The sequence below is a fragment of the Tasmannia lanceolata genome, unplaced genomic scaffold, assembly GCF_043159265.1.
Source record: "Tasmannia lanceolata isolate RefF3 unplaced genomic scaffold, GAP_Taslan_0.1 ptg000015l, whole genome shotgun sequence".
Lineage (NCBI taxonomy): Eukaryota > Viridiplantae > Streptophyta > Magnoliopsida > Canellales > Winteraceae > Tasmannia > Tasmannia lanceolata.
This window is the reverse complement of record NW_027518692.1, coordinates 60685758-60969943: the sequence shown is the minus strand read 5'-3', so window position 1 is coordinate 60969943 and position 284186 is coordinate 60685758. Positions and strand designations below refer to the sequence as shown.

The 284186-nt window shown below is 38.9% G+C and overlaps 17 protein-coding genes, 20 non-coding genes and 3 pseudogenes across 56 annotated transcripts; 30 read left to right on the top strand and 10 right to left on the bottom strand.

Moving 5' to 3' along the window:
- Positions 1-3708: 3708 nt before the first annotated feature.
- BRCA1 (breast cancer susceptibility1) lies at positions 3709-11316 on the bottom strand. The gene is made up of 14 exons (XM_077397710.1): positions 11175-11316; positions 10625-10678; positions 10454-10524; positions 8847-8960; positions 7592-8136; positions 7395-7505; positions 6224-7291; positions 6041-6141; positions 5739-5925; positions 5561-5661; positions 5339-5459; positions 5085-5250; positions 4860-4978; positions 3709-4310 (listed from the first exon to the last, which is right to left on the bottom strand). Exons 1-14 carry the CDS (start codon positions 11228-11230, stop codon positions 3963-3965), a joined length of 3162 nt encoding a protein of 1053 aa, XP_077253825.1. The 5' UTR covers positions 11231-11316; the 3' UTR covers positions 3709-3962.
- A 3347-nt stretch (positions 11317-14663) lies between these two features.
- On the top strand, positions 14664-16517 carry LOC143846382 (tyrosine decarboxylase-like). Its single transcript, XM_077354812.1, has one exon. It carries the CDS (start codon positions 14709-14711, stop codon positions 16248-16250), a length of 1542 nt encoding a protein of 513 aa, XP_077210927.1. The 5' UTR covers positions 14664-14708; the 3' UTR covers positions 16251-16517.
- An 8388-nt stretch (positions 16518-24905) lies between these two features.
- On the top strand, positions 24906-26780 carry LOC143846381 (tyrosine decarboxylase-like; annotated as a pseudogene).
- Positions 26781-41050: 14270 nt separating this feature from the next.
- LOC143892125 (tyrosine decarboxylase-like) lies at positions 41051-42667 on the top strand. The gene has a single exon (XM_077396587.1). It carries the CDS (start codon positions 41051-41053, stop codon positions 42665-42667), a length of 1617 nt encoding a protein of 538 aa, XP_077252702.1.
- Positions 42668-51678: 9011 nt separating this feature from the next.
- LOC143892124 (tyrosine decarboxylase-like) lies at positions 51679-53264 on the top strand (annotated as a pseudogene).
- A 5106-nt stretch (positions 53265-58370) lies between these two features.
- LOC143846538 (tyrosine decarboxylase-like) lies at positions 58371-59967 on the top strand. The gene is made up of 2 exons (XM_077354994.1): positions 58371-59282; positions 59364-59967. Exons 1-2 carry the CDS (start codon positions 58371-58373, stop codon positions 59961-59963), a joined length of 1512 nt encoding a protein of 503 aa, XP_077211109.1. The 3' UTR covers positions 59964-59967.
- Positions 59968-64581: 4614 nt separating this feature from the next.
- Positions 64582-71943, bottom strand: LOC143846380 (CSC1-like protein ERD4). Its single transcript, XM_077354811.1, has 6 exons — positions 71503-71943; positions 70044-70192; positions 68196-68471; positions 66918-67741; positions 65621-65876; positions 64582-65179 (listed from the first exon to the last, which is right to left on the bottom strand). Exons 1-6 carry the CDS (start codon positions 71768-71770, stop codon positions 64796-64798), a joined length of 2157 nt encoding a protein of 718 aa, XP_077210926.1. The 5' UTR covers positions 71771-71943; the 3' UTR covers positions 64582-64795.
- A 3308-nt stretch (positions 71944-75251) lies between these two features.
- LOC143892820 (kinetochore protein SPC24 homolog) lies at positions 75252-82688 on the bottom strand. Of its 6 annotated transcripts, none has more exons than XM_077397709.1 (7): positions 82559-82688; positions 81888-81969; positions 81206-81413; positions 78986-79127; positions 78779-78880; positions 75933-76006; positions 75252-75499 (listed from the first exon to the last, which is right to left on the bottom strand). In XM_077397709.1, exons 3-7 carry the CDS (start codon positions 81381-81383, stop codon positions 75393-75395), a joined length of 603 nt encoding a protein of 200 aa, XP_077253824.1. In that variant the 5' UTR covers positions 81384-81413; positions 81888-81969; positions 82559-82688; the 3' UTR covers positions 75252-75392. The 6 variants fall into 6 exon arrangements, with proteins under 6 accessions (XP_077253824.1, XP_077253822.1, XP_077253821.1 ...); XM_077397707.1 differs by having other exon boundaries at positions 81206-81451; positions 82559-82687; XM_077397706.1 differs by having other exon boundaries at positions 81206-81451; positions 82526-82634.
- A 1296-nt stretch (positions 82689-83984) lies between these two features.
- On the bottom strand, positions 83985-86503 carry LOC143846589 (uncharacterized). Of its 2 annotated transcripts, none has more exons than XM_077355062.1 (3): positions 86388-86503; positions 86125-86221; positions 83985-85234 (listed from the first exon to the last, which is right to left on the bottom strand). In XM_077355062.1, exons 2-3 carry the CDS (start codon positions 86207-86209, stop codon positions 84390-84392), a joined length of 930 nt encoding a protein of 309 aa, XP_077211177.1. In that variant the 5' UTR covers positions 86210-86221; positions 86388-86503; the 3' UTR covers positions 83985-84389. The 2 variants fall into 2 exon arrangements, with proteins under 2 accessions (XP_077211177.1, XP_077211178.1); XM_077355063.1 differs by having other exon boundaries at positions 86310-86455.
- A 2969-nt stretch (positions 86504-89472) lies between these two features.
- Positions 89473-102127, bottom strand: LOC143892819 (uncharacterized). 3 transcript variants are annotated; one of them, XM_077397701.1, is made up of 7 exons: positions 101817-102127; positions 101293-101357; positions 95922-95965; positions 94702-95738; positions 93995-94084; positions 93807-93868; positions 89473-89779 (listed from the first exon to the last, which is right to left on the bottom strand). In XM_077397701.1, the coding sequence occupies exons 1-7, from the start codon at positions 102090-102092 to the stop codon at positions 89674-89676; spliced, it is 1680 nt and encodes a 559-aa protein (XP_077253816.1). In that variant the 5' UTR covers positions 102093-102127; the 3' UTR covers positions 89473-89673. The 3 variants fall into 3 exon arrangements, with proteins under 3 accessions (XP_077253816.1, XP_077253817.1, XP_077253818.1); XM_077397702.1 differs by having other exon boundaries at positions 94702-95729; XM_077397703.1 differs by having other exon boundaries at positions 94702-95746; positions 101817-101892.
- A 4035-nt stretch (positions 102128-106162) lies between these two features.
- Positions 106163-161713, top strand: LOC143892817 (putative MYST-like histone acetyltransferase 1). 5 transcript variants are annotated; one of them, XM_077397695.1, is made up of 12 exons: positions 118208-118286; positions 118683-118742; positions 122792-122880; positions 123277-123336; positions 152576-152664; positions 153027-153120; positions 156578-156787; positions 157233-157301; positions 157711-157872; positions 159921-160014; positions 160525-160667; positions 161154-161713. In XM_077397695.1, exons 3-12 carry the CDS (start codon positions 122818-122820, stop codon positions 161355-161357), a joined length of 1188 nt encoding a protein of 395 aa, XP_077253810.1. In that variant the 5' UTR covers positions 118208-118286; positions 118683-118742; positions 122792-122817; the 3' UTR covers positions 161358-161713. The 5 variants fall into 5 exon arrangements, with proteins under 5 accessions (XP_077253811.1, XP_077253810.1, XP_077253813.1 ...); XM_077397696.1 differs by lacking the exons at positions 122792-122880; positions 123277-123336 and adding an exon at positions 106163-107230 and having other exon boundaries at positions 118198-118286; XM_077397698.1 differs by lacking the exon at positions 123277-123336.
- LOC143892123 (aspartic proteinase A1 pseudogene) lies at positions 107523-108336 on the top strand (annotated as a pseudogene).
- Positions 111105-111185, top strand: LOC143847661 (small nucleolar RNA U31b). The gene has a single exon (XR_013235184.1). It is a non-coding gene; the product is annotated as a small nucleolar RNA U31b (small nucleolar RNA).
- LOC143847606 (small nucleolar RNA Z195/SNORD33/SNORD32 family) lies at positions 111282-111360 on the top strand. Its single transcript, XR_013235135.1, has one exon. It is a non-coding gene; the product is annotated as a small nucleolar RNA Z195/SNORD33/SNORD32 family (small nucleolar RNA).
- Positions 111410-111495, top strand: LOC143847615 (small nucleolar RNA Z196/R39/R59 family). The gene has a single exon (XR_013235142.1). It is a non-coding gene; the product is annotated as a small nucleolar RNA Z196/R39/R59 family (small nucleolar RNA).
- On the top strand, positions 111575-111717 carry LOC143847640 (small nucleolar RNA F1/F2/snoR5a). Its single transcript, XR_013235166.1, has one exon. It is a non-coding gene; the product is annotated as a small nucleolar RNA F1/F2/snoR5a (small nucleolar RNA).
- LOC143847660 (small nucleolar RNA U31b) lies at positions 113931-114011 on the top strand. Its single transcript, XR_013235183.1, has one exon. It is a non-coding gene; the product is annotated as a small nucleolar RNA U31b (small nucleolar RNA).
- Positions 114108-114186, top strand: LOC143847609 (small nucleolar RNA Z195/SNORD33/SNORD32 family). The gene has a single exon (XR_013235137.1). It is a non-coding gene; the product is annotated as a small nucleolar RNA Z195/SNORD33/SNORD32 family (small nucleolar RNA).
- LOC143847614 (small nucleolar RNA Z196/R39/R59 family) lies at positions 114237-114322 on the top strand. The gene has a single exon (XR_013235141.1). It is a non-coding gene; the product is annotated as a small nucleolar RNA Z196/R39/R59 family (small nucleolar RNA).
- LOC143847639 (small nucleolar RNA F1/F2/snoR5a) lies at positions 114402-114544 on the top strand. The gene has a single exon (XR_013235165.1). It is a non-coding gene; the product is annotated as a small nucleolar RNA F1/F2/snoR5a (small nucleolar RNA).
- On the top strand, positions 116759-116839 carry LOC143847659 (small nucleolar RNA U31b). Its single transcript, XR_013235182.1, has one exon. It is a non-coding gene; the product is annotated as a small nucleolar RNA U31b (small nucleolar RNA).
- LOC143847607 (small nucleolar RNA Z195/SNORD33/SNORD32 family) lies at positions 116936-117014 on the top strand. Its single transcript, XR_013235136.1, has one exon. It is a non-coding gene; the product is annotated as a small nucleolar RNA Z195/SNORD33/SNORD32 family (small nucleolar RNA).
- LOC143847613 (small nucleolar RNA Z196/R39/R59 family) lies at positions 117065-117150 on the top strand. The gene has a single exon (XR_013235140.1). It is a non-coding gene; the product is annotated as a small nucleolar RNA Z196/R39/R59 family (small nucleolar RNA).
- Positions 117230-117372, top strand: LOC143847638 (small nucleolar RNA F1/F2/snoR5a). Its single transcript, XR_013235164.1, has one exon. It is a non-coding gene; the product is annotated as a small nucleolar RNA F1/F2/snoR5a (small nucleolar RNA).
- LOC143847658 (small nucleolar RNA U31b) lies at positions 121353-121433 on the top strand. The gene has a single exon (XR_013235181.1). It is a non-coding gene; the product is annotated as a small nucleolar RNA U31b (small nucleolar RNA).
- Positions 121530-121608, top strand: LOC143847605 (small nucleolar RNA Z195/SNORD33/SNORD32 family). Its single transcript, XR_013235134.1, has one exon. It is a non-coding gene; the product is annotated as a small nucleolar RNA Z195/SNORD33/SNORD32 family (small nucleolar RNA).
- On the top strand, positions 121659-121744 carry LOC143847612 (small nucleolar RNA Z196/R39/R59 family). The gene has a single exon (XR_013235139.1). It is a non-coding gene; the product is annotated as a small nucleolar RNA Z196/R39/R59 family (small nucleolar RNA).
- LOC143847637 (small nucleolar RNA F1/F2/snoR5a) lies at positions 121824-121966 on the top strand. The gene has a single exon (XR_013235163.1). It is a non-coding gene; the product is annotated as a small nucleolar RNA F1/F2/snoR5a (small nucleolar RNA).
- Positions 125946-126026, top strand: LOC143847663 (small nucleolar RNA U31b). Its single transcript, XR_013235185.1, has one exon. It is a non-coding gene; the product is annotated as a small nucleolar RNA U31b (small nucleolar RNA).
- LOC143847610 (small nucleolar RNA Z195/SNORD33/SNORD32 family) lies at positions 126122-126200 on the top strand. Its single transcript, XR_013235138.1, has one exon. It is a non-coding gene; the product is annotated as a small nucleolar RNA Z195/SNORD33/SNORD32 family (small nucleolar RNA).
- On the top strand, positions 126250-126335 carry LOC143847616 (small nucleolar RNA Z196/R39/R59 family). The gene has a single exon (XR_013235143.1). It is a non-coding gene; the product is annotated as a small nucleolar RNA Z196/R39/R59 family (small nucleolar RNA).
- Positions 126415-126557, top strand: LOC143847641 (small nucleolar RNA F1/F2/snoR5a). The gene has a single exon (XR_013235167.1). It is a non-coding gene; the product is annotated as a small nucleolar RNA F1/F2/snoR5a (small nucleolar RNA).
- PSAK (photosystem I subunit K) lies at positions 129336-131105 on the bottom strand. Of its 2 annotated transcripts, none has more exons than XM_077397700.1 (3): positions 130909-131105; positions 130238-130343; positions 129336-129603 (listed from the first exon to the last, which is right to left on the bottom strand). In XM_077397700.1, the coding sequence occupies exons 1-3, from the start codon at positions 131005-131007 to the stop codon at positions 129458-129460; spliced, it is 351 nt and encodes a 116-aa protein (XP_077253815.1). In that variant the 5' UTR covers positions 131008-131105; the 3' UTR covers positions 129336-129457. The 2 variants fall into 2 exon arrangements, with proteins under 2 accessions (XP_077253815.1, XP_077253814.1); XM_077397699.1 differs by having other exon boundaries at positions 129336-129685; positions 130263-130343; positions 130909-131098.
- LOC143892816 (telomere repeat-binding factor 1-like) lies at positions 135674-145359 on the top strand. 2 transcript variants are annotated; one of them, XM_077397691.1, is made up of 8 exons: positions 135732-135826; positions 136959-137013; positions 137240-137443; positions 137529-137749; positions 138529-138613; positions 142691-142774; positions 143662-144009; positions 144913-145359. In XM_077397691.1, exons 2-8 carry the CDS (start codon positions 137008-137010, stop codon positions 144925-144927), a joined length of 963 nt encoding a protein of 320 aa, XP_077253806.1. In that variant the 5' UTR covers positions 135732-135826; positions 136959-137007; the 3' UTR covers positions 144928-145359. The 2 variants fall into 2 exon arrangements, with proteins under 2 accessions (XP_077253807.1, XP_077253806.1); XM_077397692.1 differs by lacking the exon at positions 136959-137013 and having other exon boundaries at positions 135674-135826.
- Positions 161714-165850: 4137 nt separating the features above from the next.
- Positions 165851-172273, top strand: LOC143892814 (Phototropic-responsive NPH3 family protein). Its single transcript, XM_077397690.1, has 4 exons — positions 165851-166902; positions 168746-168815; positions 169344-170567; positions 171359-172273. Exons 1-4 carry the CDS (start codon positions 166844-166846, stop codon positions 171902-171904), a joined length of 1899 nt encoding a protein of 632 aa, XP_077253805.1. The 5' UTR covers positions 165851-166843; the 3' UTR covers positions 171905-172273.
- A 1156-nt stretch (positions 172274-173429) lies between these two features.
- Positions 173430-177076, top strand: LOC143892812 (S-adenosyl-L-methionine-dependent methyltransferases superfamily protein). Of its 4 annotated transcripts, none has more exons than XM_077397686.1 (6): positions 173430-173797; positions 174337-174400; positions 175545-175737; positions 175990-176050; positions 176452-176575; positions 176744-177076. In XM_077397686.1, exons 1-6 carry the CDS (start codon positions 173569-173571, stop codon positions 176865-176867), a joined length of 795 nt encoding a protein of 264 aa, XP_077253801.1. In that variant the 5' UTR covers positions 173430-173568; the 3' UTR covers positions 176868-177076. The 4 variants fall into 4 exon arrangements, with proteins under 4 accessions (XP_077253801.1, XP_077253800.1, XP_077253802.1 ...); XM_077397685.1 differs by having other exon boundaries at positions 173432-173797; positions 175990-176063; positions 176420-176575; XM_077397687.1 differs by having other exon boundaries at positions 173433-173797; positions 174337-174404; positions 175990-176063; positions 176420-176575.
- Positions 177077-178575: 1499 nt separating this feature from the next.
- LOC143892813 (kxDL motif protein) lies at positions 178576-185129 on the bottom strand. The gene is made up of 3 exons (XM_077397689.1): positions 184971-185129; positions 180556-180708; positions 178576-179110 (listed from the first exon to the last, which is right to left on the bottom strand). The coding sequence occupies exons 1-3, from the start codon at positions 185084-185086 to the stop codon at positions 179008-179010; spliced, it is 372 nt and encodes a 123-aa protein (XP_077253804.1). The 5' UTR covers positions 185087-185129; the 3' UTR covers positions 178576-179007.
- A 7503-nt stretch (positions 185130-192632) lies between these two features.
- LOC143892811 (homeobox-leucine zipper protein HOX32-like) lies at positions 192633-199816 on the bottom strand. The gene is made up of 18 exons (XM_077397684.1): positions 199235-199816; positions 197856-198015; positions 197031-197140; positions 196831-196921; positions 196653-196748; positions 196461-196574; positions 196293-196376; positions 195993-196148; positions 195832-195906; positions 195644-195750; positions 195361-195550; positions 194753-194941; positions 194574-194654; positions 194354-194488; positions 193937-194259; positions 193648-193759; positions 193149-193298; positions 192633-192943 (listed from the first exon to the last, which is right to left on the bottom strand). The coding sequence occupies exons 1-18, from the start codon at positions 199438-199440 to the stop codon at positions 192797-192799; spliced, it is 2526 nt and encodes an 841-aa protein (XP_077253799.1). The 5' UTR covers positions 199441-199816; the 3' UTR covers positions 192633-192796.
- A 12207-nt stretch (positions 199817-212023) lies between these two features.
- On the bottom strand, positions 212024-232941 carry NF-YA7 (nuclear factor Y, subunit A7). Of its 2 annotated transcripts, none has more exons than XM_077397682.1 (6): positions 232798-232941; positions 229562-229802; positions 224937-225085; positions 220893-220964; positions 220335-220496; positions 212024-212703 (listed from the first exon to the last, which is right to left on the bottom strand). In XM_077397682.1, exons 2-6 carry the CDS (start codon positions 229596-229598, stop codon positions 212506-212508), a joined length of 618 nt encoding a protein of 205 aa, XP_077253797.1. In that variant the 5' UTR covers positions 229599-229802; positions 232798-232941; the 3' UTR covers positions 212024-212505. The 2 variants fall into 2 exon arrangements, with proteins under 2 accessions (XP_077253797.1, XP_077253798.1); XM_077397683.1 differs by lacking the exon at positions 232798-232941 and adding an exon at positions 232147-232762.
- A 2105-nt stretch (positions 232942-235046) lies between these two features.
- Positions 235047-244284, bottom strand: LOC143892809 (putative ribosome biogenesis protein RLP24). 2 transcript variants are annotated; one of them, XM_077397680.1, is made up of 5 exons: positions 244092-244284; positions 236788-236896; positions 236050-236163; positions 235832-235968; positions 235047-235596 (listed from the first exon to the last, which is right to left on the bottom strand). In XM_077397680.1, exons 2-5 carry the CDS (start codon positions 236866-236868, stop codon positions 235422-235424), a joined length of 507 nt encoding a protein of 168 aa, XP_077253795.1. In that variant the 5' UTR covers positions 236869-236896; positions 244092-244284; the 3' UTR covers positions 235047-235421. The 2 variants fall into 2 exon arrangements, with proteins under 2 accessions (XP_077253795.1, XP_077253794.1); XM_077397679.1 differs by lacking the exon at positions 244092-244284 and adding an exon at positions 240589-240741.
- Between the last annotated feature and the right edge of the window lie 39902 nt (positions 244285-284186).

Sequence of the window (284186 nt, the reverse complement as noted above, 5' to 3'; positions counted from 1 at the left end):
GTGGATCAGTCCCATGTGCGTTCATACATATAGGCAAGGTTTTAAATTTCGACCGAAATCCATAATTTCGGGTTTCGGTCGAGGACGAAATTGAAATTGGGTAAAGTCGAAACGATACTTTATTTCGACTGAAATTTCGGTCCAAAATTTCAGGTATTTCATCTAAAAATCTGATTTTTTGATAATTATTTGGTATTATCATGAAATTACTGAAATTTCAGCCGGAAATTTCGACCGGGAGAAAAAATAGCCGTTTATGGATTTCATCTAATTTCGTCCGAAATTTTGCCCGAAATTTCAAAATTTCGGCAAGGACCAAAAAGCATTCCGAAACCAAAATTTAAAACCTTTCCTATAGGTCACAATATTGTGGTCATGGTTTCAACCCTGGCTTATATTTCAAAGTATTAAAGGATATTAGTCCTTGGATTGGGCTTACATTATATTGGGACATTTCAACTTATCAACATAGATGTGATATGATATGGATGGTCCACATATTCACATACACAGAGAGAGAGAGAGAGAGAGAGAGAGAGAGAGAGAGAGAGAGAGAGAGAGAGAGAGAGAGAGAGAGAGAGAGAGAGAGGAAAAGTGGCAATAACTAAAGGGCAAAGAGAGCGCATTCATTTTATATAGCCAAGAGGAAAAGTGGCAATAACTAAAGGGCAGTGTAATGATTTAAGAAAAAGAAGGCAGATCTTTCAAACCTTACTGGAGGTGTCAGATACAGTAGACCACACAGTGACATCATGGAGAGAATTGGAAAAAAGAAAGAAATAATAATGGTGGGGAAAGGGGTCCACTTAGAGGGTGGAAGTCATTTTCAAATGTGAATAGAAAATTTGCTCCATATCTAAGTCTATATCATGCCTAATTCTCTCTCTCCCTCTCTTCTTTTGGAGCTTTCATTGATTGCAATGCATCCGTGACAATGTCTTCATACAAACCCCCTCCACTTTTTCTTCTAATTAGTTTCGTTCACGTCACATGATATTTCTCTCAAAGGGCTGAGTATTTGCTAAATGAACTTAATGGTAGGGGATTTGCTAGCGTCCATCACAAAAGGCATTTTGCGGATGGTCTGATGCACCTGAAAGCAGCCACCTTGTTAATGAAGACAAAATCTGCTGAAAAGCGAGCCTCAGTGGCTGTTGTCAGATGCAACAGACTATCCACAAAATGCCTTTCGCGATGGACGCTAGCAAATGCCCAATGGTAGATGTCTACCAATAAATACCCTTTAGAAACCCTTGAATAAGTTGTTCTTGTGGCTGACTATCATACTTGTATAAGTTTGTCTTAAAATTATATTGTCCATTGTTCACCAAAATTGTTATGGTAATTAATATTTTATATCCGAGAAAAGGTCGACAAGAACTATTCAAGGATAAAATAAACCCCCCGCTTGGTATCCTCTTTGGATTGCAAGAAAATCATTTCTGACTATTTTTTTTTCTTGGGCATGTTGTTTCTTTCCACTATTTAGAGGAAATGATATTATTATGGTTGATTTAGAGAGACATTATCACAAATTGAAGCTCTCTCTGAGTAATTGAGTAGGATTGCTTCAGACTATCTTTTTTTCGCGTGTAAAAAAGTAGCAACTTTTAGAAATATCTTTCCGTTTAGAAATCTTCTAATAAATCCCTGCAATCCAAAAAGGGCATGCAAAGAGCTTATTAAACCTGGAAAAAATCATTTTCCAAGGAAAAAAATTGAGCTGACAAACATGCCTGGCAAGCATGATTTTTTTTTTCCATGGAATATTAGTTTATGAGAGAAGCATAATTAAGAGGGTGTGAGTGAGGAGATGCTGCAAAGTGACAGAAAAATAAGGAAAAAAAAAACTTTATTCTGAATAGAGTTTTTCTTTTCCCTATTTTCCAGCCACTTCTCACTGATGCCCTCTCAATTCTCTCTGTCTCCCATCCTCCTTTCCCCTCTCCCACCACTTGATAAGCCAATATTCCATAGAAAACACTTCTGAGGCTGCCAAACATTAACACAAGAAATACCTTGCCAATTAATAGGCTTCTCTTATCTAACAGTGCTAGTCACCCAACTTTTTGGTAGCTGATGTTTGCTATGTCCTTTTCTATTATTAATCTCAAGCACTCTTAAAAAGTGAATGGTTGATTGTGGAGCAATGGAGCTCGACGTGAACTGAGCCTAGATCACCTCTCACAGTTAACCAAAGCTTGTAATGGAAATTTGACTTCTTCACATATCTTTAGAGATGAAATAAAGAATACTCGGCGTGAACTATAAGAGCTGCCTCAAATATAATGTAGCATGTCGTTAGATGTTCCTCATTTCATGTGCTTAAATCTTCCAACCAAGGGCACACTTGGTCGAACGGCCACATATTACTCAACAATTCGCAATATGGCAATAATGCTCAGAGTTAAGAAAGAGGATTCCACTAATCTCAAGAGATTAACCATAGCCAGTTAGTATTGAGAAAAGGTAATCATAACATATCTTAATTACTAGTTACATAATCCAACACCCTAATGATCCAAAGGTCAGATTCTACTAGATCTAATAATCCTATTGCGCTTTACCATGTTTAGAAAGAGAATTCTACTAATCTCAGACTATTACAATTAACCATAGCCAATGCTTAGGATCATCCTATCTAGAGGATCTTCAGGGTAGGCCCAACAAATGAACGGTTCAGATATTCCTTTGAAGTGGGCCCCACTCTACTTTTCGAAAAATTCTCCTTGCATAATCCAACACCCACTAGATCTAATCTTTCCATTGTGCAATGATAGCATGTTAAATTGTTAATGGGGTAAAGTTTTTGCAGATTCAGGTTCTCTTTGCAATCGATTCTGGCAGTGTAATGTGGTTGAATTTGGAGGAAATTTTGAAGGATCGGTGATGGAGAGATCTTTTTGAATTCTCTAGCGTTTTGTTTTTTTTTCTTCACTCCCTTTTGCTTTTTAGGTTGTGCTTTTCTCACTCGAACTAGGGTTTTTTCATGTTGTTGGATTCGCTTCTGATCGATTATGCTTTTTATAAGGAAAATGTCGTTGAATTTATTTTTCTCATCTTTTTTGGAGTTTTTGTTGGAAAATAGTCCTAAATTTTGATGGATTAGTGAGGGAGAATAGTTATATTTTCTAGGTTATTTCAATTGGTAATGGTATGGTTAGCGGTTCACATGTTTCTCTCAGCCCCAATTGTTTGATAAAATCTCCTCCACCCCTGCTCAAACTCTCACAGTGGCTCCTAATCTTGAAAGAAGCATTGCTTGGCTCACATGACACAAACTCAGCTCAATCCATCTAAATCCATTGTTCTCCATCCATCCCCTGTCTCCATCATCATTTCTGAGGTTTTACAGTTTATTATGGAGAGAGAGAAGTGAGGAAAGCTTCCTCTTTTATCATGTTCTTTTTTGTTATTTAAGCGAAAAATCAGAATAGGCAACGAAGGAAGCTGGTTTCCCCAGTTGTTGCCATGGATTACCACTTTACCAGGATCCAATGGGGTTGAACATACCAGTTCACAATGCAGTATGTCATTGAGAAAACCAGACACATGGCAAGATCATACACAAGCTTACCAACCAAATCACAACCCAATCACCAAATTGTCATCTTTCATTTTGGGCCAATGAAGGTTGTAAGAAGGCAAGGAGAAAATCCTCTGCACAAGTTTTAAAAAATAGGAGCAAGGGAGAACTAAAGCATGATATGCTTGGTATTACATTCTCCTTTGGAATTCATCAACTGATGGGAGATAATCATGAGCTTCCTAATTGAACTATTCAAAGTTTCCATTGTAGTCAATTACCTCATAAACAGAAGATGCAAATATTACTTAACATGATTGATTATTCATGAGGTTCTTATCAATCATGTCATCTCCATATACATTCAAATAAACTTAACAGAGAAAGTTGCAATAAACAGACAGAAACGAGTCTCTCAAATCACAAAATGTTTGGATCAGTTAAATGTCTGGAGTCTGCAGGCAGCAATGCAGTCCAAGATCCATAAGTTGCTCGCTGCTTTGGCTCCGATTGCATTAGCAATAGTCTCTGCCTCTGTCGTCCTCTGATTGATGATCAGAGATTTATTGTTAGAAGCACACTTTTCAGGGAGCTCAACACTGTAAATAATGAAGATTGTTAATGAGGAGGACTCGTCCATAGGTCTCTCTTGATCTCTTGAGATAGGCTTCCTTTGGAGAACTATTCCTCCTCCTGCAAAGATGAGCTCCTGCAAATAGCCTTTGTATGATGGCATAAATTCTCCAGTGAAATAGAACTTGAAGCCAGTAAAAAGCTTTGGTTGCTGCAAGGAAAGAGCATCTTATTAACAAAAAAAGAAAAAGTTCATACACAGGTATGCTTTCTTGAATAGTATTGTCAATAATTCAACTTTAAACTAGATTTAAGCCAAAATATGTAAAAAAAATGGATAAAATTTTAAAAGTAGACGCATCCTTCTTGAGATTAAATTATATCTTCAACGGTAAACATTATCAACAGAAATTAGCAGGTTATGCTGTTGGACTCTTCACTATGTTTTACATAGCAATCAGTAATGCATCATAGTTTAAGGGGATTTGCTAGGGCTGTTGCATGAGAGAGCAGCCGCCTCAGATGAATTAAAAAAGACAAAATCTGTTGAAAATAAGCCTATGTGGCTGCTCTCTCATGCAACAGCCAGCCTGCAAAATGCCTTCTGTGATGGTCCCCAGCAAATCCCTAGTTTAAGATAATAATTATAACTTTATAAGAGACGATTTAACTGTTGTTGGTTTCTTTTGAATTCAGTTGATGAGCCTTATACAGTTGCTGATCCCTGAAAATAACTGCACTGGTTAAAAGAAGAAAAAACCTTGTTCATCACCCGTAGTCTTCCAAGTCGAGGGCCACCATTGATTCCATGGATATCAACTCTGATCTCATATTGCTCTTCGTCAACAGGCTCCATAGCCAGCAGACAATCTTTGATCCCTGCATTAGAAAATTGAGGTCACTAAAGTATAAATGATCTTAAATTTGGTAATGTCAAGACTCAAAACTGATTATCCAGTCCAGTGTATATGGAGACTGAGCTTACAATCAATCTTTAGTATCCATAACCCGTCCAAGATACCCTTCAAAAACTTGAGGGTTCTTTTACATGCCCCATTCTCATCCGTTGATGCAATGACATGGGTGATTCCTGAGCTCCATGTCTTTGACACTGGGACACCAGCCAGCCTTGTGAACTCTGAAACAATTTCCTGCAATTCCAACGTTTTAATTAAGAAACCTTTGGATTAATGCATTTGTATCTTGCCCAGAGTTAATATTCAAGAAGCTTAAGCTTACCTTCTCTGCAACAGTAAGAGCTGAACAACAGATAACCCACTTGCTAGGTGACCCTGAAGCCCATTTCCACACTCCACTAGTTTTCAGACCAGGTTTAGCAATTGCTTGGGTCTGTTTTTCTCTAAAAAATGCAAACAAATTTCAGCAAAAGACACAGACAGCATAACACTTCTGAGAATTGTAGTAGACAAGAAATTCTTGAAGAGATCAGTTGAAACATACAATTTTGGAACAGATCTCTTTTGACTTTGCTTTTGTGGCTCAGAAAATTCTTTCGGCAATTTAGACGTGGGATGTAGAGGACATAGCATCACAAAGTTTTCCTGTCATTAGAAAATTATGAATCGTTCATCTCTAACTCAGATTTACTAATTCAAAACCAGTGATTTGAATCACATACAGTATCCCAACGACATTCTGCAACCAACTTTGCACATGGAACATGGAAGCTCTTGTGGCAACTCTTCTCGTAGCAACCTAGAGCAGCCCCCTTGACTCCGCAACAACTACACTTGATCCTTTTGCTTCTTGCTATCTCTGTTTTGAGATTGATTGCAATATCATCTTCAAAATACACATTAGGGGCCCTGTATTTAAAGAGACATAAATTCTTTAATAATAGCAGTAAAGTGGAGTGTTTAGCACAAAAAGGTAAAACTAAAACGATTAAAAGAATTTAGCTGCAGCCTGCAGGTTTCAGACCATTCAGTGCAGTGCTTGTGTGAATGTATGAGATTGGACACTCCATTGTAATCTGCTGCTACAGGCTTGCCATTAAAATAGTGCACCATCTCTCCAGAAGCCTGTAATTTTGATGTGCAAAGCAAAGCTTAAGTATAGGAATATGCATATTTGAGGACACAAACTTTATATGAACAAGCTTACATCTGAGACATCACAAGATTGACAGAAAGCACATGGAGTTCGTTCGGGAATGCTTCCACATCTTAGCAGAAAATGTTCCTTGGATGCTCGAATAATCTGGTTTTCCTTATTAGAACTTTTGCTGGGAGAGGTTTCTTTAAAAGCCCCATCAGTGGCAACATCATTGTCCTGTTTTGCTGACCTTTTCCGCCCCTTCAATTGTCTTACCCTGTTCCCATGGACTTTGTTGCAAATCTTTTCACCCCTTCTGCTTGTTTTCTTCCTTGACTTTATGTTTTTTTCATGTTGAGTTTGTAGGCATGATGAAACTGGAAATTCTGTATTCATATTCTCATTTCCTTGATTTCCATTAATAGGAGCCTCATTTTGCACTTCACCTAGAGTAGTATCAACAACCTCAGAAATCAATTTTTTCACACGCTTTCTTCGATGTTGTGTGTCAATCTTCTCACCAATTTTGCTGGTTTTACTTTCCATATGTTGAGATTTCTCAGTTTGCTCACTTGATGGAACAGGTAATTCCATACCCATATTTTCATTTTCAGGACTAAGATCTTTTCCTTCACTAGATTTCATAGGAGCCTCTATAAGTACTTTATCAGTAGCAATTGCATTAATCTGGTTTACCAATTTCTTCAAACTCTTTCTGTGGGAATAGCTGCTCTTTTTACCTCTCTTGCTACTTTTTCTTCCTGGATTTAAAGTGATAGCACTTTCAGTACACTCATTCGTTTGACCTAAATTTTCTGTAAATTTTGTAGAATCAACAGAAATTTCTTCAATGGCACTACCACTTCTATTTATCAATCTTTCTACACAGTTTCTTTGGACTTTGCTGTTGGGTCTTTTACTCCTGATCGATTTACTTCTATTTTTAGCAATACCATTTTCATTTGTCTGTGATGACAAAACAAGTCGTTCCACATCCACGTTCTCACTTTCTTGCTTGCAATTTGGGCTTTTCATGTTTTCAGAAGCTGATAGTCCATTACTAAGTGCATTTCCAACCTGTGAGGCTTCTCTAGATTCCTTATGTTCAACTGCATCAAGTTCTTGTCCATCTACAGTCTGCATTTCATATAAATTACATGTAAGAAATATAAGAATCGGGCAACGGAATGCAATAAATTTGAAAATAGGGGAAATATATATATAATAAATTGAACAATACCTTTTTCTTAATGGGTGTTGAAAGAAGTTCAGGAGAACAAGCTCTCTGTGTCCATTCAAACATCTCACTGTCAAAAATATCTGCAACTTTGGATTTACTATGCAATTCCTCCTTCACAAGTAATAAGAAAAGACATAAGAACTCCAGTTTCATTAACTGCTATAAATGAAGTCTCAGACTCGGTACTATATACTTACAGTTGGCGTCATTTTAGTGGGATTTCCATTATCCGAATCCTCGATATCACTGAAAGAAGGCAATTTACATGGTGGTGTATTAGTGAGACAATCATCATCTATCCGCTGACTCAGTTTCTCTGCGTCTTCGTCATTGTCATCTTCCTCTCTCAACCAGAAGAAAGGAGAAAACACAGGGTCTCCCTTTTCATTAAAAGCAGCTTTCTCCTTTAATGTTGTCGAACCATTCTTTCCACTTTCCTTTCCTGATGCCTTACCTGATTCTCTTTTCGCTTCACCCTCAGTGATCTGATTTCCTAATTTGGGAACCTTTTCAGGTCTTGCAGGTGTCTCAGACAGAGGACCCAGAGGGACCTGAACTCGCTTCTTAGCTGGAAATGAAGGTTTTGTTGATGGGTGGGAATCAGAGAATCTCAAATCAGTTTTCTCCAATTCCTTTGATCCTTTACATTTGAGAGCTTTCTGTTTCTTTAATTTTCCTCCAGAAGTTTCATCAACTGCTGCTCCACCATGTTTACTATCAGGGTCACCTTGCATTTGCCCATCTTTTGGGTTTTGGTTTGATAAATCAGATATCAGAGAAAATTTAAGGTGAAAATGTTAAGCTGTGTTACCATACTCATTCCTCTATTTCATATTACCAAAAAGATAGATTGATCTTAAGTGTACATTGCAATGCATCTGCATCACATGATCCAGCTTTCCCTCCATTGCATGGATGAATTCATCAGTAGACCCTTACATAAGAGCTAATTTAGTATGCCCACTTGGTCGGGCTCACCTTGGATTGCCAATGGCCCAAGTATCCACTCTAATCAGAAGATCATTAGCTTCCAATCAAGAGACTGCAGTCTAAGAAAATAGCCCACATTCAGCAGCCAATAAAGCATTCAGCAGATGGTTACAGTTGTCCAGTCAGTGGTCTTGGTGCCACGGCAACCTAACGTGGGGCCCACAAAGTAGGAATGTAACTTGGGTCCGGTCGGGTTGAGCTTCTGCTAAAAAATTAATTGAAATCAACCAGAATCCGGTCCAATTTCAAGGTATTGCTCAACCCGAATTTCCCAAAAAAGAAAGGACCAGTTGCACCCCTAGTGCAAAGTGGACAGTCTGGATTGACCAAAATAATGGAGTCATCTATGCAACATAGGTGCACCACAAGACCATATGATGTAAGCAGAGCACGTAAAAGTATTCATCATATAAAAAAAATGGATGCAAATCCAATTTGGTGCGATGTTACGGATTAAATTACCTGACTTTCCTGCTAATATAGCAGTCTGGGTGACAAAGATATTGGTTCCGGATGCAACTTCCATGCTCTTGTAAATGCTTACCAAGTTATCCATGTGTGGAGCAGCACGCACCTCTGCAACCAAAGACAAGAATCTTCTTCATTTTATTTTTCAATCATGCGAAATTGGGCAGTAATTGTATATTTATTATCTCTTTTATTCTTGGGGCTGGTTTCTTTAATAATTTTCGTTTGCCCGAGCAACTTATAGAAAGTTTGCAAGGTAAGAAGGCCACCAACAATTAGAACAAGAGCTAAAGAGCATAATCTGAAGAATGGAATCCATTCTAATCCACATCTCAATTAACTAAGATCAAACTCACTTCATATTTATAAGCTCCAAAACACATATGTGAGGAACAAGTAGCAAGTTGACAAACTACACATATTCAATGTTCAAAAACTCACTTATACACTCAAAACTCAACCAAACAGATATAGTTTCCTAGTACCAAGTGCAAACATAAACTAATGACAGGGGCACATGCCGCACATCTCAGATCCATCTAGTAATCAATATGGATTTCACAGTGTTTGGAAAATGCAAATGTAGGTCAAAACACAGCCAAAGAAAATCCTACTTGATGCAGCTGAGTACTAAGTTAGTGTGGCCGAGTAATAGGTTAACACAGCTAAGTATTGGGTTGGCATTGCTAAATGAATGAAATTATAGTTTAAAAAAAAGTATTTGGTTAACATGGTCTGATTATTCAGGAGATTCATAGGAGGTTTGATTGATTTTGTGGGGCCAAATGCGAACTTGGACAAGAAAGCAGCCAAAGTAAAACATAGTTGACTCGGGCTGAGTCAACAATGACATGGGGGTGTTTCGAATCTATAATTTCATCTATTGCCATCATGCATGTGGCTATGTAATAAGAAAACCAGGACATCCATAACTGTGGACTTATTGCGGAGGAGCAATGGTTCAAATTACAGAATCCAAAACGGTCTAATCAATGGACTTTTGTCTTTTGGATGGCGACAATCGATCTTTTTTTTTTTCTAATTGTCTGTTTGAAGACTCCCAATCTGACATATCAAGTGTGACTATTGTACACTGCCCCAACAAGAGTGACCAGATCAAATCCACTAGCCATGCGAGTAAAAATAAATGGGCCATGGACAGCAAATCCGTATCAATTCATTGTGATGGACCAGAAACAACCTCAGGGAAAAAACCCATTTAAAGGCCAATGCAATTTCCTTTTGTAAGGATAAACAAAACGAGAACATGGCTGAATTTGGTCAAATTAATACTTAAATTTTCTTTTACTAGGATAGCATGTCTGACAGAAATTGTGTCCTGTTCTGTTCTAAAAAATATAAAGCTTGAACAAATTGCATTATCTTTGCAAGTCTATGTCAAAACAAAGGCCATCTGGGTTACAAAATTTGAGAAGGTTTCATCCTAATATCTTTTTGGGTTTTGCTAAGGGCACTTGTTAAGGTGCATTGGAAACTTCATTTTACAAAGATTTTGATAATAAAGAAGTCTCAAAACATATGTAAAAAAAAGAATCAGTAAATTAATTAATTAATTACCAATAAATATAAACGTAACATACCTCTCCGGCGATATGGCACTTTACAAACCGGGCAATCAGATGCTGATTTCATGGATTTCGAAATACAAGAACTGAAACAAGAACGCGAGATCATTAGATCCACAGCTCTACTATTTTAATCAGCAAAACAAAGGAAAAACAAGGATTGAAATAGAAGAAAGAACAGCTTACCCGCAGAATACGTGATTGCAAGTGAGTGAAACTGCAGTGTTCAGTAGGCTCAAGCTGCAAAAGGAACACAATCACAAAATTTCAAGACTTTCTTTTTTCCCCATTAGTCTTCTAGACCTTTTTTCTGTTTTTTTTTCCTGATATATCGATATTTAAATATCATAGTTTTTGAATTTAAATTGTAAATCTAGAAGAAAACAAAGAGGAATATCAGCATTCAACACGTTTCTAGAAATGAAAAAAAATAATAACTAACCAATAAACAGAAAAATCAGATGATTTTTTTCAAATGAAAATTGATTTACCCAGGTGAAAAAAGAAGAAAATAAATTGAAATTTTGGGATTAAGATGTTATTATTGAATGAAACGCTAAGAATCAAGGAAAAGGGAAACGGAAATTTCGAAATCGGGATACAATTTTTGAAACAAAAATCAAATGCCAGGAAAAAAAAACAGATGATTAACTTCGAGATACAGATAATAGTCTTTTGAGATGAAAATCACCAAACAAAGGAAAAAAAGAAAATGGAATTTCTAGGTCAGAATTACCAAATCGGGCATTTGAGCTCTCTACCCAACTTCTCAAGGTGAGAAGAATCCGCCATTTTTCCCTTTGATCCTTTTCTTGCAGATGTAAAAGTGTCGAGAAATTCCAAAAGGCAGATTTCAATTAGAAGAAAAGAGAAAAATGAATGAGGGAAAAAGACAGCGGGAGGTTTTGTTCTTACAACGATTCAAAATTTCAAATTTTACCGCGAGATTCTCTCTCGGCCGCGTGATATTTTTTAATTTTTTATGGATATTTTTTCGGATTTGGCGGTAATTTTCCCTCTATCCTCTTTTTAAAATAAGTATTTTTTTTTTCCAGAGGAGGGAAAGAGCAAAATGACCAAAAAGTATATGATCAGTTTCCAAAAAGACTAATGACTCCTTTATCGAGCGTAGTCACATTTTTGGTTAGCATGACGTGTACAGTGGTTAGCAAAACGCGCGTTACGCGTTTGAAACACAAGAAACCGTTTTAAACGGTTTTTTTTTTTTTTGCCAATATTCCAACTTTACCCCACTATATTTTGAAAATTACAAAATTTAAATGCATTTACTTCTATTTCCGTATTAAAGTCTAATTTTTTCCTTCCCGTTTTTTAGCCGAATCACATTTTGCTAACATATGGACGGTGATCGGAGTTGGCCATCCGGTGGGCCCACGATGATATCTTACTATCTAAAGGACCTAATGATTTTATAAGCAAATGTACAATTGTGACCCGAGTTGGTCATCTGGTGGGCCCACAATAGTTTCAATACTAAGTTTTTGTTCTCCTTTTGGTATGTAGAAAACATAGCACCGAACAAATGAACACAATTCAATGACATGGATTATTGGTTCGAAATAATGTCATGATTAACCCCATGTTGTACACGTGTGATGTGTAAGTTAGTTGGGTCCATTGATCTTGGTGGGCCACCATGATACTGGGTCCATCACCGTTGATCCCGTCATGATCAAAATCTAATCCTTTGGCCAATGTGACAAAAAACAATCCTTACAAAACACTGTATTCCTCAAACACATCTTCATTTCGACAACCGGAATCTATGGACATCGACAAGAAGCATCAGTCAACCTTAATAGACCTTCATCAACTTGGTGTGCGTCACACTAGAAGATTCGGCAATATTTCGCTTGAGTGTGTTGGGGGTGTTTTTAATGTAATTGATTGGGGATTTTTATTGTAATCAATTTGGGAATTTTCATTGTATGCAAACGTATATAGATTTTCAATCAATATACGTCCGAGGGGCATGTTGAGATTTGTCATATCTGATCAGATCATGATAAGATATGACCATTTATCATCTTGGTGGTTGGTAGATTAGGGAAGTTGGTTTAGATTAGGATGATTAGATTAGGAAAGTTGGTTTAGATTATGATGATATTCATCTCTTGTTCTTATCTATTCATCTCGCATGTGTGCTTATTTAAGCAACGATTATGTAAAGTGTAATGAATCCAAGAAATTAGTGGAATCTTGAAATTTTACATTAATTTTGAAATGGTGAATATATTAAATAGCAAAAAGACTGATTAAAGGCAGTACAGATCAACAAAAACAAATAAACAAGGTAAAGAACTGTTCAAAGAGGGAGATGATTGAAACACTCTGAATCCACTCTACCCACTCCTTCACGGGCAAGCCAATCCGCATCTCCATTCACTGACCTCCTAATGTGATGGAAACGAACAACATGACCTCGTAACGTGACGGAAACAAACCACATGACCACGTAACATGACGGAAACAAAAACCAACGATTGTTGCTTCTCTTCCCTCCACTGATAAGGAAAACATGAATGTCCCTCTTGCCAAACAAACAATCACAGGAAAGGGAAAACGACTGTCATTTGACTTGGGACCACTTTATTCGAAATCCAAACCATTCATTTCTAGGCTTGTCCACAAAATCTTATCCATAGGATGATCCATTCATTTGTGCACATATTTTTTAAAAACAAGTGTGGCCTACCTTATTCAAAGATTTAAACAATTCGGTTGTTAGGCATATGAAAATGTTCTATGAGGAAAGGCCTATTTATATCAGGGTCCAACAAATGAATGGTTTGGATCTTCGAACAAGGTGGGCCCCAATATTTTTCTTAGTTAGGACTTCTATTAGACTAGTTTAAAGAGTTTTACTTTATTCAAAAGTATGTATTGTAGTTATACAACCAACAACAGATATATATGAAAGAGATTGACGTGAAGTCAAGATTAGATCGAGTGCAATTGCCGGTTTTGAAAAATTATATCGTTTCCACTGTTTCTAGTCTTTGCAAAGCAGCTTCTTTCGTTCTTCTCTATCTCTCCTGGAAATTCAATATTTTTCTTTCAAAGTTACCAAAGAAGGTTCACAGACATTAATGCTTTGGACGAAATTACGATACATTGTCCCCTTGTGATGCAGATGCATCCTATAAGAAGATAGATATTATCATGCTAAAAAATCAAGCAATTGAAAGGTGTTAGTAGACCCACATATATTAGAGATTATGTTCGGCTACACTAATGTAAATGCATCCTATAAGAAGAAAGATATTATCATGCCCAAAAATCTAGCAAGTGAAAGGTGTTAGGAGACCCACACATATTAGAGATTATGTTCAGCTACTACTTTTTCTTTTCTTTAGTTAGAGGGATTTTAGGATATCTTTTAGTTAGCTTACTTTTCTTAGGAGTTTAAAAGTAGGGGAGTGATAAATCAACTTCCATATATCTGAAATCTACCCCCCATGTGTGTACTTATATGGGAGTCGATTTATCACTCCCCCCTAAAAGTATTACTGTTAGTTATGTATTCTTATATTTTAGTATTTAGGAGTTTTTCATTAATAGGATTTTATAATGTATAAAGAGAAGCGTGTAACCTGTATTGAAGTGGTTTTGAATTTTTTTGTTTTCTTCTTTTCTACGGCTCGTACTACCTTGTACCCTTTTAAAAACATATGAGAGAGAGAGACTCACAGGTAAAATACCAGGTAAGTAGCCTCGTGGGGTTTGACCTTCTTTTTACAACAAATCCTAACATGCCACCTACCTTTACTAGCAAACTACTTAGACCTTGTTTGTTTTGGATTTTGGAACGGACTACGAGTTCAAACTTATTATTAGACACAAAATTAAACGTAAATTAGAGTTTTGGAGTCACAACCAGTCTTAAAATCCATAACAAACATGGTCTTAGTAAAGTCCTCCAAAATGTGCAATCAAATTGTGCCATAATCAGAGGCTCCATTTATGGGGTTGTTTAAGGTGTTCTTCATAACACCCTGCCCTTAAAAAGCACGAGCATCTCATTTTTTTGCGCTATCTTTATGATGCAGTAGTCGGTACAATAAAAAATATCTGTATAAAAATGAGATTGTGTGGTTCTCCTCAAAAAGGACCCGCCACCTCTATCTACCACAAAGTCACAACGCCCTCACCACTCTATTTGTACCCCCCCACTAGCTCATTCATTCCATCCAGCAAATCTCAACTCTCTCTCTCTCTCTCTCTCTCTAAACTACCTCATACTTCCAATATGGGAGGCCTCCAAGCCGACTTTCTCAACAATAACTCAGCTTTATTAATCAACCCCCTAAACCCAGAAGAATTCAGAAAGCAAGGCTACATGGTTATCGATTTCTTAGCCGACTACTACCGTGACATCCAAAAATACCCAGTTCGAAGCCAAGTAGAACCAGGCTACTTACGCAAACTCCTGCCCGAAACCGCCCCACACAACCCCGAACCCCTCGAAACCATCCTCCAAGACGTTCAAACCGACATAATTCCCGGCATTACCCATTGGATGAGCCCCAACCACTTTGCCTACTTCCCTTGTACCGCTAGCACCGCCGGCTTCCTCGGCGAGATGCTCAGCACTGGCTTCAATGTAGTCGGCTTCAGCTGGATAACTTCTCCAGCCGCCACCGAGCTTGAATCCATAATCATGGATTGGCTCGCCAAAATGCTCCAACTACCCAAACCCTTCCTTTTCTCCCACAATGGTGGTGGTGTCTTACAAGGCACCACGTGCGAAGCCGTCCTTTGCACTATCTCCGCCGCACGTGACCGGAAACTTAACCTTATCGGGCGAGAGAATATCAATCGCCTCGTGGTTTACTGCTCCGACCAGACTCATTGTGGATTCCAGAAAGCCGCCAAGATCGCCGGAATCCACCCGGACAACTTCCGTGCGGTTCGGACGAAACGCTCGGATAATTTCGGTCTCTCGCCGGAATCCCTTCATAAGACAATTATCAACGACGTGGAGGCCGGACTTATCCCACTTTTTCTGTGTGCCACGGTGGGGACCACAGCGTCAACTGCGGTTGACCCGGTGGGCCCATTGTGCGACGTGGCAATCAAGTATGGGATGTGGGTCCACGTGGACGCAGCTTACGCGGGCAGTGCTTGTATTTGCCCGGAGTTCCGGCACTATATAGATGGGGTGGAGAAAGTTGACTCGTTTAGTCTGAATGCACATAAGTGGTTCTTTACAAACTTGGATTGTTGTTGCCTTTGGGTGAAGGACCCTGGTCTACTTGTAAAGGCTCTTTCCACAAACCCCGAGTATTTGAAGAACAAAGCAACTGAATCTAGTCAAGTTATTGACTACAAAGACTGGCAAATTGCACTTAGTAGACGTTTTCGAGCCATGAAGTTATGGCTCGTTCTACGTTCCTATGGTGTGGTCAACTTACGTAGCTTCATAAGGAGCCATGTCAAGATGGCTAATCACTTTGAAGGACTTGTGTTAATGGACAAGAGGTTTGAGATAGTGGTCCCCAGGACATTTTCCCTCGTATGCTTCCGGCTCCGGCCGCCTCCGGTGGTGATCGGTTCGGAGATTATGTCGGGGGATGAATATGCCAATGACCTCAATTGTAAGTTGCTAGAGGGGATGAATGCCTCGGGGAGGCTGTACATGACTCATGCAGTAGTTGGAGGTGTTTACATGATCCGATTCGCCGTGGGGGGAACGCTTACTGAGGAATCCCATGTGAACTCGGCATGGAAGGTCGTTCAAGAGCATGGGGATGCCCTACTAAGTGTAGGCAACGGGGTTGTCAAGTTTTAGAGGAAAGGGAATTTCAGCTTGTTGAAGGGTAGAAAGAAGGGGATTAAAAATGAGAGAAGAATTCATAAAATTTAGATGATTATGACTATGTTGAATTTGTTTAGTGTTGTTAGAGAATAGGATCAGATCTGGTCTGCTTTTCATAGCAATCTCTCTTTTCCTGTTTATCTCCTAAAGTGCTCTATATAAGCACTAGTTAGGGTTAATTGTAATCAATCCAAGATTAATAAAACTTCTATTAATTTTAGGGAAATCTTATTAGCACTACTATATTTTGATGAGGGCACTCCTCACTTTATTAAAAGTACGTTATGGCGCGCACCGTAGGATGATCCAAACTGTCCATTAGATGGACCACGGCCTAAATAGGTTGCGTCCCAAAAATCATTTCCATAGGTCGATCCTAACCCTCCGATCTAAATGTTTGAGGGTCGATCCTAACCCTCTATTGATCGGAGGGTTAGGATCGACCTATGGAAATGATTTTTGGGGCACAACCTATGTAGGTTGTGGCCCATCTGATGGACGGTTTGGATCATCCTATGGTGCGGGCCATGCGATACTTTTAATAAAATGATGAGTGCCCTCATCAAAATACAGTAGTGCTGATATCATTGCCCTTAATTTTATCATGGTATTAGGGCGGGTTAATCCGACTCGGACATGGCGACGACCACAACATGCACGGTCCTCTCACCACTGCTACAAAACACGTCTCCAACCAGCCTCCGCCTCACGCCGATCGCCCCATTGTTTTCATGCCTATAGCGATTTCGGTGGTGAATAGAGCACCACCTTCGATTCTGCTCTCCCATCGCTGATTTGAACTTGCCATCGTAATGCTCACCGAATTGCCGTCACCATTCTCCATCCCTCCTGTTGCACCTAAGTTAGAAAAAGGCAAAAGTAATATCGAAATAGTTTCAGAGTTGTAAGATACCACATTGGAAAGGGAGGGAAAGTTCCTAGGCTATATATATGTGAGCCCTCATTCTCCCTGTGTAGATGTGTTTTCAGCATCTCCAAGAGGCAGGCACCGGGAAGTGGGTCGGGCATGATTACTGCTGCTGGAAAACAAAACTGAGGAGGGCACAAGTCCGAGAATTTGACAATACACAGTGGGATAGGGGTGAGACAAGAGTACGAGTCCTATCCAACCTTTACAAAAGCAATTTCTTGTAGCTTATGGCTACACGACAACCCAACAGTGTTTGCATTCGGGGGACAATGACCCCCTTGAAAAATCTACAAGGGATTTATTCTTTGAAGAGGTGCAATGCCATTATTCCAGCCTTTTCCTTTGCCCCCATTAAATTTTCCATTATCCTATGAAATGGGCAATGCCATTGTGCCAATGTCTTGGGTGTTTTCTTAAAAGAGCAAATTTCTCATACAAGGAATTCGTTATCTGAAACATGTGGGAGAGATCTTAGGAGATTCACATCTTAAAGAATTCGATAGAGAGAGAGACTTTAGGAGTTTTCCTCCCATCTACCTAGTTTTTAGAAAAATGGAAGAATATTTTAATTAGAGTTAGTTTTGCGTCAAAATTTAATTGCAAATTGTCTCTCATGCGGCTATTTTAGGGGAGATTAAATAGGAAGTTTTAGGGGCAGATTTATCACATGTAAGAACTACAGAAGGCACAAGTGGGGCCTAGGATAATCCGATTTAGCAATTTTCAATGGCATTTTTTCCATCCTTATGGTTACAGTTCGAATCAATGGATCTAATTAAGTCCATTGGCCTGGTGGGATCATCATGATGGGATGATATTAGACCCTTGATCTACATGTGTCGTTTTTGGGTTTTTTAATAAGAAGAATTTAGCGGTAATTTTTGCAATCCTTTCTCTAATTTATGATATTGTTTGCAAGAGGAATATGATTGTGAGCTTGAAGCTCATGTAGCTTATATGAGCTCGAGAGCCCAAACACATGTGGGCCCACATTGTTAGGTGATCCAAAGCATTCATTAGAAAGGCCCTTACATAGATAGGGTGTGTACAAAAAATCAGCTCCATAGGATCATCCTAACCCATCCAAAAGTGGAGGGCAAAATGGACAGACACCGTCTACCACAAAATCTACTAAAAAGTGAGCTTACGTATTTCTCTCATGCATAAGTGAGCCTATGTGGCTGTTCTCTCGTGCATAAGTGAGCCTCAAAATGGCTTTCCTCGAAATTGCCTAGCAAAACCCAACATACAGACCATCTTTAGACAGTAGTCAAAAGAGTTACGCGGGTATTAATGTACAGGGAAGCATGTGATGAACGGGATGAAAAAAAAATAGAAATTATTGGGGCAGCAAGATACATATGTAAGGGTGTCAATTTTTGCTCGGGCACGGAAGCTCGCTCGAGCTTGGCTCGGAAAAAGCTCGGCTCGAATCCTTAACGAGCCGAGCCAAGCCGAGCCCGATCTAGGCCCGGCTCGGCTCGTTAAGGCTCCTTAAGAATTTAATATATTTAAATAAATATTTATATATTATATATTTATACATACACTAAAAGGGTTGTCCATGGAGTGAAAGGGGGAGGCAAAATTTGTCCCTTCTTTTTTGGAGCCCCATTTGTTACTTGGACCACCCCCTGTAGTGTAAAAGGAGTAGTCAAATTACACTAGATAGGGCTGTCCAGTGAAGATGAGGGGTGTGAACTTAATATAACCCGAGCTCGATAAGGCTCGCGAGCCTGGCCGAGCCTGACCGAGCCAAGCCCTAGCCTGGTTCGAGCCCGAGCCGAGCTTTTGAGCTTAACGAGCCGAGCCGAGCCTGGCCAAGCTCAGCTCAGCTCGGGTCGGCTCGTTTACACCCCTATACATACGCGACATGATTCCTGGAAAAGTATTCGTTAGAATTTTTTTGGGGCCACTTGTGAGAGAAGGAGAAACTTGGGAGGTCCGGGACTTAGGAGCGCATGGAAGATTGGAAGGATCCTAAAACACAGGGAATCAAAAGTGAAATGCGAAAAACATGGAAAGCTCCTAGAAAATTTCTCGGAAAGCTATTTCCCCGATCACTTTTGCAGGTGACCTTTCATTTAAATTCTATCCATAATCCATCTTTATCTCATGCTATCAAATTAAAAAACCCAAAAAAATAAACTAACAAAACACATCAAAAAACGACAAAAAAGTCCTAAGCTCAATTAAGCAATGAAAGAATTCTAAATAAATTAAGGGCAGTGATAAATCGACCCCCAAATATCTTAAATCGACCTTTATGTATCTTTCTCTCTCCTCTGGTCATTTCAGGCCCTTTTTATTTTCCAAACGGAATCTGGTTTTCAAAGTGTCTTGCTTTTAATTTAATCTTTTGCAAATGGGACAATAAGGGCGAGACCTTGGAACCCAGTAACTAGATTATTTTATAAATCATTATAAACATATATATTTTGCTTATAATTAATCACATTTAACTTAAAAATCTTGTGCACCATATAATATTGTAATATACAATGATTATTTAGAGGTAGCCAAAGTGGGCCCACAATGATTTAGAGCTCAAATCTACAAGTCTATTTATCATTTGATAAATAAGATGGGGAATGCTAGCGTCCATTGCAAAAGGATTTTCACGGCTGTTTTGTTGCACATCAGACCAGCCACCTCGCAAAAAAGCCTTTTGCGATGGAGCTTAATAAATCCCAAATAAGATTATGTCATTTGCATAATTTCAACATCATCAAAATCGCCATCCCCGTGTTGAACGAATATTCAATATATTAATACTTTAGGACGAAATTATGATATAGGTATCTGTCCCTTGTAAAAATGGTAAGGAAAAATTGCAATTCAAACACGACACGATTTTTTCATTGTTGGATTGGACAGTTGGACCTAAGAATATTCCATGGAATAATTTTTCATGGTTGCCCTACATGAAAAGTGTATGACCACGTGCTACATGCACAGGCACACGTGCTTCTATGGGTGGTTGTTGATCACAGTAAAGACATTTTGTCGTAATTTAGTACACATACAATCTCTCCAATGTTTTGCCCTGCTCTGTTTCTCGGTCTCTCCTCAATCAATGAATTATACGAGATTTTATATGGTGTTTTTTTTTTTTTTTTTTTTTTAAAAAAAAAAGGTTAACCTTTAATAATGAAGCACGAGATTTTATGTATAAGCCTGTATAGTTGTCTTTTAAAAAAAATAATGTACGGCTCACTGTGGTTCCCATCCCGAGGGGGGTCCACGAGGGTGTGCGTTTTTATGATGATAGCGCATTTGTCCATTGGATTTGAATATGGTTGCTTTTCTCGTAAATTTGAGATAAAAATCCTAATTTACGAGAGAAGTCAGGTCCAGAGTCGCCACCTAGATTAGGGATCTAGGACCCATGATTAACTCTGTATATTTGGTCTACGATTTAAATTCTGGGTAAGTTCCCTGATTACGAGATCGGAAGGTGTACCGCACGAAGTGTACATCATCGATCTTGCCTGACAAAAGTCAGACTTTACTTTTTAAATGCTTTAGTTGTTTAAGTTTTAACTAAATGGGGTAATTGTGAGTTTTATTTGGAAAATCTAAATATTACTAATGATTTGACCGTTCACAGTTTAGACTCATGCGGGCCAGGAGTGGCAGTCCTAAATGCCTAACTAAGATGCCTAATGCCTAGCATGGGTCCTATGTAGTTGACTGAGCCTGAGAATTGGATGTTGATTGAGATATTTGAAAGCTGGTGAAAGCCGATTTCTATATGCCTAAAATGCAGGTTCTATATGACCCTAGAACTAATGCAGAGAATCCTAAGAGCCTAAGCTAAGGCTTGGGTTTGAGGTACGGGATTGGCAATTCCGAGATAAGGTATCCTAGAATTAGGGTTGAGACTAGGTCTTTCTAAAGTTTTAGATATCAAAGGGAAAGATTTTCTATTAGAAAAGGGTTTTTCTACAAATGGGTTTTCTAAGGATTCAGAATTCCTAACACTTTAGTCTTTTAAAGCATTAGAATTTCTAAGGATTTGGAATTCCTAATCACTTTAGTTTCCTAAAGGATTAGAATTTCTAAGACTCGAATTGATTCTATTGGGAGTTCAATTCAGGTGGACTCTGGGGTACTCTGGCTGTGAAACTGGGTCACTCTCAGGGAGTTCTGACGACTTCTGGGTTACACCAAGGGACTGTTTAGTGTATTTCAGAAGCATTCTGAAGTACTCTGTGTCATTCCAGAAGAACTCTGGGTTGACACTGTGAACTTCAGGCGGACTCTGATAGTCTTTAACCCTTGAAAAGTATCTTTTGAGCTAATCACTTGAGTTTGAGGTTGAATGGACCTTTAAGTTTTGAGGAAGTGGTTAGTCTAAGTGGCTGCGGGGTTGAGCTCGGGTTAGGATAAGGTTGTTTCCTAAGTTTTTGACCGAATGGGTTCTTAATGGATTGGGGACAAGGTTAGGCCGAGTAGGCGTTTGGGTTTAGAGTAGATGTATAACTTGGGTTGGGTTTGGGTTTGTAGAGGTTTAGGTTGGGCTTGGATCCTGTTAAGATTGTGGAGGGGGTTTGGGTTGAGTTGAGTTGGGTTGAGTCAAGGAGAGGTTTGAGCGTGGGGTTGGATGGGGTAGGGGTTTGGGTCAAGGCCAAGTTGGCCGTGGGTTTTGGGTAGGTAAAAAGTGATAGGGGCTGGATAGGATTAGATGCATAAGGTGTAACCAATGGGCTTGGGAAAATAAAATAAAATGAAAGGAAAGAATTGAGAGGGACGAGAATGATGCAAGAATTTTGATTTCATCATTAAATGAATTAACCATGAATCTACACTAGCATGAGTTATATTATCAGTATGATTTCTACTCTTAGCATGAACTCTAATGGAGTTTAATGAATTATAGCTCTCAAAACAAAAGCTAATGGTACCTACCTCACTACGATGCTTGAAGTCGATCCCCGCTTTTTGATGAAATCCTAACGGGCTCGATCCTTTGTGAAAACACTAGCCGAGATTGACGGTGGAGAAGGGTTGGTCTTCTAAGGCGGTGGTCAGCCAAGGGAGAAAGTAGACAGATTCTTAAAGAGGGAGAGAGTTGAGATTTTTTCTTTTTGTGGGCTCTCTTGGAGTATTGAATTATGTCCAGAGGAGAAGAAAGCATGGGTATTTATAGGTGAAGGGTGAGCTAGGTTGGCTTCTTAGGAGCCTAAAGGTGTATGGTGGAGATTGAGTGGTGAAAAAAAGAATGCAAAAGGATGGCCAGGATTGCATTATTCCAGAATATTCTTCTTCCTCTTTAGCAACTTCTCTCTTTAAACATGATCTTTTTAAAAATAACAAGTACTTGTGTGGCATGGATTGAGCACTAAAGATTTAGAATCAATTCAAAGTCCAGGACGACGCTACTTGTCCTTGGAATTTTTGTGGATTTGGAAGCAAATTTCAAGACAAGGGAAACGTCCACTTTGGTTGCCTTTGTAGAGAATGACAACGATTTGGATGGCTGCGATTAACTGCAATCTCCATGTGATCGAAAGAACGAAAGAACGGGCGAGATGAGGTCTCCAAATATCCTGAAATCTTTGCAAAGATATGGACTAAGATTGGGTGGTTGAGATCAATTGCAATCCTTAGGGGATCAAAAGAATGGATGAGATGATGCCTCCAAATCTCCTAGAATCTTTGTGAAAGATTTTCAATATATTTTGAATGTGAAAATCGAAAAACACGGTTTTCAGGAGATTTTAAAGTCCGATTTCGATAATTCTTTCGCCGTTGGAATCGTTGATTTTTTCTCTTTCTTTTAAGCCCAATATTGCCATAGAAATACTGATTTTGAAATTTTTGACCAGTGAGGGCTCCCGATCTCTGCCTGTAGATCATTTTTTCAAAGATCGAGCAAATCGGCGATCTAAACGAACCAACCGATTCGATCAACTTTGGGTCAACGGTTAAAACCATTAAACCATAATATTGACAACGATTGAGACATTAGAAAGTTTTGATATCGATGATTTAATGGGACGATTTCGACGGATCTCGCTTATCCCGCCTTGATCTGTAACTTTTCACTGGGTTTTTGCTTAATTAAAGTGGCCCAATGTTTAATCCAAATTTGAGATCGACCTTGATTGATATTATTTTGAATAAATGATCACAAATTCTTGGTAAAGAAAGATACCCAGGTCAAAAATCAGCATTCGATCTGACGATTTACGAAAATCGGGTCTGAGGATGGAATCAGGGTCCGAGTTGTGAAGTGACCCTAGCTTATTTTGTCCCGATTGATGACCCGTAAAGTCAAATCGAGATATTAATGCCCTAAAACATATAAATTCATGATAGATGGACTCTTACATGGATTTAATACTCTAAAGTCACCACTCAGGGCATTTTTTCAATTTTTCGGATCTAATCATTTTACCACGTACATCTCTTTATTATTTTGGTTTTCAGGAAATTTAATGATGCATATTTTACCAGTGAAATTTCACGGATCAATATATTAGGTTATTGTTGGTTAAAGTGTAGCAAAATGAGGGTGTCTACACTCACACCATTGGATGGTCCAAACGGTCCATTTGACGGGCCACAACGAAAATAGCGGCTGAAAAATCATTTGTGATTTTGAACCCAAGCCCCCTCTAAATCTACCTTAACCACTCGGCCAAACTTTCATTTGTGATAAACAATCAACATTTTTTTATTTTATATATAAAAAACAAACATAATCCAAGCTTTAAAGCTCGGCTCGGCTCGTTTATGAACCGAGCCTAAAAAGCTCATGACCTTTTTCGAGCCGAACTATACAAAGCTCAAGTTCTGCTCGTTTATTTGGCGAGCCTAATTTTTGGGCTCAGGTTCGGCTCATTTAGTAAACGAACGAGCCCGAGCCGAACCCAAACATGTTCGCGAGCCGGCTCGATTCATTTGCAGCCATTCCTATGGTGTAAGCTGTACTGTACTATTTGAAAAATACTGCCGTACACGGTATAAAAACTAATATTTCATTTATCCTAAACCGAAAGACCATGCATTGATTTCACCTGAAATGATATCTATTTAGTTGGTGAGAGCGGGTTTACAGACTGATCCTGTCCATACACATGTTCACTTACCCATGTACGTTTGAAAAAATTATTGAATTACCTCTCTTTCCCTCACGGGTGCATTTGTGTATCCTCAATCAGGCATCTAAATATTCATCACTCTTGTTCCTTGTAAAGGAAATTTCAACTCCAATTTTTAGTATTCGGTCGAACATTAGAATTAGAGGATTTTTTTTTGTTTTAACATGGAATATCAAGCACAAACAGAAACTACTATTATCCAAAGCCATTTCCCCTCATACAATTTTACATAGAACCGTGATGAGAACAAAACAAATCAAAGCTCCACATAAGTAGGGAAAAGATTAAGACAAGGCAAATAAATGCGCTGAACAAAATAGCGTATAACTGCGTCTTGATGAACAAAAATGAGAGGTTGATGTAATGCCGACAATAAAACAAAGAAAGAAAAAGTAGACAACAGGCATCCTCATTCCCTCCTAATCACATCACTATTTGGAATCAGATATGATAAATTCGCACCCCTTTAACGTGAATTGGCGCCAAAAAGCGTCAAGAAGCATAAAAAATGTGGCAGACAAAGAGCATACCCCTTTAACGTTTGGCATTGCTCTGTCTTTTGTTTTTAACCTTGCATTGCCACTCTCTCTCTCTCTCTCTCTCTAAACTACCTCGTACTTCCAATATGGGAGGCCTCCAAGCCGACTTTCTCAACAATAACTCAGCTTTATTAATCAACCCCCTAAACCCAGAAGAATTCAGAAAGCAAGGCTACATGGTTATCGATTTCTTAGCCGACTACTACCGTGACATCCAAAAATACCCAGTTCGAAGCCAAGTAGAACCAGGCTACTTACGCAAACTCCTGCCCGAAACCGCCCCACACAACCCCGAACCCCTCGAAACCATCCTCCAAGACGTTCAAACTGACATAATTCCCGGCATTACCCATTGGATGAGCCCCAACCACTTTGCCTACTTCCCTTGTACCGCTAGCACCGCCGGCTTCCTCGGCGAGATGCTCAGCACTGGCTTCAATGGAGTCGGCTTCAGCTGGATAACTTCTCCAGCCGCCACCGAGCTTGAATCCATAATCATGGATTGGCTCGCCAAAATGCTCCAACTACCCAAACCCTTCCTTTTCTCCCACAATGGTGGTGGTGTCTTACAAGGCACCACGTGCGAAGCCGTCCTTTGCACTATCTCCGCCGCACGTGACCGGAAACTTAACCTTATCGGGCGAGAGAATATCAATCGCCTCGTGGTTTACTGCTCCGACCAGACTCATTGTGGATTCCAGAAAGCCGCCAAGATCGCTGGAATCCACCCGGACAACTTCCGTGCGGTTCGGACGAAACGCTCAGATAATTTCGGTCTCTCGCCGGAATCCCTTCATAAGACAATTATCAACGACGTGGAGGCCGGACTTATCCCACTTTTTCTGTGTGCCACGGTGGGGACCACAGCGTCAACTGCGGTTGACCCGGTGGGCCCATTGTGCGACGTGGCAATCAAGTATGGGATGTGGGTCCACGTGGACGCAGCTTACGCGGGCAGTGCTTGTATTTGCCCGGAGTTCCGGCACTATATAGATGGGGTGGAGAAAGTTGACTCGTTTAGTCTGAATGCACATAAGTGGTTCTTTACAAACTTGGATTGTTGTTGCCTTTGGGTGAAGGACCCTAGTCTACTTGTAAAGGCTCTTTCCACAAACCCCGAGTATTTGAAGAACAAAGCAACTGAATCTAGTCAAGTTATTGACTACAAAGACTGGCAAATTGCACTTAGTAGACGTTTTCGAGCCATGAAGTTATGGCTCGTTCTACGTTCCTATGGTGTGGTCAACTTACGTAGCTTCATAAGGAGCCATGTCAAGATGGCTAATCACTTTGAAGGACTTGTGTTAATGGACAAGAGGTTTGAGATAGTGGTCCCCAGGACATTTTCCCTCGTATGCTTCCGGCTCCCGGCTCCGGCCGCCTCCGGTGGTGATCGGCTCGGAGATTATGTCGGGGGATGAATATGCCAATGACCTCAATTGTAAGTTGCTAGAGGGGATGAATGTCTCGGGGAGGCTGTACATGACTCATGCAGTTGTTGGAGGTGTTTACATGATCCGATTCACCGTGGGGGGAACGCTTACTGAGGAATCCCATGTGAACTCGGCATGGAAGGAAGGTCGTTCAAGAGCATGCGGATGCCCTACTAAGTGTAGGCAACGGGGTTGTCAAGTTTTAGAGGAAAGGGAATTTCAGCTTGTTGAAGGGTAGAAAGAAGGGGATTAAAAATGAGAGAAGAATTCATAAAATTTAGATGATTATGACTATGTTGAATTTGTTTAGTGTTGTTAGAGAATAGGATCAGATCTGATCTGCTTTTCATAGCAATCTCTCTTTTCCTGTTTATCTCCTAAAGTGCTCTATATAAGCACTAGTTAGGGTTAATTGTAATCAATCCAAGATTAATAAAACTTCTATTAATTTTAGGGAAATCTTATTAGCACTACTATATTTTGATGAGGGCACTCCTCACTTTATTAAAAGTACGTTATGGCGCGCACCGTAGGATGATCCAAACTGTCCATTAGATGGACCACGGCCTAAATAGGTTGCGTCCCAAAAATCATTTCCATAGGTCGATCCTAACCCTCCGATCTGAATGTTTGAGGGTCGATCCTAACCCTCTATTGATCGGAGGGTTAGGATCGACCTATGGAAATGATTTTTGGGGCACAACCTATGTAGGTTGTGGCCCATCTAATGGACGGTTTGGATCATCCTATGGTGCGGGCCATGCGATACTTTTAATAAAATGATGAGTGCCCTCATCAAAATACAGTAGTGCTGATATCATTGCCCTTAATTTTATCATGGTATTAGAGCGGGTTAATCCGACTCGGACATGGCGACGACCACAACATGCACGGTCCTCTCACCACTGCTACAAAACACGTCTCCCAACCAGCCTCCGCCTCACGCCGATTGCCCCATTGTTTTCATGCCTATAGCGATTTCGGTGGTGAATAGAGCACCACCTTCGATTCTGCTCTCCCATCGCTGATTTGAACTTGCCATCGTAATGCTCACCGAATTGCCGTCACCATTCTCCATCCCTCCTGTTGCACCTAAGTTAGAAAAAGGCAAAAGTAATATCGAAATAGTTTCAGAGTTGTAAGATACCACATTGGAAAGGGAGGGAAAGTTCCTAGGCTATATATATGTGAGCCCTCATTCTCCCTGTGTAGATGTGTTTTCAGCATCTCCAAGAGGCAGGCGCCGGGAAGTGGGTTGGGCATGGTTAGTGCTGCTGGAAAACAAAACTGAGGAGGGCACAAGTCCAAGAATTTGACACTGGGATAGTACGAGTCTTATCCAACCTTTACAAAAGCAATTTCTTGTAGCTTATGGCTACACGACAACCCAACAGTGTTTGCATTCGGGGGGGGGGGGGGGGGGGGGGGGGGGGCAATGACCCCCTTGAAAAATTTACAAGGGATTTATTCTTTGAAGAGGTGCAATGCCATTATTCCAGCCTTTTCCTTTGCCCCCATTAGATTTTCCATTATCCTATGAAAATGGGCAATGCCATTGTGCCAATGTCTTGGGTGTTTTCTTAAAAGAGCAAATTTCTCATTCAAGGAATTCGTTATCTGAAACATGTGGGAGAGATCTTAGGAGATTCACATCTTAAAGAATTCGATAGAGAGAGACTTTAGGAGTTTTCCTCCCATCTACCTAGTTTTTAGAAAAATGGAAGAATATTTTAATTAGAGTTAGTTTTGCGTCAAAATTTAATTGCAAATTGTCTCTCATGCGGCTATTTTAGGGGAGATTAAATAGGAAGTTTTAGGGGCAGATTTATCACATGTAAGAACTACAGAAGGCACAAGTGGGGCCTAGGATAATCCGATTTAGCTATTTTCAATGGCATTTTTTCCATCCTTATGGTTACAGTTCGAATCAATGGATCTAATTAAGTCCATTGGCCTGGTGGGATCATCATGATGGGATGATATTAGACCCTTGATCTACATGTGTCGTTTTTGGGTTTTTTAATAAGAAGAATTTAGCGGTAATTTTTGCAATCCTTTCTCTAATTTATGATATTGTTTGCAAGAGGAAAATGATTGTGAGCTTGAAGCTCATGTAGCTTATATGAGCTTGAGAGCCCAAACACATGTGGGCCCACATTGTTAGGTGATCCAAAGCATTCATTTGAAAGGCCCTTACATAGATAAGGTCTGTACAAAAAATCAGCTACATAGGATCATCCTAACCCATCCAAAAGTGGAGGGCAAAATGGACAGACACCGTCTACCACAAAATCTACTAAAAAGTGAGCTTATGTATTTCTCTCATGCATAAGTGAGCCTATGTGGCTGTTCTCTCGTGCATAAGTGAGCCTCAAAATGGCTTTCCTCGAAATTGCCTAGCAAAACCCAACATACAGACCATCTTTAGACAGTAGTCAAAAGAGTTACGCGGGTATTAATGTACAGGGAAGCATGTGATGAACGGGATGAAAAAAAAAATAGAAATTATTGGGGCAGCAAGATACATACGTAAGGGTGTCAATTTTTGCTCGGGCACGGAAGCTCGCTCGAGCTTGGCTCGGAAAAAGCTCGTCAATTTTTGCTCGGGCACGGAAGCTCGCTCGAGCTTGGCTCGGAAAAAGCTCGGCTCGAATCCTTAATGAGCCGAGCCCGATCTAGGTCCGGCTCGGCTCGTTAAGGCTCCTTAAGAATTTAATATATTTAAATAAATATTTATATATTATATATTAATACATACACTAAAAGGGTTGTCCATGGATTGAAAGGGGGAGGCAAAATTTGTCCCTTCTTTTTTGGAGCCCTATTTGTTACTTGGACCACCACCTGTAGTGTAAAAAGAGTAGTCAAATTACACTAGATAGGGCTGTCCAGTGAAGATGAGGGGTGTGAACTTAATATAACCCGAGCTCGATAAGGCTCGCGAGCCTGGCCGAGCCTGGCCGAGCCTGACCGAGCAGAGCCCTAGCTTGGTTCGAGCCCGAGCCGAGCTTTTGAGCTTAACGAGCCGAGCCGAGCCTGGCCAAGCTCAGCTCAGCTCGGCTCGGCTCGTTTACACCCCTATACATACGTGACATGATTCCTGGAAAAGTATTCGTTAGAATTTTTTTGGGGCAACTTGTGAGAGAAGGAGAAACTTGGGAGGTCCGGGACTTAGGAGAGCATGGAAGATTGGAAGGATCCTAAAACACAGGGAATCAAAAGTGAAACGCGAAAAACATGGAAAGCTCCTAGAAAATTTCTCGGAAAGCTATTTCCCCGATCACTTTTGCAGGTGACCTTTCATTTAAATTCTATCCATAATCCATCTTTATCTCATGCTATCTAATTAAAAAACCCAAAAAAATAAACTAACAAAACACATCAAAAAACGACAAAAAAGTCCTAAGCTCAATGAAGCAATGAAAGAATTCTAAATAAATTAAGGGCAGTGATAAATCGACCCCCAAATATCTTAAATCGACCGTTATGTATCTTTCTCTCTCCTCTGGGCTAGAGAGAGAAAGAGGGGAGAGATAGACACATAGGGGGTCGATTTAAGATATATGGGCGTAGATTTATCACTCCCCTAAATTAAATGTAATGGATAGAAATCAACAAAATTCATCTTCATTTGAACATAAAGGGTGGCCTAGTGCCTCCTGCCATTGCGGGTTCTCATTTTAATTTGACCAATGCTAGGAAAACGGAATTCCGTTTTGGGGAAAAAAGGCATTAACCAGTGGAGCCACATCCACTAAAAGACAAATGGAGAGAGCTCAAATCCCCATAAAAGCAATAAATACACAATGAAAATGGTCAAATCAACGGTCATTGTAGGCCCTTTTTATTTTATTTTCTAAACGGAATCTGGTTTTCAAAGTGTCTTGCTTTTAATTTAATCTTTTGCAAATGGGACAATAAGGGCGAGACCTTGGAACCCAGTAACTAGATTATTTTATAAATCATTATAAACATATATATTTTGCTTATAATTAATCACATTTAACTTAAAAATCTTGTGCATCATATAATATTGTAATATACAATGATTATTTTGAGATAGCCAAAGTGGGCCCACGATGATTTAGAGCTCAAATCTACAAGCCTATTTATCATTTGATAAATAAGATTGGGAATGCTAGCGTCCATTGCAAAAGGATTTTCACGGCTGTTTTGTTGCACATCAGACCAGCCACCTTGTGAATGGAGACAAAATCTACAAGTCTATTTATCATTTGATAAATAAGATGGGGAATGCTAGCGTCCATTGCAAAAGGATTTTCACGGCTGTTTTGTTGCAAGTCAGACCAATAAATTTTGTCTCCATTCACGAGGTGGCTAGTCTGACTTGCAACAAACAAGCAGCGAAAAACCTTTTAGGATGGAGCTTAATAAATCCCAAATAAGATTATCTCATTTGCATAATTTCAACATCATCAAAATCGCCGTCCCCTTTTTGAACGAATATTCAATATATTAATACTTTAGGACGAAATTATGATATAGGTATCTGTCCCTTGTAAAAATGGTAAGGAAAAATTGCAATTCAAACACGACACGATTTTTTCATTGTTGGATTGGACAGTTGGACCTAGGAATATTCCATGGAATAATTTTTCATGGTTGCCCAGCATGAAAAGTGTATGACCACGTGCTACATGCACAGGCACACGTGCTTCTATGGGTGGTTGTTGATCACAGTAAAGACATTTTGTCGTAATTTAGTACACATACAATCTCTCCAATGTTTTGCCCTGCTCTGTTTCTCTGTCTCTCCTCAATCAATGAATTATACGAGATTTTATATGGTGGTTTTTTTTTTTTTTTTAAAAAAAAAAGGTTAATCTTTAATAATGAAGCACGAGATTTTATGTATAAGCCCGTATAGTTGTCTTTTTAAAAAAATAATGTACGGCTCACTGTGGTTCCCATCCCGAGGGGGGTCCACGAGGGTGTGTATTTTTATGATGATAGCGCATTTGTCCATTGGATTTGAATATGGTTGCTTTTCTCGTAAATTTGAGATAAAAATCCTAATTTACGAGAGAAGTCAGGTCCAGAGTCGCCACCTAGATTAGGGATCTAGGACCTATGATTAACTCTGTATATTTGGTCTACGATTTAAATTCTGGGTAAGTTACCTGATTACGAGATCGGAAGGTGTACCGCACGAAGTGTACAGCATCGATCTTGCCTGACAAAAGTCAGACTTTACTTTTTAATGCTTTAGTTGTTTAAGTTTTAACTAAATGAGGTAATTGTGAGTTTTATTTGGAAAATCTAAATATTACTAATGATTTGGCCGTTCACAGTTTAGACTCATGCGGGCCAGGAGTGGCAGTCCTAAATGCCTAGCTAAGATGCCTAATGCCTAGCATGGGTACTATGTAGTTGACTGAGCCTGAGAATTGGATGTTGATTGAGATATTTGAAAGCTGGTAAAAGCCGATTTCTACATGCCTAAAATGCAGGTTCTATATGACCCTAGAACTAATGCAGGGAATCCTAAGAGCCTAAGCTAAGGCTTGGGTTTGAGGTACGGGATTGGCAATTCCGAGATAAGGTATCCTAGAATTAGGGTTGAGACTAGGTCTTTCTAAAGTTTTAGATATCAAAGGGAAAGATTTTCTATTAGAAAAGGGTTTTTCTACAAATGGGTTTTCTAAGGATTCAGAATTCCTAACACTTTAGTCTTTTAAAGCATTATAATTTCCAAGGATTTGGAATTCCTAATCACTTTAGTTTCCTAAAGGATTAGAATTTCTAAGACTCGAATTGATTCTATTGGGAGTTCAATTTAGGTGGACTCTGGGGTACTCTGGTTGTGAAACTGGGTCACTCTCAGGGAGTTCTGACGACTTCTGGTTTACACCAGGGGACTATTTAGTGTATTTCAGAAGCATTCTGAAGTACTCTGTGTCATTCCAGAAGAACTCTGGGTTGACACTGTGAACTTCAGGCGGACTCTGATAGTCTTTAACCCTTGAAAAGTATCTTTTGAGCTAATCACTTGAGTTTGAGGTTGAATGGACCTTTAAGTTTTGAGGAAGCAGTTAGTCTAAGTGGCTGCGGGGTTGAGCTCGGGTTAGGATAAGGTTGTTTCCTAAGTTTTAGACCGAATGGGTTCTTAATGGATTGGGGACAAGGTTAGGCCGAGTAGGCCTTTGGGTTTAGAGTAGATGTATAACTTGGGTTGGGTTTGGGTTTGTAGAGGTTTAGGTTGGGCTTGGATCCTGTTAAGATTGTGGAGGGGGTTTGGGTTGAGTTGAGTTGGGTTGAGTCAAGGAGAGGTTTGGGCGTGGGGTTGGATGGGGTAGGGGTTTGGGTCAAGGCCAAGTTGGCCGTGGGTTTTGGGTAGGTAAAAAGGGATAGGGGTTGGATAGGATTAGATGCATAAGGTGTAACCAATGGGCTTGGGAAAATAAAATAAAATGAAAGGAAAGAATTGAGAGGGACGAGAATGATGCAAGAATTTTGATTTCAACATTAAATATTTAAATGAATTAACCATGAATCTACACTAGCATGAGTTATATTATCAGTATGATTTCTACTCTTAGCATGAACTCTAATGGAGTTTAATGAATTATAGCTCTCAAAACAAAAGCTAATGGTACCTACCTCACTACGATGCTTGAAGTCGATCCCCGCTTTTTGATGAAATCCTAACGGGCTCGATCCTTTGTGAAAACCCTAGCCGAGATTGACGGTGGAGAAGGGTTGGTCTTCTAAGCCGGTGGTCAGCCAAGGGAGAAAGTAGACAGATTCTTAAAGAGGGAGAGAGTTGATATTTTTTCTTTTTGTGGGCTCTCTTGGAGTATTGAATTATGTCCAGAGGAGAAGAGAGCATGGGTATTTATAGGTGAAGGGTGAGCTAGGTTGCCTTCTTAGGAGCCTAAAGGTGTACGGTGGAGATTGAGTGGTGAAAAAAGGAATGCAAAAGGATGGCCAGGATTGCATTATTCCAGAATATTCTTCTTCCTCTTTAGCAGCTTCTCTTTTAAACATGATTTTTTTAAAAATAACAAGTATTTGTGTGGCATGGATTGAGCACTAAAGATTTAGAATCAATTCAAGGTCCAGGACGACGCTACTTGTCCTTGGAATCTTTGTGGATTTAGAAGCAAATTTTAAGACAAGGGAAACGTCCACTTTGGTTGCCTTTGTAGAGAATGACAACGATTTGGATGGCTGCGATTAACTGCAATCTCCATGTGATCGAAAGAACGAAAGAACGGGCGAGATGAGGTCTCCAAATATCCTGAAATCTTTGCAAAGATATGGACTAAGATTGGGTGGTTGAGATCAATTGCAATCCTTAGGGGATCAAAAGAATGGATGAGATGATGCCTCCAAGTCTCCTAGAATCTTTGTGAAAAATTTTCAATATATTTTGAATGTGAAAATCGAAAAACGCGGTTTTCAGGAGATTTTAAAGTCCGATTTCGATAATTCTTTCGCCGTTGGAATCGTTGATTTTTTCTCTTCTTTTAAGCCCAATATTGCCATAGAAATACTAATTTTGAAATTTTTGACCAGTGAGGGCTCCCGATCTCTGCCTGTAGATCATTTTTTCAAAGATCGAGAGATCTAAACAAACCAACCGATTCGATCAACTTTGGGTCAACGGTTAAAACCATTAAATCATAATATTGACAATGATTGAGACATTAGAAAGTTTTGATATCGATGATTTAATGGGACGATTTCGACGGATCTCGCTTATCCCGCCTTGATCCGTAACTTTTCACTGGGTTTTTGCTTAATTAAAGTGGCCCAATGTTTAATCCAAATTTGAGATCGACCTTGATTGATATTATTTTGAATAAATGATCACAAATTCTTGGTAAAGAAAGATACCCAGGTCAAAAATCAGCCTTCGATCTGACAATTTACGAAAATCGGGTCTCAGGATGGAATCAGGGTCCGAGTTGTGAAGTGATCCTAGCTTATTTTGTCCCGATTGATGATCCGTAAAGTCAAATCGATATATTAATGCCCTAAAACATATAAATTCATGATAGATGGACTCTTACATGGATTTAATACTCTAAAGTCACCACTTAGGGCATTTTTTCAATTTTTCGGATCTAATCATCTTACCACGTACATCTCTTTATTATTTTGGTTTTCAGGAAATTTAATGATGCATATTTTACCAGTGAAATTTCACGGATCAATATATTAGGTTATTTTTGGTTAAAGTGTAGCAAAATGAAGGTGTCTACACTCACACCATTGGATGGTCCAAATGGTCCATTTGACGGGCCACAACGAAAATAGTGGCTGAAAAATCTTTTGTGATTTTGAACCCAAGCCCCCTCTAAATCTACCTTAACCACTCGGCCAAACTTCCATTTGTGATAAACAACCCACATTTTTTTATTTTATATATAAAAAACAAACATAATCCAAGCCTTAAAGCTCGGCTCGGCTCGTTTATGAACCGAGCCTAAAAAGCTCGTGAGCTTTTCCGAGCCGAACTATATAAAGCTCAAGTTCTGCTCGTTTATTTGGCGAGCCTAATTTTTAGGCTCAGGTTCGGCTCATTTAGTAAACGAACGAGCCCGAGCCGAACCCAAATATGTTCGCGAGCCGGCTCGATTCATTTGCAGCCATTCCTATGGTGTAAGCCGTACTGTACTATTTGAAAAATACTGCCGTACACGGTATAAAAACTAATAAATTACTAATAAAAACTAATATTTCATTTATCCTAAACCGAAAGACCATGCATTGATTTCACCTGAAATGATATCTATTTAGCTGGTGAGAGCGGGTTTACAGAGTGATCCTGTCCATACACATGTTCACTTACCCGTGTACGTTTGAAAAAAATTATTGAATTACCTCTCTTTCCCTCACGGGTGCATTTGTGTATCCTCAATCAGGCATCTAAATATTCATCGCTCTTGTTCCTTGTAAAGGAAATTTCAACTCCAATTTTTAGTATTCGGTCGAACATTAGAATTAGAGGAATTTTTTTTGTTTTAACATGGAATATCAAGCACAGACAGAAACTACTATTATCCAAAGCCATTTCCCCTCATACAATTTTACATAGAACCGTGATGAGAACAAAACAAGGGTTGCCACAACCAAGAGCCAATCACAAGCACTTGGGCAAACAAAAGATGGAAAGGGCTGCTCTGTGTGGTGTTCTCAACAAGCACATAAAAGCAGGTTGTTTGAAACCCTTTTAAGAGAGAATTTTGGTCGTGGGTTTTCATCTCCCTTTGGGTTTGGGTTTTCTCAGTCGAAACTTGTGCATCAAGCTTTCCTTGCCCACGATTACTACTCGTTGGTTTTGTCTCTCATCTCATGCTCTGCTTTTTGCAAAGTTTTTCACATCTCAGAAAAGAAATCCCAATCGGATTACACACAGACGTTGGAATTCTGAGAAAAATCCAGGACATGGGTATAATCCCAAATGAAGTACACCACAACGACGTTTGCCTCTAACACCAACATATACGTCTTTCTTGTGGTTTTTTATTTTCTATCGTCCACGATCCCTTCTTTCGTTGTGGGGTTCCAAAAAATGAGAGAGAGAGAGAGAGAGAGAGAGAGAGAGAGAGAGAGAGAGAGAGAGAGAGAGAGACGCAACATCATGCACGACGTTCTGTTGATGGGATTCCAAGAGAATCGGCAATAATGGATTCTCAAAAACAAAAGTGGAAAACGGAGGCAAACGTATCTCTTGGGGGAAGGGGAAAAAACCAAGATGGAGTGAGGTGAAGACGTTCCAGAAATTAAGGTTCTAGATAATGCTTCAAGATTGTTAGAGTAATTAGGTTAAGCAAGAGGTTGCTTGAAGCATTACACCCAAGGTATCTAATTTAGAATACCAAGTTTGTTGCCTCCAGCCCATATATATAGAGATACACTAGGGTTTTAATAGGTTAGTGGGCTCTAGCCCAAATAGGCCCACTACACCGGTCCATTATCTTATTGGGCTTATATTAGAACATACATGGGTTATATATACCCAACATAAGATTTTATGGGCAAGGCCTAGAAATGAATGGTTTGGATTTCGAATAAAGTGGTTCCAAGTCAAATGACACTCGTTTTCCCTTTCCTGTGATTGTTTGTTTGGCAAGAGGGACCTTCATGTCATTTTCCTTATAAATAGAGGGAAGAGAAGCAACAATCGTTGGTTTTTGTTTCCGTCACGTTACGAGGTCATGTGGTTCGTTTCCATCGTTAGGAGGTCAGTGAATGGAGAGGCGGATGGGCTTGCCCGTGCAGAGTGTTTCAATCATCTGCCTCTTTGACCAGTTCTTTAATTTGTTTATTTGTTTTTGTTGATATGTAATGTACTGTCATTTCCCTAGCTTGATTGCTTTGGTCATAGTCTTTTCGCTATTTAATATATTCACCATTTCAAAAATAAAAATAAAAATCATTGGTTTTTGTAATTCTTAATTGATGGCGTGTTTGGCATGGGACAATGACCAGGTAGGTTTCCCTATGATGTTCTAGGTGTTTTACAGTTTGGATTTCATGTAAATGTCCAATGTTAAACCCTAGAGAGACTAAGAAAATAACTCGAGCTTAAAATGCCTTTTACTTTTATCTCTTGCACTACGTATAAGGCTATAATCCCTTCTATTTTGTTTGCATACATAAAACAAAAATCAGATCATGACAAGGAATGAACAGAGTCATTCACATTTTTCAGACGGAGGTCAAGTGGCAATGCAAGGTTAAAAACAAAAGACAGAGCAATGCCAAACGTTAAAGGGGTATGCTCTTTGTCTGCCACATTTTTTATGCTTCTTGACGCTTTTTGGCGCCAATTCACGTTAAAGGGGTGCATAAGGGAGCCTCAAAATGGCTTTCCTCAAAATTGCCTAGCAAAACCCAACATACAAACCATCTTTAGACAGTAGTCAAAAGAGTTACGCGGGTATTAATGTACAGGGAAGCATGTGATGAACGGGATGAAAAAAAAATAGAAATTATTCGGGCAGCAAGATACATACGGTATGTATCTTGCTGCCCCAATAAGGAAACTGACATGAATGTCCCTCTTGCCAAACAAACAATCACAAGAAAGGGAAAACGAATGTCATTTGACTTGGAACCACTTTATTCGAAATCCAAACCATTCATTTCTAGGCCTTGCCCATAAAATCTTATCCATAGGATGATCCATTCATTTGTGCACATATTTTTAAAAAATAAGTGTGGCCTACCTTATTCAAAGATGTAAACAATTCGGTTGTTAGGCATATGAAAATGTTTTATGAGGAAAGGCTAGACTATTTATATCAGGGTCCAACAAATGAATGGTTTGGACTTCTATTAGATTAGTTTAAAGAGTTTTACTTTAATTAAAAGTATGTATTGTGGTTATACAACCAACAACAGATATAAATGAAAGAGATTGACGTGAAGTCAAGATTAGATCGAGTGCAATCGCGGGTTTTGAAAAATTATATCGTTTCCACTGTTTCTAGTCTTTGCAAAGCAACTTCTTTCGTTCTTCTCTATCTCTCCCGGAAATTCAATTTTTTTCTTTCAAAGTTACGAAGGTTCACATACATTAATGATTTGGACGAAATTATGATACATTGTCCCCTAGTGATGCAGATGCATCCTATAAGAAGATCGATATTATCATGCCCAAAAATCAAGCAATTGAAAGGTGTTAGGAGACACACATATATTAGAGATTATGTTCGGCTCCTACTTTTCCTTTTCTTTAGTTAGAGGGATTTTAGGATATCTTTTAGTTAGCTTACTTTTCTTAGGAGTTTAAAAGTATTACTGTTAGTCATGTACTCCTATATTTTAGTATTTAGGAGTCTTTTATTAATAGGATTTTATAATGTATAAAGAGAAGTGTGTAACGTGTATTGAAGTGGTTTTGGATTTTTGTTATCTTCTTTTCTTCCGCTCGCCCTCCCTTGTACCCTTTTAAAAACATATGAGAGAGAGAGACTTTTGTTCAGCTCGCACTACCTTGTACCCCTTTAAAACATATGAGAGAGAGAGAGACTCACAGGTAAAATATGTGGAGCACATTAAAAATAAAAGATAGAAGGGCCCACCAAAACATCCATTTATCGTTTCATCTATATTTTTCCTAGTACCCACAGAATGAGACCCAGCAATTCAAGAGCTCCAGGTAAATTTCGTTACGCGGATAATCATTAAAATCTTGAAGGGCAATCGCTCCAGGTAAATTTTGTTACGCGGATAATCAATAAAACCTTGAAGGGCAATCGCTTCTCAACCTATACCAGTATACCACCCTGGCCAAAAAAGTAGTCTGTCCACTCATTAAAATCTTTTTGGATTTTTTTTTTTTTTTTTTTTGGATTTGCCCTGTATAAAAATGAGATTTTCTCGTTCTCCTCAAAATTAAGGACCCACCACCTCCGTCTACCACAAATTCACAAGTCACAACCCCCTCACCACCCTATTTATATCCCCCACTAGCTCATCCATTCCATCCAGCAAATCTCAACCCTCACTAGCTCGTCCATTCCATCCAACAAATCTCCATCTCTCTCTCTAAACTACCGCCTACTTCCAAAATGGGAGGCCGGCCTCCAAGCTGACTTTCTCAACAATAACTCAGCCTTTTCAATCAACCCCTGAAACCCAGAAGGATACATGGTTATCGATTTCTTAGCAGACTTCTACCGCGACATTAAAAAATACCCAGTTCGAAGCCAAGTAGAATCAGGCTACTTACGCAAACTCCTACCCGAAACTGCCCCATACAACCCCGAATCCCTCGAAACCATCCTCCAAGACGTTCAAACCGACATAATTCCTGGCATTACCCATTGGATGAGCCCCAACCACTTTGCCTACTTCCCTTGTACCGCTAGCACCGCTCGGCAAGATGCTCAGCACCGGCTTCAATGTCGTCGGCTTCAGCTGGATAACTTCTCCTGCCGCCACTGAGATGGAATCCATAATCATGGATTGGCTCGCCAAAATGCTCCAACTACCCAAACCCTTCCTTTTTGTCACGCCCCAAACCCCACCCTGGGCGTAGGACATGACAGCGCCATACACCTGCAAGACGAATCTCACAAATGTACAAGGCTACAAAGCAACAACAAAAAATAACCTGGCATTTCATAACTAAAATATCAAAGTAATGATTAATAACTGCATACCTATTACAGTTAGATCAATCTTAGCTCTCCACTGAGTCAAAGCAAAATGAATTAATAAAGTCTTTACATACTATTTAAATACTCACTTTCTAATAAAACGAAATAACTAAACTAAATCTTTGAGCCAAAGTCAAATTCCAGAACTAAGCGTCCTGCTCCCTGTTAGCCTCACGAGGATCAAAACCCTGAAAAGAATATATAACCACAGTCAGCTGAAAAGCTCAGTACATAATAAAGCACTACTCTAAGTACAATCTAACATGTCAGGATTCAATAGGGTCAGGTAGTCAAAATCAAAACTGAGTTCAAAGGTCTTAACTGATTCATTAGGTGTAAACAGTTATAAGTGCATGTCACATATGGTTCTAAATTCCAAATCTTAGTTCGGATCAAAGTCAGAAGTTTCAGAGTTCATGTACAGAAGGTTCAGAGTTCAAATACACTTCAGAGTCATTGGCATGGTTCATAAGACATGTTATTGCTTATACACCGACAGTCCACGGTGTTCGGAATCAGTTCCTGAAGTTCAGATACAAGTCGATAGGGCTAGCGTTTTATCCCACTGACCCGCCAGAAGTTCCAGTGTACTACCCCCACGGTGGGTCCAGAGTTGCCAAATGTTTTACCACCATATGGCAGGGTCTAGAAATTATCCAAGCCTCCACATAAGTGTTCAAAATGTTCAAGGTTCATATTCAAACGGTTCAGAATACTCAAAGTTCAAACTAATAGTTCACAGGTTCAAAGTTCAGAACAGGTGTTCATAGCAGTATTTCAGAACAGTTATTTCAAAGGTGCAGAAGAGTAACAGTAGGTGAAACAAAGTAGCATGATGGACTCAAAGCTAATTCAGAAGTTCAAAGTATCAATACAAGTTTCCAAAGTCAATACTGATTTAAAAGAGAAGAGTTTATAATACCCAAAGTAGTACGTTATTACGTACCTCAAAGAAGTTCGATTCATTTATTAATTCAGACTACGATTCAATATCTTGATCTGAACAGAACATAAGTGACAAATAAGAGCCCATTTGAATAAATTATGAATTTCTGAAATATTGGGAAAACTTATCGTGCCGGTCGTCCGAGAATTACGGACGTCCGGGAATTACGGATGTTATAGTTGGCTCTACTTCTTAGCTAATGAGTAGTCTCTAAGTCGGAAACCGCTTCCACATCTCATATGACATCTGTACCAACAAACTTCTCGGACACCAGTAAGGTAGGGGGGATATCATTTCCCAAAATTAAATGTAAATTTAAGATTTGGACTCTAAACCGGTCTTAAAATGCAAAACAAACATGGCCTTGGTAAAGTCCTCCAAAATGTATAATATAACCAAATTTGCACATGGGGTTGTAAGTTGTAACTTGTGTTAGGTGGTCTTTGTAACACGCTGTGCTAAAAAAACATGAGTAACCCATTTTTCCTTTATGTGCAGCTGCAGAGAATATTTAAAACCTTGAATGGGACCCACCACCACTGCATGGCACAAAGTCACAACCCCCTGCCACCCTATTTATACATTCCCACTAGCACGTCCATTCCATCCTGTATCTCTCTCTCTCTCTCTCTCACCCTCTCTCTAAACATTTACTATTGTGCCAACTTGAGTTACAATGGGAGGCCTCCAAGCTGACTTTCTTGACAATAACTCAGCCTTCTCACTCAACCCTCTAAACCCAGAAGAATTCCGAAAACAAGGCCACATGATTATAGATTTCTTAGCAGACTACTACCGAGACATCCAAAAATACCCAGTTCGAAGCCAAGTAGAACCCGGTTACTTACGCAAACTCCTACCCGAAACCGCCCCGTACAACCCCGAACCCCTCGAAACCATCCTCCGAGACGTTCAAACCGACATAATTCCCGGCATTACCCATTGGATGAGCCCCAACTACTTTGCTTACTTCCCCTCCAGCGGTAGCACTGCCGGCTTCCTCGGCGAGATGCTCAGCACCGGCTTAAACGTCGTAGGCTTCAACTGGATGTCCTCTCCGGCCGCAACCGAGCTGGAATCTATAATCATGGATTGGCTCGCCAAAATGCTCAAATTACCCAAATCCTTCCTTTTCTCCAACAAGGGTGGTGGCGTCTTACAAGGTACTACTTGTGAAGCCATCCTTTGCACTCTCTCGGCCGCACGCGATCGAAAATTGAACCTTATCGGGCGAGAGAATATTACCCGGCTCGTCGTGTATGGATCTGATCAGACACACTGTGCACTCCAGAAAGCCGCCCAGATTGCAGGAATCCACCCCGACAACTTCCGTGCGGTTCCGACGAAACTCTCGGATAATTTTGGTCTCTCGCCAGAATCCCTTCGCAGGACAATTATCAACGACGTCGAGTCCGGACTTATCCCACTTTTTCTATGTGCCACGGTGGGGACCACGTCATCGGCTGCCGTCGACCCAGTGGGCCCATTGTGTAATGTTGCAATCGAGTATGGGATGTGGGTCCACATCGACGCTGCTTACGCAGGCAGCGCTTGCATATGCCCTGAGTTCAGGCATTATATAGATGGTGTGGAGAAAGCTGACTCGTTTAGTCTAAATGCTCATAAGTGGTTCTTTACAAATTTGGATTGTTGTTGCCTTTGGGTGAAGGACCCTAGTTCACTTGTGAAGGCTCTTTCCACTAATCCGGAGTATTTGAAGAACAAAGCAACCGAATCTAACCAAGTTGTTGACTATAAAGACTGGCAAATTGCACTTAGTAAACGCTTTCGAGCCATGAAGTTATGGCTCGTTCTACGTTCCTATGGTGTGGTCAACCTACGTAGCTTCTTAAGGGCGCATGTGAAGATGGCTAAGCACTTTGAAGGACTTGTGTTAATGGACGAGAGGTTTGAGATAGCGGTCCCTAGGACCTTTGCCATGGTGTGCTTCCGGCTCAAGCCACCTCCGGTGATTGGTTCGGAGATCAAGTACGGGAAGGAATATGCCAATGAGTTAAATTGTAAGTTGCTAGAGGGGATGAATGCCTCGGGCAGGCTGTACATGACTCACGCCATAGTTGGAGGTGTTTACATGATCCGATTCGCCGTGGGGGCCACCCTTACAGAGGAATCCCATGTGAATTCAGCATGGACGCTCGTTCAAGAGCATGCGGATGCCCTACTAAGTGCGGACTATGGGTGCCGACTTTTTGAGAGAAGGGAGTTTCTCGTTGTTGAGCGTAGAAAGAAGGGAATTAAAGAACGAGCGAGAAGAAAGAAGAGATATTCATGATGTTGAGTCGATATTTGTTTCATAAAATATAGAAAAGTATGACTAGGTATAATTTGTTCAGTGTAATAAGTCGTAAATGCTTTTAAATTATAATAAAAATTTAAGAGGAATGATAAATTGAAGGGCGCCCTTGCAAAAACCATCCGCAAGGGTACCCTCATTGGTCTATCTCAATAAAGTGCATTTATTGTTCATTTAAGTTAGCATTTTCTGCACCATATTTGAACTTTAATCTATGACCTTACAATTGAACTTTGTTGAGATTGACCAATGGGGGCGCCCTTGAAGATAGTTTTTTGCAAGGGCCCCCTTCGTTTTTTGCTTTTAATTTTTTCTGGGGATGGGATAAGAAATCCATTCAATGTGGAGAATAAAATTTAAAAACATGTCTATATAATGTAAAGACTAAGTTTAGTATATTAACTTAATATATAGACTCCCGTCCATGACAGATTTCAAAAAAGAAGGAAGGCTACCCCTCATCCATTAGTCATATCCCTAATAAGGCATATAAAACGTAGTCAAAGATAAGTAGTAAAAAATGATATGATCACAAAACAACTTAAATTGATGATAATGTTGTTCTTTTAAAAATATTAACTTCTCTTAAGGATGTTATGGCAATTATTATCTAAAATATTACATTTTGGAGAATATGACATGATACTCTTTAAGGACTGATTAGCATTTATTTTGCAAATCAGGTGTCTAATATGCAAAAAATGGAATCAGCACTGAAAAAATGTTAAAAAGACATTGGCGTTTGATTGTGCCACCACAAGTTAAAAGAAACAAGAGCTCGATCCAAACGAAGAAAAGATACTTAATTTCTAAACACAGACAACCAAAAACATAAACGAAAAGGTTGAGACAACACTGGTGTGATCAGATCCGTCAATCCAAACAGCGACTGCAAATCAGACAAAATACCCTCGAGAATACCTTGTTTGGACGATCATAGGCTCTCGATCTACCAAATTTTGTTTAGGGTTCAGCCAAAACTTCAAAAGGATAAACTGTTGATTTTGTATTCCTTTATCTGATCCAGGGGATGTCCATTCCTGATGGGAAGAAGTTCATGTGGCCTCTCATGAAATTCTACAAGATCAACGGTCTTGATCTACATAAATGTCCAGTGACCCAAAAATTTTATTTTAGCGTTTGCCGTGACACTTTGACAGTGGACTTCTGCCCAGTCGATCTCACTCACACAAGAAAGAGTGCAACTCGGGTAGGGTTCAACCCGAAAAAAGTTGGGTAGGGTTGGGTTAGGATTGAGTTTTCCCAACCCGGGTTGAGTTCGGGTCAGGTTGTGGGTTTGGGCAATCAACCCGAGTGAAACCCGACATTTTTTATGAGTATTTTTTCTAAGCGTAAAAACTCGGCTCAGGTTTGAGTTGGAAAAAGGGTTCCTCGGGAAACCGACCCAACCCGACCCAAGTTGCACCCCTAAAGTCTCCCTCGAATATATTAACTTATTAAGAGGATGTTATATCAAGTCTACTAATATTGGCACTACTATGTTTGAATAATTTCACAAACTTGGCTTGTTTTCCCTTTTTAATTTGCTTATGAGAGCTTTTTGGGAACTGTAATACAATTTGATTGCTGTTTAAATAATAAAAGACAAGATAACTTAGTACAATTATCAAAACACGGTAGTGCCAATATCATTAGCCTGTATCAAACAGAATGGGTTCGAAGTTGCCAAATAAAAAAAGAAAGAGGGTGCAAATATCAAATTCCAGCCACAAGGCAGGCTCTTCGGCAATGATGCTTATCTGTGTAAACGGAGGAATACGAGGGTCGGAATCTTTTATATTTTTTCAGACAAAGCTGAACTTTTCGGGACAGTCCGGAGGGCAATAATTCATGTGACACTTTTGCTTTATGAATCCAACAATTAAGCAATAATCCAGCTGTCATTACATTTGAAAAGGATACACGCAGCCATTTTTATTAACTCACCCACTAAGGGGGTAAAATCCACATGTTGTGCTTTACCGACGAAAATACAAAAATAATAATTAAATAATATTAATCATCATGTTACTATTCAGTTTTTACTATTCATTTATTTATACCTTTACTATTCATATATTTTCGTAAAAGCATTTAAGAGAATAGTTGAAAAAGTTGACGAAAGTTGTCGTTCCCTATTCAGTGTCACTACTGTCACTATTCAAAAACTATTCACTCCAGCTTTTCCTATAAATAGAGAAAGAGAAGAAGAAGAAAAACAGAAAGAGAGAGAGGGAGAAAAGAAAGACTTCTTCTTCAGTGAATAGTGATGTGAATGAATAGTGACCTTTGAACCAAGGTTTAAAATTTCGGTTTCGGTACCGGTTTTAGACCGTGGAATTTCAAATTTTCGACCAAAATTTTGATCGAAATCTGGTACATAACCCGAAACCAATATTTTATTTAATATTAAATTTCGGTCGAAATTTCGGTAAAATATTAAATTAATATATAAAAAAACAGTTTTTTTTTTGTCAAATTTCGGTTTTCCGAAATTTCAGCCGAAATAAATGACCGTTTCAGTTTTGGTCAATTTCGGTGTCGGTCTCCACCGAAATCCGAAATTATTTCGGAATTTCGGAATTTTTCCGAAATTTGACCCAAAAAATCTGTTTTTTTAATATTAATTTAATATTTCACCGAAATTTAATATTGAATAATATATTAGTTTTGGGTTTTGTACCAGATTTCGACCGAAATTTTGAAATTTCAGGGTCCGAAACCCGGTACCAAAACCGAAATTTTAAACCTTGCCTTTGAATAATGACTGAATAGTGACACTGAATAGGGAACACCAACTTTCGTCAACTTTTTCAACTACTCTCTTAAATGCTTTTACGAAAATATATGAATAGTAAAGGTATAAATAAATGAATAGTAAAAGCTGCTTGAATAGTAACAGGATGATTAATATTATTTAATTATTATTTTCGTCGGTAAAGCGCAACTACTCATTAATGATGGTGGTAGTGGAGTTCACTCGCTTAGTCGGTGAGTTAATGAAAACGGTTGCGGTGTGTCCTTCTTGCAGTAGTTCCCACTAGTGATCGGTCCCGCTGGTGGTGGGACCCGCTTGTGGTGGGTCCCACTAGTAGTAGGACCCGCTTGTGGTGGTTCCCACTGATAGTAGGACACGCTTGTGGTGGGGCCCGCTGGTGAATAGTACTTGTTGGGTCATACTGTGAATAGTAAATATAAATAGTGTCAATGCCAAGGTTTAAAATTTTGGTTTCGGTACTGGTTTCGGACCTTGAAATTTCAAATTTTCGACCGAAATTCCAACCGAAATAAATGGCCGTTTCGATTTTTACCCATTTCGGTGTCGGTTTGGATTTCGGTCGAAATTTAAAACCATGGTCAATGCATAGTAATTTTGAATAGTGACTATTGTGAATAATAAATATGAATAGTGATGTGCATAGTAATTTTGAACAGTGACTATTGGTAATATTCGATATATGTAAGTATATCTACTCTTTTTTTTGACATCTGGGGTGGTGGCTTAGTGGTAGGAAGTCGTTCAATCTACGCTTGGCGTCGGGTTCGAATCGCGTAAGCCCCATTATGCCAGATGTTCTCATACCCTATTAACTCGGAAAAAATGAGTAATGGCCGATGATTACCCACCTATGAGGCCATTTTTTGAAAAAGTTGACGAAAGTTGTTGTTCCCTATTCAGTGTCACTATTCAATCACTATTCACTCCAGCTTTCTCTATAAATAGAGGAAGAGAAGAAGAAGAAAAACAGAAAGAAAGAAAGAGAGAAAAGAGAAAGAGAGAAAAGAAAGAGTGTTAAGGAAAAATAGAGAGAGCGAGGAAAAGAGAAAGAGATAGAGAAGGAGAAAGAAAAAGACTTGGGAAAACCACTTTTTCTGTTCATCACCACTAAAGTAAGTCTTTAATATGCATCCTAATAGATAATTTTAAATTTATTTATCATGGGTATTCTGATATGGGTAGGTTATACCACCTATGTTAGATTTTGTTTTCAAAATATTTGAACGATGAACTGCTAGCATAGTAGCCGTAAAATAAACTTTAATTAAGAAAGGTGAATTGCTAAGCATAGTAGCCATGAAATAAACTTTAATTAAGGAAAGGTGAACTGCTGAGCATAGTAGCCAAGAAATAAACTAAAGAATGGTGAACTGCTGAGCATAGTAACCATCAAATAAATTGGACAGAAATGACACTACCTTGAAGCATAAATTGGACAAAAAAAGACATTATCTGGACAACAAGGACACTGTTTTGAGTTTTGAGATTATAATATATTAAAATTAGAATATATTTTTACAGGTTATTTGCAGCTCAATCCACTCTAAGGTGTAAGCTCGAAAAACTGGTGACCGGAGAATTTTTAGGTAGGGGTTTCCTTTCCTTTGATTCATTTTTGCTATATTTGATGTAAGAGTTCCCTATCTTCTGATTCCCTTTTTATGTAAGGGTTTCCTATCTTTTGATTCTCTTTTTGCTAAACTTGACGTAAGGGTTTTCTTCCCTTGATTCTCTTTTACTATACTGAATGAAAGTATTTTCTATTCTTTGATTCTCTTTATACGCAATTGCCATAAGAGTTTCTATCCTTCTAAGATCCACAACTGATGAGAATCCAAGGGGGATCCTTTTTTTTCAGACCACATTCCTTTCAGATAAATGATTTTACTGATAAAGCTATAATTCTATTGGTATCCTCGAAACTTGTTTCCTTGAGATATGTTTAGGGTTTATCTTCTAATGCCATAATTCTGAATATGGACTGAGTTATGATATGATGACGGGTGGACGCACTATAGTCCTCCATGTGCACATGGGTAATGACGACTTTAGAGAGTGTAAATCTAGAGGATTATGAGCCGAGGTATGACTATGAATGGGCCGAAATATGGCTATGAATGAAAGCATCTATGCTTAATGAAGTCCATATATATTTCTTGATATCATATTCCCATATATATATATATATATATATTTCTTGATATCATGTTCTGTAAGTTTTCTCTATACGTTTGGAAAGTATGTTGTGCTTATTCTTTCTTTCCATGTTTATAATGTAAGATGTTTTATCTGCAAAATATCATGTTCTTATGAGCTTGACAATTCTTCATCACATACTGTTTATACCCTACTGGGCTATTTAGGCTCACTCTTTTTCCTTGTTTTATTGTTCCAACCCCCAGGTGGAGTAAAGATGAAAGATGAGGAATGCTAGAGTTGAATCCAGAACTGTTCCAAAGGACAAATATGTTTTAAATATGTCTTGAATTAAGATGTAATAAGTTAGACCTAATTTCTGTAAACCCTCTAAACATAGTTGTTGTATTTGAGATCTTGGGAATAATGAAAGTCTTTAAGAAAGATGATGTAGCACAGATGGTTGCTCAACCATCGCTATTGGAGAAAATCAAGGCAACTCAAGTCGACGATCCTGACTTACGAGGGAAGATCGAAGCAGTTCGGAAAGGTAAACTTTCCGAATTCATTGTTGATAAAGATGACATCTTAAGATTCAACAGAAGACTGTGTGTGTCATCTGATCCAGAATTAAGAAGGGGGTTTCTGACTGAGGCACATAATTCGGCATTCTCCATACACCCAGGGAGTACGAAGATGTATCGAGATCTTCGAACCCATTATTGGTGGAATAATACGAAGAGAGACATTGCTGAGTTCGGGTCTAAATGCTTGGTTTGCCAACAAGTTAAAGCAGAACGACAGCTACCAAAGGGAGTCTTACAACCACTAGAGGTGCCTATGTGGAAGTGAGATATGATAGAAATGGATTTCGTTACGGGACTACCGAGGACTACGAAAGGAAATGACGCAATATGGGTCATCATTGATCGACTGACGAAGGTACCTCATTTTACCCCAATATGAGAAATTTTTTCCTTATATTAGTTGTCAAAGCTCTATATCAAAGAAGTAGTCAGGTTACACGGCGTACTGGCATCCATTGTGTCTGATCGTGACCTGCGTTTCACATCTAATTTTTGGAGGAGTATACAAAAGCATTGGGGGACAAAGTTGAACTTCAGCACTGCCTTTCATCCTCAAACAGATGGGCAATCCGAACGGACAATTCAGACACTGGAGGATATGCTTAGAGCTTGCATGATAAACTTCCAAAGTAATTGGGACCAACACTTACCATTGGTTGAATTTTCTTATAATAACAGTTATCACTTTAGTATACAGATTGCACCATATGAAGTTCTTTATGGTAAGAGGTGTAGAACACCAACGTGTTGGGATGAGGTCGAAGAAAGGAAACTTCTAGGCCCAGAGTTAGTACAAGATGAATAGTGATGTGCATAGTAATTTTGAACATTGACTATTGGTAATATTCAATATATGTAAGTATATCTACTCTTTTTTTTGTTGACATCTAGGGCGATGGCTTAGTGGTAGAAAGCCGTTCAATCTACGCTCAGCGTCGGGTTCGAATCGCGTAAGCCCCATTATGCTAGATGTCCTCATGCCCGATTAACTCGGGGGAAAATGAGTAATGGCCGATGATTACACACCTATGAGGCCATTTTCATTTATTATATATATATATTTATATATTATTTTTTACCGGTTATTACATTTGACCCGACCCGTACGGGTCCGGGTCAAAATGACCCAGAAAAAATTACGCGTCACGAATCTAGGACCCGCACCCGGCCCGTACCGTACGGGCCAACCCACGGGTCACCCGTGTTTTTAGTAAATTTTTGTTTTTTCTGTTTTTGCTTTGTTTTTATAGGTATTTGCTATCCACCTTCTCCAAAGACTACTTCTCGCTCATTCATTGCAATTGTATGTGTTGAGAGATTTGTCTTATTATACGTGGTGAAAACTGCACGGAAATACTAAATCTAGAAAAGTGGCTAGCAATAATAAGTACCGGAAGAAGCTAGCAACAATAATCATAAGGCACTAAAGTTTTGGAGGAAAATTAAGAAAAAAGTGTTGTAAAGTAGAAACAATATGGAAAAAGTACCGAAAAGGGTACCTTTATATGACAATTACGAAAAAAACTACAAAGAAGAGGTTTAAAAATATGACAACTACGGAAAAACTACTTTGTTTCACTTCTATGGGCACCCGGTGGACCCGCCCAGTTTTGACGGGCCAGGTTGACCTGTGGGTCAACTTAGAAACGGGTCACAAAATGTTGACCTAGATCTGGAAATTATGTTTGGGCCGGGTCGGCCCGCGGGTCCGGGTCAATTCTTGCCAGGTCTATTGCTAAGGCAATGTCACCTAAATTAATCTATCTCTCTCTTAAAAAACACTGCAGGCCTGCTTCATTGGATGATCCAAGCTGTTCATTTGTTGGGCCACAACATATATTGGTTGCATCACATAAATCATCTCCATAGGATGATCCTAGCCCTCCAATCTATAATGAGATTGCCCGATAGATTGGAGTGTCAATCTCCTATGGAGATGATTTACACAGTGTAGAACATGAGGTGTAAATAGTGAGCCCCGCTACATCGAAATATGAGGTGTAAATGGTGGGCTCCACCTTATGCACCGGTTAGGGGGAGATGGTGGCCCCCTATCAAACATGAAGTGCAAAATGGTGGGCCCGAACATGCTATAACAACCATTTTTGCCCCCCCTTAAGCTGACTCCTGGCTCCGCCCCTGGTCTATTTGCTTTTGCGTGGAACCCCAACAATCTCCCCCTCCACGCGGAACCAACATGAATGATATACTACACCGGGATTACCGAGATCTTCCCTGAGGGATATTCCGCCCTCTGAGGCAAACTAGGGTTACAATGCCTTGAACTCCAATACCATTTGTAGGGAATTCAACTGGTAGAACTCACCCCTAAGGCCCTAAAAGCTAGCCAATAGAAGGAGGATGCCCATTCCCTTATAACCCATCCACATCCACCCGTTATTTTCCAATGTTGGACTATTTGCTCTTCAGTGGAACCCCAAGAGTGAGAAACTTGGGAGGCCGGGAACGAGGAGAGTAAGAAGGTTCCTAAAAAACAGGGAATGAAAAGTGAACTGCGAAAAACAGGGATAGCTCCTTGAAATTTTGGGGGAAAGCTATTTAGCGGCACATTTGCAGTTGACATCAGCCATGCTCACTTTCTAGCATATTCCTTCTTATTCATTTTAATTCATTGGAAGTGGCTGTTCTCTCCCGTAAAAGTGAGCCGCGAAATGGCTTCCTACAAACTTGCCTAGCAAATTCCATTTTAAACAGGTAATAATTTTTTCGGGATTTTCTAGGGACCATGCAGAAGGCATTTCACGTGCTGGCTGTTGCATTAAAGAGCAGCCACCTCACGAATAAAACAAAATCTGTTGAAAAGTGAGCATATGTGGCTACTCTCTCATGCAACAGCGGGCCCACGAAATGTCTTCTGGGATGGTCCTTAGCAAATCCCTATTTTTCACTGTTTAAATTGGGTTTTGCTAGGCAATTTTAGGGAAAGCCATTTCGCAGCTGGCTATGGCATGGGAGAACAGCCACCCTTGATGAATTAAACGAAATAGACAAAATCTGCCAAAAAGTCATCCTATGTGGCTGTTCTCACATGCAAAAGCCAACCACGAAATGGCTTTCTGCAAAATTGGCTAGCAAATCCCAATTAATATTTATGGTATTACCCTGCTCTCTCCATTTCCAGCAACCCAACTCCCCACCTTGTCCGTAGGGGTGCAAGCTGTGGGTTGATTCCAGTTCAACTTTTAGCAATATTTCAACCTAAGTTGCACCCCTACCTGTCCGCCTATTCCGCACAGTCGGGAATAGAACCATAAAGTCTCCAGCGTGCCCCACCACCCCTCTACCTCAAACCCCTCACCACCCTATTTATACCTCTCCCCACTCCTCCATTACGGCCACGAACATCTCTCTCTCTCTCTCTCTCTCTCTCTCTCTCTCTCTCTCTCTCTCTCCAAAAACCACCTCCTTCTTCTCCTTTTGCTCGCCAAACCATCTACATTGTCGAAAAACCACCAACTTGAATTCTAATGGGAAGACTTGAATCCGACTTTCTCAACAATAACTCAAGCTCCTCACTCAACCCCCTAGATCCCGAACAATTCAGAAAACAAGGCCACATGATTATCGATTTCTTAGCAGACTACTACCGAGACATCCAAAAAACCCAGTTCAAAGCCAAGTAGAACCCGGTTACTTACGCAAACTCCTACCCGAAACCGCCCCTTACAACCCCGAACACCTCGAAACCATCCTTCAAGACGTTCAAACAGACATAATTCCGGGCATTACCCATTGGATGAGCCCAAACTACTTTGCTTACTTCCCCTCCAGCGGTAGCACCGCTGGCTTCCTCGGCGAGATGCTCAGCACTGGCTTCAACGTCGTCAGCTTCAACTGGATGTCTTCTCCCGCCGCCACCTAGCTCAAATCCATAATCATGGATTGGCTCGCCAAAATGCTCAAACTACCCAAACCCTTCCTTTTCTCTCACAGTGGTGGTGGTGTTTTACAAGGCCCTACATGTGAAGCCATCCTTTGTACTCTCTCCGCCGCACGTGACCGGAAATTAAACCTTATCGGGCGAGAGAATATCGGCCGGCTCGTCGTGTACGGCTCCGATCAGACTCATTCTGCACTCCAGAAAGCCGCCCAGATTGCCGGAATCCACCCCAATAACTTCCGTGCGGTTCCGACCAAACGCTCGGATAATTTCACTCTCTCGCCGGAAACCCTTCGTACGGCAATTGACAATGACGTGGAGGCCGGACTTATTCCACTATTTCTGTGTGCCACGGTGGGGACCACGTCGTCAACCGCGGTAGACCCCGTGGGCCCATTGTGCGACGTGGCAATCGAATATGGGATGTGGGTCCACGTGGACGCAGCGTATGCGGGCAGTGCTTGTATTTGCCCGGAGTTCCGGCATTATATAGATGGCGTGGAGAAAGCTGACTCGTTTAGTCTAAATGCACATAAGTGGTTCTTTACAAACTAGGATTGTTGTTGTCTCTGGGTGAAGGACCCTATTGTCAAGGCTCTTTCAACCAACCCTGAGTTCTTGAAGAATAAAGCAACTGACTCTAGGCAAGTCATTGACTACAAAGACTGGCAAATTGCACTTAGTAGACGTTTTCGAGCTATGAAGTTGTGGCTCGTTTTACGTTCCTTTGGTGTGGCCAACCTATGTAGCTTCTTAAGGGCTCATGTGAAGATGGCTAAGCACTTTGAAGGACTTGTGTTGATGGATAAGAGGTTTGAGATAGTGGTCCCTAGGGCATTTGCCATGATGTGCTTCAGGCTCCGTCCACCTCAGGCGATCAGATTGGAAATAGTGTCAGGGGAGGAATATGCAAATGAACTAAATTGTAAGTTGCTAGAGGCAATGAATGCGTCCGGTAGGCTATACATGGCCCATGCCGTTGTGGGGGGTGTTTACATGATCCGATTCGCCGTGGGGGCGACACTTACGGAGGAATGCCATGTCAATTCGGCATGGAAGGTCATTCAAGAGCATGCGGACGCTCTTTTGAGTGGGTGGAATGGGTACCGATCCGAGATCCGATTGACGGAGAGTTTGGAGGCGACGGAGTTTGAACTTGTTGAGGGGAACTAAAAAGGGGAGAAGAAAAAAAAAAGAAATATTCATGATTATGTGTAGCTATTTTGTTTCTTGAAATTTGGATATTATGACTAGCTATGTTGAATTTGTTTTGTGTAATAAGTGGTTCTACTAAATGATTTTAAATTATGATGAATATTTAATGGGTTTTTTTTTTTAAATTAGGCATGCAATAAGAAATTATTGTTCTTTTCCCATGTAAAATACATACGACAAGAAAATTTCACATGGGATGCAAATACAATGCATTTAAACCCAAAGAAATTATTAAATTTATGGATTTTTATTGCATGTGAATTCGGCTTGGAAGTTCGTTCTGGAGCATGCGGAGAGTTTGGAGGGGAGGAGTTTGAGCATTTCAAAGGGTAGAGAATAATTGAGCTAAAAAAGAGTGAAAAAAGAAGAAATATTCAATATATTGGGTTAACTATTTGTTTCTTGTAATTTGAAATTTTATAACGGTTTGAGCTTAAATCCTACCGAACGTTGAATGGGTCTCACGTCTCGCTTTCACTATATTTTATGGTTTGCCCATGCTCCCTCCACTCCCACCACCTCATCTCTCTCTCTCTCTCTCCAAAAATCACCTCAGCTCCTTTTTGTTCAAATAAGATGAGTTGCAAGTGTAGAGCTCAAGGAAGAAGAAACAGAAAACTTAAATTAAAATTTTTTCTACTTCTCTTTTCTCAACTTAAACCTCAAATGAAGGCAAACGAAACTCTCATAGACTTCACATAGACACATCTCATAACAATCTTTAATGAAAAACATCATTTCCATGTCTAGCAATATTTCCTAAACTTAGCTCATTTCGTAATAGACTCCGCATTCCCGCTAGACGTGGGTTCCCAATCAATTTTCATAACATAGTAATGAGAGAACACCAACATATTTGTAATTGCCCGTGGTCTAATAAATAATACTTGTACATAGCATGTAAATGACCCATTAACATACATTGATGGTGCATATTGTTAGTGCGTCTTGAATCGGGTGGTTAGGATCAATTGTGGTTCTTTTGAGGTGGTTTACTGGTTTGATGATAATGTTGTTCTTTTAAAAATATTAACTTGTCTTAAGGATGTTATGACAATTATTATCTAAAATATTACATTTTGGAGAATATGAAACTCTTAAGGACTGATTAGCATTTATTTAGCAAATCAGGTGTCTAATATGAAAAAAATGGAATCAGCACTGAAAAAATGTTAAAAAGACGTTGGCGTTTGATTGTGCCCATTACATGGTCAGATCTAGCTACCACAAGTTAAAAGAAATAAATGCTCAATCCAAACGAAGAAAAGATACTTAATTTCTAAACACAAACCACCAAAAACATAAACGGAAAGGTTGAGACAACACTGGTGTGATCAGATCCGTCAATCCAAACAGCGACTGCAAATCAGACAAAATACCCTCGAGAATACCTTGTTTGGACGATCATAGGCTCTCGATCTACCAAATTTTGTTTAGGGTTCAGCCAAATATTAAAAAGGATAAACAGTTGATTTTGTATTCCTTTATCTGACCGATGGGATGTCCATTCCTGATGGGAAGAAGTTCATGTGGGCCTCTCATGAAATTCTACAAGATCAACGGTCTTGATCTACATAAATGTCCAGTGACCCAAAAATTTTATTTTAGCGTTTGCCGTGACACTGTGACAGTGGACTTCTTCCCAGTCGATCTCACTCACACAAGAAAGAGTGCAACTCGGGTCGGGTTCAATCCGAAAAAAGTTGGGTAGGGTCAGGTTCGGGTTGAGTTCGGGTCGGGTTGAGGGTTTGGGCAACCAACCCGAGTGAAACCCGACATTTTTTTATGAAACTCAGGTTAGGTTTGGTTTGAAAAAAGGGTTCCTCGGGAAACCGACCCAAGTTGCCTCCCCCTAAAGTCTCCCTCGAATATATTAACTTATTAAGAGGATGTTTTATCAAGTTACTAATATTGGCACTACTATGTTTGAATAATTTCACAAACTTGGCTTGTTTTCCCTTTTTAATTGGCTTATGAGAGCTTTTTGGGAACTGTAATACAATTTGATTGCTGTTTAAATAATAAAAGACAAGATAACTTAGTACAATTATCAAAACACGGTAATGCCAGTATCATTAGCCTGTATCAAACAGAATGTATTTCTTATCTTATTTAATGATATCTGGTCTTGTTGGGGTGTGTCCCTCAAGTTGTTGGCTTTTGAGCCCCCTTAATTTTATTCCCTATCTTATTTAATGATTTCTGGTAGTTGTCTTGCCTAACCCCAGCTTACCCAATAAATAAATAAATAAACATAATGGGTGCGAAGTTGCCAATATAAAAACCAAGAGAGTGCAAATATCAAATTCCAGCCACAGGGCAGTCTCTTCGGCAATGATGCTTATCTGTGTAAACGCAGGAATAGGAGACTCGGAATCTTTTAGATTTTTTCAGACGAGCTAACTTTTCCGGAGAGTAGGAGGGCAATTATTCATGTGACACTTCAATCAATAATTCAGCTGTCATTACATTCAATAATTCAAACAAGGGAGATGATATTTTCACTAAATGCAGGCGCGGAGTGAAAATATCATCGCATAATAAGGGAGATGATTGAGATGACAATGCATAAAACAAAAGTGTTAGATGAATTATTGAATAAATAAAGCAAAATTCAACATATGCAGTTGTCACCACATTCAAAAGACAGGGTGCGAGATAGCTTCTGCGAAGGTGGCTATCAAATCCCTCTTATGCGACCTACATGGGACTATGACAGTCTATCTGTGGGAAATGCCAACCAATTGATGTTTTATTTTAATGTACAGGGGAAGCATGTGATGACCGAGATATAAAAAATGGAAATTATTGTGGCAACGGGATCCATGGGTAAATAAATAAATGACTTGATTCCTGAAAGAATATTTGTTAGAATCTTTTTGGGCGACTTGTGAGAGATATTCGAGAGTGAGAAACTTGGGAGGTCGAGGAGAGTATGAAGGCTCTTAGAAAACCAGGGAATCAAAAGTGAACTGCGAAAAACAGGGATAGCTCCTTGAAAATCTCGGGGAAAGCTATTTAGGGGCTAACATTTGAAGGTGACATCAGCCATGCTCACTTTTAACCGGGTAGAACTCACCGAGGATTTAAATTTCGACCGAAATCCAAAATTTCAATTTCAGGTTACCAAAACCGAAATCGGCAATACCTGAAAGAGTCGTTTATTTCAGCCAAAATTTCAAAATTTCCTCCTAAATTTAAGGGATTTCACCCAAAAAGTCTCGTTTGTTGGGTGATCCAAACCATTTATTTGAAAGGCCCTTACCTACAGAAGGTGTCAAAAAAAAAATCAGATCAATAGGATCATCCTAACCAATCAAAATGGAATTTCCCCACCACATTTTAATGGGTTAGGATGATCCTATGGTGCTGAATTTTTGTGGACACCCTATCTAGCTAAGGTCCTTTCAAATGAACGGTTTGGATCATTCAAAAAAATGTGGGCCCCACTGTTTTTAGCCAACCGAATAGATAAGCTTATCTACTCGACCGAGTACGCTCACTTTTCCCTTATTTAATATTAACCTGTATTTTTAGCCGAAATTTCGGTAGACATTTAGTACGAGTTAAAATCAAGGTTTTAAATTTCGTCCGAAATCCAAAATTGGCAAAACGCACCAAATTTCGGAATTTCGGCCCGAAATTTAGTCAATTTTGGCGAAATTTGAAAAAAAAATATTAATTTTTATTCTTTTCCCAAATTTCAGGAGAAATTACCTAAATTTCAGCCCAAAAAATCGACATTTCGTGTCTTTCCGAAGCATTAATTTGATTTCTTTGGATTTCAACAAAAATTTTGGTTTCGACAAGGACCGTAACTCATTCCCAAACCAAAATTTAAAACCATGGAACTCACCCCTAAAAGCTAGCCATTAGAAGGAGGGTGCCCATTCCTTATAACCCACCTACATCCACCTGAACTCACGAAACCCTGAAACTCACCCCTAAAAGCTAGCCATTAGAAGGAGGGTGCCCATTCCTTATAACCTATCCACATCCACCCGTTATTTTCCAATGTGGGTCTATTTCAAGGACGGGGCCAAGGGGGAAAGCTATTTAGCGGTTGCAGTTGACATCAGCCATGCTCACTTTCTAGCATATTCCTTCTTATTCATTTTAATTCGTTGGAAGTGGCTGTTCTCTCCTGTAAAAGTGAGCTGCGAAATGGCTTCCTACAAACTTGTCTAGCAAATTCCATTTTAAACTGGTAATAATTTTTTCGGGATTTTCTAGGGACCATGCAGAAGGCATTTCACGTGCTGGCTGTTGCATTAAAGAGCAGCCACCTCACGAATAAGACAAAATCTGTTGAAAAGTGAGCATATGTGGCTACTCTCTCATGCAACAGCGGGCCCACGAAATGTCTTCTGGCATGGTCCTTAGCAAGTCCCTATTTTTTTCACTATTTAAATTGGGTTTTGCTAGGTAATTTTAGGGAAAGCCATATGGCAGCTGGCTATGGCATGGGAGAACAGCCACCCTTGATGAATTAAACGAAATAGACAAAATCTGCCAAAAAGTCATCCTATGTGGCTGTTCTCACATGCAAAAAGCCAACCACGAAATGGCTTTCTGCAAAATTGGCTAGCAAATCCCAATTAATATTTATGGTATTACCCTGCTCTCTCCATTTCCAGCAACCCAACTCCCCACCTTGTCCGTACGGGTGCAAGCTGTGGGTTGATTCCAGTTCAATTTTTAGCAATATTTCAACCTAAGTTGCACCCCTACCTGTCCGCCTATTCCGCACAGTCGGGATCACGTTAATCCCAAGGAAACACTAATTTAATGATTGACCTAAATATATAATTGAGGACTGCTATTCTCAATTTATGAAATAGAACCATAAAGTCTCCAGCGTGCCCCACTTCCCATCTACCTCAAACCCCTCACCACCCTATTTATACCTCTCCCCACTCCTCCATTACGGCCAAGAACATCTCTCTCTCTCTCTCTCTCTCTCTCTCTCTCTCTCTCTCTCTCTCTCTCCAAAAACCACCTCCTTCTTCTCCTTTTGCTCGCCAAACCACCTACATTGTCGAAAAACCACCAACTTGAATTCTAATGGGAAGCCTTGAATCCGACTTTCTCAACAATAACTCAAGCTCCTCACTCAACCCCCTAGATCCCGAACAATTCAGAAAACAAGGCCACATGATTATCGATTTCTTAGCAGACTATTACCGAGACATCCAAAATTACCCAGTTCGAAGCCAAGTAGAACCCGGTTACTTACGCAAACTCCTACCCGAAACCGCCCCTTACAACCCTGAACCCCTCGAAACCATCCTCCAAGACGTTCAAACAGACATAATTCCCGGCATTACCCATTGGATGAGCCCAAACTACTTTGCTTACTTTCCCTCCAGCGGTAGCACCGCTGGCTTCCTCGGCGAGATGCTCAGCACCGGCTTCAACGTCGTCGGGTTCAACTGGATGTCTTCTCCTGCCGCCACCGAGCTCGAATCCATAATCATGGATTGGCTCGCCAAAATGCTCAAACTACCCAATCCCTTCCTTTTCTCTCACAGTGGTGGTGGTGTTTTACAAGGCACTACATGTGAAGCCATCCTTTGTACCCTCTCCGCCGCACGTGACCGGAAATTAAACCTTATTGGGCGAGAGAATATCGGCCGGCTCGTCGTGTACGGCTCTGATCAGACTCATTCTGCACTCCAGAAAGCCGCCCAGATTGCCGGAATCCACCCCAATAACTTCCGTGCGGTTCCGACCAAACGCTCGGATAATTTCACTCTCTCGCCGAAAACCCTTCGTACCGCAATTGACAATGACGTGGAGGCCGGACTTATTCCACTATTTCTATGTGCCACGGTGGGGACCACGTCGTCAACGGCGGTAGACCCGGTGGGCCCATTGTGCGACGTGGCAATCGAATATGGGATGTGGGTCCATGTGGACGCAGCGTATGCGGGCAGTGCTTGTATTTGCCCGGAGTTCCGGCATTATATAGATGGCGTGGAGAAAGCTGACTCGTTTAGTCTAAATGCACATAAGTGGTTCTTTACAAACTTGGATTGCTGTTGTCTTTGGGTGAAGGACCCTAGTTCACTTGTCAAGGCTCTTTCAACCAACCCTGAGTTCTTGAAGAATAAAGCAACTGACTCTAGGCAAGTCATTGACTACAAAGACTGGCAAATTGCACTTAGTAGACGTTTTCGAGCTATGAAGTTGTGGCTCGTTTTACGTTCCTATGGTGTGGCCAACCTATGTAGCTTCTTAAGGGCTCATGTGAAGATGGCTAAGCACTTTGAAGGACTTGTGTTGATGGATAAGAGGTTTGAGATAGTAGTCCCAAGGACATTTGCCATGGTGTGCTTCCGGCTCCGTCCACCTCAGGCGATCGGATCGGAAATCATTTCAGGGGAGGAATATGAAAATGAACTAAATTGTAAGTTGCTAGAGGCAATGAATGCGTCCGGTAGGCTATACATGACCCATGCCGTTGTGGGGGGTGTTTACATGATCCGATTCGCCGTGGGGGCGACACTTACGGAGGAATGCCATGTCAATTCGGCATGGAAGGTCATTCAAGAGCATGCGGACGCTCTTTTGAGTGGGTGGAATGGGTGCAAATCCGAGATCCCATTGACGGAGAGTTTGGAGGCGACGGAGTTTGAACTTGTTGAGGAGAACTAAAAAGGCGAGAAGAAAAAAAAAGAAATATTCATGATTATGGGTAGCTATTTTATTTCTTGAAATTTGGATATTATGACTAAGCTATGTTGAATTTGTTTTGTGTAATTTATTTATTTTGAATTTGTTTTGTGTAATAAGTGGTTCTACTAAATGATTTTAAATTATTATGAATATTTAATTGTTTTTTTTTTAATTTGGCATGCAATAAGAAATTTAGTAATGGTAAATTATGTGCCATCTGAGATCACTCTTACGATCTTCTTTTAGATGAATGTCTCTAGATAATAATGTAAAGAATAAGATTCAAAAGCATGTCTCTATATAATCCACAAGACTGAAATGTCCTTCGCTCAACGACTCTCTTCATCATAGCGGGTCCCACCTTCGATTGATCCAAACTTTTTATCTAGGCGTTCTCACTTTGGACCCCTCATCCATCCAACCGTAATGAGTAATGAAATGATATTAGCACAACCATATTTTGATATTTTGCACTAACCCATCATCTTTTTAGTATTTAAAGAGCTTTTGAAAGGTTATTACATTTTTTTTCTTTTCTTTTGCCTCAGCTTACTTGCTAAAAAAAGCACGTTTGACAACCCTTCATGACGTCTTGATTTGGATTTGATGGAAATCTCCAAGAGTTCGTAATTCCTCAAGTTAGTGTTATTTTTCGGATTTATAAATTCCTTTTGAAACTAGTTATTTATAAATCTAAAACGGGGCATCAGGTTCGTCGAGACTTTCTCTCCAAGTCGAAAAAAAACCCTAGCTCCTCCAAGTCGACAAACCCTAGCTCCCTCTCCCCCTTCATCTTCCTCATCCAGAAAACCCTAGCTCCTCTCTCTCTCTGGAAGAAAAAGATTAATCCACAAATACCTAGCTCAACAAAACAGGTTCGATTTGTTTTTTCTCTCTTTCTTTCATCATTTTCAGATTTATGTTTTTAGTTTTTGGTCTCTTCGTGCTCTCTCTCTCTCTCTCTCTCTCTCTCTCTCTCTCTCTCTCTCTCTCTCAGCTGTGAGATATCATCAGAAATCTCTTCCGTTTTGGTCTTTTCTCGGTGACATTTTGGATCAGTGAGATTTTTTGGATCATAATTCATCTAAAAGAGGAGCGTAACTTGTGATATTTTTCCAAATCTTTGCCAATGCAAAACCTCGAATCATACCAATGGAAACCCCTAAATCTGCTATGTCTTTACTGATTTTTTTTATTTTTTTAATCTGTTTATTTTTTTTTTCAAGCTAAAATTACTATGACTTAGGGTTTTTAATCTATTTTTAAAAAAAAAAACTTTGCTGTTACCTGTGTTTTTCTTTTTTCATGCTTTGTTTTGTAAAGCATATTTGCATCGATTTAGGGTTTTTAATCTGTGTTATTTTTTCAATCGTTGCTGTTATCTGTGATTTTTTTTACATGGGATAGATATATTTTGTTATTTCCCATTAAATAGGACTTATTATTTTATTTTTCTCTGAGATTTAAAATTCAAATCCAAGGAGTAGCCAAACAAAAAGATTAAAAATTTTGGATTTGAAATTCAAATTCTCACAAGATCATCCAAACAAAGAATTTACAAATTTGGAAATTTTGGATTTCAAATTCACACATTTTTAAATCTGCGATCCAGATCCAAATCCAAAAATCAGGGGTATCCAAACGGGCCCTGATTAAATTTATGGATTTTTATTGCATGTGAATTCGGGTTGGAAGTTAGTTCAGGAGCATGCGGAGAGTTTGGAGGGGAGGAGTTTGAGCATTTCGAAGGGTAGAGAATAATTGAGCCAAAAAAGAGAGAAAAAAGAGTATTCAATATATTGGGTTAACTATTTGTTTCTTGTAATTTGAAAATTTATTACGGTTTGAGCTTAAATCCTACCGAACGTTGAATGGGTCTCACCTTGATGCACGTCTGAGGAGGTGACCTGTGGTCACGAGCAAACTGTCAGAGTTTAATGGATTTTATTTGGGAGATGATATTTTTCTCTTTTTATTTACTAATCTGATCAAACGTGCCATTTGAATTTTTTGAATCTTTCATTATAAAATCCTGGATTTTACAATCCTGAATAATAAAATCCAATTTAAGTAGTGACATATAAACTAGGGATTTGGTAGGGAATTAAACGAATAAGTCAAATTTTGCTAGAGAACAGCGACCTGATGATTTGACTGAACAACAAAATTTGCTGAAAAGTGAGCCTGTGGATTTTATCTCATGCAAAAGTCAGCCAATTGATTTGGGGATTTGCTGAGGTCCATCGCAGAAGGCTTTTCGCAGCTGGTCGCATGTGATGGGTCTGATAAACGGCATAGCCCTAATGTTTTATTATAAATTCTGGCAGCTAGATCCATGCCTAATTAAAGGAATGACATGACCTTAAGGCCATGTATTGGCAGTGCTCTAAAGTCTAAATGATATAAAAGGGTTAGAACCCATCAAATATATATATATATATATAAAAGGGTTAGAATCGCACACATGTGGATCTGTGGCCTCCGCATTTACTTAATTTTTAGAAGATTTCATCAACAACTATCTTAATTTACATAATTCATAGTTTTTAAGAGAAAAAACATATCTACCTAGCTATCTATCTAGGAATGCTAAATTGAAGTGGGTCACGTTAGATCCAGGTCAACCAAACCACATTTATAATGGCAGAGAAGAATACATAATTAAATGGGTCATACATGAGATTGGGGAACATGATCCGATTGGAGTGCCGAGTGGGTGCTTCTCTTTAGTCTTTACCAGGGCACCCAAGAGAAATTAAAAAAATCCTTTCTTGGCTCCCATTTTTCAAGAGAGAAGACTCGAGCCTCTATCTCTCTCTGTCTCTCTCTCTCTCTCCCAGTTGCCAACCCACGTCCTCCAATTATATTTAGGCTACTGATAATATTGGCACTACCATGTGTTTTAATAATTGTACAAGCTCGGCTTGTCTTTTCTATTTTAGTTGACTTCCAGTGGCTTTCGGTAACTGCAATCAGCTTTTACAGCTGTTTAAATAATAAAGTACAATATGAGTTAGTGCAATTATCAAAACATGGTAGTGCCAATATCAATAGCCCATAAAAATTATTTGAATAAAATAAAGACACTTATGCACGATCTATTTTCCATGAATAAAATAAAATACGCTCTTCATTCAATGTTACTTGTATTCATACACCAGCTGTATTCCTCCTCACCGTTGGAGGTTCTTCTTCATTTGTTACTCTCTTAGGTAGCATTCTCAGAGTCTTAGGGGGAGATCCAGTCATGGGTAAAACTAAGTTCCTTCTCTCCTTAGGAGGTCGTTCTTCATTTCATAGTAACAGCACATGATGCTTCATTTTAATCGAAAGAGATTTTAATAACTTACGAGTACCATTGATGAGTTTTGCATGTTTTTTCATTTTTTATGATAACTTTTTTCTTTCTTTCTTTCTTTGAGGAAGAGTACGTCTTTTTAACATTGTATCTCACGCACAGCTCATGGGCTTTGCATTAGTATTTCAACTGCTGGTTTAGTGTAATTCATGTTCTTTCAAAAGTTAGAGGCGTAGCACTTGCATGAACAGACGCTGTTAGGATAACTTGCACTTGGAGTAATATATTCTCTAGAAAAGTAATGTAAGTGAAAATTGTTTCTACAATTTTCTACTCCTTTTTTTAATAATAGAGAAGGATACCTTGAACCAAGTGGCCCCACCACCGATGGGTAGGTTTTAGTTGAATTTCAATTATAGTTCCCTTGGTAATCCGGGCCGTGCCGGCATTGGTGGAGTGGTTCGTGACTCTAATGGTGAAATTTTGATGTCTTTCTCGGGACCGATCGGTGTGTGATGCAAATGAAACGGAAGCTAGGGCCTTGCTTTGTGGATTAAGATAGTGGGCGGAGCATAGTTTGGGCCCTCTCATCGTTGAAGGGGACTCAACAAATGCTTTAGCATGGGCCTCTAATAAATGTAGAGGACCTTAGAAGCTTGAGGACATAATTGTTGAGACTAGGGATCTCGTGCGTTTAGAGGGGGGGATTTTATCCCGGGGGGGGGGGGGGGGGGGGGGGGGGAGATATCATTCCCCTTTTTTTACAAGTAAGTTGGGATTTGGCTAGGACCCCTACCAGTGGCAGTGTATTAATTTGAACAACTAGAAAAGAACATAAAGTTACAGCAGAAAGAAAGAGTTACAATCTCAGATATTCTTCCCCTTCTCAGACTGAGGAGAGAATTTGGCCGAAGTCCTGAGGGATACAATGGATGGGGATGCATTCTTCTTTGCGGGGCAATGTCTTTTGGAGAGAGAGGCAAAATACCACGTCATGGTATCTAATGACCACAGCTTATGTTTGCAAACTCCGGATTGCGGAAACTTCCAAGCGGTTTTCCAAGATCATCAGGTGGAATTCGTTCTCCTACACTGCCATGATCACTAGTTTCCTAGATAGATTTGAAAAATGGGAAGGATGATGTTGTTTGTTTGTTTTTGTGTGGCCAATAATCAAACATGGTGGTACGAATATGAAACCATTTTACCAAGGAAACAAAGCATACCTGAAAATGTTTCAGAAGAAATTCAATGTTCCTCACCACCTGGAAGAACCAAGAAATACAGCTAAAAGACACGTTACACACAATTCAATCCATAAACCAGTACAAAAACCAAAATAGCTGCATATATAAGATAAAAAAACCCACAGCTACAGACTCCACTACATCAGTAGAGATAAGAAGAAAGCTCCAAAGCAAATTATCAAACATCTCTTGTCAGATTCTTGGGTTGGAGACTACAATGAGCATAGAATACTGAAAATGCAAACATCAAACTGGTCTCCCCAACTTCAATCAAAGGATCCTGTTCTTGAAATTTGCGATCGGGCATCTTCAAACTGGTCGGCTTCCTCAAACTTATCATAACTCAAGTAAGAGGGTACATATGCTTCAAAAACAGTTTCCATATTTGGGATCTCCTTATTGTCCTCTCTCGCAATAATTTCTAGAGGAGTGAAGCAGAAGCCCGGGTAGAAATGCTTGTTACAGACATAAGCAAAAATGAAAGACATTATAATTATGGGAATTATAAAAGGAGCAAAGTAAAACTTCTTCACGCCGAAGTAGCCAAACATGGTTACTTGGTATAGGATCAAAGCTGCAAGGATCCGCACATGCATGTGAGGCCACATCCGCCCGTTGCTCTCATATGAAGGAACATAGACATTCAATGCCTGAATGAAAATAAAAGAATGAGAAAATTGGTATTATGTATTATGAGTTTGAATGATGAAATCTAAGATTACATAATGGTCCAACAAGAAGCTGTATGGGTATCCAAAGAATGTTTTCCCCAGGAATTTTTTTGAAATAGATATTTTCCCTAGGATTCATTATTTTATTTATTTATTTGAAATAGGATTATTGGACAGCGAAGACTTTATCGCATTATGAATTTCACTTCCACACTAGATCACCTCTTTCTCGCTCTGTGTGTGTATGTATATACATAACTCGCGAGCCGCTTCATAGTGTATGTACATCACACAAATGCTTCTATTGATTACTCTTTGATCCAACTCAAAATAGTCATTCTAAGGGGTATTTTATAGGTTTATCTTGGGAGTAGGTTAGAAAGGTCAGTTATACATGTACAGTAAGAGTTTTTCACTTACCTGATTCCGATTAACAACCCATCCGAGGCCGAAGTACACCATGCCAAAAGGAATGATCACAGGAGCTATTACCGAGTAGCAGAGGACAATTGTTACAATCAGCATGTCATTGGGAACTCTAGTGGCAAAACCAAAATTTCCAGGAGCCCAAGCTTCTTTCACCTCAGCTTCAGTTTTACAGAGATATTTTCTTTTTAGATGGTAAACAATTAGAGGAATCAATCTGGACAACTCGAGTCCATATCCAACAAAGAACCTGAGGCCAACTTATTACGTAAGAAACATAAAAGCAAGTAGTATGTAAATGAGTAAAAGATAATGGATCAATTAACAGGCAATGCAAGAAAATCATAGAGGCCTCTCTCCATGTATATAATACAAGAAATTTATAATAGTCCCTCTCTAGTAAAGTGAGATATAAACACAATAAAAAAATAGTCAATGGAAAAAGATATGCTGGAATCAATTCTCTACAGTAAGGCAAAATTCATGCAGAAACATGAAGCAATTCTCTAAGGGAAATGATTGGATTAGATGGTTGAATTGATGATCAGAGGCTTGGAAGAGACATGTGACTGGTGAGAATGATGCTGTGGAGAGAACCAGATAGGACACTTAGAAGAAGAAAAAAGATAAAAGGGGTGCGAATTATCCAATAGGGGGTGCGAATATATCACTACCCTAAAAGAAAACAAGGTAAGAAGTTCTAGGGAGCTGATATCGCACTCCCTTCTCTGGTTTTAAGAAGTTTTAAATAATTTACCCAAAAAAAGGATAGAGAGGGTGCAAATATCAAAACAAAGAAGTGAACCAATTAGTCTAAGGGAAATATTAGCCTCAGTGTGATAGATAGTATGAGAATGACACAAAGTTGAATTATTTCAGAAAGTAAACATGTCTGTTGAAGTATAAATGATTAAATAACACGAACTCTAACAGCTTAAGCTTTTGGACTAATTGGTTGTTTCACATGTATCAGAGCTATTGCCTTAATGCCTTATGGCAGGCCCTGGGTTCAAAACCCAACAACTCCTTGATATTAAAAATCCCCGTATACAGCCAACCAAAAGAGGGTCCATACATGAGGGGGAGTGTTGAAGTATAAATGATTAAATAACAACCAACTCTAACAGCTTAAGCTTTTGGACTAATTGGTTGATTCACAATGTCAACAAGCACAAATGGAAAAACAGAGATATTGAGCCTCTCAGTTTACATAACATAAGAGACCCAAAATTGAATTTATTTCAAAAGATAATCATGTTGATAGAAACAAGAGGGAAAATGAAAATCTTACTTCAGAGCGACGAATGTGAGAAAGAAGGTTGCATTTTGTGGCAAGTTATTCCCAAGAAGTGTAACAATCGTGTGTGGATGCCTCTCAATAGTCTTTAGAGAACTGAACAATGTCCCACCAATTGTTACTCCAATGAAGACATTGAATACAGTAAAATAGAAATATTTTCCCGATGTTGCTCTCTCTACATGGCTTTCTGAAGGGATACCCTCGGCCTTGGACAGAATCATAAGGAATGCTGGCAGCAAAGCCAGAAACACAGTTAGTGCAAGCTGAGGTAGAAAAGCTTCCAACACTGTCTTAATCTCTGGCTGGTCAACAATTGGCTTCAAGAATGGGAGAAGCTTTCTAAGGTTTGTCAGAGTAGTGAGTGCTGAGATAAATGCGATTGGGATCATGTAAAAGACAATAGCCAAAAAAACAATAGCGTACACAGTATACTGTCTTAATTGCCTCTCGTAGAACTTAATTGGAAGGTTTTTCCATATTAATTGACGAGGTTCGGGAGCTTCCATTACTGTCCAAGTATCGCTCATCTGAGCATGGAATGTCTGAGCAGCGGAGGTTGCAGCCACCTTGCTGTTGAAGAAGACTAAGGCAGAAGGTTTCTGTTTCTCTTTAATGGCGATCTTTTGTTCAGCTTCTAATTTTTGAACTAGTTCTTTTATCTTCTCATTGCAAAAATCGATAGTGTCAACTTTCTTGCCAATCAGACCAAGGAAGCCAGTTCTGTTTGTGGGTCTTGTTTTCGATTTTGCAAAATCGGCTTCTGCACGGGTAAGTTTCTGTCTGTACCCTTCCAACTCTTTCCAAATTTTATATGCCTGAAAATAAGAACTATAAAAAAAAAAAAGATATACATTGTATTGAAGTATAAATAATTAAATAACACCAAGTCTAACAGCTTAAGTTTTTGGAGTAATTTGTTGTTTCACATGGTACCAGAGCTATTGCCTCGTGGCAGGTCTGGGTTCAAAACCCAACAACTCCTTGATATTAAAAATCCATGTGTACAGCTAACCCAAAAGAGGGCGCCACATGTGCCACGTGTATGGCCAACCCAAAAAAAGAGGGGGGGATGTTGAAGCATAAATAATTAAATAACACCAACTCTAACAGCTTTAGCTTTTGGAGTAATTGGTTGTTTCACACATTGAACCATAAATAATTTGTGGAAGAACTACCCATTCTGACATACTATGTACACTGAATTCTAATCAACTGATCAGTGTGAACTCTGAACTGTAAAACAGAGGCAATTAGCAACGATGAAGTTACCTCTCTGTGCTCTGTAACCACCATTGATCTGTAGAATGTTTCTGAATGAAGTGCTCTGAAATATGAATCGACCTGTTCTTCTAGAGTTTGGCCTTTAGGGGCTGGAGGGATGTCCCTAACTAATATGGTAAATTGCTCAGGCTTCAGTTCTGGGGCCCCTAAAGCAGCAGCTCTCAGATTGGAAACATGAGTGTAGGATTTCCATAGTACGTAAAACGTAACAAAAGAAACCCAGTAGGTCGCTATCAGGAATGCCCACAGCCTGGGACTCTTCTCCTGAAACATTACATGAAGAGCAGATAAGCAAGCACATAAAGAAATGGGAAGAATTTAGAAAAATTCGCAAAATACCCAAAGTTTCTCTTTTGTGAATCTTATGAGGAAAAAATCTGAAGTATCTGTGACTTGGTCAAAGAAATGAAGTATCTTTTGAATGTTTGAATAGACTACAAAAGGGGTAAATTGCAGTTCATTGCTTTAATATGGTAAATTACACCTCAAAGGTGTGCAAAGAAGCTACTTTGTTCTTTGTGGGATTGCCAAAGAATCTTTTCATATGAATTTTATACTTTGAAAGAAATTCCCTGCTTACATAACATAATAGAGAAGGGGAGTATTCAATTTAGTTTCCTCAGTTTCTATGGAAGCTGATTTAGTCTATTATCTATAAAGTATTATTACTAATAAAAATCAATGCCTTCTTGCTTAGAGGAGGTCAGTGTAGTTAAAAAAGTAGGCAAGTGGAGTAGTTAAAAAGAAGAGTGGTCGATTTCTTAGTGTCTTTGTTACTAGAACTCCTTGGATTATTCCATGTGAAGTACACACTTCACTCGATTTCATTGGGATCCAGTGACTGATTTGTCGAGACTATTCCATAGTTGCTACCAACTTCCTAACATCGATCTGAGAGGACCAAAGAGATGGAAGTTGACTCTTCTCTTGCCTTTTTTCCTAGATAAGGTAAATGTGGTTTATCCGAGGACAGTTCAGATTAGAACAAAGGCTATGTGAGTCTTGGTATAATTTGGTCAACTCAGAGAGTTCTCTGTTTCTTTAAGAGAAAGAAAGGTTGGCCAAATAATGTGGACTACTTGGCTAACAAATTGAAAAGTGTAAAATCGATACGTGCTTGAAAACTTGCCGAGCTGACTCAATTCAATCAAGACTTGGGTGAGATAAGAGAGTAAACTGATAAGAGAGTAAACTGGTCTTTATAAAAAATATTAAATACTCAAAAAGTTTAAAAAGTTTTTATCATTATATATGCTAAGTGCTCAGAAACATTACGCCATTTCTGTTTCCTTAAAACTTGGAAGGACAAAATGTTTGTCCCTCAACAATGTTGTGCTTCTTGGCTAGTGAATATCAAAATTTAAAATTCGACAGGGTACTTGAAACAGATATATTTGAGGATTAACTTTCAACTGTATCTTCTTCATCAGAATTTTGATCAAAGACAAGTTAGTTACTCACTATTTAGCGTATATGGTTGCTATCGACGAGCTGAAACATGTTGAAAAACTCAATAGCCTGATGTAATGGAAAAAATAAACCTAGTTATGAGTTTTGGATCTTGAGAACCGATTGTGAGTGCAAATCTTGGACTCAAATTTATGTTTAATTTTAAGTACAATAATCAGTTTTGAAGTCAAAATCAAGGCATTGGGAATTTTCTTATATCCATTTATGGGTTTCTCTACAGGCTGAATTCTGGACATTAATCATAAAAAATCAGCTTTTTTGCTTTCCTCTCTGTAAAAAGGCCTGTTTCAGAAGTTCATAGCATGTTTTCTTAAGGGGAAAAAAAGAATGAGGACAGAAAAACAGAGATTAATTCATATGGCTTACTGAGACATTTCCCATTGCTAGCTTGTCAAGGTTGTTGAAGGTCCCATTGCTGCTGGTATCAGCTATTGATTTCTCGCTGACGTTAGTTCCAGCAACTGGAAGAAGAACTGGGAGCAACACTACGCTGGATAGTACCAATATCCACAATGCTGAAACATTGAAAAGAGAAAACACTGAAAATTGGTATCCATAATTCATACTAGAATTTCTGGTGCATGTTAGAAAAACCATATAGAAGAGAACTCAACTTGAGCCTGATTTTCAGCCTCCCGGTGATGTACTTATGCGTTGCTCCATGAAAGAATTTACGCATTGAGTTAATAACTATAAAGTTTTAAATATACATTAAAAAAAAAAAAACTCTCTAATGATCAGAAAACTGGTTTTTTTTTTTATGAGAAAAACTGAAAAAGAACAGAAGATCACAAATGGTCTTGGGTTAATTTTCATCAGGGAGGGGGTTGTAGTCATCTTTACAACTGTCCTAACACTACAAAACTCAAGAAACAACCAAACGTAACAAAAAATTTAGAAATTAAGGCAGACATCAGGAGTGCATTCAAACAAAATATGAATATAGAGCGACAATGAAACGAGATAATCAATATTCAGGAAAAAAAAAAAACTGAAATATCAAATCCTAAGAAGGTAGACTTCAAACTCTGAAAGAATATCTAATTCCATGATCTTAATTTTATATAACAAAATCATAAAATACTCAATTTAGTCTTTCCAAACAAACAAACAAAAACAAAAAAATCCATCGAACTTGCAACTATTCCGAGAAACATAATCTCTCCAAAAGAAAACACCCTTAATAGAGGAAGGAAATCAAAAGAAAACCCAAATTCTAAAAAAAAAAGAAAATCCTATATTCCTCTACAAAATTTAAAAACGGCTAATGATTACGGAATAAGCGTCTTTTGATAATTGCACTAACTCACATTGTCTTTTCTTTTTAAATGGACTTTCGAAAGATTTTCCGAAATTTTAATAAAAGCTAATTATATAATAAAGGACAAGACGAGTTAGTGCAATTATCAAAACATGATAGTGCTAATTTCAGTAGCCCCGAAACCCAGAATTCTTTAGAAAAGTGCAAAATACAGCAAAACAATTTAAAATTCTAGAAAAAACGGACGGAAAAAGTCAAAAAAAGAAGAAGAGAAAAACCTAAAACAATCACTATACAATCACAAAAAGAACTCTAAAAAGTCATAAGAAAGACAGCCCACCGATATTAGCACTGCTATATTTTGATAGTTGCACTAACTCACTTTGTCTTGTTCTATTTAACCAGCTGTCGAAGTTCCTAGTTATCACAATTCCCAAAAAAAAAAAAAAAAACTCTAAAACGCTTATGAAAAAGTAAAGACATGGTAGTGCCAATATCAGTAGCTAAAACATATTCAAATAGCAGCCCAGAACAAAAAAAAAAGAGCCCAAAAAACAAACATACCGGAGCTCGAGAATACAAAATAAACGGCTGTATCAACCCCGGCCATTGCAATGATGTCTTCTTCAGTTGATTTTAGAGCCTCTTCTATCCAAGCAAATGGGTTTCTCTTCCTCTTCCCCTCTAAGGGTTCCAGTCCCTTTAGAATTCTGTTGGGATAGTAAATCACGTCATTCGAAGGTATCCTCGAAAGCCACGTGAAAATGAATACGAGCACCACGAATATGATAAACGATGTTGTAAGAGATGTCACAAAGGCACTGAAATCCATTCTTAATTCTCTCTTTCTCACACAATCTCTGTGTCTTGTGTTTCTTCTCTTTCTAGTCCAAAGGACTGCTCTAAATCATGAAAACTAGCCGTTAGATGTATAACTGTTAGAATGAAAGGTAAGAAATAACCGTTAAAAATGAAATTTAATGGAGAAATGAGAAGAGAATGCCGGCAAAATTAGTGCTTGTAAAAATATAGGCCGGAAATAGAAACGGTTCGGTTTCATTTCATCTAAAGTCGAAATGACTATAATACCCAAATGACGGAATTACCCTTACTCATCCTTTTATTGTCGAGAGGATGTCAGGTGTGTCACACATATGGTGAACGTGTAAAATGATCGAGACCGTTCAAATTGTGTGCTCGGACAGGATTTACATTGCTCAGATGATCTATTTGTTGAATGCGTGAATTTTCACCAAATAAATGAAGGTATTGCCCAATTTTACAAAGAAAAGTTTGCATTTATAAGGTTTTCAATAAATGGGGTCTTTTTTATACGCGGATTTTAGAATCGACAACTAAAAACAATGTAAAAGAGGGTTCATGGTCAACATGTATGCTATCCTGACAGCATTTGTTGGATTTCAAGTGAAAAATTCAGTTTTTAAAAATCTCTCTTGAATCCTAAGATTTCTAAAACTTGAAAATATGGGAGGATTTGCTGCTCTCTTGCTGATGAAAAGAGGAGCAAGAAGTAAAAAACGAGTAAAAAACGACCGCCGGTCTGTTTCTTCTCTTATCTCTTAGCTACAATTTTGAAGAAATCCCGAATTCTAAAATACGCGTATACAAACGGCCCCTAACTATCTGTCTAAAATTATTCTTATTACTGAAACACTTGTCAATTTGTCATCTTCCCTTTCTAATCTTACACAGATTTGTTTACACTTGCAATTTGTGTTATGATTGCTAAGTGTACAATTCTTACACTTGTTACTCTTTAACTATAACTCCGAGGGCAACCTGAAATTTTGATAAAAAAGAGAGAAAAAAGTTCATCAATTGCCTTCAAGTTTTTTATGATAGTAAAAAAAGCCATGTTAGATGGAGATCCAATCTGTTATTGGGTTTGTTATTGATGTGATCACAGGGTAAGAAACTTATGCGAGGATAAAAATAGGGCAGTGATAAATCGACTCCCCATGTGTCTAGAGAGGTAGACGCATGGGGAGTCGATTTATCACTCCCCTAAAAATAAACCAAGGTTTGCTATGAGGATGGCTTTGGAGTAAGGTATACGATGAGAATGGTTGCCACCTCACCGACCAGATTGGTGACGTGGCAGATATCACTATCTCAAAGGATTGAGGGTACTTCGGTCATTTGAATGGACTGGGGTCCATTTATCATTTAAAACAAATTGCTTCTGTGGGTCCCACATTGCCACGTTGCTTTAATTTTGAAAACGTGGCAGACTTTTGTGCCTTGCCGAAAGTTTCCGGTTCGAATAGAAACGGCTAGAATCTCCGTTTTTGGCCTTTCGTCGGTTACTTGAGACTTTGAGAGACGAACATGTGGGACCCATCTAAGTGACATCATCTGATCCCGATCGCTCATCTGGATATGGCAACGCCTGAAAATCGCAGTCATGGATTGGATGACTTGAATATGGACCGTTCTTTAATTTATTTTGGCACTTGAGCTATGATGGGATTGCAAGAAAAACATTTTCTAAAGAAATTTTTTGCTTTCCATATCATTACATCAATGGCCATATCACCATAGATTAGCGACGTTTGCAGCGTAGTGGTGGTAGGAAGTGCAAGCTACCAAAATTTTGAATCTTAACCTCTACCGACATGGAGATTGTTTCACCTCCAACGATCTTAAGTGCCTTGCTGAGGAATCAGCCTTTCACTTTTTGCCAAGGGCTGGGATTAAAAAAGATTTTGGGCCATGCACTTAGTCATCATCAAAAGGTGAATCAACCTGCTCCTACTAATATTATTAAGCGAAGACTACGTAGAAAGTTGCTAGTTTGGTGTTCAATGTAGTCAACATGAGAAATAGCAGTGAAGTGGCCTCCTCGTAGAGTCGTGGTAAGTAGTGTTTTGTTATCAATTGTAGTTTCTTGGTGTGGAGTTTCATTACCAAAATAAGGGAATGATAGGGATGGCATTATCAATATAAAGAGAGAGAAGAGAAAATGAGAGAAAGAAAGCTAAATCGCAAGACTCCACTAGCAAAAAAACTATGTTCTTCAAGTTGTTTGGAGGGTGACAAAAATCATACCACATGGGCATACAGAGGGAGAGACGAGGCAAGTAATCTCATAGTAGTTTGAGTCAACATGCAACCAAACATTACTGACGTGACACCCCAAAACACCATGAAACTCCAAAAAGTTGTGCAGCCAAACTGATCCTAAGCGGATAATTTCAGACTGTTGATCGATCAAGCTTGCTTATGATTCCACCAAGAAGAGCTAAACCGTAGATTTTTGCAATCCATTATTTTGCAATTTCTCACATACATACACTAATGCCTTTTTTCCATGATGTTTGATCAAAGGTCTAGAATCATCCGATGAAGGGCTGGACCAAGGGATATACGTTGGACTTATGATGGTGAATGATGTTCCATGGACCTGATCACCGTACACATGACAGCAGGTCCATGCCATATTGTGATTGTTTTCCAAAAGTTTTTCTCTAATGCTAATCAACAAAAAAAACTTTCGATAAATTGCTCTCTCTCTCTCTCTCTCTCTCTCTCTCTCTCTCTCTCTCTCTATAGGACGTAGTAGAAAAAGTAAACCACGAACAAGGACGTAGGACACTGATAGAGGGTCTGATTCGAAATGAATTGTGACCAAGGCTTAAAAAATAAATCCAAAAGTAATAATCCTAAAAGGATGGATAAGGGGATCCGAACGAATTGTGACTGAGTTAGGGTAATCCAATCAGAACTGAATCTTATCAACAAGGTTTTGATAAGGGTCGGCAGCTTTCTGCTAAGATTTTAGCTTAAAATAGCACCTGCCATGCAACTGAAATAAAGCAATGATATAAGGCTTGTGGTATTATTCAGAGAGAGAGAGAGAGAGGGGTGGAAATATCATTTGCCATATATAAAAACAAGGGATTAGCTAGGGACCATCGCATGAGGCATTTCGTGGGCCCGCTGTTGCATGAGAGAGCAGCCACATAAGCTCACTTTTTGTCTTTATTCATTATTAATCCTAAGTGGCTGCTCTCTCGTGCAACAGCCGGCCCGCCAAATTCTTTGTGCAATGGTCCCTAGCAAATCCCTAAAAACAAAGGTGTTTTCATTAATTTGGAAAAAAAAAAAAAAAAAAAATGCACTTTGTCATTAGCTTCATACTATACGAGAAATTATAAGGCGGACATCCATACATACATATGACTATATGAGGCCCAAAAATTACAGTGTTTTCATAATGACAGACCTAAAATTGTTCTGCAATAGATATTAGATACAATCAAAAGAGCAGAAAAGGAAGCATGAACAACAACTTTATCAAATTATTATGTCATTTCACACTACTAATTTTTTCACAAGTCCATTTTGCAATAGATACACTCAAAAAAGGGCTGAAAATGAAGCATGAAAACAGCTTTGTCAAATAATTATGTCATTTCACACAAAGTAATTCTTCACAAGTCCATCATTTTCCAAAGGCTGTCGCATATCTCCAAGGGTGGTGTCTTTGTGGGTTCAAATTCAAACTTCTGAACCACCTTTGTATTCCTCTCTACAATTTCTGTAATTCTTTTTAAGGAGAAAGTTATTGATCTAAAAGATACCAAGTCCATAGGCAACATCTCTTGGAACAGAATTGATAAAGGGTAGAACTCTACCTCAACCAAGCTCATAAAGCCAAAACAAAAACGAAACTTAGGCCCTGTTTGGATTGCAAGAAAAATATTTCTCAGGGGATTTTTTTTTTTTTTTTTTCTTTCCACATTTTAGAGAGAAATGATATGAATATTACCATAAATTGAAGGTCCCCCTAAGTAAAAATTGATTCGGGTTGGTTCAAGCTATCTTTGTTTGTGTGTAAAAATTAGGGACTTTTAGAAATATTTTTCCTTTCAAAGTTTTTCATAAAATTCTTTCAATCCAAAGTGGGCCTTCAGGACAAAATCAATTTCATAGATATGAACAACTTATTGCTGGTAAAAAAAAAAAGATACGGCCAGAAATTGTGGTTTGATTGCCTAAATCCGGAATGATATTTGTCACTGAAGCGTACATGGAAAGTTTCTTCCTGCATGATAAAACAAAGCTGTTTAGTTTTGGTTTCCTTTACTTTCTTGTCAGTATGAATATTAAGCATTGAAGTCATGGAATAAAAATGAGTGGGAAATAATTAATTAAAACATAATCTAGCAAAACAACTACGTCATCATGTCCTCCTAATGTAGAACAAATACACGATTGATACTATGATACTAAATTATGATGAAATTTATACTAAAATTATGAATTAGGAGTCAATGTGACCTCTTGATTTCAAATATAAAGAATAAATCACTAAAAAAAATTCACAGCAACTAACATTTAGTTGATAAAAGATCCCAAAGGATAAAACTTGAAGCAAAACCAATCAGATCTAAGTTGATTACAAATTTACAACAGTAGATTAAAACTTCTAAGAAATCTGTAGAAACTTTCCAGTAGATATCTTCCATAGTTAAGATTTTCTTCGCTAAGAACAACTCACGAATAGAAAAACTGCAGGAAAACTACTTCTCTTTCTCTTATTCCAAAACGTATATCAAATAAAACAAAGGGCACTCCCAATGACAAATATAACCCCCTTTAGGATCGTTCGCTTAGCGTTCTAACAGGATTAGAACTTCCTAATAACTAAAAGAAATTTACCAACTAAATATACTTTTTAAAACACTTACACCTTCTAACTATTAACTTTAAACAAAAATAAATCAACTTCAATCCCAAAGCCCTGTAAATAGAGACGTGACCAATGTTAATGTTGTGAAAAGTGACGTAAACAGTAACATGAATTGGCACTTAAGATACCATGAGGAAATTGCAAACCTTGATCTTTGGGCAGCCAGAAGTATGGTTATCATTACTTCATCAAGTAACTACATGTGAAACAGCTTATCAAAAGAAATTCTCCTACCTAATATGGATAACAACACAAGAAATAAAATAGAAGATCCAAAAAGGAAAAGAACGCTGTCATTAAGCTGGAGGCAAACCAAATGAGAGAAGAATGGAGATGAAGATGGCTGCATCAAATATTAGATCTGGATGACTAGACCCAAGTGACTCGCTTAGGTGCTATAAGGGGAAGAGGTGGATTCAGGTAATATGTGAGATCCTTTCAAAGGAAAGGTGTAAAGCATGTGATGGATATAAATCTTAGCATACTCCTAATTGGAGGTACGGACAAATCCCACTAGTACTAGCTTGTCAAAATAGCAAAATGAAATATAAAATCACACTAGTACTAGCTTGTACAAATCCCAATCATAGAATCTGTTGAGAGTCATCGCCAACTCTACACACGTGGCAGAGGGGATGGGCATGGCACGGCGCGGTGCGGACCCACTTGAATGGATGCGGAACCGGCGTGGTTAAATCCTCATTAAACTAGGACTTGAAGGATAATTTGCTTAATTGTTTTTGTAGTTAGCAAACCGTAATTGGTTGTGTGTTTACTAGTTGTCAGAGAAGGAGTCCTATGGTTGGTTGGAGAGGCTGTTGGAGTCAGAGAAGAACCGTGCCATTCTTTGTGGTTAGTTGTTAGGGGAGTTATTAGAATAGGACTTGGAGTCTAATAAAAGTGGTAGAACGTACTTGGTCTAGAGTTGGAGTCCTGCTAGGAGTTTGTTAGTGGTTATCTTAGTTTAGGAGTATTTTGTTATGTGGTTGTGTTAGAGTAGGACTCTAGGTGCTTTGTGGTTAGTTGTTAGGGGAGTTATTAGAATAGGACTTGGAGTCTAATAAAAGTGGTAGAACGTACTTGGTCTAGAGTTGGAGTCCTGCTAGGAGTCTGTTAGTGGTTATCTTAGTTTAGGAGTATTTTGTTATGTGGTTGTGTTAGAGTAGGACTCTAGGTGCTTTGTCTATTAAAGAAAGTGAAAACAGTGTATCGTATGGTGAGTTGGCAGAGTGAGAACGTTTTGCAAAAACGTGCAAAGAGTAGCGTGTCTGTGGAACAAAGAAAAGAAGAATGAATTACTTGAGTTGTGTGTTATTGTTTTCTTTATTACATTCAATAGACAAGCTTTCTCTCTCTTTCTCTCCATCTCTTGTGTTTGGCTTGTGGTTTTGCTTCTTGCTGTGTTCTCTTTTGCAACAAGATTATCAGAGCTTTTGTGTCTTTGATCTCTTATTTCTACAGAATCATATCAATATCTTAGTTGAACCATATGGCATGAAGTCTGTGAGAACAGGGATGCAAACACCTTCATGTGGAATCTAGAAAATGGTAGAGGGACACTGGAATGGTTGGACACAAAATATACATAGGTGTGCACTCTCCCAAGGCATGGAGAAACAATTTTTTAGGTGTTTTCTGAGGGGGGGAAAAAGCTTCAAATTAATGAATCCCTAAATTCACAGTTTTCAAATCAACACCCAGATATGCAGGATGATTACTACAGTACAAGGGGAATAACCTGTCACTAAGTGCCAATAAATTGTTGCGCAAAGCCGCAAATAGTTAGTTTCATATCCAACTTAGTTACATGAGTTGAGCTCCAACATAGAGCATCATATAAACAGTTTGAGAACTGCAATCATGAAATGGGGGAAATAAGTATGTTTAAAGGAATATGAATTGGGGCCATTCAAAAAAAAAAGAAAAAGGAATATGAATTAGGGGATGACTTAGAAACTCAAGCTTAATTATGAACAGTTACTAATTCATGGTGATATCATGGTTGTCAAGGATATTTAGAAATTTAATTATAGTACGTTCAAAATCAGACACACTAAACCAATTGACATTGTAGATAAAACCCTTCAAGAGCACAAGATGAGGTCATGTTGTCCTGGTACTTACTGTTGCCTTAATTCATGTTTGTCTACTTTCTTTAGAATTCTCTTTCGTTCTTCAGCAGAAACCCTTTGATGTTCTAGGTCATCAATCTCGTCACTAACTGCTGTGTTTGATGTAAAAGGGGAAAATAAGCCAGTAATTGCAAAGCAATCAGTATTTCAACCAACGATTTCTTAAACATAATAACATGAAAAACAACTAGATACTTATCTAAGTTCCTCACGAAGCAATCGTTCGTTCTGAAGTTCCTCTTCCAACTCATTTTGTAGATGATCTAGTTCCACATCACTAATTACTTCAGTTCTTGCCACTTCTATCTTTTCATTGCAGGCCTTTATCTTTTTCTGATAGTCTGAATCACAAATGAAGCTATCAATCAAAAGAAGGTAACATCAAGAACAAATCATTGCAAACATAAAAAAAGAAAGGCTCTTGAATTTCCTTGTAGTTCTTTTGAATCAACCCAACTTCCACTTCATGAACCTAGAAACATAATCTAGTTTATTGATAGGGTACTCAATAGGCTACGCAGTCGAATGGGCTTTTGAGTTCAGAATCACGCCTGCCCATTTAGGTCTCATCCACTTAGTGGCACATGGACTAGGCCTGAGGGGAGGCAATCCTTTAAAGATGCATTTATGAAAGATTTTAAGGGTGACTGTTGCCTATTATAATTGCCCGCCTAGGCATCTCTTACGATGTAAGTGGTAAGTCAGTTCATGCAATACCGAAAGGAAAAAACACCTCGAAGCTGTGTCTAGCATCTTAAAGGAGTCTGATTTTTTCCCTGATAGGTCACATGATAATTTGTGAATGGGATATGATCTTTTCCATTCACGTCCAAATTATGTACATCTCAATGTAACCTGTTGGATATTTTCAAAATATTCTTATTTTTAAAATATAAAAAAGATTATTCAAAAACACTTGTTTTGAGAAAGGGTGTCACCAGGTCTTTTCACTTTTGAAAGGGTGTCACCACTTACTTTTATATTTCAAAAAAATAAAATAAAAGGAGGCTTAGGGTCTCATTCCAAAAACTTTTTGAATTGTTTAGGATTCCTAGAGTTGTGTCCTTCCTTTTCAAGTCTTTATTCTTTATTTAAGTGTGGGCATACTAAGTGTGGGCACACAACTTGGAGTGCAGACCTAGATTGTTAGTTTGTGGGCATTATATCCTCGGGACTTTATTTCAATGTAGTTATCTGCATAAGTGGAGAAATAAAAGTCTTTAAAATAGATCTTTGATTAGCTTGCCTCGCCCAATTCCTTGTTTTTGTTCTTTGATTCGTTGTCTACAATTTCGTATCCATCCATGCACCAAATTTCTGTTCATCTTGTGTCTCCTACTTCAATCATTTGCATCTTTGGCGTTTGATGATTCAATATATTCATTGCTATCAACAATTTAAAGAGTTTTTATTCTTCTTCAATTGGTGGGTATGATCGTGTATATCGATGCAAAATGGGGATCAACAAACATGATGAGGTAGGCAATTGAGAAGATCGGTTCGACTTTTGGTATCAACTTGTTGTGAAGTAGCCAAATCATCAACAATGAATTCTAAGGGATTGGAGAAAGAAGTATGCATTTATTTTTGCACATGATATTTTAAAAAGGTCTTCTTGATCCTATTGAGTAAAATCTTGACAGGTCCCACATAGGCTCCAATATAGGGAGCATGAACACCTCTATTACAAAGGTTAATCATTTAATTCACAAGCATCACCTCTCAATTATTTGCATCATGGAAACAAGAACTAAAAGGATCAAACTTCGTAAGTACTCCTCTAAAATTCACAATCACTGTGGGGTTAAATAGGTCTGACAGAAAGGCGAAAATTCAAAGATTTCATTCTGAATTTAATTAGAAAGGACGTTGCTACTCCGATTAAGCCAAATTTACCTCCACAAAAAAAATGGAGCAAATATGATATCCGAGGACTGATTATGATGAAAACTTTCCAGAGATTAATTTGGACAATATTAGTTTTCAAAAGAGCCTCAATATTGATGAGATAGAACTATCAACTCCATAGCTTCATCACCTCAAAGCCAAAGCTCTTACTAGCAAATTGGACCTATGCAAAAAAGGTCTTCTCCATCCAATTGAGTAAAGTCTTGAAATGTCCCACATAGATTCCAATATCATGAAAGCTGAACATGAATACCCCCATTAATAGAGGTGAAATTAATCATTTAATTCATAAGCATCACCCTCAATTATTTTCATCATGAAAACAACAACTAAAAGGATTGAACTTTGTAAGTATTCATCTAAAATTCACAAACACTGTGAGGGTACGCTAGAAAGGTGAAAATTTATAGATTTCATCATGAATTCAATTAGAAGGCCATTCTATCATCAAAATGGAGGAAAAATTCAACACGGAGGCAATAACCTCAGAGAGAGAGAGAAGGAAACCAACCTTGCAGCATGTTCTGAGCCTTGAAGAAATCTGCCTCACAGGATGACTTAAGTGTCTTTGTTCCTTCAAGCGACTGCATCAAGCTGTTGATGTCCCTTGTGTTCTTAAGAACTTTAACAAGATCATCTCCATACGAGTCGAGCTCCTGAACATCAATTCTGTGGGTGGAACTGTCCATGGAGAAAATACCTTCACTTTACCCTTCCTCCTACATCCAAATCGAAGAAGTGAGAAGAAACTCACGATCTGAACAAGAAATGGCAGTAGGAAGAGTGAGATTTCAAAAGGAAGCTCGAGAGAAGGTTCTTCCTTGAAAACATTAATGACATGAATCCAAGAACAATAGACGAAATGAGGTTGAGCAAATGAGAAAATAACAAATATGATAGAAAATGACCAAAAACTGAAAAAAAGAAAAAAAGGGACTTCTACACCCTACACCCATAAAAGATCAAATACAACTCTCAGTAACAATCACCTCCAACAGAGGTGCAACACAAGCCTTTGTGGAGCTTTGTTTTGATCATTGGTAAAATAGCTGTAAAATAGTTGAGAATCTAGTTGTTTGCAAAGCAATAGCCACGGGCAACGACAGATGAAAGAAAAGAAAAACAACCATAAACACATTCTTTTAACAGTTTCTATATAAAAAATAAAGATAACAATGTAAATTTTCAATTACCTGACAAAACAGGATCTCCTTGTTTTGATAATCTGAACTAAATCAGATTACAATCACTCAAGGATAAGATCTTCTCGCCAAACTGAAACAACAAAATAATAACTTCAATTGTCTGTAAATTAAGCTTGTGAAGAACAGATAATTAAATTGATAAATGGAAAGAAAAAGACAGACCTAAATCTGAAGCAAAAAACATGATAAATGTTGATATTATTTCAGACATTCATCAAAGTTCACATTTAAAAAACTAAAGATGTCAGAACAGAGAAGAGAAGATAAAGAGGGAAAAGATAAGACTATCGATCTGAAACAGGAGGAAAGAAGAAGTAAATGCTGAGATTCTTCAGACATTAATCATAGTTTCCACTTAAAATATACTAAAAATGAGATTAACGACCTTAAAACAAAACCATTTTCACAAAAATCTTTGAAATAGAAACAAAAGCAGCTGGATTTAAAAAGGGTTTGAGAGAAACTACAAAAAAGGGACCTAAATTTGCATATAAAAGCTACTCAGTCCTGTTTCTCAAGCATTTCTTCTTTCATTACCTACGTTATTTACATTGAGAGGAGGATCCCACACTGAACTAGAAAAAAACCCTAAAATTTTAAGGAAAAGAAAGCGAAAAGCAACGAACCTGCGAATACGAAAAAGAGAGGAGGGTACTTACGTCATTTCAAGAAATACGAAGAAGAGATTCCCTTGGATGGTAGGTTGATGATATTTTCACCCCACCGCGCTCCCCGTATGAGTAATGTAGGGGGGTGAAAATATCATCGCCCGGAATGGAAACATCATTTCCTAATTCCTACAGAATGCGAGGGGAAATGCTTCTTTCTCTATTCTCAAATAAGTCATAGCAAGAACGGAGTTTTGCTGATTGAGTCCTTATCTAAACGGAGTTTATAAAATGTTTATTTTTCAGTATGAAGAGAAATGCTAAACTAAGGCGCCTTGAAAAAATGGGACGAAAGGGCGTCGCCATTGGATCACATCACCATAGTGCATTTAGCATGTGCTAAATGCACTATGGTGATGTGATCAGATGAGTGCGCCCTGTCATCCCATTTTTCTAGAGGGTGCTCCTGAGTTTAGCACTCCTCATCACTAAAAGGTAGCATCCAATCCTAAAAGTTAACATTCCAAAGTGTAGTTTCAAAAATAGAATTAACATCCGGTAATTATCTTTAAAATTATTTTGAAATCATTGGCCGTTGGGCCTGCCCATTCCGCCTAATCCTTCTTAGGCATAATCTATGTCAATCAACTCTTAGAAATCTTAATTAGTAAATAGTAATCCAGATTAGCCTCCTTAACAATGAAATCCCTATACCCCTTTAGTTTAACACCTTTCTTAACAAATAGTGCGTGTGGAACTCCGATATATGAAACTTCAATCGGCATCGTATTCCTTTTCTGCCAATTCTGGTGTTTGGCTGCAATGGGCGAAATGGTAGACTCTGCCGGAATTTTAGGTCTCTCTCTCTCCACCATCCCTATAGAGCCCTTCCCATCATACGCTCGATTTTCAATCAGTTGGCTTATTCTCTAAATTACTTTCAGGATGCGTTTGGATCGATGGAATCAGGAATTATAATTGGCATACTATTCTAATTAAATTCCAATAAAATTTTCATTCTGACCGGGTTGGAATCAGAATGCCACCTCTTGGGGCCGAAAACATATCCCGGCTTTTTTCCCACTTTAATTTCAGCCCGGTGTCATTTTCGACTCTTAATTCCATTCATTTTTTTGAACCAAACATCGGAATCAGGCAAATCGGAATGAAGATGCCACTTCCAACATCTGATTCCGACAATCGAAATGCACCCTCATGGTTACTATACATGCACAACCTTTTATTTCACGTGAAATCAAAAGAAGATTCTAAACAACTTTTGAGAATGATTATTATTTACTAAAATTCATGGGAAATGGTTTAAATAACTTGAATAACTTCATACGATAGAGTCTGTAGCAATCGTATATACATAAAAATCCAGCTAATTGTATAGCCTTCACTTAATAAATCTCAATATAATAGTAAAATTCTTTTAATTTTTATAATTAATCATTATAAAAATGAATAAAAAATAATTCTTCAATCCATTGATTTCTACTGTGAAAAATGTTAATCTAGGGTTCTATGAAAACACAAATAAACAAAGAAATTATAATTCAGAACACAAGAGATTACATGATCCATGGCGTTGCCTAATTACATTGCCTCCTCTAAATAAATCACATAATTGATGCACCTCATCACTAATTAGCAGCACCCATATGTGATAGTAATACTGTTTTAGTTTTATTAATATTCCCAAAGCAAGAAAATTGTAGCTAACTTTTTCACCTAGGCTCAGTTTCTTTAAACGTAAAAATGGACATAAAATTTGTTTTATTTTCATTTTTACAACAACAACAAAAAATTATGTCCATTTTTACGTCGAAAGAAATAAAGGCCGGATGGGGCACTTCGGATTTCGGACCACCCCTCCTGTTTAAGCAAGAACAGGAGCCTTCTCGGCCAGTATGTCGGCCTTCGGCTTCACACACTCGCTTCTCTTCGGCCCGCTTATTGTTACCTTAGCCTGAAAGCACTGAAACATGAGCTCTACCATAGATAACTCCTCCTCGAAATTCATTGAATCTTCGTTCTTTCTTCGTTGTCGAAAACCATGGATTCTCTCAAGTCCCACCGCAACTTCCTTTTCAATCTCTCCCATCATTTTTCGAATTCCAATGTTCTCCTCTTGGGTTTCTTTCAATTTTCTCTTCAATGATCGGTATCCGTCTAAAGACTTAAGAAGCTGATCCGAGAGCACCTTATTACGCTCTTGTAGTGCCTCTTTCGGTTCTCCGCCGCTCTTTTTCTCTTTGTTTTCAGTTGCATAATTCTTCACCTTTGCAGATAACATTTCATTTTGCACCTTGAGATCATTTATGTGCTCCTCCATGCCATTCAATTCTTGAACTTTACGGGCGAGCTCGGCTGCCATTATTTCCTTTTCCTTTCCTAGGCTAGAAAACATTTTCTGGAGGCTCTTCTGCGCGGTTAGGCTTGCGGAAAGTTCTTTCCTCAGCTTTTGATTCTCTTCCTGTTTTGGTTCTTGTGATTCTTCTGATTTCTTCTCTTTTGGTATCTGGGTTCGCCGGATTTCAGTATTACATCGCCGGAGTTCGGCTTTGCCAGACCGTTGGGATTTCTTGATTCGAGTCTTAACATCTTCAATGATGCTGATCATTCCTGCCACTCTTTGCTCCTTCCTGCTATCCTCGTCCTTGGTGGACGCTTCATTGTGATCTTGGATTAATTTCAATAATAGCTTAACATTCACCGCCACACCTATAGAAAAGAAGGATAAATTCATCTTTCATCAAATATTTTTTTTTAATTTAGGATCAAGTTGTTTCAATAATGTTTATATTGAAAATAGAAGGCCAACAAAAGATGAGAAACATTTGAAATTTAAAGGATTACAAAAGATAAGAAGAATTTGAGATTTAAAATAAGAGAGAATATAGGAACGGTAAAGATTTCAAAGATTTTGAGCACCTTTAGCTTATCTTATCTTAACCATTTGAATTTGAATTGTCAAGTGGTTTCCAATACGGTGATTAGAACGTAACAAAGAGAATTGACTCATTGAGAGGACGGTGACGGTTTTGTAAGAATATCCGCCAATTGATTGGCAGTCCCGACTGCCCCTAAAAACCCAAATTCTTGTAGTGAAATTCATGTGGATTTTCTAATTTGCCATTACATTTAAATTTTACATAAATCCAAAGACAAGAATGAAAGAATTAAGGGCGCCCTTGCAAAAATCAGCTCAAAGGGTGCCCTTATTGGTTGATTTTTGCAAAGTCAAGACATTTTTCCACCTTTTTTAGGCGCATTTCCACATTTTTAGGCGCATACCACTTTTTTCAGCCCTACACTTTGCAAAAATCAACCAATAGTGGCGCCCTTGGAACTGATTTTTGCAAGGGCATCCTTCATTCTATCGTTCCTCCAAAATAAGATGAGGAAAATGGAAAAAAGGAAGATAATCCGCGACACACTTGATTTCAATAATCTAAAGAATATATCAATACAAGAACACATTCACAGCTTAAATTTAAAACGCAAAGATAAACCCACCAAGATTATCACCTGAATTGTCACATTTATTTATCATACAAGTAAAATATACAAACAGATAAAAACAACAGAAACAAATAAGACAGATTAATTACCTTCCAAGGATGTATCATCCTGAGTAGATGAATGACTAGATGAAGGGAGTAAATCAGGAGATGAATATGCACGACCCTTGCTCATTTTCTCAAAACCCTAAAAACAAAATCAATAGATAAGAAAATTTGAACAAAGAACAAGGAAAATGTAGAAAATTGGGTTCAAAAGAAAAAAAAAATTCCACCAGAGGAGGACAGAAGGTTTTTATTGAATTCGAACTTTCAATAGCATTGAGAGGTTTAAGAAGAAGGTAGCTCTTTACCCTCTCCTCTGTGTTTTTCTCTCCCCCCCTCTCTCTACTTTTCTTCCCTTATTTTTTTAGATATTGCCTGTTTGGGAAGGATTGTGTTGGCTCTCATGTTGCAAAATCCTAGGTCATACATTGACTTTTTCAAATAACCGTTGGCATTGGAATTTCTTACAAAATAATCGGTGGACAGGTTTCTTAAAATCGGTTTGTTTGACTCGGTCACCAATTTTGAACTAGATCTCCAAATAGGGCAGAAAGTCACTTTTACTATCAATGATAGAAGTCAATTTTTGGGTCCTACATGGGTCATAGAAGGGGATGGGGGAACAGATGTGAAATTAAGACCGTTGATCTAGTAGAGTATCATGAGCAGAAGCACATGATTCTGGTCCCAGCTCGAATGAAAGGCTCACGAGATGTGAAATTAAGACAGTTGCTTGACACCTAGAACGCTAAACGGGGGTAAAATAAATTCATTGCCCATTTTTTAGTAGAAAATATAAAACCACCACACTCAAAAGGCTCACAAGAGACCCCACATGCATCTTCTCATCATGGCCCACAAGAGACATACATGCATCTCATCCTCGGATAGGTCGGGTCAACCCGCAGGTCACCTGCAAATTCAAAGAGTCGTTTATTTTGGGAAATATTATCACTGGATTTTGATGAGGACGGTATGGCCAGCACCGTGGGATGATCCAAACCGTCCATTAGATGGCCCACAGCCTAAATAGGTTGTGCCCCAAAAATCATTTCAATAGGTTGATCCTAACCCTCTGATCCATAGAGGGTTAGGATCAAGTGATCAACCCTCTAACATTCAGATCGGAGGGTTGGGATCGGCCTATGGTGCCAGCCACAACCTATTTATATTCTATGGTGCCAGCCATAACCTATTCAGGCATCAAACCCTTAAAAAATAGATTAGCATGACAATATCACCATCCTTTGCATTAGAAAAAAAAAATCCATCTAACTAGATTAGCATGACAAAATCACCACCCTTAAAAAAGCCAAATGACCCGCGGGTGCCCACGGGTTGGCCTGACCCGACCTGTGTTTTGCGGGTTGGGTCACCTGCGGGTCAATTTTGACGGGTCACTAAAACTCATACCCAACCTGCAAATTTGCGGGTGGGTTGGGTCGACCCGCGGGCACGGGTCGCGTTTGCCTAGGCCTGATGTAGATAGGGTGGGCGAAGAAAGAAAACCTTCTCCATAGGATGTTGCTAACCCTTCGATTTGTGGAAGTTTAAAATGGACGGCACAGTATAAAAATTTCCACAGATCGGTCAAGAAGATTTTCTGGGCCCACCCTATCTACATCACGGTCCAATAAATGAAAGGTTTGGATCACCCAAAAATGTGGGCCCATCATATAATCTCTTATCAGAAATCAACTTGACTGTCAATCCAGACCGTTGCTTCATAGTTTTTCCACTGCCCATTTGACAACCGCAATTTTGATGGTTAGACTAGCTCCCTTGGGAGCGAAATTTGATCCATGGAATTTCTTGGATTCACATCTTTACCTGCAGTTTTTTATTCTTCTCCTCCTTCATCTTCGATATTCATGGTTTTGCAGGATTTTAACACTAAAACAATGCCAAGCTGGTGCCGTTAAAGCTAACTTTAGAAAGATAAAAAGTAGTGGAAACGGAAAAAAGGCAATTAGTAGCGTTAAAATGAAGGTAACTCATTAAGGTGAGAAACCAAACCATACCAAACAAAGAGAAAAAGTAATGCAACGCTTGACCCTAGCATTCCTCAACTATTAAAGAAAGAGACGTCCTCTCTCATTGAGTTAAGATAGTGAATTTTATAAAACTACTTTGTATTTGATATTCTTTAGAAAAAAATGGTCATAATATTTGTTCTATGCCCATTTTCTCATCTGAAAGGGAGCCTTTATATAGGAAAGGGAAATGATATCCACCTCTATTGTTTCGATAAGGACACACACTGCTTATATATGCACTTCAATATCTAGCTTATTGTGAATTGTAATAGGTTTTATCAGCTAATTAGGGGAGTGTAGAATAAACAAAGGATGAAGGGAGTGCTCTTATTGAACAAGTAGGGGTGGATATCATTTCCCGTTGTCAACCAATTAGGGCCCAGCTACATGAGAGGAATGCTTCAAGAAGGCGCTACCCCTTTGTATTACTACAGCATACTGGGTCCCATCGTTGAATAATCGGAACCGTTCATTTGACAGGTCTTTCATTGGTGCGTGGAGTCAAAAACTACATCTAGGTTAATTGAAGCTAGGATCATACGATAAGAGTAACTGAGAGTTTTGGATTTTTTTATTTTTTATTTTTTTATTAACCTACAATTTAAGGGATTTTTAATTTTTGCACTTCATTAATAAGCATTTGACCAGTATTTCTCCTTCTTAGTTTGGAAATAACCTTCTAAATTTATTGCCATGGTACCATGCAATTTATAAATTTTGAACTGAGTGTCATTAGCAAACACGGGAGTGCAGATACCAATTTCGTAGACTGTAGAATAATAAGATCATGATTTTGAATATCAATCGATGTTGAATTTTTTTGCTTGATGTCCATCTGCAGGTTGTTAATCGATTATGAATATCAATCGATGTTCCAAAGGACCCCCCAGAAGAAACAGCTCAAATCATGCCAACATTGCTTACTACGAAGTCTTTTTTTTTTTACGGAGAATCTCTCAGCATGAAAGTTATTTTCAGTGAAATTTTATCCAACCAAAAAATAAATCACAGCTATATAGCATGAGCTATTTTTTTCAGGCTACTGATATTAGCGCTACCATACCATATTTTGATATTGAGACAAACTCAACTTGTCTTTTCTTATTTAATTAGCTGCTAGCAGCTTTTTAGGAATTGTAATAGCTTGACAGCTGATTGAATAATAAAAGACAAGGTGAGTTAGTCTTATTATCAAAACATGGCAGTGCGAATGGTGAAAAATATTTACTTAAAATAGTCCATGCTCTAACCAACAGGACAGCTTGGGGTGGAATACCAGTAGAGACTGAAGCACTCCCCAAGAACCACCTGTTTTTTATAACATTTATATGATAGTTTCCAGAGTTGAAACTTAATAAAATTCTGCAATGCCCAAATAAATAATATGTTTATAAAAATCCAAAAAAATTAAAAAAAAAACAAAATTTGGAGGAAACCCAGTTCAGGAATTACCAAGAGACAACGACGGGAGGAGATACTGTTTAAGCACTCTTAACCAACAAGGGCTAAAAATACATGCACGGATTTCTCACCACAAAAGGAATGGATATTGATATTTTCACTCATCGTCGGAATAATTGAATTTTATTGAGTGTGACTGAAGATCTATCTGTCCTCCCCTGTAGCTCCCCCTCTTCTTCTTGGTCTTCTCATGCCGAAAATCCCTGTGCAGAGATCAAATAATGAGAAAAAGTTTAACAAAACAAGCAAAATACATACACAGGTTGCATATGTTACGCAGGGGTTAAGGCCTCAAGCTTAAGCTACAGGTATCCTAGTAAATACACATCTGGAAAAACAGGCACGGGTCGCTAAAACAAGTGTTAAATAGTATAATGTAATTTTTAGGTCCCTATAATATTGTATTTGCAGAATTTTCTTAATGAAATCTAAATCCTCTTATAACTTCATTGATTAATCTGTAAATTGCCCAAATAAATATTTTAGTGTTACATGGGACTTATCATCGCCTCTCTACATTGATTAATTCTCCACATTAATTCAATCAGAGATAAGGGAATCAACTCAAATAAAATCAATCCAGTGAACAGGTTTCGAATCAACTCAGCTCAATTGAGAGGTGACTCAAAGTTTGGTTTCCTTAGCACCCAGAAGGATAAAACAAGGAAAAAGGGTGGCCCAGTGCACGAGGATAAAACAAGAAAATAAACAAAACAATATCAACATAATTGGAAGACTTAAATTATAGCATCTGCTTCTCAACATAGAACCCAATCAAGTAAGCAATCTACCAAGAAGTTACGTTGCTCAAAGACTTACCCACTTGCTCCATGCTAGTTTCTGTTATTTGCACGCAATACAGGTTGCTGCGGTGTTGTTAGTGAAGGTCAAGCACCTACCCTCCTGTGCTACCCGACATTCATTTGGATCAGCTCCTGTTGTCTGCCTTGTACGTGAAGCATTGGCTTTTAGGAAGTGGGAATTGTAAAAGCTGAGTTAAAGGATTCCGTTGGGGAGGAAATGTCATTGAATTTCATAGGGTACACACTTTACAATCAGTGACTTATATACTTCCAATTAAATGACTCAAGTACCCTTAAAGACATTCCTTGCACATGTAAGTATGTAACTATCTACTTTTCAAACACTCCCTCCCAAACTGACGTCCTCCTGATCGTGAGTGTGAGATACTGCAGGGCTTCAATCTTACTTTGAGATGTATGAGGATTTCTAACTCTGCAACCTTATTTTCCGCATGCCTTCTTGTTATAGATTGTAGGGGTGTCAACTGGTTTGCAGTTTATCATAGCAAGTAGCATACATCTTTTGCATCAATACAATCCCTTTGTTCTTTTTATCTCCACAGCTAAGAAATAATGCAATTCTCCTAGGCCCTTCATATCAAAGCTTTATTTTAGACCATTCTTGCATCTTTCAATTTCTGACTCGCTCATAATCCAAACCATACTAATTAAAACCTTTTGCTACTAACATTATACTTGTCCACTTTGTCCTCTGCCTTTTCTTTCAGCTTATACACCCACTTGCATCTCACACCGTTTTTATCTGAGGATTTAATTACAATCTCTTATGTATCATTCTTATAAAGGGAATTTATCTCTACGCCCATAGCTGCAACCCCACTCATCGCTAGCTACTACATCACTATGTGGCTATTCAGGTGGCTTGACAGCTTGACATATTAGTGCTTCTTTGTCTTTTAAGCATCTGATATAATGATTCGCATAGGGCTGCATAATTCCATTATTTTCTACATAACAATTATCAAGTGGCACTGGCTGTGGATGATGAAAGGCTAAGACTAGAACTCGAGCATTCTCCTCTTAATCTCACATGTCACATTTGGTGGAAAGTGGGACTCATTAGATGACGTGAGATTAAAATTTTCGCACGCGAGAAAGAGAGAGGTGGGCACGCACGCACGCACACGCACACGCACAGAGAGAGAGAGAGAGAGAGAGAGAGCCTGTGTTCATCACCATACCAAATGAACATGCAAGTAGTCAGTTTGAGACAGAACTCATGAGTAGATCTTGGGGCATGGACATAGCAGAAACAACCCCACAATCAATAAGGCGGGATAGTCAGGTGTTGTTCCTGGTAGTAGCTGATATGGAGGCCGCTTATTAAGTATAGATGATGGGAGTGAGTCAGTAAATAGCATGAGTTGCCATATGGAAGGCTTCAGCCTAAAGATGTTGTGGAGCTCGAGTGAAAGAGCATGGACAAACCAACCCAACCTGCCTAGGTATTATGTCTATGTTTCCTATCAGCCACTCCATCTTGAGATGGAATACTGAGGACAGGATGTCTAAAATAAGCACAAATACAAACTCAAAAATAAGTACATAAGCAAATAAACCACCCATAATGGTTGAACGACATTGAACAGCTGATGACATGCGTTATCAAGCATGTCTGAATTTACGCACCATATTTCACATACAAATCATATAAATATCATTGTGTAATATTATACCACTAATACACATGTTTTTGGTTTTGATATGCGTTTCGATTTCGGTTTGTGTTTCAGTACACTTGGTCACTTGCGGCTTTGGTTTCACTATGGGGTCGTTTGGATACATGGATTTTAGAATCCAGGTAGTTTGAAAGCGGTGAAATTCTGGATTTGACAATCCATTATCCTGGATTTTAAGTAAGAAATCGGTTTTAGAAATCTCTCCCCCATCCTGAGATATCTAAAACCTGGAAACACGGGACAATCTCCTACTCACTTGCTCGACGGAAAGAAGGGCGAGAAATCAGAAAACGATGAACGGTCCTTCTCTCGTCCCCCATCCAAGATTCTAAAATCCGCGTATCCAAACAGCCCCGATACGTTTCAGTTTCGGTGTGGATGGAAACAAAAACATTTCAATCATTTTGTGTCAGTTCCGGTGGAAATTTAAAACAATGAATAGATGAACATAGTTAGGAGAGTGATTGATAGGTAACTCACCTCCTGCTAGCAGTTGTAGTGTAAATTGCGTATGTTCATACAGATGAACTTCTTTGAATCATTAGTCAAAATTAATAAAGGCAGTTTTCTAAGGTGGGTTTCAACAAATATACAACGCTCGTCGTGCTTTCTGTGCACACATGTTGGCCACCCTTCTCTCATTGTTGGACAATGGAAGATACACACACCATTGGACACAAACTCAAAATGCTGAACCACAGCTGATTCCAGCAACCAAGAACAGGACAGCCTCTGCCTTTGCAAGTCATTCCAAAGCTATGCCCTTGGCAGCTATAAGCCTCAAGTGCCATCCTGTACACAACTGAGACATTAACCACTGCCTGCTCCCAGATACTACTGTCCCAAATGACCTTGTTAAAACCACTGCCTCTGTCAGGCCTCGACCAAATATCCCCCCTGAACTTCCCTCCATCTACTGCCCCAATCTGCACATCCCTTCTACCGAACCCAAATAGAAGGAAAGAATATCAAGCACCAATCGACTGTTTGATTCTCGAAGAAAGGATCTCGAGCATTCATTCATTAGCATCTCCTTTATCTCAACCGCCAGAATGACTTGACGTCAGTTCCTCAAGAGCAAAGGTTGGAAGGAAAAGATTTGGGGTTACCGTTCAAAAGGGAGAGAGAGAGAGAGAGAGAGAGAGAGAGAGAGAGAGAGGGCATTACTGTACAGTTATTCTTTTAATAAAATATAAATGAGACACTGGCTGCAGCAACCCGCATCACCCCAGCCAAGATATGCTATTAGGTGTCGGGTATCAACAATTCAACACCCATATAATACAAAATAATATAATATATGAAACTGAATAAATGCCATTGCTAAAACATACAAGTCATAGAAGCAGTGCTATCATAGGTATTCTAGAGAGGAGTTAAATCCGAGGCAGGAAAAGGGGAAGTAAACCGCATCCAGCATGTATTGATAATTAGATGTATTCAAACCAAAAAATTGAGATCAGGTGGCAGACAACATGAAACTAATAGCATCTAACGTATAGTAACTACTGGATTAAAGAAAAGATGTGAAATCTGAGCTTTAGAATGCACTAGAAAAATCCTTTCAAAAAAAAAGAATACACTAGAAAAATAACTTTAACGAAGCGGCGATTTCTCAACCTTTCTAAATTTAATACATTCTGCATTTCAACAATCAGTTGCAATCAAGAGAATGATAATCATTTAAATGCAAATTAGCGAGATATTTCCATATTACTGAGAAGTACCTTCCTCTAACTTGCCCAAGAACTTCTTGTGCCTTTGCACCATAACCACTGTCCGCACCACCCTGTCAAAAAGTCACAAAAGAAGAAAATTGTAACATAAACAGAACTAAAATAGATAATACAAGAGTAAAATGGGTGCTTACAAAATATTGTCCTGAAAGGGGGAAAAAAAAAAGAAAAAATCGAACCTTGGCCCAGTAAGAATTATCTTGAAGCCTCTCATCAACGAATTCCACCTCCTCAACTTTTACCCTTTGAAATGCATTGATAGTTTTCGGCTGCAATAGTACCGATAAAAAAAATCTTAGATGATGTAAGGGTATGCATGTTAGCAGATAAATTTAAAATCTAAAAGATTGGCAGCATCCAGAAAGATTTAGGAAGGGGTAGCCATGGAAGATTTGGATATTCAACACTATAAGTTGCTGTTCTTTATAAAAATAAATAAATTTGAAAGTTGACATATTTTCAATGATGGTGGAATTACATTGGGGACCAGGAGTCCCATCCTGTAATACAAAATATCAAAAGACCGGTCCGGACATACCCTGGAAAATATATATTAATGTCAAACACAAATATGAGGTTTCAAACACCACGTTGCTGGAGACCGGGGTTGCCCGACAAACCCACATACTCGTATTACAAGATTAGTAATATTATTACATCAATTCAAAATAGTGTATCAAATGTCCTACATATAGACTAAATCAATGTCCAGAACTCAGATTCACTTGGAAATTAGAAGTTCGATTTCCAGGTTCATCTTGGCCTGGTCAATGACAAACTCACCCCTTCTTCTACACAAACAGAACTCATAAAGTCTTATATAGAGCAATAATTAATGGAGATATCATGAATGCAAGAAAGTAAACAAAACAAAAGATGCACATACCTCATCTGAACCTTTGTGTTCTTTCTTCGTTGTTTTTGGTGTGAAACCTCCTCCTTTTCCATTCTTCACAAGGATCCCATTGGCATGGGCATCTACCTCTGTCAAATCCTCAAACGGAAGAGATGTATTATGAGCCTTGACAGTACCCACTTCACTTGTTTCAGATTTCCTTTTCTTACCAGGGTTAAGATATCCATTGCCAGCTAGAATTGTGCTCTCCTTTGGAAGTATCTCCATTTCCTTGTTCTCTTCTGAAATTTCTGTTGTGCTATGATTCGACTCTTTGATTGCAATTTTGTCATCAACTCCAGACTCTTTTTCTTCAGAAGCCAATCTTTTTCTTTTCTTGGAACTTTTCTTTTCAACAGCAACAACACTCACCACCTCAGAAACTAAAACCTCTTCTTTCTTAAAATCAGTTTGATTCAAATCACCTGTAGACTCACAGTCCTTCGATTTGTGTTTCTTTTTCTTATCTTTAATTTTTGTGTTTGCCTCATCAGACGGAACTTTATCAGATATATTCTCTGTCACCGAGTCAGGTAATTGATAATCAATTTTATTTTCATCTCCTAAAGGTTTCAAGTTCTTATTCTTCTTCCTAACCACGTCTTGCAATGTTTCTGAGCCCACTTGTTTAGCATTCTCATCACAAGAATCAGAGGACAACTTATTTTTATTCTTCTTCTTATCTTTAGATTTTGCATGCAAGTCACCCAGTTGACTTTCATCACCAACTTTTTCAGCCATTTCCTTAAATATTTCTAACTGGACAAGTTCGATACTGTCACCAAGAGAATCAGAAACCAATTTGTTTTTGTTTTTCTTCTTCTCTTTGGATTTCATATGCAAATCATCTATTACGGCATTTATGGCAGATCCATTCCCAACTCCAGGACTAATACCTTCAGTTTCCATCCCGGCATCACTGTCACTACTTTTCTTTCTCTTTTTCTTACAAACTAGGTCCTCAGAAGCATCACATTTGCTTTCTCCCTCGTCCTTTTTGCCAGTATATTTTTGTGAATCTGCAATTTCTGTGCATCTGGAATCAGGGCTTACCTTGAGATCTTTACCAATAAAAATGTATATATAACTGAAATATTTGGAGTACTGGTAACAAAAAACAATACCATGTAACCCCCCCACCCCCAACACAACAACAACAAAAAAACCACAACCACAAAAACACACCATAACTAAAGAAGTTTGGGGCATACCTTGCTCTTTTGAGCCCTTCATGTTTGCTTCTGTAGGGCATTCACTGTACTTGAACAGCAATTCACGAAATATGAGAATGCAAACCATAACTAAAGGTAGTTTAATTCAAAAGAATCAACCAGAACAAAGCCAAACAATAAAAAAAAACTTAAAAATACCTACACATGTATCGGAAATAATCTACAAACGCATCGGAAATAAAACAAAAGGAACAACTTCCTAAGCCTGTGAGAGAAAGAGAGGCTCCAGAATAAAGCCAAACAATAAAAAAAAAACTTTAAAATACCTACACATGTATTGGAAATAATCTACATACGAATCGGAAATAAAACAAAAGGAACAACTTCCTAAGATTGAGAGAAAGAGAGGCTCATAGCAGATAAATATCAAAAGTATCACATTGCTGACAAAGATCAGGTAATTAAAATCATATTTAAGAGAAATTGCAAATTAATTCTGTTCAACGTAAGGCTGCAAAAAAATGGTTCCTCAGAAACAACCAGGACGGTAGACTGTAGACATCCTCACATTAATTACTGATGTTTATCAAGTCAAATACTTTGTACTGTAGTAAAAACTGAAGGCAGGCATACCTAATCGTTGACAACGAAGCCAACCAGCAGAGAGTTAAAAACAGACTTCACAATAGTTGCAGGAGTGCTGCTTCTACATCGAAATCCAATTAACTCATTTTATTTTTTTTTATTTTGCAATTAACTATAGATACTTCAGGTCATAAATATCTTATTTCAACTTTTCTCTTGCTACTATTTCCTACCATTTCTAGAAACTAGCGTGGCAATATTCTAACTCTCACAAACCATTCAAAATATACATTCTAACTCTCCCAAGAACATCATCACTCATCAGTAGAAAGAAAAATCAATTCCATGAATTGGAACCACTTAAAGGATAGAAGCTTGGCTTTCCAGATATCCAACTCTGGCAATAACTAAGCACTCAAGAACCAGACACCATTCCAGGTTCCAACTTCCAAGTACAGATTTGTCCCAAAATGTGGCTCAAACACTGATAAGGGAATAATCCCTCTGGCATCCAAGTACTAATCCAACTGTAGCTAAGAGCAAGCAAGTATCCGGTCACGCAAAAGCCCTCGCATGAGAGAGAGAGAGAGAGAGAGAGAGAGAGAGAGAGAGAGAGAGAGAGAGAGAGAGAGGAAGGCATAAACAGGTATGGAAGATGGCAACCCAAATACCAATGTCTACTGAAGGATTATACAATTGTAGAATGTGCCAAACTTAAATCCAGAAATCTGACCTCAACTTATTGACTTCCTAGAAAACTACCCCAAGTTAATCTCAAGACATGAAAAGAAAATAGAAATAGGGTCCACCTGCCTTTTAGAAATAAGAAAACCTGGTTTACAGTCTCCCTGCGTTCGGGGTTTTTTGCTCGGCTCACTCCGTCTTTCTTCGTACACTCGCTCGCTACACGTGTCTGGAAAGCTACGAAGGAAGGTGAGTCACCAGGAAGGAAGAATTCAATCCAGCCATTGGTTTCCCCATACAGCTACCCTGGTACGATACAAAAGCTCACGTCTTTTCATCATGATGTGCTCCATCCGATTTTTTCAGCACCAATGAGAGCACCTTTCTTGTGCATGGCGTCCTGTATCAGCCTTGTGCTGCTTCATGCATGGGGATTCGAGTCTGGATTCGCCGCTTCGGCCTTGGCCAATGAGGAGAAGCTCGTCGAGTTCACAAAGAAAGCAGAGGGGTCAAGCAATCCAAGTCATACCACAACAACAAAGGTGAGGGAGAGAATGGTTAATGGATGGGATTTGCTAGCGACCATCACAGAAGGCATTTCGCGGGCCGGCTGTTGCATGAGAGAGCAGCCACCTAAATGAATAAGACAAAATCTGCTGAAAAGTGAGCCTAGGTGGCTGCTCTCTCATGCAACAACCGGCCCGCGAAATGCCTTCTGTGATGGTCGCTAGCAAATCCCATCCATAACCATCAACTAGAACTTCACGAAAGATATCTAAAATCAGCATTTACCAACAAAACACATCTCGTAAACATCTACCAAGATTTCCAGTCTACTAGAGATGATACCTGCATCCTTCATAAACCTAGAGTATCCAAGTATTGGACAAGGATCTCAGATAAGCGTAAGGGGTACGCCTCGAATACTGCAGACATGTATCCTTCTTTATTTTCCTATTATTTTTTTTAATGGCAGAAAAAATATTATTATATCAGTGAAAAGTACAAAGCCCACGGCCGAGGTGCTCTAGGTAAAACACTACATCGCTAACAAATTATGCATCATAAAAACAGCCCCCTAACTCAGAGAGGAAAATACCCATTACATAGCCCACTAAAATTTCAAGAAATTTCCTCTCTGAAAACAGGGAACAAACTCCCGTCTTTATCGTCGGCAACCATTCATAGACAGTCATCATTCCATTACATAGATCTTAACCTATATAGAGTAATCACCCTTTTGGAGTGGACTATTGTCCATCGTTTTGATCTAAGATCCTCTCGGTTTATTAGTAAACAGTTCTTAGTCATCAAAATCTAAAGAGAGAACGAATCTCTCAATGGGAGCAATCTCCCTTGAACAATAACAATAGATAAGCTTTGAGTTGCAATTAGGAGAGCTTCCCCTCTCGACTAACTTGAGCTGTGAAATTCAAGTCTCTCACTGTCGAATTGAGAACATAAGTGAATAACCTCTCAGGCAGTTTCCCGCATAGTTTTAAAACTCTACCCTTTGTCTTGAACTCCCCCGAGTTGACTCTCTTTTACCTTGGCCACACCCTTGTCCGAGTCCGCATTTTGCACTACAAAGTCAATCAAAAACTCCTTTGACTCTCCCAAGTTGTCACCGCGTCAACTGAGTTCTCTCAGCCGCGTCGTACTGAGTCAACTAGAATTTTTTTCTGGCCGTGTTTTGGCCCGCATTCGCATTTTGAAAAATGGTTTCTCATAGCCTGCATAGAGAACTAATCTTAATGTATAGTGGAAATAAATTCACCCACATGAATAATAGTATGTCTACAACCACTAGAAATTTCATAGAAATAAATATCTAGTAATAAGGAGTCAACGACCTCTATAATGGGCTCATACCAGAAAAAAGAGTTAATTTTTTCCCCTCTAGATGGTTGGCTCACTGTTCATGTTTCCTTCACTTCCCTTTTGACAAAGGGCCCTAGAGCTTCTTACAAGATCAACACGAATGGAGAAGATGATGCCTATATGTTCATTTCATATTTTAATCCATCAAGCAGTTGATGACTGAGGCTTGTTGCCAAGGGAAAGTATTCTTTGGGCACTCTAACCTCCATTCATCTCAAGGACTAAGGAGGCTATGTTAGAAACAAAACAACGGAAATTTAGAAGTATAGACACAGTTACAACCATGCCAAAGAGTGGATCAAAAAGCATATGAAGTCTTGGGACTTGATGCGTAAGAGGCTCCTCGAAGTGAATGAATTTATTACAAAATGAAAATCAACTGTAGATTTCTCTCTAATGAAATCACCTTTTCAAACAAATAAAATAAATAAATAAACATGGATGGTGCAAATTGACGTGTGAATATCAATAAAAGATAAGTCACGACAACTCGAAGGACTCTAAAATTGAACTTCAAAGGTAGCTCTTTAGGCAATCCAGGCGGGTCAAGTGTAAGTGTGTTAATCCAATATAGCGGGGGTTAATTTGCTAGTTTCAGACCAGAGTTCAATGTTCAAAATTTGCAAATTAATATAAGTCCATGTACTCTTTTCTAAAATCTGTAGACATGGATTCGTGAGTCGAGTGTCGGAACATACACGAGATGTCCAACACAGTAATCCCTAGAAATCTAGAATCGGGAACACGCCCGTACGCGCACTTATATGTAAAATTACTAATAATTAATCACAATTTGCAACAGAATAAATATTGTATTTGTTTAAGAAACTAATAACACGCCCGTACGCGCACTTATATGTAAAATTACTATTAATTAATCACAATTTGCAACAAAATAAATATTGTATTCGTTTAACAAACTAATAACCTTTTAGATTAATCAAATGTAAGTTTCAAATAAACATGAGATAATCAAATATATTGCATTCATCAATCTAATATAGTTCTTTAGTCTTCAATATGTATTGAGAAAGAAAGAATAATAGGATACAATGAAAATAATATTAGAAGAGTGTTTGTTTAGCGTTTTAGGTTTAGGAGAGAAGGAATAACAAGAAATATTAAATAAGAGTTAAAAAGGAGTTATCAAAAATGAAAGTTAATGATAAAAGAGGAGGAAAACACAATATTCGATAATAAATAGTATCTCAATTGACACGGTACAATAACGTGTCAATTCGTCCACATTAATTCTGGCAGTTCTAGTGGTATGTTAGTGTCAAAATGAGTGCCGATATGTGTCAACAAGTGTCGACACGCGTGCATGCTGAAAAATCAAAGTGTCGGCTAAATCATTCTCTATTTCATTTATCTAGATTTTGTCTCATTCAACTTGGCCAGGTGAAAAGAAAACTCTATTAACTTGATTTGCCCGAGAAGACAAGATGCTAGGCAAGCTTGGATTCGAGCCGAATTGATTGAATTCAGAGAGTCTAACTAGGTAGAGATGCAAGTCTTTTTAGAAGAATTGCATGTCATTCTCCAATTCTCTTGTGATAAAAGAGGATTCCCTTAATGCCAATCGATGGGTTATCACAATGATCAGATCCATGGAGATTAGTAGGTGTATTGGACAATTGGAAGATATTCATAATCATTGTGATCCCTTTACTATCGTATTTCATCTGAAGGACTCTTTAGCCAAGGATACGATTTTGACATGTATATTGTGATCTTCATTCTCCTCTCGTAAAGTGTTTTCATTTCTCTCCTTCCTTTACACTTTCCATAAGCTGTAAGCTTTACATAATTAATAAATTGTAGCTGTACGCAAACACACGCACGCACATGTGTATGTATGCAGTTGATATTAGCACTAGCATATTTTACATTCATTTGATTGGGTGTTGATAGCATAGAATGATAACATAGAATCTTGAGTTTTTAAACAGCCATTAAAAGCTAACTAAAAAGTATAAAAAAGGGAGTTAATGACATGCGCACGCACACACAAACAACCAAAACACAGTGTGTCCATAGTAAGGATGGATATATAGGGCACTTAATCCTGATATTAGTGCCTACACACACAACCAAAAAACACTGTCCATAGTAGGGATGGAAATATAGGGCACTTGATATTAGTACTAGGGAACCACTTATTATAGTGTTTATCTTGGGTCGTTACACTTTTTAGTTCCTCATGAAGTTCTCTCATTAGTGATCAAATACAAACAAAAAAGAGGGATAGATATTTTACCTTGTCTCCAAGTACTTGTGATACATGTCCTCCAAGTCTAGAGAATACGCCTTCCAATCATCAATCTGCACTCATGTTCAAAACATGGCTGTGAATGTAAGAAATGTAGGCTTAACTATACGGCAAAGCAAATCCAAAATAGCTGAAAAGGAGCCCCATGCACTTCCCCACTGGAAGTCAGATACTGAGAACGCTCAAGGCGGAAATGCATAATTCCTAGCTTACTCTCAACATAAAAATCCTTTCATTTATCAATGAAGAGCCCAATGAATCACGAGCACAAGCTGTCATTCACAGTGGCCTATGAAGTCTATAAACCAATACATCAAAAAGAAAAATGTGTTTGAAAACCCTAAATAGAGAACCCAAAAAAAAAAAAAAAAACAAACCAAAAAAACATAGGAAATACAAAAGAGGACGAAAATGAAAAACCTAAGTAGAAAAACACTACAAAATCAACAGAACAGCTTACTCGTTAAACCTACAGAGTATCAGAAAAAAATTTCCATGGAATCAAAATCTACCTCGAGTGGGGATTCGGATCGAAGAGCGGTTAGGGTTTTGGAGAATCCTATGCTATCGAGATAAGCAGCAATTGAATGAAGAAGAACAGTCATTTGACGGGATCCTATGCTTTTCTTCTTCTTTTGCTTTGATTCTAGGGTTTTGTCCGTCGAACCGTTTTCTAGGGTTTCGTAAGAGCTCTTGTTCTTCATGCTTTGCTTTTCAAGCAAAACTTGGCGTGGCACGAAGAAAATTAGGGCAGGATTTGTGGTTCCTCTGTTTGCTTCGAATACCATGAGCTTTCGCAGCTTAGGCGAGAGGGTTATAGAGAGACCGCGGTAGGGTTTTTGTTGTTGCAAAGAGAACTGGTTCAGTAGTCTTCGGACCACCAAAGTTGGTGGTCCTTCCCCAGCCTCACGCCTGGGGATGGTCCGTGACTCCGTGGACCGTGATCACACGTCAATTGATCCCAGATGGGGGTATGGTCCATGGCATCTCAGCCGTTAACTGAATCTATATATATGATGGATGTTTAAAATGAAATTTGAGTGATGATTCAAAATAAACGGGTTTAAGTTCAATGATTAATAGGATAGGGTTGTGTAATCAATGAGAAAATTCTATTACCAATGTTTAGAGTGGGCCCACTACATGATTATATTCAGTTTAAAACGAATGTGTGCGTCCATGTGTATGCGTGGGCGTGCCAGCCTCTCCTGAGGCAATGAATCGGAAACTCAATTCGAGGGGTTTGAAGACTGAAATGTTTCCGTCCCCTGTGATTGGATTTCGGGCGGTTGAGAAGAAGAGGGAAATGACGCTTCTTCCTTAGGCTCCTCTGCCTTTGCACCGATGGAAGGGACCTTTTAGATGCAGAGCACGACGCTAAAGGCAAGGAGATGTCGACACGCACGAGGCGTGAGCAACACTCAGGGTTGACAGATTGTCCGACTCAAGCTACACGACAAAACAGACACGAACAAGACGTTTGTGCGAAGGGTAAACAAATTAAAGAGACAGACTCACCTGGGAAGATGAATTCATTGATCCCTTAATCTAGGTCAGCTACAGCTACGAAAAGTAAAAGGGTGCGAGTGTTGAAAAAGTAATGATAAAATGCTAATACACGTTTTAATTTAGTTGTGAGACCTCTTCTTTGGAAGCGGACGCCTCCTTTTATGGCTTTATTCGAGTAACCGTTTGTGGAGCTGATGAAATATTGAGAGAAGACTTTCTGGCAAGGAAGTTGTTAAATTTGAGCCATAAGAAGAAAAAAAAAAGACACAAGGAGTTGTAGAACCTTAAGCATAAATTCAAGATCTTCAAGATGGAAGTGGAGCACAACGGTTGAAGTTTTGCCTGACATGCCGTCAGACTCCTCAAAACAATTCTAAGTCTTTGAACCTTAAGCAAAAGAGCTTGTACATCAAATACATCAGGAGGCCATCCTTGGACGTCTGAACTTTTATGGCCAAAATCCCAACGTTTAAAAAATCCTTCTATAAACCCTTTGGGCCAAAAGCAAAATTAAACAATTTCTTTCAAATACATTATAAACCTGGGGCATTTATGCGCCCAAACTACGTCGGACCTGATCCCCAACTCTTCAGGGGTACGTAGGCAACTTGATTAATTCAAATTCGGTCAAACCTTGGGATAAAATCCCTTTCAAATTTTGAAGTTAAGTGCTAAACCATTATTTGAAAAACCCCAAAGCGAACTACGCGGATCTGATCCTCCATTTTTTGAGTACGTAGGTAGTCTGGCTAGACCAGATTCGGTCCAAATCGTTTAAACTTTAAATATCCCACCCTTTTGAACCCAAGCCTTCCTAGAAAGTCCTTCTGGTGAAATAAGCAAAAGTTGAGACAAGTGGTCTTTTAGACTGAAGACTTGGAAAGCAAAAGTTGTGACTTCTTTTGAAGAGATAAATCAATGAGACAGAGAAGCAACCTCTACACAGGGCAGGATCCTGGAATCCGAGTAGTGTCGACAAGACTTACTTTGATGTCCTTTTAAACTAGGGGCATTAAGGCCGAGCAACCCAAAGGGGTAACAACCATGACGGAAATCCCGATGGAGGAAACTAGAGCCTCTTGACATGGTTATCGAGAGTACTCTAAGAGTGGCTAGCCTTACCATAATAAAATAACACATTTTATCTAAGGGTGAATCAAAAGTGAGTCAGGTCCCTTGAGTAATTTGAGTCTTCTTTGATTGAGTCATTGAAAGTCTTTTTCTTATTTTTAGCATTTTCTCTCTCTCAATGTCCAAAGTGTTTGCACTAGAAGAGCGAGAGTATACATTTTTAAATGTGAAGAAAACTCAGAGTAGATCATAGTTTAGAAATCAAGGAAAGGGCAAGAGACATTTTGTTTAAACTTGTCAGAGACATCAAAGCCTCAAGTACTGAGCAATGAAAGAAAAAAATTCTCAGACTCATCCATTGTGGATATCCTTTTACACATATACCAAAGAAAGAACCCATGCAAGCTTAAACTTTTCTTACCTATCCTGGTTTTGCTCTCCAATGAATCATGTCATAGAAGTAATCATACTAGGGGCATCTTTTATGACTTGCGTCATAAAATATATCAAGCAAGATATTTGAGATAGATATTCTCAGCAGATAGAGACAAGAGAAGCTTGAGCATATCTCATGAGCTAAACTTTCAAATTTCTAAATTGAACTAAATCTTTGAAAGAGTCAATGTTTCAGATAATCTAGTCCCCAGCGGAGTCTAAAATTCACTTTTGCAATATTCAAATCTTAGCAGAATGCTTTGCCTCTCTTTAAAAGAGTCAATACCCAAAAATTCCATCAAGTTTTTCGAGTATGGTTTTCAGTAATGATCATGCACTCCCATTTATTCTCGGCAGGATATAGCTATGCTATCAATGAACTCGATATAAGATCGATAAACCCATAACTCATGTTTGCAAGCCCTTTGGGCCTAAAAGAAAAGAAAAGAAATCTTTTGATTGTTAATCAGTGAGGTGCCAAGTAGTGGCCTGTTTATTTGTTGCTTGGTGAAAAGTAGTTTCGCCTTGGTATTGAATGTTTGGGCGAGAAGTAGTTTCCTCAAATATTTGAATACCCAGATGATTAGCAATGAAATGTCAAGTAGTGACTTGCTTAATCATCGCTTCGCAATGTATCGCTACCTAACGAGTTAGGAGTCAGGTATATCTGCGTGGATTTATATGGAACTGTTTAGGAGGACCATATAAATCTTGGGTGATTCGCTACCTTGAAAGAGAGGAGTCAGAGTTACCCGGATAACTAAACAGATGGATTTTCAGCAATGGTCTGTATAGCTATCGTCTGGTGAAAAGTAGTTTCACCATGTTTTTAGATTGGGTGAGAAGTAGTTTCCCCTTTCGATTGGAAGTTTGGGTGAAAAGTAGTTTCCCTTTTGATTTAAAAATATTGGGCGAAAAGTAGTTTCCCCTTTAATTGAAAGTTTGGGTGAAAAGTAGTTTCCCCTTTGATTTAAAGGCGAAAAGTAGTTTCCCCTTTGATTTAAAGGCGAAAAGTAGTTTCCCCTTTGATTGGAAATTGGGCGAAAAGTAGTTTTCCCGTTGATTGAAAAATTGGGCGAGAAGTAGTTTCCCCGTTGATTGAAAAATTGGGTGAAAAGTAGTTTCCCCTTGTAGACACCCCATTTTGACCGAACCCTTTTACGTTTTGTTTTAAAATAATTACTCTAATAAACTAGTGTTATAAGGTCCCAAATTGTGCCCTATGTTAGCTTAGGGTCCCACCAGGGTCCCTGCAAAATTTCGTCAAGATCCGTGCTCATTTGCCTAGCAAACAAGCTAAGACAGTATCGTGGTGCAAGTTCAGCAGGGTGGCGATTTAGCCAGAAAAGGAGTTGTGCTGGAATCTGAAAAACCAGTTCAAATTTGCCATTTGGGCTGTCAAGGGAGATACAGGGGCATGCTGATTAGTGTGTAACAAAATTAGTTAGGAGGAGAATCTTTGGAAGCTTCCTAGGTGGTTAGGCTTCCTTTGATCATAGCCCTTAAACAAAAAGCTGATTTGAAGGGCTAAGATCAAAAGGGAGGAGAATATATTTTCTCAAAAATATTTCCCCCTGTTTTCTGCTTGGGACCACCCCCCGCTGGTATAAAAAGTAATTATAAATACACTAGGGTTGGTTGTCCATGGAAAAGGAGGGGTTAAATACATTTTTAGTTTTGCTTAGATTCATCTTACCCGAGGCCCCCCATAGAGCAAAGGATTAGTCGCAAATACACTGCATGGGGTGGTCCAGTAAGTAATTGGGGGTACGAATTTATCATTCACTTTTTTTCTTTAAAATCCAAATCGATTAGGGTTTGGGAAGGGAGTTCTTAATTTTTGTTGAAGAGGAGCAGCTGCAGAGAGAGGGAGAGGAAGAGGAAGAGAGGGATTTGCAGCCGCCTCGTATCTCCACCACCGACCACCATCCTCCACCATCACCATCACTCTCTCCACCTCTTACCTACCCTCACGACCACCATCTCCTTCACCCAAACCATTTTCTCCGGCGAAGCCATCGGAACCCCTTCTCCTAACCCCTCTGCAACCCACCTCCGACCCTATCTCCATCTTAGATCCCCTTTCTTCCTTAATTTTCACCATCACTAACATCAGCCTATCCCAACCTCCATTGATTCCGGCCACCCTACCGGAATCCAACCAACCTCCAACCGAAATCCGTCTTAAATCCCATATTAGCATCCCTTGCCTTTACCCATTTTCATTTCTAACTTCCTTTCCTACCAAACCCATCTCATTAATCTCATCAACATACATCATTTTCTCTTTTTTTTTTAAATTTATTTATCCATTGATTCCGGTCGTATTTCACCGGAATCCGGCAGAGCCAACTCATAAAGCCAATCCGACCCTTCTCCCATCTCTCAGCAGACCCATTTTCTCCCTTATTCCTTAATTAGATCCTAATTCACCCTCTTGCCTTCATTTCACCCAAACCCATTCACCACCCTCTGAGTTTATCCCCATTAATTCCGGCCACAAGCCACCGGAATCCGGTAACCCCATTGCCGCCGGCCACCACAAGCCACCGGAATCTGAGCCGTCCCAATCACCACGCTCCTTCCATACATAGCCCTCCATTTTCTTCTTCAATCCAAGCACCAGTTTTACCTCCTCAAACTCCATCTTATTAGAATCCAAAACCCCCATTTTCCCAAGTCAAAGCCCTCTTTAATCTTCTTCCCCTCGGTGGTATTTCCCTTTATGGAATTTCGATCGGATCCGGCCGTCCGCTTTGGATCCAATTGATCTCACTGTTGAGTGAGAGTGTTTGATCGAGAAGGGTTTCTTGGGCTGTGAGAGAAGGACCATCATGCAAACAGCGCAGTCGATGTCTTGTTCATCCGGAAATTCTGACAACGAAATTTAGGATCTAGAACCCATCTGCAGGTGACCCTCTTAATCTTCTCTTCTAATATAGGTTGAGGTGTTATGCAAATTCAATTGCCATTGTTGTCTTTATCTACTTTGTTGGATGTCAAGGTAGCTTTCTTTCATTTCAAAACCAGTTTTCACTGCTTTATTTTATTTTATTTGCTCCTTGAAGTTATGACTGGGAATTGCAATAACCATTGATTTAGTTGCTTTTCTCCCCTCATTTTTTTTTATGAAATGAGAACGTAAGGCTGGTTCAATGCAGCGATCAAAATAGAGTGGTGTTTTTCCTAGTTATATTACTCTTATGTTCCTGTGACCCAGAAAGGTTACTGGCAATTTGACATGGGAGATGTCCTAGTTGGTGGTCAAACAACTGGATTCTGTGCAGAAGGTTGTTCGGCAATTGCAGATTCTGGAGCTTCGTTGATTGCTGGTCCTACAATTGTTATTACTGAAATCAATCATGCCGTTGGAGCTGCTGGAATTGTTAGCCAGGAGTGCAAAACTGTAGTGTCAGAATATGGTGAACTGATAATGGAAATGTTGTTGAGTGAGGCAAATCCGAGAAAAATCTGCTCTCAGATTAGTTTGTGCGTTTTTGATGGAACCCAAAGTGTTAGTATTGGAATCGAGAGTGTAGTGAATAAGGACGGTAAGGGCAAATCCGTTGGTGTGGGCGATCCAATGTGCTCTTCTTGTGAGATGGCGGTGTATGGATTCAAAACCAGCTTAGGCAGAATAAGACACAGGATCTTATATTGAACTACATCAATGAGCTTTGAGACCGACTGCCTAGTCCAATGGGAGAATCAGCTGTCGACTGCAGTGTTCTTTCTTCCCTGCCCAGTGTTTCTTTCACCATTGAGGGCAAAACATTTGACCTCACCCCAGAGCAGTACATCCTTAAAGTGGGCGAGGGACCTGCAGCTCAGTCTATTAGTGGATTTACTGCTTTGGGTGTACCACCTCCCCGTGGTCCTATCTGGATCTTGGGTGGTGTCTTCATGGGAGTCTATCACACCGTGTTCGATTACGGCAACCTCTTGAGCCAACCCTTGGCCTTCATGTACAGGTGTGTACGTGTATATCCTTGTACCCGTTTGGGTTTATATGTTTGAAAATTTGTGTATCCTCCATCAATCTATTCCCTCGTCTAAATTGTCTTGAAATACCTGAAATCTGTCCCAATTTTTGCCCAGTTCAGCCCACGAAATCTGTCCCAATTTTTGCCCTGTTTGGTCCCAGGTTCTGTCCACAAAATCAGCCCCCGTTTCAGCACAGATTCACCCCCATTTCAGCCCCATTGCTGCCCCTGTTTCAGCACAGTCCCAGCTCTTTGATTATTGAGCGTCCGGGCATTGTTTAAGGTGAAAAAAGCTTGCCATTACCTTCTATATCCCTTACCGTATGCTCCGAGTGATGGAATTACACCTTTGCCCCTGTTAGGGTTGACCTCTTTACCTTCTATATCCCTTGCCATTACCTTCTGTCCACAAAATCAGCCCCCGTTTCAGCACAGATTCACCCCCATTGCTGCCCCTGTTTCAGCACAGTCCCAGCTCTTTGATTATTGAGCGTCCGGGCATTGTTTAAGGAGAAAAAAGCTTGCCATTACCTTCTATATCCCTTACCGTATGCTCCGAGTGATGGAATTACACCTTTGCCCTTGTTAGGGTTGACCTCTATTTTATTTTTTTATGACATAGGGTATCCCCACCCCCTTTTTTAGGTCAGGCTATTCCCTATGGATGCTCGCAATCACATGGAAACCACCCGCATCGGGGTAAGCCCGAGGGGATTCGAACTCTCGTGACTTGGGAGCACACCCATGACAGCCAAAGCCCCACACACGTACGGGCTATGCCTTCTTTATTCTCACATCCTCTGCAGTCCAGGTGGCTATTATCCACTTTCCCATGATTGGCAACAATTATAACACATTCTTGAATCACTCCAAACATAACAGCTACTTGATAATTCAATCCCATTCCATTGATTGTCTTCATTAAAGGTGAACATGCCCCGATAAGATTTTCAATAATAGCCCATCCCTTTAGGTTCTAATGTATGCACATTCTCCTACACGTTCATTAGGTGCCAACGCAGCGTATAATTTACTTGGCGCAGCCCGTGCAGACTGCAATTTGGTAATTCCGCTATCTGTGACCAATATAAGCCAAAATGGATGTAAACAGATTCGTTGGATCAAGTTGATCTCTATTGTAAACATGCCACCTGCATGAGTCTGGTTTCACTGACGCCTCTAGAATGTATCTAAGAAGTGTTGAGCATGGGTTGATTAGAGTCTTTTTTAAATAACTGGTATTCCAGCCCATACTATCCATCGGTGTAAGATGGTGAACCAAACCCAAATGCGTTGGTTTGGGTAGAGATGGTGGACCCCTGCCCGTCAAAGCATGAGTTGTAAAATGGTAGGCCTCATCACATAAAAAACACAAGGAGTGAAACGGTGGCCCCATCACATTAGTAACATTAGGTATAAATCCCTTGTGTGCAGGGGTACTGTAAGGCTTGGCTTAGGGCTCACCAAGTGGGGGTTCCAAATCATGAATCATCGGGGGTACATTTGGTTGGGGGTATATTTGGTTGCATGAAAATTGACTGAACTCAACTCAACTCAACTCAACTACGCCTTTGTCCCAAACTAGTTGGGGTCGGCTATGAAAATTGACTTACGTAGGATAAAAATATGGGTTTTTTGCCAAATGTAATTGAATGTCCATTCGCACACAAGAGGGCTGTAAAATGGTGCATGCTCGTGATGTCTGGCATGGGGGTACCGCCCTTGATTTGATCCACAGCCTCTTAAAAGTGGGCTGCCGTTGGATCAAATATCAAGGGCGGTACTGGCCACACAGGACTTAAGCTCGGGCACCATAGAAAAACTCGGGAAAAAAAAGTCTTGGGATCCCACTTATTTGCTGTTGCATCTAGTTATTTAGATGATCTAAACTATTCATTGGTTGGTCTCATGATAGATAAGTTAAAGGGAAGCCCAATGCACAAGGCTCGGGCCATTGCTGGGTCTGAGAGGGGCGGAGCCCGGAGGGCTAGATAGATAGGTTGTGCGGTTAGGATCATTCTACGGAGAATATTTTTGGGCCACAACCTATCAGACAACAAATGAATGGCTTAGATTATCCAAATATGAGAGAGAGGGCTCGTATAGCAGGTGAATAGCGAAATGGATCCGAGCGGGATGATCCTAACCGTCCAATCGACAAACTTTTGAGGACCCGATTCCAACCCGTTCGATAGACTATTGAGGATCCGAACCAAACCCATATAAATAGAAAGCAAAACCCTAGAAACCACAAACCCTAATTTTCTCCTTTAAAAACCCTCTGCCTTTCCTTCTCCTATCACTCTAATTTCACCTCACCAGTCATCCCTGCGCTACGCCTAGCCTTTCTCCTCTCGTCCTCTACTCCGTTTTTCCCATGTTCTTAATCCTAATCCGTCGCTGATTTGAGCAATTTCTTTGAGAAATTTGTTAGTTTTCATATTACTTCGTCTCCTTTCTTCGGTTTTATCTAATCTTCTCTCTTTTTTTTCCAGCGATTTCTCTTTCCATTAAAGAGTTTTTCCTAAGGCCCTGGAACTATTATCCTGAAAAAAGAGGGAAAATTAGTGGAAACCGATTTTAAGTAGATTTTAGTTTCCGAATGCGATGCCTCATCAACAGGAGATCCTAGTTCCCTATCCCTAAATCTTCATCAACGAAGAATTTTTCTTGGTTAAAGCTCATGATTTCTTGCTCTGTTTTTCATCAGTTAGGGCATCTTATTTTTTCTCTGAAGAAAAGAAACTCTTTTACTGAAGATAATAATCCATCTAATCTCAGATCTTTTATTTTCGTATTTACGAATGTGATGATAGTTATTGTCGCCCCAGTCTTACAAGCATCAATCGATGCCATATGGTAATCGACTAGATTATCTGATTCCTAAAATAAAATATCATGTTTTTTTCTTTTTTGAATTTTCTTTGATTTTTCCAATCTATGAACCGATGTGCTTGTGTTCAGATCTTCAACAATGCAGAGAGGCGTGATGATACCTATCCATTTTAGTCTGTACACCACGTGATGAATATTTACATGCACTACCATCTGATCTCTCCTGCAACAAATTTTTCATCTTTTTTTTATTTAATTTTAAATTAAAAAAGCGCATTCGATGATGAAAATATGAAATTATTGCTGAGTTTGGCTATGATTAATTTCATTAAATCACCATCTTTCGGCTGAGAATGCACTAATTCTATTATCTATTGTGAAACTTCAGAGTTTTTTGTTTATTTATTTTGAAGTCCCTTGTATTTCATTTCTGATCGAGTTGCCTTTTGGTATCTGATGCCCTGTCTGAATGTTTGTAGCTGGGCTTCTCGTAAAAAAGGCAGAAATGAAAATAAAACAGGCCTTGCGACACTGGTTGCTTCTCATAAGCTTCCTGTTACTTTTTTTCCTGTTTACATTGCATATCAAAATCTATTTCAAGCATTATAATGAGCTCTTTGATTATTGAGCGTCTGGGCATTGTTTAAGGAGAAAAAAAGCTTGCCATTACCTTTATATCCCTTACCGTATGCTCCGAGTGATGGAATTACACCTTTGCCCTTGTTAGGGTTGACCTCTTTATCTACGGTTGACCAGTGTTTGCCACATCTGAGGCAAATCACCCCAAACCTGAAATTCAGGAATCGACATCTGCTGCATACCCAGTCCCTCAGATTCTGTTCTCTCATTTTGCTAGCCGTGTCAATCTTTCTGTCCTTCATTGAAATGTTCCATCCGGGTTGTATTTCCATCGCCGTAGAGTGGTGGCTACCACATTTCTCCTTCGGATTGTGTCTTCCCTGGCTGGAAGAATCAGGAGGATTGTCTTGGACGAGAGGGTCCGTCGCTTACTATCCTCCTCTGCAATTTTGTTTTCCTGCTCTACCTGCAACACACTCTCCATCTGCTTGAAACCCTTCTTCTTCAAGTACTCAATCAGGATCTTCTGTACGTCTGTTTCCTTCATTCAGTCCTCACACAACATGAGAATATGTTGTTTGTTTTTTTCCTGTTTTTTTACTCCAGTACTTATTAATGACTTATTACAAAAAGATTATTTTATGACAAATAACCAACACTGTCCACTTCTGTTACACCATGCAGTTTTAATTTTTCTTTTGCATTGAGTCATTGACATATATTGCGCTTTGGGCTATACGACTTTGATTCTTTTATTTTATTTTAATTTATTCTTCTGCTTGCAAAATTTTGCTATTCATAGTTGTGCACTTCTTGTCTGCAGTCAATAGAAGGCTTGATGCGTGGGTTATGCTTGAGCAGCTTGATCTTTCTATCATTTTGTTCTAGTGTCAAATGCAGATTATATTGTTTGTAGGATACTCATATTTCGACTATTATATATAATGGCAAGTTGAGATTTCTAATTTCTTTCACTTGCATCACTATGTGGTCTATTTGGGGGCACCATAGAAAAACTCGAGAAAAAAAAGTTTTGGGATCCCACTTATTTGCTGTTGCCTCCATCAATGAAGGAAGGGCATCGTACTGGCTCAAGTCAATCGAATCAATCTCTTATTTCGGGGGTGATCAGAAAACGTAAGGGCGCTAACGCCCTGTATTGTAAAGGGAAAACGTAAGTGCGCTAGCGCGCCTTGGTTCGCTAGCGCCATTACTAGTAAAGGGGCTTGAAAGCTTACGTTTGCTGCTTGAACGCCGTAGTTTGCTCCGTAGTTTGTTGCATCTAGTTATTTAGATGATCTAAACTATTCATTGGTTGGTCTCATGATAGATAAGTTAAAGGGCAGCCCAATGCACAAGGCTCCGGCCATTGCTGGGTCTGGGAGGGGCGGAGCCCGGAGGGCTAGATAGATAGGTTGTGCGGTTAGGATCATTCTACGGAGAATATTTTTGGGCCACAACCTATCAGACAACAAATGAATGGCTTAGATCATCCAAATATGAGAGAGAGGGCTCGTATAGCAAGTGAATAGCGAAATGGATCCGAGCGGGATGATCCTAACCGTCCAATCGGCAAACTTTTGAGGACCCGATTCCAACCCGTTCGATAGACTATTGAGGATCCGAACCAAACCCATATAAATAGAAAGCAAAACCCTAGAAACCACAAACCCTAATTTTCTCCTTTAAAAACCCTCCGCCTTTCCTTCTCCTATCACTCTAATTTCACCTCACCAGTCATCCCTGCGCTGCGCCTAGCCTTTCTCCTCTCGTCCTCTACTCCGTTTTTCCCATGTTCTTAACCCTAATCCGTCGCTGATTTGAGCAATTTCTTTGAGAAATTTGTTAGTTTTCATATTACTTCGTCTCCTTTCTTCGGTTTTATCTAATCTTCTCTTTTTTTTCCAGCGATTTCTCTTTCCATTGAAGAGTTTTTCCTAAGGCCCTGAAACTATTATTCTGAAAAAAGAGGGAAAATTAGTGGAAACCGATTTTAAGTAGATTTTAGTTTCCGAATGCGATCCCTCATCAACAGGAGATCCTAGTTCCCTATCCCTAAATCTTCATCAACGAAGAATTTTTCTTGGTAAAGCTCATGATTTCTTGCTCTGTTTTTCATCAGTTAGGGCATCTTATTTTTTCTCTGAAGAAAAGAAACTCTTTTACTGAAGATAATAATCCATCTAATCTCAGATCTTTTATTTTCGTATTTACGAATGTGATGATAGTTATTGTCGCCCCAGTCTTACAAGCATCAATCGATGCCATATGGTGATCGACTAGATTATCTGATTCCTAAAATAAAATCTCATCTTTTTTTCTTTTTTGAATTTTCTTTGATTTTTCCAATCTATGAACCGATGTGCTTGTGTTCAGATCTTCAACAATGCAGAGAGGCGTGATGATACCTATCCATTTTAGTCTGTACACCGCGTGATGAATATTTACATGCACTACCATCTGATCTCTCCTGCAACAAATTTTTCATCTTTTTTTTTATTTAATTTTAAATTAAAAAAGCGCATTCGATGATGAAAATATGAAATTATTGCTGAGTTTGGCTATGATTAATTTCATTAAATCACCATCTTTCGGCTGAGAATGCACTAATTCTATTATCTATTGTGAAACTTCAGAGTTTTTTGTTTATTTATTTTGAAGTCTCTTGTATTTCATTTCTGATCGAGTTGCCTTTTGGTATCTGATGCCCTGTCTGAATGTTTGTAGCTGGGCTTCTCGTAAAAAAGGCAGAAATGAAAATAAAACAGGCCTTGCGACACTGGTTGCTTCTCATAAGCTTCCTGTTACTTTTTTTCCTGTTTACATTGCATATCAAAATCTATTTCAAGCATTATAATGAGCTCTTTGATTATTGAGCGTCTGGGCATTGTTTAAGGAGAAAAAAAGCTTGCCATTACCTTCTATATCCCTTACCGTATGCTCCGAGTGATGGAATTACACCTTTGCCCTTGTTAGGGTTGACCTCATTATCTACGGTTGACCAGTGTTTGCCACATCTGAGGCAAATCACCCCAAACTTGAAATTCAGGAATCGACATCTGCTGCATACCCAGTCCCTCAGATTCTGTTCTCTCATTTTGCTAGCCGTGTCAATCCTTCTGTCCTTCATTGAAATGTTCCATCCGGGTTGTATTTCCATCGCCGTAGACTGGTGGCTACCACATTTCTCCTTCGGATTGTGTCTTCCCTGGCTGGAAGAATCAGGAGGATTGTCTTGGACGAGAGGGTCCGTCGCTTACTATCCCCCTCTGCAATTTTGTTTTCCTGCTCTACCTGCAACACACTCTCCATCTGCTTGAAACCCTTCTTCTTCAAGTACTCAATCAGGATCTTCTGTACGTCTGTTTCCTTCATTCAGTCCTCACACAACATGAGACTATGTTGTTTGCTTTTTTCCTGTTTTTTTACTCCAGTATTTAGTAATGACTTATTACAAAAAGATTATTTTATGACAAATAACCAACACTGTCCACTTCTGTTACACCATGCAGTTTTAATTTTTCTTTTGCATTGAGTCATTGACATATATTGCGCTTTGGGCTACACGACTTTGATTCTTTTATTTTATTTTAATTTATTCTTCTGCTTGCAAAATTTTGCTATTCATAGTTGTGCACTTCTTGTCTGCAGTCAATAGAAGGCTTGATGAGTGGGTTATGCTTGAGCAGCTTGATCTTTATATCATTTTGTTCTAGTGTCAAATGCAGATTATATTGTTTGTAGGATACTCATATTTCGACTATTATATATAATGGCAAGTTGAGATTTCTAATTTCTTTCACTTGCATCACTATGTGGTCTATTTGGGGGCACCATAGAAAAACTCGAGAAAAAAAAGTTTTGGGATCCCACTTATTTGCTGTTGCCTCCATCAATGAAGGAAGGGCATCGTACTGGCTCAAGTCAATCGAATCAATCTCTTATTTCGGGGGTGATCAGAAAACGTAAGGGCGCTAACGCCCTGTATTGTAAAGGGAAAACGTAAGTGCGCTAGCGCGCCTTGGTTCGCTAGCGCCATTACTAGTAAAGGGGCTTGAAAGCTTACGTTTGCTGCTTGAAAGCCGTAGTTTGCTCCGTAGTTTGTTGCATCTAGTTATTTAGATGATCTAAACTATTCATTGGTTGGTCTCATGATAGATAAGTTAAAGGGCAGCCCAATGCACAAGGCTCCGGCCATTGCTGGGTCTGGGAGGGGCGGAGCCCGGAGGGCTAGGTAGATAGGTTGTGCGGTTAGGATCATTCTACGGAGAATATTTTTGGGCCACAACCTATCAGACAACAAATGAATGGCTTAGATCATCCAAATATGAGAGAGAGGGCTCGTATAGCAAGTGAATAGCGAAATGGATCCGAGCGGGATGATCCTAACCGTCCAATCGGCAAACTTTTGAGGACCCGATTCCAACCCGTTCGATAGACTATTGAGGATCCGAACCAAACCCATATAAATAGAAAGCAAAACCCTAGAAACCACAAACCCTAATTTTCTCCTTTAAAAACCCTCCGCCTTTCCTTCTCCTATCACTCTAATTTCACCTCACCAGTCATCTCTGCGCTGCGCCTAGCCTTTCTCCTCTCGTCCTCTACTCCGTTTTTCCCATGTTCTTAACCCTAATCCGTCGCTGATTTGAGCAATTTCTTTGAGAAATTTGTTAGTTTTCATATTACTTCGTCTCCTTTCTTCGGTTTTATCTAATCTTCTCTTTTTTTTCCAGCGATTTCTCTTTCCATTGAAGAGTTTTTCCTAAGGCCCTGAAACTATTATTCTGAAAAAAGAGGGAAAATTAGTGGAAACCGATTTTAAGTAGATTTTAGTTTCCGAATGCGATCCCTCATCAACAGGAGATCCTAGTTCCCTATCCCTAAATCTTCATCAACGAAGAATTTTTCTTGGTAAAGCTCATGATTTCTTGCTCTGTTTTTCATCAGTTAGGGCATCTTATTTTTTCTCTGAAGAAAAGAAACTCTTTTACTGAAGATAATAATCCATCTAATCTCAGATCTTTTATTTTCGTATTTACGAATGTGATGATAGTTATTGTCGCCCCAGTCTTACAAGCATCAATCGATGCCATATGGTGATCGACTAGATTATCTGATTCCTAAAATAAAATCTCATCTTTTTTTCTTTTTTGAATTTTCTTTGATTTTTCCAATCTATGAACCGATGTGCTTGTGTTCAGATCTTCAACAATGCAGAGAGGCGTGATGATACCTATCCATTTTAGTCTGTACACCGCGTGATGAATATTTACATGCACTACCATCTGATCTCTCCTGCAACAAATTTTTCATCTTTTTTTTTATTTAATTTTAAATTAAAAAAGCGCATTCGATGATGAAAATATGAAATTATTGCTGAGTTTGGCTATGATTAATTTCATTAAATCACCATCTTTCGGCTGAGAATGCACTAATTCTATTATCTATTGTGAAACTTTAGAGTTTTTTGTTTATTTATTTTGAAGTCTCTTGTATTTCATTTCTGATCGAGTTGCCTTTTGGTATCTGATGCCCTGTCTGAATGTTTGTAGCTGGGCTTCTCGTAAAAAAGGCAGAAATGAAAATAAAACAGGCCTTGCGACACTGGTTGCTTCTCATAAGCTTCCTGTTACTTTTTTTCCTGTTTACATTGCATATCAAAATCTATTTCAAGCATTATAATGAGCTCTTTGATTATTGTGCATCTAGGCATTGTTTAAGGAGAAAAAAAGCTTGCCATTACCTTCTATATCCCTTACCGTATGCTCCGAGTGATGGAATTACACCTTTGCCCTTGTTAGGGTTGACCTCTTTATCTACGGTGGACCAGTGTTTGCCACATCTGAGGCAAATCACCCCAAACCTTAAATTCAGGAATCGACATCTGCTGCATACCCAGTCCCTCAGAGATTCTGTTCTCTCATCTTGCTAGCCGTGTCAATCTTTCTGTCCTTCATTGAAATGTTCCATCGGGGTTGTATTTCCATCGCCGTAGAGTGGTGGCTACCACATTTCTCCTTCGGATTGTGTCTTCCCTGGCTGGAAGAATCAGGAGGATTGTCTTGGACGACAGGGTCCGTCGCTTACTATCCTCCTCTGCAATTTTGTTTTCCTGCTCTACCTGCAACACACTCTCCATCTGCTTGAAACCCTTCTTCTTCAAGTACTCAATCAGGATCTTCTGTACGTCTGTTTCCTTCATTCAGTCCTCACACAACATGAGAATATGTTGTTTGCTTTTTTCCTATTTTTTTACTCCAGTACTTATTAATGAATTATTACAAAAAGATTATTTTATGACAAATAACCAACATTGTCCACTTCTGCTACACCATGCAGTTTTAATTTTTCTTTTGCATTGAGTCATTGACATATATTGCGCTTTGGGCTACATGACTTTGATTCTTTTATTTTATTTTAATTTATTCTTCTGCTTGCAAAATTTTGCTATTCATAGTTGTGCACTTCTTGTCTGCAGTCAATAGAAGGCTTGATGAGTGGGCTATGCTTGAGCAGCTTGATCTTGATTCAGTGGAGACTTATATTGATGAAAAGGTGGAGGACAAGGTATTGCCTATATCATTTTGTTCTAGTTTCAAATGCAGATTATATTGTTTGTAGGATACTCATATTTCGACTATTATATATAATGGCAAGTTGAGATTTCTAATTTCCTTCACTTGCATCACTATGTGGTCTATTTGGGGGCATATTTAAGTACACACTACTTCGTACTGCATGCCATTTCTGTGTTTGGCTAGGCAATTTTGGGGACCATTCCTCCTGATTACATTTAACTTTCGGACTGCCACTTGTTATCTCAGTTCTACTGTATCCACCTCTTTTGTTTTCTATTTTTTCATTCTCTATATCTGGATATCCTGCTCTTTTGGTTTGCATCTCATCGGAAAAGATTTTTATTTCTACACCTTGGAAGAAGTTTCTTACACATGCTCTTTTCAGGCAACAAGCTTGAAAATGACGCGTCATCAGAAACGCAAAATTGATGAGACACATGTGAAGGTACACTTCTATAAATGCATATATTGAGTTTTTTTTTCTTTTTTTTTTGAAAATACGTTTATTGAGGTTCTTGATTGTATTATTTATTTGATTTGATTTCATAGCATCATACTATCTTGTACTTATTTTGCTTCACTTTTTCTTTCTAAAAATTTAATAAGGGTTGTTGATTTAGTTTTGTCAACGCCATGTCTCTTTTATTTTTTTATGACATAGGGTATCCCCACCCCCTTTTTTAGGTCAGGCTATTCCCTATGGATGCTCGCAATCACATGTAAACCACCCGCATCGGGGTAAGCCCGAGGGGATTTGAACTCTCGTGACTTGGGAGCACACCCATGACAGCCAAAGCCCCACACACGTACGGGCTATGGCTTCTTTATTCTCACATCCTCTGCAGTCCAGGTGGCTATTATCCACGTTCCCATGATTGGCAACAATTGTAACACATTCTTGAATCACTCCAAACATAACAGCTACTTGATAATTCAATCCCATTCCATTGTCTTCATTAAAGGTGAACATGCCCCGATAAGATTTTCAATAATAGCCCATCCCTTTAGGTTCTAATGTATGCACATTCTCCTACACGTTCATTAGGTGCCAACGTAGCGTATAACTTACTTGGCGCAGCCCGCGCAGACTGCAATTTGGTAATTCCGCTATATGTGACCAATATAAGCCAAAATGGATGTAAACAGATTCGTTGGATCAAGTTGATCTCTATTGTAAACATGCCACCTGCATGAGTCTGGTTTCACTGACGCCTCTAGAATGTATCTAAGAAGTGTTGATCATGGGTTGATTAGAGTCTTTTTTAAATAACTAGTATTCCAGCCCATACTATCCATCGGTGTAAGATGGTGAACCAAACCCAAATGCGTTGTTGGTTTGGGTAGAGATGGTGGACCCCTGCCCGTCAAAGCATGAGGTGTAAAATGGTAGGCCTCATCACATAAAAAACACAAGGTGTGAAACGGTGGCCCCATCACATTAGTAACATGAGGTATAAATCCCTTGTGTGCAGGGGTACTGTAAGGCTGGGCTTAGGGCTCACCAAGTGGGGGTTCCAAATCATGAATCATCGGGGGTACATTTGGTTGGGGGTACATTTGGTTGCATGAAAATTGACTGAACTGAACTGAACTCAACTACGCCTTTGTCCCAAACTAGTTGGGGTCGGCTATGAAAATTGACTTACGTAGGATAAAAATATGGGTTTTTTGCCAAATGTCATTGAATGTCCATTCGCACACAAGGGGGCTGTAAAATGGTGCATGCTCGTGATGTCTGGCATGGGGGTACCGCCCTTGATTTGATCCACAGCCTCTTAAAAGTGGGCTGCCGTTGGATCAAATATGAAGGGCGGTACTGGCCACACAGGTCTTAAGCTCGGGCACCATAGAAAAACTCGGGAAAAAAAAGTTTTGGGATCCCACTTATTTGCTGTTGCCTCCATCAATGAAGGAAGGGCATCGTACTGGCTCAAGTCAATCGAATCAATCTCTTATCTCGGGGGTGATCAGAAAACGTAAGGGCGCTAACGCCCTGTATTGTAAAGGGAAAACGTAAGTGCGCTAGCGAGCCTTGGTTCGCTAGCGCCATTACTAGTAAAGGGGCTTGAAAGCTTACGTTTGCTGCTTGAAAGCCGTAGTTTGCTCCGTAGTTTGTTGCATCTAGTTATTTAGATGATCTAAACTATTCATTGGTTGGTCTCATGATAGATAAGTTAAAGGGCAGCCCAATGCACAAGGCTCCGGCCATTGCTGGGTCTGGGAGGGGCGGAGCCCGGAGGGCTAGATAGATAGGTTGTGCGGTTAGGATCATTCTACGGAGAATATTTTTGGGCCACAACCTATCAGACAACAAATGAATGGCTTAGATCATCCAAATATGAGAGAGAGGGCTCGTATAGCAAGTGAATAGCGAAATGGATCCGAGCGGGATGATCCTAACCGTCCAATCGGCAAACTTTTGAGGACCCGATTCCAACCCGTTCGATAGACTATTGAGGATCCGAACCAAACCCATATAAATAGAAAGCAAAACCCTAGAAACCACAAACCCTAATTTTCTCCTTTAAAAACCCTCCGCCTTTCCTTCTCCTATCACTCTAATTTCACCTCACCAGTCATCCCTGCGCTGCGCCTAGCCTTTCTCCTCTCGTCCTCTACTCCGTTTTTCCCATGTTCTTAACCCTAATCCGTCGCTGATTTGAGCAATTTCTTTGAGAAATTTGTTAGTTTTCATATTACTTCGTCTCCTTTCTTCGGTTTTATCTAATCTTCTCTCTTTTTTTTCCAGCGATTTCTCTTTCCATTGAAGAGTTTTTCCTAAGGCCCTGAAACTATTATCCTGAAAAAAGAGGGAAAATTAGTGGAAACCGATTTTAAGTAGATTTTAGTTTCCGAATGCGATCCCTCATCAACAGGAGATCATAGTTCCCTATCCCTAAATCTTCATCAACGAAGAATTTTTCTTGGTAAAGCTCATGATTTCTTGCTCTGTTTTTCATCAGTTAGGGCATCTTATTTTTTCTCTGAAGAAAAGAAACTCTTTTACTGAAGATAATAATCCATCTAATCTCAGATCTTTTATTTTCGTATTTACGAATGTGATGATAGTTATTGTCGCCCCAGTCTTACAAGCATCAATCGATGCCATATGGTGATCGACTAGATTATCTGATTCCTAAAATAAAATCTCATCTTTTTTTCTTTTTTGAATTTTCTTTGATTTTTCCAATCTATGAACCGATGTGCTTGTGTTCAGATCTTCAACAATGCAGAGAGGCGTGATGATACCTATCCATTTTAGTTTGTACACCGCGTGATGAATATTTACATGCACTACCATCTGATCTCTCCTGCAACAAATTTTTCATCTTTTTTTTATTTAATTTTAAATTAAAAAAAGCGCATTCGATGATGAAAATATGAAATTATTGCTGAGTTTGGCTATGATTAATTTCATTAAATCACCATCTTTCGGCTGAGAATGCACTAATTCTATTATCTATTGTGAAACTTTAGAGTTTTTTGTTTATTTATTTTGAAGTCTCTTGTATTTCATTTCTGATCGAGTTGCCTTTTGGTATCTGATGCCCTGTCTGAATGTTTGTAGCTGGGCTTCTCGTAAAAAAGGCAGAAATGAAAATAAAACAGGCCTTGCGACACTGGTTGCTTCTCATAAGCTTCCTGTTACTTTTTTTCCTGTTTACATTGCATATCAAAATCTATTTCAAGCATTATAATGAGCTCTTTGATTATTGTGCATCTAGGCATTGTTTAAGGAGAAAAAAAGCTTGCCATTACCTTCTATATCCCTTACCGTATGCTCCGAGTGATGGAATTACACCTTTGCCCTTGTTAGGGTTGACCTCTTTATCTACGGTGGACCAGTGTTTGCCACATCTGAGGCAAATCACCCCAAACCTTAAATTCAGGAATCGACATCTGCTGCATACCCAGTCCCTCAGAGATTCTGTTCTCTCATCTTGCTAGCCGTGTCAATCTTTCTGTCCTTCATTGAAATGTTCCATCGGGGTTGTATTTCCATCGCCGTAGAGTGGTGGCTACCACATTTCTCCTTCGGATTGTGTCTTCCCTGGCTGGAAGAATCAGGAGGATTGTCTTGGACGACAGGGTCCGTCGCTTACTATCCTCCTCTGCAATTTTGTTTTCCTGCTCTACCTGCAACACACTCTCCATCTGCTTGAAACCCTTCTTCTTCAAGTACTCAATCAGGATCTTCTGTACGTCTGTTTCCTTCATTCAGTCCTCACACAACATGAGAATATGTTGTTTGCTTTTTTCCTGTTTTTTTACTCCAGTACTTATTAATGAATTATTACAAAAAGATTATTTTATGACAAATAACCAACATTGTCCACTTCTGCTACACCATGCAGTTTTAATTTTTCTTTTGCATTGAGTCATTGACATATATTGCGCTTTGGGCTACATGACTTTGATTCTTTTATTTTATTTTAATTTATTCTTCTGCTTGCAAAATTTTGCTATTCATAGTTGTGCACTTCTTGTCTGCAGTCAATAGAAGGCTTGATGAGTGGGCTATGCTTGAGCAGCTTGATCTTGATTCAGTGGAGACTTATATTGATGAAAAGGTGGAGGACAAGGTATTGCCTATATCATTTTGTTCTAGTTTCAAATGCAGATTATATTGTTTGTAGGATACTCATATTTCGACTATTATATATAATGGCAAGTTGAGATTTCTAATTTCCTTCACTTGCATCACTATGTGGTCTATTTGGGGGCATATTTAAGTACACACTACTTCGTACTGCATGCCATTTCTGTGTTTGGCTAGGCAATTTTGGGGACCATTCCTCCTGATTACATTTAACTTTCGGACTGCCACTTGTTATCTCAGTTCTACTGTATCCACCTCTTTTGTTTTCTATTTTTTCATTCTCTATATCTGGATATCCTGCTCTTTTGGTTTGCATCTCATCGGAAAAGATTTTTATTTCTACACCTTGGAAGAAGTTTCTTACACATGCTCTTTTCAGGCAACAAGCTTGAAAATGACGCGTCATCAGAAACGCAAAATTGATGAGACACATGTGCAGGTACACTTCTATAAATGCATATATTGAGTTTTTTTTTCTTTTTTTTTTGAAAATACGTTTATTGAGGTTCTTGATTGTATTATTTATTTGATTTGATTTCATAGCATCATACTATCTTGTACTTATTTTGCTTCACTTTTTCTTTCTAAAAATTTAATAAGGGTTGTTGATTTAGTTTTGTCAACGCCATGTCTCTTTTATTTTTTTATGACATAGGGTATCCCCACCCCCTTTTTTAGGTCAGGCTATTCCCTATGGATGCTCGCAATCACATGTAAACCACCCGCATCGGGGTAAGCCCGAGGGGATTTGAACTCTCGTGACTTGGGAGCACACCCATGACAGCCAAAGCCCCACACACGTACGGGCTATGGCTTCTTTATTCTCACATCCTCTGCAGTCCAGGTGGCTATTATCCACGTTCCCATGATTGGCAACAATTGTAACACATTCTTGAATCACTCCAAACATAACAGCTACTTGATAATTCAATCCCATTCCATTGTCTTCATTAAAGGTGAACATGCCCCGATAAGATTTTCAATAATAGCCCATCCCTTTAGGTTCTAATGTATGCACATTCTCCTACACGTTCATTAGGTGCCAACGTAGCGTATAACTTACTTGGCGCAGCCCGCGCAGACTGCAATTTGGTAATTCCGCTATATGTGACCAATATAAGCCAAAATGGATGTAAACAGATTCGTTGGATCAAGTTGATCTCTATTGTAAACATGCCACCTGCATGAGTCTGGTTTCACTGACGCCTCTAGAATGTATCTAAGAAGTGTTGATCATGGGTTGATTAGAGTCTTTTTTAAATAACTAGTATTCCAGCCCATACTATCCATCGGTGTAAGATGGTGAACCAAACCCAAATGCGTTGGTTTGGGTAGAGATGGTGGACCTCTGCCCGTCAAAACATGAGGTGTAAAATGGTAGGCCTCATCACATAAAAAACACAAGGTGTGAAACGGTGGCCCCATCACATTAGTAACATGAGGTATAAATCCCTTGTGTGCAGGGGTACTGTAAGGCTGGGCTTAGGGCTCACCAAGTGGGGGTTCCAAATCATGAATCATCGGGGGTACATTTGGTTGGGGGTACATTTGGTTGCATGAAAATTGACTGAACTGAACTGAACTCAACTACGCCTTTGTCCCAAACTAGTTGGGGTCGGCTATGAAAATTGACTTACGTGGGATAAAAATATGAGTTTTTTGCCAAATGTCATTGAATGTCCATTCGCACACAAGGGGGCTGTAAAATGGTGCGTGCTTGTGATGTCTGGCATGGGGGTACCGCCCTTGATTTGATCCACAGCCTCTTAAAAGTGGGCTACAGTTGGATCAAATATGAAGGGCGGTACTGGCCACACAAGACATAAGCTCGGGCACCAAAGAAAAACTCGGAAAAAAAAAGTTTTGGGATCCCACTTATTTGCTGTTGCCTCCATCAATGAAGGAAGGGCATCGTACTGGCTCAAGTCAATCGAATCAATCTCTTATCTCGGGGGTGATCAGAAAACGTAAGGGCGCTAACGCCCTGTATTGTAAAGGGAAAACGTTAGTGCGCTAGCGCGCCTTGGTTCGCTAGCGCCATTACTAGTAAAGGGGCTTGAAAGCTTACGTTTGCTGCTTGAAAGCCGTAGTTTGCTCCGTAGTTTGTTGCATCTAGTTATTTAGATGATCTAAACTATTCATTGGTTGGTCTCATGATAGATAAGTTAAAGGGCAGCTCAATGCACAAGGCTCCGGCCATTGCTGGGTCTCGGAGGGGCGGAGCCCGGAGGGCTAGATTGATAGGTTGTGCGGTTAGGATCATTCTACGGAGAATATTTTTGGGCCACAACCTATCAGACAACAAATGAATGGCTTAGATCATCCAAATATGAGAGAGAGGGCTCGTATAGCAAGTGAATAGCGAAATGGAACCGAGCGGGATGATCCTAACCGTCCAATCGGCAGACTTTTGAGGACCCGATTCCAACCCGTTCGATAGACTATTGAGGATCCGAACCAAACCCATATAAATAGAAAGAAAAACACTAGAAACCACAAACCCTAATTTTCTCCTTTAAAAACCCTCCGCCTCTACTTCTCCTGTCACTCTAATTTCACCTCACTAGTCATCCCTGCGCTGCGCCTAGCCTTTCTCCTCTCGTCCTCTACTCCGTTTTTCCCATGTTCTTAACCCTAATCCGTCGCTGATTTGAGCAATTTCTTTGAGAAATTTGTTAGTTTTCATATTACTTCGTCTCCTTTCTTCGGTTTTATCTAATCTTCTCTCTTTTTTTTTCCAGCGATTTCTCTTTCCATTAAAGAGTTTTTCCTAAGGCCCTGAAACTATTATCCTGAAAAAAGAGGGAAAATTAGTGGAAACCGATTTTAAGTAGATTTTAGTTTCCTAATGCAATGCCTCATCAACAGGAGATCCTAGTTCCCTATCCCTAAATCTTCATCAACGAAGAATTTTTTCTTTGTAAATCTCATGATTTCTTGCTCTGTTTTTCATCAGTTAGGGCATCTTATTTTTTCTCTGAAGAAAAGAAACTCTTTTACTGAAGATAATAATCCATCTAATCTCAGATCTTTTATTTTCGTATTTACGAATGTGATGATAGTTATTGTCGCCCGAGTCTTACAAGCATCAATCGATGCCATATGGTGATCGACTAGATTATTTGATTCCTAAAATAAAATCTCATCTTTTTTTCTTTTTTGAATTTTCTTGATTTTTCCAATCTATGAACCGATGTGTTTGTGTTTAGATCTTCAACAATGCAGAGAGGCGTGATGATACCTATCCATTTTAGTCTGTACACCGCGTGATGAATATTTACACGCACTACCATCTGATCTCTCCTGCATCAAATTTTTCATCAGTTTTTTATTTAATTTTAAATTAAAAAAGCGCATTCGATGATGAAAATATAGAATAATTGATGAGTTTGGCTATGATTAATTTCATGAAATCACCATCTGTCGGCTGAGAATGCACTAATTCTATTATCTATTGTGAAACTTTATAGTTTTTTGTTTATTTATTTTGAAGTCTCTTGTATTTCATTTCTGATCGAGTTGCCTTTTGGTATCTGATGCCCTGTCTGAATGTTTGTAGCTGGGCTTCTCGTAAAAAAGGCAGAAATGAAAATAAAACAGGCCTTGCGACACTAGTTGCTTCTCATAAGCTTCCTGTTACTTTTTTTCCTGTTTACATTGCATATCAAAATCTATTTCAAAATAAGGAGTTTCATCCGTCGATTGTTCTGATTAACACTTTTTTGTAGATATAAAGTTTTTTAGTTTTGATTTAACATGAAGGAGGGGCTGTTAAATCTCGAGATTGTACCCTTAGCTATGTTAAATGTTATGTGAACAACCTGGAGGGAAAAACTAATTCAAGATCAAGCTTTGTCTTCCTAAAAAAAACAAAATTTCTCCCTCTTCTTGGAAGGTTTCAATTTGTGTTTTTTGCAAGGGCCCGTTTGGTTGCTGGGAAGAATTTGATTTGGATTTCTCACATTTGCAGCCCTTTTTGTGTTCTGATTTGGATCGGATCAAATCTTTGAGTTTCCAATTTAGCGAACTGACGGTGAAAAAAATCATATTTCCAAATAAGCTGTGGAAATAATTAATTGGAAATCTACAAATCTAGCGGTTTCCTTCACTCTTTAGGCTCCTCAACCTCTCCCCTGCAGTAGTAGGAAGTACCCTTTTCCCTCACCAGCTGCCGGATCTATTCATTTTGTATTCAAATCTCAATTCCAAATCCAAATTCAAAATATGAGGTATCCAAACGGACCCTAAATGATTCAAAAATTTTGTAGAAGACATTAGGAGGTTGTTGCATGTAATTAGAGATTTGGTATAGAAGAGATGAAAGCCCACTCTATTTCCTGCCTTTGCCTTTGAATCGGTTTTCTCTGTTTAGAAGCTTAAGCATTCTTTGGGAAAAGTAAAGTCCAGTCTATGAAGGTGGCGGTATTTTGGATGCAATTGTAGATCTTTAAATTTCCTAAAAGCTTGCATCATAATCTGGTTCTTATGGTTCATGAATGGTGGATCTTGCATGCTTGAGATGCTCTATTTTGACTAAAATTCAATTAAATGAATGCCTGTCTTTCTCCATGCATTTCTGTTTCTATTGTACAGAGAGCACGCTCAAGCAGATCTAGCCCATGGAAATCAAATAGGTTTTGTAAGCGGTTAATAAAATCTGGAACGGGTGAAAGTTGGCTCCATTGAAAATGGTTGTAGTGAACCTCGTTATCAATTCCTTCGGGGTCTAATTATAAATCCTTGCCTGAGGTGGCCCAGGAAAAGATCAACAGCTAGGATTGATGGGCCCATGGTAAAAAGAATCAGAGTGTTTAAGAACAACCGAACTCCCAAAATGGGAGTGGAAACAAACATGAAGGGGAGAGTGGGAGAATGAGACTTGGGCAGTTTCTATTCTTTGAATTGTATGCATCTCTCCCTCATTTCTAACTTCCCTTGAAACGAGAAGGGAACTAATAGGTCGGCAGCATCCCATCAGCCTTTCGGATGTGAAGTGAGGACACCATGGTTTTAACGATTTTCCTGTCTTCCCCGATTTCCAGGTTTGCAATCGATGGCAAGAAGCCCGGAGAAACAAGGAAATATAACATCAAGGTGAATTTTATGCATTTTTCACCATTTCCGCATATATAAGAGTGTTTTCTCAAAGTTATTCACCCAAGATCAATGTTCATTGTCTTTTTTATTAGAACATTTTCAGACAGCAGCTTTCAGCCCACTAATTTACGGTGTATCAAGTTTGGAGTTGAAATCTCTGTTTGACTTGAAAATTCATGTTATCGTTCATTGGAGCATGAGCCTCTATAATACCATGTTCTTAAGCTAGAAAGAGGGGAATCAAGTGATTACATTTACCCTCAAATTTTACTAAAATTCTGCACATTGCCATTGCCTTAGCCAAATTTTAAAGGGGTACAGAGACCTTATTTTCTCATGGAATCCTCGGTACATTAATATTGAGGTGTTACAAAGCTTGGAAACCCGAGAGGTACCACCAGAACATTGCCAGAGTACCGAATCGTCATTTAATTTTGTTTTTCTGCAGTACCACCTGTGAATACTCCACCGGTATGCAATGAAAAGTTTTTAATGTTAATTGGGTCCCCGGTTCCTCAATTGATTAACCCTCAATAATAACTACTGCTCCTCCCAATTCGACAAAGTCACCATGTGTGGGACTCCGACCATACCGAACTATGTGCAGCTGATGGGAGGCTGTTATAGGTCCTTAAACAGAGAAAGCACAAATTCAGCTCAATGATTGTGGTTTCAAAGGACTGTCCCAGTGATAGCTAGTTCAACCGAATCCGAATTTAAGAAGAATTGAGCTTCTTTGTTTTGGAGCTGCCAAACCATATCGAGATCTGCTTCCCCTTCAGGCTCCAGTCTGTCTACATCAATTGTACGTCCAACTTTGTGTTGAAATCTATGATCAATTCTGACAAGAAATAGTGGAATCAAAAGAATCATTTTCTTGCTTCTTCATTAAAGAGAAATTAAAGCCTGTAGTTGATTTGAGTCAGCAGTCATGGTAATTCGATTTTGGAGGGGGGGGGGGGGGGGATTGGGAAATATCGCTGCCCTTCTTTTAATATTCATTTTTCTTTGGATATAGTAATATTTATTGGGCGACCCCCAAATATCTTAAATCGACTCCCATGTGTCTTTCTCTCTCCTTTGGATTAGAGAGAGAAGAGAGAGACACATAGGGGGCCGATTTTTCACTCCCCTATTTATTTAGCTCTGAAGTGAAGAGATGGAAGGATCTTCACACCACACTCTATCGTCAGCTACTTGCCTATTACTCTATTACTGCAACTGCCAATTATCCCTCGCCAATCGTCTGACCCCAAAAATAATACTATTTCAAAATAGACATCGTTTTTATTAAGTACGACATTATATTTTTGAGTAAGGGTAGGGTAACCGAACAAATAATTTAACGCCACAACATCTCGGTTTCCATATTAATAGTGTAGGAGAACATAGAGAGGCTTACACAAACGAAGAATCATGCACATCTCTGAAAACGAGAAGAGTATGAGAAATCTACAGGCATTTTATATTACACCCAAGTTTTTAAGGCCAAGAACAACTCCAACACCAATGATGTGGCCTACACTTCCACAAGCAGCTGTATCTGCTAGAGTAAAACCAGCAGGATCTCCTGTCTGTAACCCAGAGTCCCTTCCTTCAAGCTTCAAACCTGCAGTGGCCTTCCTGTTAGCAGATGGAGCCAAACCAAACCTTCCAGCAAACAGCATCAAGCTTGTGGAAGTCACCATTATCTGACCATTGGGAAGAATAAACTGTTTTCAGAACATGTTTTTTAGGCTCTGTTTCGTGAGATGGGTATAGAATGTGATGCCCGTTTTAAGTGTATAATGAGTTTTAAGTGTATAATGGGATGTAAAATTTGTTTTACACGCATTGTAAGTGTTCTTTTACTTATAAATTTAAAATACCTTATAAACGAATTTATGTATAGCTCTCAAATATCTTATACATGTAAATTCTCAATAGCTATTATACTTATAGATGTAAATTTCTTTATGCATACATTTTTAACCGTTGGCTCTATTTTACATCCTAATAATTGTCATTAAACACGTATTTTTTTAGGAGGATTTGCTAGCGTCCATGTCAGAAGGCATTTCACGGATGGGATGTCGCATGTGAGAGCAGCCACCTCGTGAATGAAGACAAAATCTGCTGAAAAGTGAGCCTGGCTGCTCTCACATGCAACACAGCACATCCGAGAAATGCCTTTTGCGATGGTGCTGGCAAATCCTTTTTTTTTTTTTTTTTTTTTGTATGTATAATTTGAGCCTAGCACTTGCCATTTTCATGTGTACATTTGCTTACAAGATTTGTGGGCGAGCCAATGAAGTCACAACGAGCCCCAAGAGCTCCATTTCCCTTGCGCCTGAGTGGTTGAAGTGTTGCCTGCCAATAATAACACATTGCAAGAAGAAAAAAGAAAAGAAAATAAGAACGCCGATAAGTCATTAAGTGACCACAAAAAGTTCATAAAAGTAAATACTGAATGGCTTGTTTAAAGTGTTTTTCTATTTTCTATGCTTGGGCTCACAAAAGCCTAGTTTGAATCACAATTTAGATAAAGCCTTGGATGCCCAGAGTGCTTAAAGATGATTGCTTGACTATGAAATTATGCAATTAAACTACCTTTATGAGATTAGTATTCTGATGCTCATAGGTATTCCATTTTAATAAATGCAATACTAAGAAATCTACAGCCACTCAGTTTAATATCTCAATTCACTATGTATTTAAGAAACCAGAAAGTTGAGAAATACACAGACCCCTTAATCCCTACATTTGACTACAATACAAACTCATGAAATTGAAAATTTCAAGAATCACTACCACTTGGGGCATTACACTTCACTCACCCAGAAAAAAATGTGTTAGACTGAAAAGAACCATCCATTTATAGAACTAAGAAAACCACAATCCAAAGAAGAAATTGAAATGGGCAAGTGAAGCTCACCAGACTCTGTGCAGGGACAATATATGGTTTAGACTTCAAGCCATTGAAATGAGGAAGAGAAGTCATCACAGCAGTTGCAGAGGTCAGTTTAGCTGCCATGGCTGAAGATCAGACGATAATAGCTTCTTTGTTTTTTCTTTCCTAATTTTTTTCCCCTGATTTGGGATAGGACTAGATTTTAAGTCACTGAGTTAGGTTGAAAAGCACAACCACATGAAATAGTTGTGGCTCCTGATGGAACTTGGATTTCAGTTAGATGCTTGGTGCTGACATGTCAGGATCTGATTGGTGCTTTTTTGGAAGTGGATAAGGTGTTCTTGTGTGAGAAATATCATAGAGAATCCTTGGAGTCTTGGACCCTCAAATACTATATCTATCTCTTCACTGGGGCATAGTGATTTTTGTTGGAGAAGAGAGTGATGGTGGTTCGCGGGATCACGCTTAAAAATGCTCCTCATATGGATTTTCTAAGGTTCAAGTTCGTGTCTTCAAAATAGGTTTAGATCCCCGTCGAAGTGCAACAACAAATACACATTAAATTCTCCAATTCTTAAAAAGATACATCTAACTCCTGATAAAATATCCCTATTAGCAAAACTAAAATTCAACTAGCTATCATTAGAGAAAAAACACGCATAATGAATAATAAAAAAAAATGAAGAAATTATCACCTAGAACGAATATAAAAGAAAAAAAGTTGTGTAGAGAAAGAGAGGAAGAAACTCGTTCAGTTTTATATACATATTCAAATTATTTCATTAAATAGTTAAAATGTATGGAAAGGAAATAAGTAGCTTGTTGTGGAATTAAGGAATAATACGGCTTACCAGATTTCTCTTGAGGAACAGAAAAACAAACAAATATTGTTAGTGAAACCTTTTCCGGTGCGGTGAGATGAGGCATGGACTATGTCGCTCTCTTTAAGGTGAACTTGCAGAAACTAATTCCGATGCAGCAGATTACTGGCTGTAATCACCCCGAGGATACAACAGCCTGATGCACCGTCAATCTCCAAGAACTGCACGATCAAAGAGATTCGAACCACTCGAACACTCCAATTGCCCGACAAAATACGTAAAATAGAAGAGGAAGCAAAAAAACTCTATTTACAGTAAAGTAATAGAAAACAAGAAGAAACAGTAAACTGCTGCAATGGTTTTCTGTTTTGTTGTTGTGTTATATAAGAAAAAACAGAGAATTTTCTCTTTTATAAACCAAAATGTGTCCATTCAACACACCCTTTAATGGAGTAAAGACCCCATTTAAAAAAAGAGCCGTTCAAAAGACGTTACAGAAGAGAAAGGTCGCTTCCCAACAGCCACAACGTTCAGGAACGATGCAGTTATTCGTAAATTATTGGCATCGTTATTTACCCAGTTATTCGATGTTCTAGTAAGCCGACTTACCTTAATAAAGTCGATGTTCTTTTTGAAGAACGACGAAGGTAAAGGGAAGTTAAATAGACATAAACAACGGTGAAGGTAAAGGAAGTTAAACGGACAGAAACAAAAATTAAAATACATTGGAAGGAAAAACCCTGTCTCACACGAGCAGGGTCGAGCGGAGCGGCGCGCGCATGTGGTATAGCCAAAAGCCCACCGGGTCCACTTGGTGGCTCATCCGTGTAGGCCCCCCTTCTCCTCTTCTCATTGAAGTGAAAAGCTATATAAACCCATGAAGCTTTTCTTCACTTTTTAATGCGGGACTATTCGCTTTTGTGAAGGAAGTGAGCAAACACATTTTTCAAAACCAAAGTGGCTTCTTTTTTTAAACAAAACAACTTTGTAAAATACCAACAAGGGTCACTTTTGTTTTAAAATACCAACATAGCTTATATGGCTCTGTACACATACACCATAGGGAATTTATGTCAATAGGAATTTCACACCAGTAAGGATATTTTATCAAACACAAATGATCCGACAATCATATTGCTTGATAAGGAATTAATATGGATTTTATGCAGATAGAAACTTTTATCAGACTTGGATGATTTAATGGTCATATTAACCCAATATATAGAAAGTAGATTCTATGATGCTGATAAGGATATATTATTGGACACGAATCATTGAATAGTCTATTACTTTGATTGTCTTCTATTGAAGAGAGATTTATCTTGCATGGGAAAATTTGACACGACTCAGTTCCTTTTGTAGAGAATCGAATTTTGTAGCGCTTTGTATTTTTTACGTTTGAAGAATATGAAAAGGAAAGTAATGGTGTTTGGCAAGCATGACTTGGAATCTCTATGGATCCATTCAGTTGCTAAATTTGGCGTGAGAATGAGAAGAATGGAAAGGAAAGTGACGTGGCAAATGGAAAAGAATTGAAAAATAATGAAAGTAAAGCCTATTAAGTGCATGTTTCGCGTACCGTTTAAAACACCGTTTCGCGTTTGAAACACCGTTTTGGGGCCAAACAGCCGTTTGGGAGTATTTGGGTGCGCAGCCACCGTTTTGAACCCTCAAAACAGCGTTTTGCAAATTGAGAGAGGGGGGGGGGGGGGGGGTCTGTTTGCAAAACGGCATTTTGAATGGAGTTTTTGGGCTGTGGGTTTTTACGTGTTTGTCCTCACCATAATCCATTTTTACACCTTCTTTTTTTGCCCTAACCCCCCCCCCCCTCCCCCTCCTCTCTCTCTCTCTGCAACTTCCCTAAAACAATGCCCTTTTTGGTCATTTTACCACTAAAACTCTGTTTTGGGGCATTTGCAACCAAACACACAATACCTCTGTTTGCCGTTTAAAACGCTATTTTGATCTGGCCAACCAAACATGGAAACGCAGTTTTGAACCAAAACGGCGTTTCAAACGGTACGCCAAACACACCCTAATTGGGTGTTCATTTAGTTGGAAAGTTGGGTGGAAAGTTGCTGGAAATGGGAATCTGGGTGTTCTCTTGCCCAGAAAGTTGCTGGAAATTCCTTGAAACAATATTCTGGTGTTCTTTGGTGCTGGAAAACGAATGGTCAACGTACCACATACAATGTAAAGTCCATTTTTCAGCTTTCAGCCTTTCACGAGTCCCAACATATGGATTCCAATTGATTTTAGCCAAAATCCCCTCTCAAAGAAGAGGTTTTCAAAGGAAGATTTTGCCTATCCACATGGGCAGCAGGAAATCCACGTCAGCCATGTAGAAAATGCTTTTTAGCTGAAATGCGGCAACTAAACTCTCATTTACAGCTTTCCACTGGAAAGTGTGGCAAATTCCAGTGGAATAGTGGGTCGGCTGAATAAAGCCTAGCAAACAAAGTCACTGTTACTCTGTTTGGTTGATGGGTTTTTTTTTCCCTGGGATTTATGTGGGTAAAGGTAGGAGACAAAAGAGGGGACAAGCATTAATTAGAGAAATATATTATGATGAGTGGAGAGAGAGGGTAGAGAGAGAAAGAGAGAACACCATTTTCAAGACAAGATTTTCCTGATGTCAGCAAGAAAAAGCTGATGTGACCACTAAACCTTTACCCACATAAATCCTGGAAAAAAAAAACCCATCAACCAAGAGATTCTCTTCTGCCTGTTTCACTTGTTCAAAAAACTGGAGAGTGCGAGTAGTCATTGTCATGTTTGGCAAACATGAAAAATATTTTAGAGTTTATCTCTGTGCAAAACAACTAAGTTTGGTCCGACAGCTATGAAAAATATTTCATGGAATATTTATGGGCTAAAATCCTTTAAAAAACAATGAGAACAAAAGGGAAATGATAAATGCGCCCCTTTTCTTCACTTGGGACACCCAGCTGCATTGTACGTGGCAATCAGGTACTTCATTATTTCAAATGTGAAGTACATCAGCCCCTTTGCAGTCAAAGATACACTGTAGCTGGGTGTCCCAGGTAATGAAAAGGGGTGCATTTATCATTTCCGGAACAAAAACAGTAAAACACCACTTCAAATTGTTTTTATTTTTTAGGTTACCCCTCTCGCACTAGGTTACCATTCATTTTGGTTACCTTTTGACTTTTCACGGTCCCCCTTGGGGCTTTTCATGCTCCCCTTCCCAGGTAATAGAAAGGGGTGCATTTTTTAGTTGCCTCTTCGCAACGATTCAGTTTGACTCCCAAATCGAACCGAACTGAAATTTGAATCGGTTTGGTCAAACCAAACCGAAACCAAATTTTCGATTTAGTTCTGGTTTGGTTCAGCCAATTTTACCTCCCCTTACTCCCAATCATTGGAAATCGGGGGCATTTTTTTAGTTACCTCTTGGCAAAGGTTCGGTTTGACCCCCAAATCGAACTGACATGAAATTTAAATTGGTTTGGTTCTACCGAACCGAAACGGAACCAAAATCTGAATTGGTTTAGTTACATCAAACTGATTTGCGGATTCGGTTCGGTTCAGCCAATTATGCCACCCCTACCTCACACCGACCCTTTCGGTTCGGCCAATTTTGCTACCCCTACCTCACACCGACCCTCTAATGTCTCTACCCGTCGTCCCATTCTCTCACAAGCCATAATTGACCCCAATAATAATATTCCATGGAATACTTTTTCATGGTTGCCAATACATGCCCTAAACAACTTGGTAATTTGGGCGAGACAGTGTGCTACTTTGGTAAAAGATCATAAACAAAACAAAAAGAAATAGTGCGCATATGGAGACAGAGAGTGGAACCAGGAGTGGAACTGAACAAATTCCTACATGCCACATGGCATGGGAGGGTAGTTTTGCCATTTCAAGGATAATAAAGCAAAATTCAAGGAGTAGGATTGCTAACGTGGGGATTCGCTATTGTTCGGTTCCACACTCGGTCCCCTACTCGGTTACAACAAAAAAGGAAACAAACAAACATCCATGAAATTGGGTTTTTTCTCTTGCTAGGGCATCGCTGACAAAGACAGGCCACAAAAATCAACCCTGGAAATTCGGTTTAGAAATTCAAAATTCAATCATGGCCACAATACGAGGTTGTTCTTTCTCGTTATTTTCCACTTTTTTCTAATTATTCTCATTTAGTTTATTTTTTTATTTTTATGAAAATAAGCTTTGGAACCGTGTTTTGTGGTTTAATTTATTGATTTTAGGATTGGGTTTGGGCAAAATTAGGGTTTTTTCAATACCATTTCATTCTTCTCGTTGTAGCCAATTGTTCAAGGTTCCTTTTTGTGATAGCGTTTATGAAGAGTTAGGGTTTATCAATTCAATCTTGTCCGTTACTTTTGAATTGATTGATTTTTTTCTACCCTACAAATTCTGGTTAAATTTCTGTATCCGTTCATTGTTTTGTTACAACGACTGAAAATCCGTTTCCAATTTGGTCCAATCGGATTTATTAATTTTCTGATTATTTTATAATTGTATTGGAGAGAGTTAGGGTTTGCCAATTCAATTGCGTTTACTTTTGTTTATTTCTATCTATTTTGGTTATTTGCTGACGACGGATTAAGTTTTTTCCGAATATTAGCTTTTGTTTGCTTGTGATCAAATTTTCTGTTGATTTGCATTGTGGGTTTCCCTACTCAGTTGTTAGAAATTGAAAAAAAAAAAAAAACTCTTTATCTGCTCTCGTCCTATTCCATACTCTCTTAGGTTTATATATCCGCTGATTTCGCTGGAATTTTGTTTTTTTTGTTTGCTGCTGCTGCTGTTGTTTAATGGTTATGATTTTCAGTTCTGTTAAGAATCATTTTTCTTATCTCAAGGTTGGATATTCTTAAGTTTTGTGGTGATTTTAGCGTTTCATTTGGGAAGAATTTGGGTGTCTTTGAAGTTTGTTTTTGAGTCCTAGATTTTTTTTTTGAATGATAAGAGTCGTAGAATTCTCTTCCATCCTTTCTGTCTGTTTTGTTTAGAGATCCTTTTTACATTTTGAGATCAAGTTTCTAAACCAGGATTGTTGTATTGTAGAATTTGAATTTGGATATCTTTAAATTATTGCCGGTTTTTTCAAACCATGCTTTTGTTTTTGTTCTAGAAGTTGCTTATATTGTCATTTGAATATTTTAAAAGAGTTCTCATCATGCATTGTTGGTTCCGTTTGGAAAATAGTAGAATCTCCCGGCATTTGTTGAAGTGAAAGTTTTTATTATCTTGCTGTAGTCGGATCCCTGCTTGATTGTGACGAGTTACCACGAATTAGTGGATCGATATGGAGGTGAATGAATTTTGGTTTTTTCCTTTTTGTATTTCTTATTTTCATTATGTTATCATTTTTTTGCATTATTTCGGGATTAAACATAATGACCTGTCCTTCATTAGCTCTTTCTCTTCGTTTTGATTTTGTAGAATCGTCTATTTTCCCTTCATTTGCGGAGAACTTCTGCCATTTGGTTTATAATTATTGATTTGTTTATCTATTTCGGATGTATGCACTGGTGTAGGATATTAGGTTTACCACTTTGGAATCTTCTAGAAAGTTGTCAGGGTTCTTGTCGATGGGCGCTCCTAAGCAAAAATGGACATCAGAAGAAGAGTCTGCCCTTAAAGCCGGAGTGGTTAAGCATGGTGCGGGCAACTGGCGCATCATACTGAGGGACCCGGAATTCAGCGGTGTCTTATCTTTGCGCTCAAACGTGGATCTCAAGGTATGAACATCCATTAGCCTTGATTTATTAGGTAAAATTGGTTATCCAACTGAGAATTGAGACTTGTGATTTTACCTCTGGACAGGACAAGTGGCGAAATATGAGCGTGACAGCAAATGGGTGGGGATCACGGGAGAAGACTAGGCTAGCGCTGAAAAGGAGTCAGCGGACCCCGGGATATGATGATGACCCTATGGCCCTCAGTACAGAAGTTGAGAGCTTTGAGGATGAAATTGTTGATGCTAAGCCTCTTTCAATCTCTAGTGGAACATTGCAGATTTCTGGAACAAAGAGATCTATTCCAAGGTTAGGGTCATGTTCTGATCATTCATCGTAGAATTATATTAGTATATGCTGGCTTTTGATTTGTTGAAGGTTGCACTTGTAGAACTATAAGGTTACATCTTGTAAGTTGCACTTGTAGTACTGTAAGGTTACAGATTGTAAGATTTTTTAATTTGTTTAGAAAATTATTTTAAATTTGAAAATCCTTCAAAATATTCAAAATTAGGATATTCTTGTAAGTTGCACTTGTGGTACTGTAAGGTTACAGATTGTAAGATTTTTTAACTTGTTTAGAAAATTATTTTAAATTTGAAAATCCTTCAAAATATTCAAAATTAAGATATTTCTGAATCATAAGTATTTGAAACGTTCCACATCCGATGCAAGGCAATTTGTAACGTTGAATGGCATTTGTGTGTGCTGATGAACTATATGGAGCATCTAAGCCTAATGGAATAAACCATCAGGTTGAAACATTGAGTAGTGCCAACCTAATGTTAGGGTGTAGATCAAGGTGTGGTAGCAGTTAGAATTTTCTAAAAGCTATCAACAGTCAAGCCTAAAAGTCTTAATAAGTTGAGTAGCGCCATTATCAAAACAAGGGAATGCAGATATCATTTCCTGTACGTACGCGATAGTTTTACCTAAACAGTGCTCTTAAATGTTGATGTGGTCATTTAGAAACACACCAAGGATGTTGGACTACTGAGTACTGATTTGGCATGTAACTGCTACGAATTTTGTTTATTTGCATTTTGTACTATTCTTTACATTTTCTGACTTCCTTTTCATATTTATAGGCTAGACAATCTTATATTGGAAGCCATAACCAAATTGAAGGAGCCTAATGGGTCTAACAAGACAGCTATTGCAATGTATATAGAGGTATTCCTGTCCTTGATTACCTTGAGAGTATTGTTCTGAGGGAGAGATGTTTGATCGTGTTTGTGAAAGAGAGATTTAGTTCATTATTAGTTACTTCATTGTTTATGATACTTTTGATAATGTGCAAAAGATGTTTATTTTTGACTGCATATTTTCTCCGTTATGTATATCCTTCTTGCAGTTTTTGTTTTCAATGTTTTGTTAGGTCTGAGATATACTCTACAACCACTCTCAGATAATCAGTGCCGGAAGATTATTATGGTCACATCATTAAATAGCATAATTATCAGATTCTTCTACATTCACCAACCAAAGGATCTATCTTGGTTACATACAGCATATTGGAATTTCATACCAGAATTTCTGCTTTAAAAATAAATCAAGAAGGTTTGGAGATTTGGGTCCGTTAAGAAATTTTGTTTTCTATTCACTACATCCTTTATTTTGTGCTTGTCGGTTTTTGCATGCTTCCACTTATCTGCTTTGTAGTATATCTGCCGACTCCTGCTCTGTACTACCTGGCCTCCAGAGTTAGTGACAAGAATTTTTTTATCTAGAATTTGATTGTCCCTGTCATTGATTTGTAACAGCTCAAGTCTGAATCAATATCCAAACTTTTTAACTGAAACCGACACGACCAAAATATTTCCATTTCCATCCCACCGAAACCGAAATGCATAAACCAAAATTTTAAGTGTAATACTTGTGTACTATATTAGTATGTATTATATAATTATATTTATACGAAGTGAATGCAAAATGTGGTGCATGCTCAACTCAAATAAGCCTTTGTCCCAAACTAGTTGGGGTCGGCCAATGACTCCTTTAGAAAATGTGGTGCATGCATTATTTATAAATATTTATATGAACTACATGTGAAATTTGTGTGTAGAATGATTTCTAAGTGTGTATTAGTGCTTATTCTAGCCTTTCCTGAAGTTTCATCTTTAAATTCTATCATCTGCCCCAGCTCAAAAAAAATAAAATAAAAATAAAATAAAATAAAATCTATCATCTGCATTTGTTTTCATACGTTTCCTTCATTTTACATGATTTCCACTGAAACTGAAACGTTTCCGTGAGGACCGAAATTTAAAACCTTGTAATGTATGTGCATACGTCTTCATCTGTCATCATTACTAAAACCATTGAATTGTGGCTTAAGTGTTCGCCCTTTCTACTTACTGCACATTTGAGTAAAATTTTGCTGCTGTCAGAAGCATGCGTGTTGATCTCTGGTGTTACAGGACTACGAAAATTTACCAATAATTCTCGTGTATCCTATTATCTTGAGAAGTCTAGGCATCACTTGCCCGTTCTGTTGTGGGTGAAAAACAATTCCAGGAAGCTCAACTGAATGTTCTAAGCAAAATCTTTTGCTGCCGGGAACTGATTCCTGTATGGTTGTGTTCATGCATTTTAGGAAAATTTGGGAATCTTTATGCCTTGTCAGAGTTGAATGCTTTATATTCTTGCTAGAAGCATGTCTAATTTCTCAGATTATATATATATATATATATATACACACACACACATATAGAGGAAAGTTTTTCTAGTCGGCCGACTAGAGAAGCTTCTCTAGTCCGCCGACCAAAAACACAGTGGGCCCATGTTGTTTGGATGATCCAAAGCATTCATTTGATGGGCCCTGGCATAGATATGGTGTGCCCAAAAAATCAGCTCCATAGGATAATCCTAGCCCTTCGATTTGTGGAGGTTAAAAATGGACAGATTTGTGGAGTTTATAAGCGTCCATTTTAACCTCCATAAATCGAAGGGTTAGGATGATTCTATGGAGATGATTTTTTAGGCACATCCTATCTATGTCAGGGCCCATCAAATGAATGCTTTGGATCATCAAAACAACGTGGGCTCACTGTGTTTTTAACCTCCACTGTCCATTTTTAACCTCCACAAATCGAAGGGCTAGGATTATCCTATGGAGCTGATTTTTTGGGCACACCATATCTATGCCAGGGCCCATCAAATGAATGCTTTGGATCATCCAAACAACATGGGCCCACTGTGTTTTTGGTCGGCGGACTAGAGAAGGTTCTCTAGTCGGCCGACTAGAAAAACTTTCCTCATATATATATATATATATATATATATATATATATATATATATATATATATATATGTGGGGAAAGTGATTGTGAGCGGCTTATATGTGTGTGTGTATATATATATATATATATATATATATGGGGAAAGTGATTGTGAGCGGCCCTTCATATAAGCTTATATGAGGTGACCGCTAAAAACATGGTGGGCCCACATTTTTGGGGTGATCCGAGCTGGTCATTTGATAGGCCCTGACATAGATAAGGGGTGCCCAAAAAATCAGCTCCATAGAATCATCCCAACCCTTCGTACTAAGGAGGTGAAAGAGGGGGAAAATGGACGGGTAAGCAGGCAAATTTATACCCGCCCATTTTCCCCTCTTTCACCTCCACAGTTTGAAGAGTTGGGATGATCCTATGTAGCTGATTTTTTGGGCACCCTCTATCTAATTCAGGGCCTATCAAATGACCGGTTCGGATCACCCCAAAAATGTGGGCCCACCATGTTTTTAGCGGTCACCTCATATAAGCTTATATGAGGGGCCGCTCACAATCACTTTCCCCTATATATAATTATATATAGAGTTAAGTGAAGCTACACATACGTGTAGCTAACTTAGCTACACCGACGGCTTAAAATACAGTGGGCCCACATTGTTTGGGTGATCCAAACCATTCATTTGATAGGCCGTCACATTGATAGGGTGTGCCCAAAAAATCAGCTCCATCGGATGATCCCAACCCTTCAAACTGTGGAGGCAAAAATGGACAGATTTGTGAAGGCTTTTACACGTTCATTTTTGCCTCCACAAATCGTAGGGTTGGGATGATCCTGTGGAGCTGATTTTTTGGGCACACCCTATCTATGTGAGGGTCCATCAAATGAATGGTTTGCATCACCGAAACAATGTACGGCCCATTGTATTTTAAGGCGTCGATGTAGCTAAGTTAGCTACACGTATGTGTAGCTACACTTTTCTCATATATATATATATATATATATATATATATATATATATATATATATATATATATATATATGAGAATAGAGTTCCTAAGGGTGCCCTCATATAAGCTTATATGAGGTGGCTCTCACAAAACATAAGGGGCCCACATTGTTAGGATGATTCGAAGCATTCATTTGAAAGGCCTCATCATAGATAGGGTGTGTACAAAAAATCAGCTCCATTGGATCATCCTAACCCCTCCAAAAGTGGGGGAAAAAATGGTCAGATTTGTGGACAAAACGTGTCTATCCATTTTTGCCCCCACTTTTGGAGGGGTTAGGATGATCCAATGGAGCCGATTTTTTGTACACACCCTATCTATGATGGGGCCTTTCAAATGAATGCTTCGGATCATCCTAACAATGTGGGCCCCTTATGTTTTGTGAGAGCCACCTCATATAAGCTATATGAGGGCACCCTTAGGAACTCTATTCTCTCTCTCTCTCTCTCTCTCTCTCTCTCTCTCTCTCTCTATATATATATATATATATATATATATATATATATATATATATATATATATGTATATACATTTTGGGGAGTGATCCAAACCATTCATTTGCAAGGCCTTATCATAGATATGGTGTGTACCAAAAATCAGCTCCATAGGATCATCTGTGTCTGTCCATTTTTGTCCTCCACAAATGGAGGGGTTAGGATGATCCTATGGAGCTGATTTTTGGTACACCCCCCATCTATGTAAGGGACTTTCAAATGAATGGTTTGGATCATCCTAACAAAGTGGGCCCCCATGTGATTGGGCAAGCTAGCTCACCATAAGTTTGGTGAGCTTAAGCTCACTAACAGTTTCCTCATATATATATATATATATATTGTTGGTTTTCCATTCTCAAAATTTGGATATCTTTTCAGTATGAGGGATGTTTTACTTGATTTCCATTTGGAAACTGTTCTAACTACCACAGTTTTCCATTTGGAAACTGTTCTAACTACCGCAGTTTTCCATTTGGAAACTGTTCTAACCACCTCAGTTTTTTTATTTGTAGGATCAATACTGGGCACCTCCAAATTTCAAAAGGTTCCTGTCTGCAAAATTAAAGGCGTTGACATCAACGGGCAAGTTGATTAAGGTACTGCATTTCCAAATTTCATTTGATTAAGATCATAGCAAACTGTTGACGAAATCAATTGAACTTTCACGGCTTAAGAATGTTGCAAAGAATATCTGCTACTAAACTAGAAGGCACGCGATATTTTTATAATTCTAGAAGGTGAAGTCTATAATTAGTTGATCAGCAAAAACAACCGCAAACATTATCAAACCAAGGCCATGATAATTGCAATGACTCATGCATGAAAAATTCAGAAGATTAAGCCCATGACTATCTTCTCATAAGACATTTAGTTGGCTCTTATAGGCATTGACCCCTCCAAGATGCAAAAGTCTCATCCACCTCTTGAGTCATTGCTGTGGTTTTTTCTGGAGGTCTAATTATATGGTTGGGGCTTAATTATTTATATATTTACGTATAATCTAAACTGTGCTTGCTGTTTTTTTATGATCATCTAATTATAGAGTTGCGCTTCAGGATTTATATATTTCGGAATCATTGAATTTGTTGTAGTTTTGCTTGATTCCACCTATGGTATTCTTTTGGTGATCTCTTGAATCATTTTTATTGATCAAATTAATTCTGCCAACTCTCAACCCCATTCCCTTTTGGTTTCTCTCTGTCAGAATATATTTTGTTTGTGGGGTGGGGGTAAATAATCAGAGTTTTTTTTGAAAGCCATGTTAGATGAAGTGCCCTTGTATCTGCGATCTCAACAACTTGCCAAACTTAAAAATAACTAAGTTTTATTTTACACGCTCACAGTGTAATTTCGATGTTCAAGTGCCGGCTCTTTCCATAGTCTTTCCCTGACTCCTTAATAAATGGTATTTTTGGTCAATTTTACGTGGCATTGTGTTTCTGTTTTGAAATCCTAAAGTTGGGTCTCACCTTTTGTTCGATAGGTAAAGCGTAAGTACCGAATTGCACCGAGATTGTCGTTTTCTGAAGGAAGAACATCTGGGCTTTTATTTATGGAGGGAAGGCAGAGAGAGGCTTCGAGAGTTGAAAAAGATGATCACAAACCTTTTACTAAGTCTCAGATTGATGCTGAGCTGGCAAAGATGAGAAATATGAGTGCACAGGAAGCTGCCGCAGCTGCCGCTCAAGCAGTTGCAGAGGCTGAAGCGGCTATGTTAGAAGCTGAAGAAGCCTCAAGGGAGGCAGAAGCTGCAGAAGCCGAGGCAGGAGCAGCACAAGCTTTTGCAGAAGCAGCAATGTTGACATTGAAAAGCAGAAATGCATCAAAGCTGGTAATAAACTTATATCACAATTTTGGTCTTCTTTTTGGTCAAGATACTCAAGCACGAGGTGCTATAACGTCCAAAAACTTATTATTCATATATTAAGATGGTGATTTGGCTCTCTGTTATAAATTCGCGCTTGAGATTTAGCCGTCATTTACAACTAATGTTTCCCTTTTCCTTATGTGGTGGTATTTTTCGAAAAAATTCTATCTGCATTTTCCGAAGAGTTGTTGATATTCCGACCATGGATCTTATGGCACTGTCGCTTCAAAAAATTCTCGATTACCTGGATGAAATTTCTATAGCTGATAGTTTATACTTGATACCAATAGCATGAGGTGCTATAACATCCAAAAACTTGTTACTCATTTATTAAGATGATGATTTGGCTCTCTGTTAGAAATTCAGATCTCGCTTGAGTTTTAGCCGCCATTTACAGCTACTGTTTCCCTTTTCCTTATGCGGTGGCATTTTTTGAAAACTTTCTATGTGCGTTTTCCGAAGAGTCGTTGATATTTCGGACCAATGGATCTCGTGACACTGTCGCTTAAAAAAAATTCTATAGCTGATAATTGGTACTAATCACATGAGGTGCTATAACGTCCAAAAACTCTGTACTCATTTATTAAGATGATGATTTAGCTCTCTGTTAGAAATTCAGATCTTGCTTGAAATTTAGCCACCATTTTATAACTACTGTTTCCTTTTTCCGTATGTGCTGGTATTTTTTGAAAATTTTCTATGTGCATTTTATGAAGAATTTTTGATATTCAGACCAATGGATCTCGAGATAATGTCACTTCAAAAAAATATTGATTACCTAGACCAAATTTGTATAGCTGATAGTTGATACTAATTGCTGCATATGTTTTACCTGATGTTGTTGGCATCTTTGCGTAACTCATGCAGATGGTTCCAGGTTGACAGAAATCTCAGCTCCCATCGTTTTTATTAACAAATGCCTGACTTTGATTACCTCCTCTGTAAATATGGTAAGGGGCTTGTAAAGCTGATAAAAAGTGGAGGGTTCCGCAATATGATTAACAGTGGGAGCTTTCACAGGATTGCAGGTCGCACTAAAAAATCACTGGTTCCACATTGGTTCATGGAACAGCTCTATGTTCAAATGGTAATAGTTTTGGATTCTCTAGCTTAGAGCTGACGATAATAGGTCGATTGAATCTGAAAATTGTAGCTTAGAGAGAGCAAGGTATAAACCTTTGGATGATGAACTGGGTCTTGTCTGCTTCAGCTTTCCACCACCCCTGTTATTTGAAATAGAATTGAATGAAAAGAAAGAAAAGCTTTTTTCATTTTTTTTTGTTTGATGTCTGAAAGAGTTCTTCGCGGGCCTCATACTCTGTTTTCCATCTTATGAGATGCTGTTAGATCAAGTTGAGGGATATCTGATTTTCTTCTCGTATTTGGAGTAATTGTCTCAGCCCAAATTGAGCGCCTTTACCATTGACAGACCTACAAACAATGCTTAAAAACTGGTTGGTGTTTGTTATTTCTCTAAGTGTAAAGTAAGACACTAGCAACAATATGGGGATATGATTATATGAAGGCATGCAAGGCGCGCCCAATGGTTGATTTGACACTCCACAATGCTGATCTGGTTCACTCACACTCTTAGACATTTAAGGGGCTGTTTGGATGTACGGAAAAAGGTTTCTGGAATTTTTTTTATGCAAAATGAATTTTCCAGTGTTTGGTAAACTTGGTTTCCATGGATTTCTTTTCAAAATCTTAAAATTTCCGTATTTTTTAAAGAAAAACTGTTAACATACTTGACCATGGAATTTTATTCACATGGAATATTATTTACAAAATTTCTTTTCCGCTCTGTTCAGTTGTGTTCCTTGGGTCAGAAAGTCCTAATAAATGTCTCAGTGAGGAGGAAAAGATAAATAAAGGGGAAAAAGGGAAGAGAAATGAAAAGTCCAACAGTTTTTCTTGATTGAAGGTGGGTTTCTTTGGTGGAAGAATATGTTCTTTTTCTTCTTCAAGAAACATCGAAGCAAACTAATTTCCAGAGCATCTTGCACGTATAAGCTATTCATTACTCCAATGAAAAACGTTCTTTGTTTTCACGTGAAAAAGTGCTCCATTGTCGATCAGCAATTGCAAAACAGAAAGTTTTCTGAGAAAGGAGGAGACGAGAGAAATGGAAACCGTTCTCATTTTTTCACGGCTACGAGCGGCGAGATTTCGCCCAAAACAATTGGAGAAAGGGAGAGCTGATACCGTTTACCATTTACAACCTGTTTTCACCTCATGTAATCTCGTCCTTTGAAATGATCAGACGGTTACTAATTGGGCGACGATGACGAATATTTAAGCTACGGGGACAGTCTCTAATATAAAGGCTACTGATATTGGCACTAAGCTACTGGTATTGAAGATGAGAGAGCACCGCTTAAGATGGTTTGAGCATATCTAACGTATGCATTTAGATGTTCCGATGAGAAAAAGTGACTCCTGCCAAGTTGATGGAGTAAAAAGAGGTAGGGGCAGACCGAAAACAACTTGAGTAGAAACAATGAAGAAAGACTTGAGGGCTAGGAACATAATGGAGAACATGACCTTGGATAAGATAGAATGGAAGAAAATGATCCATGTAGACGAACCCAACTAGTGTCATGATTAAACTTAGTCAATTTGAGCTGAGTAGATTCTTTCACCTTCTTCATGAAATTTTTTCTAAAGGATTCATTAGCCGACCCCAACTAGTTTGGGACAAAGGCTTAGTTGAGTTGAGTTGTATATCAAGTTTTGTTGGGTTGCCCAAGACTTCAACCCTAAGTCCCTAACCCAACCAATACTTGAATTGGGCTGGCTTTTCCCAACCGTAACCCAACCCAACTTGACAGAAGGCCAACAACCCAACCTGAGCAGAAATCGGTTTATAAACCCGTGGGGTTTGCACCTGCATAACTCACCTCGTCTTTTTTATTTAACCAGCTGTCTATTACAATTCCCAAAATGCTCCCCACAGTCCATTAAAAATGAAAAAAATAAAAAAATAAAAAAATGAGAGTACGCTCCATTATTAAAACATGACAGTGCCAATTAGGGGTGGACATGGTTCGGTTCAATTTTGGGGTATACCCAGAACCGAACCAATCCCTATCGGTTCCAAAAATTGGGAACCAGAACCGAACCATTGAACAGTGGAACCGAACCAGAACCATAACTGAACTTGATCGGTTCGGTTCTGGGTTTATCCAACTTTTTTTTTTTTTTTTCATTTTTTTTGCTGTTTCAAAGGAGAAATGGCAAAACCATAGCAAACCAAAAAAATCAAAAATGTCAAATGAGAAAGGGCGAATCCCTAGCAAACGAAAAAAGATAAAACAGATACGAAGTTCAACTGAGAAACTTTCAAAAGATAAAGGGAGAAACCCTAACAAAACAAAAGGATCAATCATATACGAATATCATTAGAGAAATTTTCAAAGTAGAAAGGGCATAACTCTAGTAAACCAAAAGGCCCACATGCTTGGGCGCCCAACCTTGATGAGGTGAGATGGAGGATGACATCATATTTGGTTGCTAAAAATAAAAGAAATGGCTAATATGGTCAAGTTAGTAAAACGGATACGAAGTTTAGATTTTCAAGGGAGAAAGGTCACGGCTTCACGGCGACTAGGGTCTTCTTCTTCTTCACGGCGGGAGATCGATGGACGAAGAAGATTGAGGGATCGAGTGAGCGGAGGTGGAGAGGGTTTCTCTTAGCAATAGCAAGTTAGCAACAGATGTAGGGTTTCTTTCTTAACTTTCTTTTATCTTAAAAAGAAAAGAGTAAGAAGAATCTAGAAATGATATGAGCACCCCCTTTTTTGTTAAAAGTTGTATGTAGTTATGTCCATTTTTAAAACTTTTGATATCAGCACCCCTGGTAGGAGAAGAACCCGACTCGGTATTGTTAAAAAAAGAGAGGAAGCAGAACCAAGTGAAGATGATACGGATCAACCCCTTCTTCTTGCGCCAAAGATCTTACCATTTCTGAAGGAACTGGAGCTACATCTCTTTTCAATTTCCATTCAAGAGTTCTTATGTGCTTCCACGCCCTTTGAGACCTCGAAAAATGGACAAATTCCTTTTCTTAGGAACACATACAAGATTCGTGACTACAAAAAGGATACGGGTAACCCTACCATTAACTACTTCATTTATGAATTTTATAGTAATAGAAATACATGTCCTACCTTTCTAAACAAATGGCATATTTTTCGGTTCTTGGCTCTAGGAACCCAAACCTAGAACCGAACCAAAATCCATTGGTTCCCAGGTTTGGGACCCATAACCAGACCGTGTTTTTTTGCAACCGAAGCAAAGAGGCCCGGTTCAGTTTGGTTCCTCGGGTTGAGCCGAACCATGTCCACCCCTAGTGCCAATATTCCAATTGTGGGTGAACTCACTTTGTCTTTTATTATTTAATCAACTGTCAAAGACTAAGACATGAGTAGATCAGATCCTAATTCCTAACCCATGTTGGCTGAATTTGGTTTATTGGAATAAGAAATTGGAATGGACATCAAATCCAGAATCAGATTCCACCGCCTGATTCCGGTAATCAAAATTCCTGCCACTTAGATAAGATGTTGGTCGGCCTGTGATCATAACATAAGTTCATAACCATGCCAGTTGCGTCGCTTTCGCTCTCGCTCTGTGTTCCGTCTCATCTTCAACAATTAAAACCCTGACCCTATTCTCACATCTTCAACAATTAAAACCCTAACCCTAGCGGCCTAGCCTCACATCTTCAACAGTTAAACCCTAACCCTAGTCTCTCTCTCTCTCTCTCTCTCTCGATGGGTTCGATAGAGGTTTTGACGGACGAGAACGGCGGGCCTCCGAACTGCAATGGCAACGAGCAAACGAAGCGAGAACATGACGACGGATCCGATACGCCGTTGCCGGACGGGGATATCGCCGGTAATATGCGGGAGAACGCCGGTAATCTGAGGAATTCAGGAGTTGTGCCACTGGAGGTGGGAACCCGCGTGATGTGCCGTTGGAGGGATGGCAAATATCACCCTGTCAAGGTCATCGAGCGCCGAAAAATGCACTGCGGTGGGAACGCCGCTTATGAATACTACGTTCATTACACCGAATGTAAGTTTATCCTTGATTTTTTTATTATATCTCCTAGTTGGAATTGCACAACGTTGCTTCATTTTCATTTTTATTTTCTAAGTTTAGGGTTAGGGTTTGGATGAGGGAACAAAATGGCTTATAAATTAGGGTTGATCTCACAACGGTAGTGAAATCTATGCGAATTACTAGATAATCTTACACTCCATGATTCTTCTCCGAGTTGGAATTGCACAACGTTGCTTTTCATTTTCATTTTTCTAGGTTACGGTTAGGGTTTGGATGAAATTTCGTTCGAGAAATGTACCGAGAAATAAAATGGCTTAAAAATTAGGGTTGATCTCACAACAATAGTGCAATCTATGCGAATTACCAGATGCACAATGTTTTTTTTTCTTGCTACTCTTCTGTTTGGGATTCTCTCTCTCTCTCTCTCTCTCTCTCTCTCTCTCTCTCTCTCTCTCTTAAATTTCATGTTTTAGGATTTGGGTTTGGTGAGCACAGTTAAATGGACTGCAAAATTATCGTAATTGCTAGCATTAGTTGTGTTTTTGTTTCCTTACCTTGAGAGAGAGAGAGAGAGAGAGAGAGAGAGAGAGAGAGAGAGAGAGAGAGAGAGGATTTTTCAGTGAGTGGAATTGGAGTCGTTTGTGTGCATTTTATGAAGGGTTTTGTTTTTTAACAGTAAACTACCCCTGCCGTTTTGGAGATCGCTGGAAGTGGGGAAATGATGGAGCTTACTTTCAAGGGTTGTATGCATGAAGGCAGGAAATTCTTAAATATTGGAGAGGGAAAAAGTTAGGGCAGGCTTGAAGGGAAGCAATTGGAGGTGGTAGTCTGTTTATTGCAGTTGGGTTAGATTTCAGAGGCTGTAGGTGAAAGCAAGTTGTTCGAGATTCATCTTAGTGACGTGACCTTTACATTGGCTAACTACATCATCACAGGATCCTAGCAGCATCTTCTTTTGATATCTTACTCCTCCTAGGTCGCATTCTTTCTCTTGAAGGTCTGGCTGGCATCTGTAGTTCTGTACTGACTAAAACTCAAGCTTTTTGTTGGAGCGTTATGCTCAAGAAGATCAACACGGTGGATAGGTTGACGCAAGTTTCAAATGTCTAATAGGTGCATTATGTGTTTGGGATTTTGGGTGAGGAAGAATCAGTTAATCACTTGTTCCTTCACTGTAAAGAGGTGGCTTAAAGATTTGACATCAGGTCTACGGATGGTTTGGTGTTGAGTTGGGATCCGCTGGCTTCCACTACTGGTTTGCTGGAGGGTTGGTGCATTAGCCCGCTTGGATCATTAGGTGTGGTTCTTTGGGACATGCTTCCCTTTGCTGCTATGGGGAATTATGGTGGGTGAAAGAAATGCTTGTATCTTTGAGGATAGGCACTTTTCCGTGAGTTCCATTGCTTGGGAAAATTAAAATTTCTTGGCTCGTTGGGCAAGGAATAGAAAATTTTTGGGTATATTCGTTGATCACATCCTTAGGAATTGGCATGATTTTTTTATGGGAACAATGCCTAAAATGAATTCCAAGGTAAAGTGGAATCTTTCCCCGCTCACCTCAATTAAGTTGATCTTTGATGGTTGCTCTCTTGGCAACCTGGCATGGATGGTGTTGGTGGAGTTTTCAGGGATGATAATGGCCACATTCTATACTCCTTTGTAGGCCTGATTGTTCATGCCAACTCTTTGAGGTGGAGTTTGGAGCTCGTCGCATTCCAGAATGCTGTCCATCTGTCTAGTTAACAATTTCTTTCCCTTTCCTTTCTTTTGTCCTCCAGACATTCTAGAATACCTTTTCTGTGCACCCACGATAGCAAATTCCATGTCTCATCTAGATCTACCTCTTCCCCAGATCTATGGCTGCAATTTGTTCTCTCTGAAATATTAATTTGAATCTTCTTTTGGCTCCTTTCCTTCTAATTACTGCTCTCTTATTTTTAACTTTTGGCACCTATCTTTCCTTCACAGCCATCCCTCCAGTTTCAGTAGCAGTTAAAAGCCCTTTTATAGTTTGTACTGCCACATGTCCATCCATTTGGTCACTCATTGTATCTAAGACTGTCATATGTCCAACCCTCTTGTCTCACAGGGCAATAGCATCTCAAAGGCGCAACACTGCCTTTTTCGATAGACGGTTGATCCACCATCTTGTTCATCAATCTGACGGTCCTTTTATAGACCTTTTGACTGCAACTTTGACTGGGTTAACTTGTTCCGAGTTGGCCAAACCCTGGTACTCACGAGTCTGTAATGGAGCAACACAGTTCTTTTCAACTGTTGGACGGTCTTTTCTTTCTTTCTTTTGAATGGTTTTGCTTTAACTGTTGGACGGTCTTCTCATCTGGCTTGGATCTAAAACCATTTACCTTCGATTTTCAATCTGAATGGAAAGGATTTAGGGTAGACTCGGTCAATGAAGATCAGCATTCTTCATCCCAAACTGAAATCGCTAGATTTGTCGACAACTGAGACTGTCACTCTCTTCTCCAATGCGTCAAAATGTGGCCTTGTTCCAAGCATGGAATGGGATGCCGATGACTGAAAACTGATAGGAGGAAGGAGCTGACGAGTGGTCAGGACACCATTCCAAGAGGGTAAATTGGTCATATGGATTTCAATGCAGTTAGCACTGTGCGTCTTGACTTGGATACTCGATACCCAAGCATTATAATGAGCTCTTTGATTATTGAGCGTCTGGGCATTGTTTAAGGAGAAAAAAGCTTGCCATTACCTTCTATATCCCTTACCGTATGCTCCGAGTGATGGAATTACACCTTTGCCCTTGTTAGGGTTGACCTCTTTATCTACGGTGGACCAGTGTTTGCCACATCTGAGGCAAATCACCCTAAACCTGAAATTCAGGAATCGACATCTGCTGCATACCCAGTCCCTCAGATTCTGTTCTCTCATCTTGCTAGCCGTGTCAATCTTTCTGTCCTTCATTGAAATGTTCCATTCGGGTTGTATATCCATCGCCGTAGAGTGGTGGCTACCACATTTCTCCTTCAGATTGTGTCTTCCCTAGCTGGAAGAATCAGGAGGATTGTCTTGGACGACAGGGTCCGTCGCTTACTATCCTCCTCTGCAATTTTGTTTTCCTGCTCTACCTGCAACACACTCTCCATCTGCTTGAAACCCTTCTTCTTCAAGTACTCAATCAGGATCTTCTCTACGTCTGTTTCCTTCATTCAGTCCTCACACAACATGAGAATATGTTGTTTGCTTTTTTCCTGTTTTTTTACTCCAGTACTTATTAATGACTTATTACAAAAAGATTATTTTATGACAAATAACCAACATTGTCCACTTCTGTTACACCATGCAGTTTTAATTTTTCTTTTGCATTGAGTCATTGACATATATTGCGCTTTGGGCTACATGACTTTGATTCTTTTATTTTATTTTAATTTATTCTTCTGCTTGCAAAATTTTGCTATTCATAGTTGGCACTTCTTGTTTGCAGTCAATAGAAGGCTTGATGAGTGGGTTATGCTTGAGCAGCTTGATCTTGATTCAGTGGAGACTTATATTGATGAAAAGGTGGAGGACAAGGTATTGCCTATATCATTTTGTTCTAGTTTCAAATGCAGATTATATTGTTTGTAGGATACTCATATTTCGACTATTATATATAATGGCAAGTTGAGATTTCTAATTTCTTTCACTTGCATCACAATGTGGTCTATTTGGGGGCATATTTGAGTACACACTACTTCGTACTGCATGCCATTTCTGTGTTTGGGTAGGCGATTTTGGGGACCATTCCTCCTTATTACATTTAACTGTCGGACTGCCACTTGTTATCTCAGTTCTATTGTATCCACCTCTTTTGTTTTCTATTTTTTCATTCTCTATATCTGGATATCCTGCTCTTTTGGTTTGCATCTCATAGGAAAAGATTTTTATTTCTACAGCTTGGAAGAAGTTTCTTACACATGGTCTTTTCAGGCAACAAGCTTGAAAATGACGCGTCATCAGAAACGCAAAATTGATGAGACACATGTGAAGGTACACTTCTATAAATGCATTTATTGAGTTTTTTTTTTTTTTTTTGAAAATACATTTATTGAGGTTCTTGATTGTATTATTTATTTGATTTGATTTCATAGCATCATACTATCTTGTACTTATTTTACTTCACTTTTTCTTTCTAAAAATTTAATAAGGGTTGTTGATTTAGTTTTGTTAACGCCATGTTTATTTTTCTATCTTTTTTATTATTGTTAAGCAACATGCCATCCGGCTCAAAATTGGAATCAAGCCAGAGTTGCTGGCAGTTCTTGAGGATGCGGAAGATCTTTTTTAATTGATAGTGAATTTATTTAAAGAACTAATGAAAAGGTACAAAATGGATGACTGAGGTGGTCATTAACAAAAGATTAGAAGGGCATCTCCACCACTCCCTATTGGTTTGGATGACTGAGGTGGTCAATAAAAAAAGATTAGAACATCTCTACCACTCCCTCCACAATAAGAAAATGATTGTCAACTACAAGCCTTGGTCTCCCCAGTCTTGTTGGCAGTTCTTGATGATGCGGGAGATCTTTGTTGATTGATGAACAAATGAAAATGTACAAAAAGGATGACTGAGTTGTTCATAGAAAAACATCAGAAGAACATCTCTACCACTCTACCACTCCCTCCACACGAGGAAAACGATTGTCAACTACAAGCATTGGTCTCCCTATGCCTTCTTTACCCAATGCATCGCCCTCCATAATTGATGAAATGAAACCTATTGCTTGAATAATATAAAAAATTATTTTCTGTAGATTCCACTTACCTGCAAGGATACTCTTGCTGCTACTCACATACTTAATCGAATTTGAATGTCACTCACCTGCAAGGATACTCTTGCTTCTTACTCATCCACTTAATCGAATTTGACATGTCACTCTCCGCCACAGGGACCGTGAAAATGAGCAACTAGTAGTTGGATCCCTTGTCGAATCAAAATCTCTGCCTCCTTGGGCATCTTGAGAGAGCATGTTTCCGCCTTAGAGGACGTGCTCACTCACACATCGCTCTGATATGTAAACATTATTATTGCTAGATGCCATTTTGTTATGTTCGGTTGGATTAATGTCCAACATTTTTCCCCAAGAAACTTGGGCCATGTTCTTTAACCCTTTCGGCAGTTTTTCTCTGGTTTTTTTCATTGTGGAGAATGAAAATACTGAGAATGGTGTTTGGCAAACCCGACCCGTTCCGCCCGTTTCTGTAATTTTCAACTCTTGAGTGGAATTCGGTGGTGTTGTGATGAATTCTTGGAGTGAAGTGGAGTCACACCAAGCGATTCTCTTCCGCCCATTTTGCCTAGTTTAAAAGCCGGAGAATGAGAAGCGTTGAAGAAGAACAACGCTTAGTTTTTTGAGTTACTCTTCATGTATGAGCAGCTAACAAACTTTTGACCATAAATTCCTGGGCAGGATGCTACTATGTATTGATGAATTTTGTCTCCGAATTCTCATAGAAGCTCTCACGACAACCTGGGATGGGATCCACTATTCCACTGGCATTATGGGGTGTGGGTGGGGTATTCATATAGGTGTGTCAATGAGGTTTCTCAGCCCTATTTATTTTAAGGGTTCAAGTGAAGCATTAGTTTGTGCCCTTCTTACCAGCCTTTGCTTCTACCTTTGAATAGAGGGTGATGGGGATGATCCTTCACAAGAATAAAAAAAGAGTTAAAATAGGACAACATGGACCATCATTAGTGCTAAAGTGTCTTTTTTATTTTAGTCACATACCTTTGACCGCATGGTGATCCCTTCTCATCTGCTCCCCTTTCCTCCCACCGTCTCTCCTTTTGATTGACCAGCCCTCAATCCGAATGGCTTCTCTTCCTAGTTCCCACCTCTCGGTTGGTGGACAGCCACCCCTTCGCTTTCGCTTTCTTCCTACTTACCTTCTTCCTCATCTCTCTCACCTCCTTGGTCACGGCTCTGAGCCCTTTCCTCTCTCTCTCTCTCTCTCTCTCTCTCTCTCTCTCTCTCTCTCTCTCTCTCTCTCTCTCTCTCTCTCTCTCTCTCTCTCTCTCTCTCTCGGGCACCACTTGTAGTAGGATGACTTGGGCACGAGGCCTGGCGTGCCACTCCCAGGTACGGCTCGCTTCTTTCTCTTTTCACATCTTAATCTTATATTTTCTTCCCCTTTGATCCCTTTCTCCTTTCTTTCCCCACATATTCCCCAATCTTTCTCCCTTTTCGTTACACCCCTTTACCCAACCATACCGATACCCTTTACCCTATCATCCCATTACATTGATCCTCCTACCTGTTACCATTCTCTAACCACCACTTGATATTGTTTCAGGCATACTCAACTCAACTCAACAAAGCCTTTGTCCCAAACTATTTGGGGTCGGCTAAATGAATCCTTTAGAAAAATTTCACGAAGAAGGTGAAAAGAATCTATCCGGCTCTAATCCTGGCTCTAGTTGGGTTCTTCTACATGGATCATTTTCTTCCATTCTTTCCTATCCAAGGTCATGTTCTCTGTTATGTTCCTAGCTATCAAGTCTTTCCTCACTGTTTCCACCCAAGTTGTTTTCGGTCTGATATTCACTGTTTGGGCCATAGTTAGGTTTATTTTGTAGATCTGATATTCACGACATATCTTATTGTGATCTGATTTATTTTCCATTAGCTAGCTATTTTCTTTATGGGTGTTTGGTAAAAAACTTGTTTGGGTTGATTTATTTTCTATTTGATGAATGAATATAAGGCTTTGAATATCCATGAAAATTCTAGCCGAACTTGATTACAATGTTATGTTTTATTTGTCTTGGGAATGTAAGTTGCTGGCCGTATTGAATTAGAACCTATATTATTGCTCCTATGTTACCAAAATTTACTCGTGAACCCTAGGTTTGCACCACAAACTCACAACCTTCACTTTTAGAAGCTTCTCTGCTTTCCACCCTCCCTAAAAGTGACTCATAGTTTCCCTCTAATAATCATTCCCCATACCCTTACTGATCATCCCCAAAATAACCAGAGCAACTTCCCCAGTATAACTTGTTTAACCCCGCTAAGTCTATCTCCACCTACCTCCTTTTTCAGCCTTCTAACCTCATTTCACCTCACCATATTTTCATTGAAATTGGCCTCAATACTTTTAATTGTTTGGGACTATCGTTATAACAAAGGAATTTAGTGGCTTATTTTGGTGAATTTTATGTTTTGCAGTTTATAATGCTTTTGGTAAACTCCTTGTGGTTTGAAAAAAGAAAACGGCTTTAAGTTTGCAATCTTCTTCACTATTTCCAGTTGACTTTTTAATCATTGGGTTACATTTGTGCTGATGTAAGTTCCTTTTTTTTTTCTTTGTATTTTGATAAAGATTAAGTTCATTCAATGAAAGATAAACAAAAACATGCATGCAACTATTATGTTTTGTTTATTATTTCTTTGTCGCTTCTGTTGTGATCTGCTTAGACTTGCTTCCATGTTATCATAGCCAGGGCCATGAGGAGCTGGATGCCGCCAGCTTACGTGAACATGAGGAAATTACAAAAGTGAAAAACATAGCAACCATAGAACTTGGAAGATATGAGATTGAGACTTGGTATTTCTCACCTTTTCCACCAGAGTACAATGACTCTTTGAAGCTATACTTCTGTGAGTTTTGCCTCAACTTCTTGAAGAGCAAAGAACAGCTTCAGAGGCATACGGTGAGCTACATCTTACTTTGTATGAATCTTATACTACTTTGGAGCTACTGGTTCTTTAAATGCATTATTCCATTTGATGCTAGTGTTTAGTTATTTCTTTTCATGGAGTTACTCCATTCTATTCTCTTGCCAATATGCATAGGAGTTTCACCTTTGTACTTCACACTGCATGCACTTCTCAATTTAAAATTAAAAGGAATATGATTTTCTGCACTGTCCTTATGGTTTAATGCTATCAATGCATAAAACTAATCTCTTTTTTAGAATTTGTGTCCTCCTTGTTGCTTTCATTTTTTCCTGTTTAGTATTTGGAAGACTTGTTCATTCATTTTATTAATTGATTGTGCACGAGATTATTGCATTTATTCTTTTTTTTTTTTTTTTTAAATCTTCTTTAGCTGTCCAATGGGCTGTACTATTAATACATGTTGGTTTTACTGTGCAGAAAAAGTGCGATCTCAAGCATCCCCCGGGTGATGAGATCTATCGCAGTGGCACACTTTCAATGTTTGAGGCAAGTTCCTTTCTGAATTAATTTTACTTATTGATTTTCTACTCTCTGTTAAGTGATTACGGGAGATGAGGGTGAGAATCTGTTTTTGCAAACTTTATTAATCTATTTTTCAAGTATTGCACCATAGTTCGATATGCAAGGTTGCACTTGTTTAAAAATCAGTGATGCACGATGTTTTCAGCCTATACTTGGCTTTTATGCAATCTTAACAATATTTATAATAAGAACTACGCCTCAATCTTACAAATATCTGCTCTTAACTATGGTTATTTCTCTTGTATTTTTCATGACTCAATCCCCTCCTTATTTTATGTTTCAAAGCTATATTTGGTTGTGTGTTTTTTTTTCTTCTTAAATTTGTTTAAAGATGGATGTTAGCATCTTGCTGAGGATTAAAATGTTGTGACAGGTTGATGGCAAAAAGAACAAGGTGTATGGCCAAAACCTTTGCTATTTAGCCAAATTGTTTCTTGATCACAAGACGCTTTACTACGATGTCGATCTCTTTCTATTTTACATACTGTGTGAATGTGATGATCGGGGTTGCCACATGGTTGGATATTTTTCCAAGGTAATTGTTTTAATGTGGTAAATTTGTTAGTAAAGCTAATTATTTTTGTATTTTTTGTGTTCCCTCTCTATAAGGGGAATTTGTATCTTGCTTGTGTATACAGAAGATAAGTGTCTTTGCAGCATTAAAGGGAATGTTTCTTTGATTCTTGGGAGAATCCCCCCTGTAGCTTTGGATTCTAGTTGCATGTTAAACAAAAGTCATATCTGGATTCTGTGTTTAGTATAGATTAATATTTGTAGCTTGATGTCTCTATGCTGCTAGAAATGTTAAATGGATTATATTATGGGGTTATGGAAGGAAAGAAATCATGTAAGTCTTAGATATAAATTGTTGCCTGCAGCTAAGGTCACACAGCAAACTAATTTTATCTGCTCTTGGTCTACTTAGTGTGGTAGTAATTTTACAGTCCAGATTGGGAATGGCAAGGACTGCCGTTTGAAGTTTTTTTAACATGGTAGTTCTGTAAGCAACCCAGGTTTGTCAGGCTGTGTGGATGTGGCTTATTTAGGATTGTTGTGTCTATTTAGATTGGCAAACATTCCAATCTACTGGCTATATATTTTTAGTGCCTGGCAAGTATCATAAGCCGAATCGAGCAGAGATTCAAAGAAGATTCTTGTGGGGAGGATCGGATAAGAAGAAAAGTTTCACTTGGTCAATTGGGAGGATGTGTGTAGGCCAATGAAGGCAGGGAGGCATAGGGATAATGAGTTTGAAGAAGGTGAACACTGCTCTTCTTGGAAAATGGCTATGGAGGTTTGGGGATGAAAGTAATAACCTATGGGCCAAGGTAATTACAGATAAAGGCGGTGGTGTTCTAATTATCGTCATGGCGCTCTCACACTTTGGAGGGAGATTCTCAGGCAGAAGATTGAATTTGATGAGGGCATAAGGCTTAGAGTGTTTAAAGGGGATATAATCCAATTCTGGCATGATATCTGGTGCCGTGATCTTCCCCTCAACGCAGACTTCCCATCGCTATTTCCAGTTGCAGCAGTCAAGGATGTTTTTGTAAAAGATTGCTTTGTGTGGGAAGGGAGCAGAATTTCTTGGAAGCTGAATTTTAGATGAAATTTCTTTGACAGGGAACTGGAGCAGGTTTCTAGATTGCTATAGACGGTTCAGTCATGCACTCTACTAGAAGTAGAACTGCTATTATACACATAAAAGTGAAACTTTTGGCCAGATGCATGTAGTGGCTGTAATATGCAGTTATGCACACAGCACACCAACTGTGTTGGCCAGGAGTAGTCGATCTTTTTAAGAAGATGCATGGACTTTTTTTTTTCTTTCCTGTGTACAGAGCCATATTCAATATCCTTAATATTAGCTTTTTTAGAATATTATTCTCCATTTATTTTACCGAGATTGTTCTTGGTTTCCCCTGATTCCTTCTGATCAAGTGACTCAAACCCAAGACTCTGTTGGGGACTAAAAATGTGCTTTCATTTCATAGGGATGATAACACCTCATTAAGAAATAAGCTGAACAACCAAGGTGCCCTCAGTTATATAACATCTTAGATGCTCATATGATATACATGATCATGAGCATATGATATACAGATGCTCATACGGGACTGATCGTGCTGACCATGTTTGGTAATGGGACCGAATCACCTTCTTTTACACTTTTTAACAAGCTGTTGAAAACTATTACAATTCCCAAAGAACTCTCAGCAGCTGATTAGAGAAATGTAAAACAGGGTGAGCCCATCCCATTATCAAAACATGGTATCAGAAATGCAGTGAGCTGCTGTTCAAGATGATAACCACAAAATAACGTAAATTGACCAATAACTTGAACTGCATTGGTGACGTCAAGTCATGCCTTCATCAAGCATCAAGAATCACTTGATAAGAAGTTTCATTGGAACTTTCATTACATTTTCTACAACATTTTGACTTTTGTAGTGGTCTGGTTATTTATGAGTGAATTGCATTTGTTTACCCATTCAAGTATTTTCTTTCAATGCTTTGTCTGAGACGCAGGACAATCATATTTATTTTTGGTTTCATTCTCTTAAATGTTTTCTGATGATGCAGGAAAAGCATTCAGAGGAATCATATAACCTGGCTTGCATTCTCACTCTTCCTCCATACCAAAGAAAAGGATATGGAAAATTCCTAATTGCATTTTGTGAGCTTTCCCCATCTCTCCCTTATTTCTTTCACGTTAGAGTATGTACTGTTTGCCTGGAAAATTACTGATTGCATTTTGTGAGCTTTCCCCATCTCTCCCTCGTTTCTTTCACATTAGAGTATGTATTGTTGTCTCTAATGCAACTGTTGATTCCTCTATTGCGAAGGCTTTGTGAGATGGGGGGGTTAATGGGAATTCGAGGTTTCATCATTATATTGGTGTACAATCTCCCTACTAGTTTGAATTTTTTTAAGTTTTAAAAAAAAAACTCCCTACTAGTCCTTGCTGACGTCTTGGCAGTATTTCATGCTTTTTTTTTTTCCACCCGCGTGTGTATGTGGGTGTGTTGGGTGAGGGTGTCTTACTTTTTGAATTACCTTTTTTGTGAATGTCGACTTCACACTATTGAATTTTCACAAAGAACCATTGTAGCTGTTAAGAGTTAGGATAGTTGATCTCTTTATAACCAATTCAAAATGATTTTAGTGACATGGTAATGCCAAACAGCATATGAACTTTCAAAGAAGGAAGGCAAAGTAGGAACGCCTGAAAAACCACTTTCTGACCTTGGATTATTGAGCTACAGAGGGTACTGGACCAGAGTTCTTCTCGACATTCTTAAAAAACACAAAAGCAACATCTCCATCAAGGTATGCATGGCTAGAACTTCACACGGTCAGCATATTGAATAAATCTCAACTTTTTTTCTGCTTTTCTTAGTTTCTGTATATGGTCTACAACCAAAAGATAAAATTACTCTGATGCTGCTTCTTTTTCTAGTCAAGTTTCTTGCATATTTTCTGTTTTTCTTGTTAATTTGGCTCTTGTTCTTGGGAATGAAACTCAAAGCTTCCCACCTGTGCCCCTGATGATATGGAAGCTGTTGAGGAAAATGGGGTAATGGTATCTGCACTACCTTGTTCTGGTGAGGACAATTAGATGTTACGGGCTGTTAACACTTCCAGAAAAGCTATTAACAGCCCATCAGGAAGTGTGTTAAATAAGTGGAAGGTGTCATTTTCAAAATAAAGGGGTGTAGAATTCATTTCCCCCAAAATAGTGTGAATTTGTTATTATTATTTTTCTTTCTTAGCTAGGGAGGATTTAAGTACACTTTTTTCTTTTTTTTTTTGCAGGAACTTAGTGATATGACGGCCATAAAAGCTGATGATATATTGAGCACCCTACAGACTCTAGACCTAATCCAATACAGGAAAGGGCAGCATGTAATCTGTGCGGACCCAAAGGTACTTGATCGCCACCTCAAAGCGGCTGGCCGGGGAGGTCTAGAGGTGAACGTTAGCAAATTGATTTGGACTCCTTACAAAGAACAAGGATGAGGATAATTGAAGGGCTAAAAATAAGGAAGAGATTGAAGAATAGGAGATTATGTTTTTGGGCCACACTTACATATGATCGAGAATGAATGCTTTGTAAAATTTCTTTGGCATCGCTTGTGAACTTTTGAGATTATTTTAGTGTGGGCTTCTCTAATGACCTTGTCTGTCTAGATGCTGAAAAAAATGAGCAGTAGTAGTCCATGCACAGTAGGGATCTGTTATGATCCAATTAGCAGGGTTCTTTTTGAACTAATGTTGATCTACCTTCAATTGGATGATCTGGTATGTTATTGTCTATACACTTGGGCCCTGTTCGTTCAAGATTATGACAACGGATTGTGAGTATATTACCTGCATATTATTTGTACTTACAGCATATACTTTGAGCAACACTGTTGTTTACATGTATGTACTGAAAATTGTTTCCGATGAACCTCTCCTAATTTAGCAATATAAAAACTATGCTTGTTCCTGGTTTGAGATATAAGAGATTAAAATTTTATGAAGCATTAATTGTTAGAGCCCCAACTCTAAATAACCTCTCCCCTTCAATCTAGATCTTCTCTGATTTGCTTAGCTAAATCGACAGTATAGATTACAAAGGAAAAAATGTGTAGATACGGACAAGAAAAGAGGCTTCCAAAGTTGATACTATGAGAGCTTTGGACTCGTTCGGTAGGCAGTAGGCACCTCTCATTATTAGTCCCATTCCTCCAGTAGCAACACCACTTTTGCCAAAACACCCACAGACAATCAGTAGACCTTTTAAAAACCAGACATGGGTTCCAGACAATTAGTAGACCGTTTGACTGATAATGGATGGTTTGGGCTGAGGGTGTTAGAAGAATTACTGACTATACTAAACTCCCATTGAACTTGTTTTCCATCTCACTAAGCAAATTCAGTTTCTTCTCCACTCTATTCTCAAGCTGGTCTTCCTTTTTCCGCAGTTTTCGTTCTTCCGCATGCTGCAAGACTAAGGAGTGGATGACTGATAGGAAGCTCTTAATGGCCTCTGATGCCACCTGTTTGGATTAGAAAAAAATCAAACATAACATTTTCTTCCACCTTGAGGTTGGAGGTTCAATCCCAACTTTCTAACTCAACTCAACTCAACTAAGCCTTTGTCCCAAACTAGTTGGGTCGGCTAATGAATCCTTTCTAAAATTTTCATGAAGAACTGTCATTCTCTTAAAAATTAACCATTAGATTAGGGAAATATGTAAATAAAAAAGGAAATAATAATTCCACCCAATTCCTAACATTTCATTCCTTTTATTTTTCTTGGGTGTAAAATATTGAAGATTTTCACTAATCTTTGCTTATCTTACAATCAAATCTAATGAGTGTTTATATAGAACACTCAAGAGGATAAACATAGAAACTAGTCTCACAAGATTTATGGAAAGAGATTTGACAAAATATGAGAAGATAATCTAAATACCTAATCTAGCCTCCCTGCATAATCTTTCCTAATTAATCCAAATCAAATCTTGGAAGATGTGATTTTATTCTACCTAATCAAACAATAGTTGCCTAATCTAACCTATTGGTGAGAGATCTCACATATTCTAATAAGTTTCTAGAAAAATGAAAAGAAAAATAAACAAAAGGGGTGAAAAATGGAGTGGAAATATCATTTCCCAAACAAAAAACTGTCATGTATACGCATGGTTTATCCTAAATAGGCCAACCTGATGAACGCTCGGGATCTCAATTATATTTAATAACATTGGGAGTAATTCATAAAGCTACTGATAATCACATTACCATGTTTTGATATTGGAGAGAATTCACCTTGTCTTTTCTTTTTTTAATTGGCTGGTGAGAGCTTTTTGGGAATTATAATAGCCGTTAAATATTAGAAATTAAGGTGAGTTCGCCTTGTTATCAAAATCCGGTAGTGCGAATATCAATCAGTACCAATCAGAAAACTGAAAAAAAGTGAGACAGTACAAGTAGCCACTGTACAGTGTACTTTCTAAGAAATCAGCTTGGGCTAAATCGAGCCGAGAGCCGAGCGAAGCCACAGAATCGCATGCGTTTGCGTATATCATCAGGCGTGGGTAGCCTTTAATCCGATGGCGCCATTTCTGGCACCGCTAACTCCAATGCGCGTTGGGGTCAGGAAGCGTAACTGAAAAGGGAGCAATAACTATTATGACTCCAAAGCTTTTTTGCAGCTCTGACACTCTTAATAATAAAATGTTTTACATTTATTAAAGGATCATTGATACTGGCACTACCTTATTTTTATTCCACTAACTCACCTTGTCTTATCCTTTCTTAATTTGCTTCCGCGAGCTTTTTTGGAACTTGTGATGACCATTGACAGTTGGTTAAAAAGCAGGGAAAAATACAGATACACCCGCTCTAGTTTGTGATCTAACCCTAACTTTCAAAACTTGAGAAATACACCCCTTGAGGGTTTTTTTTTTTAATGTGACGGAGTAGACGAGGCGGAAATAACCAAAATGCTCTCGTCTTCCCCAACTGAAAAATTAGGGTTTTCATACTTGTAAATTAAAAACTAGGATTTGGTTCAAACCCTTGTTTATTTATCAACATGAACCCTCAATTTAGGAGTTTTATTTGTCTTCATTCACATCATTATCATGATTTGCACAGAAACCCTAATATTTTAGGGCTTTTTTTTTTTATCAATGTTTTTTTCTTGAAATGTGGGTTTGATGTAGCCATAGGGTGGGGTTTCATTGTCCATGGTGGAGGTGACGGCGGTAGCCCGAGGTGCGACGGTGACAAATGGCATAACCCCAATCCCTTTGCAAATGAAGGTATTTCGTTCCTCAAAATATTAATCATGGTTAGTTTTAGTAGGGTTAGAGTTGGATGTGTACTTATATGGAGGGGGGGGGTCTAACTTATACAAATTGAAACCTCAGGGGGTGTACTTGTCACGTTTTGAAAGTCAGGGTTAGAGTTGGATGTGTCAGAAACAAGAGGGGGTGTAAATGTAATTTTCCCTAAAAGTAAGAGACAAGGTGAGTTAGTGCAATTATAAAAACATGGCAGTGCAAATATCAATAGCCTATTATAGCTTCCGACTTTGCCAACAGAAAAATAAGATAGTTTAGTGTATTTATGATCACTCTTTTTGCCCTAGTAGGTCTACTCACGGAAGAAAGACAAGGGGGCGAATGTATCATTTCTGGATTTCAAACTTCTATATTGGTAACGTGGATCCAATGGAGGCGACCTTCGGTTGGTTTCCGTAAGGCCGCCCTTCAGTTTAGCATTCCTCAGTCTATATTAGTTCTTCTATTGTAAGAAAGTCCTATATTTTGATAATGACACTTCTGACTCCTCCAATAACTCAGTTTTGGACTCAAAATTGATTCTCAAATTCCAAAATAAAACAGGCATTTGGATTTTGGGAATCGATTGGGTGTCCAAAATTAACAAGTGACTCAACATCGCGTTTAATTACTAGTATGGTATAAAATCTCATTAGATATGAAGCTATTTATAACTATAATTTGCAAACTCATTATGGGGAATGCTAAATTGAAGCGCACCCAAGGGAAACCTTCATTAGATCGATGTCATCAAAGTGATTCATTTATTCCTTACGTTTGCATTTTCCAGCGCTTTTATAATTGCACTTTGACAACGTGGATCCAATGGGGCACCCCTGTGGCTTATTTTTGCAAGGCGCCCTTCAGTTTAGCATTCCTCTAATTAGCTATTTTTATCTATCATCATAATGGATATCTGGCCCCCCTTCAAATGTGGAGGATCATCTTTCCTTTTTTTAGTCAAAGTACTTTGATTATTTCCATATTTTCTTTTGTTGCTTTCTTTTCTTTGCGTTCCTTATTCTGTTTTTTTAATCATGAAATCCGCTGAATCTAACCCAATTAACTTGTAAACCACAATCTCCACCGTACATGTGGCCGGCCTTATAAAAAAGGTTATCTAGTGGGCCCAAAGTTTACGGGGCAAGGCCCTAATCCTATGATCCTTGACGTTATCGGTGTGGGTTTTGTGAAATGGCCCACCCATAATGGGTCCTACCCCTACTTGACTTATCACTATAGATATGCCACGTGTACGGCTGATTGGTAGTCAAAGGGATACGAGTCCCTTCTACTCGTCTTTCTCATTTTTGCTCATTCCTACGTATCCTCCACATGGTATAGCTGGACAAATAAGAGCAGTTGTTTCTAAAACGTTATTCTTTAAAAAAAAATTTGGCTACTGATGTTGGCACTACCTTTTTTTAATAACTGCACCAACTCACCTAGTTTTTACTATTTAAGTAGCTTCAAAGGTTATCACAATTTTCAAAAGGCTCTCACAAGCAAATTAAGAAAGAAATGAGAGTTTTTTGGGAAACTGTGATAAGTACCTTTGAAGCTACTTAATTAGTAAAAACTAGGTCAATTATCAAATCATAGTAGTGCCAATATTATTAGCCTATTTTTTCTTCTTATTTGTTTATTTATTAATTTGTCCGTGGTACTGTTCTTCTCTGAACTAAATTCTAGAAGGAAATGAGTACGCTAAAGCCTACGAGAAGGCCAGACCCCACCTCTAAACGAGCATGCACTGATTTTTCTTCTCTTTTCTATAGGTGGCATTTGGTAGTCTAGTTAAGGAAAAAAACCTAGCCGAGGGTTTTATTTTTCATGTTTTTCCTTGTGAGAATGACGGGCTTGATTTTTTTTCTAATTTGGTGTTGACGTTGGCATCTTGGGTTGGTTTTAGTCAAGAAGTTTGTTGGGCTTGTCCCAAAATTAAAATTTTAAGTGTTAAGGGTTGTTTGGGGCTGAGTTTGGTGGTTTTGAGAAGTGGGTTTGGGATCTTGGGGTGGTTTTAGGGGTAGAAGTTTGGGGTTGACCCAAAGGGGTTGTTAGGTTGAGTTGTTTTTAAGTATTTCAAGTTGTTTTTGGTTTGAGATTGGTTGTTTAAGAAGTGGGCTTTGTTCGTTTCAGGGTGGTTACTAACCTCTAGGTGTGAAATTGCATTTGGTGGTTTTGGAGGGGTTTTTGGGTGGCTTTGTAAGTCGGTTTTTGACTTTTGTTGAGTTTTTAGGGCTGGAATTTAGGGGTCTTTTTCAGTTTGGTGTTGGCCTAAGAATCTGAGATTGGTGGTTTTGGGGTGAATCATTTGGTTTTCAGGTTTTTGGGGTGGTTTTAGAATTGGATTTTGACACTTAAAAGGGGGGAATTTATAGGTTTGTCTTGAATTTGGTATTGGACTTGGGTGTTATTGAATTTGGGTGTTATGGATTAAAGGCTTTCCTGGAAGGGTTTTGGAGAAGCAAATGGTGGACTATGCCCTAAATTAGGGGCACATTTGGAATGATTTTTAAGGTTTTGGGCTGAGCATGTCCTAAGATAGAAGGGAGTGTTTCTTGGCACTTTGTGGACTATTTCTGGGCTTGGACTTTAGGGGACTATTTTGGTCTGGGACTGGTTCTGTTTATCCCTTTGGTTTTCTTTCTCTTGTTGGATTTGTCAGAAATGGCTTGTATGAAACTGGGATCGAAAAGCGATGCCTTCCAGCGGCAAGGCCAGGCCTGGTATTTCCACTTCTTTCTGCATTACAACCTTTTATGCTTTTTTAATCCTTTGAATTGGTGTATGAATGCCCTTAATAGGATTGAATGTTCTGAATATGCATTACATCTGGATTATTGTTCTTCTTGCTCTGTTTATTTGTTTAATGTTTGATATGATTGATGTTAATGTTGATCTGTTATGAGTGCTTTGAGACGGGAAAACTAGGAGTAGTTTAGATTTGGTTTCTAAAGTTGCTGAGGAAAGGAAACACATGTTTTAGGTGTTGTTGTTGTTGAGCTTACCACAAGGAATTGTTTTGAATCTTGAGATTGTTCATTTTGCAGTGCATTTTGTTGGAGGAGCTTGTATCCTGTCCATTTGATTTGCAGCGTCTTTGTTTGTACACAAAAACAAATCTAGGCTTCCATGACGAGATGTTGATAGCATTTTGATTATTGGTCTGATCAATAGAAAGGGGCCGAGTCTGTAGATTTAATTGGGACTAGTATAACTGCAGCCTGTAAACAGTTAGGGGCATAATTAAGGTTAGCTGATGCCTCCTGCTTACAAGGAAGTCCTCGTTGAAAAATGAGGACTGCTCCTGCTGCTGTTCATCCTACCATGTTATTGTTGCTTTTGATGTGTGCCCATAATTTTGTGTGTCAAAAGCTCCTTAGTTACACAATCACAATCATATTTACTAGTTTCCATAGGCACCGAATGATTACAAATTTAATGTATTTTTTTCTTTGATTGATAGCTGAGAACGATACAATGGACCTCTGTTTAAAAACTCCCCTCGTCAATTGTTGACTCCCCCGAATGAACTCCCTTATACATGACCGGAGTTCTCGTCCAAGTTTTGCCATAACAATTCAATAAAAAATCCATTGATTCGCCATAGTTAATGAAAAATTGACCCCATCAATCATTGACTCGCTTGATTTGACTTCCTTTTACTGTGGTTGAGTTCTTTCCTGAGTCCAAATTTTGAAACACTGCAATGGACTGCTTTGATTATAATTTATGCTAGGATTGATGTAATGCATCCTTCTTAAGTCTTGGTTTGGCATGTTGTATCTTGTTATTGGATACATGCTTTGATTCTTGACTCCTTATGTAACTGAAACCCTTCACCACAATGATTTTCTTGCATCCATGGCCATGCCATGATTTTTCAATGAAAACATGGATGGAAGTATGCATACTCGAACGGGGTGTGTTGATATTGGGATGAGCTCTTTAGTTCCTAAATCATGGTTAATTTTTTTTAACTCGCCCAAACTTAATGAAGGCCTGACTCAATAGGTTTATAAAAGCTGAGTTGCCCTAGGGACTTGGCAAAATCTGAGCCTTGATCTGTTTTGATTTGACTTGGCAGGTCCTTCAGGTACTTGATTGAGTTTCTAAACCTTTATCTAAACTAGTTAACATAGTACCAGTTTCATTTCTAGCTGAACCATATGACAATAGTTAAGACTCAAACTGTTGCCAAAGAGAGCTGACAATAGCTAAGAGATGGAAATAAGTCTTAAAGTAATGATTTTAATGAGTAGGGGCTGTAGGGCCTTATTTTTGTTTCCTTGAGGTTTTTTTTGTCTAATGATTTTCATGTACTTATCTTTCAAAAAAAAGAAAAAGAAAATAACGTACTTAAAATTCAGCTCTGTTTACATGGACATCTTTCTATAGTTGGTACTTCTATTGGTTAGTATTTTATAGTAATGTCTTTAATTGTCATCATACAATCATACATGCAGCTGTATTGGCGTGTTTCTTTTCTCGTGATCATCACTTTGTTTACATCTCTATGTTGTGTGGTTATTCATGTGCTTTATATCTTTGTGCTTGTACATCTTACAGGTTTTGTACAACTGGCCTTCCGAGCGATATTGTTGTTGAAGTTGGAGAGATGTCCTTTCATCTTCACAAGGTGAGTTCTTTTCATTGAAGTTTGAAATAGCCATAGTAGTAAATAAGTAGCTTTTAACTGCTTGCCAGCATTATTGTTTTTGTGGAACTGCCTTTTAACCTTGAAGCATATCCCAGCTGGTACTTTTCTTTGCTTAGTTGGTTGGATACATGTATATCTACTGATCTGTGCATCAAACCATTTAGGAAAAATAATGTAGTACTCTAGATTTTCAAGTCTTCAGGGAGATTAACAAGATATTTGATGACTTCACAAGTGATCAGAACTGTTGATTTACAAAGAGACCAATAAATTGTAATGAAGCCAATTTTTTGGCATTTTAGTATCTTTATTACTTATGTGTGGCCTGCTTTTTGTTGTTCGTATGTTAAATTTATTTATAAAGCACTATTTACTAAGTTTAGGAGTTAAGGAAAATATGATTACTAACTTTAGGAGTTGCTAGCCGTTTTTCTATCATTTTGCTCAAGGTTCCAACTGATATGCCCGATACATCTTAGTCTCACATTTTTACATCCTCCCTTGCAGTTCCCATTGCTTTCTCGAAGTGGGCTTATGGAGAGATTGATTGCCGAGGCATCTGATGATGGAGAACAGGGTTGTATCATACAACTTTCAGACATTCCTGGTGGTGCAAAAGCATTTGAACTTGTGGCAAAGTTCTGCTACGGTGTGAAACTAGAACTCACTGCCTCAAATGTTGTTTACCTACGTTGTGCTTCTGAGCACCTTCAGATGACCGAAGAATATGGAGAGGGAAATTTGATGTCACAGGCCGACATTTTCTTCAACCAAGTTGTTCTCCACAACTGGAAAGATTCAATAAATGCACTACAGACATGTGAGAACGTTCTCCCTCATGCTGAAAATCTGCATATCGTGAAGAGATGCATAGAGTCACTAGCTGTTAAAGCATGTACAGACCCAAACCTATTTGGGTGGCCGATGATGGAGCATGGGGCTATGCAAAGCCCAGGTGGGAGCGTTTTGTGGAATGGTATAAGCACAGGAGCTAGACTTAGGAATTCGAGTTTGGATTGGTGGTACGAAGATGTTTCGTCTCTGAGTCTCCCCCTTTATAAAAGGTTGATATCGGTTATGGAATCTCGAGGCATTAAACAAGAGATTATTGCGGGTTCCCTTACTTTCTACGCAAAAAGAGTTTTGCCTGGACTGAATAAACGTCACGGTGTCAGCGAATATAGCACCCGCCTGCCACCTTTAGCTCTGAAAGCTGCACCATCTGAGGAAGAACAAAAACTTTTGCTTGAAGAGATCGTTAATTTATTGCCTTTGCAAAAGGGTGTAGTGTCAACTAAGTTTCTGTTTGGTCTTCTTCGGACTGCCATGATCCTACGTGCTAACCCATCTTGTATGTCAAACTTGGAGAGAAGAATAGGAATTCAGCTGGACCAGGCAACCTTGGAAGATCTCTTGATGCCTAACTATTCATACTCCACGGAGACTCTCTACAATGTAGAATGTGTTCAAAGTATTCTTGAGCATTTCTTAGCTTTCGATCAGGCGACTGGAGGAGCCTCCCCGTGTTCAGTTGATGACGGGCAATTGATGGGTTCGCCTTCTCTGACACCAATTACGATGGTAGCCAGGCTTATTGACGGGTACCTTGCAGAGGTCGCACCAGATGCTAATCTAAAGCTACCCAAGTTTCAGTCACTGGCTGCCGCTGTCCCAGACTACGCTAGGCCACTGGATGACGGGCTTTATCGTGCGATTGACATATACTTGAAGGTATTGTAAACTCTCACGCGTCAATTATTTGAAGCATGCATATGAGTTAATGTGGTCCATAGTCCATACTCTCTTTGCCAAAGTCTCTCTCCTGCACATATGTTTAAGGATATTCACTTACTGCTTTTCTCACCTAGTTGGCAGTTTCTCTAAATCACCATTAGATTGAGGCACAGGTTTTTAATACTGGTTTTAGATTGCACATTTTTGAAATTAAAACTCATTTAAAAAATCATATAGCACCATTTATCTCATCTTATAGGATATTTTATTCATTAGAGGGCGAGCCTTGGCGCAACAGTAAGGTTGCTCCATTGTGACCTGGTGGTCACGGGTTCGAGTCACGGAAACAGCTACAGACACTCGATCTGGTACCAGAAAAATCTGATTAAAGGCCCTGTTCGTTTGAGATTGTGGCAACCTATTGTCACCCCCCCAATCCGATTATTGGACCCAAAATTAATGTAATTTTGTTTCCAATAATAGGATTGAAGGGTGGCAATCGGTTGTCATAAATCCCAAACGAACAGGGCATAAGTAGTTAAAAAAATTAGGTTATCTTGTAAGCTTTTCTGACCGAGAAACTTGATTGAATACCCGACTGAGTTTTCAGGCAATTTTGATTCAGGTCTTCATTAATATCTGAGTTTCGAGCTTTTTATCCTGGGTCATATGACCATTTCTTACTCATTTTTTTTGTGTTTCAAGCTTTTGATGCCTGGTCATATGACTTCATCTCTTCTGCATTTCCTCATATATTACTAAACTTTGATGAGCTTGTCAATATGCAGGCGCACCCATGGCTCCCCGACTCTGAGAAGGAACAGCTTTGCAGGCTTATGGACTGCCAGAAGCTGTCCTTAGAAGCATGTACCCATGCTGCTCAGAATGATAGGCTTCCGCTCAGAGTAGTAGTCCAGGTTCTCTTTTTCGAACAATTGCAGTTGAGAACTTCAATTGCAGGTTGCTTCCTGGTCTCCGATAACCTTGAAGGGTCTAGACCCTTAAGGAGTGGCTTTGCAGGTTCAAACGAGGGCGGTGGTTGGGCCACGGCCGTGAAAGAGAACCAGGTGCTGAAAACGGGCATGGATAACATGAGGTTGCGTGTCTCTGAGCTCGAGAAGGAATGCTCTAGCATGAGGCAGGAGATTCAAAAGTTGGGTCGCGAAAGAAGCACGTGGAGCAGTGTCTCAAAGAAATTTGGACTCAATATCAAGTCACAAATGTGCAGTGCGCAAGAGGGTTCTGTTAGTAGCCAGAGCGATAGGAATGGGAAGGCTGAGAAGTTAAAGGAAAGGACAGGGAAGCATAAGAACAACTTGTCTTCAGATAGTTAAGCTTTGTTTCTTCTTCTCCCCAAGTTGTTTGAGTTCTTCACCTTCATCATCTTATTGATTGTATTTAAGTTTGGCTACGTTTCTTTCGACGTAAGACGTAAAAAATGGACGTAAAATTTGTAGAACATAAAACAAATTTTACATCCATTTTTACGTTGAAAGAAACAGAGCCTTTTTGCTTTTCTTTTTTAGCCAAACTGGTGACATTCGTCCCCGTCACACCGTCTATGGGTAATTCCTGCTCTATGTTTTGTCTTTCTTTTCTTTCCTCAGCCATTGAAGGGGATGAGAATGAATGCTCTTGGTGGAACTCTTGTGTATCTTGTAACATTAATGAAAAAAATTGCAGTTTGGATAACGAAACTCTGATATTCTCTTTTTTGTGTGTATGATAGAAGAAATGTTGTCTAAACTTTCAAATGGTTACTCAACTGTCTCTCTTTCTCATCTCCATCTCTGTAGTTTTGAACTCACAAAACAAATTGGGCCTTAGCTTTCCTTGGCGGAACCCTAAACAATTCTCAATGGATCAAGGGCCAGGGATCATCCAATCAGTGTGCTCTCACAGGCATTTGATCGGAATTCATTCATAGCAGAAATGGGCAGAAAAAAGTCTCTCAGGGGACCTCGTTGAATATATAAACAAGCAAACAATTTTAACCGATAATATGGGGTTTGGTTGAATTATAACTAGCAGAATAGGTGCTTAGATTCAACCTAACTAGAGGAGTTTTGGTACCATGTCTCAACCTTCTAACAAGGACAATATTGGACATGCATGCAAACATCACTCTAGCGGACAGCCACTACTAGGATTAATCCTAACAATAAACATCTGGTCCCATGTGAAGGCATGTGTGTAGTGGGGACTGTTGATCTTTTTTACCATCAAAAGTCGGACCCACGTGCTCTTGGTCTCACGTAACTAACATTTCATTAGTAAGATTAAGGCCAATTAAAAGTATAAATGATTAAGTAACACCAACTCTAACCGCTTAAGCTTTCGAAGTAAAAAGTTGTTTCACATGGTATTAGAGTGCTTAAGCTCTTGGAGTAATCGTTTGTAAAACCTAACAACTCCTTGATATTAAAAGAAAAATCTCGCTAATCCAAAAAAGAGGCCACATTGGAGGCAGTAAAGTATAAATGATTAAATAACACCAGCTTTAATAGCTTAAGCTTTTGGAGTAATTGATTGTTTTAAGTGGAAAGAAATGTTTTAACTTTACTGGCTGATATGTGCATTCCACTCTGAGATGTGCCCCTAGTTCTATTGTCACATGCGGTGCACGTGGATGAATGTCGAGGTTAAAAGGGTAAATTACTTGGCTGGGGTGTTTGTTTAGGAGATTTTACATTGTGTTGTGTACATGGAGGACTCCAGTATTTTTCAAAAAGTAGTGGGGTCCACTTCATAGGATGATCCAAGCTGCTCATTTCTTGGGCCACAACATAAAAGAGGCTGTACCCCCGTTAAATCATCTCTGTAAGATGATCCTAACCGCTGATATATATAGAGGCAGAGGCAGAGGCAGAGGCAGAGGCAGAGGCTCCATAATGTGCAAGAGGGTTAGGATCATCATGAAAATGAGTTTTGGGGTGCAACCTATCTAAGTTGTGGCCCAACAAACGAGCGTTGTGTTTGGGAAGAAGGGGGACTGGAGATGTTGTCTCTCAGATTATTGTTCCCTTCTTTTCTAGTTAAACAAACCCTACCTTCCCCTCCAAACGCGTTCCCTTTTAGAAAATGTTGCTCTTTTCTTACAACCCTGCAAAGAAACCCTAGAAATTTCCCCTCGTCGATGTCTACAACGATTGATGAAATTCAACCGCCCGTAGATAATTTTGATATTCTCTCACCCAGATTACATCAAGATACGGCCCCCTTTTTAGGTTGGATTTTTTTTGTTTACTGTTTTGTTCTTGTGAGGCATACGAGCATTGAATTGTTTTTTTGTTTTTTTTTTCTTAGGCTTCTCTTGTGCTTGTTAAGGTTTTGATTCAGTTCACTACCTTTCTCTCTCTCTTTCATTATTTTTGTATTGTGAAACTTATAGAGATTGAAGACATTTTTCAGATCCGTCTTGTATTTATTAAAAAGCCCCAAATTTCACCCACCCAAACACACTGCAACTTAAACTGCTTAGTAACTACGGAGATAGCCAGATAGGTCTAAAGCTTAACACAACTACAGAGATCCTTAAAATCATCTTCTGATAAGCGGAAATATTTATTTTCTGTTTGTAAGTAATATGTTGAACAGTTATTTAATTAGAATCAGCATTTTCCTTTTGTTGGTAGGTAGAAGTTGTGATTCCAGATATAAAACTTGTTACTATTCTTTCTGTGAGATTGTCATTAGAGATAAAGCTTGTTAGAATATGAAACCCATATTTCAGAGTTTAAGCAATGGTAATAATTCTATAATTCAGGGGTTGAGGATGCTTTGATGGGGTTTATTTTCGGCAAGAGAAAGGCAACAGAGGTGGCTCACTTGTGGGTACAAATGACTGATATCTTAATTTTTTTTAATCATTTAGCTATCGGATTGTTTTTCGTTATCATGAAGGTTCTTGGAATGCCATCCTCAGTGACTGTTCTCTGTTCATGTCTACATTTGATTTATATGATTTTAGAGACTCTTTCATTCCGTGCTTGATGTGTTAAATTTGCTTTGAAGTTTATTTTAAAAATCACAGCTTTCATGCAACATAAAAAATCATGTTAGGGAATGTTTGGCAACTATGGAAAAAAATTTCATGAAATATTTGTTTACCTAATGTAAGAGAAGGGTAGAGAGGTGTGATAGAAAGAGAGATTTTAGGGGGTTGCGAGTGAGGAGAGCCTGGGGTTGATTGGAAAACACGGAAAATAAAAATCCTATTTTAAACATGGATAACTTTTCTGTTTACCAACCCCATCACATGCTCTCCTCACTCGCGACCCTCTCAAATCTCTCTCTCACCGGCCCTCTCTAACCTTCTCTTACATTAGGTAAAAAAATATTCCATGAAATTTATTGATCCACCACACTCATTGAAAACACTGGGAATGCATGCGCAAGCCCATGTATTGCTTGTAGGTAAGCTATAAGCTTGCTATGCAAGGATCAAACCAGTGGTCTCGAGGTTGCTACATGGGCCACCTTCCAATTGAGCTAATAGTTTTTACTTTTTACACTATTAGGGAAATTTTCCTCTTTCAGTAAATGACAAGAGTGCCTTTCTGATCTTCCTTGGGCAAGTGTCTATGATCATCGGATCACAGTGGCGTTGGCGGCAATGAAGCGGATTCATGTTGGCTTACCATATCAGTAGACACAATCACTTGCCCAAGGCTAGGGCCATGAGTTTGGACAGTGCTTCCCCCAAGAGATTTGTACACAGAGAACAATGCATCTATATAAGCAGATTACACTGAAACTTAAACATTGTATAATTACTGCAAAAAAGAGAGTAAAGATGTGCAATATATTGAGTTTTCGCTAGAATAGCCACGCCCTCTGATATGCTTGTCAGCGTGGCAATTTTGTTGAAAAAGTGGAATATATTAGCTTAGAAACTGCCATTCAAAAAACAAAAAGGTTAGAAGCCGTAGCCTGCTGATATATTCATTTTCTCTGTTTTCCATGGCTTACTAGAGTCTGGAGAAATCTTCTCTGTAAAGGAGATGCAGTGGTTGATGCTACTTGCGGCAATGGTCAAGATACATTGGCACTGCTCAAGATGGTGGCTGATGAGTCAGGCAATGGTTGTGTTTATGGGATGGATATTCAGAATTCTGCATTAGAAAATACTTCTTCATTACTTGATGTAATAGCCAATCCAAACGAGGTATCAAATCTACTTTGATTACATTTTAATTCATGCTATTTGAGTAAAGGAACATAGAGAGAAGTTGTGTGCATTCTTGTTTGATAAAAATAGGCCCAGCTATCTCAATATTCTCATTGCCTGTGCTGTGTGATATCCTGTCACCCTCTTTCTAATACTCTCAGAAGTTTTAATAGTTCTTATTCTCTATTCCATTTTTGGGTCAGAATAATATGGTTGGTCCTTGAACTGTTGTTTGGGCTTTTGATGCAGAGGAAACTGGTTAAGCTCTTCCCTCTCTGTCATAGCAGAATGGAGGATGTTGTTCCAGAAGGTACCTCTGTTAGGTATTCTCTTCCAATTGCTTTTCTCCATGGCTCTTGCTGAGACACTTTTAAATCTGCACTCTTCCAATTGTTTGTATATAATAAGTTTTCCTGCTGAAAATGACTTTGCTAACAATGAAATTAATGGTTCTGAAATGACAATTGTTCTGCAAAAGAAGACGCAGTGTTTTTTTTTTTCCCTTCTAGTTTGGGAAAAAGGCTTTGTTGAGTTGAGTTGAGTTTCTTTTTTTTTTATGGAATAGCAAAAGAAGATGCAGTTATCTTCTGTAAACAAGAGATAAACAAACTAGTTATAAATGATTTTTTTTCAACTGGCATGCTGCGTACAACCGTGGGGCTTGACTTGACTATTTCAGGCTTGTTGCATTCAACTTGGGTTACCTTCCAGGAGGTGACAAGTCGATAATTACAACATCAAAAACTACATTACCAGCATTGCAGGCCGCAAGCAGAATACTGGGATCTGGGGGACTTATCAGTATATTGGTTTACGTGGGTCATCCTGGTGGAAGGTACCTCCTGCATTGCTAGATTATTTACATGTATTGATCTGTGCTAAAAAGAATCACTGAGTTGAAAATCTATTATTTCTTTCATTTAGTTCTTTGGCAGAAAGCTACATTTCACGGATAGCCTATTTTGTTGCTTAAAGAACTTTCTGCTTATTTTTTGTTATTCAGGGATGAACTGGAGACTGTCCAAGCTTTTGCATCTGGCCTATCAGTTGAGACCTGGGTCTGTTGTAAGTTTGAAATGCTAAACCGGCCAACAGGTCCAGTTCTTATTCTCTTGTCAAAGAAATGAAATCTCATTAAGATTAGTAGTTGAAGTTCTGTGCAAAATCTGGTTGTTTCCTAAGCCATGTGCTCAACCTGTTGTGAAGTCCATGGATTCAGTACAGCCTCTGCATCCTGTATAAACAATCTGGGGTCCTATGAAAGCAATGCCATCTATTTAAGACATAATTTTCAAATCATCCCTAAAATCAAGTTATTCAATTGTTTTTGTTATTATATTTAAATTGACAATTTTACTCTTAAAACAGAGAGCTGCCTGCGCATCCATCAGAGCAAGAGAGGTAAAGCCCATTTCTCAAAAGGATACTGATGTTGTCATTACCATGTTTTGATAATTGCACTAACTCAGCTCGTCTCTTCCTTTTTAATTGGCTTCTCAGAGCTTTTTTAGGAACTGTAATAACAGCTGTTTAAATAATAAAAAACAAGCTGAGTTAGTGCAATTATTAAAAAAAATGGTAGTGCCAATATCAGTAGCCTTCTCAAAATAATCCTCCTTTTATATAAATAATGAAGGAAAAGAAGTTGAGTGTGGCTCTCCAACCACAACAATAGCAGATCTCGAGCTTGTGAACCATTCTTCCTTTCCGTAACCTGTTGGAAACTGAATGCTTAACTTTGCAGATGCTTTTGATTGTAACCACGTAAATCTCAGAAACCCTCTCCTCTCTTACGTCGAAAACAAACACATTTCACAAGCTTGATTGAATTTTGGCTTGGGGGTGGGTCTTAATGGACCCGATTGCTAAGCCAAATGGTCATTTGCTGAATGGTCTAGGACAATGAGGATGCCACAGCGATGGAGAGCTACATTATAATGGAGAGTAAATGATCTTGAATAGGTCTAGAAACCTCAAAGTATGTGGATACCTATGGGGGTCTTTCTCAACAAGAGCAATACGAGCAGGAAATACTTTGAGATCTAGACCTAGTGTTTTTGTTGAGCTTGATGGAAATTATTCTTATTGGCTATATCCAATGAGTGCTCTTCTTGTTCTTTTGGGCACGGGCCTTTGCTTTCCACAATCTTGAGCGACTTAATTTTTGGAGTAAAGATCCATAAAAAGAAAATTGTTTTCTCCTGCAAAAGTGAGCCTCGAAATGCCTTTCTGCAAAATTGCCCAGAATGTGTGAATGCTTATTTTCTGGGGTAAGATTTATGAGAGGCTATCGACAGAGTGACACAGAGATCTAAGAATATCAATTCAAATGGATTTGAGTGATCATATTCGACCTATTGCGATTGCTTCTCTCTTCCTCTCTGTGCTGCATCAACATTCACATGCCATATATGGTGGGAGACAACCGACCAAAAACATAAGGGAAAGAGCAATTTAGGGTTACTCATGATTGTAAATTTATGAAATGATCCTATAGGACTTCTGCTTGTTGAATTTTAACCTTTTCTTTTACCAAGTGCTGAGGGAGGAATAAGGAGGCTGGGAGGAGGAGATACTTGAAAGGGCATTCATGAGGAGACTGAGGAGCGACTAAAAAATACAGAAAAAATAAAAATAAATTGCGCGATGAAGCAAAAAATCAAGAAACAAAAAAATCATACTCAAAAATCAGATTGACTTCTTCCTGATTTTTAGCCACTTCTCAGGCTCATAGCAATCGTGCAACCCACATGCAGGCCTCGTGTGGGTGAGGAAGAATAATGCCAGGGTCACTGCTAATTTCCATCGAAGTCCATCACATGAACAGTGCAGATCTTGGTGTAAGAAAATCTCCTTCCAATCAACTGAAGTTTTTCAAATTTCTTTAATACACTGAAGCCATCAATTCGCTTAAGAGTAGTAAATTTGAATGTTGGACACCGATAGATTGCCATTACATTTATGCATTAAAACTTCAGTTTGACTAATATAAAACAACCTTAGAATTTAAAACCTTGATAATAATTTGACCCCCCGATTCTTTACCTGAAAAATTCATTCTAACGAGTCTTTCTTAATTTAAGAACATCACCGATCAGTGCCACACAACCAAACTCTAAGCCCGTCTGCCGTTTAAGTTTCATCAAATAAAGAGCTCCTGAGCAAAATCAAGCTCTTGGGACTTGGAAGAACTTCAATATAGAAATTCACCCGAGTCTAGGTCCGTAGAGCATGATTCTGCTTATCTCGGACAGAACGTGGCGAGCGTTATTGAGGCCTTTCAAGGTCTGGTCTTTGGTCGAGTATCTTTGATGCTGAATCGTCTGGAAATGCATCTGGATATGTTGCTAAGATCTTTGCCTTCATGCTTCTGGAACTCAGATAAAAAAAAATAGAACACAAATTATGTAAATACCAGGAAAGCTTAAAAACAAAATAACAATCCCACAGACGGAAAAAGAAAGAAGCAGAGACACATGACCATATTTAACTGCATGGCAAAAAATAGACATGAATCTGGATGAATTACTTTATGGAGAAACATGTGTACAAGTTAAAATATTAATTAAAAGAAAAAATATTGTGACTTTTCTTTCAAAGTTCTTTAGCATTACAAATTCAAAAAATTATCAAATCAACAAGTCTGGGGTCGAAGCCATTAAAAAAAGGTTGAATTGAGAGGTAACTCCTTATAAACCAAGAAAAAAAATCGATCGAGGAAACAATTATTTACATCAGAAGCTTTAGAACACCATTTAGTTTTGAATGATTTGGATTCAGGTCATGGATTAAAAGAGAAAACACGTCTAAGAAGTACGAATGGCTACAATTTTCCAAGTCATCAAATAGTGAGGTCAAGTTTTAGTGTTTCCGATGAAGACTAGAAAGTAACGAAGGATTTGATCATTTCTCCAAGTTGGGAGGAAAGAACAATCCTGTACCATAAGTCCATCACTGTCTTACTATTGTATGATGAGAAGCAACAAGTCCAGGCCTATGAGTGCTTGATTGAGTTTTACAGGATGGGGTCTCAAGAATGCTGAACTCATCAATGAGTTTTAGAGAAAAGAAAGGGCAGAAAATCAAGGATATCATCTTATAGATTCTCACATCACAACAATAGTAATCTAATTAAGAGATATAGCCTTAAAAGATAATGCTCCCTTCTGATAAATTGCAGAGTTAAATAGTGTGCAACTGATGAATGGGCTCTTGTGAGTTGTGACCAAGGTTTTAAATATCGACCGAAATTTTGGATTTCGGTCAACACTGAAACCGAAACATTCCAAAACCGAAATTCCATAAAAACGACCGAAATTTCGAAATTTTGGAAATTTCAATATAATATTATTATTATTTAATGCTTTACGGAATTTCAACCGAAATTTCGGGAAAAAAATCCTTAGTTTCGATAGCTTCTACCGAAATTTCGGGATTTCGGCTGAAATTTCAGTTTTGGTGAATCCCGAAATTATAGCCGAAACCGAAATTTAAAACCTTGCTTGTGGCTACTGTAGGCTTAATGTAAATGGGGATATAGACAGGAAATATCCATCATGACAACCTAAGAAATGATATGCCTACAAGCTCAGACACATATCATGGAATTAAAATGAATACAATCAAAATGATGTAGAAAATATAATAATATGTAATACGTAAACCTATATAGAAATATGTTTAGAAGGTTTGGGTCTCGCTGATTGTCATGCTCAATACACATGTCATCATGCTGAAACAACATGACAATTTATAATAAGGAAGAATGCCTATTAAAAAATAATTAGAAAGAAATCCAGATATGGAATGTCATACCTCAGCTTCTGAAATATGTAATCCAGGTCTGTTTTCATAGACTTCAAGAGGCGTGTATTTCTCGAGAAATCGCTGGAAACCTCTGCATAACATTGCTCGGAATAGTCGTTAAAATGTGACAAGACTGCATTGCTGTCCTGCAGCCTCCCCAGTCTGATAACAGGTAGTGAAAGAGAAATTAGTTCATTAGAGTAAAAAGGAACTGTTTATTAACATAGATGAGAGAAATTCTAAATAAGCATTGATAACGAAATTGTACATAGAAGTTATACGACTAGCTGGGAAATCAATTCATTCAAGTAAAAAGGAAGGGTGTGTTTGGATTGCCGGAATCACGAATCACTATCGGTATCACATTCCAATCCAATTACAATTCCCCTCGTAAATGGAAAATGATTCCAATTCTACTGTTTGTGTAAGCACTGGAATTTGTCCAGGGAATCAATCGTGATTCCAATTCTAGTGTTTGGTACGCATCAGACCAAAGGGAATGGATTCAATTTTTCAATAAATCTTACATATTGTCCCACTGAATAAGACTTGTTGTTTTTTCCAGATTCATCAATATGATAACTTAGTGAGACCATGCTAATCATCGTGAAGTCATCTGGTTCAACACCCTCCAGACTCATCTGCCTAAAGAGGGTCAAGCCTTATTTGGCCTGTAACAATTCCATTAATACTAGAGTTCCAAGTCACAAGTTCTCTTGGTGTCATTCTCTCAAACAGCTTGTGAGCATCATCTTGTAAGCATGATCAGTGAGCCCACATGCACCATACAAATGGATTAGATTGTCCTAAACAAAGAACAAGGATTCAATCTTCAAATCACATTCGGAAGGGATAACCAAAAAATCCCCAAATTTTATTTTTCAAATCATAAAAGAAAGTCATCCAAGAGAAACAAAAGACAAGTTGAAAACTTCAAGCAGAGAGAGAGAGAGAGAGAGAGAGAGATGAATACCTTGAAATTATAAGAGATCGGATTTTTTTTTTTAAATGGGTCTCTCATTTCTGGTTTTGGAGATAAGTTGTAAAACCAAAAAGTAAAAAATGGTATTCTGGAAAGGGCCTCTCTTTGAGAAAGCAGAAAAGCTATGGGGGAGAGAGCGAGAGAGCTCTTTTTTCAGCCAGAGAACGAGAAGAGAACGAGAACAGAGAGAGGGATGAATACCTTGAAATTTGCTCTTGATTTGGAGGAGAGATGGACAACAGAGAAGAGAAGGCTGTTGAGAGAAGAGAGAGGAAAGTTTGAGAGAAAAACTTAATATCGGAAGCTAAAATCGGGAGGAGATTTGACACCGTTTTTATCTCTTGATTCCCTGAATCAGAATACCACCTCCTGGGGCGGGTAACAAAAAGGGCCCGAATTTTCCCACGTTTTTTCCGCTTGGAATCAATAATGGTTTCCCATTCCATTTGGAATACTAAACCAAATGCTGGAAGCCTGGAATCGCCCTAACCGGTATCAGACACCGATACCGATTTCTGATTCCGGCAATCCAAACGCACCCGAAATGTTTATCAACACGGATGAGACAAATTCTACATAAGCATTTGATAATGAAAATGTACGTGGAAGTTCTAGGACTCCCCTCTTTTTTTTTTGAATGGTTCTAGGACTCTTAACTCTTTTTTTAGACCCTATTGATCAAGCTCTTATTCTACATACTATTGATCAAGCACCAGGGGTTCAAAAGGTTACAACAGTTTCCTAAAAATGTATGCGCAGAGAGCATAAAAAATATTCCTCGGGTTTAGTCCCAGCTGTTTTCTGCTAAGAGCATAAAAAAAAAGCACCAATCATAATAAATTTCAGTTTTTTCAATTTCCTGCTTTTAAAGTGGAATAAACATAACAAAGCTGAGCAAAGAAACCACTCCACATATATAAGAATATTAATACAAGACTACAATGAAACCTTCCACACTTTGGCTGCTGTGATTAATACCTACTTTAAATTTGTGGTTAGTCAATGATCCAATAAGAGGCCCACCTAACATAGCTCCAAAGAACTCAAGTCCATGGACAAAATCAACAGAAAACAATAACAGAGTTTCAAAATTTTCAGCTCTTTGGACAAGTCACTCATCTCAAGTGCAGGTCATAGAAAAAAAAGAGAGGGTTCATTCTCTATTCCAGCCTTCTCCACAGGTGAATAAGCCCATGCATTATTCTACAGCTTGCCAAAACTCCTCATGAAACTTCTGCTGAGAAAGCATCCCAGCAGCATCAAAACAACACAACACAAAATCACCATAAATTTTTTAATTCCTGCAAGCAAACCCTAGCTTCAGGTATGATAATTCTACCAATACCATAAAAAATCCAACAACAAATCAGTAGAGAATGATTATAAATTTCATGGAATTTCATTTTCGCTGTTTAAAATAGAATTCCAATATATTCTCAGCGAAGTCTTTTTTTGCTTCAATTAATAAAGGCTGGGCTTCAAGAAGAAGTAGAGTTTGGAAATCCATGGCACCGCCAAGAGTGGTGGCTTTCATGTGGACAGTTGTTCATAGGAAAATTAATACCTTGTGACCGACTGGAAAAAAAAAGAAAGCCCAATTTAGCTAGTAGATGTGTCTTGTGTATGAATTCGGAAGAGACCTTGGATAATATGATGTCGCACTGCCCTTTCGCCTTTTAATTATGGACAAAGGCGGTGCGGGTGCTTGGAATATTATGGGTTTTTCCAAGATCTATCAGCAGAGTCTTATTAAATTGGAGCTAGGGTCCGTTTGGAAATACAGGTAGGTTGCTATGGAAGACCATCCCATATGCCATCCTCTGGAACACATGGAAAGAACACAATACACGCATTTTTTTTTTTGCATCTTCGAGGAGAAGAGTTAGAGTGCAAGTCGGGTGGCATTGGATATAAGAGTGGAAATTATTTCCTGGGCAAAAGCAAAAAAGAAAATCCCTTACGGTTTAGGGGATATTCTGCGCAATTGGTGGGCAAATTTTATGGGAAAGAATCATCAAGAGTAAACCTCAGCCTAAGTGGAAGCCTCTGCCTCTGGGGGTGGGTTAAATTGAATTTTGATGGAAGCTCGGTAGGCAATCCAGGAAATGCTGGGATTGGTGGACTGATTAGGGATGACAAGGAATTAATATTAATGTCCTTTTTGAGGCCGGCAGGAGAATGTGATGCGAATGAAGCTGAAGTTAAAGCCATGCTTTTGGTCTTCGCTGGGCTTATGAGCACGATATAAGGACGCTAATTGTGGAAGGGGACTCAGCTAATGCAATAGCTCGGGCTTCAAACAAGTCTAAGGGCCCTTGGAAGATTCAAGGTGAAATTGTGGACATATTGGATTTATTGAAATTTCTGAAACCCAACGTTGAACATCGAAGAAGGTCAGCAAATGAGGCGGCGGACAGCAAAAGAAGGAGTGCTTAGGTAGTCTATGCCGGTCGTGTCATCCATCAATACTCCAATGTAATAGGTCCTGCAGGACCATCTTTATGTGTGTGATGTGGGACATCTTGTCCCCGCACAACTTTTTTGAATATTAATGAATTGTCGCTTTTCAAAAAAAAAAAGAAGAGAGAATTCCAATTTGGGCTTTTACAAGACAAAAACCGACATGAAAGTTGGTCTAATGAAGCATCCTGGCATCATAAAATAACAGAAGATTATCAGGGATTTCTGATCTTTCTAGTTCATGCAAATTCTAGTTCTGGCATCTACCATTCCAGTAAGAAGATCCACACGTGAAATATGCTGAGAAAGCAATACAGTTACATCAAACAACATAATCAATATAAAAACATCATAAATTTACAATCTCTCTCCAGTCCAAGCAATCAAACCCTAATAATGATTGTGGTAATCAAATTGATTCAATTCCAACAGAAAAAATAATTAAAAAAAAATATGATTGTTCAACTTTCTTCCAGTTCTACGAATGCAAATCCAAATTTCAGTTCAGATATTTCTAAACCCATATAAACATCCTCATCCGCCGAATAGCCATTTCCCAACAACAAAATCTACATAAAAACATACCACGACTTCTCTTCTGATCCCTTGAACCAAAACCCTAGCTCAAAATCACGAAGGAAGCAGAACCAAAAAACAGTTTCATTGGAAAAATCAACAAAAAGGTCACGAATGCCGATTTTTTCTGGTTCCTGCAATCAAAACCCTAGCTCAAAATCATGAAAAGCAAGACGAATAAACCCTAACTTCGGTTCCAGTATTTCTACCCACGTAGAATCTAGCCCTAACTTTAGTTTCAGCAATTCTACCATTACAATAAAAAAATACACCAAATGTATCCAATTTCAACATAAATCTCAACAAAATATTACAAACTTTCGATTAATTCCAGACACTAGAATCGGAATCTTTACTCACAATCATCAAAAGCAAAGCAGAATGAAATTAAATGATGGGAACGCACATGAGATGTTGTAATTGTTTGAGGGATTCCACGTCATCTGCATCAATTAGGGTTTTGAACTGACGAGAGATCTCTTCCGAAGCCGCGTTGATGGATTCCTTCTCCACCCCCTCCATGCCAAACTGAGTAGTGCGTAGGATAACAGATGTTTGCCTCTTTTAACATGGGACTGGGATAACATGCGCCGGGGGTCCTCATTACAAAAAGTCGTTCGTCATTCGACCATAAGTAATATCAGGGGTGGAAGTTGGGTCGGGTTCAACCCCTTTTTTTGACTCGGGTTCGGTTGGCATTGGAGCCATCCCGATTTAATTTCAGGTTGGGTTAGGGTTGAGGCCTTTGGCAACCCGACCCGACCTCACCTCCGTTATCCAAATTTTATCTTGATTGGCTTTGGGTTATGGTATTTTCTGTTTGGCCTTAGGTGAATCTGAACCCAACCCAGCTCCACTTTGGGATAGATGGGTTGCGTTAGGGTTGACCATCCTCAACCAGAGCCTTGAGTTGGGTTGGGTTAGGGTTGAGGGAATGCTATCTCGGGTTAGGGTTAGGGTTGGCCTCAGCCTGATCCAACCTGGCCCAAGTTGCACCCCCTAATAAGATGTCGCTCCCCTTAAGTTCTTTGGGCAAAGCCCTCCCTTCAAATGATGAACCTCCAAAACTTACGGCACGAGGCGTGTTTGTATCCCAGAATTAGAATTTGACTTTTTATTCAGTTCCTGCTAATTCCTTTGTTTTGATCAAACTACTTAGTTGGAATGGGGGACTTGGTCGAATTAAAACATAGAATTTTGGGGAGATCTTGATTCGGGACCTCTCTCTCTCTATAGAAAGTAACTCTTTTAAGGGTAATGAGGGAAAACTTTGGTTGCAACTCCAGTCGGGGCGGGTTGGGTTATTTTTCTTTTTTAAATACCCAACATTCCTAAACATAACCCTACCCAAGATAGTTTCTCGGTTCGGGTCTGAATTTTTCAACATTCTCAATGCATGCACCTAAGTCCGGATTGCTTGATTATTGTTCTCTTTAATCTTTTTATGCTATACCGGGCTACCGGCCAGCCATGTGCCTATCCTTACAAATCGTAATTTTGAGTAATAATTCTCTTTGATGTCTTTTTTTTTCTTCCTAGACTTCCACTTGCTTGTAAATTGTAATTGTAGTTTTAGTTTGAGGGGAAAAGTAGTATATAGGGTACTGTAATGTGGTAATAATAGTAAATCATTATAGTTAGAAATGAAGGATCATGGATTTTATAGATTTGATACAAGAACCCATGTAAAATCAATGAAACCTATCTCAATCTTTAGAATCTTTCTGACTAAAGCACATCAACTCTTTTTTGTTGAATAAATATTGTCATATCCACCATCATAGTCAACAATTTCTAGCACACCTTCCCTGTATCAAACCATTGGGGGAAACTTGTGGATGTCGTATTCGATCCCGCACAAGGGCACGAGCATTTACTACAAACCTTCCCTTTGGGGTCAAGCCTTTTAGCTTAGCTGGTTAAGGCTTTGTCTTTAACCTTAAGGTCGAAGGTGACGGTTAGGAACACCAAGGTACACAAAGGATTCATCATGGAAATAATATAAGGTATGAGGGCTTTAAGTTAGTAGAAATGATCAAGCAGTCACCCCAGCTTAACTACGCCCCGCCCCCGGTCGTCCCCATCCATCCCCCCACCCCCCAACTAGGGGTGTCAACGGATCCACCTATGTCACAGTCACGATCCATTCAAATTCCTTATCGGTCGGATCGGAGTCGGTTTGTTCTTCGGATCCTACTTTCCACGTCATGATCATGATCCATTTTAATTCGGACCGTCTATCGGAGTGTCCTATTATATCCCACGTTTTGAAGGTATCAAGCTGAGGTGTATGAATTACGTCGAGTTTTGGTCAGAGACTCCGAAGTGACTGCTCCTTTCCTTGGAAATTTGGGGACTTTGAAGTAAAAGAAGATTTGGATTATGGATATAATGCGAAAAAAGAAGTGCGCTGTGATGTGGAAATTGAAGGGATAGATATCAAACATAAGGGGGTTTCTGAGAAATTATTTTGTAGTGTCCAGGTTTTTGGGTTAGGAGAAGTCTGGCAAGAGATGATAAAGAGGCGTTGAAGATGGCGATGAGAGGGATGAAAACATAGACAACCAGCTGCCTGTTTCATAAAGAGAGAAAGAGAGAGCTAGTTGTTCTCAACCCATCCACACCTAATTCTAACGAATGCCTACCAAACATCAGAATTGGAATAGAGATTCTGTTTACAAGAGAACAAGAATAGCGGTTCTATTTACAAGAGAATATGAATAGAAATGGAATGTGATGTCTATTCTTATTCCCGATTCCGAGGGTGCTCTTGGATTGCCAAAACTAATTATCGAAATTGACATCACATTCCCTTCCTATACCTATTCTAATCTTAAACGGAATCTCAATCTTGGTTCTATTGTTTGGGGAAGCTTTAGGAATCAAAATGATGGAAACCATGGGTGGCATTGAGAGAAATGGGATCGCATGGTGTAGGTAGCCCGTGAGGTAGTTAACAATATCCCACCCAGTGATTAGAGTAGTTGTCTTAGGTGCGTGTGGTACCATTGTGGAAATGAGAAGTCTAGAAAATAAGCAACGAGTATACATATGTTTTGGTATTCAAGAAAAGTCATTGGAGTAATTGCCTATCCAAGTCTGGAAGAGAACAAATCCCTACTACACGCCATATCATTATTATCACTAGCCTTTCACAAATCCAACACGAAAAAAAGACTAATAAAGAGACAACCCCAAAATCCCTCGGCTTTCGCAACATGGAAGATCTAATCGTTAGATATGACTAATCTACCATAAAGTCTTAATAGTCCGAAATCTAATCTCTTAATTATAAGTTTACGAGGAGATCGAGACGGAAGCCCTAACTTCTAATGTTTTCGTAACATCAAATCACAAAACTCGGAACAGCCCAAAAAGCTCTCGTCCAAACATTAATTCTCTCTTCACAGAGAATCATGAGTTTTCAGATCTAAGTTCAAAATGGATGCTGAATACACTAATTTCTTGATTTTCTTCAACCACCAAGGACATCATAATCTCAGAAATTCCTCCACAAAAGCCTGAAATTCTCATCATGAAATTGAAAACTCGCTTTTTCTTAAATCGCCTACTCTATTATACAAAGACTAGGCAGAACATCATGATCCTAAACATCTTCCATCAAAATAGAAATTCAAACCTCTACCCTAATTTTTTTCAACACTCACGAGATCGGAAACTCTAAACCCTAATTTCTCCCAACAGCATCATCATTTTTCAGATCTAGGGCTCGGGAACTTTCTCTATATCGAGCATTAAAAATACCGACATCTAATCTCCCCCTTTTAAACTAATTACTTGAATAGCAACACTGATCTCTGCAGATAGCAGAGAAAAAGCAGGGCAAAAAAACAGCTTTCCTTCAAAAGCACGGGGCTCGAAAACCAGAGCTTTTCACAAACCCTAGCTTTAATGCCTCGGAAGCTCAAATCAGCAGAAAGATAAAAACCCAAACCCTAAATGAGGGCTTTATCAGACGTGGGAACGCGAGCCGAAAGGGATTTATAGTCCTTGCCCAAAATCTCATACATTTTTCATGCACATGCAAAATCACATACATGTCCACATAGCCTTCCATCCATGCCTACATACGGTTTGCATACTCTTTGATCACAAAATTACGGGACTGCCATTCTTTTGTTTTTTTAATTGGAAAGTGCACCTGATGACAAAACTAGCGGGCCCACCGACTGACGATCTACTTCTAATCATTCTTGGATTTTTAATCATAGCCTTCCATAATCGATGAACGGTTTGGATCATCGACGTGTGGGCCCCAAATGATAAACTGCTGTTGAACTGTGATATTACACGTTTTAGTCATTTTTTACATAACTGTATGAGCCAGTAATATTGTTCAATAATTAGGGTTAACTACGTAATTTAACAATTAACGTGCCTGCCCATAAATGTCACTGGGTTTTCCGTAATTATTTTGGAATACCGGTCGACTTTAAAAGGCCGACCACAGTATTCTCTCACGCCATCCTGTTCCAAATATAAACCGTACATACAGCACGGCTTTTAAGAAGCGTTGGGATCGAGGATTTTAAATAATTCAGGTGACGACACGTGCAAAAACAATGGGGCCACAAAGTTTTTTTTGGGTGATCCAAACCATTCATTTGTTGGGTCCCCGTTGAAGATAGGGTGTGCTAAAAAAACCTTCTCCCATTCTAACCCTTCTCCGATCCTAACCCTTCCATTTGTGGAGGTTTAAAATGGACGGCAACCGATATAGACCACCCATGGATCCTAGGGTTAGGAACATCTTATGGAGAAGATTTTTTGTGCACATCCTCTCTACATCAGGGCCCAACAAATGAAAGGTTTGGATCACCCAAACAATGTGGGCCCCACTGTTTTCTTCAGTATATATTAAAATTTTTAAAAGTGTCTCATGCATTTTGTCTATGGTTGATAAGATTATTCTTCACTAAATTAGGGTAAAATAGTCTATTAATTATATAAAAAATGGGTACTTATATTGGCACTCTGTTCTGATAATAAGACGAGCTCATCTCACCTTGTCTCTAATGATTAAACAAGTTCTCATACGCTACCACAATTTCTTTTCGGCAGCCGATAAAAAATAAAGAAAGGACAAGATGGCTCGGCTTATTATCAAAACATTGTAGTGCGCGAATAACAATTGCATTAAACTCTATATGAAAAAATGCTATTGTTACTCACACTACCATGCTTTGATAATGAGATGAACTAATCTTGTCTCTTATTATTTAACCCAGCCGTCAAAAGGTTATTACAATTTCTAAAAGTTCCCTAGAGGTGATCAAAAAGAAAAGACAAGATGTGTTCGTTCCTAGATTAAAACATGGTACTGCCAATATCAGTAGCCAAATAATAAAAAAGATAATTATGGGTATCATAACAAGATCTAACTGAGGGTTTCGTACGATGACGTTTCCATTTGAAACCAGACCACCCTGTTCCCTTCATTAAGAACATTTTTTACGGGAATACTCCCAAATGCAAGGGTTATTTTAGTCTATAAAAAACAATAATAGGGTTATTTCTGTCCTCGAAAAATAAATAGTCATTCCCATATCATCCCCAACATTTAATTCAGCGAGATCCGCATTCAATGAGACGGAGGGACAGAATGACGTTTGAAATCACGCGAATCATCATTGACGTGCTGTTGTGCCACGTGGAATATGGCCCACACTTCAATTTAATAGAAAAATGGAGAGCATATCAGGTGGGGGGTCAAATCGGAGTGCTTCATGTCGGATTGATAACGGAAAATCCTTTCGCGTTTTTCAGTCAAATCAATTGAGACAATTTCGGGTCACATTAGAGAATAACGCCGATATTTTCGTTAGTATGTTGGAAAGCTCAAGAGAGACCTCAAAACAATGGGGCCCATCTCTCGTACCGAAATTCTAGACGCCCACAGATTTACTACCCGCTATCATCCCGTGGGCCCACACTTTGTCTTATTCCCCACATCCGTCCGATTGACTCTCCACCCTGGTCAAATATATAATTGCATTATGGCCATGGTTAGCGGGATCGGAACCCAGGTCCTATTCGGATCAGAGCCTATATGTATGTTACTACCTAGTGAAACCAGCGAATACTTACAAATATATTACATGTTCCAGCCATTTTTTGTAATTTGTATAACCCCAATGGCCCGTTTGGATACCTCATATTTTGTATTTGGATTTGGAATTGAGTTTTGAATATAAAATGAATAGATCGGCCGGCTCATGTTGAAGGAGAGAGGGAAGGACCGAAGGTTGAGGAGCCTCGAGGATCCGAAGGAAACCAATTGGACCAACTGGGTTTATGTAGACCCCTAGCCACAGTTTTAAATATCAGTTTATGTATTAAAAGTAATAGGAATGATGGACGGAAGGGCGCCCTTGCAAAAACCAGTTACAAGGGCGCTCCCATTGGTCGATCTCAAGGAGGTACATTTACTACAGCACAGAAAATTACCTAAATGGAATTGACTCGTAAAATTGAAGTAACCCTCTTGAGATAGACCAGTAGGGTTGCCCTTGTAATTGGTTTTTTGCAAGGGCGATCTTCAGTCTATCATTCCTCAAAAAGTATCGGCCAATTTTGGGATTAATCAATCAAATATATAGCTGTGTATAAGGATTCCATATATAAGCCATATCAGTATATCACGATCATAAGATCATGGGAATGGCTAAACTGAAATGGGCAGACGCCGAGAGATGAAAAGCTGCACCTCGTCATCGGTGGGGCCATGAGCAAAAAAAAGCAATTGAGGCAGATCACAATTGCGGGTGCGCATGGTAGGATTGGGGGGGTAATAAAATAATGCATGAATGATAACTCTAATTCAGTTGAAACATCATTTTCATACATGGATCCAAAATAACAATAAGAATAATGGTAGCCATAACAGTAATTAGTAATTAGTGGCGCACCAGCTACCGCATAATGGCATGCGGAGGGACCCATCGAAGAGAAAACGTTGACAATAAGACAATCAAGGTGGGGCTTGATTAAAAAATCAAACCAGTACGGCCTAATTAGAAGTCAGAAGACTAATCAAAGTTAAGAAGACATTAAGAGCATTTTTGGATGCCTCCTTTGCTTGCCAACAAGCTTATTTTAATTTTATCTTATTCACTTTAAGGTTTCTTTGGAAACCGATGACTGTCATTTCAAACACTATTTGCAATAATCATATTTAATTCAAACTATTTGCTTGTAAGATTATAATCCAATCATTTTCAGATGTTACCCAAAATTAGTCCTCCCATAGAGATAATAATATTTTAATTTAATCTTATTTGCTAATGGGGAATTAAGGCCTCACTGAAAGCCACTAGATGTTTTACAACCCCATTATTTTTCACATCAATACTATCTTTAACTAGGAAATTGGACTGCCATTACCAACCAAAATAGTTATAATAATGAACTCAATTGATGTCGGTATATTAAATATTTTATAAAGACAAAAGGAAGCATTCTAAACCTTAAGGGCCGTTTGGATACCTCCTGCATTTGCATTTTGATTTGGATTCGAGTTTTGGATACAAAACACATCTTCATGATCACGTCCCGAGAGAGAGAGAGAGAGAGAGAGAGAGAGAGAGAGAGAGAGAGAGATGTCTCGCTGCTGCCGGAGTAACATCGAGGAGTGGCGATGGTGATGGAAGTTGCCATTTCCAAATAATGTCTTGCAGAAAAGATTTGAAAATCGGTACTGTTGTAGCTGATTTGGAAATATAAGGAACTGATCCAGTTAAAAATATCAACTAAATCTAAATCTAAATCTTGATGGTATCCAAAAGGTGGCCTAAGAGTTGTAAGTTTCTCTATGGATATAAGATACCTTACATAATATAACTTAACTTTAGGAATTTGTATGTTATAAGAAACCATACTATAATTTGATTTAAATACATACAAATAAAAAGTGAAAAGAAAAAAACATTGAAAATCTAATAATGGTATGTTTCTACAGGATTGGTTGGTAAGAAAAAGGGCAGAAATGTATAGTAGATAGGAGCATTATGACTATTTTGTCATACTGAGGCAATTTCCAAGGAGCCAATTTTACACAACCCACCAGAAGTATGAGATGTTTAACATGAGGGAGAACCCACATTAGTCAAAATACAGATAAAGTATCAACTTTAATAAGTTAACTAGCTGAAGTTTACTTAAACCATAATAGAATTTCTGAGTATTTTTCTACCATAAAAATATATCTAGGATTCAAAGAAAAGACCAGTTCATGAACATGAAAGCCAAGCAGTGATCTGTGTCCTCTTCATTCAAGACTTTCCATGCGATGGCCTGCTCGTAGGAAATCGGCCTGCCCATGCTTGATACGCAGACTCCAGCCGGAAGATATGCAAAACCCTGCAACAAAAAATAAAACTGTGAACCTTAGAATTAAAGTATAAAATATTAACTAACGCCATCTCCAACAGGTTAAGCTTTTGGAGTAACTGGTTGTTTCGCACTTAGAATTAGAATCTCCAGAGATACGATTACGAAAAAAACTAAGGTAAACCGAAAAAATTGAAGGATTTTCGACAATATCAGTTTCTTTAATTTAGCTTACCTGTTGCATGATCTTGGCAAATTCAGAACACAGTATCTTGCGACCGCCCTCATCAAGGATCTTGTCGAGCATTATATCTTGTAAAGCAAAGAGAGTGGTTTCCAGCATGTCGAGCCCCGCTTGGTTTGCAAAGGTGAAGATGGGTGATACCTGTGAAGGTTTTATTGATGATAAAAAAAAGTCAGTTTAGTATAATTTGTAGCCACAGCCAGTCAGTCAAGAAACAGAATGGGAAAATAAAGATCAGATTTTATAGTCTTAAACAAAACACACTTATTCGCAGTAAGTTCAATGCGAAACTAGATGAATAATTAGGCCCTGTTTGTTTTAGATTATGACAACCGATTGTGGAGTCCCCAACTGATTATTGGACTGAAATTTGCCCTAAATTTGAGTTCGATAATTGGTTGGGGACTCCACAATCGGTTCTTACAATAAAAAACAAAGAGGCCCTTAGTATATAGTGGAAATAAACAGGATGAATAGGACATGTGGTTACATTTGCCTTCAAAGAACAGCACATGATTGCATCACTATGGTTCCAAAGAAGTTTCAACAAAGAATCGCCAGCCTGAGAATCGGCTCGAAGAAGCTCTACGCCGGTATGGAATCTGGAAATTTGATGGAATTGATTTATCGACAGAAAATTCAAGCCAAAAGACAAATATACTGATTAACAACATCGAGAACCCTAGAATAAAAGGTATTAGTGGAAATGGTAATTCAAACAAGTAGAAGCAATATAACAAAATAAGATTAAGAAGTGACAAAAGGTACTGTAGGTAAACCTGTAGCTCCGACAAATCCAACGGGCAAGTGTAATAGCCTCAGGGGACCCAGGTGGAGGCTTTGGTCCTGCATGCAAGCTCAACCGCGAAGGGGCAATTGCCATGGCGACCCTCTGCACAGAAGCTACCACACTTCGTACATATTGGCGTGCCATTGCCGCCACATTGTCTCGAAGATGGTTCTCAAATGTAAACTGGAACGCAATTGTCAGCACTGATCTCAGGTTATATCCATTCGACGCTGTTTCACCAGTCGGGCGGGCCCCACCCGGCCCTTCAAGCGCAGACGCGAGATCAAGTGTCCGACTCCCCGCAGAAGCATCCTGCGATTTGAATTGAAAAGCTATATAACCACTGACTGAACCCAAAACAGATAAAATCAAATACAACATCTACTCATTTGAGATTACACTCAACTGTTTTTGGATCCAATGGAATCACACGGAAACCTGAGGGCAGCAAAGGAGCATCATCACCAAAGGATTCATCGATAGGTGCGAATACAAGTTGGGCACATGCACCGGCTGCATTTTCGTCAACCCCACTACAAAGCTGGAAAACATAAGAAAATGTCATAAAGACCGCCCACGGTAAAACGAAACATGCCAGTTCAAAAACAGCAGTCTAGGTCAGTCACCTGCAATAAATACATATCTCTCGAAAAACCAGTGTCATCTTGAGCAAACCCATGGCCCTCAAGCCTAATCACCTCCAAAAACTATAAAAGAACAAAATAAGATAACTCTCAGATTTGAGCATTAATTAAAATGCAGTTCGAATATACACATGTTTGTTTCAATAGGAACTCAGCTTTACCTCCTCGTGTTCAATAGTATGAGCAAGAGGTAAAATGACTTGACTGCTGGGAAAGCCACCAATTCTTGCAGCAGGGACCGCATAAGGATTAGCCTTCAGTGATGTGGCAGAATAAGCATCAACACCAGAGTCAGCCCACTCGGAACGGTGCTCCCTAAGAAAGCGGACAAGCAGTGCAGGGGGGACATTCTACATAGAGCACAAAAAATCTGTCATCAGCTTTCATAACATGGACAATCTACATAGAGCACAAAAAATCTTTCATCTGCTCAGTTGATCTGGGATGCCACCAGCCAATCCCCAACAGTCCCACTCTGATCAGATGACCCAAGTGTTCGATCAAGAAGTCATGAATATAGCGTTTAGGCAAAACCCTAGAATCAAACCTCAAAAAAGGCCTGATTTTGAACCTAGGGTCAGCTTATCATGGTGGGACCAGTTACGATGGATAAAATACTTGGGGCCAATTTGATCACTGCCAAATGTGGAATGGGCAAAGATCATCCTAATTAACTAGGACTGCTACAATCTCCCTAGAACAGAACACATGTCTGTCATCATTAGCAAAAACTAAGAAAGGCACTATTGTTTTGGCTTTAAGATTGGACCTGGAGCAACATGGAAGCCTTTGCACACAGCACACCCCCTCCCAATGTAGAAAGCAATGTTGAGTTAACATGAGAACCAAGAAGTTTGCTTGGTGAAGAGTTTATGAGAATAGTAACATCCTCTACACCATCGCTGCTCATCAATGACCACCCATCATCCGAAAACCCATTGACAGCATCATTGAAGCCCCTGCCATTAATTTCCATCCAGCTCCAAATCAAAAAATAAACATACGAAAATACAAATATGACGATGACACCACATGAATTGTTACAACATTACCTGCTTAATCTCTGGCTAAATGCCCTTAAAACTGAAGGTTGCCGGCCTCCACCATACACGATTTCCCCACTCATCTCTTGTGCAATTTGCCTCAAGTGGCGCAATGCCTAGAAATGAAGAGTATGTAAGTCTTCAACTCATAAAAAGAAAAAGACAAAAATTAGTATATTCGGCTGAGAAATGCTCACAGCAATTGTCATTTTTTGCGCTAGAATTTTAGATGATTCATATAGCGGTCTTAGCACCTCAGGCACACTCCATGCCTAAACCACAGACAAGGAAAGAAGACTAAATACGTGTGTATATAAATAATAAGAAGCTAATCACACTATCTAATGTATACACTTACATCTAAATCAATATGATCGACAATGTGGATAATTGAACCGCCGCCATCACATGGGCGGATCAGGTATCCACTGGGAAGCATATTAGCTCTTACGAAATTTGGGGCAGAAGGCCCAGCTGGGCCACCCGTAGAAGGAGTCAACGACCTCTCACAGATCTACAAATATTCCAGATGACCAATGTCAGTCATGTTTTTTTTTTTTTTTTGAAATGGGCCAATGTCAGATATCTATCGAGGAACATTGAACCAACAAACATTAAAAACAAACTGGAAGATGAGTATTTAGGGCAAATAGTATACCACAAGACTTCCATCTTCTAAACCCGTAGTGTATCTCAACGTCCAAAAGTCACGCGCAGATGCCAATGTGGTGGGTGCGTATGTCTAAAAAACCAAAACACTAACATCAATCGCTTTACAAGTCTGAATCAATGTATATATCAATCACTAGGATCGGCAAGCACAAACCTGCATGTAGATAAGCTCTATTGTCCCTCCATTTCCAGTAGGGAGAACAGTCAATATCTCAAGGCAACGGCAATCGCGGTACCAAGATGGACGATCTTTTAGGATTTCTGAGACCTGTAAAAAAATGCCCCAGCGTTTTCTTACAGAAGGTCCCAAAGATTGGCTGTAGTATCAAAGTTTAGTGAAGCTTACCTTTGTGGGTTCTAAACTCACAAGACCGCAGGCTCGTGCTGCGACGCCACTACAATTGTGGGAAACAGCAACGATTCCAATAGAATCCGGACCAGGCTACAGAAGACCCACTAAAATAGTTAGTTTTAGAGCTTGCCACTTAAGAAATTAAAGGTAGATTGTTGCTTTTATTCCTTACCTTCATCCCAAGCATTTGGACCCAGTCGACAGCAGTTCCAGTAGCCTTGGAGAGGAACTCTGCCAGGGTCTCCTCGGCAATAGCAAGGAGCCTGTTAGCAAAAAATGTGCCCAAACATGAACCTTAATGAGCAGTACACAAAATGGGAACACCAATTACTGAATGCAATAAAAAGAAACTAAGAAGGAACATCAGTTTACCCAGCTGGGTTGTTAGCATCCCTTTGCGGATGCTGAGTAGTTGGGTTTTGTTGGTGCTGACCACTAGTGACCACAGACTCGCAGCTGTTATCTGTGGTCGCTACAGATGCCTGTTCACATGACAAAAAGGTTAGAATAGTTTCAGGTGGCACCTGACCCTTTCCAGGAGATCTTATGTTCTAAAATATAAACAAACAAGACCATTTCAAAAGAAAAAATCCATACAAATAAGATAAACAACTTGCAAGTGAATTGCATTTGACTACAGTAGTCTGATAAAACACTACAGAATTGCTTCTCGGTTCAAATTGTGTATAAAATGAACGGCTGAAAAAATTATTTCCATTTTGAAACCAAATAGCAGTGACTGACAATCAAAACAGAAGTTCAAAACAATGAAGGCAAAAAGGAGAGAAGTGCACTAAAATTAATAGCTGAGCTCTTGCTTAAAGTAGGATAAAAAAGGATGCAGATATAAAAAGCTAGAGCAGATTGATGCATGGATAATGGGTCTGCAGAAGAGAAAAAAAAAGTTGCAATATCAACTGGTGTGATCTATTATCATTCCCAAACTTTAGAGAAAAAATCCACACAAATTTCAATGACTTAACATCCTTGGGTCAAAGAAAACAAGAATGGATTGCTCAATTTTGTAACAAATTGGCCTAAGTAAATTATCCTAGCTGATTTGATCAACCAGCTAATATTGTATAAATCCAGATGTTGGAATCAGTACCAAGAAGCTAGATTAACCAAGTCTAGTCGGATAAGTAATGATTTTGCATAAATAATCAATCAAATGTATGATCACAATGGACAGCTTACGTTCTGCAGTTGTGTCCGCATATATCCATTCTCGTAGACAAACTGTGATACTTGCTTCTGCAGCCGGTCATTTTCCTCCATCAATAGCTTGTTCATCGCACTCAGCTTCCTGTTTACTGTTTGGAGGCGAGAAGATTCCTTCCTCTGCTTCTCACGGCATCTATGAAATGGTACAAGAAAATTAGAAAATAATGCCAATAAAAAAACTGAATAAAGATACTATAAACATAAAGATCATTCCAAAATACCACCAGAACAATTACATCGAAAGAAAAAAAAAACAAAGCAATCAGTTTACACTCTACATATGTTAACAAAGATAACTTAGTCTAAGAAAAACAATCAGAAGTGCTTAAAATTACATATTTCCAAAAGAAATCAAACAAAACCCATCAAAATGGTAGAAAAGAACTAAAGAATCCAACAGGGTAAAATATATCAGAAACAACTTATTGACTAAACCCCAAGAGAGATCTTCAAAATCCACAATTCCCGGCATTTTTTCAGAAAATAAAAAAACAAGAAATAAAAAAAGGATACCACCATGGTTTTAAATTTTGGCCGAAATATAAAAATAGAAAGAAATACCAAAATTTAAAATTGAAACCGAAATTATAACATTTTCACCGAAAACAAAATTTCGGTGCGTTTTCAGCTGAGGCCGAAACTGAAATTTCAATCCTTGCTTACCACAGCAACACCAGAAAAAAACCATTTTGACTAAAACAGAGCAATGTCCTCAACAAATTTCTGGGTTTCATTCTCCTTGACTCCTCCAAAGATTTTCACAAAACAACACAACACAAGTGTGATTAAGTTGAAGTATCACTTCAATTCATTTCCTCCTCAACAAAAACCTAGTGTTAAGAAAGCAATAAAAACCCCAAATCATACAAAAATCACAAGAAACTAACACTGAAAAAAGAGCACAAATCCCTGAAGGACGCAATTAAACAAAACATCAAGAAAGTCCTTAAGTAAAATTTCTTCATTTCCTTTTTCTCTGCAAAGACAAGGGAGACTCCATAAAGGCAACATTTTGATAAAATGCAAGGAAAGTTCCTCAGACCAAGTTCCTCCTAGGGTCTCATTCCCCTCATTTCCCAGGTACAAACAACTCCTAAAATCATGAAAACCATTTTATTGATATCCAAGAAAAAACCCTAAACTTTTGAACTTGCTAAAATATAAATATCACACAAATGCAGATTTGACAAAAGTCCTATTTTGACTAGAAATAGCAGAGATTGCTAATCTAACAACCATCCATAGCACATCTCAAAATACAAAAGAACAAATCATAGAAATAAAACATCCTAACTAACTGCATGATGCAAACTCAAAACCCAAATAATAAATGAAAAACAAAGAAATATTACCTTCGGTTCTGAAACCAGACTTTGATCTGCTTTGGCTCTATATTGGACAGTATTGGGCATTCTCTTATAAGCTGTTGCCTACGCAAAGAGCTCGGTTTTGGGCAATCTGTGTATACCCTCTCTAAAGCCTCTACTTGCTCTGGTGTATATCTCACGTACTTGCTTGAATCCATCTGCTTTGAATCCTTATGCATCGAAAGCTCCATCAAGTAAACCCTATAACTCTCCAAAAAGAAGAAAAAAGAACCCAGAAAGAACAACAAGAAGCCTAGACAAACCCAAGAGGAAACACAGAAGAAAGGTTTTAGAAAGACTAAAAACTACCACAAAAACTAGAAGAATCCTCTGAAAACTCTATGAACAAACCAAAAAATAAGACCCAACAAGAAAAGAAGAAACTATACTAAAAACAAGAACCCTGAATGACCCAGAAAGGATTACACCTCTTACCAACACTTGGCAGGCTCTCTCTTACAAGAGAGCCTATACTCTCACACATGAGAAGCCTAACTCAAAACCCACCTCTGTAACTGAAAGGAGAAGAACCCTAGGATGTTATCCACAACCATCTTTTCGTATAAAAGGTAGAAGAAATTGGAGAAATTGAAGTAAACCAACAAAAAAAAAATACAATTACACCAATGACAAAAAAGAGAAAACAACAGTCCAGATGACACAAGAAAAAAAATATATAGTCAGGTGTCGAGATAAGCAATTTCTGAGGACTAAATTGAAGAAATGCAGAAGAGAAAATAAAGCCTTTTTTTTTTTACCTGGCAGAGAGACAGTTTGTAGAGAAAAAGAGCTGCTGTGCAGCTGCCTCTCTATTTGTGTCGCAGAGAAAGTACAGCTATACAAAACGACACACACTCTCTCTCTCTCATGCATGCATGGATGAATGCATGCATGATGACGGATGAGGACATGAACATGACATGATGATGGATTGCCGGATGGAAATAAGGACATACGCGTGGTTCTTTATTGGCTTTGCTAGGTACTTACGCAGAAAGCCATTTCGGGGCTCACTTTTTTAGAGGAGAATAGCCACCCATATGAATCAAATCAATAAGACCAAAGTACTAGGTTGCTGTTCTCTCCTCAAAACGTGAGCCGAGAAATAGCTTTCGGTACAATTACTACGAGATTGTTTATAGGAAAATTTGTTAGAAAAATACAAAGTTTTAGTTAAATTGTCAAGTACGGGTACATTCTCTTTTTTTTATGAAATAAGGGCTCTCAGGTGCTTCTAGAAATCCCAAAGGACAAGAATACCCTCCCTCCTCTTTTTCCATTCACCTTTTTAGCTCACTTCCATATGCATTTTCACCTACCCTATCACATTTTCCTTTCGACTCGGACTTCCGACCAATGTCCAATAAAATTGCCATTGTACTGGACTTCATTCGGAAGTCCGAAATTTTTTTGGCCTTCCGACTCGAACTTCCGAACAAGGATTCGGACTTCCGAATGGAGTCCAGTACAATGCCCAGTGTGGTGGACTCTATTCGAAAATTTGAATCTTCGTTCGGACTTCCGAATAGGGCTACATACACATTGTTGTCCACAGATGGAAGGGTTACGATGATCCGATGGAGCTGATTTTTTGGGCACACCCTATATATGTGAGGGCCCATCAAATGAACGCTTTGGATGATCCAAACAATGTGGGCCCACTGAAAAATCGGTAGTGTTTAGATTCGAAGGGGTGTATGGGGTCTTCATTAGCATTGATTGTGTTTCAAAGAGGAGGCCTACCTTATACAAATTCAAGCTGCAATAATTTAACTCTTCGAACCCCAATGATATTAGAATGTCCCGAACACAACTTTCACTCTTGGAACCAACTTTATACTCTTGGAACCAACTTTATACTATTAAAGAGAGATAGAGATAGAGAGATATATATAGAGATAAAGAGATAGAGAGAGAGAGGTAAACATAAAATCAATGTACAGTTCTGACCAAATAGTCGCTACAATAGCGTTTAATTTCTACCAATTCCGTGTGAGTAAGTATCATGTGCAGTAACAAGTGTCCCAAAATCAATGCCACTTTGTAGAAAAAACCAACTCCATTCCCAAGCAAAGAAATGAGGTGCGAATGACACACCGGACCTACAAGAGAAACTTGCAACAATCAATAAAATAATGGGTTTTATACCCCGGAACCAGTACAGAACCACATTTTATACCTTGGAACCACTACGGATCCACATTATATACCCCGGAACCACTCGAGAACCACATTTTATACCCCGGAACCACCATTTATACCTCGGAACCACTAGGGAACCCCATTTACACCCCGGAACCACCAGGGAATCACATTTTATACCTCATAACCACTAGGGAATCACATTTTATTCCTCGGAACCACATTTTATACCCCGGAACCACATTTTATACCCCCGAACCACTACTGAACCACATTTTATACCCCCGAACCACTACGGAACCACATTTTATACCCTGGAATCACTACGGAACTACATTTTCTACCACATAACCACTAGGGAACCACATTTTATACCTCGGAACCACTAGGGAACCACAATTTCTACCCCGGAACCACTTGGGAACCACATTTTATACCCTGGAACTACTATGAAACCACCATTTATACCTCAAAACCACTAGGGAACCCCATTTACATCCCGGAACACTAGGGAATCACATTTTATACCTCGGAACCACTTGGGAACCACATTTTATACCCTGGAACCACTAGGGAACCATATTTTATACCCCGGAACAACTACGGAACCACATTTTCTACCACGGAACCGCTAGGGAACCACATTTTATATCTCGGAACCATTAGGGAACCACAATTTTTACCCCGGAACCACTTGGGAACCACATTTTATACCTCGGAACCACTATTAATTAAACCACTTTTACAAAGCATGACCTCCTATTTACTCTCTTGGAAGCACTATTTACACTCTTGGAACTAATAAATTGTGGTTCCGAGGTGTTCATAATGGTTCCAATTATATACATACTGAGTATGACTACCTTAATCACTATCAATACACTCATGATCACTTATAAAGTGCATGGATGTCTATTTACACTCTTGAAACCACTACTTACACTCTTGGAACCACTAAATTATGGTTCCCAGTGTATTAAACCACTTTTACAAAGTATGAACCCCTATTTACTCTTTTGGAATCATACTTTACACTCTTGGAAGCACTATTTACACTCTTGGAACCAATAAATTGTGGTTCCGATGTGTTCATAATGGTTCTTATTATATACATATTGAGTATGAGTACCTTAACCACTATCAATACACTAATGATCACTTATAAAGTGCATGAAAGTCTATTTACACTCTTGGAACCACTACTTACACTCTTGGAACCACTAAATTGTGGTTCCAAGGTCTACATAATGGTTCCAATTGTATAAATTTATTGTGTACATAGAGCAACCAAATGGGATTGATAATGAGATTAATAATGGGTTTGATATTGGATTTACAAACATTGAACCATTTAAAAACTTTACAACCATTCAACCATTCAACCATTCAACCATTGAGAAAGAGAAAGAGAGAGGGGTCAAAAGAGTCATCTAAAACCTAAGCAAGAGAGGATGAGAATAAATAAAAAATTACACAACATGAAAACAACATCTTTAACCTAATCAAGAGAGGACCTACCAGCGCACACGAAGAAATCTCACGTTTGGGGAAGAAGAGGGTGTTCACAATGGAGGTTTTTATCAAAAGCCAATGGAAATGGAGCTTAGAACGTTTGGCAATGGCAAGCTTCCATGGGGTTTCATGGAGTTTCTTACGTTTGGGGAAGAAGAGGGTGAAAAGGTGATAGGGTAGGTGAAAATGCATAGGGAAGTGAGCTAAAAAGGTAAAGGGAAAAAGAGAAGGGAGGGTATTATTGTCCTTTGGGATTTCTAGAAGCACTGACAGCCCTTATTTCACAAAAAAAGAGAACGTACCCTTACTTGACAATTTAACCAAAACTTTGCATTTTTCTAACAATTTTTCATTGTTTATATCACAATTGCTACGAGATTGTTTATATATATATGGGGAAACATTTTTTGAGCTATCTCAGATAAGTTATCTGAGCAAGAGCACAAAAAATCATATGGGCCCACATTGTTTGGATGATCCAAAGCATTCATTTGATAGGCCCTTACATAGATAGGGTGTGCCCAAAAAATCAGCTCCATTGGATTATCCTAACCCTCCGATTTTTGGAGGTTAAAAATGGACAGATTTGTGGAGGTTTATACCCATCCACTTTAACCTCCACAAATCGAAGGGTTAGGATAATCCTGTGGACTAGATTTTTTGTTCACATTATATATATCCTTGGACTATCCAAATGAATGCTTTGGATTATCCAAACAATGTGGGCCCATATGTTTTTTTGAGCTCTTGCTCAGATAACTTATCTGAGGTATCGTGCAGAAAACATTTCCCCTATATATATGAAGAAAAACATTTTTGCTTGTTGAAAATGTAAGAGGATGATGGACCTGGGAATAGCACAAGTTGTTAGATTGTCCTATCTATTGACCTCTAGTGGGCCCATTGAATATGAGTTGTTTTTTGGGTAAATGATATATGCACTCATAGTGGTGCAACCATAGTTAGCAAAACGTGATTTGCCAAAAAAAAGGGGATGGCAAAAATTTGAGTTTAATACAGTACTGCTTCAAAAAAACAGAAACACTAGAAAATGAGTTTAGAATTTTGTCATTTACAAAATATAATGAGGTAAAATTGGAAAGTTGGCTCAAAAAACGTGTTTAAAACATTTAAAACGCATTTTAAATGTGTTTAAAACATTTGCCTAAAAAAACAGAATTTTATTCGTTGTGAAAGTTTAAACGGTACACCAATAAAACGCGTTTTTTTTTCAAAAAAAAAAACAAAGTTTCGCTAACTATGGGTGCAACTCGGTCGGGTTCAGCCTGAAAAAGTCGAATAGAGTTGGTCGGGTCGGGTCGAGTTTTCCCAACCTGGGTTGAGTTCGGGTCGGGTTAGGCAACCAACCCTAGTGAAACCTGACATTTTTTTATCAAATTTTTTTTTTGTAAGCTTAAAAACTCGGGTTGGGTCGGGTTGAACCAGCGTTTGGTCGGGTTCAGGTTGGAAAAAAGGGTTCGGGTTCACATCAACCTGACCCGAGTTGCACCTCTAATACTATGCACCTCCATTTCTTCTCCTCACCACTCCTTGTAGTGTAAGATGAGTAGTGATACACAAGGTTTTAAATATCGGTTTTGGTTTAGCAAAACAGTAACAATTCAGTTTTGGGGAAAAAATTCTAGCCAAAATCTTGTAAAATTACATAAACATTTTGGTACAAAACCACAACCGGGTAGGATTGTTCACCAGGGTTTTCTTTTTTATTCTTCGTATAGAAATATCTTAAAAGAATCTCGTTGTGTTATCTCTTTTTTGCAAGTGTAGTTGATTTTTATTAGGCTTCTTGTTAAAACATTGTCATTTCAACAAAAACTTTACTTTTTATATGAAATGATGCATGTTTCCCATATTGCGACTGAAATCTCAGGATATTTTTTTTCAAACTTGAATACATATCTCTTCGTTCGCAGCCGAAATTGAATATTTCAGAAGAAATTTGAAACCATGATCGTAAATACACTAAGGCTCTGTTCACTTGCCTTCTTGAGAAACGAAAGGAGAAGAAAGTAAGCCAAATTTTTCTGTGATTGGACATGATTTGACATTTTCAGTCATTCACTTGTTTTCTCGGGAAAGCGGAATTACACAGGTGGAAAATATAAATAATGACGTGGAAAACCAACTTTCTTGCACTTTCCCTCTAAATTTTCTCACAAAAAAGATGAGAAAATCATTTTCCTGAGAAAACCACTTTACCTGCATACTTTCTTTTCCTTTCTCGGCCAAGTAAACAACGGAATTTTCTCACAAAAGAAATTTTCTTACAGTTTCTTTTCCTGCAGCCAGAAAACAAGTAAACAGAGCCTAGAGGAGTAGACCAGGAAGGAAAGGGGGCGAATATATCACTTCCCATTATTTTCAAGCCTTCCATTTGCAAGCCATAGGACTATGATCATTTGAGAACTTAAGATATACAGTCCTTTACATAGGGGGTGCATCACTCGATGGAGATTGAAGCAACTTTTTTTTTGTTTTTGGCGTAAGTCCATATCACAATTGAAAGGTACTTTGTATTGCAATCAGGAGGCTGTGGTTTCAAGCCTGATTACGTATACAAAAAATGGAAACAAAATGATTTTTCAATTATGAAATAGTTATTGAATAATTAAGTACTTAGTAAGGGTGTGAACGATCGACTCTGGATCGGATCGGGATTCACCTATTTTTTTTCTTCACGATCCCCTTAACATTCAAATCCTTTTTGGATCCTACTTTTTGCGTATAGGTTATTATCCATTTCAAAATCGGACCGTCCTTTAGAGTGTCCTAGGTGTACACAGTTTTGGGCATAGGTATGTTCTTAAATGTTAAAAATAATAAAAACACCCCCTCTAGAGTGGTGCCCTCCTTCCAATCAAGGTCACTCCATCAATTTTGTGGCTATGTCTTGGTCATGATATGAATTAATTTCACAATATAAAGGATGCAGCTCGAATCCAGCTGATGTGCCTAAATCATGTCCATTAACGTTGGTATCTGGTTCATCAATTGAACCATATTTCTGTCCTGGTAGAGAATATTTGTTGAGCTACTGTGCTATTAGAGTAAAGATATATAAAGGTACCATCCTGTCAAGTTAAAGCAAATATTTTGTCTTTAACTCAACTCAACTCAACTCAACTCAACTAAGCCTTTGTCCTACTTGTGAGCTCACATGAGAGTAATAATAGTGTTTCCTTTTGGGCCTTAACTCAACTCAACTCAACTCAACTAAGCATTTGTCCTACTTGTGAGCTCACATGAGAGTAATAATAGTGTTTACTTCTGGGCCTCAACTCAACTCAGCTCAACTCAACTAAGCCTTTGTCCTACTTGTGAGCTCACATGAGAGTAATAATAGTGTTTACTTCTGGGTTTACAAGATAGCACGAGTGGATATATGCAAAGTTTTTACTTTTTTACTTGTAATAAAACTCTAATAGTAAGAACTGATAATCGGAGACCGACAAACTGGAAAAACAGCTATTGCTATCGATACCATATTGAACCAAAAGCAAATAAACTCAAGGTGCACCTCTGAGAGTGAGACATTGTATTGTGTCTATGTAGCGATTGGTAGGACACTAAGACTAAAAATTTCTAAAGCAAAAACTCATTGTCAACAGAAGTTTACTTTAGTATTTAGAGCCTTCTGGAAATATTTTTAAAAAGAAGATTTTTGGGTCATTTTTTAAATTTCAATATTTAATCATAAATACTTCATAAATTGTGGATTTATAAGGGAAAAAAAATCCCCAAACTCTGATTGAAAATAGAGCAGCATTACCAAATCTTTGAAATATGTTTTTCCGAAAGCAAAATATTCAGGAAATGATCTATGCTCATGGAGACTGTTAGTCTAATGATCTTGCACACGATTGTTTAGTGCTTGTGGGTCTAATGACAAATTTTGATGGTCCATCGATCTTGCACGAGATTGTTTAGTGTTATTTTGACTAGAGTTTTTTCCCTCCTCTCTCATCAATGCTAAGTGGGACTATGATGGTCTCCTGTTAAATTACATTATCAATAGATATATGGGATTTGCTAGGGACCATCTCAGAAGGCATTTCACGGACCGACTGTTGCATGGGAGAGCAGCCCCCTCACATAAATTAAATGAATAAGACAAAATCTGTTGAAAAGTGTACACATGCATACACTTGCTTGCACAGGGGTTAATGCATCTTCTGTCCCCAATTTCAAAAGGCAAAAGATCTCAGCCTCACAATCTCTCTTTCCATCTCAACGCATCACAATCTCTCTCTCTCTTTTTAGTAGGACAAAAGTTGGCTCTATGGAGGAACTTCATAGGATGATCCAAACTGTTCATTTGTTGGATCACGACATAAATAGGTCTTATTAAATAAATCATCTCCAGAGTTTTTACATGGTGTAAGCCCTTATAGTCCCTTATTTCTCAAAAAGTAATGTACGGACCACATCATAGGATGATCCAAAACGTTCATGTGATGGAACACAACGTAAATATCTTGTGCGCAAAAAATCATTTTCTAGAAAATGATCCCAACTATCCGATCTTAGAGGAACTGCATATTATTGGAAACCTCTATGGATCAGAGGGGTAGGATCATCCTTTGGTGATATTTTTGGGGCACAACCTATTTAAATTGTATTCCATCACATGAACGGTTTGGATCATCCTGTTTGGATCATCCTATGATGTGGTCGTTACAGTACTTTTTGAAAAATACGGAACTATAAGGTGGGGTTAGTCGCACGGGATTTCAAATACCTAAAGGACTTTGCCAAACTGTCCATGACTCTTTGCGGACTTGGACTTGAATGTGCGGACACTAGGACTCAGCGTGAACTTTGTAAAGTGACGCGGACATTTAAATCATATGTTAGTCATCAACAATACATGACTTTGAACTCCTACATTTGTAATATTCAATTTTCACTATTACCATTTGAGTTTGTGGGCCCTACTAATGTATCTAAATACTTGTGTAGATTTGTGGACCCCACTAATGCCTCCAAATAAAGGGAAACTTGGATTTTAATGTACAAAAATACTTGTGTGGATTTGTGGGCCCCACCTAATGCCTCGTATAAATTGGCATGCAGTCTCATGGGAACTGAATTCAAAGTTCTCATTAACTACTCAATCCAGGTAATTATTGAACACAGGCAAGCATCCAGATTTATAAGATAAAGTCTCCCATCTCCATAGGGTGATCCTAACCCTCCAACCTCCAATCTACAGGTTAGGTTGTATCCCAACAAATGAACGCATTGGATCATCCTATGAAGTGGGCCCAGCATAGTTTTTGAAAATACTGGACTTCAAGCGCACACACCATGTAATATCTCACCTTTTGCTTGCTTTTGCATTGGTGTTTAGAGTATTATTATGGGCGTCTAACTATCTTAAAGAGGGCACACAGTATCTGATAGAAACTTTTTTTTGGGTAGGTAAGGAGGGATTGAACCTCGGACCTTTACGTTGAAGAACAAAGTCTATGCCAATGGAGTTAGAGGCTCAAACTAGAGCTGCACAAATTACCGGCTAAACCGATAAATCGAACCGAACCGGGCCTTTCTGTTTGGTTCGGTTCGGTTTTTCTAGCCATTGGGTCGGTCGCGGTTATGAATTTTACTAAACCAATGGGATCGGTTCGGTTTACGGTTTTTTATTTTTAATCCGTAAAACCGAACCGATCCGATGGCATTTTTGCCATCTGGGTTATAATTTATAAAGTGTTGTAAATCGACATGCCAGATTGCCACCTATACTTATTTTGGGTTTCCCAAGTAAAGAAAAAGGGAGGATAATATATCACTTACACCAATACGGGTTACTTTTTGGCTTTTGAGCAAAAAAACCCTAGCGACTTCTCTTCCCGTTCTTGACTACTTGCTAAGTTTTTTCTCTCCCATAACTCAGACTATTCTTCTCGCTGAGTTTTTTTCTCTCCCAAAAAATCCTCTGCGAGTTATTGCCGAAGAAGAATAAGAAGAAGATTGGAAACTCATTTTACTTTACTAATCCTCTTTAAACACTCAAACGGTGAAACAAGTACATTTCTCTTCATTTTGATTTTTTTTTCAGGCTATTTCTCTTCATTTTGGTTAGGGTTTCTATTCCAGTTATGGTTTTAGGGTTTCATTCAGTTTTGGTTAGGGTTCTTCCATTATCTCACTAGGTTTTGGTTTTGGTTTATCAGGGTTTCATTCAGGGGTTGTCAAAAGCCTCTTCTTGTAAATGTATCATGAAACTCATAAGCCCTGATTTTTTTATTTTTTTTTTCATTTTGTTAGTTTTTTTTTTTTTTTTTTTTTTTTTCAATATGGTTGAGACATTTGGAGTGATTTGAAGCAAAAAACGGATAAACCGTGAACCAAACCAAACCGATTTGGTCAAAATCGGTTTGGTTATAACCCCCTCCCCCTCATTAGTTCAGTTACGGTTTGGATTTTTTCCAAACCGATGGGATTGGTTCAGTTCAAAAAATTCCCATAAACTGAACCGGACCGAACCATGTGCAACCCTAGCTCAAACCCCTCTTAGATGAGTGCTTCTTATACTAGAATTCATCATTATCAAACGGTAAATGTAATTTCCACTACATTGTTTTGACTTTTCCTAAAAATGGCAGTATTTACACTTCTCTCATGTTGTTTTTGTAAATTATTTTATAAAGATGGAGGGAACTTCGTTCTATTTCCATCTCCAGCTTAGGTTTTAAAATAGTTCTTATAATACTAATCTAAGATTAATGAGAGCCAGTTTATTTGAGAGTTCCCTAAGAACAAGTAGTCAATCCATTCATAAATGAAGCGTTATGTTGAAACATGGTCTTCATGGGTTTGAGCCACGCCATCCTCTATATGAACGTCCATAGGGTGTTCAACTACTTAGATCTATTAAGAAGTTAAATTAATTAAATCCCTGAAAATCTTAAAGAGTTTTGAGTGATCATAAACCCTAAACCCTAAGTCATTTCAGATCGACCAACACCAACCATCACGTTTATCACTTTTGGTGACAATTGATAGTATTGGCCACCTCAGCCCTTCACACCCAAGGATTGAGAGAGAGAGAGAGAGAGAGAGAGAGAGAGAGGTGTGTGAAAAGGCTGTGTAAAAGCAATTGACATTTAGATTTCCTAAGGTTGACAATATTTGCTTTTTATCTTGAAAGAATCCCAAGCATGAAACCATTGGCTCGGCCTCACTATTTGCTACACAAATTAATGGCTTATGATGGGGTTGGGAGAGTCAATGGGCACACAGACCTCTCTTGGTGTCTGCCTGTCTCCTTCAAATCCATGATGAACCTCTTCTTCCTTTTCTTTTTCTTTTAGCCCTTTGCCCTTTTTTCAAAGGAAAGGTATCACACAAGAGAAGGGACCAGCTCCATCCCCACCACCATATCCAGGTGCACCTATTGCTTCACTTTGCAAATTAACTAAGGTGGAAAGGGGAGAACTCTTGGCTGGGCTGAGTGGAGGGTGGTCCCCACTTGCCATGCGCCGCGACTGAATAGACTGATAGGCAATGGCCCACCAAGGTCACAAGCATGTTCCTTGAAATGTGCGCCTTTGCGTGCATTGTACACCTCATCCTCCCTCTCTCTCTCTCTCTCTGGCTTTGAGAAGTGTGTATAAAATGTTGTGGGCCTTAAGGGTCCATAGATTGGGGGTCCGAAGGTAGACATGAATTGAGCGGGGTTGAGGGGGACCAAGACAAAATCAAAAGAGACGAAATAAAGCTTAATATCTTTGTCCTAATTATTACATAGGTTTGAAATATTTGCCATGATTAGATGTGGTATTAAAATAATGTAGATGGTATTTTAAAAAAATGTTGGAAAGCATTGAAGAAAGAAGAGATGAGAAGGATTCCATGGTGTTTGAAACTAGGTATGTATGATGGTAGTGCTGACTGTCACCATTGCCGACATTCCATTCTATTACCATTTCTCAAGGCACCCGTCTAAAGAAAGCTGATCTAAATTTTACATAGTGGGTCTCTTGCCAATTTCCTTTCTCTTTTTTGGTCAGATGTAACATTTATTGGAAGAATTCAAACAGGCACCTGGTTGGTGTGTGTGTGTGTGTGAGAGAGAGAGAGAGAGAGAGAGCTTTGGGTAGATTATACTCTCTCACTCCATCTCATTAGATGGCCCCACTACCAAAATATTGGGCTATTTTTCTGTTGAAACCCTTATCCATTTTGGTTTGGGCACTTGTTAGGATCTAATGGGCAAGCCATTTGGACCATGGACTTTACTTAGGTGGGTGCCATAGTACCCATCCATGTTTTGCTAAAAGGCAAGAAAGCCAATAGTGCCAACAGCACAGACAAGAAATGGTTGAGCCCGGCCAGGGGCCCACAACATGCCAGAAAGCCCCACCAAAGTCAAGCTTCTTTTGCAAGGTTGATCCCAAATGCTTTTTCTTATCTTGTAAAGAGAGTTTGTTTTCTTAAAGATGATGATAATAATAATCTTCCCCAACCATTCCATTCAACTTGATAATAATCAATATCTTTATACACCAGTCTGCTTGGACCTAAACAAAAAAGCCCTGGGCCAGGATATAGCTTTTTAGGCCCGACAAAGGTATGCAATCGGGCCAGGCCACCATACATCTATCAGCTTTTATCCTAACTAGGGTAGGATTGCTCAAGTTGTACCAAACAAATTTTATGCTAATTTTTAGAAAAATTGGCATAAAATTTGTTTTAAAAGTCCATTTAACGTCAAAAGAAAGAAAACATAGACTAAATGAATGATTTACATCATTCAAATATGTGGGCGCCTACTTCTACTTTTTCAACCAGATTTTTTCCTTGGAAAAATATGCTACCTTTACGCAATTTCAACAGTAGATTATCCAAGTGTAGGCCCGCTAGATCAATAGTCCAATTCACTATGCACGACAAACCACAGCCCACTATGATCACTTGATTGCCCATGTTGGGCCCGGGATTCCAGCCTGGCCTTAAATCACAAAGCCCATCACATTTTGCCAGGCCGGGCTGGGCCGGGCCATATCCAAGATATGTGGCTGGGGAAACTTACCATAACGACACCAGACCTATATCCATAAACCCATTCAAGTCTCCAAAACATTAACCACAAAAGAAAAAATAAAGTTCCCATGAGAATGAATTGAAACGCATCAACCAGTTTGATTTATACACAGATTTCTCAGGGAAAGTCAAGAAAACAATATACTTGATTTGAAAACTACCAAGGGTGCTGAAACCACCTCTCTAGAACTAGCAGAACCAATGACCTGAAACTCTATTACGGCAAACCAATATTTACTCTCATGTCAGAGCAAGCAACAAATACCAATATTTTGCACAGGAACTACTCAAACATCTCCTAGTTCACTCTCCGCAACTCCCCTACTAATCTCCTACCAGAAAGGCTATCCTTACAAATTTGAAAAGAACTCTTGAGGTGAGGGACGACGTACCCGCTGGTGAGACTAGAATAACCAAGCAATGGGCCATATAATGATCAGAAGTCTTGGCTGTCACTAGTATCAAACTACGGGAATCCGTACAGAGCCCATGTTTCCTCGTCTTTGGTGTGATTGACATTTTATTTACTTGCTTGATTAGGATTTCTGCTCAGAAGATGTTTGTTGGTTTAGTGAACTCAACTTATTGGAGTCAGGACCATTCGCTGGCAGTGCTGTGTCACTTGCTGACACTCCGTTTTGTGAATTTTCATCGACCTTTGCATTGAGGAACCGCCCCCCACAACCCCTGGCTCTTCTCAAAGCATGTTGGTGCCGGGATTCATGCATGTAGGGCTATACAAAAAATTTTCAAAATTGTTAAGTTACTAGGATTCATGCTGAAGAACTGGAATTACAAACGTAAAAAAAATGTTCAACTATAGATATATTTGCACAGCTGAAATGGCATTTGTCGAAACAACAGTGTGACATTATACTGAATTGGTATCAGCCTAGTTAGGGAGTAAAGAGATACATCAATTGCACATTATATATACACAAAATTGCTGGGCATAATAGTAAATCTACATAGTTGACTGTACACACTCATCACCATATGTACCCAAGTCATACAAAAGATACTGATCTCAATCAAAACCCCACAACTTGTTTGCACCATACTGTGGTACTTAAGATGCATATACAAGCTACTCTCCACACCCTAAAGCAAGAGTGAATATCGCTTATTCCGGTGTTTATCAGTGGTGGTATACAATTGGCTTACGCACCAATGAGGATCTTTATACTAGAGCTCTTTTTCTATTATTTCTTTTTGCCATATCCTTAATAGCGGGTTGGTTACACCTACAACCCAAATGGAAACCAAGTGTTTCGTGGTTCAAAAATGCCGAATCTCGTCTCAATCATCAGTTTTTAACATGTATGCAGAGGAATAGAAGACCACCTTTTTCCAATAAAAGATGTAAAAAAAATCAAACGAGGCATTTGATTATCAGTTCTGCCCAAGGTTCAAAAGCACCAAAGTTTCTCAATGGAACCAAACATCCTCAACCCAGCCCTTGCTGCGAAGAAGCTTCCACATACACGAAGGTTTAGTTCCTCACTCAAATTGATAATACACGGCATGTGAGGATGATGTACTGTTTTTGTTAGGTAAGCTGGGATCGAACCTGTGACTAAAGGTTTAGAAACATAGCCTCAACCATTGAGATACAGGAGGATGATGTACTGACTAGATTAAGTGGGAAAAGGCAAATGTGCTGCTCCCACAGGCACCTCTCTCTCTCTCTCTCTCTCTCTCTCTCTCTCTCTCTCTCTCTCTCTCTCTCTCTCTCTCTGTGTGTGTGTGTGTGTGTGTGTGTGTGTGTGGTGGGTTGGGTTTGTTTGTTGTTGTGAGAGCGGGGGGAGGCGTGTGGGGGTGGGGGGTGGTCTGTAGAAAGAGCTATCCAGTTCTACAGGCTACGAACTAGGATCCCGAGACAGGCGGAAGAGTTTGACAGTGTAGATTGCTGACCCTTTAAAAGTTTGTCCAGTTACATCCTTTACAGTCGTACCATGAGGAATACTGCACAAGATCCTACTGTCTAGTGGGTGGAGATGTGACAGGCTACCAGAGTAAGTGACCGCAAGATCATTATAGTTGTCATCACATGGCCCCATGGCATGGATGCCAACTGGCAAAGAATCCACAAGTGGGCAGCATGAGTGCATGACTATCTCCAAAAATTTAGAAACCTACTGTACAAAAAAAAATAATTTAATGAGAAAAATATATATTCTAAGAAACCGTTATAAAAAAGGGCATACTTTAGAGTTACTTAAAAGGGCATTTTGTCAAAAAGAGTTTAATGTCTAAAGTATTATTGACATAAATATTATTTAGGGACTCATTGGAGATATTTGTCCAGAAAGATAAACTTTTTTGGAGATATTTTTTAGAAAGTTAAACCTTTTTTTTTTTTGAGATATTATTTTTCGAAAAAACTTTTTGGCTAAACCAAGATCCTCAATGACTAATTGGAATATACTTTTTAGATCAGGGATTTTTGGGTAAAAATTCCTAAACGAATCGAAGGAATTTGAAGCAAATAATTAAATTTCATTCCAATCGATGCCGATTAAAAAAATCCAAACTAAGAAACAATCAATTAGAACAAACAAGGGACCTCATGCAATGCCTGTCTCATGAAATCAAGCCTCAATGAGCATTACAAGGGGCTGAGCCTCCAGCTCAATTGGTAAAGACGATGTTCTTCAAAAATAAATAAATGAGCATTACAACCCCTTTTAACAAACATCATTTGCTCAGTAACAAATATAAAACCCCCACCCTGAAAATAATTAACTATGATGTTTTATTTTTTTAATGGCAAATCTTATTAAAGCAAAGGGAAAGAGACAAATGACTGGGATAATCACGAGCGATACAAAGAAAAAAACAACAAAAAGAGGGAAGTACAATGTGATAGAATGCGACAAAAGAAAAAAAAATAAAGGCATCTGAAAATTTGGAAATCCTCTTACTCAGAATGATCGTAGCCCCCATTTAAAAAAATAAATAAAATTGAAAATCTTCACGGGGGAAGTGATCCAAAAATAAAGTCAACTCTTTGTCTATAACCAAACGAGCAAGTCTGCATCAGTGACCTCAAAGCGTGTCAAAACTCTATAGGATGTCTCTCCAATACGTCCATAATCTCCTTTATCGCGTCCGTGGATCTCTACAGGTAGACAACATCATCTCTGAACCACTTGACCATATTGAAATGTTCTATCTTGATGATAATATGGCTCAACTGAGTCTGCTCCACCAGCCTAATACCATGAAGTAGCGACCTCGTTGGAATCTTTTACCCCTTGAAAAGACCCACAAAGTCACACCATCTGCACTCCTGAGGAGATCTCCGATGTCGGTTGGACATTGGTTACCAAGACTCAGGCCGTCGAAATTCAGCTTCAATTTCCCAGAGGGAGGATGTTCTCATCTCAGTCGTGGACCCTCCTTGTAACATCTGCTCAACATAATCTCCTCCCACGATATTTGGACAGTCGTTATCGAGATTCCTCTAAAAGACGGATCGTTGCCCACTGAACAATTGACAAGAAAATTTGCCTCTTCAAACTACTTAAAAGGAACATTGCCAATTGAAAAACGACCAAGAAAATTTTACTCTTCACACTGCTCACTCGTCTAGATACACTTTTGAAAACTCCTCTATTCCTTTACTTCCAAACAAGCCAAAGAATTGCAGCAGAAAACAGACTCCAAAGGATCTGTTAACTTACCAACTTCTCCAAAAGCTTAAGCTGTTGGAGAAAGGCGTTATTTACATGTGTGGTCCACTTGGCAAACAAGTGGCACATGTGGTCCCACTTTGGGCCGACCATCGCAAGTGGATTTTTGCTATCCTGGAGGTTTAAACTCGAGACCTTTGGCTCTGATACCATGTTAACTTACCAACTTCTCCAAAAGCTTAAGCCGTTGGAGAAAGGCATTATTTATCTTTTTATACTTTAACAGGATCTTACCACTAGAAGACCAGAGCAAATACCCACAACTCAACATGATCAACAATATGACTAGGGAGAACCCAATTAACTCTGAAGAGAGCAAAAAAAGTTCGTACCAAAGCTTGTGCAAGAAACTGAAGTGAAGCGAGAAATGGTCAGCAGATTCAGCAGGTGAAGGGCTAGAACTATGAACCAATCGATCAAAGAAAGAGCGAACAATGAAGGTTCCACCCAAGGTCCATCTCCACACTCTTTTTGTCTCTTCCCAGTTGCTTGAAATACACCAAATTAATCCTATATATGAGAGAGGCTGCAATGTCAAGCTCCCAATCAAAGAAATTCTTTCAAAAATCAAAATTCCAGTCCACCAACCCATTTGCTTAAGATAATACTCAATCACAATGCTTTCTTTATGGGAAACCATATTTAAAAACAGAGGAAAGTCCCTTAAAGTTCGATTCACACACTATTTATCCAGAAAAAATCTTATCTTCTCTCTATCTTCCACCCTGAAACGAAGTCCTTTCTGAAAGAGGATCTTAATTTTCATAATATCTCGCCAGCCCAGTCTCTTGATTTATGTACACGTCCATTGAATCCGACCCTCCAAAACAAGATCCATATTTAACGTTCATCACAATCCCCAAAGGTATTCTCTATCTTCTCCAAATTTTCACAGCCATTTCCCCAACACGGCTTTGTTCGCCAACTTTAATTTTCTAATGCCACCCCCCATCCGGTTCTCTCTCTCTCTCTCTCTCTCTTAGTGGCTTGCAGACATCATCCTACTTAACGAGATGATACTGTTTTTTTTTTTTTTTGAATAATTAACTAGATGATACTTCAAGCTACTTTTCTAATCATTCCAGAAAAAAATCTGTTAAAGGCACTCAATTTTGTGGATGACTTACATCAGGCATAAGAATAACAACATGAAGTAAAGAGGAAGTTTGGCCAGGACAACCTTGACGAGCGTGATTCTACCACCTAGGGAAAGCGAACATTTTTTCCGTGGAGTCTTTTCTCCACTCTCTGGATCACCAGATCCCAAAGCCTTCTAGTTGGTCTGCCAATACACAGAGGGAGGCCTAAGAATGTCTCTCTCTTACAACCCAAGATATCAGTGACCACCTCTCCATATCCTGATCAAGCAACCTAATTCCCATGATTGAAGATTTAGAAAAGCTCACCCTATGGCTAGCCATCGCCTCATAGCATCTCAGAGCAACCTTTAAGTTTTTAACGTGCCCAAGGTCACAACTGCTAAACAGAAAGGTATCGCCGACGTATTTAACATGAGAAGTTTCTACCTTTGGATGACCAATGTGGAAACCTTCAATCAATCCTCTGTATCTAGCCTTATTCATCATTCTACTTAGCGTCTCTACCAAAATAGTAAATAGGAAAGGAGATGAGAGGTCTACTTGTAGGGCCCCCCTGGATGTCTTGAAGAAACCTTACAACGACCAATTTACTAAAATCAAGCTTCGCATCTAAGATATACATTTCACGATCCAATCGCTCCACTTCCTGCAGAATCTCATTCCGCACATGAGATAATCAAGAGAACTCCATTCCGTTCTATTATATGTTTTCCCCATACGCACCTTACAAAGAATCCTAAGTTTGCCCAGTCTATGATATGATTTTTGATATTTCAACACCAATGCTTATTACCAAAAAAAAAAAAACTATAAAACATGAAAGATCAACTAAGAGTCATCTCTTAGGCACCAGAGTGTCAAATAATTAATCCTTTGTAAATAAAATTTTCTTTGTAGAAGATACAGGTTTGATTGAAAAAATACTTAATAAAAAAATAGAAAATGAAAGAACGCCTCACTTAAGTGTCAAATAATTAAACCTTCCATGTGGTCGACTGTCAAAAGTAGAAATGTGTAGTATTGTTTGTTCTATTGGATTGGCATGTGTCATGTTTACATCCAATGCTACTCACTTTCATCACAAAAACAATCTTGACAATTACAATAAAAAGATCACTGCCATTGTCATTTAAGTACACAGAGTGAAACTTGCATATTCTTTTGGCTACACTAGTAGACCTGGCAAACGGGTGGGTCGGGTCGGGTCGACCCGCGGGTCATGCGGGTGCGGGTCACACGGGTTGCGGGTCAAAATGACCCGCATTCCTACGGGTCAGCAACCAGTGACCCGTACCTAGTGTGGGTGGGTCGGGTCGACCCGCGGGTTACCCGCAATTTTTTCCAAAACAGTGTTTTTATTGGGCGGTGATAAATTCACCCCCTTCTATGTCTTAATTCACCCCTAATGGACGGTACAGCCTACACCATAGGATGATCCAAACCGTCCATTTGATGGGCCACTACATAAATAGATCGTGCCCCGAAAATCATTGCCATAGGATGATCTCGACCGTTCGATCTATTGAAGTTTCCATATTGTGAGTCCCTCTTTAGATCGGAGGGTTGGAATCATCCTATGCTAATGATTTTTTGGCCACAACCTATTTACATTATAGCCCATCAAATGCACGGTTTGGATCATCCTATGGTGTGGGCTGTACCGTCCAATAGTCCATTTTTCCATTCCCTTAAACAAAACCCCAAATTTCATAAGAAAAATGGGGTTCGCCATCTGCAGAACCCCCCAAAAAAAAAATCAAAACAACAAATTTCAGAAAAATGAAAGACAAGAAAGCAAACCCACATGGATTCCAGCAAAATAAAGTTAGGGTTTTTCTCAGAGGCAACAAAATAAGGAAACAAATCCCCTATTTTTCAATACAATCGGATCTTGATGCCAACAAGAGAAGACCTCTTTTGATAGAACTATAATCTCCTTTAATCTCTCAATCTCCCTCAAATTTCAGCTCTCAAACACCCCTTCTCTTACTTTTCCTACAGATCTAGTAGCCCCTCTCATCTATCTCTGATTTTTCTCTACAAATCTCTCAATTTCTCTTGGCTAACGAAAAATCAGGAAATAAAAATATAGGAGGGTATATGGAGGTCAGAGATTAATAGATCTAGAGCTTGGAGGCTCAGATCTAGGGTTTGAAAGGTAAAAATAATGAAAAGATGATTTTGAGATCCATAAGTGTATTTCTGAAAATAAATCAAAGAAGATGAATAATGGCTAAGAAAGATAACTAGAAATAATGGCGGAACGAACGACTTCCCAGTAGTCTTGCCGGAGAAAATGGTGAAGAAACCCCTCTCTTATTCTCGTTCTCCCTCAAACCCTCTCTCGTTCTCTGAAATTAGAAACCATATTGAAAAATAGGGCGTATATTCATACTTATTAATGCCCTCTTTTAAAATAAAAACATTAAAAAAAATCCAAAAAACCCGCGGGTTGACCCGACCCGACCCATGTTTTTGCGGGTTGGGTGACCCACGGGTCAATAAAACTCCGACCCGTGCCCGCAAATTTGCGGGTGGGTTGGGTCGACCCGCGGGCACGGGTCGCTTTTGCCAGGTCTATACACTAGTGTGCTGGTCAAGAGAGTCAACCTTATGTTGTTGTTACGTCCAATGAAACTTTTTTTTCATCATGCAATGAGTAAATTGACAACACAACTATTTCCTATGTCTCTTGCTGTTTGCCAGCGGGAATGGATTTGATCAAGAGAAAGAACTCTATGATACTTGCACACTTGTAGAGGCCCAACACACCATGTCCTACATGACCCAATACCAGGATATTTCACAGATACTTCACGGACACTTCTGTCGATCAAATAATTGTCTTGTTTCAAACATATGCCTCTCAATTCAAATTAACTATCATGGTTTTTTTTTTTGGGAAGTGATATATCCGCCCCTTTTGATCACCAAGAACACCCTCTGTCAGTGTTTGTGGCAATCAGGGGCATTGAATTCTTCTGACAAAAGTACAACAGCCCCTCTTTAGTCATTGATACACTCACAGGGGGTGTTCCTGGTGATCAAAAGGAGCGGATACATCATTTCCCTTTTTTTCTTGTCAGTGACTTATATTTGCAATTTTTTAATTCCATCAACTAAATTAAATCAAGTTTTATGAAATTTTATTTATAGATTTATTGTGTACCTTATCTCATGGCATGGGATACCCATATAGCCATATCAAATCCCTGTCATACATCTTGGAAAATGGGGAGATATCCATTCCAATGTCTGTGTGCGTCCGTATTCGTATTTGTACATTGGTATCATAGATAGAAATACAATATACCATTCATAAGAAAGAGAGTGGCATAATAGAAAGAACAATTAATTAGGTTCTCAAGAGGATTCTCAAGAAACCTAAGTTCTGGATTCTACACAGTACACACATACGAATTAAAAACACTGTTAATAGGGACATGTCAGAAGTGAAGTAATAGGACATGGCAAATACCAATTAACTGGGTTATGAAATGCCTAAAGATAAAGAAAACCTTATCAAATAAGTACCTCAGAAAGCAAGAGAAGTTTAAAATGGAAGCATACCTTCCGACACTTGATCAACTTATTTTCTAATTCAGCTTTTGCACGAGACTGCCTGCGGCGCAAGATACCATGATATTGTTTTGCATTGACATAGACCGGCTCTTCCACTGCATCTGATGGCAATGGCACCCCAGCTTGAATCCCCATCAGGTGAGGATGGATCTGGCACAGATCAATACTACAAATTCAGTTATTGAAATGATCAATTATAAGCAATAACCATGGTTTTAAATTTCCTCCGAAATACCGAAATTTCAGATTTCGGCTGGGACCGACACCGAAAGTACATAAATCCGAGATTTCGACTAAAATTTCAGAATTTTGGCCGAAATTTCAGGAAAACGTAATTTTTAAATTTATTTTCTGAAATTTACTTTTTCCCCAACAGTTTGGCCCAAATTTCAGCACAATAATGAAATTTGTTTTTTCTACCGAATTTCGGTATTTCGGCAGAAATTTCGGTTTCGGCTATGTCCGAATCCGAAACCGGAATTTTAACCCTTGGCAATAGCTAAGAGTATCATATAAAAGGTACAACATCGGAGAAATGTGACATACCACAGCTTGTGCACCATAGGCAGCAATGATGTTTCCATAGTAGGGATCTGGATATGTGTATGCAGGTTGAGCCTGCAAGAAATATTCTCCTTTCAATATCCAGACTCCATAACTGTTACAAATTCCTACTGGCTACTTCTGTCATTGTCATATGTGAAACAAAGAATTATGACCATTTCTAGTAGGAATTGGGATGAGGAAGTTTAAGATGCAAGCTTTCATTAACCCAAAGTTCATGGCGTTATGCCAAGTAGAAAAAAATTGTCCTATGTCCTAATTAAATGGAGATCTAATATTTCGGGAGCTTCTTAGATGGGAAGGGGTTTCATACTAATTCATATATATATATATATATATATATATATATATATATATATGTGAGAAAAGTGTTCCTGTGCAGGGAGCTTCCCTGTGCTTAAGTGGGTTAAAAACCCTCCCATTGGTTCGTATAGCGGGACCACCTTTGCGGGTCCACAAAAAGTGACCAATGGGAGGCTTTATAAGCCACTTATGCGCAGGGAGCTCCCTGCGCAGGAACACTTCTCTCTCTCTCTCTCTCTCTCTCTCTCTCTCTCTCTGTATATATATATATATATATATATATATATATATATATATATATATATATATATATATATATATATAGATATATATATATATATAGATATAATTAAATGTTTTTGTTATTTTCAAAGTACAATTAAAATTCTTTTTGTCAGCTTTTGTCGTTAACAGAGGCAATCTCAAGAAGAACCGTCTATTTTTTGGCATGTCTAGCAATACCTAGAAAAATATAGTCATTCTGAAATTCCCCATTTTTCATCCCTTGCCACAAGCTGGTTAAATGAAAAGTCACGCCACATTAGCCCCAAGGAGAGTCATCACAGACGTGACTCGAGCTTGATATATTTTTTAGACTAAGCTTAAGGAAATCAAGGTGAACCAAAACCATAGTCTTACGTTTCAAAATCAGTGATAAAAGATCAGAACTGAGCCAAACAGAGATCCTAGAGAATTCGAAGTACAAGTTTTTTTAAATAAAACTAACTCAAAAAACGCTCTTATTGCTTACCTTTTTTCACGAGAATTGTTAGTACATGAAAATTTGTTAAGTGTTCACTTTTATTGCTTATCTTCTCTCATTATAATTGACAGTACATCAAAATTTGTGAAATATTAATTTTTAATGGACAAATCTAAAATTGGTCAGAAAACAAGTAATCAACCAAGTACTCCAAAGAAATCTTAATATAATCAATATAGTTAGAACCATTCGAAAAAAAATCAATATTGTTAGAACAAGATGTATGACTGAGAAGAGAAATAGAAGAAGAAGAGGAGAAGAAGATGAATAGAAGAGAAGGAGAAGAAAAAGAAGAAATTAGGGGAGAAAAGAAGAAGGAAGAAGAAGAGAAGTAGAAATAGAAGTAGAGAAGGATTAGAGGGGAGAAAATATGTATTCCAATCATTTAATCATCAAAACTAACTATTCATGATACATGAGGCCTATTTATAGGCAACTGAAATAAAATTCCATGGAAAATAAATAAATTTCCTAATTCTAAATAACATGGAAAATAAAAGCCTTAAAACTAAATACCATGGAAATAAAAAGCCTAAAAACTAAATAACATGGAAATAAATATCTGCATCATTCTCCCCTTCTTGAAAAAAATTCGCCAACTGATTATGACTCATACTGCTTCAGTGGATCGTCTACGTATTTGCCCATTAGGATTTCTAGGATATTTATTTCCATGTTATTTAGTTTTTAGGCTTTTTATTTCCATGGTATTTAGTTTTAAGGCTTTTACGTACTTCTAAATAAATAAAGAGAGGGCATTCATCCCTCATGAATTTCTTAGTTTATTTTTCCTGTTTTCTGCTGGATTTTCAGGTTTATTATTTTCTTCTTCAAATTGCTAAGTCCCATAAAGGAACTCTGCCGCAACAGTTTCCTCACACTTGAATCCTCTGTGTGCTGATATTGTACTACTCTTGTAATATATAGTGACACGTGATTTCTTAAAGTCTAAGAAGCACGGGTACTCTTCGGAGGCCCACGCACCCGTATCGGGTGCGTAGCGGGTGCGAGTACGCTTGGGTACTCATTGGGTGCATACCGGGCACGAACTCAAATAGCAAACAAAACGAAAATCCAGTTTCGGATTTTGGGTATGTATCGGGTGCGCTTGGGTGCGCACCCGGTTCGAATTAAATCGAAAATTACAGATTTACTATAGAGGGGTTGTCCCAATTAACAAAAGGAGGGTGCATATATCAAAATATCTATAATATATCCCTTAATTAAAAACCTAACTTAGAAGTAATATTAGATTTTGGTGATGTTATTATTATTTGATTGTTCTTCAATTAAATTGTTTGAATTCTTTAACCAAATATTTAAATTTTTTTAATTTTTATAAATATATAATAAAATATAAAAATATATTATATTCAACATACCCCCAACGTACCCGTATCCAAGGTTTTAAATTTCGGTTTCGGAATGCGTTTCAATCCTCAATAAAACTGAAATTTCAGCCGAAATCAATCGAAATTAAATAAGGCAATTTTTTAGCCGTTACCAAATTTCGACGAAATCCCCGAAATGTATTTCGGCTGAAATTTTGGGATAATATTAAATAACCCTTAAAAAACTGATTTTTTGGAGATATTCCTTAAATTTCGATTCGACCTTAAATTTTGAGGGAAATGAAATTTTGATCGAAATTTTATAACATTTTGACTTTACCCAATTTCGGTTTCGGTCTCCACTGAAACCCGAAATTTCGGATTTCGGTCGAAATTTAAAACCTTGCCCGTATCCTTTTTTTTTTTTTTTTAAATCACGTACCCGTATCATGTCATACACGCACCCTGTACCCGTATCCGTGCTTCATTGCTTAGAGTTCAACAGTTTCGTGCACATAGAAAATTTAGTTTGAAATTTCTGCATCTAGATAATTGTGCAGGGATTTCTTTAGAACTGTTTGAGCAGCAGGATACCAAAATACCTGGGAGATTATTGACAGCAGGTTAAGTCTATCGCCCCACTTGTATCCATGGGTTTAAATTTCAGTTTCAGTACAAATTTCGGCCAAAATCCGGTAAAAAGTTCCGAAATTTCGTTTCTTTGGGCCGAAATTTCGGCCAAAATTGCCAAAATTTCAGTAATTTCGGCCAAAATTCAGTAAAATAATAAAAAAACATTATTTTAATGAAGAAATTTCTGAAATTTGGTACATTTCAGTTTCGGTCTTGACCGAAATTTCAAATTTTGGTCGAAATTTAAAACCATGTTTGTATCAGAGAAGGATGAAAGCAAGGTTTTAAATTTTGGTTTTGGTTTCAGTTTCGGTTGTCAGCAAAAAAGAAACATTTCGGTTTCAGTACAAAATTTCAGCCGAAATCTTGTAAAATCACGGAAACATTTTGGTCCGAAAACACGACCGAAATTCGGGTAAGATTCTTCACCACTGGTTTTACTTTTTATTTTTTACCGCTTTTTTAGAAATATCTTAAAGGAATCTTGTTGTTCTTCTATTTTTTGCGAGTGAGATTGATTTTTGTTAGGGTTTCTGTCGTAATGTCAACATTTCAACAAAAACTATACCCTTTTTTAAATGAAAAGTTGAATGTTTCACTTTTTTCGACCTAAACATTAACGAAATACCGAAATTTCTAGTGAAATCCAGAATATTCGGGCAAATTTCCAAAATTTCAGGCGAAATCCTGAAAATTCGAGTGAATTACTGAAATTTCAAGTGAAATCTTATCCTTTTCCGAATCTAAGTGGATTTCATTTAGGTGGCAGCCGAAGTTGAAATATTTCAGTCAGCTATTTCAGTTCGTTTCGGCTGAAGTTTAAAAGCATGGATGAAAGCTAAATCATGGATCATCTAACTATAGTAAAACATACAATCAACCAACATTTATCAAATTTAAGAAATGCATAAAGAGAAAACAGCATCCAACTGCTTTATCAATTGTGAATAAAATCAATGTGAGAACGCATTTGATTATTAACTTTGATAACAGTACCATAGTTTGCCCCACTTCAACATGAGAAGTAGGAACCGCAGATGGGGATGCAACGACAGGGTGAATGACTCCAATTGCGGGAGGCTGATATTGGATCTGAGGTTGAGAGTCTTGTGACTGCTTTTGCTGCTCATCTGCTCCACCATTATCTGGGTGACAATAATTAGCCAGCCAAGGAAGTACACGGTAAGTGTCTTACGAACATTTAAATCACATTCCAAACATCGCATTGGACAAACAGCAAAATTAAAGAACTAAAATTACAAGCGGCAGCAAAAATAAATATAGCAAATTCAAAATTCCAAAAGATGAGATGCTAATATACGTGCACAAATTTCATACATCTATCAATATAGAAACTTAATTATTTGAAATAAATAATTAACTCGCAAAGGGAAGAGATATGAAAATGGTGTTTAAACTTTAAACTTTAAAAAACGAAAATTTGAGGCTCGCATAAAGTAATGTCTCAAGTGACCACATGAAAATAGTGATTCTCCAATGTCTAGAGAAAGCCTGGACATCAGTGTATACCTTCTTTTTTTAATGGCAACAAATTTCATTAAAAAAGGCAGACCGAGGAAGTCCCACCCAGAGAATACAGCGAGAACCACTAAAAACAAAATACAAAGAACAAAAATATAGGGCCCTATCAAGGAGGTAAAAAATAAAAAAACTCAAAATCCTGCTTATGTACTTTATTAAGAAAAACATAAATGTTGAAGTATAAATGATTAAATAACACAAACTCCAACAGCTTAAGCTTTTGGAGTAACTGGTTGTTTCACATGGTATCAAAGCAATTGCGTCACGGCAGGTCTTGGGATCAAATCCCAACAACCCCTTGATAAAAATCCGCGTGTAAGGCCAACACTCCCCTTGAGGGGGAGTGTTGAAGTATAAATGATTAAATAACACCGACTCCAAGAGCTTAAGCTTTTGGAGTAACTGGTTGTTTCACAACAAGAGAGACAGTTTGGTAATACCTTTAAGAGTCCCTAACCAGATATAAGGTATGTATTGGTGAATATAAATACGTTAAAAGAATGTTACAAATATTACTTTACAGAGAAAATTCCATCTTCACTTAAAATTAAAGTACATCTTCATTTAAAACTAAAGTCAATCATTTTGTGAAGGTTGTTAGAATTATGGTTCACCTTAGGCTGAGAGTTGAAGGACACATTAACCTTTATTTCAATTTTAATGTCTAGTTTAATATGCAAGTGACATTCACTACGCATACGAGTAAGTCTAAAGTCCATATTTATTCTAGAATGTTAAGAGCAATTATTAACACGTTAACCTTTATGTTCAATTTTAATGTGTAGTTTAATATGCAAGTGACATTCATTATGCATATAAATAAGTTCATATTTAGTCCAGAATGTTAAGAGCAATTATTCCTCTATCCAGTTGTATCCATGTGCATGTGTACAAATCAATGGCCATTGGTGACTGGCATTAGAGCCAATCAACAGCAGTAACTGACAAGCTGGTATCTTGCTCAACCCCAAAATAATGAACAAGAAAAAAGGGAAAGACACAAAGTCCTGTTCTAAAATCTGTTCAAAGATTGTCTTCCAAAAAAAATCTGTTCAATGATCCCAAGTCTTAGAACTCCAAAGTAGCAGTTGAAGATATTTGAAATAACGTACTCTGAAGTGACAGCAATTGGTTTTGTATTCTATCTACTCACGTTGACTATGATTTTGATATATCCAAACCGTGAATATTTGGTTTTTCTTACATTGTTAGTATAATGTTATAGCCTCAAAAAGTACTCCATTTGCACACATCAAAATTGTAATCACAATTTTTCGATTAAAAATTACAGTCGAGCAAATGCACACATTAACTTTCAGATTATTTTTCTTCCATCAATTAACCAACATCTTGGTTTATGATATTCAATTGCACTGATTAAGTTGATGGTAATATAAGAAACGTAAGCCACAAGCACGCAAAACAATGGGAATAAGGAAAATAAAACTACTCTGGCTGATTTTCTGTCACCTTGACACATTTGGAGTTGCATGTATACATAAAAATCTATCTTATTGATGCTTTTTTAATATGCTTTATGCAATGTACTGTTCACTAATAGTATATAACTATAACTTTCAATGTTACGTATTCAAAAGTACCGCCTGTGACAATTTCTTCAAATCACCATAAGCTTGAAATCCTCCACAAACACGCATGATCGAATGAACATACACTGGAATATTTGTGTTCAGCCTGTTTTCTTCTACAAAATTAGTAGAACTTACTAATATGAACTAAAAACTCGTAAAAAGAAGCTGGATTAACTGCCCCAAAAGAACACTATCGTGATGGTAAGCACTATGTGAAAAGAGTGAATTTATTCAAGGGGATTACTTAAAACAGAATTTGCTCTAACCTAAACACGAGATATTTCCTAGATGTTTGTTCATAGGTGATTTTCCTAAGTTCTCTTTCCTCAAATATCATCCTTTGGTTGGCAATACTTTACCCAGATGAATTTTTACTTCATTGAAAACAAGCCTAAAAGAAGTCGCCCCTAGGGTTTTAAACCTAAAATGATTCCTGCCCAAGGTTACCTGGAACGCGGTTTGTTCAGGTACGCAGTGCGGGTACGGGGTACGATGGTAGCCTGGTACGTGGTACGATGAGAGTAGGCTAAGTTGGTTTGCTATATGAGGTCATGGGACGGTTTGGAGCACTAATCTGGGTCGCTCTGATGCTCTCTGTAGTATAATGTTATGCCAAGAGATGCTAAAGCATTGTTAGGCCTTATCTTAAATATGACGGTCAAACATATCAACCGGTGGCTGGTGACAATTTTTGGGAAAGGTAATCACATTTGACAGCCGTTTAAAAAAGAGATTAAAACTTATAGTGCCAATATCAGTTTTTGGGTAAGGCAATAACATTTGACAACTATTTTAAAAAGAGGTTAAATTTTGTAGTGTCAATAACAGTAGGCTTGTGGTCGGATTTTTTGTTTAGGGTTTTTAAGTGGTTGCATGCCTTTCACAGCTTCCCTTTTCCCTCCTCTCTTATGCCATTTACACCCCCCCCCCCCCACCCCCCCCGGCGCAAAAGCAAGGAAGCAGGAAAGGAGGTTTTACAATATTGTTCATGGATTGTATTTTGATTGGCGATCTTCAATGAAAGATTCTGTCAGAACAACATCTCTTTCAGGCTAGTCTCTTTACCTCTTCTCAGTTTCTTCGTTTTTTGGGCCTCCAATGAGGTATAAAATATGATTAGATTAAAGTTGGGAAAGAGAGTTGTTTTTTTTTGTTCTATTTCTCCATTTTACCCTCTCTTAATGCATCTCTAACAGTGTTCCTGCCCTCACCACCTCTAACAAAACTTGCATTCCCAAAAATGGCCATCGGCAAAAACAACCTCAGAAGGCTAAGGAAAGAATCAAATTCCTTCCCTCACCGTCTTCATTTGTTGTTGGATCACAAACAAAAAAATTCACCGCAGGAGGCTCTGGTGAAGTTTAAATTCCCTCTCATATAATGTCATGGGTTGTAGCACAACAAACAAATAAGCCAACCACAACCACCAGCTGCGATGACTCACCACAGCCATCATAAGACGCCTTCTCATGGCAGCAATACGAGTTATGAGTGAAAAAACTAAGACATCTCCCATTCACCCAAACAAGACCAAGATGTAGGCTATCCACTGGCATACTGCAACATCTACTACAGTGTGCTACATATTAAATGCCCGCATCAATGGGCTTCTCTCCATTTCAAAAAAAAAATCAATGGGCTTCTCTCAACAAGTAATGATTTGTTAATAATGAATGATAGCTCCCAGTTGCATGCCTTCTAGCATGCTCAAGGCAGAAATTTGCGCTTGCATACCCCATATGGTAAAGAGAGACCTAAACCAGGCAAAATCCTCCTCACCAGCCTACCACCATCCCTGCATTTAACCAGAAATTTAAGCACTTGCACGCATAGTGAAAGGGACAAAAGAGGATATCAGATATTGTTAGTTCGTGCAATCCTTGACTTTGAAGCTCAATGTTAATTAGATATACTCACGCACTGGATATAGTTAAGAATGGAAGCACTAGATGGGATGGTTAATGATGTTAGGAACAGGGCATGACTATGGGGGTAGATAGTTTTGATGTGTCAAGGAGAGGCAAAACACCATGCATTGGGAGACGAAATTTTCTTATGGATTAACCCAGTCGGGGGTAGATAGTTTTGATGTGTATAAAGAAACTCCCATGCCTTGCATGTACCTTGTAGGGGGGTCATAAGTCCATGTTTTCAGTTATTACATTCTTTTTCCCAGTGCATTTTTATTCTGCTGATCCGTAAATCTACTGAATCAAGCAGCTTTTCTACTACCTGCACTATTTGACCTATGTTCAAGCAGTTTCACCCTATTTCCAAGCAAAGAAATTTACCAGGCACTGGCCATTGGATTACTATTCAGGTGAGTGATAAATAATGTTTAACAAACTTTAAGGCACGGATAAAAAATAAAATATGGGTAAGATATAGAAAACCATTTCATGTTTCAGTTCTAGACTATGAATGAGATTGCATTTCATGAAATAAATGATACATGCAGGAGTAAGACAGGCATTTTCAGAAGTATACCAGAATTAGAAGAAAGATTGTGCACCGAAGATGTCATGATGCTGATACAACTTTCTTTGGTAAGTCAAAACCAACACTTGAAGAAACAGCAGAATCCAGATCGAAGCTATAACAAGATCAGTAAAAAGAACCACTTTTGTAGTCTTATCTCAAGGTGCCAGTTTGAGGACGATAACCCAGTCATAGCTCATCTTTAAAGATCACCAATGCATAACTTGATGACCTAAATATCCACCTTTCCCTACAGACCCGGAAGCATGCAAGAATGAGAGGCCAAATTTATTGTCCTAGGAATTATCACAGAACTACCAAGTAGGAACATATAAAAAAAATCACCAACTCTACCATACAGGATACTACCTTTACATACAATTTGGTTATACTTAAGTGGATACGTTGACTGTCCGCTTCTCAGGTTTAAGGTGTTTGTATGATTAAAAGAGCATGAAGACAACATAGAAGACAATGGAAAATATCAGAACATGAAAAAGAAAATGTTCAATTGGATCACTCAAATGATCCCTCATACAATTTTGAATTTCCAGCTACAGCTGAAGACATCCAGCAGTATGTCATCAAAGTGCATAGTACATTATGAGACAACGAAAGGAGGAAGGCTAAAACACGTAGCTCCTTTCAGAAAATATTTATTCTTGACTCCTTACGACAATCCAGAAATTCCGGAATTATGAGAACTATAGCAGGGACAACGCACATATGAAGTGAAATTACCTACATGCACAAATATATTTATAATATTCCAAAATCACAGCATACAAATCCTGCATGTGATCACATGAGCAGTTGGACCTTTTTAAACATCACAAATAATTGAGGAACTTTGGCAACTGTTGGACCAAATTATTCAACCAAGTATATGACCAACCATTTGGCTAAACTAAAGGCCCAAATAAGATACAAATGGTGGCTTCATAAGTGGGGCTAATTTGAAACAAAGAAAGGGCAGGCAGCAATCCAACATAGTAACAGTCACTTCATGAAGGTTAAAAAACCTCAAAACTTCTTGATGTGCAGAATGCCGTCTGACAACGCAAGATAGAAGCATCCATTCATGGATGCCTCAATCTACATCCTCAACCAATAGACGACATTGAGATAGTCCCATTCCAATGCTAGCAGCCTATTGAGTCACTCTTGCCATGTACCCATGGTTTTAAATTTCGGCCAGATTTTCAGATTTCAGTTGGGACAGAACTCTGAAAATTTCGGATTTCGGTTTGGATTTCGGCTGAAATTTGGTCATTTTGACCAAAATTGTAAAATTTTCGGCCGAAATGACCGAAATTTGAAAAATAAATCGGTTTCAGCCAAAACCGAAATTTAAATCCATGCATGTCCTACACCTTCATTTTCCAGCCTGATGCATCTCAAAATCAAATGTATGGAGCAAAGTACTCATCTCATCTTTAGCACAGTTATCTTCCCCGAAACCACCAGTCCAGGACTTACTGCTGCCATCAACTCTGATCGCCAGGAAATCAGCTAGACCACACCACACACCCTGAAAACAGGAGCTTTAGGCAGCCATCAACTGTCCCACGAGGTTGCTTGCATGTCTCTCAAAAAATACTAGGCATCCTAATACCAGGACCACATATCACTAAGAAACAACCCAATTCTCTCAAAGTGGGGACCACATTCGCTTCTGATCATGAACTCATTCCCCTTTTCTATTCCGAACAGTAGCCCTCCATGGTGCCGTTCTGTTTTGAACTGATGTGATTGCAAATAGTGAGATGGCCTATCCAATTTCATACAATGGATGTATTGAGATGATGTAACAATGAAACTATTAATGTAGATACTTCGACAGATATTTCTAGAAACAATTCATTTTTTCCTTGCATGAGTCCAATTTCTACTAGAATATGTCTCGTTGCCTTGCGTTTCTTGCTCTCTTGTATCACTCCATCATATGCAGTTCATAAATTTGTCATATTTGATAGTGTTGGAATATGACAAAAGTATGACAACATAAATATACCTCTCAAGCTGGAAAATGTTGCATCTATGCTATTCTTGTTGTAGATTAAGTTACAAAAGCCTGCTATTAAAACCCTTGGCGCATATCCTCTCGTACCAACTTCTTAAATCTGGTAGATACAGTCAGACAATTTATCTTATAAGTGTTCAATTAATTTTTCCTAAATGTTATGTTCTTAGTTACTTTTCCAAACAATGCGACTCTTCTACAAATGAATTTCTACAAGGGAGACCATATGTTAAGGAACAGGCTGAGCACCCAAGACTACGAAAGAAAGAAAAAGAGACCTACACGTACACAGTACACCAGAAAACATACTGGGGTAAAATTTCCATGAACAATGACCCCTAATCCACTAATCCAACCACCTAGCAAGTCATGGACTTCAAATATTTACTCTCAAGATTTTCACTCAGAAACCATGGTCAACAACCCACATCAACCATGACAAACTCAACAAGACCCTAATTGACTATCTAACCAACACATTTTTTCTCCATTTCGCCTGCACCAATTGTTACAACTCCTAGAAAGAAAAAAATCAACTACAAAAGAAAACCCAAATTCTACTATTATATACCATCATCAAAGAAAACTCTTCCTCTGCAACGTCCAATACCAAATGAACCAGCACATTCGCAACCCTGGCAGAAAATCAAACCATTGAAACACGGAGATATATAATTATACACTGAAACAAAAAAAACAACGCCTCTAAGGGGCCGTTTGGATACGCAGATTTTATAATCTTGGATTTCCTCAAAATCGTAGATGGGAGTACTCAATTCACCAGATCCTTCGCAACATTAGCAGAAAATACCACCAATAAAACGCACAAAAGCAACTATAATTTCACAAAAACATAAATTTCTCACATAATCAAATGCTCTACAACTTCCAACTCAAATCAACGGGCTCATTCACATAAAAGAAAATTTATCAAGAAAAAACGGAAGAAACAACTGCAATTTCACAAAATTGCTCGGAAAACAGTTCAAAAAACCCTAGACAGCTACAGCCACCGGGAAGTATCCAATTAGGGTTTCGATAAATCGGACTAACAGATCAGAGGAACGAAAAATTTACAGATTGATCCACAAAAACAACGGCATAGGAAACGAGACAATCAAATTAAAGATTAAAAAAGGATTAGAGATGGACAGGAAAGCTAATGATAGAAAAAATAGAAATTAGGGTTAGGGTTTTTCCATTCTCTCTCTCTCTCTCTTACCTGCCTAAGAATCATGCAGAAACTTCCTGCGATAGAAAAAGAGGGGCAGAATTTCGAAACGGATTTTCTTTACCAGAGTACTTGGCCGCATTTATCCCCCTAACAAATCATTTTCGTATTTATTTTTATTCGAGAAAAAATAAAAAAGTGAAAAAATTCATATTCAGTAACTCACACGGACTACAAGGCATCCAATCTCTGCCATACACGTGGCAAATTGTAGTGAATGAAAATGGCCATCCAGCCTTGGTGGTTCACGGTCATAAAATCATCAAACCGTCCAGGCCGTCCGATTAGTGGCGTGAAGATTTGAAGATTCGGATTAAATGATTTCTTTTTTGAAGGCCGCACGTGGGGGGCTATAACCACGTGTAAGGTGTAGATTGTATGGACTATCAGTCTACTAATTATGGTAGTCCGCACCAGGGCCAAAGGAACCTGTCATGATGGTTCTTAGGTTATAAGGCTTGTGAATATTCGAATCATCCGGACCGTTGATCTTGTCAGGAAGTAATGTGATGGAATCCCGGGCAGATGAATTTCTGACGGGCAAAGGTATATCTTGTTTTATCCACAAAGGACAAACCGAGCGTGTGGGGCTGAAGAGAAGTAGTGGTTGAGGTGGAGGTGGTAGCTGACCGCGGTCAGAGTCTGACCGTAGAATATCGATGGGAATCTCTCAGTTTGTCGTTATTTTTCTTTGTCGCTTATTTTTCAGGCTTCGGAGGAAGAGAAATGACATAGTGACGCGTTGCAAGGCTGCAAGCCATGTGACGTACCTTTTATTTTCCCTTTTTTGCCCTAGCTGTTGTTTTTTTAATGTAGGACCTTACCAAATTGTGGCCCTCCCAAATTTTCGATTGGAGGTAAAAAGGTAATTTTTGGGTGGACAAAGGGAGGCATGTACGTCAGATCCAGACCGTTGATCATTTAGAATGTCATGAGATGATAGTTGATCTTATAGAACATTATGCGGGGCAAGATCAACTTCACAGCATGCCCCTCCCGTGGTTTTAAATTTCGACCGAAATCCGAAACCTTTCGGTCGGGACAGACACTGAAACAACAGCTAATACCCGAAACTCCAAATTTTCGAGAATTTCGGTCGGGTTTCCTGTAATTTCCGTCCGAAATTGTAGGAAAAAATTATATTTTATTCATTATTTAATATTCCCCTAAACTTTCGGGCATTTCAGTGGGTCCGAAACCGGTACCTAAACCAAAATTTAAAATCATGGCCCCACCATGACCTAAATTCATCATATACTATTGATGGTAGTCATGATTTTTTGCAGTAGTCTTTGGTAAAAGGTAATTTGTGGGTCCACGAGAGAGAACGTATATGCAGGATGAAGACCGTTGATCTTATGGAATATTATGAGGAGACCAACACGATCAAGGTTATGTTGCGAGATCAAGGTTACGTTGCGAAGCTTATATGGTTTCATTTCGGATCAACCGATCTAATCATGTAAAGATAAAAAAGTAAGGCCGAGTAAGCGTCTTTTAGTAACGAGGGTAAAATTATATTTTTTGCTTTTTATTTTTGTCATCAGAAGTTCAGAAGAGAGAGAGAGGCTCACTTGTACACCCTATTGCAGTATTGCTTATCTTATCCTAAAAATGATTGCATTTCCACTTCCTTTGATATTTCAGGAAAACAGAAAGAAAGAAGGGGTGGTGGTAATATCATTTCCATCAGTCACACTCACTATTACATAGTGGGCCCCATTGGATTGATCCAAATAAATTTTTGGGTCCGAATATGATGTGGATGCAGCCCATTGACACTCCTACAAAATTTTGACAAAGCATTGGGGAAAAATGAATTACCCAAATCCGGGAGTGGCCCACTATATATATATATATATATATATATATATATATATAGAGAGAGAGAGAGAGAGAGAGTTGGATCCGAGTATTCTCTAAGGTCTAGCTTGCTGACATCCCCAAGGCCCGTTCGTCATTGATTTTGAGAATTGATTGTGTTCAAAACTAATTATTCTCCTTAAAATTAAACGCAAAAGATGGTGCTTGATCTTGGTGCTCTTTTATTTTTTGAATTGGATTTTCTTGTTTGAGTGGTGGAGGGCATTCCCTTTGGAAATATAGGTTTTGATCGAGTGAAGTGTAAAGGCCATCAAAGATTACAAGAAAACAGTAGGCAAATGTCAGTAGGAATGCTCTGTAGAAGAAAAATATGACAACAAATAGCAAAACATCAAGTAGTTGAAAAACTGGCCTCATCATCAAAATCAGGTCCCTGTATTTAAAAAAACCCGTATGTAATCAGAGTACACCAAAATCTTCAATAGATTCTTTAAAGCTCAACAAATCAGAGATTTAAAACAGGAAAAAACTATGAGAGATACAGAAATAGCCTTAAAAATGTAAGAAAACAGGCAACACAGCACAACCCAATTGAGCTCTGAGGCTCCATATGAGTAAAGCCCTCTGTAGTGCCCAGAATGACATTGAGGTCATGAGCTTTATCCCAGCCTCCCACACACAACAGGCAACAGCATTCCACAAAAAATAAACCATTCCGACACCTAACCTTCGAAAATTTGAGCTCAGAACAATTTGGACATAAGACATTTCATTCTGTGGACAGAAACTCATCATTCTTCCATGAGACGATTCTCTTCTGATTGCGGGTTGGAAACTTGGACTTTGACCTTTGGAAGGGTGAGTGAAGGTTCCTGTTGGAATGCGGCAGGAGCTTTGACCATGTGAATGCTCTGTTCCAACTCCTTTGCCGCCTCCCTCTGCTCCTTGGCTTTCTTCCCCTTCATCCTGTAAAATTGTCAAAAAGCATTTACATGAATGTCCTAAATGTACATATAAGCAATTGTTTGAGAACTTGATATCAAATATAGGATTCACACAATGGCCTAGAAAAATTGCAAGCATTCATCTGCCCAGTAGAGCCAAAACCAGGTAGACTTGAGAGAGTCGATGATGAGGCGAGTTTTATAAGCACTGTAAACAAGGCAAGATAATAAACCAAATAGCAAGGTGTTGGAGAAACCTCAAAGCGTGGTGTTTTGCCTCTCTGTCCACTCTAACTTTGTCGATCTTCTTTATGGCCTTCAGTGTGTTCTCCGCAATATTCCGGTCATATCTCTCAGGCCTGTTTCGCTTCCTTTCGAACTCGAAGGTCGAATCCTTGAAATAAGAAGAAACAGTATTTTGTAAGTGATGTAATATATCAATACCAACCTGCAATGGGACAAAAGCCTTTCTTACCTGCGTCATATCCTTTCCATGCAAGCGTCTGTACGCCTTTGTCCATTTAACCTTACGAGGATTCCTCTTCATCTTGAAGTTCTTGTGGCATTTGGATCTGCAAAATCGGAAAATCTGCAGAAAGATGCTTGTCAAAAACCAACCTTGCCACCAAGATGACATCCAAAGCAATTATTTAGGGGAAGACAACCCACAATCCGTAAGATTTTTGCAGAGAGAGAGAGAGAGAAAGAGAGAGAGAAAGAAAAACACAATATCGTTGTTTTCCAGAACATCACTCCTCAATCCAAGACACCACTACAGTAGTGAAAGATCCACCTGAACATTGTGCATCGGTGCAGAACCCCATGTTTTTGCAACAAAGTTCTAATGCGTGGCAGGAAACAATAACCAATGTTTAAATTTTAAAAGCTTGGTAAAACCCAAGAAAAACACTGAATATTTGAAAAATAAAGCCAACAAACTGGATGAGATCGGCAATTCACTACAGCTTACAGAGAACATGAGAAACAAATCAACGTATCATAAATGAGCAACTCCAAAAACAAGAGCTTTTTCTGAGTCAAAATCAGCATGGAAATTAATCTAAATGAAGTGAATCTTATTTTGTGAACCAAAAACCTATATAGCTTCACCAGTGAGAATGCTTAAAAAATAAAAACAGCATAACTACTGCACAGCCATATTAGCATAAACTGGAAAAGAGAATGGAATAGGAGAAAAGAAACACAAATCTACCTTTGCATCATTCCGAACAAACTGAATACCGTGCCCCGGATAAATAGTGGATGAACAGAACCAACACTTCTCTAATCTCATTGCTTTCAATAGCCAGGAAAAAGTGCTTCTGTAGAAAAATCAGATTAAGACAGTTAAATATACGCCACCTGACAATTATTCATGTCCCAATTCTGACAATCAAATAGGGCTTCTCAAGGAATCAAAAGTTAATTTCTTTAGTGCTAATACCCAAACGTCTCAATGATATGCATAAATTGGATACAAATATCAATTCGGGATTACCTTACGTAGCCAAATTTATAGTAGCAAGCAATGGTCATCATCTCTTAACTACACTAGCTTTTTCAGTGGCGCACTTTTTTCAGTGGCGCACTTCAAAAGCTCAAAGACTACAGAATCTCAATGAAGTGTTACTTAAAATATAATTTTTTACATGGTATCTACATTACAAGAAGCAACCAAATAAAATTCATGTGATCTGTGAATATGTGAGAACCAAAGAAGCAACACAACACAGAATTATCCACTTATCTCTGTTAATGTGGTTTCCATCTCATATGGATGCCACAAGCTGTCAGCAGTTTCTGTTTACTGAAATGTCAAATTTATCCATTGTTTTCTTTCTTTCTTTTCTTTTTTGAATGGCAGATCCATTGTTTTCTATGATATTTTTTGGGATGGAATTGTTTTCTATGATTTTATCAGGCGGAGATATGGAAAATAAAATCGAAATTTTATAGAAACAATGTGATAAAACTGTGACAAGGTAGCAAATGGGAAGGGCTCTATTTACTTCTTTTCTTTCCTCTGATACTACATTACTACGCAATATTTATTTTGAATGGTAGGAATTTTCATTAAAAAGAACAAAAGAAAAGACCAATATGGTCGATATAAGATGAAAAGAAAAGTTAAATACAAGATAAGGAAGCTATCTTGTGCCCCAAGTCATAGGGGAGGAGGAAAAAGAAATCAAGGGCGGAGAAAGTCGAACAACTTGTACCCTCTTTCGATACTCCCTCCCTGGCTAGCATGTCAGCCACTACATCGGCTAATCTCCTAATGTGCTAGAAAGGGATGTTAGAATTGCCCACCCTATCCTCAATCTCATAAAAAAATCAAGCGAATCTCCACTGTCAAGTTTGGGAGCCTCTAAGCCATCGAATGACATTAAGAGAATCCCCTTCCACTACGACTTTGTCCAGGTCTTCACACTCTAGGAGTTTAATTCCCTAATATGTTGTGCGCACTATGGGTCCCACAAAAGCCCATTTCACTGCTCTTGTCTCATCTCTAAATACTTCCCTATACCTGATGGTGCAGGTACTAGATCCATCAAAGTTAAGCTTCAAGTAGCATGGGGCAGGAGACTCCCAAGACTGCACTATCTTGGGGAGCTATAGCAAAACTGCCTCCACCCGTTCCAAAGGTTAAAGGCAAACACAAATCTGAATGATGGTAGGATCTTTACCCAAAAGATTGTGAGAGCTATGACCTTATTGTAAAGGAAAGGACTTATAGAATGACCTTTGAATACTCGAGCATTGCTCTCTTTTCCACAGCACCCAAATTGTTGTTAGGAAAGATACATTCCAAAGAACCTTTCCTTTTTTCCTACATGGAACCAGTGACCAGACATCCAAGAGATCTATCAATTTTGCTGGGAACACCCAAAGCATTCCAAACATGCCCAATGCTCCGCTCCACACCTCCCTAGACACCTTACAATGAATGAACAAATGGTCCATTGTTTTTCCAGCCTCAATGCGCAGTGCACAATGATCGATGATTAGCATCTCCCACTTGCTTAAAAAATCCATCGTCTAAATCCTTTCAAGGATGGGCGGTCCAACCAAAAGCAAATACCCTAGCTGGTGCCTGTAAGTCCCAGACATTAGCTACTCTGGATGGTATGGAGCAAGACACAAGTTGCTGGTAGGACTTGACAGAGAACTCCCTAGATGAATTTCAAGTTCAAACCCTTTTATCCACATCAGATTGCTTAATGTAGCACCCTTCTAATGACTCAAGCAAGGTTTTAAATTTCGGACCGGTGGTGCCTGTAAGTCCCAGACGTTAGCTACTCTGGATGGTACGAAGCAAGACACAAGTTGCTGGTAGGACTTGACGGAGAACTCCCTAGATGAATTTCAAGTCCAAACCCTTTTATCCACATCAGATTGCTTAATGTAGCACCCTTCTAATGTCTCAAGCAAGGTTTTAAATTTCGGACCGAAATTTCGGATTTCGGTCAAGACCGAAACCGAAATGGTCTGAAACCGAAATCGGCGAAATGTACCAAATTCGGAAATTTCGGCAATTTTGGCGAAATTATAAAGAATATATGAATTTTTTCATCCATTACCAAATTTCGGCCGAATTTGCCGAAATTTCGACCCAAAAATTCGAAATTTCGTGTCCCATTAACAAATTTCGGGATTTCGGCTGAAATTTTGGTTTCAGTGGGGTCCGAAATTACGCCCGAAACCGAAATTTAAAACCTTGGTCTCAAGGAATCTGCCCACCAATGCAAGCTCTCTATCGAAAAAATTCCTTCTAAACACCGACCTCCACACACACAGATAATATAGGGATTCGCTAGCAATTTAGCAAAAAGACATTTTGCGGTTCACTTTCTCATGCGAGAAGAGACATTTAATTCACCATTTAATTCATCTGCTGCTAGGTGGTTCCTCTCCTGAAAAAGTGAGCTGAGAAATGACATTTTGTGAAATTGCCTAGTAAATCCCTATATATTTACACACCCATATTGCCTAGTAAATCCCTAATTATATTTGGGAAGTGATATATCCACCCCTTTTGATTACTTGGGACACCGAGCAGCAATGTATGTGGCAATCAGCCCCATTGAATCCTTCTGACGTTAAGTATATCAGCCCCTCTACAGTCACTGATACATTGTTGCTGGCTGTCCCAAGTAATCAATGGGGGTGGATATATCACTTCCCTTATCTCTGAATGTGCATAGAGATTTGCAGAAGTATTTTATTTGGAGTCCTTATTTGTTACGAACCCAAATCAGTTCGTAACGGAATTGGAATTGATCTTCTTACAGGGAAGATCAGCCTCTTGACCCACTTCGAGGGAAGGGTCGGACCTCCTTTGTGCACAAAGACACACTTTCCCATAATAAATTTCTGCATTTCTCCCCACAATATGCTTACAATGTTTTTATAAAGAAGAAAGAATGTTTATAAAGAAGGAAGCAAAGGACTCTCACTAATACTGGTCTCTGACTTCAACTGAACCTAAATCCTATAAACCAAATAATACTCAAACAACACTTATCACATAGATAGATATGATAAACTCTAACTCAACCACCTAAGTCCTAACCACTAACATTTATCTGACTGAGAATAAATAGGATAAGGCATGTAACATGGTTATTTTCCTTTTCATTCTCTATGTTTACAAAGTACTCTTTGATGTTTTTTGTCAATTTTTTGGTTCTCTTTTTCATAGGGATTTTGGTATTCTTTACACAGGAATACAAACAGAAATATGTACTAACCCTTAAGACAATAAACATTCGTATAACGAATTTAACACTCATATACTAATAAAAGAGGCATCAAGAAGAGAAAGCAGATAAAACAGGAAAAGAAAACAATAACTTGATTTTTTTTCACCTCCTTACTGTCGTCAATCGATTCAGATAAAGTGTGGGAAAAAACAAAGAAGCAAAGCTGTGAAAAACAGAAAGCTGATACCAGCAAGATCTGAAGAGGGAGAGAGAGAGAGAGAGAGAGAGAGAGAGAGAGAGAGAGAGAGTACCTTTCCGACGATCGAGAGAGACAAGGGCGGAGAAGGGGGAGTCCTAAGAGCGGTTTTTAGGGTTAGGGTAAGATAGAAGTGAAATCACAAGCGTGCGGATGGTGTGCCCAAACACGTTATTCTACGGGGATTTGCTAGGGGATTTCACGGAAAGGCATTTCGCGGCTGACTTATGAAAGAAAGAACAGCCACCTCAAATGAATAAAATAAATAAGACAAAATATGCTGAAAAGTGAACTTGTGTGGCAATTTTCTAAAAGTCAGCCACAAAATGTGTCACGCCCCGACCCCACTGTGTAAATATTGTCTGGTTCTGGATTTTCCCACCCTCCACGGTTTTGTTTTCCAGCAGCACTAAGGCTTTCTTCACTTCTTTTCCCCGGAAAGGAAATTTCCTATCCTTTCCAAGTGACGTGGCAGAAGGAAAAGGAATCTAGGGAAACTGTCAAGGAAAAGGTTTCGTTTTCCTTAGAAAGCCTCTTTCCGATATATTTAATCAGAAACCAAATATTGAGTAACAGGGAAAAAGTCAATTTCTACGTCATTTTCAGCTTTTGAATAAGAAATTCCACATCTGATAATATTTTTCCCTGGAAAAGGAGTGAACACAGAAATTCTGTCTTGTCAAGGTTATGTCAGGGAAAAAAAAAGGTTGTTTTCCAGGGAAAACAGCACCAGGGAAAAGAAGTGAACATAGCCTAACTGTGTCCGACCCACTCCACGGGCCTCGCCCATTGGAGATGTTGAAAATGCGTTTACACATGAGTCAAATATATAGCCAACAACTCTCTCCCTTTACGGTATAGGACCTCACAAAATGCCTTTCTATGAAATTCCCTAGCAACTCTAAATGATGTATCCTAATTGATTATTCAAGTTCATGCCTACAAGTGCTTTTACCTAAAATAAATTTAAGTTGAAATATTTTTGAGTTGTTTGGACCGTAAAATCCCTCCCAAGTTGAAGGGAAAGTTTTATAAGACAACTGTGAGGCCAGCAATGTTGTACGGCTCAGAATGTTGGGCCACCAAGAAGCAGCATGTGCAGAAGATGAGTGTAGCGGAGATGTGAATGCTTAAATGGATGTGCGGCCACACATGGTTATATAGAATTAAAAATGAAGACATTCGTAGAAAGGTGAGGGTGGCACCAGTTGAGGAGAAGATGAGAAAGCACATCTTAAGGTGGTTTGGACATATCCAACGTAGGCCTTTGGATGCTCTGCTAAGAAGAGACGACTCGTGCCAAATTGATGGAGTAAAAAAGAGGTAGGGGAAGACCGAAAACAACTTGGGTAGAAACAGTGAGGAAAGACTTAATAGCTGGGAACATAACAGAGAACATGACCTTGGATATGATAGAATGGAAGAAAATGAGCTACGTAAAAGAACCCAACTAGAGCCAGGATTAGAGTCGGGTAGATCCCTTTCACCTTCTTCATAAAATTTTTCTGAATAATTCATTTAGCCGACCCCAACTAGTTTGGGACAAAGGCTTTGTTGAGTTGAGTTCAGTTTGGACGGCATCTTTATTTCATAAAATTCCAAAGAGGCTACTTATATTTGCACAACCATGTTTTAATAAATGCATACAGTCAACTTGTCTTTTCTTTTTTTAATTGGTTTGTGAAAACTTTTCGGGACCGTAATAACCTTTGACCGTTGTTTAAGTAATAAAAAGATGAGTTAGTGCAATTATCAAAATATGGTACTACTAACTTCAGTAGCCAATTCACACTCAGCTAAGGTCTAATTTAAAAACTAGCGGTTCAAAAAAAAATTATAGTAGCTTGATATTTCTTAAGTAGATTAGGGCTCTTTCTCTTCCCTCTCTTAGGTAGATTAGGGCATTTATTCCCTCTTGTCAGTAAGAATTTTACCGTTAGGGGGAGATTTATAGGATGGTCCAGACTATTCACGTGTTGGGCCACAACTTAAATAGGGGGCCCCAAAAATCATTCCTACAGGCTGATTCTCTCCCTCTGATTTATAGGAGGACTGCACATTATGAAAACCTCCATAGAACGGAGGGTTAGGAATTAGGATCATACTATGGAAATGATTTTGGGGGCATGACCTATGTATGTTGTGGCCCAACAAATGAACAGTTTGGATCATCATATGAAGTGGCCCAAAAATACTGGGCTCGTTATGGCTACACACCATACAAATTATAAAGGGCGCTAATACCACCACCCCCACCCCCCCAACGGTTTCTCTGATAGTGGTTCACAGCTTTAGGATAAATTCACCCCTTTAACGTTTTTCTTTTGCCTTTAAAACCTAACCAATAACGTTATGGGGGCGGGGGGTTTTATCCATCAGAGGGGGGAAATATCATTTCCCATTATAAAATATCAACAGAGATTCTGTACCTCTCACTAATGATTTTAAATTTCGGTTTCGGTACCAGTTTCGGACCCCACCGGAATCGAAATTTAGGCTGAAATTTCAAATTTTCATTTGTAATCTAACGGAATCCAAAAATGCCTTTTTTATCCCGCCTGAAATTTTGGCCAAAATTTCAGGGGAATATTAGATAATGAATAAAATATAATTTATTTCTAAAATTTCGGACCGAAATTGTAGGAAACCGAAATTTCGACCGAATCGGTGAAATAAAGTACCGTTTCGGGTTTTAGCAATTTCGGTGTCGGTACAAACCGAAATCCGAAAATGAAATTTAAAACCACGCCTCTCAGTAACAAAGGGGAAATTATATTAGCACAACCATGTTTTGTTATTTGCACCAACGTATCTTGTCTATTAGTATTTAAAGCTGTCAAAAGGTTATTAGAGTTCCCAAAAACCTCTCACAAGCAAATTAAAAAAGAAAAGACAAGCTAGGCCTTGCAATTATCAAAACATGGTTGTGCTGATATCATTTCCCTTAACAAAGCTCTATCTTTATGAGTTTAGGAAAGGAATATGGGAGCATACAAACACAAAGGGGGTAGGATGGAAGTACCACCCTTGATATTTGATCCAACAGCAGCCTCTCGAAAAAGTGAGCTGTTGTTGGATCAAATATCAAGGATGGGATGATGAGTACGTGTTTGTACGCCCTTTCATGTAAAACTTCTAGCAATATGGGTAGGATGATGAGTACGTGTTTGTATGCTTTCATGTAAAACTTCTAGCAATATGGATACCCGTATATTCACTTCTCTTTTCTCTTGATTTGAGAGGAAAGTAAATAACAGTAGACATGGCTTGCATTTGGAAATTTTGCAGCCAACAAAGACAGCCATGTGAATAGTAAATGGCAACCAAACAATCCTAGGAAGTGGAAAATGTGTCCATTTACGCCAAAACATAAGCCTTACAATAGACACCCAATAATATTTTTTTCACCACCAATACCAAATAACTAGTAAGTGAAAACTACTAAATTTGAAATTTTAAGATTTGATTTAAATTCAATCTTATCTTAGGAATTTGGGATAATTTTGAGGCTTGAGGCTTCAGTTACTTTCTGCGAGTTTTAAGGTTCGGAGTACTAACCTGTTTTTGCTTGATCAGTTAATTACAATGCTGATGATGTACAGTAGTGAACTGATTTTTTTCTTTTTCTTTTTGGGCCGTCTTACTGCACTTTAAAATTCGTGACTAGAGGCGAAACTGAAGTCTAAGAACTGTTCGCCGGAGCGTATGCGGCACGGAAGGACCTGTTGGCTGTTTTGATGAGCTTTAGCGTGCGCGAATGGAGACCGACCAAGAGTACGTGAATGTCCTATGCTGAAATGCTCTAAAACAAAGTCAGACAAAGCAAAGGTCTACCGTTGTAAATCAGTTGAAAATGCAAATGATATTGTTTAGGAGATGATCATAAATAAATTAAGCAAAAACATAAACAGAACAGCAAATTAGCATGAACAGATTATGAATAAGAGTATAAAGAGTTCAGGCCTTCCCTGTTTGAGAGATGGATGCCGAACTATGCACGAGCCGGGTAGAGGAGGAGAGGTTGGAGCGGAGGGTCGTAAGGGGATGTTTGAAGGCCTTTTAGACTGCGTCAAGCTGCTGCCCCAGTGATAAATGATGGAAGGACAATGAAAATATAGAGAAAAATTGAAAAAAAATGTAAAAGGCTAAGAGAAGAAAATTGCAGATAAAATAGAAAGAGAGAGCTTGAGAGAGAGAATTTTGAAGCTTGTAGTGTGAGGCTTTGCTCTTGTGTTTTTTTCGTGTTTTTTGAGGGCTGTAGAGTACGGTATTAATAGGTAAAAAGGGGATAAAATGCTATTTTTAGGGTATCAATTAGGGCTTTCGAAATTTGATTTGATTGGATTTTGGGCTAAATTTTGAACGAAATGAGTGTTAAATGGGTTGTTTAAAGGACATTTGGTAGGGTGATTGGAAGATTTGGGTATAAATTAGGGATTTGAAAGAGATTTGGGTGTTTAGGGAAAGTTTTTAAAGAGGGAAATCGGCTTTCTTTGTTGGAATAGGATGTCTAGGGCGCAATTCTGGGATTCTCGAGTGGATTCAGCCATTTATGGGAGCTTTGGGTGGAGAAATGGGATAGTTGAGGGCTGGTTTTCCATTTTGGGGGAGGAGAAGATGGAAATCTCGTTTTTAAGTGCTCGATGGCATGGAAACGTAAATTCGAAGGTTTTTTTGGACTTTTACATACTTAAAAGAGAATGGGGCATGGGTTGTAAATAATAACAAAACAATGGCATTTTGGTTGTCTTCAAAAGGTGGTTGAAAATCACGTGCTTACATTTGCCCCTCTTTGTCACTTGTTGTGTGCAATAAGTGACAAAGAAGTGAAGTTTGCGAAATGGGGTTCTTGGTTTGAGATATTTGAGTTTAAAATGGATGCCTATAGGGTGCCCCTCTTGGGTGCCCCATGTAAAGACATGGGGTATCCAAGAAGGAGATAGGCACGAAGTAAAAAGAGGTGAAAATAAAAGAGGGAAAAAAAAATAACAGGGCAGCAGCGGATAGCGACACCGTCGAGTTGGTCTTCATGTTGATGTGGGGCAGTGGATGTGTGAGAACAGCTATAGAGCTATCTCAGGATATCCAACATGCCATATAAGATGATCGAGGCAACCATTTCGCGGGACTAGGTGTGAGTTAGAGTCGCACGAGACTATATGCATGGTAGTTTGGAGTCATACCGGACTATAAGTAGAGGTTTTAAGGATCCCCCGAACCGTTTGTCGAGGCAACATTGTATTCGAGGCAACTGTATAACCGAGGCAACATTTTATCGAGGCAACTTGTATAACCGAGGCAACTGTATAACCGAGGCAACGTTGTTTCTGAGGCAGCATTGTAGTGTATAATCCAGTAGGGGGCAAGGAATGGAAATTATTTGTCATATAGGTGGACAAGTTATATCAAAGCGAACAGAGGAAAGTGTCAAGAAATATACTACTATGGGCGTAGAGAATGAGCATAGGGATGACTCATGTAATATGGTGGTTGCATATAGAGTGAGTGAAAGGGAAAGTGAGGAAATGAAAACGGATAGGAAATATGAGATGGTGGAAAGGAGAAGTGAGACCAATAATGTGGAGGAATAAAATTGGGGACGTGATAGCCTGTGGGAGTGTAGGTGTAGCCATATCTTTTTGGGGTGTGTTGATTGCTGTGAGTATTTTGAGTGGCAGTTTTAAGAGGTGTGGAGTTGGTTCTTTGTGAAAGTTTTGCTTTTGAAGCTTGTGATGGAAGATGTTTTTGGTTGACATGTGAATGGTTCGAATGAGTAGACAAAATGTGTGATTGATGTGTGTTCATAATTCGATTTACTTTAAGATTGTCTTGAAGGAGAGGAGTAGGCAGAGTAGTTTGTAGAGTAGATGGTGAGGGAGTGGAAATGGAAGACGTAGATCTAGGAAAGAGTGTGAGTTTGTGATTGTGGTATGACTTGGATGTTGTTTACCGCATGGCAATGAGGAAAAGGTATTGAAAACTGTGTAATGTGTTTCAAGTCAGAGGGTAAGAGAGTGGGTGAAACAAAAGTGTTAAGTAGTATGTCATTGAAGGATGATCTATGGGCTGAAGAAAATTGAAGTAGAGAAAGGAGAGAAATTTGGGTAGTTTGTTCGTGAGTAGCTTGCATGGTGGTTGAAGAAGGCTGAGAAGTAAGGTAGGTTGGGAATGTGAGTAATAAAATGAGGGTGAATATGTATTTGAGTGGTGGAGTCTTATTGTGCCGACGGAGTGTGGTTGGGTGCCTATGTGTGAGGTGGAGCTAGAGGTAGGTGAATGTTTATCTAAAGAGTGGGAGGGGAGGGGGTTAGTGTAAATGCCTAACTCCGCTTGTTGTGTTGGGATGGGTTGGGTAGGGTTGGATGATTGTGTTGTTGGAGGGTTACTTTGGTCGATTGATAATTTATTTTTAGTGATTAAGTCTTGAACAAAATATTTAAAAGCATGACAGTTATTGACTAGATGTCCAGGTGTTTTATGAGATTTGCAATATTCATCTTCTCGATAGTTTATGTGTTTGGGAGCATCTGGTTTGATTCGTGGATGAAGGATCATGTTTCTTTCCATGAGATGGTGAAATAGATCAGTGTAGTCAATATCAAGTGGTTTCAGTGTTTGTTGTTCTCTTTCTTTATGTTGGAGAGTTGGTTTATAACAAAAGTGTGTATGGGTATTATTGATGGAATTTGTGTGAGAGTGTGTATGTGAATGTGTGGTTGAGGGTTGATGTGATCGGAATGGAAAAGTTCCACTACCTTCGAAGGCGCGTTGTATGGCTATACCGTGTTGGATCACTTTGTCAAATGAGGTGAGACACAAGACGGATAATTGGAATCTCATTTCCGGTGCAAGGGCACGAAGGAATGTTGAGACCATGAAGGGTTCAGGGTGATGTCCTGGTAATTGGCTAGCGAGAGTTCTCCATCGATTGTAAAATTGGGTAAAAGTTTCGTCATGTTTTTGTTTCATGTTTGTGAGGTCATCGAGGGATATCTCGGTGTCTAAGTTATAAGAGAAGTGTTCGATAAAGGCACGAGAGAGTTGCAAAAAGGAAGTAATAGATTGGCTTGGAATTTGGGAAAACCAAGTAAAGGCTAATCCAGTTAGGCTTTGAGGGAAGAGTTGCATTAATAGGGATTCATTTTGTTGTATGTTGACACACTTGAAGATAAAAGATTTAATGTGGGCGCGAGGGTTACCCGTCCCATTGAAAAGTGTGAACTGGGGAATGGTGAAGTTAGGAGGAAAGGGAACAGAGGATATGTAGTCGGGGTATGGAAGCGAGCATAACTCTTGTAGGGTGATTGAGTGATTGTCTAGGCTAGCGAATTGTTCGGCCAAAATTGCTTGTATCGTTTGTCTAGGTTGTCTTGTGGAGGGGTTTGGATAGGTGGTGAGTGTATGGTTTGAGATTGAGGCAAGTTTGGAGGATTGGAGTTTTGAGTATGAAGGGTTTGTGGTGAAATGTTTGTAGAGGGAAGTGGGTAAGGGGGTGATGGATGGGAGTGTAGACACCCCATTTTGACCGGACCCGAGTTCATGTTGCTTGGGCGAAGCCTCGTCAAATAAGTGAGCTGGTGCCCCAAATTTAACCCCGGCATAGCTTAAGGTCCCCCGTAGACCCCCGTAAAATTTCGTTGAAATCCGAGCTTGTTTGCTTAGTAAACAGGTCAAGATAGTGGGTGCAATGCAGACTAAAAGGGGGATGAATCATCTGAAAAGGGGGGTTGTCCATGGGAGAAAAGGAGGCAAATATATCATTTATATATAAAGAGGGGTGAATCAGCTCGTCTGGGACGGAGCTGATTCGCGCGCTCATCAAAAATCTGTGCGCTTATCAATTGTGGGTGTGCCAATATACCAACCATTATATGGGTATATAAAAAAAAATATCATAAGGAAGAGGGGGGATTTTTCATTTTTCTTTCGTCTAAAGCATAAAAGCAGAGAGGAGTTTTCTCATTTTCGCAGGAAAATTTTCAGAGAAGAGAGATTAAGAGCGAGAAAGTAGATCTAAATCTAGAAAACCTTGTCTGGAACCCTTCTTTTCCGATCTATCTCCGGCTAACCCAAACCAAATCCGATCATCCTTACATCGCAGCCATCATCGGTACCTCTAATTCCTTTATCCTTTGCAACCATTTCCACTAGATCTGAGAAACTTCAGTAATTTCGTTGACTTCCAACGAAATCCGATCATTTCTTCATCTTTTCCTTTATTTTTTTCTACTGCCTCTCCTGTTTTCATCTTCTCCTCAAGCCATCCCTCATCTCTTTTGCTTTCAAAACCCTAACTGAGTCCCTTCATTCTCTCCGATCGATTCGTTTTCTCCGGTTGAAATCCGGTGAAATTTTGGTTAAATTGCTGCCATTTTGTCATCGATCTGAGAGTCCTTGACTTTGATTTGGCCGTTTTCAGCCGAGATCTGATAATTTCTCTTTCAGATCTGATGAGCCTTAAGGCATTTTTAATATCTTCCTGCAGATCTGAGCATATGCCTCAGATCCAAACGTGTAAGGTGAATCAAAGCCTGATCTGAAAGAAGGAGTGGATTTGATCCCTTGTAGCATTTTCATCTTCAATTAACAGGTTCATGTTGATCCTCGATAGTTGCTATGAGATTCATTTACAATTTTATTGGCAGATATGGATAAATATTTTCATTATTATTATCATTCTAACACCAGTTTAGTATATTTGTTCAGGTTTTAATCTTCTATAATTAAGGAATGATCTGTGTATGGTGGATGTTCAAGTAGATTTCAAAATTTAGTATAGTCCTAAAGCATTTTAGTGATAGCTGAGAAATTATTCATGATTTGTGCTTGGAATGATCTGAAATTTCAAAGGCTTTTATGATGCTCATGATATTTTAATTAGTTTCTTGAGCAATTTTCTAAATTGAAACTGGATTTTCCTATGTTTTGAAGTGTTCGTTATTTCTCTTAATTTAATCTGAATCAAAGGATATGTTGTTTCCAGAATTATTTTCTTATTGAATCTGATAAGATATTGATGGATAATCTTGTCGATCAATATTTCAGCTGTGATTTTGAAGAATTCTTTTGCTAAATTCATTTTTACATGAGATTTGATTATTGTTACCAGTGGTTTAAAGAATTTTAGACTAAGATTGTTTGGCTTTATTAACCACTTGAATTTTATTTTTATTTTTTTTCTGATGAAAATTGGTAGGAATCTGATTAATTCTTTGTGATTGTGTGACTATCATTAACTTAAAATTCAGCCCCTGTTTCATGCAATATTAACTTATAGTTCAGTCCCTGTTTTGTATAATACACAATCAGCTTATAGAGCGGCATAAATATATATGTCTATGTGAGTCTCTATATGTCTATATATACAGGGGTATGGCTGTAAGTGAGTATGAATGGCTGTCGGTATATGTGTGTGTATGTGTTTGTAAAGGCATGTGAATATATATGTGAGTGTCCATAAGGATCAGGTATTTGGTATCCTTGTGGGAGCAGGTTGATCATTTTTAGAAGAATACGACTGGATTCTGTCATTGGATGAGTTGTACATCTTATAGCATAGTTTGTAGCTTTCGTGAGAGCAAATTGATTTTAGGATGGATGTGTGTAGACACCCCATTTTGTTTTGTTTTAATCAACAAAGAAGTTAGTGTTCTTGTTATCAGTCTCCTTTAGTGTTTTCCATTCCCGTGTCCGCTCCTCTTGTTTTCTCGATCTTTTTGGTTATTTTTGTCATGTTTTGTGTCGTCCTGATAATTGTTGAGAAAGGTTATTCCCAAGAATCCGAGCAAGAGAGAATTTGGATCCGATTGATGGGCCCGTCTTGAGCATTTGTTTAGATTTGGATCAAACAGGGTGGCCCGCGCATTGTTTTAGTGAAAAATGAGTTTTGAACCTACTTCGATCCAACACCTAAAGATGATCATCAAGAGAACGGTCAAGATCTCAGAGAAGTCGTTTTAACAACCAATTTTGTTACGATCATCAGGTTGAGTTACTCGGATCAGCCCATTGAAATGATTTAGGAGGACACAACCTACTTAGGTAGGGGACCCATCAATTGGATGGTCTGGATCGTCATAGAGGAATGATTTAAGGGGGCACAACCAATTTACATTGCGACCCACCATTTGAACGGTCAAGATCATCAATTGTCGCCCATCAAATGGACGGTTCGGATCATCAAATGGGAGTGATTTAAAAATGGGGTAACATATTCACATTTTGATCTATTGGATGGTTTGGATCAGCCCATAGGATTGATTAGTGGAGCACAAATTAAATCACATCGCAGCCCACTATTTGAACGGTCAAGATCATCAATTGTCGCCCATCAAATGGACGGTTCGGATCATCAAATGGGAGTGATTTAAAAATGGGGTAACATATTCACATTTTGATCTATTGGATGGCTTGGATCAGCCCATAGGATTGATTAGCGGAGCACAAATTAAATCACATTGTTGCCCATCAAATGAACGGTTCCGATCATACTTTGGAGTGGGGCATATGATTTTATGCACAATTGGGAATTTGGTCACATATGGGACCCACTTGGGTTATCTTTTACCTACTCAAAAGGACTTTAAAAAAAAACATGCATGGGGCCACACACATGTCAAAATTCAATGTCCACAATGGTGGCCACCTACCATGGAATATGTCCACAATGGTGGCCACCTACCATGGAATAAGTCCACAATGGTGGCCACCACCCTCCCATTCCTTTGCTATAAATGGTTCAATGAGGGTGAGTAAGAGGGAGAACTCATTTCTCTTCTATCATGTGTTCTAACAAAGTTGCTATGTGGGGTTGAAAAGAAAAAAAAGAAGAAGAAAAAGAAACAAGAAAAGAAGAAAAAGAAACAAAAAAAGAAGGAAAAAGAGAAAGAAAGCGGAAGCGATCGCACGGAGGCGGGATTTTCGAGTTTTTCGGCTCTCGGATTCGGCGAGGATTTCGATCACAGGTAGGTACACCGTTCTCGGAATCTTTTTTAGAATTATTTGGTATATTTTCGGATTTTTGCATGATTTTTAACAAAGAAAACTAAACGATATACTAAACAGATTCCAAAACTAATGAAATTTTGTGGGAAAATAATATGATAATGATATATTCTACCATGAATTTGTGAGAATTTTTGGATTTTGTTTGGTATATAATTTTATGCTTTCTTTGAAAACCAGCAGATTTTGGGGGAATTTTTACTGACATCAGATCACAAAGAAAATTCTTAAAATTTTTACAGTAGTCTTATATTTCATATTTCTTGCTTCTATAAAAGTTTCAATTACTTTAGATCTAGTTTTACATGGGATGTAGTGTTAATTCATAATCTGGTCTAACAATTGAAAAATCCGAAACTGATAGTAAATAGTTTTCTAAATTCATGAAAATCTCACAGCATGCTACTTTCACTTATATCTTACTAATGTAGAAATTTCATGGAATTTAGATTTCTATTTCTAGTAGTTTCTGTGTTATTTTTGCAATCTGGTCAATTAATTGTTAAATCAAAATTAAATATGAGCTTAATGTAAAAATCTGTAAAAATCTTCCAGCAAGCTACATCTCATCATATCTTGCTGCTGTATAAGTTTCAACTCATTTCGAATTCGTTTGCAACAATTTCACTTGTAAAATCACTCATATGCTTAAAATTGATAAAATTCATTGAAAATCCGAAATTAATTGAAAATCACCTGAAAATCTCTAAAGAACCTTAAATCTCTGTCATATATTAAATCCTTAATCCATTGAAACAGAAATCTTAGGATCTTTAGATTTCCCTGGAAAAATGGCCAATGCATCCATAATCGCATCCCAATTGCAACCGATCTTTGACAATTTGAATACTTAAGCTATAGCACGTTGTTGGCTCCGAGGTTCACTGTCCACGGAAATCCTGAGATATGCCAGGCAATAAGATGCTATAACCTAAGTATTAAATTGCGCAAGGAAAGAGCGCACGATTCCCTTCCTTGGATGCTATCCTGGGCCGAAACTGGTGAACCCTAGAACCATTGGTAATCCTTGAATGTCCAAAAACTGAAAATCCTTGAAATCTAAAATTCATTAACCTCGAGAATTTAAATCGATTTGTCTTGTGTCTTTCGGAACCGTTGGATCACGGTTTCCGTCGTAAGGACCCTTAGAGCCCAATTTAGGAACACCGGTGTCGTGTCGTGTCCTAAGTTTTAGGGAGTCTTAGGTTTTAGGGAGTCCTAGAGTTAGGAGTCAAGCCTCATCACGGACGTTTGCTATGTATAGCAACCGTGCCCTAGGTCTAGTTACACTAGTCACCCGATCTTTCCCTAGGACAAGCCTAGTTAACTAGGATGTAGGCTAACCTGCATTAGTCTAAGGGACAACTTGCATTTAGATAAGAATCATATAGCATCTTCGATGAAATCCTAAGATAATAAAATCCTCAACTTGAATTAAATAACTTCTCCTAAAACTGTTGAAACAGTCAATCCCGTCTAGGTCGGTGTCTTAGTTGAGTTAGGCATATGTAACTTAGCTTAGGTGCACCGAACTACGTCGACTCTGATCCCAGTGAGGCTTGGGTACGTAGGCAGCTTGGATGTCTGATGGCATACCACCCGCGAGTCGGCACCACAACAAATTGTGGTGTTTTGTATATTAATTTTCTTGTAAATGCTTAATCAAATCACTTAGGACTTTCCATGAAATTAGAATTTTAGGAGAACTTTCACTTAGATTGAATCCAGACAAATTAATAAATCAAGATACACATTTAGGATTCACATTGAAATTAGATGTTAGGATGCATGTCACTTAGTTCGCACTTTAACATAGAGTTGAATGAGCCATTTAAAATAAATTTAAAAGAGTTAGCTTTTGGAATCGAAGACCGATTATCGGGCAGGAATGGTGCATGTGGTGGATAACTCCCCATACCTTCCATTCTCGTAACCAGGTAGCGAGTCTAGATTTCTGGTTAATTTCGGGTCCTAGATCCCACATCTAGGTGGCGACTCTGTCATTCTCTTTCGTGTGGAGTTCGGATTGCCTTAGTGATCCCAAGTTCACATGAAAGATGAATTCAAATCAATATTAAAATGCACACGCCAATCGCGTGGATACGAGAGACCAAGAGAGGAGGCGCGGCGGCTCACGCCCCACCCCTCTCGCGGGATCCGGGTACCACAGTTTGGCGACTCTGCTGGGGATCACCTAACTTCATTAAAATTTCAAAAGATAATTCATTTGAATTTAATTTAACTGGCTCATAAAAACTCTATACTTGTTAGATTAGTTTGTCTTGTTTTATTTTCTCATCACCTTTTACTTGAACTTAATCTAACAAAACCTGAAGGCATCATAGATTGCGCAAACATATTGCACACACTTACATCACTTGCATCTAAACCCTTGCATCTCACGTGCACACACGTCCTATTTTAGGAACCCGGAGTGTTATCTAGCATGGTTGACTGGGATTTCATCACCTGGTGCCTCTGTGCTAGAGAAGCATTCCACCCTTAGCCTAGTACCTTTATGGTACGTAAACGGATCTCTTGTTCACGTACTGATACGCCGGACACTGGTACAGTATATCGAACAGGGATTCGCGCTAAGGGAACTCTTGGCCTTACCCCTAGATTAACCCACACATGCATGTAGTATACGAACACATGTGCATCACGTGTGTGAGCCTAGTTTAGGATATCCTACCTATTTGTGTCTAGATTAGGCCGTAGTCCATCTTCCAATGGCTACGATCGGTCCTTAGATACACGAACAAAGTCATGAGTTGAGATCCTCTCTCCACTCCGCTAGATTAGGATTAGGGTTGATACCTTCAGGTAACACTGATAAAATGTGTGAAGATTAAAAAACTTTCCCTTTGGGGTTAGGATATAAATCCCATCATTTCCAAAGATCTCATAGGATTAGTCATTCATGATCTATCCGTTGAAAGCAATCTTATGCTATCTCATCTAATCTCTTGATCGTGCGTCTTTCATTCTTCTGCCATACGATTCGATCGTATCTTCATGCCATCCCCTAACTGGCAGGAGCACAATCTCACAATCTTTCGATTATGCAATCTCATGATCTGATCATGCCTGGTCCAGATGATCCAATCTTGCTTGTACTCTTAGTCTTTCTTACTCTAAGGACAACCTTCTTCGAGAATATTTTGCTAAGTCCTTCAGAGTTCACTCTCATGATCCATGAACTAGGGGCATTTCCTTATACGATTTTATTATCATTGTCATATCTTGGTCTTTTGGGATTCACTCTATTGTCCCAATTACTTGCTTAAATGAGTAATCTTTGTTTTAGTCATTGAGAATGAACACTCCATGAATGTCAAGCTCATATACCTCGTGTTCATTATTTCCATCACAGGAAGTTGACACAATAGCTAACCCCACTGCTCCTTGGGTTCGGGTCTCTTCACGATTGGAGAGGAATTCTGTCTCTCTACCATCCTCTCTGAGAACCCCAGCGTCTCCTTCTTTCTCATCCTCACCAATGGCAGATAACCAAGATGGCCTTCCACCTGCTGCAATTACCGATACTCTTACCTTGATTCTCCAGCAGCTTCAAGAACTCAAAGAAGAAAACCAAGTTATCAAGGCTCAGCTTTCTGAAAAGTTGGGACCATCGTTGTCCAAGGATAAAGGGCCTATGCACCAAGCAGCTACTTCAACAGCACCTGCCCATCCAGTGTTCATCAATATCCATGATAAAACCGAAGAAGATTTGGAAAAAGAGCAATATAGCGAGAATCGCAGTAGGCCTTCTCAGTTCATGGTTGATAATTCTGTTATGGAGAAATTAGAGACTCTTACCAGGAAAGTTCAAGACATTCAGTTTCAAGACCAGGGTGGTTTCAATCCCAGTGATCTTACTCTATTTCCCGAAATCCGCCTTCCTGCCAATTTTCAAATGCCCGATTTCGACAAATATGATGGTGTGGGTTGTCCAATCACACATTTGCAAATGTTCACCATTATGTGTCAGCCTCAAGGCTTATCTCCTGAGCAAATGGCTCAATTGTTCCCAGTTTCCTTAACCAAGGTTGCTAGGAGATGGTTCATGGTCTTGGACAAGACTCGTTACAGGACATGGAAGGATATCGGCGAGCAATTCATCAGGCAGTTCAAATATGATGATGGGACAGAAATCACCAGAAAGGATTTAGAGAGAACAAAGCAAGACTCGAGGGAATCCTTTCTGATTTTTGTGAAAAGATGGAGGAGAGTAGCAGCTCAGATGATGGAGCGCCCGTCTGAGGAAGAGCAGGTCCAGATAATCATGAAAAATATTTCCCCCCAACTCCAATATCACATGTCGTTGCAGTATTATCCAGACTTCAAACACTTTATCGTGGCAGGCACCCAAATAGAGGAGGCTATGGCTCAAGGTGTATTCAACCGAAGTAACCCGAATACCAGAGAATTCAGGAAGTCTCCATCAGCTGAAATTAATAACCTTTCCCGCTCCAATCCTCAGCCTTCCAAATCTCAGAACCCCATGGTGATGGACTATACCCAACCTGCTGTCGCACCTCGACCACAGGCCCAGACAAAATTTACCCCTCTCCCTCTTCCACCATCTGAGATACTCAAGGAGTGTCTAGCCTCAGGTCGCATAATCCTGCCCGACATTAGGGCTCTTCCCAATCCTTTACCAGCAAATTGGCGAACAGATCAACACTGCGAATACCATAGAAATTCCGGCCATCTCACTGATAATTGCATCGCCCTAAAATTCAGGATCCAGAGGTTGCTCGACAACAAAGATCTTGTGTTCGAGCCAAAACCCGATAACTCATTACCTGGTCATGCAAACCCTGCTGATGCTGTTAATGCTATAACCATAGGGGACCCAAAATTTGATCCTCTCACTCTTATCTGTGCCTTAGAACCTACCTTTGAAACGTCTGGGTCGGAACCTTTTGAAGAAGAGGAAGATGCAGACAGTGGAGATGTTCTAGTAGCTGCTATCCCGATACGAGCCAGCCTTCGCCGAGCCTTCAACGCCAAACGGTTGCAGCAGTTAAAGTTTTAGTCACTTACTATTTTATGTTGAGTCAGTCATCATGGTCAGTATAATTGTTGAGTCCGGTCTTACAGTTCAAGGTCAATGCCTAGTCCAGGCAAGTTATCTTCTGTTTCTCTTTAGAGTTGTGAATCCTGAGCATGTTCAGGATAGGTCGTCAAATGTAATAGCTTTTCTTTAAATAAAAATTTCAGTTCCAAATCCTTAATGTAATTCACTTGTGTCTGTTTCTTAAGTATGCTTCTGATCTTAAAGTAAGACTCCCTCCTCAAATGAGAACAAAATTGACGAAACTCCACTTGAGTCAGCAATTACTTGAACAAGAGGAGGAGCGCCAATCCCAACCTTTCAAAGATGAAATTGAAATGATAAACATTGGCACTGAAACTTTGATTCAGTGAATACCGATTGAAAATACATTACCCTCTGAAGAGTGTGAAGAATTATTTCAAGAATAAGAAGATTGTCTAGAAAAGCTACAACCGATACCAGGGGCAAGACATGGATGGAAAGCTCAAAGAAAATGAAGAAAGTGAGAAGATATATGCTATACAAGGGGCATAGAGTGGAAACAACTTTCATATTTTCAATCAATGACCTTGGTTCTCAAATTCATAACATAAAGCCAACAAATTCAAGATAAGAAGTTCAAGAGCAAGCATTGAAAAGTGATCATCAGATATCAAGAGTACGAATCCATAGATGGAGGATGTCAAAGAACAAGTTTCGCTCTATGAAAGTCTAAAGCACGCTTTAGAATCTTGGAAAAAGAAGATCCATTATCTCTTACCTGGAAATGCCGTCAAACTCCGTGAAAAAAAAAACAACAAAAAAAGAAAAAGAAAAAAAAAGAAAAAAATAATCACTACCAGACGGACTCTAGTAACCCAGATCGATTCCCAATCTGAACATCGAAAGGCCTCATTTGGCCGATTAAATCCCAAAATCAGAACCCAATGTCAAAAGAATACCGGTTTGCAAACCCTTCGAGCCTGAATAAAATTTTCTTGAAAACCCATCAAAGCAGGGGCATTTCCCCGAACTACGCGAGACCTGATCCCTATACTGGGGTACGTAGGCAACTCGGTTGAACCGAGTTCGGTCGATTCAAAAAGGAAAAGAAATTCAATCCTTTCAAAAAAAAAAGAGGGACAAGTTCCAAAAGAAGAGAAGTTAATTGTTCCAGAAAGAAAAGAAAAAAGGAAAAAAAATCAATTAACCTTCAAACAATTTATCTTCAAACTAGGGGCATTCGCCCTGAACTACACACGACCTGATTCCTACCTTGGGATATGTAGGCGACCTGTTCACAGGTTCGGTCGAAATCTTTGTTGAGCCTTAAGCCATTCTTTGAAAAGCCCTATCCTACCTATAAAAGTCCTTCTGGTGTTCAGAACTAATGAGCTAGGTCCTGAGATACAATAAAAAAAATGAAATGATGATGAATAAGAAAAATAACGGAGTTTGAAGATCTGCTAGACTGAAAACCTGAAAGGGCGGTCTAGGCAAAATTTAAGATCATTCCCCTGCTAAGTTGAAAACCCGAAAGGGCGGCTTAGGCAAAAGCTAAGGGGATAGCCTGCTGGATCAAAAACCTAGAAAGGTGGTTCAGGCAAAAGTTAAGGCTAGCGCGGTCCGTCAAGTTAAAAACCCTGAAGAGGTAACTTGGTCACGGTAAGAGAATCAGTATAAGAAGGCTACAGCCGGTATCAAGACTGAAGATCAACTGAAATTCGAGCAAATTCAAGTGATATCCTCAAAACTGGGGGCATTGAAGCTAAGCAATCTTAGGGGGCGTAATTAAATCCTTGAGGCATTACTGTTTTAAGGAAAAAGTCCAGTGTTTACCAATTGAAAAACTATTCCTCGAAAGGATAGACTTACCAAACAAAATATTAACTAAGTCAGAAGCATCACTGTGTTTGTCAGTATAGTCAGTCAATCTTTGTTATTCTAAGTTCACTCCTTCAGGGCTGCTCAATCCTTTGAGTAGTGCCTTTCATCTAAGTTTTCTCTTTAGAAAGAGTCAATCGTCGTTCTTATGTCCAAATGATGTAACTGTCTTGGTGAAGGAGGCCCGGCCTAGGCAGCTCCCTGCAATTATACCTGAAAGGGTTCGAGAATCTAGTCAAACAGCTACATTTCAAATAAGATCAACTCAGAAGAGTTCAGAAGTAGAAACATCAGAAAGCCCAACTTCCGTAAAAAGATCATACCCCAGGAAGGCACCTTAAGCTTAGAAGAGCCCCAGATGTAATGGTGGTTGAGCAAATTTCTCAGAAAGATGAACCATTAAAATTCAGGATTTCCTTCCAGTTAGTTAAATACTATCCTGGTCAAAAAATGTTTATCTAAACACCTGTCAAGAGGCAAATCCCACTTTTCCATGATTATATCCAAGAGAGCCGTTGTTCTAAATTACCAATCTCAAATGTCTTGTTCAAAGTTTCAGTTATCAAAATCCCCAGAAGACAAGACTAGCAGTCTCTTTGAGAAAAATCTCGTTGAAGTTTCATAAAGGTATTCCTGATCCATTCTTGTTCGTAATGATTCTTCGTTCCTAAGGTTTGCTGTTTCATCTTTCGGCAAAATCTTAGTTTCCAATATCTTTGTCAGGCACGATCTATAATGTCCCCGATTTCATTAAGTTCAAAAATTAAAAAAAATAAAAAAATAAAAAATTCATCAAATCAAATCCCAATTCAAAAAAAAAATCCAATCCTACGTCAAATTCAAATTCATGGAAAATCTCTAAATTCTTCGAGCCCGTTTGTGAACGATGCCTTTTTTCTCGATGCCATTTGTGAATGGTCTCGTCTTCTCCTTGAGCCCGTTTACGGACGGTACCTCATTTCCCAAAAATAAAAAATTTAGCAAATCCAAATCCTTAACTAAAAAAAAAATCCAATCCTACGAAAAATCTCATGTCCTCTTTGAGCCCGTTTGTGAACGGTGCCTCTTTTCTCGAGGCTATTTGTGAATGGTCTCGTCTTCTCCTTGAGCCCGTTTGCGGACGGTGCCACATTTCCCAAAAATACAAAAAAATAAAATAAAAATAATAAAAAATTTATCAAATCCAAATCCTTAATTCAAAAAAAAAAAATCCAATCCTACGAAAAATCTCATGTCCTCTTTGAGCCCGTTTGTGAACGGTGCCTCTTTTCTCGAGGCCATTTGTGAATGGTCTCGTCTTCTCCTTGAGCCCGTTTACGGACGGTACCTCATTTCCCAAAAATAAAAAATTTATCAAATCCAAATCCTTAATTCAAAAAAATCCAATCCTACGACAAATTCAAGTTCATAAAAATTCTCTAAATTCTTCGAGCCCATTTGTGAATGGGGCCTCGTTTCTCGAGTCCATTTGTGAATGGTCTCGTCTTCTCCTTGAATCCGTTTGTGAACGGTGTCTCATTCTCTGAGTCCATTTGGAATGGTCTCATGCCCTCTTTGAGCCCTTTTGTGAAAGGTTCTTCATTTCTCGAGTCCATTTGTGAATGGTCTTCTCCTTGAACCCGTTTGTGAACGGTGTCTCATTCTCTGAGTCCATTTGGAATGGTCTCATGTCCTCTTTGAGCCCTTTTGTGAAATGTTCTTCATTTCTCGAGTTCATTTGTGAATGGTCTCGTCTTCTCCTTGAACCCGTTTGTGAACGGTGTCTCATTCTTTGAGTCCATTTGTGAATGGTCTCATGTCCTCTTTCAGCCCTTTTGTGAAAGGTACCTCATTTCTCGAGTCCATTTGTGAATGGTCTCGTCTTCTCCATGAACCCGTTTGTGAACGGTGTCTCATTCTCTGAGTCCATTTGTGAATGGTCTCATGTCCTCTTTGATCCCTTTTGTGAAAGGTGCTTCATTTCTCGAGTCCATTTGTGAATGGTCTCGTCTTCTCCTTGAACCCGTTTGTGAACGGTGTCTCATTTTCTGAGTCCATTTGTGAATGGTCTCATGTCCTCTTTGAGCCCTTTTGTGAAAGGTGCCTCATTTCTCGAGTCCATTTGTGAATGGTCTCGTCTTCTCCTTGAACCCGTTTGTGAACGGTGTCTCATTTTCTGAGTCCATTTGTGAATGGTCTCAGGTCCTCTTTGAGCCCTTTTGTGAAAGGTGCCTCATTTCTCGAGTCCATTTGTGAATGGTCTCGTCTTCTCCTTGAACCCGTTTGTGAACGGTGTCTCATTTTCTGAGTCCATTTGTGAATGGTCTCAGGTCCTCCTTGAGCCCGTTTGTGAACGGTGCCTCATTTCTCGAGTCCATTTGTGAATGGTCTCGTCTTTTCTTTGAACCCGTTTGTGAACGGTGCCTCATTTCTCGAGTCCATTTGCGAATGGTCTCGTCTTCTCCTTGAGCCCGCTTGTGAGCGGTATCTCATTCTCTCGTTGCCCGTTTGTGAGCGGCACCGCAGCGGGATTTTTTTTATTGCATTCCAATTCTAGGACTTCGTTTAGGGTCTTGCATTAGGTAGTAAATGTTTGCGTCGGTTCCGTTTTGTGTAGAGTCCTTTGTCGATTAAAGCTACGCAAAATGGTTCTGTCATTTTTAACTTTGGTATTCAATGACTACGTCATCTCTACCAAAGAGGGGCATCTGTAGACACCCCATTTTGTTTTGTTTTAATCAACAAAGAAGTTAGTGTTCTTGTTATCAGTCTCCTTTAGTGTTTTCCATTCCCGTGTCCGCTCCTCTTGTTTTCTCGATCTTTTTGGTTATTTTTGTCATGTTTTGTGTCGTCCTGATAATTGTTGAGAAAGGTTATTCCCAAGAATCCGAGCAAGAGAGAATTTGGATCCGATTGATGGGCCCGTCTTGAGCATTTGTTTAGATTTGGATCAAACAGGGTGGCCCGCGCATTGTTTTAGTGAAAAATGAGTTTTGAACCTACTTCGATCCAACACCTAAAGATGATCATCAAGAGAACGGTCAAGATCTCAGAGAAGTCGTTTTAACAACCAATTTTGTTACGATCATCAGGTTGAGTTACTCGGATCAGCCCATTGAAATGATTTAGGAGGACACAACCTACTTAGGTAGGGGACCCATCAATTGGATGGTCTGGATCGTCATAGAGGAATGATTTAAGGGGGCACAACCAATTTACATTGCGACCCACCATTTGAACGGTCAAGATCATCAATTGTCGCCCATCAAATGGACGGTTCGGATCATCAAATGGGAGTGATTTAAAAATGGGGTAACATATTCACATTTTGATCTATTGGATGGTTTGGATCAGCCCATAGGATTGATTAGTGGAGCACAAATTAAATCACATCGCAGCCCACTATTTGAACGGTCAAGATCATCAATTGTCGCCCATCAAATGGACGGTTCGGATCATCAAATGGGAGTGATTTAAAAATGGGGTAACATATTCACATTTTGATCTATTGGATGGCTTGGATCAGCCCATAGGATTGATTAGCGGAGCACAAATTAAATCACATTGTTGCCCATCAAATGAACGGTTCCGATCATACTTTGGAGTGGGGCATATGATTTTATGCACAATTGGGAATTTGGTCACATATGGGACCCACTTGGGTTATCTTTTACCTACTCAAAAGGACTTTAAAAAAAAACATGCATGGGGCCACACACATGTCAAAATTCAATGTCCACAATGGTGGCCACCTACCATGGAATATGTCCACAATGGTGGCCACCTACCATGGAATAAGTCCACAATGGTGGCCACCACCCTCCCATTCCTTTGCTATAAATGGTTCAATGAGGGTGAGTAAGAGGGAGAACTCATTTCTCTTCTATCATGTGTTCTAACAAAGTTGCTATGTGGGGTTGAAAAGAAAAAAAAGAAGAAGAAAAAGAAACAAGAAAAGAAGAAAAAGAAACAAAAAAAGAAGGAAAAAGAGAAAGAAAGCGGAAGCGATCGCACGGAGGCGGGATTTTCGAGTTTTTCGGCTCTCGGATTCGGCGAGGATTTCGATCACAGGTAGGTACACCGTTCTCGGAATCTTTTTTAGAATTATTTGGTATATTTTCGGATTTTTGCATGATTTTTAACAAAGAAAACTAAACGATATACTAAACAGATTCCAAAACTAATGAAATTTTGTGGGAAAATAATATGATAATGATATATTCTACCATGAATTTGTGAGAATTTTTGGATTTTGTTTGGTATATAATTTTATGCTTTCTTTGAAAACCAGCAGATTTTGGGGGAATTTTTACTGACATCAGATCACAAAGAAAATTCTTAAAATTTTTACAGTAGTCTTATATTTCATATTTCTTGCTTCTATAAAAGTTTCAATTACTTTAGATCTAGTTTTACATGGGATGTAGTGTTAATTCATAATCTGGTCTAACAATTGAAAAATCCGAAACTGATAGTAAATAGTTTTCTAAATTCATGAAAATCTCACAGCATGCTACTTTCACTTATATCTTACTAATGTAGAAATTTCATGGAATTTAGATTTCTATTTCTAGTAGTTTCTGTGTTATTTTTGCAATCTGGTCAATTAATTGTTAAATCAAAATTAAATATGAGCTTAATGTAAAAATCTGTAAAAATCTTCCAGCAAGCTACATCTCATCATATCTTGCTGCTGTATAAGTTTCAACTCATTTCGAATTCGTTTGCAACAATTTCACTTGTAAAATCACTCATATGCTTAAAATTGATAAAATTCATTGAAAATCCGAAATTAATTGAAAATCACCTGAAAATCTCTAAAGAACCTTAAATCTCTGTCATATATTAAATCCTTAATCCATTGAAACAGAAATCTTAGGATCTTTAGATTTCCCTGGAAAAATGGCCAATGCATCCATAATCGCATCCCAATTGCAACCGATCTTTGACAATTTGAATACTTAAGCTATAGCACGTTGTTGGCTCCGAGGTTCACTGTCCACGGAAATCCTGAGATATGCCAGGCAATAAGATGCTATAACCTAAGTATTAAATTGCGCAAGGAAAGAGCGCACGATTCCCTTCCTTGGATGCTATCCTGGGCCGAAACTGGTGAACCCTAGAACCATTGGTAATCCTTGAATGTCCAAAAACTGAAAATCCTTGAAATCTAAAATTCATTAACCTCGAGAATTTAAATCGATTTGTCTTGTGTCTTTCGGAACCGTTGGATCACGGTTTCCGTCGTAAGGACCCTTAGAGCCCAATTTAGGAACACCGGTGTCGTGTCGTGTCCTAAGTTTTAGGGAGTCTTAGGTTTTAGGGAGTCCTAGAGTTAGGAGTCAAGCCTCATCACGGACGTTTGCTATGTATAGCAACCGTGCCCTAGGTCTAGTTACACTAGTCACCCGATCTTTCCCTAGGACAAGCCTAGTTAACTAGGATGTAGGCTAACCTGCATTAGTCTAAGGGACAACTTGCATTTAGATAAGAATCATATAGCATCTTCGATGAAATCCTAAGATAATAAAATCCTCAACTTGAATTAAATAACTTCTCCTAAAACTGTTGAAACAGTCAATCCCGTCTAGGTCGGTGTCTTAGTTGAGTTAGGCATATGTAACTTAGCTTAGGTGCACCGAACTACGTCGACTCTGATCCCAGTGAGGCTTGGGTACGTAGGCAGCTTGGATGTCTGATGGCATACCACCCGCGAGTCGGCACCACAACAAATTGTGGTGTTTTGTATATTAATTTTCTTGTAAATGCTTAATCAAATCACTTAGGACTTTCCATGAAATTAGAATTTTAGGAGAACTTTCACTTAGATTGAATCCAGACAAATTAATAAATCAAGATACACATTTAGGATTCACATTGAAATTAGATGTTAGGATGCATGTCACTTAGTTCGCACTTTAACATAGAGTTGAATGAGCCATTTAAAATAAATTTAAAAGAGTTAGCTTTTGGAATCGAAGACCGATTATCGGGCAGGAATGGTGCATGTGGTGGATAACTCCCCATACCTTCCATTCTCGTAACCAGGTAGCGAGTCTAGATTTCTGGTTAATTTCGGGTCCTAGATCCCACATCTAGGTGGCGACTCTGTCATTCTCTTTCGTGTGGAGTTCGGATTGCCTTAGTGATCCCAAGTTCACATGAAAGATGAATTCAAATCAATATTAAAATGCACACGCCAATCGCGTGGATACGAGAGACCAAGAGAGGAGGCGCGGCGGCTCACGCCCCACCCCTCTCGCGGGATCCGGGTACCACAATGTGTCAATGGATGGAAATATATAGTGACAATCTTACTTGTTCGTGTTACTAGATGGAAGGGTATAATGATAATCTCAATTAATTGTTTTAAATGGATAGATAGCATGATGTCATGTATATAGTTGTGCAGTTTTTTTTTTAGAACATCTATTTTGGGTTTTGAGAACTAAGAACTTTATTTTGATTCACCATTGGCTTTCATCCCCTTTTTTATTTTTATTTCTCTCATTCAATATCACCTTTTATCCCATCTCTTTTTTTTTAGCTCCTCAACTATGGTCATCTACCTTGAATATTACAGATTCCAAACTTCAATCTCCATAGCCCCCACACATATGGTGATGGCAAACCTCACCCTCTTGATAATGATAGTTCTCATTCTTTCATGATAATGACAACCCTCACCCTTCACCTTATTTTCATTATACAAAGCCATGTTACTACTTGGCTGTTCATATTTTTCACTTCACCGTGATATCATCAGCCCTCATTTTTGTTATATGGAGCAGGGTAGTGACCAGCAGCAGCTTTTGATCCCATTTATTCCATTTCCATCCCATTCTTTAAACTTTCTCCAAAAGAGCTTTGCTGGATTTGATTATGAGTTTCAGATTACCATTCAGTCCACGTTTTGGGCGCGGTTGGGTCAATTATTCAAACCAATGCTTTTGAGGTTCAGCTTTTATTTTGCACTGTTTTACACAAAATTTCAGTCCATGTTTCAACCTGTTTTAGCATTAGGTAGTCCATGATGTGGCCCGTAATTCGCGATATTTCAGTTCCAGAATTAGGCACCTGCTGTAGCACTATACAGTTCCTGATTGGACTCTTATTTTGGTAATAAATAGTCCATAGTTGTTGATGGTAGAGCCCAGTCCGAGGATCATATGTTAAAGTTAGAGATAGCTTATTACTCTCTTGCCCTTTATGATTCATCGCTTCCAACCGTTGAATTCAAGTACACAACCACCACTTTCGCATAACTTTGGAGTGAGTGCAAGAAGTTGTAAGGCATTGTGTGAATCAATATCATCCATAGCCATTGAAGGTCGGATTTTTTTTTTATTTTTTTATTTTTTTTATTTTTTGTGGCTCCCTGATGCTGCTGGTGCAACCCTGTCATTGTATTCTGGTGTCGAATCTTGTGGGTTTGAAGTCTTGGGGACATCTGGAAAGGCTTTGAGCTAGAGGAGACCTAACAGCTCATCACATCTTACCTAAGAGGATTGTTTTCTTGAGTAGTATGGGCATGATGGAAGTAGTTTTCAGCGGGCCGGTGGGCATTCTGCCGAGTTTATTAGAGTCATTGTCAAGCACTAGAACTCTTCCTGGAGGCTTCTTCAGCATGAGGCAGGAGGCTGAGCTTGTATTTTCTGAACGAATTTGCTTGTGCTCATCTAGGTTGCTTCTCCCAATGTAGGAGCTTCCCGTGATGATTGTCAATAGCGATGCTGGGTTTGAATAAGAGCTGATTATTTGCAGACTCTCTGTGGTTGCATTGCTAGACTAGGAGATTTGACTGGTTCAGATTTAGGAGCTGATGCCAGAAACATGACAAGGAATTTGTTTTGTACTCATTCGCGGAACAATTGAATCAGTTACTAATAGGAGGCAACTTAGTCCTGCAGAAGAGCTGGCTGCCATGGAGATGATGGCAATGAAATGTATTAGGCAGCTGCTTTGAAAATCTGGTGAAACACTTCTTTTACTTCAACTTCTTTCGGAGCATCATATGGTTACTCGTTTGGTTCAAACATTTGATACAAGACTAGTTCAATACCCATTCCATCAACTGTTATGTTCTGAGGAGGAGGGTAACTATCTTGCTAAAAGGCTTCTAGATAGACTTATGGAGGGGGACAGTAGATAATATCAGTAGAAAACTATGGGAGGGCTGTCCAACCTATTACAGCAAGTCTTGTTGCAAATTTTTCCTAGCAGTGGATTGTCTTGAAAGCGTTGCTTTCATTTTCTTATGCAAAGTTCCAGAATCTTTTGATTTGAACACCGTATGCCAGCGATTTGAAAACTTAAGAGTGCTGACCGAGAGCCAATACAAGAGGTTAAGGCTTTTTCTATGGATACATCATTAGCGGGTTCTACGGTAGGTCGTTTGCAGGAATATACCGGAAATCATGTGAAGTATTTGATGCAATTAAATGTAGTGATTTGATGCCGGGCTATGTTGCCTTCCTTGCATTGCTCTATGCTTGCGGTCATTTGAAGCGTGGGCGATGAAGGCGATAACCCAAGCCCATCTTTAGGGGACTCGCTCAATCTAAGTAGCGCTCTCCTCTTTTGTTTAGTAGGCGTACTCAACCTTTCAGATATGCCCCCTGTTATGCATCAAAATTTATAAAAATCAGAAATATCATTGCATGCATTTGTATACTCTATTAAAATTTTTAATATTCTTCTCTTGTACTAAACTTTGAGTTAGGTTCTGAAGATGAATTGACTGTCCAGGTGAGACTATTTTGAAAGCTTATTTTACTTAGGCTACCCAGCGGCTGGTCTGGGCTAATTAATTTTATTTCAATAAATTGTTTAATTGAAGGAGGAAATCAGATGACTACTCTATTCGATATTATCGACATGAGTACTGTCTGATTTCAAGGCGGTTTGTAGGAATATTATCCTGTGTATTTGTGATATCAGATGATTACTTTAGCATCATCTGATTTCACCCCCATATTGGGGCAGTGGTACTTGTGGTTGGGCATAGAAGTGTTTAATGTTGTTTCTTGCTTTGTTAGGCTATCCAGCGGCTGGTCTGGACTAATTAATATTGTTTATCATTGTATGATTGCTATTATTACAGATTGTGCACTCTTTAGTTGTAGATCATATTTTGCTGATATTTGATTTGTTTTTATAATAATTGATTGAAATTTGCGATTATCTGGTAGCATTTTCCTCTCTCTTTGATTAGACTAGCACAGTCTTTTAGATTTCTGTTAGATTTCTTTAGATACTATAACCTGTACTAGGAGACATACTCTGTCTCGTTAGGCAATCCTCCTTTGGAGGCAAGCCTCATTTGTAGAATCCTCTCTGAGATTGCACCTCAGTTCGTTCTTTTGTTAATTAGAGACCAATTTGGTCAATTAGTTGTCTTAGCCTTGCTTCCCCCTTTGCAAGGGCAATGATAAGGTTGCTTAGAGCCCATCTTTGTTTGTTTGGGAGACCCGTCCGGTCTCATTCCCTCGTTAATCCTCTTTGTGTGCTTTTTGGTTTTGGAAGAACACCCTACTCGGCTTGGCTTCATACCCCTACCCTTATGGGTATTGGGTTGCACATTTGTTGCACCCTGAGGGCTAGGTAGCTGTCCGGCCCGGTTGGGTGTTTTACCTTTGCCAAATATGCACAAAGTCTCTTATTTCCTTTTAGACCCGCCCGGTCTCATTCCCTTGCTAAACCTCCTCTTTGTGCGCCGTTTGGCTTTGGGAGAACATCCTACTCGGCTTGGCTTCATACCCCTACCCTTATGGGTATTGGGTTGCACATTTGTTGCACCCTGAGGGCTAGGTAGCTGTCCGGCCCGGCTAGATGCTTTTACCTTTGCCAAATTTGCACAAGGTCTCTTATTCCTTTTGCTTGTAAGCTTCTCCTTAGTCGATAGTCCATTCGCATAGGAGTCAGCCTTGACTAGAGAGTCTTTGACTCATTCATCCTTTAGATAGTATTATTAGAGAGTCTTTGACTCATTCGCCTTTTAGGTGGCATTATTAGAGAGTCTTTGATTCATTTGTCTTTTCAGTAGTGTTGTAGGAGAGTCTTGGATTCATTTGTCTTTCAGGTGTTGTTATTAAAGAGTTCTGATTCAATCTTTCTCTTTTAGAGAGTCTTTGACTCATTTATCCTTTAGTCGGTGTTTCTGGAGTCTTTGGCTCGTGTTTCCATCTTTTAGAGAGTCTTTGACTCGCCTTTCCTTTTGCAGTATCATTAGAGAGTCTTTGACTCTTTTATCCTCTAGTTGCTTTTATTGGAGAGTCTTTGACTCGATTGCTTCCTTTGTGTTGTTATTAGTGGAGTCTTTGACTCGTGTTTCATTCTCTTTTGGTGAGTCTTTGACTCATTCGTCTTTGACGCTTTCATCTCTTAGTTGGTGTTATTAGGGAGTCTTTGACTCATTTGTTCTTGTTAGGGAGTCTTTAACTCATTTGTCTTCTTTGGGGAGCTGTGCTCGCTTGTGATCTTAGATCATTCCTTCGCCTTTGGCGTTAGTTTACTTGGTTTAGGGGTTTCCCCTGTTGGCTCTAGGGTTTGGCCCTAGGGTTTTGCTTTGTATATTCCCTTAGGTCTTTGACCAAAAGGGTAGAAAACTCTTTAAATTTCAAAAACATTGGAAAAAAGTTTTAAAATCCAAAAGCATTGAATATTTTAAAAATTCAAAAACATTAAAAATTTAAAACATCAAAAACATCTGAAAAAAACCTTAAAAAGCCTAAAGTGTTGAGTGTTTTAAAATTAGTAATTAGAGAGTTTGTTTCGAACTACGTTGGCTTGATCCTCTTCCGAGGTACGTAGTGCAGCTTGGGATTTATATCCCAAGTCCAGCCAAACTTTTGTAGATAGCATTTTAAATCTTTTCGAATAAGCAGCTTTTAAAACCTTCATTTTCAAAAGATCTTCCTCTAGAGTTAGGAGTTTCTCCTAGATAGAGAGTTTTAGAGTTAGGTTATGTCTTTTGATAGGTTGTTTGTTTGTTTGCTTGTTGTGTGATTGTTTTAGAGTTAGGGGTTTGTCCTAGAGTTATAGGAGCGCCTCCGTCCGGTCAGTTGGCGATTCACATCGCCGACTGATGACTAGAGTAGGATACGCTAGTCCACCCTTGGTTTTCCTTAGGAAATACAGCCTAGTTACATATAGGTTTGTATGAACCACCAGCATTAGCCTAGGGCTAATCTGCATTTAGTTAGGGCATATAGGGTGTCCTAAAAATCCACAATTCACTGGAATTTAAATAATCGTACAATAAACTTTAATAATTGGTCTGGTCTTTTAGATCGAGTTTAGGATAGAGGGCTAGGTGTCTTAGGCATCATAGCTTAGAATAGGCGCGAAGAACTACGTTGCCTTGATTCTCGTGGAGGCGGGGATACGTAGGCTTCTTTGGATGAATACCAGACCATCCGAGGACTCGGGCTAATAATTTAGAGTCTTAGGATTTATTATGTTGTTATTATATGTTTTGATGTGTTTTCTTACTTTCTCGTACTGATCCTATACCTTTTGCTGTGGCTTGCATGTGTTTGCACATCAGAACTTAGACACCCTTTAGGTTTGTCATTCATAACCTAGCTGTGCTTAGGTGGCACATTTTTCATTTTATTTTATGTGTTTATTATCTTTATCCTCAGGAAATGCATGCTTAGGTAGACGATTCTTGAGGATTGTTCCCATTTCAGATGATTTTTATCCAAACTTCATTGGAGTTAATAATAAATGGCATAAGAGACCAAGTGCTTGCACTCGGACGAATCGGGGGTGCTCTCAGACCTTCCCCATTCGTAACCAGGCACGAACCCATATATATTTCTGGTTATCCATTGCACAGAGGATTTGATTTTAGGGTTCCATGGCATATCCATGGATGGCGACTCTGAGTTTATTTTAGGTATGTCTCGGTTTCGAACCTCGGTTCCGGATCGAGACATATCTCTTTCTTTTTATATCGCCACTCGTGCTATGCTATGAGGGTGGCATCCGTTTCGAGAGTTCCTTGGTAGAGCTCTCCATTCACGTGGATGATCCAGAGGATGGTGTAGGGACTAGTTTCCCTCACCTCACTACCTCTTCGGATCGGGGTCCACAGGCTGGCGACTCTGCTGGGGATCTCTTGAAACATTGCCTAACTCTATAAAAATGCCATTTTTACTAACTTTGGAGAAATTTGAGTTAAAATCATTTTAAATGGGAATTCTATCGTTAGAATCCAGGGGCACCAGACAGGTGCGTAATTAAAACGAGGGATTCACACACTACACATCATGCATTATCATATTTGTTATTTTCTTTCATTATTTTTCTTTGTTTTTCCTTCTTGGCTCCACGGGATAGATTCAATACGTATCCGACTGGGATGTCTTCACCCTGATGATACTGTTGAATCTATTTCCAAGCTATGCGCCAGTGCTGCAGCCGTAAACACTAGGTGTACTTGTGTTTACAGCAGCCGATGAGCAATGAAGCATACTATGTATAACACTAGGTGTACTTGTGTTATACATATTAGGTATGTTTCATACGCATAGTACCCGGTAGATTGAGTCCGGAGCCCTACTTTGTTTTTATATATTATGTATATACTTACTGACCTAGTGAAATCCAACTAGGAAGTACCCGTGTTTATATAAGTATATTGCATTCATATAAGATCGAACGTGTGTTGCTTACACATGTGGAGCCTAGAGTTAGGAGCTTTGCCCCATTGGTAGACTAGGGTAGCTCATTTTACATAGCTACAGCACGGTCCTAACACACTATCAGTCTGTCTTAAGTCGAGATTTTCTTGACTCAGCTAGATTAGAATTAGGGCTGGTGCCCCTGGTTAGGATTTGTGTGTATATATATATGCTTATATATACTGATTATATGTATATTAGGGTTCTCCTCTCAGTTAGAGTTCCTTATTCATTTCAATTGGTTATATCCCTTCGTTATTCAGATCTAGATCTAGCCAGTGACTTTTGATCGCCATTACCTTGGCCAGGTTTAGTCCTTGATCTGTTGATTATAGGGTTTGACCCGTTGTAGTATATTTTCACCGTTGCTCAGTCCATCAGTTGATTACCTTTTTCTGGTAACCATTGTTCATATACCTTTGGTTAAATTATGGGGATCCCTTGTATAGCGTCGTTATGCTGCCGAATTTTTCGTAGAATATTTTGAGCATAACCGCTATTTCTTAGAGTTAGGAAAACCGTGAGTTTGCCTTTTCTTGACTTCCTTGACTAGCGTTGTTATGCTGCCGAATTTTTCGCAGAATATTTTGAGCATAACCGCTATTTCTTAGAGTTAGGAAAACCGTGAGTTTGCCTTTTCGTGACTTCCTTGTCTAGCGTCGTTATGCTGCCGAATTTTTCGCAGAATATTTTGAGCGTAATTGCTATTTCTTAGAGTTAGGAAAACCGTGAGTTTGCCTTTTCTTGACTTTCTTATTTAGCCGTTATGCTGTCGAATTTTTCGTAGAGCATTTTGAGCATGACTGCTACTCTTTAGAGTCAGTTTACTTAGTTTAGACCTTGACCTCCTCGTATAGCCGTCATGCTGCTGGATTTTATCCAAAAACATGTTAAGCATGGTTGCTATCCTTTGGAGTCGGTCTACCTTATCTGGATTCCCATGTATACATCATTCAGTAGGATTAGATCCTTATTTGTCTGTCTACTTGTTATGTCTTAGATCTGGTTGATGGCTTGTCCGTTGTCTCTATGACCATGGTCTATCATTTTGATCCTCTTGATCGCACAGTTGATGATATTCATCGCCAGATTTGGATCCGGTTAGCGACCTACTTTGTCATTTTATGGCCGTGGTCTATTGTCTGATCTCTTGATTATCTCTCATCTTTGATGAAAAATTCAAATGTCTCAGACTGTATCCTTCTCCTGTAATTGATCATCAAATTTATCCCTTTCATTTGTTTATGGGTATCTCCTTTCTCTCATAATTTTGTCTTGTCTGGATGATTAGGTTTGATCATGGCCAATAATGTGTTGAAGAGTTGGATAAAGGAGACTCTTAAAACTCTCCCTCGTGAGCATTCAGAAAGGAGTATGGCCGAAAAGTTTATCAGTACCTTCAATCATCTGAGCATACTCGGTATAGACTGGAAATTTCTCCAAGCAGCTGCCAATCTTTGGGATCCTGATCTTCATGTCTTTAGATTCGGTTCCTTTGAATTTTGTCCCATCTTTGAGGATTGGTGTGTCCTATTAGAGCTCCCATTGGAGGGACTTTGGGTCCAACCTTTGAATCCAGATGACCCTCATTATCTTTTCTGCAAATTGTTTAAAAATTCCACGGTTGATGCTCTGTCATGCCTCACCGACACAAGCGTGCGAGTCCAGGACCTAATCAAACTTTTTTCCACAAATGTCAACCCTACCGACTCCCGCTTTCAGAATTGTCGGCGTAATGCCTTGATCTTTGGTGTCTTCGCACGTTACGTGCTTCGTAGTGATTCTTATAACGCTCCTTTGGCCCTGTTAGCTGTGGTGGATCAAAATAATGAAGGGAGGAATCCTGTTCCCACCATACTCGCAGAATCTTTCTCCGGACTGGATCTTATTGCTCGTCAGGAGGTTCATGACAATTTTTTTGGGTGTGTCAAACTCTTGTACGTATGGCTTTGTGAAAAACTCACTATCCTCCAGAGGATAAGCCACAACAAGTACACCTTGACAGATTTCTCATCTTGGCAACCAATGGCCAACCGACCACAATCCATTGATGAGTGGCGTAATTGGTTGCAGCATGTGGAGGAAACCCAATTTTGTTGTGTGAGTCATTCTTGCTTGCGAGTTATCACTAGCACTTACCCATATCCCTTTGTATATCTTATGGGGTTAGAAAAGTCAAGCTTTTATGCACCAATCCGTCTTCTTCATCAGATCACAGGGCGCCCTTGTCCCCCTGGAGCTGTAACACCTCCTTTGTGTGAAAAATTGTCTCCTGATCTCATTCAGTCCATCATAGCTGCTTGGAGAAATAAGGTCATGAAAGAGAGGTTTGCTTTAACATCTAAGGTCCGACGTGGAGAGTTACCCGGAAAGCTTGAGGCCAAGAGAGCTCGGATTACAGAATCTTGAGGATCTTCGACTTGGAATTATCATTTCTTTATCATCTTCATTTGTTTTACTTGAATATAATCGGAGTCAAAAATTGTAAATCTGATTTCATTATAGATGAAAATTTAAAGAAAGAAATTTTACTTGATACATGTTATAGACAGCTGGCAATTCAGGGTTTCATCATTTTTTTCATGTAACCAATCGCTGGTGTTGTAACCTGTCAATATAATCAATACAAAGGATGTTTGTTTTTCTTTTCTCTCTATTGGTGCAAACTATCTTATTTCATTTGTCAATCATTTAATCTAGTTTGTTAACTTCCAATCAGGATTCTGAAAGATAGCAACCATCGCTCCCAAAAAGGACTCCCAAGCTAAACCTGCCTGGTCTAGACCTACTTCAGTGTCTAGACTTGTTCGTCACTTTGATTCTCCTGTGTCATCCGCAGTACATTTACCTCCTTCACCAGAGTCTTCCGGTTCCTTTGAAGTGAACCAGATGACTGACTCGACTGACCTTCTGCTCAGTATGCAAGAGATGATGAAGAATCTCACCCGAGACATGGCGGGGATGAAAGAGGAGATGGCATGTATGAAGACCCAGATAAGTGATAAGACTTCCACCTCTAGACCGGTACTTCAGCATACTCGTGTTGCATCTCCGGAAGCGCGTAGACCTGATATCTCGCCCTTTGAGGCTGATATAGATGATGCCCAATACGCCGCAGAGTATTGCGCTCCGGGGGTTGATAGAGAAAAAGAAAAATTTGAAAAATTTGAAAAAGAGATGTCTGAGAAATTCAGTAAGATGGCTCATGACATGGAGCAAATGAAGGTGCAGGGGCCAAAGAAATTTGATGTCTCCGAATTAATACTGTCTTCAACAGTATCTCTGCCGCCCAACTTCAAAGCTCCTGATTATGATAAATATGACGGAACCGGGTGCCCGCGTAACCACATGAGGTGGTTTATCATTTTATCCCAGCAGTACGGTTTGAGCCGTGAGCAAATGGGCCAGTTGTTCCCGATTTCTCTGACAGGAATCGCAAAGAAGTGGTTCTTAAGGTTGAAACCTGAAGAAGTGAGAACCCTAGAGGACATTTCTGAGAAATTGATAGAGCAGTTCTCGATGGAAGAAGGTATTGAGGTCACAAAGAGGGACCTAAAGCAGTTGAAGCAAGGTCCTCAAGAGACCTTTACTTTCTTTATCAGGCGTTGGAGACGCAAATCTGCTCAGCTGAGCCAGAGAATGTCTGAAACAGAACAGATAAAGCTGGTTCTGAAAAGTTTGTCTCCTCAGTACTTTCATTTTCTTGCTCCTCAGCATTATCCGAGTTTTGATCATCTGATCAAGACTGGTACTCAGACGGAAGATGCCATAGCAAAGGGTCTGAGAGCAAAAGTTTCTACAGAGATTCGAGAAGGGAAAAGACCTATGGTCCAGCCCAAGGAAGTTCATGCTGTCAGTTATACCAGGCCTGTGGCCAAGGTTGTTACAGAAGCTGCCAGAGCACCCAGGAGAGGTACATTTGACAGGAAATTTGATCCTCTTCCATATCCTATAATAATGATATTCAAAAGGCTTATGAAAGACAGGAAGATCCGGCTCCCAGATATCAAACCTCCACCCAATCCTTTGCCCGCATTCTGGAAGATGGACCAATATTGTGAATATCATAGAGGTCCAGGGCATTTGACTGAAAATTGTTTGGCCTTGAAGCACGCCATTCAAAATCTGATTGACAAAAATGAATTGGCAGTGGAGAGACCAAACGTCACTCAAAACCCACTTCCCAACCATCATGCCATGCCTCCTCCTACTATCAATGCAATTTTTGCTAGTGAGCCTTTGCTTGATCCATCAACCCTTATTTGTGCCATTACCACAGAAAAAACCTATGTCGTGAAGTTTGATGATAGGGAGCTGGAAGGGGCAGAAAGGAGAGAGCGTTACGTGATTTCCTTCGATGATGACGAAGTTGCTGAGTCATCATCATCTCAGTCTTGTGTATTTCAGACTGACAATGTCAGAAATATGAGAAGAGCTCCATATGTCCTACGGGCTGAGGACTTTGAAGAAGATGAGCTGTTGTTGCTAGATGACTTTTGTGACGAAATGCGTCATATGACCCGAGGCGGGCGTGTATTCAAACCTCCAGAGCTGAGTGTAGAAAATCCTGCAGAGGTTGCGCGAAATGCTGAAAACCAGAGACAGAATAAAGTCAGTAAGGCCAGCGCCGATGAAAAAGAAGAGAGCTTGTTGAAACAGCTGAAAAAGACTCAAGCTAATATCTCAGTATGGGGTTTACTCATGGCCTCATCTAAGCACAGAAAGTTAGTCCTTCAAGAGCTTAACTCGGCACAAGTCTCTGTAGACACTACTCCTGATGATTTGGTAAGCTTGGTTGCAATGACCAGAGCGTCTAAGACTTTGTCTTTCACTGATGATGATTTGCCTTCTGAGGGCCGAGACCACACCAAATCTTTGAAAATCACAGTAGTTTGCAACAAGAAGAGAGTACCAGAGGTGTTGGTTGACAACGGCTCTGCTTTGAATGTTTGCCCGTTGAGTACTGCAACGACTCTTGGATTTGGTCCCGCAGATTTCATCCCATCTGAACAGGGTATTCTGGCGTACGATGGTACTCGCCGAGATGTGATCGGAACTCTGGTCACTGAGATACAAATCGGAGGAGAAGACTTCGAAATAGAATTCCAGGTCCTGGACATCAAAGCCTCATTTTTGCTGTTACTTGGGCGCCCTTGGTTGCACAAGTTCGGGGTTGTTCCATCCTCTCTTCACCAAAAACTGAAATTTCTTCGTAAAAACGGAGTGGTGACTGTAAAGGGAGACCCGGACCTTGAAGTAGGACTGATTACTCAGGACCTGACAATGGAGAAGTCTGAGGATGTTAGTTTAACTGGATTTTCACTAGAGGTGGCTGTCATCACCTTCAAGGAGGCTATGAATGAGGAAATTTGTTTCCTAACCAGCACAAACTCGAATGTTGTTCGGATGGTTCGCCGACAGGGATACATGCCAGGTGCAGGACTGGGTAAATATCATCAGGGTTTGACTGAGTTCCCTGAGTTTGAATCATTCAACGGTCTATTTGGGCTAGGGTACAAGCCCTCAAAGAAAGAGGTTAAAGAGATGAAGCAGCTGATGCGGAAATGGGCTGAATGTCGCCGAAGAGGGTTAGAATTACCAATGGCGCCAATTAATTTGACAATGAATGGCCGGTTTAGACAAGAGGGTGCTGATGTCCCTTTCTGTGGTTTTGCTGAAACTTGGTTGGATGAGAATTCAGGACAGAGGTTGCCAGGTTTTGAAATTTTCTTCAATCTGGAGTTAGAGGACAAGCAGACTACTCTACAGATTTCAGAAGTTGAGTCAGAAGCTGATTGGGCAGAATATGTAGAGCCGAGCCTTCTGAGTTCACTGTTTCTCGAAGATTCACAAACTATTGCCGTAATTGATCGAAGAGCTGTAATTCTGAATCCTACTCATTTAATCACCCCGGCAGAGGAACCGTTGACTAACTGGACCTTTCAGGTCATACCTCAGGTTACTTACTTAAACAGTCGTGTCCCTTCAAAAAAGTCGGTTGTCCGTAAGTCCATGTCAGTCTTTAAGTCTGATTCAGAGTCTGTTTATTCTAACGATTCTTTTGATGCAGGTACTATAAAGGTCGAGTCTTCCGAGGTCGATGTTGATTCTCCTTCTTCTAATGAGGTTGAATCAGATGCTGAGTCAGATATTCTTTTAATGCATAGTTCAGAGTTAATTGACACAAATGTCAATCTATACGTTGAGTCTGTAAATTTGTTTCAAGAGTCCATTGTAAAGCCCGATGTGGATAATTCTTCATTCGATGTACTTGATTCAACATTTAATGAAATACAGCATTCTTCTTCTGTGTACATTCCTGCCTCTACTTTTACTTCTAATGTTTCTGCTTCAGAATCTGATAAACTTAATAATAACAATCAAGACTCCCCCTCTGATGAGGATGCCGACGACACTCCTCCTGAAATCAAATACATGATTCAACAGGATGAGAGTCGCCGAGCAAAACCACTCGAAGAGGAAATTGAAACTGTGAATATAGGTGATGAAACCTTGATTCGGGAGATTCGAATTGGCAAAATTTTATCTCCTGAAGAACGTGAAGAATTAATCACCTTGCTCAAAGAGTTCAAGGAGGTTTTTGCTTGGTCATATGATGACATGCCAGGATTAAGTGAAGAAATTGTTCAGCATCGCTTACCCTTAATCCCTGGTATTAAGCCAAAAAAGCAAAAACTCCGAAAACTCAAAACTGAATGGGAGTTAAAGGTTTATGAAGAAGTAAAGAAACTGTTAGAAGTAAAATTCATTCAAGTGGTTGAATACCCAGAATGGCTTGCGAACATCGTACCGGTGCCCAAAAAGGACGGGAAAGTTCGAATGTGTGTCGATTTTCGGGACTTGAACAAGGCAAGTCCTAAAGATGACTTCCCTCTTCCAAACATTGATCTCCTGGTTGATAATACAGCTGGTCATGCTCTTCTATCCTTTATGGATGGATTCTCAGGCTACAATCAGATTAAGATGGCACCAGAGGACATGATGAAGACAGCGTTCATTACTCAGTGGGGTACTTACTGCTACAGGGTGATGCCTTTTGGTCTGAAAAATGCTGGTGCTACATATCAGAGGGCTGCTACAACTCTTTTACATGATATGATCCATAAAGAGGTCGAGGTATATGTCGATGACATGATTGTAAAAGGCAAAACTCGACCTGAGCACACTGTTGCCCTGAGAAAGTTCTTTGAGCGAATCAGGAAGTATCAGCTTCGCCTAAATCCGAATAAGTGCGTCTTTGGTGTTACATCAGGAAAGCTCTTAGGGTTTATGGTCAGTGAAAGAGGGATCGAAGTAGACCCGCAAAAGATTAAGGCGATTCAAGAAATGCAGCCGCCAAAGACAGAGAGGCAGATCCGAGGTTTCCTTGGCAAAGTTCAATATCTGAGACGGTTCATATCACATCTGACGATGACATGTGAACCTATTTTCAAGCTTCTGAAGAAGAATTCCTCGAAGAAATGGAATGAAGAGTGTCAGGAGGCTTTTGAAAAGGTTAAGCAGTGTCTATCCTTGCCCCCTGTTCTATCACCTGTCATTCCGGGTCAGCCGTTATTGTTGTACTTGTCTATCACAGATACAGCCATGGGTTGCATGCTTGCTCAGCAAGATTCAGAGTCTAAAAGGGAGAAGCCCATTTACTATATCAGTAAGAAGATGCTGGAGTACGAGTTAAAGTACACGGTGTTGGAAAAGACATGTCTAGCATTAGTTTGGGCTACCCAGAGGCTTAGACATTATTTGCTTTCGAGCAAGATCTTTTTGCTTTCGCGGATGGATCCGTTAAAATATTTGTTTGAGAAGCCGGCCCTTACAGGAAGAACCGCTAGGTGGTTGTTATTACTGTCTGAGTATGACATCACCTATGTCACTCAGAAATCAATTAAAGGGCGTGTCGTTGCTGAACAGTTGGCCGATGCACCCGTTGAAGAGAATGCTTTTCTGAAGGCAGAATTTCCGGACGAAGAGATCATGGATATTGAAGAAGAGGCTTCGGGTACTAAGTGGCTTATGTACTTTGATGGAGCTGTAAACAGTCGAGGACAAGGAGTAGGAGCTGTGCTTATATCCCCTCGGAAAGAGTATATTCCTGTTTCTATCAAGCTACAGTTTGAATGTACGAACAATATGGCCGAGTATGAAGCTTGCATCGCCGGGTTAGAGGCAGCCTTAGCTTTGGAAATTCAAGATATTGATGTGTTTGGGGATTCTATCTTGATCATTTGCCAGATTAATGGGCAATGGAAAACTCGAGAAGATAAATTGATCCCTTATAACACTTATTTGGAATCTTTGGTCAGAAAGTTCAAGAACATTACGTTCACTCACTTGTCAAGGACCAGAAATCACTTTGCTGACGCTTTGGCTACTTTGGCCTCGATGTTAGACATTTCTATATCAATGAAGGTTCAGCCGCTAGTTGTCAGACTTCAGTGGGCCCCTTCGCATGTGAATGCAATAGAGATTTTAGCCAGGTGTCCAGATGGGAAGCCATGGTACACAGATATCAGGAACCTTATTGTAGGTAAAGGGCATCCTTCAGAAGCTTCAAGTAAAGAGAGGAAGACTCTTCAGAAGTTGGCTGCCAACTTCGTTATTTGTGGTGAAGAGCTGTACAGAAGGTCATTTGATGGCATACAGCTTCTCTGTGTTGATGAAGACAAAGCCGCGGAGCTTATTGAGCAGACCCATGAGGGAGTTTGTGGACCTCATATGAATGGCAAGATGTTGTCTAGAAAGATTTTGAGGCTTGGATTCTATTGGCCCACAATGGAAGCAGATTGCTTCGCATTTGTGAAGAAATGCCATAAATGTCAAGTCTATGCAAATCTTATTCATGTTCCTCCTTCGGAGTTGCACTCTATGACTTCTCCATGGCCGTTTTCAGTCTGGGGAATTGATATAATTGGGAAGGTTTATCCGAAATCTTCGAGCGGGCATGAGTATATTCTGGTCGCCATTGATTATTTTACGAAATGGATTGAAGCCGCTTCGTATGCTTCCATAACGTCGAATACAGTTGCGAAGTTCATCCGTGCCAACATTATTTGCAGATATGGAGTGCCTCACGAGCTGATTTCAGATAATGGGTCGCATTTCAAGAAAGAGGTGTTACACCTGTGTGAAGAATTTAAAATAAGACATCACAAGTCATCTCCGTACAGACCTCAAACAAACGGAGCTGTAGAGGCAGCAAATAAGAATGTTAAAGTCATTATTAGCAAGATGACTGAGACTTATAAGGACTGGTCGAATAAGCTTCCATATGCCTTATGGGCTTATCGGACATCGATCAGATCTTCAACAGGTGTAACTCCATATTCTTTGGTGTACGGAATGGAAGCAGTCCTCCCCGTTGAGGTAAGGATTCCCTCTTTGAGAGTGATGATGGAAGCTGACTTGCCAGAGTCTGATTGGGCTAGAGCCAGGCATGATGAGCTGCATATGATAGACGAGAAGAGGTTAAGAGCCTTGTACCATATTCAGGGATATCAGAGGCGAATCGAGAGAGCTTTTAATAAGAAAGTTCGTGTTCGAGATTTGAAGCCCGGAGATCTAGTTTTGAAGTCCTACAGGGCACCGGTATTTGATCCTCGAGGTAAATTCAGGCCAAACTGGTCTGGTCCTTACATCGTTGATGAAGTCTTGCCTGGAAAAGCCGTAAGACTCCTCAATGAAAATGGAGAAAAATTAAATGAACCTACAAACCTGGATCAGTTAAAAAAGTATTATGCTTAAGTACACCAGGAGGCCGTCTTTGATCGACCTGAGCTTTAAGTCAACAGCCTAAATGTTTTAAACCATTTTGCAAACCCTTTGGGCCTATAAAACAATTTGTTTCTTTGATGAACCCAAACTAGGGGCATTTTTTTTTTATATATAAAAAAAAAGAAAAGAAAATAAAGTGGTTTGAACTACGTTATGACCTGATCCCTTTTTAAGGGTACGTAGGTAGCCTGATTAATTCGGGTTCGGTCACGTTTTTTGCAAAGCCAAATGGGGCGAACTACGCGGATCTGATTCCCATTTCTTCAGGGATACGTAGGAAGTCTGGAGGGTCCAGATTCGGTCCAGTAGCATGCAAATACATTAGGGTTTAGCCTTTTCGAACCTAAGCCTACCTGAAAGTCCTTCTGGTGTATTTAGGCCCAGGTTTGTAGAGAAACAGAAAAAAATAAAAATAAAAAAATGATGGAGTCTTAAGACCCGCTAAGCTGAAAACCCAAAAGGGCAGTTTAGACAAAAATCAGGGCATTGGGCCTGCTGGATGGAAAATCTGCAAGGGCAGACAGTCCAGGCAAAAATTAAGGCACGCGGTCCGCTAAATCGAAAACCCAAAAGGGCGATTTGGTCATGGCAAGATTTCACGAAGGACAGAGCTTTCTGAAAGCCGGTTGAACTTCTATTTTTCTCTTTGACTCTTCTTTAATGTCTGAGTAAGTGCCATCAGAGCTTCTTTTGCTACTCTTTGAGTCAGGAAATTAAAACTAAACAATCTGAAGGGATAATAACCATGACGAAGATCTTGAAAAGAGGTTGAAACATCTTAAAACATGGTATTCAAAAGACTCTAATAGTGATGGACCTTTGACTCTTTTAAAAATGTTTATCAGTTTAAGAAGCAGATTCAGTCTCTTTTGGAGTCTTGTTTAAAACTCGTCAGAGTCTTTGGTCATTATCTGTCAAAGTTAGTCTGTTGTCAAGTCAAAGTCAATTTCCAGAGTCCTGTTTAGTCAGTATTCTTCCCAAAGCCGGGGTGATAAAGACTCAGAGGCTCAGAGAGGCAGAGAATTTGTGGTTCCTGTGGATAATGTAGAGTTGAGCAGTGTTCAGATGTCAACAAGCTTTCAGCTCAGTTTCGATATCAGCAGATGGCAGAGATGAGAAAATTTTGAGCGCAGCAAGTTTCTTGTACCTATGAAAAACCTTGTAAACCCAGGGGTTTATCAGAAAAATTTGTTGTAATCTCAAATTTTCAGTAATAAAAGCCTTTGGCCCATTCCCTTTTTGTTGCTCTCTAATGAATTTTGTCATGGAAGTAATCATACTAGGGGCATCTTTTATGACTTATGTCATAAAAGATATCGAGTAATCATTGATACTTGAGATAAATATCTTTATAAAATAGAGACTAGAGAAGTTCAAACACTCTTTGTATTGAGCTTTTTAGTCAGGTTATTCTCCTTTGGAGTTAAAATTCCTGGAAAAATCTTTGTCTCAGAGGAGTTTAGAATTTACTCCAGCGATTTTTAAACTTCAATAGAATGCTTTGCGTCTTTGAAAAAGGTTTGACCTTCAAAAATTGTTTCAAGTTACTTGAGTCCGGTCTTTGATAAAAATCATGCATCTTAGTTATTCTTTGCAAAGAGATTACTGGTTTATCAATGAAATCATTAAGAGTTGATCTTTTCTTTCAGTCATTGTGAGTTTCTCAACTTCCTGCTGTCTTGAAGTTTTTCTTAATAAAGATAGAAATTACCAGAATATGTGTTACACGATCTGGTCTTTTCTTCAAGTGTTTTGAAGAGTGTTTTAATAGAATAAGAAATTATCGGATTTAGTGTTGCACTATCTGATTGTTCCTTCAATCTGTTTTTGAAAAAAAAAAAAAAAAAAAAAAAAAAATTTTACAAAGAAAAAAAATTACCGAACTTGTGTTACACGGTTTGGTCATTTTTGAGAGGTTTTAGATAATGGAGGTTATTAAACCTGTGTTACACGGTTTGGTCTATTTGAAAGAGATTTTTAACAGAAATGGAAATTACCGAACTTGCGTTACGCGGTTTGGTCTTTTTGAAAGATTTTAACAGAGTTTGAAATCACTGAACCTGTGTTACACGGTTTGGTCGTTTTGAAAGAATTTAATAGAATTGGAGATTACCGAACCTGTGTTACACGATTTGGTCTTTTTAAAAAAAATTTAATAAGGAAATATTTCCGATCCTGTGTTGCACGGATTGGTCTTTTCTTCTTTCTCCCGGGTATTTAGTACCCCGATGATTAGTATTGCAATGTCACGTAGTGACTTGCATGATCATCGTTCCGCAATGTGCAGCTTCCTAACGTGTTAGGAGTCATGTGTATCTGCGAAGAGGTTTGTATGGGACTGTTTAGCAGGACATGCGAATTTGGATTTATGTGGAACTGTTTAACAGAACCGCGTGATCCGGAGTGATTCGCTACCTTGAAAGAAAGGAGTCAGAGTTACTCGGGTAGTTAAACAGATTTATTTTCAGCAATGATCTGTATATCTACCGCCGGGCTTGAGACTTAGTTTCGCCTCGGTATTAGATGTTTGAGTTTAGCTCAAATATTCGAATACCCTAATAATTGGTCAAGTCTTAGACTGATCCGCATGATAAAAAAAAAAAAAAACTCTTTGAGTGTTTAGTTTTGAATTTGTTTTGGACGAATTTCAATACAGTGGTTTTTAGCTTATTTTGCATGTTTCTAAAAAGAAAAAAAAAAAAAACTCTTTTAAGTGTTTGGAGTTATATTTGTCTTAGACAAATCGCAAAGTTGGTTTCTAAAAATTAAAAAATAAAAACTCTTTGAGTGTTTGAAGTGATTGGTTTGTTAGTTTGGATTGGTGCTCTTTGAGCAATTGTTATGTTTACTTTGGTTTCACCTGGTAAAAAAAAAAAAAGAGGAAAAAGAAAAATAGTGTGTTTGTATTTTACAATTGTTCGTTCATCTTTGCTAACTAGTTTAGATAGTTGAGTCGTGAGTATTAGGGAGAAGCTATATCTTTGAGATGTCATAGTCGCCGAGTTAAGAGTCAGTGAGAGGCTATCTCCCTATTGTTAGTTGAGTCTTACCTTTATGAGTATAGTTTTAAAATCTGAAAACCCAAAAAAAAAAAAAATTTGTTTTATTTTCGAACCGATCAAAATGTGTCGTCTGTTCAGCTTTGCCATTCGCGTGACAAGCACGATCTGCCAAAGAGGGGCATCTGTAGACACCCCATTTTGACCGGACCCGAGTTCATGTTGCTTGGGCGAAGCCTCGTCAAATAAGTGAGCTGGTGCCCCA

Excerpts from the sequence above, each read along its gene's own strand:
- BRCA1 (XM_077397710.1), bottom strand. The coding sequence starts at position 11,230 with ATGGCGGATTCTTCTCACCTTGAGAAGTTGGGTAGAGAGCTCAAATGC. Across the intron at positions 8,137-8,846 it reads TATATTAGCAGGAAAGTCAG|ATGGGCAAATGCAAGGTGAC; the intron begins GTAATTTAATCC and ends AAAACCCAAAAG. Across the intron at positions 4,979-5,084 it reads ATGGATACTAAAGATTGATT|GGATCAAAGATTGTCTGCTG; the intron begins GTAAGCTCAGTC and ends TTTCTAATGCAG.
- LOC143846382 (XM_077354812.1), top strand. The coding sequence starts at position 14,709 with ATGGGAGGCCTCCAAGCCGACTTTCTCAACAATAACTCAGCTTTATTA.
- LOC143892125 (XM_077396587.1), top strand. The coding sequence starts at position 41,051 with ATGGGAGGCCTCCAAGCTGACTTTCTTGACAATAACTCAGCCTTCTCA.
- LOC143846538 (XM_077354994.1), top strand. The coding sequence starts at position 58,371 with ATGGGAAGCCTTGAATCCGACTTTCTCAACAATAACTCAAGCTCCTCA. Across the intron at positions 59,283-59,363 it reads TCCGGCATTATATAGATGGC|GACCCTAGTTCACTTGTCAA; the intron begins GTGGAGAAAGCT and ends CTTTGGGTGAAG.
- LOC143846380 (XM_077354811.1), bottom strand. The coding sequence starts at position 71,770 with ATGGATTTCAGTGCCTTTGTGACATCTCTTACAACATCGTTTATCATA. Across the intron at positions 70,193-71,502 it reads TTTTGTATTCTCGAGCTCCG|CATTGTGGATATTGGTACTA; the intron begins GTATGTTTGTTT and ends TCAATGTTTCAG. Across the intron at positions 68,472-70,043 it reads TAGCAATGGGAAATGTCTCA|GAGAAGAGTCCCAGGCTGTG; the intron begins GTAAGCCATATG and ends GTAATGTTTCAG.
- LOC143892820 (XM_077397709.1), bottom strand. The coding sequence starts at position 81,383 with ATGGACAGTTCCACCCACAGAATTGATGTTCAGGAGCTCGACTCGTAT. Across the intron at positions 79,128-81,205 it reads GGCTCAGAACATGCTGCAAG|ACTATCAGAAAAAGATAAAG; the intron begins GTTGGTTTCCTT and ends TTTGTGATTCAG. Across the intron at positions 76,007-78,778 it reads AAACATGAATTAAGGCAACA|GAAGAAACTTTCCATGTACG; the intron begins GTAAGTACCAGG and ends TTTATCATGCAG.
- LOC143846589 (XM_077355062.1), bottom strand. The coding sequence starts at position 86,209 with ATGAGCAAGGGTCGTGCATATTCATCTCCTGATTTACTCCCTTCATCT. Across the intron at positions 85,235-86,124 it reads GGATGATACATCCTTGGAAG|GTGTGGCGGTGAATGTTAAG; the intron begins GTAATTAATCTG and ends TCTTTTCTATAG.
- LOC143892819 (XM_077397701.1), bottom strand. The coding sequence starts at position 102,092 with ATGGTATTCGAAGCAAACAGAGGAACCACAAATCCTGCCCTAATTTTC. Across the intron at positions 101,358-101,816 it reads GATCCGAATCCCCACTCGAG|ATTGATGATTGGAAGGCGTA; the intron begins GTAGATTTTGAT and ends ACATGAGTGCAG. Across the intron at positions 95,966-101,292 it reads CACAAGTACTTGGAGACAAG|TGAATGCCCTACAGAAGCAA; the intron begins GTAAAATATCTA and ends GTTCAAGTACAG.
- PSAK (XM_077397699.1), bottom strand. The coding sequence starts at position 131,007 with ATGGCAGCTAAACTGACCTCTGCAACTGCTGTGATGACTTCTCTTCCT. Across the intron at positions 130,344-130,908 it reads TTGTCCCTGCACAGAGTCTG|GCAACACTTCAACCACTCAG; the intron begins GTGAGCTTCACT and ends TATTATTGGCAG. Across the intron at positions 129,686-130,262 it reads TTGGCTCGCCCACAAATCTT|ATAATGGTGACTTCCACAAG; the intron begins GTAAGCAAATGT and ends CCCAATGGTCAG.
- LOC143892816 (XM_077397691.1), top strand. Across the intron at positions 137,750-138,528 it reads ACAAAGAGATCTATTCCAAG|GCTAGACAATCTTATATTGG; the intron begins GTTAGGGTCATG and ends TCATATTTATAG. Across the intron at positions 138,614-142,690 it reads CTATTGCAATGTATATAGAG|GATCAATACTGGGCACCTCC; the intron begins GTATTCCTGTCC and ends TTTTATTTGTAG.
- LOC143892817 (XM_077397693.1), top strand. The coding sequence starts at position 148,821 with ATGGGTTCGATAGAGGTTTTGACGGACGAGAACGGCGGGCCTCCGAAC. Across the intron at positions 157,873-159,920 it reads TGGTTGGATATTTTTCCAAG|GAAAAGCATTCAGAGGAATC; the intron begins GTAATTGTTTTA and ends CTGATGATGCAG. Across the intron at positions 160,668-161,153 it reads AAAGCAACATCTCCATCAAG|GAACTTAGTGATATGACGGC; the intron begins GTATGCATGGCT and ends TTTTTTTTGCAG.
- LOC143892814 (XM_077397690.1), top strand. The coding sequence starts at position 166,844 with ATGGCTTGTATGAAACTGGGATCGAAAAGCGATGCCTTCCAGCGGCAA. Across the intron at positions 166,903-168,745 it reads CAGCGGCAAGGCCAGGCCTG|GTTTTGTACAACTGGCCTTC; the intron begins GTATTTCCACTT and ends TACATCTTACAG. Across the intron at positions 168,816-169,343 it reads TGTCCTTTCATCTTCACAAG|TTCCCATTGCTTTCTCGAAG; the intron begins GTGAGTTCTTTT and ends CCTCCCTTGCAG.
- LOC143892812 (XM_077397685.1), top strand. The coding sequence starts at position 173,569 with ATGTTGTCTCTCAGATTATTGTTCCCTTCTTTTCTAGTTAAACAAACC. Across the intron at positions 175,738-175,989 it reads TAATAGCCAATCCAAACGAG|AGGAAACTGGTTAAGCTCTT; the intron begins GTATCAAATCTA and ends CTTTTGATGCAG. Across the intron at positions 176,576-176,743 it reads GTGGGTCATCCTGGTGGAAG|GGATGAACTGGAGACTGTCC; the intron begins GTACCTCCTGCA and ends TTTGTTATTCAG.
- LOC143892813 (XM_077397689.1), bottom strand. The coding sequence starts at position 185,086 with ATGGAGGGGGTGGAGAAGGAATCCATCAACGCGGCTTCGGAAGAGATC. Across the intron at positions 180,709-184,970 it reads AAACAATTACAACATCTCAT|ACTGGGGAGGCTGCAGGACA; the intron begins GTGCGTTCCCAT and ends ACCTGTTATCAG. Across the intron at positions 179,111-180,555 it reads TACATATTTCAGAAGCTGAG|AAGCATGAAGGCAAAGATCT; the intron begins GTATGACATTCC and ends TCTGAGTTCCAG.
- LOC143892811 (XM_077397684.1), bottom strand. The coding sequence starts at position 199,440 with ATGGAGCTTTCGATGCATAAGGATTCAAAGCAGATGGATTCAAGCAAG. Across the intron at positions 196,575-196,652 it reads TGAGTTTAGAACCCACAAAG|GTCTCAGAAATCCTAAAAGA; the intron begins GTAAGCTTCACT and ends ATTTTTTTACAG. Across the intron at positions 193,760-193,936 it reads TGGATTTGTCGGAGCTACAG|ATTCCATACCGGCGTAGAGC; the intron begins GTTTACCTACAG and ends TCAAATTTCCAG.
- NF-YA7 (XM_077397682.1), bottom strand. The coding sequence starts at position 229,598 with ATGACATCTTCGGTGCACAATCTTTCTTCTAATTCTG. Across the intron at positions 220,965-224,936 it reads TTGAAGTGGGGCAAACTATG|GCTCAACCTGCATACACATA; the intron begins GTACTGTTATCA and ends TATTTCTTGCAG. Across the intron at positions 212,704-220,334 it reads AGTTGATCAAGTGTCGGAAG|CCCTACATGCATGAATCCCG; the intron begins GTATGCTTCCAT and ends TTTTTTGTATAG.
- LOC143892809 (XM_077397680.1), bottom strand. The coding sequence starts at position 236,868 with ATGAGATTAGAGAAGTGTTGGTTCTGTTCATCCACTATTTATCCGGGG. Across the intron at positions 235,969-236,049 it reads ATGGAAAGGATATGACGCAG|GATTCGACCTTCGAGTTCGA; the intron begins GTAAGAAAGGCT and ends TCTTATTTCAAG. Across the intron at positions 235,597-235,831 it reads GCAAAACACCACGCTTTGAG|GATGAAGGGGAAGAAAGCCA; the intron begins GTTTCTCCAACA and ends ACAATTTTACAG.